The sequence below is a fragment of the Aquila chrysaetos genome, chromosome 24 (assembly GCF_900496995.4).
Source record: "Aquila chrysaetos chrysaetos chromosome 24, bAquChr1.4, whole genome shotgun sequence".
NCBI lineage: Eukaryota > Metazoa > Chordata > Aves > Accipitriformes > Accipitridae > Aquila > Aquila chrysaetos.
In genome coordinates, this window is record NC_044027.1 from 13286176 (window position 1) to 13507032 (window position 220857).

The 220857-nt window shown below is 46.8% G+C and overlaps 3 protein-coding genes and 2 long non-coding RNA genes across 7 annotated transcripts; 3 read left to right on the forward strand and 2 right to left on the reverse strand.

The window, feature by feature from the left end:
* Positions 1-42626: 42626 nt before the first annotated feature.
* Positions 42627-207494, forward strand: COL27A1 (collagen type XXVII alpha 1 chain). Of its 2 annotated transcripts, XM_030000304.2 has the most exons (63): positions 42627-43072; positions 44273-44571; positions 53962-54032; positions 58878-60319; positions 69923-69976; positions 78081-78134; positions 83235-83288; positions 85327-85380; positions 90686-90730; positions 91612-91665; positions 94073-94117; positions 96468-96521; positions 97760-97796; positions 102545-102639; positions 111168-111221; positions 115715-115759; positions 119394-119447; positions 119856-119900; positions 127828-127881; positions 128609-128662; positions 128819-128872; positions 130935-130988; positions 131294-131347; positions 133302-133346; positions 134708-134761; positions 136198-136242; positions 143638-143691; positions 146595-146648; positions 147478-147531; positions 150788-150841; positions 159562-159615; positions 160578-160622; positions 160793-160837; positions 161061-161114; positions 161913-161966; positions 164445-164498; positions 166155-166208; positions 166994-167047; positions 168546-168653; positions 182992-183045; positions 183167-183274; positions 184653-184706; positions 185020-185073; positions 190069-190125; positions 190276-190329; positions 191299-191352; positions 192806-192859; positions 194414-194467; positions 194543-194650; positions 195045-195152; positions 196644-196751; positions 199042-199095; positions 199694-199756; positions 200254-200307; positions 201047-201082; positions 202194-202211; positions 202604-202639; positions 202973-202999; positions 203242-203307; positions 203700-203868; positions 204037-204146; positions 204957-205175; positions 205755-207494. In XM_030000304.2, the coding sequence occupies exons 2-63, from the start codon at positions 44516-44518 to the stop codon at positions 205899-205901; spliced, it is 5331 nt and encodes a 1776-aa protein (XP_029856164.1). In that variant the 5' UTR covers positions 42627-43072; positions 44273-44515; the 3' UTR covers positions 205902-207494. The 2 variants fall into 2 exon arrangements, with proteins under 2 accessions (XP_029856164.1, XP_029856165.1); XM_030000305.2 differs by lacking the exon at positions 102545-102639 and having other exon boundaries at positions 42628-43072; positions 97760-97804.
* On the reverse strand, positions 191347-208941 carry LOC115335087. 2 transcript variants are annotated; one of them, XR_005931349.1, is made up of 5 exons: positions 208227-208941; positions 206282-206416; positions 205309-205369; positions 204949-205108; positions 191347-197272 (listed from the first exon to the last, which is right to left on the reverse strand). It is a non-coding gene; the product is annotated as an uncharacterized LOC115335087 (long non-coding RNA). The 2 variants fall into 2 exon arrangements; XR_003921354.2 differs by lacking the exon at positions 191347-197272 and having other exon boundaries at positions 205093-205183; positions 208227-208908.
* Positions 203001-204662, reverse strand: LOC115335088. The gene is made up of 2 exons (XR_003921355.2): positions 204601-204662; positions 203001-204496 (listed from the first exon to the last, which is right to left on the reverse strand). It is a non-coding gene; the product is annotated as an uncharacterized LOC115335088 (long non-coding RNA).
* A 1326-nt stretch (positions 208942-210267) lies between the features above and the next one.
* On the forward strand, positions 210268-212825 carry LOC115335466 (alpha-1-acid glycoprotein 1-like). Its single transcript, XM_030001191.2, has 6 exons — positions 210268-210435; positions 211109-211251; positions 211477-211547; positions 211888-211989; positions 212246-212346; positions 212567-212825. Exons 1-6 carry the CDS (start codon positions 210325-210327, stop codon positions 212627-212629), a joined length of 591 nt encoding a protein of 196 aa, XP_029857051.1. The 5' UTR covers positions 210268-210324; the 3' UTR covers positions 212630-212825.
* An 840-nt stretch (positions 212826-213665) lies between these two features.
* On the forward strand, positions 213666-219334 carry LOC115335323 (alpha-1-acid glycoprotein-like). The gene is made up of 6 exons (XM_041119929.1): positions 213666-214067; positions 214614-214756; positions 215431-215504; positions 216359-216469; positions 217242-217345; positions 219181-219334. The coding sequence occupies exons 1-6, from the start codon at positions 213666-213668 to the stop codon at positions 219295-219297; spliced, it is 951 nt and encodes a 316-aa protein (XP_040975863.1). The 3' UTR covers positions 219298-219334.
* The last annotated feature ends 1523 nt before the right edge of the window (positions 219335-220857 follow it).

Below are 220857 nucleotides of genomic sequence, written 5' to 3' on the forward strand. Positions count from 1 at the left end.
CAGGGCAAACCAAGTATGTGTGGAGAGTTTATATTTTAACACAGATGAACTATTTTAGCCTTTGGTATTTCTCCAAGCAGATGCCAGCTACTTGGAAACAGAGGAGCTTGCTTACTCCTGTGTTCCTCTCTTGCCCTGTGCCTCAAATTCCAGTGCAATGGTAGCACAGCCAGAAGTGCCCTGGCTGGTTTCTAGCAAAGACAGCAATATATTTTCCTGTCTATGTATTTAACATTACCTGCACATCTTCCCCCAGCTCTTCCACTGCCTGTCCCAAAGTGCACAAACACAGACCCTGTCACCTCTGCAGTCTGGAGCCTTATTTTTCATCATCACATTAACACTGAAGGGAGTGAGTTTGCACCAAAATGCCTGACTTCCTTGTTGCTCCTGGTTTGTAGCCAGAAGACCTCAAAAAGCCATCTCGCTGCATGCCAGGCAGCTGACAGAAAACCTCCTGTCCGCCCATGTGTCTCCACAGGGAGGGTTTATCCAGCAGATTCTATGAAGTTGCCTATAAAAGGCAATTAGATATGGTGCCTGGAGATGTATGGATTTTGAATGTTTTGCACTTTACCATGTACCAGTCGATGCTGGCTGCGCAGCAGACCTTGTTGGTTTTGTCTGAATGCTTCCCACCATCTCCTGTCTCTGCCTTAGCAGATGACCACTCCCTGAGAGCATCCAGCTGCCTGTCTTAGATGGGATCACGGGGGCTCTAGTTTGTTCTAATTCTTTCCCTGCTTGCCAGTTTTTTGACAGAAGTGTTCCAGGCTGGAGTAGGAGGATCTCTGTCTCGGGGAGCTGGCCTTTTCTTATTAAAGCCCAGTTCTTTCATGATGACCTATCACCTTTCTATGGCTGGCTAATGGCAAGCAGAAGTGCTGAATCCATGGCAGAAGAAGGGAATGTGTTTTAAAGTGGCAATTGCTTCAAGTTCCAACCACTCCTTTGCACATGAGCGCTTTACTGGTGGATGTCTTTTCTTGAACCTGTCTTTTTAATTTTTTGTCTCTGGTGGATGGTGTTGGAGCATTCCTTGGCTGTAGCATGTGAATCCCACAAAATCCCTTGATCCCCACTGTCTAGTTTCAGACTTGTTTATGGAACAGAGTCTGTGTAGGTATTAGTGGCTGAATTAGCAATGGAGGAGCAGAAATCTATCACAGTGTCAGACTGGATTTTCAGCAATACTTGGCATAGGTCAAAAAAATCATGTCCTCATGATTGCTCAGATGTTCCAGCCTGGATCGCTCTTGAAGCAGAATGGGGCTGAGCTGGGTAACCTTAAATATGAAAAGTAAAATTTTAGCTATGGTATCTTGGCCAATTATCCATGTTGACTTGGCTGTGGCACCTGACAGCACAGCTGTTCATTCACTAAGTTGGCTTCTGTTGTCCAACAAGACAGTGGTGGAAGTTTCCTCTAGTGTTGCACCCTTTCCCCTCTGTGTATGTGAAGCTAGTGGGGAAATGCAGTGTGAACTGATACATTGATGGTTGAGAACTGTTTTCCTTTTATTTAATCCAGACTTTTCAGCCTCCCCCTGTCTAATGGAACAGCATGTGACATGCATAGCTACTGCCTTGTAAGAGAGATGACGTGCTTGGGAACAAGTGAGTTTCTGCATCATCTGCCATGGGCTGTTGACACAGTATTGCTGATGTATCCAGCTGATGGATCCCATGTTTTTCTACCCAGACTGCGGTACAGCTCCACATTACATTCAGACCTGCCAATAAACGACTGGGAGGCAAGCTAACGCAGGGGGAGGGGAAACCTCTTTGTAATCTGGTGACACCACTTCCAAAAGTTGTGCTGCTGCTTGAGTGTGCCATGAAATGATGGTGGTGTCTGAAATGTCAGAGAGTCTCTGCCCTGCTGCAGGTGTTGTGATGACTTGGGAGAGCTGTTTTGCTGATTTGGCTGAACCCCCTGATGCAGCAGAGAGGTCTGACGTGCTCTCCTGCAAGCTGAGATGCCAAGTCTATTCATTTTCTGATCGGACTTAACTAGAACTCCCGCTGTCGTGGTTCTGCTTTAATTATCCTGAATCTTGATACCATATGTTAATTTCTGAGTTTGCATTGCTCAAGAGAAGAGCCTAGCATTCCCCTATAGGTTCTCACTTCATTAATGTATCATCAGCCTATAACGGAGCGTTCTCTAGTATTAAAGCGGCTCCAAGACCAAGACCGAACTCCTTGTGGATGCCAGCAGGCCTGAGCCAAGAGCCAGAAGAGTCCATAGCCACCTTCCTGTTGAGCAAGTCTCGATCAGAGATGGTCACTTCTCTGCAAACCCTTTTCCCCCTCCTTTTCTTCCCTGTTTAAAAGAATGTTGTGACTAATTTGGACAGGGAAAAGTTCCTGCACACCTCACTTCTCCTGTGTGTGTGTGTGTTGCTTTTACGCAGTTCATTTCAGCTTGGTGTATTTTGCGTTTCTGGGTCAGCAGCAGTAGGGCATCACCACTGAAGGCCCCTATTAGCAAAGGCTTTGTTGGCTATAATAGAAGGATGCTTTAGGTGTCTTCTACCCCTCCCACCCCAACCTTCTGCACAAATCCTCTTTTCTTCCCAAATTGAAAGAGCTGCCTGATGAGTGCTGTGGGGATTACTTGGTTGTGGGCGCATGAGCTCGGCGATATTTTGAGCAGGGGCATGTGAGGGCTGGGTGCGGCGGTGCTGGGGTGCAGGCTGTTTGCCTGGGAGATGTATTGGGCCTGTGTAACTTTGCAAGGACCTTGCCATGTTACACAGCAGCTTTGTGGCTGAGCAAAAATAAATGAGCGGCTTATCCCACTGCCAAGGACCATCAGTGGGAGGTCAGTGTTTGATATTTCCACACCCAAAAGAGCAGCCCCAAGCTAGAATTACAGTACAAAATACCCATTCAGACCTCTCCAGCCTTCTGTTTTCATTGACTTCCATCCCCTGCTTGTACACACAGAGTCTCTTCCTTTCCAAAAGAAAACAGTATTGCTGATAAGGGACACTTATCTCGGCAAGTCATTACAGAACAAGTGAGCTTTTGTGTTTGGATCTGATTCCTGTCACAATGTTAACAAACTCCTAGTATGGAAGCTTTATTTCCACTCTAAAGTTGGCCCTTAGGGTACTAAGTGAGGTGCATTATATGTCTCATAAATACTTCCCACAGATGTTTCTTCCTTCCTTAAAAAAGAAAAAAACCCCACAACTTCTTAAGATTTCAGCCTTTCATTTGTTCTGTAAAGGACTTTTAAACAATGATCCTTGGCTATGCTGCACATGGATATTTACCCTTCCTGTACTCTCTGCTGAGATATTACTGGCCTTTGATCCTTTCAAAGAATTAGCCAGTGCTGGAGTTCTCTCCCATTGCAGTGGGTTCCCATTAAAAACTGAACACTTATCCACAGTTGCAGTAGTTCAAATTTAATGGGTTATTTCCAATTGCAAATGTTGGGGCACAGCACATGCCACAGGTAGGTATTGTGGTACTGTGATACAGGGATTCCTCATGATGGACTCTCTGCCCCAAAAAGGCTTTCTGATTTAAGTGAGGTGCTCAGTACCTCCCAAGGTAGTCCCTAACACAGAGGACTTTATGGAAAAAAGAGGTTTTTCAGGGCAATTTCCAAACTGTCAGCCTTCTGTAATTCTGTGGGCTTTCTATTGAAGAAGGCTGGAGGGCTTTCCGGGTGCCAAGGAAATGGCTTCCTCGCCCACCTGGGGAAGTGCATCATATAAAAGTGTCACTAACAACCACAGTCTCAGGGATGGATGTAGCTTTCTTATGGGCTTCTGGTGAGATGACAGCTGTGCTCAGAGGGTGCAGCATCTGCCCTTGTAGCTTGCAGCACGTGTGTGCCGTAACCTGAGGTAGAGCAGAGCTGTCCTGCAGCTCTCCCCAGTAACTCTTCTGCAGCCGCACAGTACAAAAGCAAAGCGTGTTGAAGCAGAATGGCAAGTTGGTTGAAGTGCTGGAATAAGATGGTGGGAGACAGCTCTCCCAGCATGGTGTTGAGACAGCTACTCTGTATCTCCCTCCTGCAGCTGAAATCTGATGCAATTCTAATTTTGATTATTTACACCAAACGAACTGGAGGGGGCTGTAACTATCCTTGACAAATAAACTAGAAATGAGCTGGTTGGAAAATGGTGTCCTTCCGATAGGAATTTTTTTTTGTATGGAAAACTCAAACCCAGAATATTCCAATTCTTCTGTGTCACTTTGTGTTGTGCTCTTGCTGTTCTTCAACAGACCTCCTTGCTTGCACTGAGTGTTCCCCGATGCACTCCTATCTCAGTTCGTGTGTCATGAGAGCCCCAAGCAGTAGTGTTGTGTGGGATGCTTTGTGCCTGGGAATACTGCCTGTTGAGGAGCAGAGGGATTTTGAATTACTGATTACAACTTCCCATGAGATAGTTCATGTTTTGGGTTTTGTTCAGAAATTTTTGATGTTCCTTTGGAAGGAAAGGTCATACAACTCTTAATCAGAAATCTAATTTTCCACTGAAGAAGTTCAAATGGATTTTCTTTTCTATTTTGTTTTTGTTTGCTTGCCACCTTTTAACTAAAACAGCCCAGTTTAAAACAAACTACTCTTTAAAGAAGTCCTGTTGACATATCCAAAGCACCCCCCATCTTTAATCCTTTTTAAATAAAGATTAAGCCTGTGGCCCTTTCCGGACACCTGCCCAAATACGAGCCTTGCAGTATACTCAAGGGTTCAATCATTTGGACAGTTTTCATCAAAGGAGAATTTCTAAAGCCATCAGTAAAGTGTCCCCGGTCAAAAAAAATGAGAACACTAAGTCATTTAGAGGTGTAGGAGGCTTGGTGCCTACTTAGGGATCTCCTTCTTGAATTGTGCTGGCTCTAGCAATATACAAAATAGGTCTTAAACTGCTGTGTGTCCTAAGAGTGTGCACACCTGGCTTGTTAGCCCTATAGACCACTTTATATTGAGTGTGTATGTAAAGGTCTGAAAGATTTAACTAGCTTCCTCTTGTACCAATCATTTTCCCTGAGATATATTTAAAAGCATGAATAATTTTAAACATTTAGTAGTCTTCAGAGGGATTACTTGCTTGTCATGGCATGTAAGCTGTAGCTTGCAGAGCTCTTCGTGAAGAGTTACGTATCTTTTGGCCTTGCATTGGAAAAGGGAAATTGAAAGCGTAGTAAATGACAGAGCTGGGACTATGTCCCAGATGACTCTTTCATTTGCTGTCTGTCTGTCTCTTACCCAGCCTGGTGCCTGCATGCTACCCTTCTCTGTCTGTAGCTAATTGCTGCTGCTACTCAAACTTTGATAGAGTAGTGAACCTGGAAGAAGCTGACTTCTAAAACTAGAAATATTATGAGATGTTGGATTTCTGTTGTCTTCTGGTAGACTGTTTTACTCCTACCTCTGCGTCCCGGTTGTGTTCAAACCCCTTTCTCAGCAAGGGGAGCTCACCCTCTGACTGCAGTGGGAGCAGGACTTGTTTTGTGGGCATAGTTTCTTGAGGTACTGGTTGGATCTCAATGGATGACTTGTGCTGAAAGCCAGGGGTGCGCATCTGCAGCTTGTAGAATTCAGCAGAATAGTTTTGTTTGGGTTTTTTTTTAAAGAACAGAACAAAACAAAGAAAAACAACACACCAAAAAAAAACCCAACCAACCAAAAAAAACCCAAGGGTCTGTGATACTTTTGAAACAACTCCTTTACTAATTTTGACTATTATGGCAGAAACAGCTTTAACATCCTTGCACACGCTACACTGCGTTAACTGTAATGACTCTTTACTGTTGTATAATTGAATTGCAAAAGTGGACCAAATTCTGCCAACGGCATGAAGCCAGAGCGCAGAACTCCAGAGCCCTAATCTCCTCGGTTATATATCCTCCCCTCTTGCATCTACTTTTTTCATCTCCAATGAATAGAAGGCTTCATCTTTTTAAACTCCAGCAGGACAACACACATGTGGACTGACTCTACCACAAACTCCTCAGTAACACTCTCACTGTTTGGGGGAAGTAAATATGCGAATTTCAAAAGTCTTTCTGTGTGGAGAATCTGTTTGGATTTGCACAGGAAGTGGGGGAGCAGGCATATAGGTAGCAATATTAATGAAGTTTTTTATAAAGACTTCATTCAAGGCTTTCAAAGAAAATATAACTCTTATGGGACCCACAGTTTATCTGCCAAGTCCAAGAATCTGGTTGGAATTTAAAATATATATTTAAAGGTCTCTGAGAAGTAGATTAGAAGACAGAGAAGCCTGGGAAGGGCACATGGGAAATTACTGCTAGAAGAGGAGACTGGTCCTTTGGGGACTGAGCTCTGCAGTAGGGTACATGAGCCATCAGAGAATCAATCCTCCTCTTGGCTGTAGAGTAGTAGGAAGAGGGGGTGACTAGTACAAATCCAATCACCACCTTAAACTGTTGTACCATGTTAAAGTGGTGAAGTACATGCAAAAGTCCTCCTTCAGGTGATGGACGCACATGTTTTTACAAAACCTTGAGTTCAGATCCTTTACTTTCTCCCACGTGGAAGATGGCTGTGTTGGCTCATTTGCTGCCTTAAAAATGCTGTTAAATAGTTTTGGTTCATATCCTTCATTTCTTTGAGTGTCCCAAGGTTGCTTATTGTGTGATTGGGAGAAAAGAGCATGTAACAGTCAGGTAAACTGGTTGAAAAGAGCACACTAAGGGAGGAAGGGATGTCCAGGCAGGAAGCAGCCAGAGGCAGCATCTTGGCATTTGTAAAGGGCCTCTTCCATCCCTGAAGTCCCTGATGTGTCTAAATCCTTAATGTGGGGAGAGGAGAATCAATCTGAGAAGCCTTTTGCTTGTTATTTGGGGAAAATAGGTCCCCTGATAGGAGCACAGAGGTGTCCAGTCATCTTGCCCAGAATGAAGTGGCATGTTTTAATGATCTGGGAGGATCACAGCTTAAGAGGGTTTGTTCCCTCCCAGCCTTGTTTTTTTTCCTGGGGACAGTAGTCTGTTTCCTAATCTGTATTGGACTGTAATCAGAGACTGAGGCTTGCTTGCTCAACCGTTGTGCTCAAACTGGGGCCATGGTTCACTTGGCTCTATTGCCATACAGATTTAATACTTGTGTCTCCTTTGCAGTGTGTACCTGTGGCTTTCTCAGAGTCTCTCTAGAAGTCGTGTTCTGGGGTTTGGGGTTTGTGTGTTTGCATCATATGAAAGGTGATGTATTTGTTCACTATTTTGGGACAGATCTTGTTAGCTTGGACAAGAAGCAAACAAGTGCAGGCCTGTGAAAGATCGCTTTTAAACTTGGCTGTTTACAATAAAAGGAATACACATGTACTATAGCCGGACATCCGGGCAATGCATGTGAGATGTCAGATGTGACTGTGCCAGCAGGATGGTCCCTGCCCAGAAAGCTTTAACAGATGATGTGCAAATGAACTGTTTATGATGATTCTACTCTTACCTGGCAATGATCCCCTCTGTGTATTGCCCCCGTGCTTTGGACTCCTAGTGCAGGCAAAGTAGCGTAGTTTCAAAGTCAAATGGCAAGAGCACAAAGCTGTGCATTGACCTTAATCTTGTTTAGAAAAATCAGCAATGCTAATTTAAGAGTGAAGGCAGTGTCTGTCCCTGGGTCAAAGACCCTGAGAATGTAGGAGGACTAGGAGTGTAGATCTGTCCACCCTCACGCTCCTGTCCCTAGCAATAGCGAAAGCAGCTAGGGAAGAGGGTAATGACCAGTATGTAGTGATAACTTTTCCCCTGTGTATGTTTTTTCCAGTGACTTCAGTCTAGGCGTTTTCTCAGCTGGTGATAGTGCCTTTTGGATTTAACATCCATGGACAGGTTTTTCCAATTGCTTTCCACGATGTCCTGATGTTCTGTACCAATGGGTTTCACAGTTTAAAGTGCTTCATCATGGGGCTGCTTCCTACTCTATCTGACTGCACTTGTTTTGCCAGAGCTATGCCTGATTTGCAGACCTGATTGATGTCATCGAGCTGCTTAGTCTGTATACTGGATGTGAAACTTTAGGTACATCAATAGCAGTTTAATGTGGGGGGAGGGATCCTGTGAATGTTGGCTGCATTGAGCTCAGTGTTTCTTTCACATAGTACTCTATTCTACGTGTTCTGCCATGTTTTCACCTTCTCTGGGTCCTGGCCAGGTGTCACTGTTTAATGCAGTGGCTTTGTTGACATGTTGCTGATAATCCTCTTTTGTTCTACTAACCAGCCTCAAGCCTCACTGTTAGCAGAACAAATCTGTATTTCCACTACAGAGGGATTTGCAGGAAAATTCTGGCTCTGTTTAAGCTGATGACAAAACTCTTGGGGGTTTCAGAGTGACCTCTATGCCATATTTCCACATGATCACAAGACTCTATTTCAGTGGCAGCAGGAATGACCACCTGGAGAAACAGGATCAGACTTACTCAATTTGTCAGGCTTTAAACAGTAACAACAAAATGGTGCTCCTGTTCTTCTGGGTTTGGTGAGGAGGCCTCAAACAGCACAATCTGAAGTATGCCTTCAGTTCCCATCCTTTCCTGACCTTCTTTTCACTGAAGAGTAGATCCTTACACTTTAGGTCAATGCAAGACAAAATATCACTGTTTACAGAACAAAAAACGCAAAGATTTTTGCTTCAGCATCAAATGAACGGAAAGGATTTCCAAAAAACCATAACTTGGAAATAAAATTAGTGATGAGGCTGCTCTAAGGAGCAAGTCTACAGGGAGAAGTCAGGAGGTTTTTGTTTGTTGGTTTTTTTTTGTTGTTTTTTTTTAAGGCTAAAGTAAACTTTGAAAATGCCCACCCTGTTGAAGAAGGGGTTTTTTTGTGACTCTAGTGGCTGAAACACCCAAAAGAGGGTGGGTATTTTGGCATGTGGGACAAACAGAGGCTAACAGGAGCAGCAAACTTGTGACTCCCTCCATGTATAAACTGAAGGTGATTCATCCAGGTTTTTATTTTAATAGCAAGGCCACCAAGCCAGCTAAAATACATCTGAGGTGAATGCCATGGAATAAAAGGATCAGCTCAGGACAGCGGAGCAGTGACCGGATGCCAACGCCCCGTGGTAGGTACCGAGACTAGAGGCTTCTCCTACCAGTGGTCAGGTTGCCAGGCTCAAAGGAAAGAATGGGCAACTTCTGCTGCTTTGGCAGGAGGGAACTAAAACAAGCACTAAACACTCTGGCCCTTTGGACTTTCATCACTTTTGTGTATGTTTTGTTAAGTTTCCATAGGCCTAGAAACTGGAAACAACCTGGGGCCCTTTTCTCCCCCAAACCCCCAAAGCTGACTACTTTTATTATTTGGCTGGAGAGAAAGGAAGCTATTTCAGTAGGAAACAGCTATTTTAAGACAATCTAGAAAAGGCAATGGCTTTTAGCCAAATTAATAATGCAACTAAAATGTTGTTTTTTGTGTAATGCTTCCAGTGCTAACACAATAACAAAGCGCAGTGACTTTACGGAGCTGCTGGTTATTAGTCTGAGTGTAACTGTACTCCCTGCCCAGCTGCTTCACCTCTCTCTTCCTCTCACAGCTGAGGATGTCAGGCTGGAGCAGAGTTATCGTTTCTCCATTGGCTTTAATTCTAGCCAACAGAAAGGCAAGTGGATACATATTTGAAGGGGTAACTTGAGGCTTTGGACCTGCTGAAAAACAGCAGCTTTCCACTGGAAAACTGAACGTAACTGAGACCATCGTGCATAGAAAATAACTTCTGATTTCCTAAAAAGAATATTAAAATATCATATTTACTTCATTGGACACATTTGTGTGTCTAACTGTTGATAAACAATATCCAGGATGTATGGCATAAGGGAGAAGCAGTTGTATCAAGGGCTGTGTGGCTGGCATGCAAATGAGGTCTGACAGCTATGCTAATCAAAGCTTCAACCAATTTTTGAGGGATCTCTTTTTCATACTGTTTTGCAAGACAAAAGCACAGAAGAATTTTGAGGTAAAATTAATATTAACAACTAGAGACTGAACCTGGATCTGCCCAACTGTTCTGCCTGGACACAGTCTGATTTGCATATATCTAAGATTTAAGCTTGAGTTTCCTGGGGGTTTTGTGGGGCTTTTTTTTTCCTTAAATATATATAAATTAAGGTGTTTATTGCTGAAGGAAGTGCAGTGGGAAGAGCACAATTTTTTTTTGGCTTTCTGTCTGGTCTCCACAACAGAGAGAGACTGTGAAAAATACAAACAAATCTTTATTTCTGGACTAATTGCTCAAAGCCAGGAGCTTACAACAAGCTGAGAATAATTTGATGCAAAATACAGTTCTGTCAGCCTGTTTTCACACTCCTCATTGCTCCATACACCTCTGTTCCCTCTTTCCTGTTAGTTCTTCCCGTAGCCCTGTCCAGGCTATTGAAACCTGTAAACTCATCCAAAAACTACTGAAAGACACAAAGCTTTCTTTTGACTTAATGAACTTTAGGTACAGAAGGCCTAAACTAACACAGTCTTGCTCCCAACCCATCTGTGGAAACAAATTCAGACACAAATTCAAATGCTGGTTTGGAAGCACTTTTGACCGTTTATAGAATACTCTGAAATCCTCAGAATATTGTTTTTGTCCTTACTGCTACAGAAAAGTCTTCAGTAATGGAGGAAGACAGTGGTTGATTTGATTTGTTTGGGGAATCTACCCTTTGCCTGGATTTTCACAGGCTGGACTTGCAGATGGTGCAGCCAATGCCCTGTTCCTGCTGCGCGAGAGGCCTTCGTGTTGGATGCCAAGTATCCCACCAGAACCCCTGCTGCTTCATTTAACTAGTTGCACTGGGGGGGGGGGATAAAAAAAAAAAGTGTTTTCCTCCCTGTCAAAACATTGTCTGATGTATTTGGCCTCTATATTCTGTCTTGCTCCAATGTTCCAAGCCAATCCTGCTGTCTCGCACCAAATAAGACAGTCACAAATGCAGACTTTTCCCTTCAGCTGAGGACAGCTTTTACAAATGCTTCCCCAGTCTGACCTCTTCCATAAGAGAGATGGTGAATGCCCCTGCTTAACCTAGTGGGAGGAAGTAGTGTAATTTATAATCAGTGTTCTTTTAAATGCATCTGTTACGAGTCATTTGTGTACATTAAGGGTATCATCATCAGTTCAATAACAGAGGTGGAGACCCGCATGTTATTTCAGATATGGAACAAGGGTGAGGACAGATGGGAATTTTCCAAACAGCCTCTCTAAATCTTCATCTCAGGTCTGTGGCACAGAAGTGACTCTGAAGGAGGGCAGTCTTAATATTGGGTGTTATTATATGACAGACTTAGAATCATTTAGACAATGTAGGAGGTAACAGAAATATCCCCCTGTGATTCTGTTCCCTTGCCTCTTCCTCCAGCCTCCTCCCAACGCATGTACTAAGTCATCTCCAAAAGAGCACTGGAAGCACCAAATGGGACTTTGGGTTTGAAATATAGATTTATTTCCCCCCCCTCCCTTTTCCTAAAGGCTGGTCTGCCACCAAATATTATAGATCTCATTGACTTCAGAGATTCAAGGCTGGGAATAGCTTTATGTTTTAGAATCGTTTTTCTAAATGATGCTTTAAGAGTCTTTTTTTTTTTTTTTTTTTTTTTTTTTTTGCTTCTGCTCTATTAGTTTAATGCATTAATTTGGCACAGAGGAGGTGGAGCCCATAATATCCTGTTCCTGAGGAATGAGTGCTGGGTAACACTGTGAGCCACTGTTCCAAGCATGGGCTTATTTACTTTAATTAGAAAGTGCACTTGTTAAGTCCTCAATTAATTAGGTAGAGCAGCACCTATTGAGAGCAGATGAAAGAGCTACTGTATGAGAGGAAGGAGGGAGGGGGAGATGTGAAGGATGAAGAGAGAAAGATAATATCAGTGCTGGAAAGTAAATGGTGTTAGAGAAGCCAGAAAGAGATCACAGGTACAGCTCTGTTGGACCCTAAATTGTAGTAACTGTTTGTGAATTGCCTTCAGGTATGGTTGCTGGTGCAGATTTTGTGGGATTACTTGGAGTCAATCTGCAGTTTTAAAGCAGATCACTGACTAGGACTTCGAGATGGATTTACTCTAAGGTCCTGCTCTATGCCCTGCACGACTTACCGTGTTCTAGAGGCTGTAGGTCAATCAGGAATATCTTGACTAACCCACAGTCTTTTGTAGGGCAAAAAACACAGCAGAATAAGTGCAGTAGTTTGTTTTAGAGAGGAAAGAGTTCATTCTGGTTTAAAAGACATTTGAATCTTTGCCGTTGTTTCATTTCCATTTCTCTTCTGCTTTTTTCTTTGAATTAATAAATCCAAAATTTCAAAGTAAACAAGTGAAAGTCACAGTTTTGAAAGAAAATTTTAATGTTATGATTCCAGAAACACACTATTAATACCAGATGTTTAAGAAGTCATAAATGTGTTTCCCAAAACTAAGGAGACTTAAATGATACGTCATGTATAGTTCTTCCCTTCTGACTTCTGAAGGTCTGTAGAACTCATGTCTCAGGTTTGTAGAATGCTTACATGGAATAGAGGTTTTGGGGTTTTTAAGCAGAAGTTGTATTTCTTGCACAAGATTCCAAGAGCTGGGGTTTTAAGCAATATGCCAAGCATCATGAGACTTTTGATAAAATCAGGCAGGGTTGCCAATTTTAAATTTAAACCCATCTTCCCATCTAGAGGTTCACTTGAACTTCAGCCCAGAACCAGTGGAAGAACTTTGTGAAGCTGGGCTAAGCCTTGGGACTGACCCTTTGCCTGGCAGCCCGATGTTTGCTATGAAAGTGTGTGGTCATTTTAAAACAACGTGGCTAATCAAAAATCCATTTAGTGGGTGGCTGTAATACTCTCCGAAAAGTTCTATGTTGACAGATCAATACTCTGGTGCTATAGATGGATAACAGGTTTTCTGTGATCCTCTGTGCATATGAGGATTTTTTTAAACTTCTCCTGGAATGTATATGCAGGAATGTTTTAGAGGCTTCTGATGAAATTTTATGCTCTAGCAATGACTACGTAGCAATTTCCAGGGAATTGTAATAACATAATAAGCCAGTCTTTTCAGAGGTTGAAGGAATCTTTCCTCAACATTTCTGAGGTTCGCTGTAATTCCCTGTCTTTTCCATGTAGGAGTGCAAGTGTGGTTGCGCGATGGATAAAGGCAGTGTTCGTGGTGGGCAGCAGGAACACTGTGAGCTGTTGTAAGCCTTTTCCCAAAACCTTGGAATATTCCTAACAAATAAATTTGTGTAATGGTACAGGATTAGGTAATGGCAATCTTTGGAGCCTGACTCTGCTTAATATTCATTTCACTCATATTCCATTCTGCAGTGCCTCTGAAAGCAGAAGCTTGGTGCGAAGCAGAAGCTTTTGGCAACTGAGCCGGTGAAACGATTACTATGAAAATATGATCATTTGAGGGAGAGGAATGGGGTTTGTATGTGTTAAAATACAAGGTTAATAGAAATCTTTGGAGGTGTGCTTTCTGTCCGAGTGTAAGAGAGACTTGCTGCACTATTCCTGCTGCTACTCTTCCATTTCTTTCTTGGCTTTGTGAATGTTAAAACAAAATCTGAACACTTGGATCTGAAGAGTCCCTGCTGTCTCTGTCTGCTTCCATGCTCGCTCCAGCTGCTTTCGCTCTCTTTGCTTTTTATGCCCATGTGCTATTGATGCTTCAGCCCCTAAAATACTGTGCTCCCTTTTACTGACTCTGTTCCATCAGTCTGTCCTGAAGCCTCTTCTTTTTTTTCCCCAATATGCAATTTAACCTTAAATAATAATTGTGACTTTAAATATAATAACTCATGTACAACTTTGTAAATCATCCTGGGAGGTTTTGTATGACAGGGACAACTTCTGAACCACAATGACTGAGGTTTCTGAGGCAGCATAGGCATTCAAATGCAAACCTTTCATTAATTTTAATGAGGACCAGAAATCTGTGTGTACATCTCCAAAATTGCTTCAAAATACTTAACTGTTAATGTGTGAACGATCCTGTCACCCGTTTGATACCACGGTCTCCTGAGCTGATGCTGCTCTTCTGGAGAGTAATAGCAAATGTTAAAACAAGGTTTGCTTCCTTTGCGGAAGAAGGAACCTGTGATGTGGACTTCCAGAGTGGCTTTGATGTCCCCACCAAACAGGAGAGTGATGCAAACAACCATATCTTCTGGGTGCTTCAGCCCAACAGCACTTCTTGGGCTTCAGGCATCAGCTTTGCCTCAGGAATTGACTCCAAGCTGAAGCCAAAGCAACAGGGAAATGATCTTGCTGCTAATGCAGGTCTACAATCTTGTGCATAAGTAGTAAATATCCCCACCACAGATGTTTCTTCCTAGCTGCAGGCCCACCTGCACTGTGAAAAATAACTCTGAAGATGTGTAACTTCAGAACTGGGCAAAGAGTCCTAGATGAATCATTTAAATGCTGAAAGTTGTTCAGTTCAGGTCAACCAAAGGTATTTGTGAATCTTGCCCAATTCTAAGTACTTTTCTGCTGGAGAAGGGAAAGTTGAAGCAAACCCAGGAAGTTTTTTCCAGCATTTGCATACTGAAATGTTACCTTTTTTTCATTTCAGAATTTTTCTGAAACAAACTTTGAAAAGTGATCAGAAAGTTTTGGCTCATCATTAAATACTTAGGGCTTTATGGTACCCAGAGTATTGTCTGTTCTCAGCACCAGTGTTGGCTACGAGAACAGCCTGACTGTGCTACAGACCTGGTGCAAACCACTAGAAATCTTTTCCATTGGCATTTCCATATTTCTGAAGGGATAGCAGTTTTTCAGCTTTGTGTTAATTTGATGAGACTAAGATGGTTTTACTTGAACACATGCTTATGGAAAGCAGACATCCTACAGGATGACAGTGCTGACTGATACAATCTTGAAACTAGTTTCCCAAATATTCTCATTGAACCCTTGGCACTAAAGCAATGAAGCCTGGTGAGGTTCTGCCAAGTCCTATAGCAGCTAAAACCAGGTACACGTGCAATAATTTTGGTGATGAGAGACTGTGAACTAACTGGGTTTTTAACTCAGCATTCAATAGAGCTAATCTTTGTAAGTTGCTCTTAAAGCAACCCTAATTTTTCTAGTAATGACTTAAAGGAAGCCTGTTTGGTTAATGTTAAATGAATTATAAAAGCAATCTAAAATTCCCTGACACTGTTTCTCTGATTTGTCTGTACTGAGGGATTCAAACAGCAGGGGAATAATTTGGGGATTTTAGAGTGGTTTTATATTTTTGATGACATCTTGAAGAGTTGCCTTCATTGAAGTACCAAAGTTAGACCACTTGAGTAATTGGTCACAGCCCAATTCAGCTTGGACTTCAAATCTCAAATGTTGAATTTGCACACTGTGTGAGGTTTTCAGAGACAAAATATCCATTCATATTTTCTAAGATGAAGGAACTGCCATGCCTTCCCAAAATGGTAATAAGCTGATTGAGAGGTTGATTTTACATTGTTTGGGAGCCATTTCCCATTCAGCTTTCCTCAACTCTTGTGTACCAGGCTGGGTTAAGGAGATACTAAAACAAGGTTGTGTAGATTTGGCTATAGATTGTAGGGAGTGAAGTCTCAGTTATCTTGTTCTTTCTGCTTATTTTCAAAGGCCAGCGGCAATATCTGAAGATGTACTGCTCTAAAGACATTTTGATCAAAAGCTAGAAAATTAGACCCATTAAAGTATTGATTTAGGTTCAGTACTAAAGTGACTGTTGTTGGATTTAGAGGCACAGTGTGACTCTGTCCCTTTCTGCTGTGATATTCAAAGCAGAGCAAATTAGGATTGCTAGTACTGGCCCTTCTGCAGCAGAAATATCAGAATACAGACAAATAGCCCCAGGCAACGAGCTGCCAAGTAGTGGAAACAGAAAAAATTCATCTTTAGTTGTGCCAAAATGCCAGAGACCTTGAACGATGCTGCTGTGAGAAAGGCAAGCATTCAGCACAGCCTTTGTGTAGGCCTGTGACAGGCTGAGGGTGGACGTGGCTCATCTTCACCCTGACATGTCGCATCAATCATGTTACAGCTGGATGTTCAACTTTCCCTCTGAAGAGAGAGATAATAGGTGAAAACAAAGTAAACAGATGAGTTTAGGAAGGGAAGTTGAAATTTGGGAAACATACCCACAGAGGGGCATTTGTCAGGCTGTTGTCTCAGTTGGAGAGACGCCTCATGGCGTCAGGTCCCCTCAGCGTTACCTCAGGAGTGGAGGTTTGTGACTAGAAACATGCGGGTTGCTTCTTGGACAAATAATTGTCTGTGGGGTTATGAAGTGAGAGGATCAGCTAACCAGCTGGCAGCCGTGGCCTTGGGCAGAGTGAAGGAAGCGAGCGGGCAGCAGGGAAATGCAGTGGTGTAGCCGTGGTGGGAGCTGAGGTGCTCTGTGGTGGGAGGCTGCCTGCTGGTGCCATTTCCACCATCAGCCCTCCACAGAGCTCATCCCACGAGGCGAGGCCTCGGCCCAACATCTGCTAGCACTGCTTTGAAGAGGACCGATCTTGAGAAAAACCGTGTCCTGTGCTGGCTGTGAATGCCCTCGGGCCTTGCTGGATTCGGGTGGGCATTGAGTTAGACTGGACACATGCGACAAAGCCCCGTTTGAAGACCCGTGCCCGTGCTGCTACTGGGACCAGCCTGGGGCGGCTGCAGGCTCGCCAAGCCCTGTGCCTCGGCACTGCCACTTGTGCTCTGGCTCTCGGGCAGCCTGAGGCGGAATCAACCAAAGGTTGCTTCAATTCCTCTGCCGGAAGCAAAACCAACATTTGAGGATGTTCAAATTCTCATTTCACAGAGACAAGCCAAAGGGGAAGGAAGGTTTTGGTCTGTCTAATAGCAGAGCTCGGCCAAGGTGCTCGGTTGAGGCCTGGTGGAGGATGGTCCCAGGCTGGTGGCCAGGTGAGGCAGATGTCTGCTTTTCCAGGTGGGTTATGTGGCAGCTGAGATGGGCAGCGTTACCCCACGGGGCTGAGGAGCAGGCCGTGGACTGGCCCCCTGCTCCCCTTGCTGCAGTCCCCAGCCCAAGGGCCGGTGGTGTTGAGGAGGGTGTAGAAAGATGGCAAGGACGAGGAGGGCATGTCTGCAGACGGAAAGGTGCAGAGCTGTGTGAATGGGGCAGCACCAGCACCCGGAGTCTGGTGGCTTGTCCCCATCCAGCGGCTGGCGGGTGAGGGCAGCTCGGAGACTTCCCCGAGGCCTTCGGGCCGAGGTCTCTGGACACCCGAATGCGCGGCAAGCTGAGCACAGGAGCGCTTTCCAAAACCTCTTTTGCTTCAGCTTGAGAATGAGAGTGCCATGCTTTGAGGGGGGGAAAAGATTTTTTTAAAAAAATACTTAATGCTGTGGGACAGTGGGATTTGCACTATGCTGCTATCACGTAGCCCAGCAGGGTCCTTTCTGCACGCAGCAGCCTCCTTTGCTCCCTGGCCCCGCCATGTGCCAAGGGATGTCATAGAGCTGTTCCTCTAAATCTGGCAGCAAAGCAATGGGTACTCGGGTTTTATTCGCTGGGAAGCACCAGCGTGTCACCTGGGGGTCTCAAATAGGCCCCCATCTGTTTGTGATGTGCCATGTTAGACTCCATCGGTTGTGCTTAATTACTCACCAAGTCACAAGGGGGCACCCATGGCTAAAGCTTTAATTATCCATTAAGACCTGAGAGCCTTTATGTCCCGGGGGGGTTTCTTCTTGCCCCCCACCCCCCCAAAGCAGGGCCGTGTCTGCCTCATCCAGGGGGGTGGCTGCAGTTGGGAGGAAGGGCTGGGGAATCAGAAATAGGGCCTTGGCAAGGTGAGAAAATTCCCAGTTCCTTTTCTGAGGGAATAGAGGAGGAATCCTAAGATACTTCCCATTGTCTGGAGGCTTAACCAAAGTCTGCTAAAGTCATGAAATAATAAGGTAGGACCATTAAAATAATCCTTTTAGGCATTTTGCTTTATTTTTTTTTCCTCTGGATAACGTTTGAATCCTTTTTAGTTTATAACAAGTTCAGCACCAACTGTTACACTAACAAGAGACAGTCCTTTATAATTAAAGACAGGTTCATATTTTTGCAATTTAAGGATGGAATTAGATTTCTGGGATAAGAGTGAAGCTTTCTAGTGATTTTCTTCTTACTATGTTTATGTAGCAACTTAGAACTTTATAGACTTTTTGAAGTCCTTATACAACTGTAAAATACCCATAAGTAAGCTGGTACTTCCCTGTGGATTGAGTTACTGTGTTAGTTTTGCTGTTTATTTTCAAAATTTCTGATTAACTCTCAAAATTGCCAAGCACCTTTATTCCTGCTGTGTCCTTCAATAAGAAACATGATGTTCGGCATTTCTAAAATGGCTTCTAAAATGGAAATTTGAATGGAGATCCTGGCTGTCTTTCCCCACCTTCTCCCCTTTCTCCTCTCTCGACTGTGCTGCTTCCACACCTGCATTAGCATGTCCTTCCAGTGGTGTTACACACCTCTATATGTCCTTACAACTGCAGCTTTAGAAACTCCATGCACAAAAGATTAATTGTATTGGTGGGCAACGCCAACAGCACTAGTAGTTCTTTCCTCCCCTGCACCAAGAATGGAAAGAGCTTTTCCCACTTTGATCAGGAAAAGCCTGAGCAAACAGATAGGCTCAGCAGCATACCCCAGGGGTCATGGAGCAAGAGGCAGGGACAGGAGTCCTGCAGTGGGGGTTTCTATGCAGGGAGCCTCCCCCCTCCTCTTTCTCCCAGGCACAGGCAGCTAGAAACTGCTGCTCTGGCACTGCTGACGGGTGTCTGCATGACAAGGTAAATGAGCCTGGAGAAAGTATTATGCAGGGAAGAAATCCTGGCACTTGCCAGTGAGAACTTTGCTAGCTGTAGAAGTTGGATGCCTGGAGACTCCTGTAACCCCACAACCCTACCTCTCTACTTTCTCACTATTGTTCTCACCTGGCACGCGAGAAGCCCAGCAAAAGCAGAGGTTCCTAATTGCCCTTTTTTTAAAGCAAACCAGTCTAATTTCTGCTGAGTGAGCAGAAACTCTCATTAATTTGGAACAGGGAGGGAGGAATGTGTAATGGGCAAAGAAGCATGGATGAACTCCACGCTTGTCTCCACAGTAAATGAACCTGCGGTGAAGCCAAAAGCCCCGTCACAAGCTCTGGAGGAAGGTGCAGTTAATATTGTAGCTTTATGGCACGCTTGCTGTCCACAGCACCAGAGCTTCTCCCTCTCGTGTCCAGAGCAGCTTTGATTTTTGTGGTGGTGGAATGAATTCTAGGTTTATACTTTAGTGCCTTTTTTTTGTTAGTGTTCTTTAAATATTCTGGCCACTGTGAATAAGGTTTTCTCTGGGACAGTGGGTCAAAGCTAGAACTATCAGCTTCTATCAGACACTTTCCAAAAATAAATTGGCAAATTCGTGGTAACTCATTATCTTCGGCACATGGCTGATGTGTGTAAAGCCCGCCAGACTTGCATGCATACAGCCTAATGATGTTAAAACAGGGAATAGTCACTGTGATATGATACTTTTGAGCGGCCTGAGAAAGTTATAATGTGTGTTTCTTTCAGCCTAGTGCACTAAAAAGAAAATGTGCTGGGCAGGGCTTGCTCAGCTTGTCCAAGTCTTAGGTTGTTTCTAAGCTTGTTTTGTCTGTAAGTAAGGTAGGATGTGAAATTTGTGATTTATGTGATCTGGGCTTAGTGTCCCCTTGGGGCTTTTTTTCCCCCCTTTTCTTAAAAATTTCAGCTGTGGAGTCTTCAGTGCTGGGAATGTTCTCTTTGTGCTTGTCCAGCTTGAGCACAATGAGGGCCCCAGTTGGGTGCCTGGAGTTTCTATAACATGTTGAGTAGTAGACAGAGGTTGGACATGAGTAGGCTTCTTTTGGTACAATATAGAAGTGATATACTTTGCTGTATGCACACACATGTCTTAAGGAATCTAGTAACTTCTGTCACTTATGGTGTAAGAGGATGTTAAAAATCTATTGCAGTTTAAAGGATGTGGGGAAAAGATGTATATAATAGAAAAAGAGTTAACACAAAGATGCGAAAGTGAGGAAGAAGCATGTGTTTAAGTAACCATAGTTATTGCAAGTCCAGGAAGAAGGTGTAAGTTCTATCTTGAGCCTCCCAAATCCATTGTGAATGTCTCTTGCCATCCGGTATAATCTCTGAACTCCAGTAAATCCTTGTCAGTGCTTGTTCTGGGATGTTCTAACCAGGAAGAAACTTGCAGATCCTGCAACTGTCAAGCCTCAAACTGAGGAAACACCTGGGTTGTGTCAGGCTGAAATGCAGAAAGTGAGACCAGCTGATATTCTGATGTGAAACCCTGGATCTGGTTGGAGCTGATAGCCACTTCAGAGTGTGTTCTGATGTCCCAGGACACTCCCAGAACTGAAGAGTGTGAAATGCTGTTAGTTTTAGCTTCATGCTCTGTTTGGTGAGGGCAAGGATCAGACAGCCTGGGAGGAGCAGTGCATCCAGCATGTGAGGTCCAGTGGTAGCACCACAGGCTGGCAGTCGAAGGCACAGAATGTGGAAAACTGAGCTGGATTTACTGCTTTGTGTGAAAGTCTCTTTTGTTCCAGAGCCTGTGTCTGGTGGCTGAAGGGAGGACAGAAAGCCAGGAGGGAGCAGGGATCTTCCAAACCCAGCCAAGGCATTTATCAGGGCAGTTGTTGTCTTCATGCCACCCCAGTCAAACCGGGGAGAACATCCAGTTGTTTTGGGGGTCATTGGTAAGGAGGGGAGAGAGCAGCACCTTGGCCACAACCTGGGAAATGACAGCCATCTTGGCTTGTGCCTATTGCATGTGGGAGAAAAATGAGGAATCTCAAATCATAAGATTGTTACAATGATGCTTAGTGTTTGTCAATCAATGTTTTACAATGAGGAAAAAAAAACCAAGTGATGAATAGAAAAGATGGGGAAAGTGTTAGGTTATCAATGACTATTTTGGAGTGTAGGAAACCCTTTCCTATGTATAGGAGAATTTCTGAGTGGTTCTGGGTGTTGGATGTGCAGTGCTTTTGGAAAATCAAGCTGTTGAAACAATGGGTTTTGTTCTGGGATCACAAGTAGGGTTACAAAAGTGGAAGCACCTTGAAACAGTCATTTTTACAATCTTCAGTGTTAGTGTGTTAGCCTCCATCTGTGTTTACAAACTGAGATTAAGAGCTTTATTTCTGTTATGTTAATGAAAGTTGGTTTTTAAGAGCCTTACAAATAACAAAGGACCCGAAAGCTCTTTGTCAAATGCAAGTCTTCATCCAACATGACTTTAGAGTGGGCTGTTGCTCTCCTTTACCCTCCTGGCTTTCAGCCCAATGTAAAATGATGGTTTAGTTAGCCAATGCCCTGCACCCAACTTTTCTTTCTTATTTTCCTTGATATTTAAAAGCAAGTTGGGCAGGTCATTAATGTGTTCCACGCCCTTAGTTTATTTAAAGCCCGTCTTGCTCACATTTCAGTCAAGCTTAGCAGGAACTCCCCTTTGGAACAGGATCATGACATACTAACCTCAGGGGTTTCAGCTGAGATTTGCTTTCTTGACTTTTCCCCGGATTTAGTGACCTAGTTCCCCTGTGCTCCCTCCCTGATGTGAGGAGAGTGAAGGACACTCGAAAGAAATCTTTGTAACTTGCTCGATTTTCAAAGTGTCCCTCCCAAACTATTTGCATTGGCTTCTCCTTGTTTCTTACCTCCTCTTGCTCCTTGTGGATCCACTCTGAAAAAGGACTGTGTAAATAGAAAATAATAATATAAATAAAAAAAGAAAGAGTCTTTTTATTATAGTTGAGCTGGAAGGATTAATGGCAAATTCTTGTAGAGTAGTCACTGTAACAGCTATGGTTACTGAGCAACAAGCCCTGAGCTGGTTAGGCACCTTTTTGCTTGTCCTGAACACTGTAAAAGCCTCATCCAAATCCATCCTCCATGTAGTGCCACAAGGCAGCCTATTGTACTCTAGAAACATAAAAGCATTCAGGAACCTAACTTTAAGAATTATTCCCAAACTCCCAAGCTTTGTAAGTTGAAGCATTAAACCATTATTGTAAAAAATCTCATTTGACAAAGCTGTTCAAGCCAGTAGACACAGCAAGGGTTGGGAAAGTGTACTGAAACTCCAACCCAGTCCCTGAATCAAAGGCCAATTTTCAGGGTTGGCTTTATGTCCCAGAACGGGAGCAGGTGGTGTCAGGATACGAGCTACTGACTGAGCAGTGGCTCCGTGAGCTTCTGCCAGCAGCAAGGCATGGGTGAGGTATGGGCAGGACACGCTCCACCAGGCTGTGCTGACTGCTCCGTGCAGATACTAGAGAAGCTTCCCTGAACCTCCCAACTGCTCTTTCTTCTGGGAGTCAGCAAGTTTTGTGCTGGTGTCTAGTGGGGAGATGCTTGGCAATGCCAATTTCCGGATGGCCTAAGGTCATGATCACAATGTCATAATAAAGATAATAGAATAGATTTAGGGCTGCTTTTCTTTGCCTTCTGGCTTGCAACTTTGCTTAGTAGTTGCCTTTTCAAATCTGACTCTTTCATTTTTCCTTCTAGAAATACAAATTACTACCAATACATATTGTTTCTTTTCTTTGAATGAGAAAAGGATACTTGCAGTCCCAGGGCCTTGGGAAACCTCTATTATTGTACACTTTTAAAAGTTAGTAGTGGAACACTTTTGATCCTTAATGCCTGCCCTGCAGCCACTGCTCCCTGGTTGAGAAGAAGCAAGGACTAAACCAAACTGTTGATTCTTTGCATCAACATCACCTGTAGGCTGCCTCCCAGAGCACTGCATGCAGCTGCTCTGCTGGCTTTGGCACTTTAGGACAGGTAACACTGTTAAGGTTCACCTTTCTCTTTTGGGTGGCTGCGTAATTTTGTCCAATCCCCCCTTGTAGCACTGAGACAGACTTGCGGTCTTCTGACAGACGTGGACATAGCCATGCCTGTTTCCCACCAGATTATTTAACATCTGGTAATCTTGTTTTGCTAGAGTCTTGGGGAATTCTGGGTACAGGTGACCTCAGTTCTTTGCACCTTTGGCACATCTGTGTTCAGCTAGGTTTTTTGCTCCTGACTAGAAATCACAGCAGGTTGGATTTGCCCTCCCAGACTCAACTCTTCCTTGCTTTGCTCCTTTGCTTGATGCCTGGAAATCCTGCTGCCTTGCTCAGACTGTGCTGGGAAATCTTAGATGCTGGCTGATGCAGAGAAGGCAACCAAAGCTGGCAAAACCGGTTGGCTGTGGTTTGTGTAGTCCATATTCTGCTGCGTAGCGTGCCATATTATTTAAATTTCTGCTCAGTGTGTTCTTCTCTGGCACAAAGAACAAAAGCATGTTGGTATGGATGGGTGAGAATGTGTAGCTTTGTTATTAAAATCGGGACTTTTCCTGCTTGGACTTTGCATTGGAAATAGCATCCAGTGATTAATCTCCTCCTGGCTTTGTTCTTTTTATGACCAAGGGATTGGCTCTTGGAGGACTTCCTGCTTTTTTGGAGGGGCTTTGCAAGGTTGATTAATCTGTAGTAATAGTGGCTGAAGTCACCAGAGTTTCTATAGTGACCAGATGGAGATAAGAAAGTACATGCTAGTGGTAGTTGCTGAAGATGCTGGATGCCAAAATTGCAAACTGTTTTTAAACAGACCAACCGAGCAAAAGATTTCTGTGGCTCCACAGTCAGCTTGGACCTGAAGGTCGTCTTTGTTTGGCTGAACAAAAACCAGATAAACAAAGCACTGAAGGCAATTAGCTTTGTTTGCTTGCCTTTGTCCCCTCTTCTCCCAAATCATTGTAAAATTAGGAATAATGCCAGTGAATTCTGTAGCTATTCAGTGGACTAAAGCTAGTGCACAGGAGAAGAGAAACAAGTAAGTATAATACTGCTGTTTTCAATAACCAGCCCATTCAGTTTTAGCTTTTATTCCATTTACTTTTTCTGTTCCAGATTTAAGGAGAGTTCTTTGATCACTCTTGTAAATGAAAGTACCAAGCATTGCTGTAACCATATATCTAGGTGTTGGTACCACACTTCTCCTGGGAAGGTCTCTGCTTTGCCCAGCGCTGGCAGTCTCCTTTTTTAGAAGTTTTACTGCAGCTTCTTGGTTGTGTCTGGGTTTGTGGATGTCACCTGTGGCTGAAACAGCATGTCAGCAAAGGGATATGCTGGGCATTGGGCCATGCTGTTAAGTGACAAATTTCCTGGATGTGCATGCCATGAAGTTCACTACAGAAAAGGGTTAATTCTGATCTCCCCCTTCTTACAAAAGCTTTTTGTCTACCGTGTGCATTGGCTGGGGAACGGCTCCTATCAAAGCTTGTCACATGAACACTGCTGCATAAAACAGATATGGTGTGGAAACCCACAGGCTGCTGGGAGGGGACTGGTGCTGAAGCGGTGTAGGTAACATCCATGCTGTACAGTGCACAAGGCAAAGGCAGTGTCCCTTGAAGGGGGAAAAAAAGCAAGTGTGGGGGCTTTCTGGGTGCTGGAAGCATCCAAGCTGACATTAAGCCTGCTGGAACTTGCTTTCCCCGTAGCCATGACCCTCAAGCATTGCACAGCCCAAGCCTGCAGTGGAGTCCATCCAGCCCTTGGTCTTTCTGTACGTGGTGTTTAACCGCCCCGCGGGAGAGGTGCAAGGTGCTGGGTGTGAGTGTGAAATGTGTTCCCGCAGTCAGCTGTTTACTCCTACAGGTCCTAAAAGCTTCGTTGTGGGTTTTTACTTGAATACACTCGCTCGAGTCTAAATGAGGGCTTTGTGGTCCAGCCTGTTATTATTTGTAAAGAGTGCTGGGAACCACTGCACAAACATGGCTACGTGGCTGTAGTGGAAGGTGACAGGCGTGCAGCGCCTTGGGACAAACACAGCCCAGGTTGAGCAGCCTTCCCCATCCCCTCAAAAAACTTCTTGTGATTTGTAGGGACAAAGATGGAGACTTCCCATGCCGATGAAGTCAAAACAAGGCATGTTGGGCTGTGTTATTTCTGATAGCTCTGTGTTTTGTCTCGCCAGCTCCGTATCATTCTTCGCCTGTGACGATGACCAAGTCCTTGCTGCTGTCTCCACCTCATCTCCCTGGTTAATCGGGCTCCTCCCTGCCTTCCCAAGGCTGTCACAAGGTCACGCTCACAGTCTGAGGGGCTCTGCCTGAGCAGTGCAGCAGGACAGGCCGTAAATCACTGATAGCTCTGGCGCTGTTGGGCCCCGTTAGCGTGCTCAGGCAGTGCCACGTGGCAATGCTCTCAGTCTGGGATCCTTCCAGAGGGACTGATGCTCAGTAACCTCCTTGGGAGGCTCCCTGGGAACACCCCAGCCTATGCTTCACCTTTTCTAACCCTTTTAGGATCGCTTTAGACATACGGCCTTTGATGTGACTGCAGCTGTTGGCGGCGTGGAGTCTGCCCAGAGGGCAGCGAGCTGCCCACAAGCACCATTCCTTCAGGATCTGCCAGCACAGCCTGAGAGCAAACAGGGTTGGGCTGGGGCAGACCAGTCCAGACATTTGCTAATTCCCAGGAGTGTTGCACCTCTATCTGCAAAGATTTCCTGCAGTTGAAGGCTGTTTTCCTCCAACACCTCTCCATGCGTACCCGGGAGGATGGAGTGCACGCACACAGTCTGGGAGCAACATGGATGCCCTGTGCATAAGTGGTGCAGAACACAGGTATTGAATCTCGCAGCAGAGACAGGAGCTCTTTCAGGCCTGTTCTGGGAGAAAGACAACTGGAAGGGGGAACTTGTGCAACCCTACTCTATGGGGGATAAAAGCCCCCTAAGCAAACAAGGTCTATACTGCTGATGGCATGACAGCAACAACTGCCCCCACTTTTGTCTTCTCTAGGTTGTGACAGGAGGCGAGCAAGGCATGTCTTCATGCCCTGGTGCATTAATAAGCTGTCCCTAGTTGCGGTTGGTTGATGTCAGTTTGCTACCTTCACTTTGTGTGGTTATTTCTGGCCAAGGGAAGATTAAGCCTTCAGTGGGTGTTTGGTATGTCAATAACTATAATTAAGCTTTTGTGGTTGTCTTGCAAACTCTGGAATCTATAATTTTCAGCATAGTCCCCTCCTAGTATTGCTAGGGGGAGAGGGTGGTCTTTGTTGGACTAAAAAAAAAAAAAAAAAAATTTAAAAATCAAAGCTATAAAATAAAATGCTGATCAGTACCATTTACAAATATTTTATTTCAATGTTATTTCCCCTTTAAAGGAAGAGGAAAATAGAAAGCTTGGCATATCTTGCTGTCTTCCAGCTACTTTGGGGAAAGTTTTACCCAGAAACTAGTTTGTTCCTGTTGTTTAATAATGGCATGTCAGAAAAAAAGAAAAAAAAGAAAAAAAAGCTCAGTTCGAAGGGGTGAAGAGTACAGAGAAATTTTATTCTCTCCACAGTGTCCCTTTGCAGACCATGTACACAGGACAGGCGTGTTTTGCAATAGTTACCAAGTGCAATGGTGTTGAGAGGAGGCTCTGTGGTCTTGTGGCATGGTGGGGACAGATTCCTGGGTTCTCTGTCTTGCTTTGCTACTCACTGTGATCGGGATGGGACAAGTTACTAATGGTCTGATTTTATTGTCTGAAGTTGGGGTGATAAGTACAGCTCCCAGAGATTGCTGGGGAACGTGTGAGTGCTCAGGCATCTCTTTCAGAATTGCACCTTTATATATCTGGGGCTTTTTGTATATCCCGCTGGTGAATTAGGGAAAACTGTGGGTGGGTGATGAATTAGGGATCATGTTAATTGCAAAGTGCTTTTAGGATGCCATGATGAAAGGCACGTTAGGGGCATCAAAGTGTTTTTTGTACTAACGACCTGTTCATCATATGTTTGATGGGGATGGCTGGTTTGGGTGTTTTGTGTGTGTGATTCTGAGGAAGGCAAAGGTGAAAGCCGCATTACCCACATCAGTTAATGACTGAGGCTGTGTTAGCTATTTGACAGTGAGGCTGTCAGGTGCACTACGTCAGTGTTCCAGAGAAAATACTGTACTTGCTCCCTGCCTGGGGCATATCCACTGACAAGAATATTAACAAAGTATTGTTGCTTATTCAAGACTTTGAAGATGTAAAATATTAAATAGTCTCATTTATTCCATCCTGCTGATTAATGCAAGTCTTACAGTGAGTTTTGGTCTGGTTTGTGTGCTAAATGTGGGACTTGACGGGGAAAAAAGCTGCAGTCAGAGCCATTCAGAGAAGAGCATCTCAAGATACAATGAGCAATGGAATGAGATTGAAAGTTGCCCTTTTTAATCTAAACAAGAAATAGTTTAATGTTAGCTCATAATGGAAAAAAAAGCCAGAGAAAACAATATAACAGAAGAAAGGCAGGTGTTCAGGCTGGCTATGAAGTGAGATGACACTGATAAAGCATAAATTTTATTTATGTTTGAAGCAAATGTTGAAGCATGGTGAGTTTGCCAGTGGAAAAGTCTGCTGATGACACACAAATGAGATGTTCCATATGAAGAGGCATTTGACTGTTTTCTGAGAAACTGGACAGTAAACAGTGTTTCTTCCTTGGTTTTTGGAGTGTAGAACTTGACCCTGAACTTTCAATCCCACAGACTTTGAGGGAATAAAAAATGGGAAGCAGGCTTAAAAGTGTCTTCATTTGGTCTGTATAATGGCTCCTCTATAATGATGCCACTGGATGCTGCAAATGAGGACTTACCCCCTTGGCTATATTTCTGAAATGTGTAAGGGCCAAATTCTCTGTGCTCTTCCACAAATATAAATTTCAGCTGAACACATAGAATTTCTCTGCAGTTCTATTGCTGTAACTGTGAGCAGTGGAAATGCAGGATTTTTACTAACTTTACTAGCATTCCTTGCTTTTTTTTTTTTCCCCTGAAAGCATGGAAAAAGTGCTATTAAGTGTTGGCAGTATTTATGTATTTATTTCTGTTTGCAAGTATATACAAATCTGCTCCTCGCTCTCTACATGGTGAATGGGGGATACCCAACTGAAGTCAGTGGTGATCCATCAGTTTATATCAAGAACAAGTCTGGCAGTTTAAAACCTCCTGAACCACGTTAGAAAGGCTGATCTGCTGCCTGCTAGAGAGTAGCTAGTCCAGGAAAGAGTCTTCTGGCAGCTTAGTGAAATGCATCCCAGTGACTCTCTTTTCTGCAAAAAATTTAGGTATCTTGTACAAAAGGATCTGGAATTCTTTTTTTAAAACAATAATAATAGGAATAGTGACTTCATTGTATAGGATTGAACAATGGAAACTTTTGATAGGAAAATTCTAACTAAAATAAAGGTTTTCCTGATTAACGGTGCAGAGATGCCAGTCATGCTGCATACAATACTCTGGTTGGCTGCTGCAGGGAAATTCAAGCATTGCAAAATTGTGTGGGATTCGGTCCAGGTGTGTAGTTCAGGAGGATTTGCCTTTGGCAAAGAGAAACTACCTTCAACAGACATGTTGATGGGATCAGAGTCTCTGATGCTCTGATTATTGCTTTATTAAAGGGAATTATGAATCACACAGAACAGACAAGCCCAAGAGCCTTAATGTGGGTGGAGGGAGAAGACCAGCAAAGCAGTTCGTCACAGAGGCAAAGAGCAAATCTGTTACTGGTAGATCGCTCCTTTTCAAAGGAACTGTGCACCAGACAGGCTGGAGTTAGCTATGAGTCTATACAAGCAAGAAGTCCTGGTGAAACCAGGGTATGTTCTGGAGGCCTGAGAGGTCAATATGAGTCTTTCTGTTGGCCCTGACAGGCTTTGGACAGGATCTCCATGCTGGGAGAGCTAGAACAATGATGATTAAATTGTTTATACTGTATCTAACTTGCTGGAATGTTAACCCCTTCTTGCTTGGCAAGTTTGGCCCCATCAGGGCTGAGCTGAGTGCATCCTGAGAGGTGTTTAGTGGGAATGGAGATGGTCCAGCCCCTGACATACCTGAGCCTTGTGTCCACCAGATCCAGTGATGAGTCTAGCCACATGCAAGGGCTCCTGAGCTTTTGGTCCTTAATGCAAGGTCCCCACTGTGAAGCTGCTTTGATGCACTCTGTACAGTACAAATGCGTTTAGATGACAATAATTTAAAAAAAAATTAAAAAACAACAAACTACCAAGCTCTGAAAACAAATAGGCAAACAAAGTCCCTTTCCATGAAATCCCATTTCAATCACTTCATTTTACTTCCATGTTCTTTGGGGAGGAGGGGATTTATTTCACCAGTGGGTGTATAAATATTGACTTGATTTTTTTTGTGTGTATGTCTCTGTTCCTCCAATTCCACAACCAGGTCTCTTATTAGTTCTTACCCAAACATCGGTAAATACAGTCTTTCTGCAGTGGCTCCAGTTTGGGGAGCTTTACCAAATACTATTGCTATTGAAGTGGAGAGAGAGCAAGTGTGCAGATATGAAGAAGTGTGTTTGCTGGAAGAAAAAAAGCCTATTAGCTTTGAAGCAGATTTGTATACTTTCAGTTAACATACTGAGTATGTCAGAAGAGAACTTCTCTGTGAAAATGGGCTGTGTTTCTGCTTTATGTGTAAACAATTCAAGTGAAGTATGAAGAAATCAAGCATTGTTCTGCTCTGAGTGGCACAGATTGCATTTCAGTCAGTGCAGATAAAGTGCTAGGAATTATCTACTGTACTCCAGAAGATGTATTTGAACTGCATGTTTAATCAGCAGGGGTTTTTTTTACGTGAGACTTTACAGCCAGATAAAACAGAATGATCTCTAATGAACTGTGCATCTGGATGATGGCAGGTTGTCGTGAATATAAAAGCTGGTTGGGAAATAGATTTACACTTTCTCCTGCAGGAGAGGCTGCTGCCAACTGTATAGTAAAGTAGTAACAGTTCACTGGCAGCACTTTATGTCTGAAGGTCTTAAACCTCTTTACACATAAGATGATCTGTATCACAAGCTTCACTCTAGAGACAAGAAAATAATGGCACAAAAGCAGTGGTTTAAGTTGCTTCAGGTCACCCTGCAGGTCACTGGAATAGTGAAAACCAAAACCGAGCTCTGCTGAGATCTAGGTTAGCATGAGATCCTTTGGACACTACTGCCTCCAGGCAGAGAAGAGCTGACTGCTTCAGTCTGAGACATCCAGGACCAAGCAGCTGTTAAGAAATGAGTCAATATCTCTTTTCAATTAATCAGCCACATCACTTTTCATCAGAACTGTGATGAGCAACTGGTTGCAGAAATAGCAGAATAGCTGAAATAGCTGCTAAAAGAAATAGTGTCATAGCAGTATGTTGTAGCTTAGATTAAGTTAAGCAATTCCTTGTTATGGTTGGTTTGTATCTTAAAGTTACTCTCAGATTACAGAAATCAAATTGCAGTTGTTTTGGTGTCAATACCTCAGAACTTAGTGGAGTACAAGCTTTTGCTTAACATACGTGTCTGTACATGCAAGGGGTGTCTCATCCTTGTCACTGCTAAAGAAGGTTTTTTGGTGCCATTAGTGAGCCCAGGGTGGAGCCCAAGAGATGCTCATCTCAACTCTGTCTAGTCTCACCCTTCCTTCATTTTGCCCTGGACTTATCATTTCCACTTCAATTTCTTCGTGACACAAGGCAGGTATGATTTCCCTTTGACCAGTAAACTGCTCCCACAGGCCTGCCCAACACCAGTACAGTGGCTTATCTTTCCTACAGCAGTTGGAACTGACAACTTTCCGAAAGTTGTCAGTTCCAAAACAAAAAATACATCTTGTTTTACCTGTAAAAAAAAGTTTTTGTTTTAAATAGTATTACCTTAAATGTTGGTCATAACAAAAAGTTGTTCTGATGTTTTCTAAGCTCTTCTTCCTTTCCCCTCCCCGTTGAAACTACTCAGAATCTGACTCAGGCTTAGTTTCTGTCTGTCTTGCACAAAATCTTTGTACCGGGCATTTGCATTGTAACATGCTGTCTCTTGAAGGCCAAGATCTTGCACTGATTTCTGTCTCCCTTTTGAACTCAGCCTTGAGGCTTGCTGAGTGTGCAAATGAGCTCCAGCTGCCATAAGCACCATGTTCTCACATTTTGGCATGTGCATCCACAGAGCAAACAGCATGTCTCTTCTGAAAGGACGTAGTGTGACTTAGTAGTTGGCACCTTCCAATGTTTGTCAGCTGCAGCTACCTAGTCCTTGTCCAGTTGTGTTCAGAACAGGTCAGGCTCGCTGCTTCTACCTACATCAATTCTGTGTGGCTTGCGCAGGGACTGGCACAAGCATGGATCCACACCTGCATCAGTGCTACTGGGATATCCAGAAAGCTGACAGACTGCACTAGAGGGGGGCAGTGCTGCCCAAAATTCATAAGCATTGTGCATGTGTGACTTGCAGAATTCAGACTTAAATTTTACACACTGGTTTATGCTTCCTGCCATAGTAACATGCTGTTGTGGTACCAACCACAGTGGCAGTTGTCCTTAATATGCAGGAAATTTAGATCACCCGGCACTTTTACGTACTGGTGTAATGTCCATCTTTGCCATGGGAGAATGTGCTCTCAGGGTGGTTCTGTGTCATGAAGAAAGGATGTGCTGTTTTAGAGAAAGATCACATTACCTGCGCTTACCCAGGACAGCACACGTCCATCTCCACCAACCAAACAGGGTCCTTTGGCAAGCCAGCGGGAAAAGCGCTCGTGCTTGCTGATGCATTACTGCATTTAACTAGGAAATCTCCAGACTGGGAGAATTGCTGCTGCATGTGCAGCAGCCCAGTGGGGATTTTGATGGTGGAATTTGTTTTTTCCCCCCCATGGTAAAAGGGGGAAACAGGCCTTAAGCTTTCTGCTGTGCAGTTCAAAATGTAGCATCGGATCATCGTGCTAGGCCAAAGATGGCAGAACATCCTGGTCTGGTGTTTAGATTGGAGGACACTGCTCAAAGGGGCCCAGTACTGTTGGCTCTTTTGTGTTTTCCAGTAGCACCAGTGACTGAATAGGTCCTAAACCAGGGATAGATTGAAGCCAGCTTAGGAACATGCAACAGGGAAAACAAAGGTATGTTAGCAAAACCGGGCAGCCTTTGCCTGATATCTTAAAGAAGGTCAGGATTTAGGAGCTGTAATATCTCCCTGTCAAATCATGCTGATGCATTGCTCTCTTGTGGCTTACCTGTCACTTCAACACTGCTTGTAACATTGGCTAAACAATTTGCTCTACAGCTATCCTGCAAAACTGTAGTTCTCTAAATATCTAAATAGAAGCATATGACAGAGTTGTGGCAGCATTTTCTTGGGAAGGGTGGGCTTGGACTTGTATCGCTGCATTGTGTTTCCTTTCATTCCAATGAAAAAAGGCTCCATTTAATGATTAACAGCCATTCCTACCTCTCGGCTGGCTGGGCAGCGCGACGTGATATGGTATAGTTGGAAAGCACAAAGATCAGTCTTTGCCACACACGGCATCCCCACAGCACCGGTCAAGAGACAAAAGCCTTTAGTGTTCCCGAAAAGAATTTAAAACATTTTACATCAAACAGCTGCAGAAGTTCAAACATGTCACCGCTAGCCTGTGGCACAGGATGGAATAGGGTTTGTCAGAAAGGCTGCGGAAAGGGGGGGAAATAGCACTGGGCAGTAACTTGGTTACGTACATGATTTTTGAGCTTTCTGTATGTGTCCTGTATAATTAATACTCTCCATAGCACACTAGGAATAAGAAACATAACCCACAGCAGCTTTTGCATCACAAAATCACTGTCCAACAGCAGTTCCTAAAATCAGAAGTGCTGTGTGCGTTCTGCTTCTCAGCTGAAACCTCCTAGTCTTGCAGTGAAGGCTGAAGCCAGAAAGAGAAAACGAATAGGAGCATCAGCTAAGTGGACCCCAGCCAGGCCAGCTTCTGCCTTCATGGAGATCTTGGCTCTGCCATGGGTGGAGACACTTCTCAGCAAGAAAATGAAGTTCATCAGCAGGTTTCTGCTCATGACCAGGTCCCTTACAGGGTAGGGGAGACTTTAGTTCAGGGCTTGAACTAGTGCCAGTCATCTGAATAGAACTCATGAGTGTAAGAAGTGCCAGTACGCTCATGTTAAATACAGGATCTGAACAGAAAAGTCGTGTAGGGATTAGGAAATCCTGGGCAGGGAATTACATACCTGGGAGAGCATTGCAGCACAGTGTGGAGCACATAAGGGCAGAGGGGCCGGGCTGCTCTCAAAGGGAGCAAGAAGGGATAGAAATAGTCGCTTTGGTATAAATGCTTCAGTGCTGCCCCAAGAGCCAGGGATCAGTACCAGACCCCCTGCTTACCGCTCTCCAGGGGCTTCTTGCTGCTAAGGCTGCTGACGTTTGCAGCGTAGGTGCTAGGGCAGCCCTCAACAAGATGTCCCTGGGAGCTGGAGACTGGCATAGCGAGTCCCTCCTATGCCACTGCCTGGATTACTGTGACTGTGTGTGGGTTGAGGGATGAGTCCTGCTTCTGTGGATGGTTAATCTGTTCCTGCTGGGTTTACAGGTGCGGATCCAGTCTTCCCCAGTAGCCCTGTTCCATGTGATACATGTTCCTGGGCTATACCATGTGCCCGCATAGCTGTGCCCTCCTATGATTCCAGGGACCATTACTCCTTCATGGCAGCAGCACTTCCCACAGGGTGGATTCCCTTTCCCTGTGGCTCCAGCAGCTCTTAGCCAAGTACCAAGTTTAGATACTCCTGATCTGGGCTGGGTGCAGCCCAGAGGGGAGTGAAAGGCTCTTTATCCTGTCTCTCCTTCCCATGTTTATTTGATCCCTCCCACAAGTTTTTCCGGTGCCTTGGGTTTCATACTGCTTGTGCCTTCTGCCTGGTCATGCCACGGTTTTAAACCTGAATAGGGTATTTATCTAAATATATCCAAATATATCTCTATAATTCCTTGTGAATTCTGGGGGTAGTGAGTGATTCAGGATACTCTTCTGACTTGTGCAAAGGTAAAAATGATTGAACTGTAATTCAGCTTTGTCCTTCAGGCCAAGCCAAACTGGGAGGGCAAGCCCAGGTTAGTGTCTGGGATTCCTCTGGTCCTTGAAGCTGGGCACTGTGAGTTATGTAGTGCAGCTGTAATGTGTGCTCGCCATGGCTCCTAGATGCCTTCACGCTTGGTTTTCCAAGAGGAGCAAAGAGACAAAATTATATTAATAAGAGCCTTGATGTTTAACCAAGCTACAGATCCTGAGGAGAGGTGGGTACTGATTTTTCTGGAAACTGGCTAAATGTGGATGAGTATTTTAAATGCTGTATTTATTCAGGCAGTAATAACATGCTGCTTTTTTGGAGAGGTGCGTTTTGTCAAAAGCAAGTGTTCTGTTCCCGATGTTGTGTGGTATGTGGTGGCATTTCCTCCTCCCCTGTACTTTTCTTATTTTGGCTAATGTCATGGTTTCAGCCCAGCCGGTAACAAAGGACCACGCAGCCGCTCGCTCACTCCTCCCACCCCCCTCCGGTGGGATAGGGGGGAGAATTGGAGAAAAGAAAAAAAAAAAAACCGGAACCTCGAGGGTTGAGATAAGGGCAGTTTACTGGGACAACACACAAAAAAAGAGAAGTTACAACAACAACAACGGTACTAATCAAAGAATATACAAAAGGAGTGATGCACAGTGCAACTGCTCACCACCCGGAACCCGACGCTCCGCCACTTCCCCCACCGAAAGTCGAGAGAGCTCCCCCCAGCCCACTCCCCATTTATATACTGAGCATGATGTCACATGGTATGGAATAGCTCCTTGGCTAGTTCAGGTCAGCTGCCCTGGCTGTGCCCCCCCACCTCCCAGGTTCCTGTAAAAATTAACTCTATCCCAGCTGAACCCAGGACACTATCCACCCCTTATTCTATACCATCTACATCATGCCCAGATCTTACATTTTCCAATTAACCACTACCACTTTCCTTGTCTTATATCTATATGTATATGGACACCCCCACACACAAATAGTATTCCCTTAGTCAATGGGCTATCCCTCTAATGTGTCTATCAATTTTATTCAGTCCATGACTTTGGGGCTCCATCTGTTGTAACAGTCCTTCAGGACAGGAGAGATGGTGTGAGGTGTTGGGTTGTTGTATGCTGCCTCTGGAACTTGTGGCTGGTATATTTGGTGCAACCCATGCCCTTGGTCTGCAGGTCAAAGATGTTGATCTTGAGGAAATTGCTGGGTGCCAGTTCAAGTTCTATCACTGCTGTATTTGGCTCAGTTTGAAAGTCCATCCTTCAGTCATTTGGGTAATTCTTACAGTAATACCCTTGATATGGCATATAGACACTATAGGTACAATGACATACATTGGCAGGTTATTTAGCAGTTAAATATTATACAGCCTAATTCACTGGCTATTCTCTCCCAAAATCAAATCTCCCTGAGGTACACATCGAACTTCCCCATCCTTCTGCATCACCCACCAGGTGTACCCAGGTCCTTGAGCAAAAACAATCCCTTGGATGGGTTTGTCTCTGCTTGAGGGAGGAGGACTAACCCAGACTGTCTTTCCTAACATACTCCTCATGCGCACTACAGGGACTTTATCTCCTTCTACAGTATGTGGAAGTCTTGGTTGGGCGGGGCCAGCCCAATTGGCAGATCCTCTACTATTAACTAACCAGGTGGCTTTTGTTAAATGTGTATCCCAATGTTTGAAAGTTCCCCCCCATTGCTCTCAATGTAATTTTCAGCAGTCCATTGTATCGTTCGATTTTTCCAGAGGCTGGTGCGTGATAAGGGATGTGATATACCCACTCAATGCCATGCTCTTTGGCCCAGGTGTCTATGAGGTTGTTTCAGAAGTGAGTCCCATTGTCCGACTCGATTCTTTCTGGGGCGCCGTGTCACCATAAAACTTTCTCTTCAAGGCCCAGGATAGTGTTCTGGGCAGTGGCGTGGGACACAGGATATGTTTCCAGCTATCCAGTGGTTGCTTCCACCATTGTAAGCACATGGCACTTGCCTTGGCGGGTTTGTCGGAGTGTGATATAGTCAATCTGCCAGGCCTCCCCCATTTATATTTCAGCCATCGCCCTCCATATGACAGGGGTTTTAGCCACTTGGCTTGCTTAATTGCAGCACGTTTCACATTCATGGATAACCTGTGCGATAGTGTCCATGGTCAAGTCCACCCCTCGATCACGAGCCCATCTCTATGTTGCATCTCTTCCCTGATGGCCTGAGGTATCATGGGCCCAGTGAGCCATAAATAGCTCACCCTTATGTTGCCAGTCCAGGTCCACCTGAGACACTTCAATCTTGGTGGCCTAATCTGCCTGCTGGTTGTTTTGATGTTCTTCAGTGGCCCGACTCTTGGGTACATGAGCATCTACGTGGCGTACTTTTACCACTAGCTTCTCTATCTGAACAGCAATATCTTGCCACAGTGCGGCAGCCCAGATGAGTTTACCTCTGCGCTGCCAGTTGCTGTTCTTCCATTGCTGTAGTCACGCCCATAGGGCATTTGCCACCATCCATGAGTCAGTATAGAGATAGAGCACTGGCCACTTCTCTTTCAGCAGTGTCTAATGCTACCTGGGTGGCTTTCACCTCTGCAGGCTGACTCGATTCACCTTCTCCTTCAACAGTTTCTGCGACTTGTCATGTAGGACTCCATACAGCAGCCTTCCACCTCTGATGTTTTCCCACAATGCGACAGGACCCATCAGTGAACAGGGCATATTGCCTCTCATTTTCTGGCAGTTTATTATACAGCGGGGCTTCTTCAGCCCGTGTCACCTCCTCCTCTGGCGACATTCCAAAATCTTTGCCTTCTGGCCAGTCCATGATCACTTCCACAATTCCTGGGTGACTGGGGTTTCCTATGCGAGCTCGTTGTGTGATCAGTGCGGCCCACTTACTCCACGTGGCATCAGTTGCATGATGTGTAGAGGAGACTTTCCCTTTGAACACCCAGCCCAGCACTGGCAGTCGGGGTGCTAAGAGGAGCTGTGTTTCAGTACCAACCACTTCTGAGGCAGCTCAAACTCCTTTATATGCTGCCAATATCTCTTTTTTCAGTTGGAGTATAGCGGGCCTCGGATCCTCTGTATCCCCGACTCCAAAACCCCAGGGGTGGACCTCGGGTCTCCCTGGGTGCTTTCTGCCAGAGGCTTCAGGTAGGGCCATTCTCCCCAGCTGCAGTGTAGAGCACATTTTTAACATCTTGTCCTGCCCAGACTGGCCCAAGGGCTACTGCATGAACAATCTCCTGCTTAATTTGTTCAAAGGCTTGTTGTTGCTCAGGCCCGCATTTAAAATCATTCTTCTTCTGGGTAACTTGGTAGAGAAGACTTACAATTTGACTGTAATTTGGAATATGCATTCTCCAAAAGCCCACAACACCTAAGAAAGCCTGTGTTTCCTTTTTATTAGTCGGTGGGGACATAGCTGCTATTTTGTTGATCACATCCATAGGGATCTGATGACACCCGTCTTGCCATTTTACTCTTAAGAACTGGATCTCCTGTGCAGGTCCCTTGACCTTACTTTCTTTTATGGCAAAACCAGCCTTCAAGAGGATTTGGATTATTTTCTTCCCTTTCTCAAAAACTTCTTCTGCCATGTTCCCCATATGATGATGTCATCAATGTACTGCAGGTGTTCTGGAGCTTCACCTTTTTCCAGTGGAGCCTGGATCAGTCCATGGCAAATAGTGGAGCTGTGTTTCCACCCCTGGGGCAGTCGATTCCAGGTGTACTGGACACCCCTCCAAGTGAAAGCAAACTGTGGCCTGCACTCCGCTGCCAAAGGAATGGAGAAAAATGCATTAGCAGTGTCAATTGTGGCATACCACTTAGCTGTCTTTGATTCCAGTTCATATTGAAGTTCTAACATATCTGGCACAGCAGCGCTCAGCGGTGGCGTGACTTCATTCAGCCCATGATAATCTACTGTTAGTCTCCATTCCCCATTAGATTTCCGCACAGGCCATATGGGACTATTAAGGGGTGAGTGAGTCTTGCTGATCACTCCTTGACTCTCCAATTGGCAAATCAGCTTATGAATGGGAATCAGGGAGTCTCAGTTGGTGCGATATTGCCACCGGTGCACCGTCGTGGTGGCAATTGGCACCTGTTGTTCTTCAACCTTCAGCAACCCCACAACTGAAGGGTCTTGAGAGAGACCAGGCAGGGTAGACAGCTGTTCAATCTCCTCCGTCTCCAATGCAGCTATACCAAAGGCCCAACGGTACCCTTTTGGGTCCTTGAAATATCCCCTCCTGAGATAATCTATACCGAGGATGCACGGGGCCTCTGGGCCAGTTGCAATGGGGTGTTTATGCCACTCATTCCCCGTTAGACTAATTTCAGCTTCCAATACGGTTAGTTCTTGGGATCCCCCTGTCACACCAGAGATACAGATGGGTTCTGCTCCTTTATAACTTGATGGCATTAGGGTACATTGTGCACCAGTGTCTACTAGAGCCTTATATTCCTGTGGGTCTGATGTGCCAGGCCATCGAATCCACACTGTCCAGTAGACTTGGTTGTCCCTTTCCTCCACCTGGCTGGAGGCAGGGCCCCTCTAATCCTGGTTAGAGTATCCGTTACTCACTTTTCGCACACGTGAATCATAAGTCCCTTCAAGAGGATCAGAAATGAGATCAGCCCTTCTACTGCATCTGGGGGACTGCTCACAGGAAACTGGAGCAGCAGTTTTCCAAGAAGAATCCTCTATTCTGATTGTTTTTTCTCGCAACTCCTGTACCCGTGCATCCAGGACTGAGGTAGGTTCTCCATCCCACTTCCTCATGTCCTCTCCATGGTCATGCAGGTAAAACCACAGGTTAGCCCGTCGTGTGTACTTCCTCTCTCCTCTCTCTTGGGCAGAGGAATGCTTACTCCCAATAGCTGCGATGCGGGCCTGTACAGGCGGGGAGGAGGACATATCCACTTTGAATTGCTGGAACTCTTGGGACAATTCCTCTACAGCCGAGACACAGGCCCGTAGGGAGGAAGAGAGACTTCCTTCATATTGCCGGAGTTGGACAGCCAATTCGTCCACCGTTTGTCCATAGCCTTCTTTCCAGGACATTACTGCCAATAAGTTGGCATAGGTTGGTGGTGCGCTTCGTAGAAACTTCTGCCACATCGGTTGTGTGCATTGGACTTCATCTGGATCTGTGGGTGACTGTGCATTTTCTGGATCATTATAAATCACCTCCAGCATGGCTAATTCCCTCAGGTACTGGATACCTCTCTCCATGGTGGTCCACTTGCCTTGGTGACATGTAACTTCATCCTTGAAGGGGTATCTTTCCTTTACACCTAACAGAAGTCGCGTCCAGAGGCTGAGGACTTGTGTTTTTCTCCCAATCGCCTTGTCGATGCCCCCTTCCCTAGACAGAGATCCCAACTGCTTGGCTTCCTTACCCTCTAATTCCAAACTACTGGCCCCATTATCCCAGCATCGGAGCAGCCAGGTAACAATGTGCTCACCTGGGTGGCGGCTAAAATCTTTTCGCATGTCACGCAACTCACTCAGGGATAGAGATCGGGTGATTATTTCAGGTTCTGCCTCTTCCTCCTGAGGGTGCTGCCTAATATCAAGCAGTGTTTGGTAGATACTGGCTAGGGCCCAGCACAGTGCAGTGAGTTGTGTGTCTCTGGAATAGCCACAGCATTTTCCTTTCAAATATTCTACCACTTCACGAGGGTTCTGTAGTTGTTCGGGAGTGAACTTCCAAGCTACTGGAGGTGAGAAGTTCTCTAGATACCTGCCCATATCCTCCCACATGCCGTGCCACCCATGAATATCCAGCTTTGGGGCAGATCTCTGGGTGGTACTCTTAAAGAGCCTTTTTGTAGCCCTACACAAGACCTGAAACATATTCAGGAGGCATAGCACTAACAGCACACTGGCTTGAGCATCCCGAGGATATTCAAAATTCTCAAAAGCTGTTGTAATTAGTCGGAAGGAGAGAAGGGAGGTGAATGGATGGGGGGAAGTATCCCCCCCTGACTTCCCCATGGATTGGGTGTAATTACCAATAAAATCCGATAGAAGGTGCCCGAAGTATGGAAATGATATCGCTGCCTCATACAGATACCAGCTTAACCTCATGACCAGTGATGTAATCATTTCACAAGTCGACATTGCCCAGTACAGCAAAATAATAATCCCAATCACTCTTCCAGAGGTGATAAACGTAACTACAGGCAATACATAGAGCATATAAGAACTTACACGACGCCACCATGTAAACAAATGAACCAACATTGTGACTAACATATATTTATCTACTATAAGAAATGCGTATGACAAATTTGTTTCAACACGCTCTAGCCAGATCTGTCGTTATCTCAACCCCTCCTGCCCCACGTTGGGCGCCAAAAAGGACTGTCGTGGTTTCAGCCCAGCCGGTAACAAAGGACCACGCAGCCGCTCGCTCACTCCTCCCACCCCCCTCCGGTGGGATAGGGGGGAGAATTGGAGAAAAGAAAAAAAAAAAAACCGGAACCTCGAGGGTTGAGATAAGGGCAGTTTACTGGGACAACACACAAAAAAAGAGAAGTTACAACAACAACAACGGTACTAATCAAAGAATATACAAAAGGAGTGATGCACAGTGCAACTGCTCACCACCCGGAACCCGACGCTCCGCCACTTCCCCCACCGAAAGTCGAGAGAGCTCCCCCCAGCCCACTCCCCATTTATATACTGAGCATGATGTCACATGGTATGGAATAGCTCCTTGGCTAGTTCAGGTCAGCTGCCCTGGCTGTGCCCCCCCACCTCCCAGGTTCCTGTAAAAATTAACTCTATCCCAGCTGAACCCAGGACAGCTAATTAAACTAGAACAGCCAATTCCTTTTTTTTTTTTTCCTTTTTTTCATTTTACTGCTGTGCTGATTTACTTCAATTTATTTAGTGTTTTAAAATGGCTTCTATTTAAATTTGGAAGGGAAGAAAAATAAATCTGCTAAATATATTTCTATTCAGATCATATGTTGTGGCTTTTCTCTTTTTGAAGAATGAGGTCTAATTTTTGAACCTGAATTCACTTGGCACTAGTCTTGGCTTCAGCAACATTGGGTTTCCTTTTGTTTTAAACTAATTCCCTTTTTCCTACTGCTGGGCTACATTTATGTCTCTATGCTAGCAAAGCTTTTATGCATGTGTTTGAAAGTGTTCATCTGAGCAAAGTTAAGTAAGCGTATTTGAGGATGGGGCTCTAAGTGTGTTTTATGGTGGTCCTTGGTGCCATGGTGTGGACCTGAAGCATTGCCAGTCCAGCTACCCATACACGTGCCATTTGCATACGTGTTTGCAAAAAGATGCAGCCTATCTTTTTGCTTTCTTCTCTGTCCCTCACTCTGGGAAGCCAGGGCCTTGTTCTTTTTTGGGTAGAGCATGGTTTTTTGAGGGGAAGGAAGGTTACTAGATACTTGCTGCTTTTAGAAGAGAGACAAGGTAGAAAAGAGCAGGAGGATATAAGGTGTACTCAACAGCACAGGAATTTCCACACGCTTCTTTGCAAAGTATTTTTATAATAGATTAAAGCTTTATCTTAAATGCTTAGGCTTGGCTAGAATATGTTTCTCAGTGAGGAATGCGTGACTGAGAAACACGGAAAAAAACAGCGGGGGGAAAAAAAGCTAAGAAAAATAGAAATTTTATGTGATTTCTGATGAGTTATGTGACTGCCTTTTGTCCCTTAAGTTCCAATCCTCAAAGCTAGTCTGGATGGGTTGTCTGAGCTCCTGGGCCTTCAGAGGGTTTTTGAGACAGGTTTCTCTCTGCATAGGAGTTTCTTACTAGTAGCTGGATGTGTAACTTAGCTGCACTCTTCTGAAAAGGTTTTTTTGAGGACAGTGGACAGTGAGGCTGTTAGTTATCTGCCCTAGTCATAACACTACTTGCTTCAATTTTTTGTTATTGTTACTTAAAGCTTCATCTGTTACAGCAAGCAAGCAAGGAAGCAAAATGTAGATACTTCAGAGCTAAAGGTATGAATAAAATCTTATGCATATAGAAATTGGTAGATGCAAAACCACAGTCCCAGCAAGCAACCACGACTAAGTCAAATATACATATTAAAGGAGAGAAGTCCTTAGCATGCATGGTAACAGAAGATGTCATGTCTGCGGGAGATCTGATTTATGGTGGAAACCGTAATTTTTGGCCACATTCTGAGGTCGGTTTTTTGAGTAAAACCTGCATTGCCAAGTCAGGCTAGTGGGTCCTTGAATTTTCTGCTCTGTGTGTAACATCATTCCCCTCTAGGTTCAGGTGCTTGGCGGGTCGGTGTTGATCCTGCTTGTGGCTGTATTTTCACGGGGAGCGTGTAAGTTTAGTGCCCATATCCAGGTTTGAGGTGCTTTAGTTCTGAGACCCTGGGGTGGCTCCGCTTTGATGCGCAGACCCACGCCGGTACCTCAGACCTGTGCTGGATGCTCAGCACCTCGCAGGACCTGTCCTTTGCCTTGTAGACCTTTCAGCCCAAGGAGCTGCAGCCTGCCCTCCACCCTGGAGCAGCAGGGACCACGTAGCTCTTCACCCACAGCCCTTCCCTCCCTCCTCCAGCTTCAGCCCTGCTCCGTGCCTTGCTGGTGGGATGCCCGGGGTGCCCCCCTGCCTCCCCATGCCTGCAGAGCAGCCCTGAACCTGCCCCTCGGAGGCTGGATCTGTGCTCATTAGCTGATGTTTGCTGAAACCGGATACCTGGGGCACCCCAGCCAGCGAGCGGAGTCCCCTGGCTGCAGCTATTTAAAAGGACAAGGGCAGCCTTCTAATTCCCACCTCTTTCCCATCCATGTCCCTCCCAGCGCCCGGTCCTAACCTCTCTTCTCTCCTGGATCCCTGCAGCATCCATGACCCACGAGTGGAGCGACGGCCCGAGGGGGACCTGCCCGCACCAGTCCTGGGGAAGGATTATCTGTTGAACTTGGGGGAACCTCAGCCTTGCCAGAAAGCCTTGGCTCGCTCACGGCCCGTGAGCCTGGCAGGCACTCGCTGGCTTCCAGTACAGGAGACACCTTGAGACTGAAGGGGAAGGAGGGAGGAAAGGGTTTGGTGTTTTAGGGTTTTTTTTTTTTCTCCTTTTGCTTTTTTTTTTAATTATTATTTTATAAGAAGTAGAAATTGCTGTAAGCTGCTGGGACAAATGAATGCCAATGAACACAGGGCTGCGAGGAGACGGTGCACAGCCTCTTGCCTCGCTGCAAAGTAAGTGCCCAAGGCAGAGATGCTGTACAAGGGGGAAGGGAGCAGGGCCGAGGGGGCACCCAGGGGTGCAGGGAGGAGGTGGGAGGGCACCACCGGTGCGGTGGGCTGTCCTCACCTGCGTGAGGGAATCCTATGGAGCTGAGGGGCTTGCTGTGTCCTGGTGTGGACAAGAGGGATCTGCCTGTCACCCTGGGGCGTGCACGGTGGCTGGGTCCTAGCTCAGCGGGACTTTGCAAGAGCTGGACGAGGAGGGGGCATAGGGATGCAGGTTTTATCCACACACAAAAGTCCCCTCTCCTGGCAGAGCTGGCTAAGTGGACTTGGGATCTGATTTACTTTGATGGACCTTGCATAAGAAAACTCATTCCCCTCTCCCTGTCCTCCCGGCTGCAGCTTCCACCACTTGGTGCTGGAAGGAGAGGGGGCTCTGGAGATGCCCCATATGCAGTCCCCTGTCCCCCCCCTCCCTGTAGAGCCAGGGCAAGGAGGCAAGCAGGGGCAGGGGGAGGCTTTTCTCCTGCAAGCCTGAGACCCTTCCACAGGCTCCTAACTGCCTCCGCCAAGCGCTGAGCCCAAGGGAAAAGCTGTGTCAGGTACCTTATAACAGGGGACCTTTGCTAGCCCGTGGCGAGGTGGCCTGTGGCCAGCTTGGGCAGAGGGCTCATGGCCCCCGGCAGGTGAGCGCAGCGGAGCAGCGATCTGCATTAGCAGCCTCCCCCAGACCAGCGGCCTGTGCGTTTCCTCCACGGAGCCTGGAAGGGGTCTTCGATCGCTTCTCTGCAGCTCTTGTGGCCAAAAGAGTTTCTTTTTTTAATTATTTATTTACTTTGTATTATTTTTTGTAAGTGCTTCAGTGTTACAGAGGAGGGCAGCAGAGAGAGGCAGCAGGGACATCCTTAAATAATTTTCATTTCTCAAAATCTGCCTTTTCCTCTTCTCTCTAAGTCCAGAGGAGAGATCCTTGGGGGGGTGGGAGGCACATCTGCACTGCAAATAAAAATAATAATTACAACCACCAACCAAACAACAAAAAAAAGTAACAGCTAAGAAAAAACACTTTAAATCAAGGACTTTGGAAATCAGAGATCACAGAAATTGTACTATTAAGGGGGAAAAAAAAAAAGAGGCAAGAAATCCAGCGACCATGGGCCAGCCTGGCTTCCTAGCGTGTACTTTCTGTTCTCTCTCCTTTTTCCCAAGGTAATTGCAGTCTGCCGAGAGGGAGTTAAATGGGATTAAAAGATCTGTGTAAGCAAAAGGACCCAGAAGAGAAGGAGGAAGGAGTGAGCCGTCCGGGCCAGGGGGTGTCTTTGACACAGCTGAGCCCCTTAGAGAGGCAGAGAGCTGAGCTCCTGGGAAGGATGTACCCACAAACCGGCCTGTCCCCCTTTTTCTGATGGATTGCCGCAAAAATTGCCCGAAAGAGACAATGCACTAAACGTGATGGAGCCGGAATCAGAGCCGGTCTCCAGACTCAGAGCTACAGCAGCAGGCAGGGGGTGAGTACAAAGTCCGACTTCTCCTGGCGCTGGGGAAGGGCATCCCGGGCGGGGATGGGGGTGCCCGGGGAGCCGGGGGATCCCGGGAGGGCTGCGGGAGGGGAGAGCCGGCCCGAGAGGGGAGCTCCGCTCCCGGGTGGCTGGGGATGGGGTGGGGGAAGACATTCCTTCTGCCAGGGGATGATGTGAAAACTCCTGGGCTGGAGAAGAGAATGGGCTGGGAGAGAAGGGAGGCCACGCTGGAGCAGGAGGGTGGGAATGGGCTTGGGGTGTGCGGAAAGGGGTGAGAGCGGGGGGCTCGGGGCCGGGAAGGGCAGGAGGAGCCCCCCCCCCCCCGACTCCGTTCCCACGTACCGTGGAAAGGAGCTCCCAGCCCGGGAACCGGTCCGGGGGGTGGGCGCCGATGTTGCACCCACGCGAGATGCAGGAACGGGCAATTCCACCTCCCCGCTCCCCCTCGCACACCTACACCCTTGCCGGGCAGGGGCAGGGGGGCAGGTTCCCCAGCCCCTCCTGGGAGCGGGGCGGGGGGGGGGGGGGAATGCTGCTCCCTGGCCCTGTCCCGCGGGGACGTGGGGGCACGAGTACCTGGAGATCGGCGCCGCGGTCCTCCGGGAAGTGGGAGAGCCATGGGAAGGGCTGAGGCACGGTCAGAGAGGCAGGCGGGTGCCTGGTGGCATGCTCTTCATGTGTTCAATATACACACGCGCGCACAAATACCTCTTTCTGTCTATATATGTGTATATATCAAAAATTACAGCACACCCCTTGCCCGTCCTCTTCCTCGCACAGCTGGGACCAGCTTTTACTATTTTCATTGTTAAATTTGTTGTTGTTGTTATTTTCCTGGGGACTAGCAAAGGGTTAATCCCTCTGGTTGCGTTGTCGGATGTAATGATGATTTACCGACACTCCCTTGGAAAGACTGGGATTCTTCTGCCTGGCAGTTTGAAAAAGTTGTGTACAGGATCCCTCTGCTTCTGCCAGGCTCGGCTGGGCTGCGAGATGGGATGAAAGGGTGGAAACGGGACAAGGAGATTTGGGGGTACCCCCCTCCCTTCCACCCCGAGGGTCACCCCGCTCCTGGCAGCCGCCCCTTTAGCGCAGCGCCGGGGTTTGGACGTGGATGAATGTGCAGTTTCCTTTGTAGGCTGAGCGCACGCTCTCCCTGCCTGCATGTGTCTGTGTGTAAAGTTCTGTGGAGAGATCACAACTGCTCCCAGGGGCTGCAAGCAGCTCTCCTTGAGAAGTTTTGTGTGTGTTTATATACTCCTAAGGACTGATTTTCAGTGCTTTGGGGGGTGGTGGTGGCGGGGGGGGGGGGGTTGCACGGATGTAGCTGTGGCATGTCTGGAGATGCTGGTAACTGCAGCGTCTCCCAGTTGCACCGTCTTAATGTTGGGCATGGTCTGGAGTGAACTGCCTGCCTGGGACCGTGCGAGGGTGGCTGTCAAAAATAGAGAAGTTGAAAGGGGAACAAACAGATAAAGATTCCTTTGAAAGACGGAGAGGAGCGCGGCACCGCAGCGAGGGAAAGGGAAGGGCCCTGATGCTGGGGAGATACTTGGCACGAGGCACAGCCGCCGCACAGAGAACCAGCTTGTGAGCGTGATGGAGAAGTTGACCGCAATCATATTACGGATGAGGACAGGGAGATCCTGCTCGAGTGCCAGGGCAAATCAGACCCTGCTGAGGACAGGGTTAGGAAACAGGGACCCAGGAGAAGGCAGCGTGGCTGCCTGCTCTCCGGAGGTCTGTATCTGGTTTTGCATCTCAGTGTCCCAGGCTAGCACTGTGCATGGCTGCACGAGGTTGAGTGTTGCAGTGCCATGGGAAATCTGCGCTTTGATCTTTTCTGGGGACTCTGAATATGCGTGCCTTTTGTTCCCAGGATCTCCTCTGGCTAAAATACCTCACCAGCGTGCTGCTGATCCGTTCCCTCCTCAGCAGAGGTCGCTTGCTACCCTTTGCATTATCTCCCGATGGGCTTTTTGGTGCTGGGTTTTGATTTGCTTGGCAGGGTTGAGTGCTGTGCATCCTACCATCCCCACAGCTGGATGTTCCTGTTGAGGCCGTTAGTCTTGGAGAGGGTTCTCTGAGCCCAGAGCTGGCTTGCGCCTGGGCTCTCCAGGCCACCCTTGTGCCACCGACACTTCCTCAGGGTGGGTGAGGGTTGTGCTGCCTGAAGGCAGCTTGTAATGGGAACTTTCTGATGCATTCTCACGTGGCACTGGGGATCCCGCGTGTCCCAGTGCTCCTGCAGCATCCTCCGGAGCGGGGCTGGTGGCTGAGGAGCTGCCAGACATGCAGGAGACCCCTGGATGGGAGTGGGAGGGCTGGCTCACCAGGGAAGGAGAAGCAGTTGCAGAGTGTGCTGAAGCCTTGTCCTGGCTTGAGCAGGCAAAGCTTGTAAAACCAGAAGAACAGAAAGTTTTACAGGCTTTGAGAGCTTAAAATGCTTCTCTTGATCATTTCCGTTGATGCATTTTTAGTGAGCACAGGCTCACTAAACCACAGAAGAAGGTTTTGCATTCAGCTATGCATTAAAGATGTGTCCAGACTGTAGTAGCACTTGTGCTGTTCAGCTGCGGTTGTGCCACCTTGGCTCCTTCCAGCCCCAGTGCCACATGCTGGCCATGGAGGAAGCTTGCTTCATGTTCCTGAGGCCTCCAATGGATGTCTGCTTGCTGTCACAGCCCTGGGATGTTGGTGTAATGCTGCTCTGGGGCTGCCTGGCCCATGTGCTGGATGAGAAAGCCACAGGTGCGGTGGTACAGCACCCGTCTGGCACCACCAACGTGGGTCAGCCACTGGGAAGGCCTGAAAGGGCTGCAGGAAGGCACAAGCTCCTGTTTTAAGAGGAAAAGACCATTGCATGCAAGCCGGGCAGGTGATCTGGGGACAAATTATGGCACTGCTGGACAAATTCAGCAATAGGAGCAATAGTCAGGCAAATGCTGTGTGTGTGCTGAGTGCCTTGGGGTAGAGAGGAGGCAGTTACACAGCCTCCTGGAGCTGTGTCCCAGGAGGGAAGGGCAGTGTCACAGCCAGGGGTTACAAACTGAGGTCCGGTGTCCAGGTCTCCCCTCTCCTGCTGCCTCGATGTACGTCTCTGAGCAGGTCCTTTTAATAAATCTCCAGCTTCATCCCCTTTCTGCAATGGGTTGAGGGGATAAAATCTGCCCTGCTTGAAAACAGTGTTTATAAAGGTTACATTATTGGCCGAGGGTTGCTCAGGTCTTGTGGTGAGGAGGTTGTAGGAAATCTCTGACCAGAGACAGACACAGAGCATGTAGGTTTTTTTCCCCTCTCTCTTTCTTTGCTAATTTGTTGGGGGCATAAGTAGAAATGATGGACGCTTACTGAAGTGCAAATGGAAACAATGGGGAATTCTATACGGCTCTGCCAAACCCCATTCACAAAATGAAGGAATGCAAAGGCGTTTGTTGGAAGGACAAAAAAGGAGTTAGATGACAGATCACGCTTAGCACTTCTGTTTGTCGAGGGCTCCAGTTGCTAACTGAGAACACAAAGGCAAGGGCCAGTAGTGAGTGTTGTCACTTCACACAGCAGCAAAGTCAATAACCCAGACAGACAGGGGTGGTGAGCAAAGAGGAAACCAAGTAATGGGTTGTCAGGAAAGATCCCCCATTGTAGAAAGTTGCTGGGAGGTATCTGGGAGGGTATTTGAGTTATCACAGCCCTGTCAGTCAGTCTTGCATCTAGCAGGTGAGGAAGCAGGTTGTCACCGGCAGGAGCTCAGAGGAGCTGGTTAGCTCTGGGCCAGCTTTGTGCCATGAATACACAAGCTCCGGTTCCTAATTAGGAGGACAAGAACCAGTGGTTTGAGACCCATTGGCCCTCGGTCTGCAGATATCAGCATAACCCCTTGGAAGAACAAGGCGTGAGGTGTCTGCAGGAGGGAGAGTTGGCCACACTGACGCTTCATCTGCATGCTCTGCGTACTGCAGGTCTGCCTTTCCCTCCCGGAGGAATCCTAAGAGGAGCTATAAGTGCTGGGGGAGCAAATACCAGGCCCTTATGCATCCAGACCCTCCTTGTTCCTGGCTGATGTGTGGGCTTTTAGGAGAGCAAAGCTTCGTTACAGTACTTGAGACCTACTGCTGTACCATTGCCAGGAGCTGAGGTCCCTCCCCTTTGCGAATACGATTCCTCCCTTTCCTCGGGCCCCAGTGGGTCGCTCTTTCGCTACCAGGGGCCTCCTCCGAAGGAAGCAGCAGCTTTTTCTGGGCTACAGTTGCCAAAGCCCTGAGACAGACCTCTACAGGCACAGCACTAAGGGCATTTTCATCCTGAATTAAGATTAGATTTGGCAGAAATGGTGTCAGAGAAACCGTGGGAATTTCTGGGTTTGCACACCCGCTCCAAACTCTGGGGCAGGGTGGAGGAATTCAGATGTTCCTGTTCAGGATCAGCCCAAGGATGGGTCGGTGGAGTCTGGCCTAGAGAGTTTCCTATCCTAGGGAGTTTCCCTGTTTGGGCTACTGGGGTGTCCAGTAATAATGGTGGGACAATCTTTGAAACTCTCTGCTTTGCACTCTGCTCAGAGTGCTGTTAAAGCTCAGGCAGCCACACTGATGTCCCACTTTATCTTCTCCCCTTATGGCTGCATGTGCAATGAATTTCTAGTTGTCATCTGAAAATCTGTTTTGATAAACCCGTGCCTAGGAGCAGTGGACTCTGGATGTGTTGCGTACTTGATGCTGGATGATATTTTGGGGGAGTTTTTTGAACATTAAAATCTTATAGAGGGGTACTGATTTTCATTCTTCCCTACTTAATATTGACAGTTTCTAGATCACTCTTAGATTTCTCAGGATTTTTAAATGACCATGGAAATGTATCTATCTGGGCCATATCTGCTTGTCTTAAAAATGTAGATGGTGAACGGGGGTTAAAAATGAATACCGTTTCAGACATCTCGGAAACTCTCCCCTTAGCATGCTGGGTTTTGCAACAGTGTCTGTGTACACCAGACAAAATCTTTGACTGGAAGTGTAAATCAATAGCTGGTCTATACTGCAGAAAAGGTCCAGCAAAGGACTATGCAGGGTCAATACAGGGACATCTACATAACTATAGGTTCCCATTGCTCTCTTCAGAAACTGAGGGTGAGAGGAGAAATAACATATTTTCCAGAAGCCCAGAAAAGAGAGTAGAAGTCTGCTCTGCAAAGGATGGTACTAGTACAAAATAAGATTTCTACCCCGAAAAGCTGGGAGTGGAATCAATGCCATCGTGCAATTTAAAGCCTCGGTATGTAGGTTGTGATTTTTGTTTCCTGTTGACTATCAAAACTGCTGGGTGTCTTATGAAATATCATCTCCAGTCATGTGCAGAGGATCTTAAGCAGCATAGACATTTTCTCCTTTTAAGATACACTGTCTGATCTACAGTTAGAAATGTAGCTTTGCCTTTCTTGAAAAGCAATTTTCAGCATCCAGCTGGCTTTCTGGTCTTTTGGACAGAAAAAAATGCACCTGAATGGAGGAGAGTGGGGGGGAATAATTTTTCCACCCTGCAAGAATGTTTGCAATTTCAAAGACATTTCCCCACTGTAAATGAGGGAGAAAACAAAAAAAAAATTAAATGCTGCTTTGGGCCCCTCTAACATTTTTTTCAGCTTCAACCCATCATTTAAGCAAACAAGATGTCAAAATCATTTGGACTTCTTTTTTTAAGGCAGAGGCAAATCTTTTAATTTAAAAAAGCTGAAATTGTTCCAACCAATTCCAGAAATTGTGAAGCTGAGAATTAGCTGATCACAACTATTTTACAGATTGCTTCAGCTTTGTCAGACTTGCACATTTTTGAGGATAATTCCTGACCAAGTCTTCCTTAGAGGCTATTGGCTTACTATTGTCCTTAGTTCAGTGTAGTGCTTTATTCCAGTGGTTGTCAGGTAAGAACCGGTATGTTCAACAGGATTTTTCCTTTACTTTTGCTCTTGAGGTTGCCACCCTGAACGTGACTCTGCTGGGGCTGTAGCAGCAAGACACGCTGTGCACAAGACACCTGGAGAGGTGATAACTCTTCTTTAGCCTCCAAGTCACAACTTGCTGCTCTCAGAAGTCTGATCTTTCAATGATCAGTAAGAAGATGGCGAGTGAGTCTGGAAGCTGAAAATGCAGGGCACAGTTTTGCAATTGTATGCTGATTAGCAGTCGTGATTTCATCAGGTCTCTGGATTGGTGCATACCAGCATGTGCAGGGACCTCCTGCCTGTCCTGAAGCCCCAGCAGAAGTGGTGCCTAGACCTTCTGGTTGCTTTTTGTAGGAATTCCTCAGGATGTTTATTCTTGGCTGCTACCTGCATGCACGTGGTCCTCACTGGGAAGATGCTAAAATCACCATTAAGGCTGAGAAGTGTTATCACCAGTTTTCACGCTTCTCTGTCCTTCTCCGTTGTCTTTTGCCTTGCACTTTTGGCACTGGTTGGTTCCCATGGGCTGAGCACAGGAGCTCGCAAAAAGTAGCATACCAAAATTAAGCTGTAGTCAGTAGCTTCAGTTTGCTATAAAGGGAGTTTGTCTGCACTGGAAAACTTTTAGGGTTCACATGAGCTTATATCATACGTATTTAGGGGTGCTTCTTCACCTAGTGACTATATCAGTGGGATCCTCATTCTGGTCTTCATAGGCCCTATGCAATAAAAGAAATAAATGCTTTTAGTGGGTACCTCTTGATAGAGTCTCTGTGGAAATCACTGGTTGTGGGAAGAAGCCGAGATGAAGGCAAGGTGGGTTTGATAGCTCTATATAAGGAGAAAAATCTTCTTTTACTATTGCTGCTCAAGCTGCTTATGCAATCCTGTCACTGCAGAATTGTAACGGAAAAAGAGCCTGCATTATAAAATCCTGCAATAATTAACAGCCCCATCAGTCACAGGTCTGCCATTTGGAAGCTGCTTTTGCTTTTTCCATTAAGTTGGTAAATTTTGCCAAAGTGTTTTTCTTCAGTGTTTTGGCACTCGGCCCCACTCTCAACTCTTACGGTATTGGCTGTGCAAGGGGTCCAGGAGCAAGACTGAGGCCAGCTGGATCCCATGCTGCGCATTCGTCTCCTTTATAGCCCAGTCAGTGTCACTGGAATGAAATTACGTGCTGGATTTTCCCCTAAGACTTGTTCCCCTCACTGTGTTGGTCAATAGGGACTTTGGAAGCAAATTTGGGTTGTGAAGGTACCCCTCCAAAAAAAGATCTGGACTTCAGTGAGGTGTGGTGTGTGCACCAGTGTTTGTACATAGCTGTGTACAAATCTGATCCTCACCAGAGAAAAGGTGTTCTTAATGCTTGGGACTCCTGCTGTCCTTGGTGTTTGCGTCATGTTGGTCACCCCTTTCCCCTTGTCTTCCTTTGCTCTCATCAGGCGGTCAAACGCAGTTGATACCCAGCAAGGTCTGTGCTCCATGCACACATGGAATTGCGTCCGCACCTTAAAACTCCATTGTTCCTTTGGAGGTGAGCACAGAAAGGCAGGTTTTCCTTTGAAGTGGATTTTAGCCTCTTAAGTCCTAAAAAGACTTCTGCTAGAGGTGGCTATGGAGAATCATACTATTGTCCTTCCTTTCCTACATTCCCTGAATGAACTGGGACACCGGCTCTCCTTGGACTCAGCAGTGTCTTCAGCCCAACAGCCGTGTCCCATGGGATGAAGTGGGCAGAAAACAACCAAGTCTCCCCAGCTGGAGAACATAGTGATAGTGAGGGTTTCCTGGTGAGTGTATGGCTGGCTATAGAACATGGTGGAAGAATACTGTGATTTAGCTCTTCCAAGCTATTGTTCCTTCATGCATAAACTAAAGCAGCCCCAGAGCTCCTGAAATGAGCAGCGCAGTGTCAGGGTAATGGAAACAGCAAATAATGATGTGGTTCATCTCATTTGTTTCCCAGCCGATGTGGGGCCGCTCCGGTATTTTGTCCCTTCAAGCCTTAAAATATTAGTTAGTGGCTGGATTCCTGCATGGATTTTTACATTCAAGGCCAGGTTTCCCCGCTGATGTGTAAATCACTGTGGGTTCATTTTAGCTGTGGGAAAGGGTCTCCTTCACTGGTGAGGGTCTGGCCCAGAGTAATACACTGTCTCAGAGGATGCTTTCTTGTGCTAAAGCTGAGGCTTGACGGCAGGAGAAGAGTGGTCTCTAATCCCATTTGATAAATGATTTGTCTTTGCCAGATCTGAAGAGAGGAGCAGGCAGCACTTTGGCATTGCTTTGCATATCCCAGTGTTCACACTGGTTTGGCTGAAATGAAGAAAAACCTGTGGATGTCCCACACTGCTTTCTTCTGGCTGAGAACTTCTGTAGTTTACATTTTTGTCTCTGTTCCTCCAGCAGCCCTTGCTGATCAAGCTGTTAAATATCATCTCTAAAAGATGAGGGAATTCAATCTTCAAACTTTCCACTGACAGTTTTAAGTGAGCTTAACCAAGGAGTTTCCTATGTTCGTTATTTGGCTACAAATCAAGGAGGTTGGTGGGGGAAGGGGGAGTTTCAGCTACCTTTCTGGGCAAAGTTTTCCTCTCTGCTCCTGTTTTCAATGGCAGTTGAAGGCTTAAAGTTGAGCTAACAGAAAGGTTTGTCCAATTCCATCTCAGGCGTGAAAGGGTCTGTGAGAGTACTTTGCTTGGGATTCTGCAGCGCTCTCACTTTCTAAAATTTCCTTCCATACCCAGCTAATGAGAAAGTCATTAGTGGCAACAGCATAGGGTGCTGAGTGGTTATGAGCTGCCCCCATCTTTGCATCTGGGTGTAAAAAGAGGAATAGATCCATGTAGGATTTTGTATGTTTAGAATATTTTTAAGCATGTAGTAAAGCATTAGGACTCAGAAATTTTTTGCTGAGATGCAGGTGACATGTCACTGCATGTCAGCCCATTTTCTACCCGTGTCCTCATAGATGCACATGCGTTCCTGGCATGTCTTTTGACCTTCCAATTTTGAATTATTTCTCCATCTTCTTGCATTTCTGATGTTCTGTCCAAGATGGGGCGAGTGCCAAGGAGTAGCAGTAGTGAAGGGACTGCTGATCTGACACTGATGACCCTGCATCTCAAAACACTGGTCTGGTCCTTGTTCAAGGCTTGATCCTTGATCAACAGTTCCTCTAAACACCAGCGGGAAAACCTTCCACTGAATTCAGTGGGCTTTAGATGACTTAAAAGTAGCAAAATGAGATCTCAGTCAGAAGCAAGTGCTGTTCTGCTGAGCACTCATTCTCTACTTCCCAGAGACATGGGGACACTGCCACTGACTTTGCTAAACTTGTGATCAAGGAAAAGACCCTTAACAGGGGTGGGGGGGAGGAGGGGACTAGTTTTTGTTACTAATGTTGTAGAAACTCATTATTTTTTCTTCTTTTCCAATTTTAGGGGATTCTGCTTTCTCTGGACTATATTATGTTTTACCTGGTTCCTGGGACTCACACAGGGAAATTCTGAAGGTAAACTGCACTTTTTTTTCGCTCCTCTTTCAACCAAAGTAAAAGCCAAGTGCTTTGGTATCAGTTTGGGACCATCATTTAATAATGTCTGAGCCTAGTGCACAGAAATGAATGCATTTATTGCTGATCATTGCAGTACTGATGATACAGATGACGCAGTTAACAGCTGGCAAAAGAACCAATTTTTTACAGGTGATTACGTGCCCCACAGGATTTTCAGAAGTGCCTGTCTGTCTGGTGGAACTGGTGGGAATGAAGCACTTTGGTGTGTCTAAAATGTCACTGGCATCTACCTGCACTTGCTAGTACTTAACTGCTTTTAGAAAGTGCCCCCTGAGGCTGGGGCATTAAGGAATTAAGTGTCTCTGGCAGACAGGTTTTTCCTTGACTTGAATGCAACCCGATCATGCCTGTGCAGTCACATAGGATGTTGTGCATAAAGAAATGATGTAAGTTCTAAAAGTAAAAGCAAATTTAAGGGAGAAAAATTCCACAGGGGTGGTTGATAGTAGAATGACTGTCTGGCTCAGTCCCTGTGCAGTAGGGGAAGTATTCTATAGGGGAGTGATCATACAACTTCACCCTGTCTTTATACCTCTTCTCCAGGTGTCCCCTCCCAGTGCTGCTGGGGACAGGACAAAAGTTTGGGGTACAGTAATCAATGATCCCATAAGAGGAGATAGAATGCTTCAGAGTCAACAAAAATAAAAATAAATTCATCTCTCACAGTTGGTAGTGGGAACTGAGCATCTCTGCAACATCTGTTTTTAAAGGAGCCATCTCCTCTTAAAATAGTAACACCTCTTCCACATGGATGTTTTACACGGGTATATACTGGAACTGAAGAGCTTCCTCTGCAATCAGTAGACAATAAGTGGACTAGCAGGCTCCAGGGCTCTCCTCTTAGTCTCCAAAACATGAAGGAAAAATAGAAAGTTGGTCAATGCTCAGCTGTAAGCCAGCCCGTGGAGCACTTTTTATGGGGGGGGAAGAAAATACATCCCTGCCATCAGCAATTTTGAAAAATGTAATATTTTCCAAATTCTGCTTCAATGTGAAAGAGGTGAACATCTGGCTGAATTACTTAGTCAAGCAGTTTTCAGAGCAAGTTTTATGTCAGCTCATAAAGAGGCAGAACAAATACTGTGTCTTGGCATCTCTTTTTTTCAAGTAGATTTTAATGTGCTGTTTAGATTCATCTCTATCCATCATTTTACTCCCATGATAATTATGGGACCGTGCTATGTCTTTTGATTTGTTACCATCAATCTAAAGGAAACTCTTTCACTTTGCTGTTATTGCATTACCTTAGTGTGGCAGATAACTCCCTTCTGAGATACTTCCTCTGTGATAAAAGAATTTTAAAAGTCTTGCTTGGTTGCCCCACAATCAGAGGCAGGCTCCTCTTCTGGGTGCCAGAAAGTAAAAACTTCTAAGGATGCAAAGGCTGTAAGGAAACATTGGTGACTTGAGACTGTATTATCACTCAGGATTTTCAAACATGAGATTTACAAAAGCAGTAAGAGTTTGTTCATAGATCTGTGTGAGGATGAAATTAAGTCAATGCCGTGGGCTTTTGAAAACACTGTAGTTATTACTATAAGGCTTAGGGGTCTTCCTGCACACTGGAAAATCAGGGAACGCAGAGGATGATTTTTCCATAAGTGTTACAAATCCAAAAGATCATGAGGTTAGTGAGTTCATCTGATGTGCACTGACTAAGGGTCTGGGCAGTAACTTTTGGAAATGTAGCGTTTATTCAACCCAATTTTAGCTGTGGGCATCACATCTCAGCTGCTGGAATCTAGGAAGCTGCAAGTTATTTCTCTCCTGCCTTTTGGCTTCTTTTTCTTATAAAGCTTTTTGTGTGGGGGAAGGGGAAGGGAAAGAAAGGGATGGGAAGGAGAACAATAAAACATTTTATCCTCTTTTTCAGAGATGATCATGTGGTTGTTCAAGAATCTCTGTGCATCTTACTTCATGCATAGAGTCTGCTAGAAAAGTTTTTCCCAGTTGCTCATCTGTTGCTACAGAAATGTTGCAACTGTCTTCAAGGCACCTGGGACCAGGCAGCTCTAAGTGAATGGTTTTTTAAATAATGTGTTTTGATGGAAAAATCCACAGAGGAAAAAATTTGAAGGGGAAAAAATGCTTTGCTAAACTTGGAGCTACTTAAGGAAGCCAAAATTACCTTGCATTTTATGTTAGTTGATGACATCCTGTCATCCCGGGGGACGTGCCCCACCAGACCAGGGCCGTCAGCATGGGATGGAGAGGCAGACGGGCTGGGTGCACAGGAGTCCTGAGCTGTGTACCTGGATCCGGTGCTGGAAAATCCACATACGTGTCCTGCATGAGGTCTCTTTTAATCAGGTTTTGCGTAGGCATCTAGAATTTGGCTCTACCTTAGTGAGTTCTGAGGGAAAGGAGTGGTTGGGTTGTGCTTTTTTTTCCTTTTTCTTAAGCACTGTTGGATGCAGTTGCTAACGAGGCAGCTGGATTGGTATTGCAAACAGCAGCGGCATCCTCTGAGCGGGGAAACATCCTTATGCCTTTGCAGAGCAGCTACCAAATGAATAGTTCCTGGAGTGTAAAGCATCTCTGCCTAGTAGAGACACACCACTGTCTGTCTCTGGGAGAGAACCTAAAAATACATGTAGGAATTGGAAGCTGGAGTCTAGCTCCTAGTTTAAGTGGTAAACTTATTTCCTTAGGGCTAAATCCTGATGCCTTTGAAGTCTGTGGCAAGGGTCCCACTTGACTTTGCTAAAGCCAGGCTTTTGCCTTTACTATTTCATGGGCTCTGGAGATTATCCAGTATGAAGATACTGCTGTGATTCCTTCATTCAGTGCAGAGAGGGGAAGGCTGTACCTTTGCTATGCTGAGGGACCGCCCCGTTAGGCAATATGGCAGAAAAACAGTGGGGGACCAAGGATTTCATAGTATGGGAGAAGTACCATTATTAACACTTGCACATGCTGTGCAGTAAATTATCCCCTCTGCCTAGAGTGGGAAAATTTCCATCCCCTTTCGCATCTGATGCATGTTTTCCAGGGTAGGCTCTGCTAGAAAATGAGTCAAGTTGCATTAAAAGAGGGAGGTGGGAATAAAGCTGAGCTCAGGCAAAGTAAATATTGATTGACTTGTTCTTACATACAAAAATGGCCAAGGTTTTTGCCAAAATCAAGGAACAGAGGTTTTCTCATTATTCTCCTCCCTTCCTGGCCAGCAACACTACAGGCCTCAGACTGGCTTGAGTCTACAACCCTTCTGGCCAACATTGAGGATCTCTTCTAAGTGCCAGTTCCCCAAACATTGGGTATTGTGCTGAATATTTAGTAGTTAAGGGTGAAAGAGGCCAAATTCCAAGGCCCCTTTAGAGAAGGAGCTCATTTTTTCTTTGGACAACCTTTGATTTACTTTTCCTTTTAATCTAGGAAAGCTGCAATCCCATGGTGTTAGCTGATGTGCAGCCATGATTGGTACTGCCGCATTTCTGATTGTTAAATTTTTACCTTGCGAGATCAGCATTTGGATTATATAGCCCAGGCTAGCTTCCCCAAAGAGCACTTAAATACAAGAGTTAGCTGGTGATCGAGTAATGGGGATTGCATTTGGGCAGGGAAGAGGGAAGGAAATAGTTATCCTAGCTCGTTTTCAGCAGTGGTACTGTCATCGTAATCATTATAGCCTTATCTTTATCTGTCTATACCATGTAGGTAACATCTTTTATTAGGCCAAATGTTCAAGCTGGAGTAAGAGAACAAGCTTTTGGGCACATGAGCACCTTTTTCAGGTCTGGGAACATTTACCTTTGCAGCTTTTCTCATGTAGACCTCGGCATCTTCCCCAGTTAAGTAGTTCAACTGAGACTGCCGCCAGCTGGCTCCAGTTTGTGTGGCTCTTGCCTGCTAATCTGTCTTGGACTCCAAGCTGTGTGTGACTCCTGTTAGACCTTCAGGCCAGAAACCAGAGGATTCTGCTTGCCTGTCCATTGCAGACTTCTCCTGGAGTTGGTGGAGAAAGATAGGTACCTCTGGACATCAATCCCTCTCATCTTGTCTTGAACAAGGCACGTAGCTCCTAGGTGATAAATGCTGAAGGGGAGTCCTACCTTTACTGCTCAGTGGCAGCCATAACTAATTTCTCAGCTCTTCGCAAACCAAGTCTGGTTCCTCCAACCTATTAAAATAATTTAAGGCTGTAAGATGATCCTCTGGGAAAGAAGTACTGCTGTGGAGAACCTTAAGCGGTTCAGTGAAATCTAGGTGCAATTTTTTCATGCTGGGAGGCACCTTCGCTTCCCTAAACTCTCCAGAGTCTCAAAGATCAAAAGCTGCTTCTTGCTAATTTGGAGAGAGACAGATACAAGACTTTTGCTCCCTTTGAAAGTTCTGTTACTTGCCTTCTGGGGATATAAAATTTTGCAATCCCAGCTCAGTCTGTTGTTCAAATTCCTTTCCAGCTGTGTGGTCAGTACTAAGAATTAAATCCCAGAGAAGTGGACTACTGGTGCTCAGTGGGAAATTTCCTTGTAGCAAGGTCAGCTCCCTCCAGAACATCTGGAGCTGGTCCCTGGTGGGACAGGATAGCCAGCCAGATGCACCACGGAGCTGATGCATTTTGGCAATTGTTGGTGACCAAGTTGAGCATGCACTTGCTCCTCACGTGACGTGCAGAAGATGTGTTCTCCATTCTGATTATTTGAATGTATATATGTGAGAGAATGGTTGGGGTTTCCCGCATCCTGTTGCCTTTTTGCATGGACTGGTTTGCCCCCCCCCATACCCATCCAGCCCTTGGGTTGCCCGACACCTCACATTTTCTTTGTGCTTCCCTTTCAGATGTGGATGTTCTTCAAAGACTGGGCCTGTCAGGGAAAAGGCCATCGAGCGGATGGTCCTCATCACGTACAGTTCCTCAAGGAGTCATTCCTTTCAAATCAGGGGTCATCTTCACTCAGCGAGCACGTGTCGAAGCACCAGTCAGCACCATCCTCCCCGCAGGCTCCAGCACTGACCTGCTCCTAGTGCTGAGCCTCTGCTCCCACCGCATCAACAATGCTTTTCTCTTTGCCGTCAAGAGCAAAAAGAAAAAACTGCAGCTGGGAGTCCAGTTTGTGCCTGGGAAGATCATAGTATATGTGGGCCACAAGCGCTCTGTATATTTTGATTACAATGTCCATGATGGCCAGTGGCACAATATGGCCATCAATATCCGTGGCCAGACAGTCACTTTATTTACTTCTTGTGGGAAGCGCAGAGTACATGCGGATTTGCATCTTAAAAAGGACGAGGCATTGGATCCACATGGATCTTTCCTCTTTGGGAAGATAAACCAGCACTCCGTGCAGTTTGAAGGAGCCATCTGCCAGTTCGATATTTATCCTTCTGCCAAGGCAGCTCATCATTACTGTAAATACCTGAAAAAACAGTGCAGGCAAGCAGATACCTACCGGCCGAACCTGCCCCCCCTCATCCCCCTCCTGCCCAGGGATCCCAGTGCCTCCCCGAGTACCCCACAGCAGATGGAGCCCTCGCTGCAGGGTCTGAAAAACCTGACCACTGCTGCCCCATCCTTGGAATTTGGCAGGGTCACTGCACCCCTCAAGACTCGGAGTTCAGGTGCAACAACCATCACATTGGTATCATCCCCACCATCACTGCCAAGACTGACAACCAAAGCCACAAAAGTCACAGTGGCCCCATCTCCTGTTCCATCGAGTACTGGAACACAGCCACCCGCCCGTTCGCTCCCTTGGGGGACAGTGACGACCCTCAGGGTCTCTCGGCCCACTCCCAGCATGCACATGGAGAAAAATCCCTTTCCCACGGCCAAAAAGGCCCTACCAACAAGCCAGAGCCCTGCTGTGGCCAGCAGGAAGGAGTCCAAGCAAGAGACCAAAAAGAAGACCAACCAAAAACCCACCATTGAGCCCTCTGAAGCACTCAGTACTGTAAAGCCAATGAGGAGGATGACTGATAACACAACCAGCAATGTCCACTTTGTCACCCTAAAGCAAACCCTGCAGAACCCAAGCAATGGGCCCGTTCCAAAGAAGCACGTGCCGTCCCCCACCAGGAAAGTGGATCCTAGTAACGTCCCTCTGGTGTACCCCAAACCTCCCCTGGGGTCTGCCCGTCCTGTCTCCAGAGCCAGGGTACAGGCCTTCAACCTCACCACCCCAGCTGTGACTGACGGCTATCAAATCTTTGACCCCCTTGGACCCACTCCGTTTCCATTTTTACTGGGATATCCAGGAGTGAAAGGAGAGAGAGGACCTCAGGTAAGTTCAAGCTCTTAATGTTGAGTATTCCCAGTCATAGCTCAGCTAAATGGTTGGCAGACCATGACCTACAATGGGTTTCTATAATGTTTAGTGGAGTGTGACAACTCAAAATAGCAGCCAAGCACTATCGCACTTCTGATGGTCACAATTTTAGCATGTATCTCAGTGTAAACTGGAGTGCTCTGTGATGGTGGGTGCCCCTTAAAAGTCTGTGATTAAAGTTGCTGCTTAATGTTAGATTTAAGAAAAGAAAAAAAAAAAAACAAAAAAACACCCACCTTCCTTCCTACAAGTTGCTGGTTAAAATTTTGATGGCCAGGTCGGAGCTTTGTTCCACACCCCTGGTTTTTCTCAGGGCCAAGAGAGCAGAACTGCTGGTCACCTTCCAAAGAAAACCCAGGTGCCTCAAAAACATGCCACAAACTAACTATTTCTTAACACTGGTTATTAATCTGTTTTGTGCCTGAAATTCACATTTCCAGAGAAGTGCCTTGTTTCAGCAAATGCAAGTACAGAGATTGCTTCAGGATTTATTTTTTTAAACAAACTCCCCTCTATTTTTATGGTATAAGTTAATTTTATGTTATTTTTTTTTTATTTCTCATAGCCCACACTTAAAACGTGCAAAGAGTTTCCTTTATAAACTTAACTACTCTATTCCACACACAATAATCACTCTCAGGGTGTATATCTTGGCCATCATAAAAGTATACACACATTTTGTAATGCTAAAAGCAGTCAGGCCACGCTAATTATCTGCTAGCTTTTTTTTTTTTTCAAATGCAAGAATGCAAACAGGATCTTTAAACTGGCCAACTTTTAGGAGGATTTGGTGTTCCTACCCAAGCCTTTTGCTATATTGTGTATACGAGAGAGGGGTTGCACATGTAAAATAAGTTTCTCCCAGACGGAGTCTTCCGTTGCCAAGTTCCAGCCTAGAGCAAATTTTTACAGCTGACTTCTTAAAATAGTGAAAGAAGGGTTTACAATGGAAATATTGAGACTGGCTTAAGGAACACAATCAACAGCACTTGTCTGCAGATGTGCTGCTCATTGTTACAAGTAAAAGCTAAAGTGAAATGGTTGTGTTTCCGAAGCCCTCAATGGGTGCTTACCTTCAAGGTTTGCATTTCCTGCGTGTCCCATTTCAAAGCAGTGTGGTGATTTCTCTCCTTGTAATTTGGGTGGGGAGTCACTGATGGGGGTGTTTCGTTCGAAGGTTCCCATCCCTGGGGGAGGTGAAGATGCTCCCCTGGGCGGGGGATGCAGCGCAGGCAGCCTTGCTCTCCTGCCTGACTTTACAGGCACGCATCCCTGATGTAGTCTTTGTACTTGGAGAAGTTTTGCTAAATCCCCGAGTAGACAGAATGAGCTTCAGTGATTTTATCTTTGGGCAGTCTTCTGTGTTTCGTGGAGAGTTGTTTCAGGCATATTTCCAAGAGGAGAAATTCAGCAATTGTGAACTTCTCTTAAAACACTATTTACCTGTAAGGTGTAAATCTGGGTGGCCTGCTCTGAGCCCAGTGAAATTCTGACCTTTTCCAACTTCTTGCCCTGCAAGTATCATGAGGGTGACCAAGCTCCAAGCCCCCACTTCCCCCTGCAATGTAAAGAGCTTGTTATTGAACTGGAGTGGAAAATCCTTCTCAGCTTGTGAATGAATCATAGCAAAGAAACTGATTCAGGCTGTGGAGGGCTGAGGGAAGAGATGGCAGGATTTTTCCATCCCATCTGAGAACAACTGGAGTCCTGAACTGAGGGAAAGGAGAACATTTTGAGGCTCTGTCTGGCCTTATCCTCTTTGACTGCTGGAAACAAAGTCGGCACTTTGGGAGGGAAAGGTTATGGCTTGGCTGGAGCTGGCTGCCGTGCGGTGCTTGATAGCTCCTGTGACTCACTCGGAGATCTCTGTACCATACTTTGTTGGATGTCTCTGACGTGGGAAGAGAAAGAGGAGAAAAGACCGGAATGGGGATGACATGTTGAGAAATTAATGTAGCGCTTCTATAGCCAGACGAGCATGTTTCAGAACAAGTGCTGATAAATGCTCTGTGCTTGAGTAATTACCTGGCGCCGTCCTCATGTTGTTGGGCAGACGTTTCTGATGAGGTCAGTACAGCCCTTCCTGCTCTGCTGCATGATATCGCAGCCCGGCGCTTTCTCTGGACGGGGCAGGTTATGGGCTGGGAACGTCATTCACAGAGTCTAGCACATGGGTGGAAGGATACGAGATTAATTATTTTTCCCAGTTGTGTTGCCTGATACAAGGTCTTTTCAAGAGACAAGGCTGTCACTCTGGGCAGAGAAGTGTGTATGGGAAACTGCCTTCTACCTTTTCAGCAAGGATTGGGGCCACCTTGGCAATGATTTCTGGGCAGAGGCAGGCTGGCAGCCAGCAGCCCCCAGCCTGTCCTGCTGCCACTTAGAAAGAAAGGACTGTCCTTAATCCTGATCATCCCAAAATCAGGATGTGAATGACAGCCGCGGTGCAAGGCAGTGATGACTCAGGCTCTGTGGTCTCTGTGCAATTCTGGCTTTGTGAATGCTACCAAAATAACTGTGGCATAATCTTAGCTGTGCAGAAGGGCCCCATCCCCACAACTGAGGGAGGTGTACGCATGGTTAGAGGAGCGCAAGCAAGGAGCTAAAAGGATTTGTTCACCTAGCAATAAAAGGCAACATCCTCTGTGGATTAATCTGTCCCGGAAAGACCACCACTGTGCTGCGCAACAGGAAATAGAGACGCTGCGTCCCACATGCAACTAATGGCAGAGCATTAATTCTTCAGGAATGTTGGGTTTGCTGGGCGGCTAGAGGAGGAAGGATAATATGTTCTTAAAAAAGAATAATTTCTTGGGAACCATTAATAACCACAAGCATTTGGGATCTCGGCTCTACATTTCTTTTGGAGGGGGGAAATAGCAAAAAGAACACCCAAACATCATGCTAAGTCAGTAATGCAGCACTGACTCAGCAGATGGCAAACGTCCCTCTGAGTCATCCACGGCTGCCCGCAGCACCTCTGCTGAGCTTTGCTCAAGATCTCCCGTCCCTGTGCGGCGCCAAGTGGGCCTTTGCTCAGCTTGCAGAGCTGATCCCAGCACACGGCTGCAAGTAGCTTGGATACCCACAAAAGAAAAATATATATTGAAAAATAGTATTTTGTTGCCAGCGTGTCAAGCCCTCGAACTGTTGTAAGGCTGTGAGGTGATAGGTGTTTGAATCTTTTGGTAGATGGGGTATCATCTGCTTGTCTATACCAGCAGCAGGGTTGACGGGGAGATTTAGGGGGCTGTAGCCCTCTCCCCTGCTCATCAGCACTGCCTGCTGGGATGTGCATGCTCTGTGTAATGTGGCAAAGCTGCAGCAAACCCCTTCTTGCCCTGGCGTAGCTGGGGTCTAGCTGGCTTGTCCACGCTGTACCCCAAGTTGGCCCTTCCTCCTCCTGTATAAGAAAGCTGTAATTCCATAGCTTATTGGCCCTTACAAACAAAAAAATACCCAAATTGACTCTTTCGACAAGTGTCTGAGGGTTATTTTTAGAGCAAGAAAACCACACCTGATGCTGAACGTGCAGAGGAGCGGACCGAGTTCACTAGGAGGCTGTGCAAGCACTGAGTAACGCAAGAGGAGCGGGGAGGGAGCGTGTTTCAAACGACTCCCCGAGTATCCGAGTCGGAAGAGTCCCCAGGCGGGAACGCCAGCAGCCTCCGGTTCCCATCTGCACGGCACGGTGCGCAGCCAGGAGCCCCAGGTTCGAACCCTGGTGGCAGCAGCCCAGCCAGAGGTGTGGCGTTACTCTGGCAGGCAGCCTTCTTTCAAAGGCAGATGTGTTTCGGAGCGCGTCCCCAGTCTAGACTGCTCTTGCTGCCATCTTCCGCACGAGCAGTTTGTCTTGGAGCCCAGCTCCTTTCATAAAGAAGCAATCCTTGCCAATTCAATCAGTGGGTAGGGGAGAGAGAGGTGATTGGGAACGCTGATAAAATATGAAGTGCCTATTTCCATTCTTCCTTGTACCAGAAAAGGCTACTCAAGCTGACAGTCTATGATAAATTAAGGAACACACAATGTGTTTGAATGTCTCTTAATGAATGAGTCATATTAATGAAAAAAAAAGATCGCACGCTTTGTATAATACATGGGAAAAGTTTTAGCCTCAGTCACAAAGCTGGATCATAATTTTTTTTGCTAATTTAACCAGAACTATCCCCAAAGGGAAGTCTTCTTGCAGGCAAATGACTAAGCATCAGAGAGCTCTATCCGTGTAAAACAAAATTCATTTTGAAGAGCGGTAGTTGAAAGTGTGATTGAGATAAATGTGCTGCAAAGGATGTAGGGTTGTATTGTATAAATATATACAGGTATTTTTATAAATCTTTAAAAACAGAAAGTGAGTGATAGAGTATGGGATCCCTCTATTTCTTCACACCCCTTCAGACTCCCTTCCAAGGTCTGAGATTGCTCAAGAGTCTGAAGCGCCTCATGGAGAGACTGTTCCTGAAATGTCTCTATAGAAAAGCTGCTCTTATCAAGCTGGAATACTAATATTTTGTTATGTATTGTGCTGTCACTCTATTAGTAATCCAGTTGTGGACAAGGACTTTTCTGTGATAGGTGTTGCACAGACCCAGAATAAACATCTGTGTCTATTGCAGAAATCATATTACAAGACTGGCTTTCCACCAACATCTCAGTTCCTGCCAGAATTATGAAGGCTTTTTCATTTTAGACTGGTTGAGACCCAGATGTGTCCAAATTTAATATGATAAGCCTGCCTTGGAGAAGAAAGTAACCGAAGTGCTAGATTCCCCCCCTTCCCCCCGCCCCCCCCCCCCAAAAAAAAAAGAATTCCAGGTTTGTTTTAGGCAGTACTTCAATCCGGGTTTTAGTTTAGGTCCTATCTCCCTCTCTGCGCAGTGCCTGGCAAGGACAGTGAAGTGTGGTTGGTGTGTCTTTTGAAGATGAAATCTTCTCCTTCCTTTCTCTTCTCCTGAGCTAGGGGATTTTTAATTCTAGTGCTGCCCATTTAGCTGCTCAGTCTCTCTGTGCTGATGCTTTCCAGATGTACAAGGCTAAACGGTGGATTTGTGGCAGTGGCCTTGCATATGAAATATGCCTCATCCTCCTCCAGGAAGAAAACAAGACAGGTTCTCTGTCTGCAGGGGTAACATCACTGCTCAGAACTTGATGCCAAAGTGAGGAGAAGCTTTTCATGCATTTTTCTGAACTCCCTTTTAAGTTGGGTTTTACCACATGCATTAGCATCTGAGAAAGAAGAATGTTGTCTCTTCTCTCTTCAATCCTTGCAGTGTTTTGCACAGTGCAGGATGCCCACCTCTGAAATACAACCCTTTCTGGGATAAAGAACTGTGCCACTAATGCCCTGCAGGGGTACAGAACAGGGGAGGCAGAAGTACATTGGGGATACCCTATAGATGTGTCAGTCTATCAGTGTGTGCTGGAATAGGAGCTGAATTGTGTCCTGGGTAATTGTCAGCTATTTGCTACTAGGCTGAGTACTTGCCCCTGGGGAAACCATTACAGGAATACTTTGCTATCTAAGCAAGTTGATTTAGTAGTCATTCGAAAGGAAGCGAGTCATTTCCCAAATCAACAGCACCAATTCCTGTACCGATTATGCTTTTCTTCAAGCCCTCTCCCAACAGGTTCAGCCTTGCTCAGGTTTTGAGATCTGAAGGCACCTAGCTCCCAGCGGCGTTGCTGCAGGCAGAGGAAGCAGTGTGAGGAGGGTCATGATGTGGGAGAGGCAGAGGTATAAACTGGCTGATCTCGGCAGCAAGAGGAAATGTTGAGATTTCTCTTGTCCTCAGGGTCCGATGTATTTTGCTTTCAGACAACTTAATTTTCCATTTGCAATTTGAAGCTCGAAAAGCTAAGACAAAAAAGTCTCTTTTGCGCCAGAAAGTTTCCCAGCAGCAGCTTAGAATAAATCCTATAATCATTTGGTGGGATCAGTCATCATTGCTAATGCTACCGTGGGAAACTGAGAAGGGTTAAACTTTTATGTGGCTGCCATTAGCTACTTCACAGAACTGTTCAGGCTGGTTAACGATTCAGCTGTTTGGCTTGAGAAGAGAGAATATCTGCTTCTGCCACGTTTCTTCTTGATCTCGGATTTTGCTTTGTGTGATAACAGGGTGTGTGTTCTCTGCCATCGGTTTGCAGAAAGGAGTAGGCAAGAAGCCAGAGAGACAAGAACCAAAGTGCTAGGAACGGCAGCTCGCTGCAGGAGGCTGTCAGCTTTGCCGATCTCATGGGGCATCCGTGCAATGGGAGGGCAGGAGCAGAGGAGTGGTATCTTCTTCCAGCTGCCAGGAAAAGGAAACCTTCCTGCCTCTCAGAGCACTTCCCGCTGCTCCCTATGGAATTCCCCAGGGATGCTCTAAAGGATACAATGGAAAGGTCCACACAGGCTCTGTGTGAACAATTTAACTCTTCCCTGCACCCCTGCATTAGGGGTGAGGGTGGAGATGTCTCTGGCGAGCGTGGGGACTGCATGGGCATTACCTCCAGGCGGACTCTTAGCAGCTTGCTGTGTGGTGGCTCGTTGATAGATGTTTCTTGCTCTCCATGTCTTGGAGCCTTACGTTTTAAGTGGGACTGCATCCATCATCTGTAAGTAGCTGGGCCCTGATCCAGTCTTATTCTTCTCTGGCTGCCTCTTCGGATGTGCGTTTTTCTTGTGTGTTTCAGTATTGCTCTCCCCAGGCAAAGCCAGTTGTCTGACGTGGGCCTCTTGTTTGAGAACTTGAGCTGGATGATATAGAGGCATATGTATAGGGCAGAGGAGAACTGAGTCACTAGGAAGGCACAGTATGTGTCTCATTCAATCCAACTGCCAAGGAACTGGGTGAGAAGCTAGAAGGTGGTCTTGCAGCACATCATGTCTCACAACTACCCGTGTTCATCCAGCTACCCCAGTCCTCTTCCACCTTGGCTTGCTTCTAAGTTTTATGTGGTCACGCTCTTGCCTTATGCAGTTACCGTAGTGGTTGGCACCTTTTAGCCATTCATCCTATAGTCACCTTATTTCTCTTCCTCTTCAGGAGAGGAAAAAAAAAAAAGACTGAAGGAAAGGCAAATTAAATCAAAGCAAAGCAATAAGACTCCTGAATTATGTGCTGCTCTTTCTGTGCTGTTCCAGCTAGATGCCTTTCCCTTAACTCCATATTCCCACTCCAGTGCAGGTATTAACTCTCTCCTTATTTTTATGTTAGCTTCAGTTTATTCTGAACAGCCCACATTTTTGGAGAAGCTTTTTACTCAAGTGGCCAAGTACAATTGCAGCTGCTGTTAGCAGGAAGGTGGAAAAGGTCACCTCAATTCTGGTGCGCAGGGAACGCAGTTCTCAGTTGCATCTTCTCTCTTACTTCACCTTGTAGGGGTAAATGGGGATGTGTTTTGATGGAGAAGAGGTTAAGCAGCTGAATTAATCTTTGGTAAATTCTATTAACTGTTGCTGCATCAGTTGCATTGGATTCATGTTTTGGTAGTTATCTTCCCAAATAAAAGGGCAAGGAGATTTTTTTAATAAAAGCTTGGATTCTGGAGCACAATTATACACGAGGCTTAAAAAACCCTACAATCATGTGTCTATTTGCACAGCTGTATAATTGCATTATGCATGGGGCCCTGAGCTGGCACAATGGCAGGTTAAAATGCTGCGTATATTGGTAAAATGAGGGTCAGCTGTATCAATGAGAGTTGTTAATACAAGGACCAGTAATACTGTGTTAACCAGCAATAAGCAACTTGCAAAGGGGTCAGGTGAAGTGTCCCAGGCTACAGAGACTGGAAATCCTCAGGACAGGCAGCTGTCTTGGGTAGTAGTAGTGAGTGATATGGTGGTAGAAGTCTATCCCTGTGTGTCTTTGTGGGGCATTAGCTATTCTATGCTGCGCAGGCTCTTACACTTTTAAAACAATCCTTTTCTTGTCATCTTTACTACAGATAGAAGTAACTGCAGAAAAAAATATATGTTATGATTCATTTGATGCAAATTAGTAGCACAGAGAAACCTACCCTGGGCTTTGCTTACTCCTCCCCTGTTTTTTTTCTACTGTACCAAATGTGGATGGATGTCTTTTTTAAAAATCACTTTTATACAAATTAATTTGCTGCTTATTGTAGGAGGGTTGGTAATATTAGGGGAGTGTTTATTCATCAGTTACCTATATGGTTCGGGCAGTTTTCTGTGTTCAAAATCTTATCCTGGACATGAGATTTAGGGTAGGGATCTCCAGGGTTTATTTTTGTTACTGAATCATGCACTTGATGACTCCTGAAAACTGCATTAGATATCGTGAACTTTTCATTCTTCCTCAGGGCCAGTAATATGCTGCAGAGCCTGAGCAGTTCTGCCTGGCAATCCTTCAGCAGCAACAGGGTCAGCCTTGCAGCAGGCTCCACTCAGGGTTGATTGTGCATGTGAGGTCCTACAGAGATGACCCAGTGGGAAGGGAGTGAGTCCGTGCTGAGGCCAGAGTGTGTCAGTGGGGCTTGTGCTGCACCTGCTCCATGTGATGCACCTATCTTCCCTGCGGAGCGTTGCTCCTGGGACCTGCTCTCCTGCCTGCCACGCAGTTGGAGAGCTCAGGCTGCCTTCCAAACATCCTTCAGTCTGCTGCTCTGGATCTCTCTCTCCCCTGGATGCAATGAAAACTTGTCTTTTGTAACAAGCTACTAGAATATAAATCCTCTGGGAGACACTTTAATTAACAGTTATTCTTGTTAGACATATTTGGCTTGGAGGAAAAGAAGTTTTGAGGAGTTATTAGGAGTTGCAAATGGCTCTCCAGAAATCTGAATTCTCCAGTCCATTGAAAAAATGAATAAATAAACGAATAAATTCAAAGGAGTTCAAACCTCACTGGTTAAGTATTTTTTCCTAACCTGTTTCAGATCAGTGCACAGCTGGGCGCCTGATATCTCCACTTTGTTCTCACCCTCTTCCAAGAACTCCCACTACTCTGACATGTATGAGTTGACCTCTCCTATATTACAGAGCTGCATTTAAGAATTTCCAACATTGACACCAATTTTATTACATTTTATAACATGCCGCTTTAAAATATGAAGTGCTGGGATGCGATTGTGTTGCAACTCATATAGGAACCTACAATACCAAGAACTATATATCTTCAGCTGATATATATTACAACACACAATGTTCTTCCCTCGCCAAGGTGCTAACACGTTACTTCTGTTGTGCGCTAGCACGTAGCAGGAAAACTCCGAAGCTGAGAGACAGTTGTGTTACCCCTGTGTTACAGCATGGGTCCGGGAAAGTGGAAGCGTGAAACACAGCTGTGATCACGGGGATGCGGTCTGCAGCAGAAAGATGTGAACGCTCTGTCTCATCACTGTGGAAAGATATGCTTCTGCAGATGTTATTGTGCATGGCTTTTCATCCCTTTATAGGAGTAGCATAAGTTGAAGGGAAATTCTGGCCGTGGTGTTATAACTGGCCCTTCTCCCCAGGTCTTTTCCAAATGGTTGTATTGTGGGTCTCTCTGAAACACTGTTAGGAGCACCATCCTGTTATAGAACCATCATTAATACCTGTTTTTATTTTTCTAGGGTCCACCAGGTCTGCCAGGCTTACCAGGACCACCTGGCAAGAGAGGTTCCCGAGTAAGTGGTTTAAAAATTTCTATCCATTTGTACTTGTATCTGCCTGTTCTACTGTTCTAAGGGCTGTTGTATGTTCCTGTGGCTGAATAATGAGTGCTTTAAGCCCTGCTGTTGAGGTCTAGCCTTCCTTCTTTCTCTCATTCCCTGTTAAAGGTTTTCAGGAGGCCATGCTGGTGATTTGCAGCCTCCATGAGCTAAGGTTTGGCATCAGCAAAGACTGGGGATGAATGCTTCCAAATGGCTGTCAGAAGAATGAGTTCTGTCTGTCTCATTTTGTTTCTGGTATTCGTCCCTTTTTGCAAACCCAGTGCTGAATATTAGCTTTGGCTGCATTTTGTTCTGTCCTTCACTGTCCCCAGCTTCCCAAACTGCTTCTTTTGAGGTCCTTCACTGTCACTGTGCCTTCACTTAGTGGGACCATGGTCTAGGACAAAGGACTCGACACACAAGGATGAGCTTTTGTGTTGCCCAGACGGAGACCTGGTGTCTGACTCCTTTTCAAGATCTACAGCAAAATATCTTAGCTGTTCTACAAGATCCATTGCAAATTCCTGAATTTCTTCTTCCCCACATTAAATTCTGATGCAGATCTTTGAACATTGAGTGTTAAGCTGAGGAAACATCTGGTGCTGAGTGCTGCAGCTAGCTGTGAGAAAAGCTTTCTGCATTGGCCTAGCTGCAGAAGTAGTCTCCCAAAGCTGGGCAACATGCCTGACCTGGATACAGTTAACTGTTGGCACCATTTTCGTGGTAGCACGGTGCTGTCCCACAAGGTACGGTCATGCAGCCCATTTCCTGAGCACTGAACTGATGTGGGTTGGGAATCAAAAGATGCAAGTGTCTGAGGCTGGAAGAGGGGAATATTTGGATCCGTGATCCAGGCAGCATCCTGGCCTGGCAGCAGAGGGAGATTTCCTCACACATACTTGGCTAAAACTCAACCCCATGTAATGTCTTTAAAGAACAACCAAGAGGCTAAGAGCTAGAAGGTTGTGCATTCCCTGAGGACACTTGTTACAGTACTGTGAGATCTTGCAGTAACCAGTAAAGATCAACACACCTCCTTTCTACAACAATAAAAGCCAAAAGGTCTGCAGGACCCCCAGCAGCCTGGGCATGGATTTCAACAGACCTAAACACTGATTTGGGCTGTAAGTGTAAGGCATTAGATAGCACCAGGCTCACGTGTTTTATAGACAGGACAATCTGTTCCACATTAGATATGTTCTTTAGTGAAACATCAGCACGACTGGTTGTACAGCCCTGATGTCTTCTGTTTACAAATGCCTGAGCAGCAACCACATCAGCAAATTGCCCAGAGTTTGCAGTTCTTGGCAAGTCCCCATTAAGGCTGAAAGTTTGTTCTTACTGCAGCTCATTACTCACAAGAGGTATTTGGTGTTACTTCTTGCAACCCTGTGGCGTGCAAACTAGGCTCCATGTCTGGAGACCCCAGCTGCATACCCTGCCTGCTGTGTGAATGACCAAATTTCAGCTGTACGTCAAAATTCCACTACCTACCAAAGCTTGAGTTTTTCTGAAGAAAAAAGCATTGTGGAAGCTGTGTCATAACTTTGTGTTATTCCCCAGCTGTTGCATGCTCCATCCTGTATTTAAGATGATCCTCTGAAAGACAATAAGCAACAGAGGATTTCTGAGTTCAGTCCCTACTAGAGGTGCTGAGAATCAGCCCAGGAAAGAGTTCCCAGTTAGGAAGTGCTCAGCACAGCTGAGCCTAGCTTGGCTCAGACCTCTGCAAAGAGGCTGTGCTAATTTTGGGAGGGGGCAAAAGGGTCACTCTGTAAATGTCTGGCCTGGAGCACTGGAGACAGAGCTGCTCTGTGCATAAGTTGTTTTGACTTTGCAACATGTTTCTTCTAGTATTTTTTTCTTGTGGCTCTTTGGGGTTTAAGGATTTCATTGCAAAGAAGAGGAGCTGCCAGAAACGAAGACGGGCTTAGGGGAATTCTCGTGTCTTTTGCTTTTGTTGTGCATGAGCCACTTAAAAATAAATGTGCAACACTGTAGGGGTTATGTTCTACGCCTGCCTAACCCAATCCTCAAAGCAGCTGCAGAGTTCTTGCACCAGCCCAGCCCATGGGTAACCCATGGGGTGTCCCATGAGGCTCCAGCCAAAGATTGGAGCTCCTGAGGGGAGGTGAATATTGCATGCAACTTTGCAGTGCTGGATGCCAGGAGAAAGAAAGGCTTTTTTTCTTGTCACCAATGCAGTTTATGGCCAAAAGTACGAGACGTAATTGACCTTGTTGTAGCTTGCATAATTTCTACATTATTAATGCTTATACAATTATTTGGCTCATTTGAAAATCTAGTAGCAACATTTGACTCATGACCTTCTGTAGCTGTGAAGTCCATAAAGTTGCTCTTTCGCTGATGTAGCGCAGTATTTCCACTCCTTTGAATTCTGTATTGTCTCTGTTGTATTTCCCTTTCTCCCCCCATATTGGCCAGGGTAAAATGAAAGCTCTGATTAGCTTTTGCTTTGAGGGTGAGATTGTGGTCAGTGACTGTAAGAAAAGCTGGCTGATCCCACACTTCACTCTCCTTATTTCCAGCAGCGAAGTACCGCTAGACGTGCCTGTGCAGTCTGAATGTTGCTCTTCCGTGTAAGCAATGCCACCTGGTTTGCAACAACAAATGCCAATCTTTGTAAAAGCATGAAAGAGGTTTTGTTCAGGACACATGTCAGCATTCAAGTGCAACCCAAGGTAGGGTAGCTAAGCGAATAGTGGCAGTCCTCTTGAAAATGGGAATTTCTTGATTTTTGGGGTTTTGTTTTTAAAGCCAATCCCCATTTTAGGAGCATGGAATTAATTTTACACCCTATCACTCAGTATCAGGGACCCATTGAGACAGATTCAGGCTATATCTGCAACTCTGAAGGCAGAGATATATGACAAATGAAAGCTGGGTATTTCTTCTTCTCACTATTGCCTAAGGAACTCCAAGGGAACAGAGTAAAAATGTTGCAATTCTGATGACTGGAAATGATGGCTAATAACACTTTCTCAGGAGCTTTGCAAGCCTGTATAGATATTGCTGTATTGGTCATGTTCTCTTTACAGGAAGGTTTTCTCTATGTCTGTATCTAGCTAGGATTGTTTTCAGCTTTTATGTCTGCATTAAAGAATCCAAGGCATAAGCAAGAGATCTGTCCACACCACATCTCCTCAAATAAATGTGTCGTTTGCCTTGGCAAGTGTCTGTGTAAGATCTGAGGTGCCTCTTGAAGGGAATGGCAGTTTTAGCAATGAAGGGTTTCCCCAGCTTTATGGGATGTGAAAGCACTTTGCCAGGCATGTAGTGGGACAGCTTTTCCATGGTTGTGTGTGTGAGTGGTGGCACTTGGGTACATGCACAGCAACCTGAGCAGAGCAGTTCTGTGCAAGCGATGTGTGTTGGACTTCATTTCTGCAGATGACCTTTACGTTTCTTCAAACATCAAGATTTAGTGGGGAGGCAGTGACTGAGGCTGGGTTTTGCTCGCGGAGCTGTGCTAACAAGCTCTACAAGTAACTGTCAACAAAGGGCTCCCGGTGGAGCGGTAACTTCTGCACCATTGTAGTTTATTCCTGCCTCACCCAGGACTTGATTAGCTTCAGTCCCATGCTGTCTGCATGAGGGGCTATTGCCAGCACATCTATGTTGATCACAAATTGTGACTCATCCCAATCCTCACTGGTATAGTTAGACCAGCAAACTACCCCCGATTTGATTGGGTCTGCAGAAAAGTAGTGAACCATTGTACTTGGTCTTAAGTGCTGCCTTCCAGACGAGTGCTATGTAAATCCTAGTTATCTGTTCTCCTACGTGAAGCGGACAGCAAGCTGACATGTGACAGACAGGAGTCCGGTTGTCAGCTTTGCTCCCAGGACAGCAAGAAAAGAGCTATGGTCAAACTTTCCAAAACACTTAAATAATTTAGGAAGCCAGGTCCCCCTGGCAGTCAATTTCCCCCTCTAACAGGTGAGCAAACTCAGGTACAAGGGGAGTGTTTTACCCATGTCCATGCAACAGGTCAGAGGCAGAATTGGGAATAAAAGGCCTGGCATGCTGTAATTGCTCTTGTTTTATTTAACCTCTCTGATACAGTACAGGACAATATATATGCGCTCCCTGATGCTTTGGGATGCTCTTGCCATCCTCCTGTGAACCTTAGCAGCTTGAAAAATTGCAAGGTCCCAGTGCAACGGGTCCTTGTTACATTTGGTGTGTGGTTGCAAAAAATCTCCCTTCCCTTCAAAATGCAGGGCTTCCCTCCTAAAACAATCAAGAACTTAGCTGTAGAGGTTCCCCGATATCCTCATTCCATTAGGAAGGTTTTCCAATTTCTGCAAATAAGTGTTTAAAGAAACAGTTTGTTTGGCTTCACTTCAAATATTTAGCTCATTTTTTCAGCAAGCCAGAGGTCAGAGTGAGATCTGTAGGTCAGGAGCAGAAAAAGTTGCTTTACACAGTGAAACCCCAAGACATAATGAGTTTTGAATGAGTGGTCATTCCTCTGACTGAAGCTTTCTAGCATTTAGCAGGAGTTTGGAGGATTTTTTCCCCCTCCTCCTGAATGCTGGAGGGATGGGGAGAGCTGTGCACAGTTACACTTTTGTTAATTTTTGCGGGCCGTGAACCATTACATATAAAAGCGCTTCTGTGAGCAGGGTCCCATCTCCAGGCACGTCACCGAGATGAACTGGATGGCACAGTGTAGTTCTCAAGCAGCATCATTCACGTAAAAGACATTCCAGGGAGATTACAAACCCCGCCACCTTTGGGAAACCCCCCCTTACTTGGAGAACACATTCAGGGTTTGTTCTGGTCTCCATGCCACTGAGCCTTGGGCTACCGCTGCCCCATGATAAAATTGTCCATGGAATTTCTGGTGCAAGGCTTGGAAGATTTCAGATGCAGGCTTGCTTGCTGCTAGATTGGATTTTTTCAGCAGTTATAAGGGAGCCAAAGCAGGTGGGTAAACAGGCACGTGTGCAAATAGTAATATGTGCTGTGGGATTTTTTTATTCAGTGGTCTCAGCATTGTCCCATCCTGTGTGTAGAAAAGAGGAGCAACACTAATGTATTGATAATAAATATATTTGGGAGAATCCCAATTTCTAAATATAAGTGGGAAATTGAATAAAATCCAGGATAGCATGAGTAAAATATAGCAATTAACTGTAGAACTAAGCTCTTGAATTGCTTCTCCATAAAGAAAGGGCTATTTCTAGGAGCACTAGTTGGAGATGGGCAATTCTGCTGGGCACAGTAAGAGAATAGGAATGAACATTGGACTGGGTTTAATAAAACAAGGGCGGGTAGCTTGGGGGCATGATGACTGTTATCGGGGCTTGCAGATTGGTACGTGGATTAATTTGTAAGGCCTGCCTGTTCAGATTTTGTATTGCTAACAGCTCCTGGGGCGGATGCTGTCCTGTACCTTTTGTTACTCAGCCCATCTAACTGTACCACACTGCGTCTTCCTCCTCTGCCAAGAATGTGGGTGTAATCACAGATTCAGGACGAACCATGTTGGAACACATCAAGATCAGTTATTTTTTACCATTTTTAGGACTACTGCCAGACTACGCCCTTTTCTCTCCACAGTTACAAGAACAGTTTAAAAAGTCTAGCACAAGCCCCAGACTTGGTTACGGCAGTTTCTTGTGTGCCAGACTGGACTCCCCACTGTTGCTTCATCAGCAGGATGTGGCCACTTCTCACTAGGATAAGACCACATTGGTCTTCAGGAACAGGATGGGTCTCTGACCTTTCTTTGCCTGGATTACACACTATGAGTGTCACTGAATTCAGTGGTAAAGGCTCCATCTTATGTCAAGAGCCTGTGTTTTTCATAATCACGTGTTTTGTCACTGGATACTGGGTCTAGATACTTTCTCCCTTCTTCCTTCCTTTTGGTTAAGGCCTTTTATGATTTTGTTGCTGTGCTTTGGTTTAGCTCTGGAAGAGCCTGCACCAGATTTTGCTGGAGGTGTGATTAGTGTCTTATCCAGGAGCTCTTGATCAGCAGCTGAGCTTTCTATGTTCCAGGTTTCTTCCTGGAAACTACCGTTTTCAGCTAGGAGTCACACCAAACCATGCTGTTTCCTCTAGTCTGACACTGTTTTAAGCCTGCCCCAGGCTATGGTGGAGCACAGATTTCAACTAACTGCAGTGAAATGGGCTTTGAGCCAAGCTGCCTCACTCCAAAGTTTAGTAACAGCAGAATTTCCCCCTCAAATCTAGCAGCAGTCTGGATTTATGAACCCTGTTCAGAGCTACCTAGATTATTGCTTACGTGTGAGAGCTTTTTACGAATTCATCTTTTATAGAGACTTTACTGTTCTGATTTCTGTCACTTAATTTTCATACATATTTGAGAATTGGACGACTTGGGTTGAAGTGCTTTTGCTACCTCAGGCTTGTTGAATTACCTTAAGCAGCACATTAAGTCTCAGTTTCAGTGTCCCACCCAATGAGGTGAACAGATGATGCCATTAGCTTGCTGGGGAGATGAATTTATTTAAGACTATTCAATGCTCATTCTGGTTACAGCAGCTATATGGGTTTTCAAATGACAAGTTGATACTCAAACACCTTAATTTTAATTAAAGTTGTTTCAGTTTCATTGTAAATTCACAGCCATGCTAAACTATCGGAGAATTTCAGGCTGAAAATTTGGAAGGAAATTAAGAATGGGACAATAAATGTATTTGGTTTCGGGCTGAAAAGTTGGAAGGAATTTAAGAATGGGACATTAAATTTACTTGGGTAAAAAATGGCATTTGAAAAGTTCAGCCTCGGCCTTTTAATTGAATAGCCTCTTACAGCAGAGCAGCATGTGTTGTGAAACAGCACTGAGCACTCAAAAACTGTCTATACCACAAGATACAATAGCTAAATAAAAAAAGCCATTATTTTCTATTACAGTGCAGTAAAAATAAAACTGAATAGACATCATCGCACTGATGTTGTCTCAAAAGAGAGCAAGGGCACTGAACTTGGATGGCAGTCGCATGTTTAACTGCAATGATTTTCCTTGGAAATAGACCCTGAAGATTTTGGCCCTACATAGGCTGAAATGCTCGTCGGAAATACTACAGCTTACTGAGAAAGCGTCTGAGTGGCTTTTTATCCCCCAGCCTGTACTCATAACTAGAGGGTACATTAAAGTGCTCCTCGCGGTGGTGTAAAGCTCGCACACGGTCTTGGCAGAACAGGAGCCCTTGGAATTGAATCTTCAGGTTGTTTCATCTCCCAGGAACGTGTTCAAGAGGACTTAGAATTGTTTTTACTTCTGCCTGGAAGGTTAACAGATCTTCTGTGCTGTATACAATCCTGGAATAAACTATTCTTAGCTGCTTATTCCAGATAACTCCTTAAATAGTCTTCGGAAAATATGCAGGGTGCTTTTAAAATATTTTGTAAAAGGAGATACTGCTGTATGTGATCTGAGGTAGGTGCTCTGACAGTGTCATTGGCTTGTGAGACCTATGCAAAAATATACATTTAAATGGTTTAAACAGGGACTCACTTATGCTCCCCCTGTTTTACTGTCTGGCTATCCATTCTCTTTTTAACCTCTAAAGGCAAATATCTGGTTGCCTTGTAGGGGAAATGAGTTCATCCCAAATAGCTAAACAATTTCCCTTCAGTAATTACCTCTGTTCTCTTCCATTTTGGCCAAAAAAATTGCTAACACCCCTGCACACTTCCGCTCCCCTCTGCCTACCTCCATCTCTTTCTGCTGGGGCTCCCTGCAGCACTTTGACTCCCCTGACCCCAAGGTAGTTTCTGTTCGTGGTTGTGGAATATTTGGTATACGCAAATTATCTCATTGTCACAACACATCTTGTGGTGACAGACGCACGTCCCCTTCCATAAAGGTAGGTGGGAACCGGCAGCCACATTTCGCCACTCCGAAGGCACTAACGAGGGTCCCGTCAAAGCTCTCTCCCAGCCAGGGCACAGGCTGCTGCTCCTGTGCCGTTAGCTCTGGCCGCAGCACAGCCCGAGACCTTCTGCAGCTCCCAAGGCTAACGCAGGTGCCTACCGACTCCTTTTGATTCTGTTTTGTGTTTGTTGTGTTTTTTAGGGTCCCCCAGGTCCCCACGGAAACCCTGGCTCACCTGGCCCCCCAGGCCTGAAAGTAAGTATTAATTGGCGTGAGGAGCTTTTGCCTTCCTGTTTCAGAGGACGTCCCAGTGGGGGAAGTACAGCTTTTTTTTATCCTGCTCCTCACAAAATGACGAGTAGCTGAAGCCATTTCTCCCCTCCCCTCTGCTCGCACACAGGCCCTCCAGCAGCACAGCCAAAGCCTTTTCCTGTGCTTGTGAGAGACCCTGCTGTGTGCCTCGGTTCTTGGTTCTCCCTAATTTCAAAGACTGCCTAATTAGGATCCTGCTTAAGCTATGCCTGTGCCAGGGAGCAAAGTGCTATGTTGAGATGAGGGCAGTGGAATCCTCCCACTCCAGAGCCTCACCAGGTCCAGATTTATTTGCTTTCTCATTTCTCTTCTCTGGTTTTTGCAGCCTCCTACTCCACCTTTGGGTCTGGACAGCAGCGAGGGGGACTGGCAGCACCCGGCTTCTTCCTCTGCCTTCCTCCTCCTGAAACTCCCTCATCTCTCCTTTCCTCTCCAGAGTTTCTGGGAACCCTGACCTCCATCAGTCTTCCCAAACTGATCCCATTGCTTCCTTCTAGATGTCCTCATCTCTTCCATGAGGTCTCACAGACCTTCTCCAGCAGTGTCAGGAGCCCTGTGTTTTTGCCCTTTTCTCCTGTATACACGCTCCCTCCGGGGTGCTGCAGGCGGGTGGGAGCTGGAGCGCTGCAAAGTGGGAGTCACCCCCTGCAGCCAAACCTCCTGCCTTTGCATGGAACTTGAGCACAGATGTGGCTCCAGAGGGGGGTTAGTCCAGTGTGCTGCAAAACGCTTCAGAAAGACGTTTTAATTCCCAGCTTGTTCCTGTGTATAAGGCTTTGTGTTACCAAAAGATTGCGAAGTTCCTGGGAAATTGGTTTGGATTGTTTTGGTGTCATTGCTCACACAGAAATAGATTTATATTTTATAACACCTATCTGGGTCTAAAGAATAATTGAGTTTTGAAAGGCAATGCTTAATAGAGGTTTCTACTACTGAGAAAGCTGTAGGATATCTCAGCCAAACATAGAGAAAGGTACAAGCAAGAGTCCTTTCTTTTCATGATCTCATCAGTAGGCAGAGATGTTATGAACAGTATTGATGCTCTGGGAAAAAGGTTCTGGAAACTTGGCATGTTGCCTCTACGTGATTAAAAATTAGGCACTGGAGACATGCTGGTGAACAGCAGCTGTTTCAAATTCTAAAGTGTAGTTATATGGCCTGAAAAGTGAGGCTGTAAAAGTTCTACATCTTAGTGTTCTGCATTTATTCTCCATCAATGACTTCCAGATCACACTTGTTGAGTTTTATAAGTCAAATCAAAGTTCTTTTATCTAACTTCCAGTCCTGCAAATTCAGCCTGGTCCAATCTATAGAGTCAAACTATGTTTCTATGCTATAGGGTTTTTTTTAAAACACTTTTAGCCTAATGCCTTGTCAGAAATCATAATTTGGCTGTAAAGCTGTATTCAGTTGGCCTCTTATTAGAAATAAAAACTTCCTGTAAGCATTTTTCTTCCATCTTGATGCACGATCTGGCAGCAGGAAGCCCTCAGCGGACAGATAGCTGTAACAGCCTGCAGTAGAGATCTGGTGTCATTGGTCTGTGCAATACATTTTAATTTTGTCCAGCCACCATTTGCAGGATTAGGCTGTTCTGCATGATGCTTTGTCAAAAGAAGTATTAAGTTTGCAGTGGGATGTGAGAGCTGTAGCTCAGCCCAGGCCTGGGCACCACCTCTAGTAGGGAGAGCCTGGTAAGCCGTGATTGCAAGATCATTGCATGAGAAGCACTTTTTTGAAGGTGTGCATCAGATCCCAGAGTTTTGACTTCCCTCCTTCCCTTCATTTTCTTGGTGTTACACTAGTCCCAGAAGATGGACTTTGCACAAAAAAAGCGATATTTTACTCCCTTACATTTTAAATGCCTCTACCCTTCACCAGGCTTGACAAGCCTGCACCTGGGACCTGATATCTTCTTAGTAGACCCAGCCCATGGCTGAAATTATAGACTTGCGAAAACTCAGCCTGGGTGACAAGGCAGAGCAGCCCCGATGAGAAATTCTCTTGCTGAGAGCCTTCAAGTGGCTGCTGGACTAGGTCTTCCCTAGATAGCAGTTAATACCACGGAAAAAACAAGCAACTCAAGAAAGGAAACTGAAGTTTCCCAGATAGATACAGCTGGAAACAATGACTAACACCAAGTCATTGTCACTTAGGAAGTAACCCAGGAGCATAATTTTTATCAGCTGAATTAACAGAGCACTCATAAGGTCAGTCAATCAGCTGCATACAAGGGATGTGATGTGGCATTGCAGCTGGCAGAGATGTGTGTATTTGTGCATGTCTCTTGTCCAGTTGTATTGCATTGATGAGCACCAGCGTTGTGTTGTTGGACTGCTGCATTTCTGAATCTATCCTGCGCAGAGTCCACCTTATTCTCATCACTGGAGCTGAGCACTTGTAATTCCTTGTACTTAGGAAGCTGATCTTTTGCACAGAGCTGTATGTAGCTGTTGAGCCAAATTCCTGCTGATCTGCTCGGGCATGGTTCCACTAACTTCAGTGGCATTACACCCGCTCGTGCCACCTAAGAATTTAGCCCATGGTGCTTTTCTCAGCAATTTATAATGTGTAATTTCTTAAAGGCGGCTTCTTGCCACTTTTTGCATTCTGTTTGTTGTCCTTGGCAGTTGCAAAATTGCTATTGCATCTAGTTAGTAAAGACTGGTTATAGTAGATAACCTCCTAAATGGCTGTAGACATATGTTGGGCTAGGGTTGTGGCTGGCTGTGTGACCTGTAAGCTGCTGGTGGGGGCAGGAGGGGCACTTTTGCTAAGGACTAGAAGTAGCTCCAAGGATGCCCTAATAGAGTTTGGGATGGGGAGGAGGGTTAGCTGTCAGACAGGGTGTGTTTTCGAAAGCCATTACAAGAGTTGGGTTTGCATCTCTCATCTGGAGGCTTTTGGCATCAGGCATTAGTATGGTTTGCTTAGTTAGCTGCTCTGGATAAATCTCTCTTGTTATAGCGTTAGGAAAAAGTGAATTTTCCTTTCAGTGATTGGTTTGGCTCCAACATAGCTCATCAGTTTGGCTCACTGATGTTTAAAATACTATTAGTGGGATTGCAAAGCTGAGGTGTTTAAGTTGCAAAGCTCTAGACTTCTCCCAGGTAGGGAAAATACAGAAGAAAACAATTTTTTCCTTTACAAGAGGAAGTAGTGTGCTCAGTCAGTTGGGATGAGAAAGAGAAGCTTGTGAGCAAGGTGCCATGGCTTAGTGATGGACAAGGCTTAGGCTAATTCCCATGTTGTGGTTGCTGTGTGAGAAGAGTTGGGTAATTAATCCACAGTTTCAGCCCTTGCACGCAGGCATCCATTCTCTCTGGCCCTGATGCCATCTTGCTGGTTAATCTTAGGGATACGTGATAACATTTGTGGCTGAGTTCTCCACCTGTATGATGGTCTCAACAGTGTTGAACACAGAACCATGATGCATGCAAAGCACAGCCTTTGCTAATGTGATCTGGAGCTTCCCAGGGAAAAATGTAAGAGGCCTGTATTCCTTTACGTGGCTCAAAGTCATTGCATTGAGCATATGGCAAGATTTAGGGAGAGTGGTGGGTGTCTACCTGCTGCAGCAAATTAATTTTGCAGAGTAGAAATTAATACCCTGCAATCCTGAGGACTGCTCTAATCTGTTCCGAGCAGTTGTAGCACCCACTGACTGCTCTGAAGCTCAAAGAGTGGGAGAATTGCCCTGATAACAGCTGCATGCAAAGCAAGATTATCTGCATGACTTCATATACTGTTTGGAAACCAGGCAGCCTTCATTCAGAATTTGTGCAGATGCATCTGCCTTGAATCAGCAGTGCTCCCTACAGTCCGTAGCCAAGTAGTCTCACTCCCTGAACCTTGCAGCTTGTGGTGGATGGTGGAGGAGGAGAAGGGGAGATTTACACTCTGTGCAAGGTGGGAAGTATGTGTCAAACGTAGTCACGGTGAGTCTGCATGGAAAAGCTGCTCAGCTAGCTATAACTAGACCTTTGTGCTGCTAATGAGAAACGCCAGTTAATAAATACTATTAGTCCTCTGTAGGGTCTCACCTTCCCTCCAAGCACTTCACCTGACAGCCATTAATTAATGCTTACAACTGTCCTGTGCTTGGCGGTTGGTTTTACATCCCGTGCTGCTGATGTGGCACACAGAGGTTGTGACTTGTTTATGATCTGGGGGGTGTTAAATAGCCAGTGACTGATACTGGGATACCTGTGTCCTAGCTGTCCCAGAAGAGATGTCATACAGACCTAAGCTTCTTTGTGTTCTAAGCTTTACCTCTCCCCTGCCAAGAGAATCTGCCCACTTCGAATCTCTTCTAGTTTTTCCTACTTCTATCTCTTACCCTGTTAGGTGCACACATTACCTTTCCACCTTTTAAGAATTTGAACTGGGATTTTCAAAGGAATCTACTGGAATTAGATGTTCAAATGCTGCTGAAATTCCAGCCTGTGTTTGTCAGAAGATCACAGTCTTAAATTGTAATTTCTCTCGTCACGGTTGTTAAAAAGGGAAAAAAAGAATACTGCCACTTAAGATAAAGTGTGCCTTTTTCCTCTGCCAGTCTGAAAGCCTCACAATTGCTCTGGCTGTTGGTAGTGTCTAATTAGTGTAACTTTCTCTGCAGTTTCATCTGTTCCCCACAGTTAAAAAAGCAACAGCATCTAGCAAGTTGTTAAGAAGGATGGTTTAGCCACAGTAATAGGCTTGGTAATTATTTTTGTGACGGTAGTTGTAGACAAGGAAGAAATCACAGCTGTCTAGTCTAATAAGTATCAAAAGTCCCGACGTTGCCTTCTTCCAGTTATCCTTTCTTTAGTCAATTTAATACTGTCAAATACTATTTAAAACTCAACGCTTTAGTAGCAGCAATCACTCACCAAAACCACCCCCAGCAAAACAGCTATACACAGGGACTTTAATACATTTGGGATGTTGGGGCACGTCAGAGATAAAATGTTTTTCTAATTTGGAGGCTTGGTGGAAGCAGAACCACATCTATGGGCTGGGTCCTTGGATTATGTCATTAATTTAAGTTTTTCATTTCAGGGTCAGAAAGGTGATCCTGGGTTCTCACCTGGAAAAGCTCGCAATGGACAGAAGGTAAGATGTTGCCCAGACTGCACAGGCATCAAGACCATGGTGCGCTTTAAGCCCTGTGCATACACATGGAGGGAGTCCATACTACAGCCACAAGCATCACAGCTACTCAAGTAGACTTAGGACTGAAAATTAAGAATTAGACCCCGGATTCAGGACTAAAGAGTTAGCTAAGGTATTGACCACAGTGCACTGAAGTGCCTGCTGCCACAGCTTTTTGTTGTCCAAGTGGTTATCCATTTTACGCACAATCTGCAACCCAAACTTAAGTCCCTGCTGCTGCAGGCACATGGCTACTTAAGCTAAATATTTAAACCAGCGCATATGAGATACAGCCACACCTTGCCAGCTCTGGCCATGCAGCTGTAGAAAGAGACAATCCCAGTGTAAGGAATAAAAAAAAACTTGAAGGCAAAGGAAAGGATGTTCTTGCCGAGGAGCTGAGAAACAGTGGTTTGCCTCACGTCACATACGCAGCCCACGGCAGATCACTACTGCGAGAGCAGCCTTGCTATCCCACTGGTGGAGAAAGGGAGGCTTCTCAGACCATTGCACTGCCAACACATGGACCCTGCTGTGTGATAACCAGAGGCCTTTCCACCAAGGTCTACTCAACTCGACACAAAGCACACAACTGGGAAGTGTAGCTGGTTTCTGGATTTAGCAATTGTTAAGGATCAGAGTTCTGCTAATTCTTTTCAATGAGTTACAACTCCCATTTTTGCTGTTTCACAGCTGAGTGATTTTTACTGAGGCAACAAGGCCTCACAGAAGCCTAGAAATTAATAGTAGAGCAATCAGGGCTCCACATCATCTACCTCAATTAGTTCTTTCAGTGATGCCTGCACAATACTTCATAGCTCATGTCCAGGCAAGAAGCCTGGTTCTCTTCCTTTCATCACAAGCCTTGCTATAAATGGGCAGCTAATAGAAAGCATCAGCCATGAAGAACTTAGGCCCTTCATTTGAAACCAGATGCCTCCATGAAGCACAGCAAGCCACACAAATGCAAGGTGGAGGGTGACACTAGAAAACCTTGAGAAGGCTAAGTCTGAAACGATGCTTTTAACTTAACAGCATGAGATGCCTTTTGAAATTTCTTGTATACTACATTGGAGTGGCATCACATGGAAATCATTCAGCTGCAGAGTCTGGAACTGTTTTCTTGCAAGCATGCTCAGTGTAAGAAAGGGAGAGATCCAGATAACTTTTAGCTCATGTTAACAAGGCTTTATTTCTGGTAGCAGTAATAGAAACAAGGAGTTTCCAGCAGGAGTTTGGAGTGATGCCTAATTTTCAAGCTAGGTACTCCGAATGCATTTTCAGTAAGCAGGCACAGCACGGTGTTAGATACTCTAAAGGGTTTTTTGATCCTAATCAGAGGAGGCCAAAATGGGCTCGTACAAATGGCTTGGATGTTAGATAAGTCTCACAGCACCACGCTTCTCCGTTCCTATGATGATCTGGGCATGCCAGCTGGGATGTGATGCAATCCCTTTTTGAAAGTACAGGCCACTGAAAAAACCCTCCCACCAGCAGCCTGCAAAGGTTCAATCCATGTCATATAGGCAGGTTAAATAATTATACCATCAGCGCCATCTGAACTGGAGCTGTGGGCTGAGCCAGTGCAGTAGCAGAGTGTGAGCACAATCACAGGACTTGGCAGGAGGTACCTGTTGTTCTTATTGCATTTAAAAGCTAAAATTTTCTTGCATTGCTGATTTAAATGCCTATCAAAAGGCAAATGAAGCATGTGACTGAATGAGATCATTGAAAAAAAAAAGCATTCATTCTGCTGGCAAAAAGCTGGACTCTAGCAGCAGCTGCCATTAATTAACTGGGTTTATTATTTATATGAGCTAGTTAATAGAGAAGTTGTTTAAATCTACGCTTCTTATCCAGCCAGTTTTTGAAGAGTTGTGATTTGAATCAGAAGTATCAATAGTTGGGTGCTACTGTCGGCAAAGTAATTTCAGTAACAGTACGCTAGGCATAGGGAAAACGTTGCTGAAAACTAATTCAACTTGCTTGCTTCCTACAGGGAGACATGGGCTTACCTGGTTTGACTGGGTTCCCTGGACCACCTGGTAGAAAGGTAAGAGTATTCTTTTCTAGTGAATTAGATCAGTATTTTTATTTTTAGATTTTCTCCTCTAACTCTGCCTAAAAGATTTAATGAAGTCCTAGTACCCAGCAAAAAAGTCTTATGCCTGTTTCGCAGGTGTATAAACTGGGATATAGGCTGAAGCAACTGCCTAAAGGTTGTACCAGCAAGACTATGTAAGACTATGAAATGAAATTCTGGATCCAGATTTCTGTTCCTTCTTTGTATTCCATGTCCCACTGCACTGCATCATCCCCATCATTCCTCTGCACCCTGACACTGGGTCTTCATGAGCAAGCTGAATTTAGATCTGGTTCAGCCAATGTGTTAACTAAATGGATCTACAACCGGCATCGATACCCAAAGGTTGGATTCAGCAGGTTTAGACATTACAAGGAAACCTTGACTGTCTCACCTGGTAAAGCACATTTCAAACAAAATATCTGTATGCCTTCCCTCTACTTTTCCTGGAGATTGAGAGCACTAGTCAGGTTTTGCTTTATTTGCTTCCATATTGATGTTTCAACAACATTAACATCACCGACAACAAACCTATGCCTAGAAAAGGTTACATAACGATAGAGCACAAGATCCGTCCCTACTTTCATGTTGCAGCGGTGTATGTGCTTGTGTTCACGTGTGCAAGTCTGCATCACAGTACCTTAGCGATCTGTACTTTTTATACATCAAGGACATTTCAGTTGACCTTCCAGTTCCAGGCTGTGTTGGTAGGTTGGTTTGGTTTTTTGGAAGCTGGGCCTGTTGCAGGGAGCTGCTTGACAGTTGTGCTCCGCGGACATGACTCCCCTTCCCAGCAAGCCAATATTGACATAGCTAAGCTGAACAGTTAAAACGAGCATCTTGTTTCAATCACTTCATCAGTCAACTGGGCCGTTGAAGATACACTGTTCCTCAGGCCAATTAGCTGCACACAAACACCTACTCAGGTATGCTTTAAGACTCTGGGGAGATAAAGAAGCTGTGGAGGAGACTGAAAGAAACCGTCCCTCTCCATGATTGTTTGTTGTATACTTTATATTGAAATCAAATTGCCAAGAGTAGGGGCTGGGTTCATTTTTCTACTCCCAAGGCTGGTCATGCTTGGGGTGCTGTGTGGAGCTAGGAGCAATAGAGTGATTAATTACCAATCTTTTGCTGTCACAAACAAGTTCTAGCAAAGAGGGTGCAAAGAATACTACTTTCCTGGTATAACAGCTCATAAAACAAAACCTTGTGGTTATGATCAGCAAAATGCAATGTCAGGAGCACAAGGACTCATAGTGGAAAAAGTGGAGAAGGAATAGGAGATTGAACAAACATTCCTGAGTCCAGCACATGGCCTTCACATCTGATCTCGGCTCCCTCAGGACAGGGCGAAGGCAGGGGTATGCTTCTGTTTCTTCAAGTAATGAGCAAGTTGGATGCTGAAATTTTTCCTTTGGTGCGGCTTAAAAAAACCACCTCCCAGTAGCACTAGTCTGGCAGTGTTTTTGGTGTAACCTGGCTTTTATTAGCATCCTGCATTAAGAAAAAATTTACAGCTGTTGGAGAGATGTTTGGAAAAAAAATCTTTTTTTATCTGGATTCCCTGCTGGCATTTTCCCAGTGAAAATATGCTGGTGTTTGGCTGAAGGTGGGCAACACATCTTGGCTACCAGAAAACAAGAACGCCTTGGAAATGGACATCCCTCCTGCTCACTCCATGGAGGGACTGTGAAAAGAACTCTAAGGCCTTTGATCTGAAAACACCATGTAGAAACTTTCAAATAGGCAAAATATTTCACCAGGGGAAACAAAATACTTTTCCCACTAAATGAAACAACTGGCTCAGCAGCATGAGCTGGAGCCACAACCAGCAGCATATGGTTTTGGATAGTGCGGCTCATACCACAGTGCCTGCCTTGTGAATGCAGACCTTTGCTCTTTGTAGGGTTGGAGAGTCTGATCTCAGAGCACCCCCAAAGTCATTTTTCCTGCACGCATCTGCGAGTATATGAAACTGCCTTTCAAGAAGCAGATGTAATTCTCATCCTCTCCACACAGAGCAAACGTTGCTTTTGCTGACCAGTAGTTCTCAGCAACAGTGGCAGGACTCGGCTGTCCCCTCTGCCCTTCCCTCGGGTGCCTACGAGGTGTCTGTGGACTTTGGCTTTCAGCTGGGGGCTGCAGACCACAGCTGCCTTGCAGATATATCTCAGCAGAGTGCTGCATCATTGCTCCCAGCCTCAAATGCTGTGGAGAAGAAAATGGTTGTAGCAAAATACAAGATTGTAGGAGATGGCAGCAGTGAGAGAGAAAAAGATTAATTAAAGTCCCTCAGAGAGTAAAGACAGAGCTGGAAATTGGTCAGTGCTTCAAAACACACCCTGTCATGCAGATCTCATTTGCTGGCTTCTTTACTCTTTGCATTTCCTATCAAAGTGCAGGATGATCCTTTTTAGCTAGGAGAGAGCGGATTATAAATATCATCACAGATGAGCAAATCCTTCACTGGAGTGCAGTTTCCTTTCTAAATCACAGCCCTTTGTGTTGAGCACCCTGTAATCATCAGGAAGTGTTTGGATAAAAGAGCAAATGCAGTTGTTTTCATACCCTCTGCCTTGTCATTTTAGCACTATTTGAAGGGGATTTTAGCAGGTAAATACTTTCATATTGCAGCCAACTTTAACATACACAAGCTTTTTTGTTTTCTCCTCACTATAATTAACCTGAGACAGAAATAACTGCAGCATACTATGAAGAAACACACATATGAAGCTTCCTAGAGCTCATTATGTATGTAGTGAGGAGGATATTGAATAGGATGCAACAGTAGCAGAGCGTCTACATATTTAACTTAAGTGCCATTCACTTACCATTATAGAGATAGCAATGCAATATTTGGTGCAGACTTTCGCTCAGGACGTGCTTTGAGCATCTCAAGGGGCTATTATCTAACCACCTGCTCTGGGTGGACATTGCAGGCTTGAAAAGCCTGTCCTGCAGGAACCCAATCAGAGCAGAAGGATTCAGAGCAGCCAAGCTAGGCACCTCTTTCTTATCAGTGGAGGGAGCAAAACATCTCTAAGTGTTTGTATGCATGGAATTAGGTGCTCCAGCTGTCTGGAGACAAAGGTAGTTCCTGCTCCAGGCCGTAGCTGGAAGAGGTGGGCTGAGGCCCCAGGAGGAAACCCCATGAGCTCCATGCTAAATCCCAGGGCAGGTCTGGAGGTGCTGAACCTAGGGCTGTTTCTGTTGGCAGCTCTCTCTGGAAGTGTGGGGGGGGCAGAATAGGTGCTCTCTGTCTGTACAACAACCTGCTGGTCCGTGCTCAAGGGATGCGTGATACCAGCGCTGGGCCTCCCACACCCAGGTGGGTCTGGACCTTCACAATGTGCCTTCACCTTCAGGCCAGATGCCCAACCGGGGTGGAGCTTCCTTCATCCTTTCTGCTGATGCTGAGCATCTCTCGAGGAGCTGAGGAGAGGATAAGCAGGAGAGGGTTTCATGGGGCAGATTCCTGGAGAGGTGCAGGGAGTCCCATCTGCTGGTCCTGCTCCAAGAGCTGCTGAGGCACTTCCAATTAGGAGCCACTGGCTGAAATGCATTAGCAGCATTCAGAGAAAGGACCTTCGAGGGGGTTCAAATAAGGGCCAGCCGGTAGCCAAATGGACTTTCAAGTCAGCCACCACCTTCTCGGGAGGTGCAGCTCAGTCAGAAGAGCGGGCCATGATACATCAGCAAGGTCAAGCAGGAGAGAATTGGTGAAAAGGGAATCAACATTTTTCCAGGCCAAAATGTCTGAAATAATGAGCAAGGAGGAATGCAAAGGGGAGTGGGTAGTAGCCAGGATGGCTGAGAGCATTGCATACCTCCGCCAGCGAAGGCTTAGGCTGCAGGTCTAGAATAGCCCATGGGAAGAATAAAAAAGCTGTTAAGCAGAGGTGTGGACCTGGGAGCAGAAACAGGCCTGGGTTCATCGGGTGAGTAAAGCAAAAGGCCAAGTCCTCGGCCAAACCAGGGTTTGGTTACGGCTTCAGAGCAGGGGGATGCTCCCCTGTGGGTTTCGCAGACAGGCAATGTGTGCCGGGAGCCCTGGCTGGGAACAGGGTGAGTAGCAGAGACTGAGTTACAATTAGCAGTTGTAACCCACCCTGAAAGCATTTTGTTATTTCTGTAGTATTTGTGCAAGGATTGTTTCTTGTTTATTTTCTCTCTCCATTTGTTTCAAGTTACATTTTCTGCCTTTTTTTTTTAGTCTTGCTAGTAGCCCAGCTAAACAGTCGTCTCTGTAACTGAATTTAATCTCCTAATCTGCTCTGACTCCACTTGATGGAAATTAGTTCATTTTAAATAGCTGAAGCAAGATAATAAAAGAGAGGGGAAAAAAAAATCTGAAGTGTCTATCGCTTGCAGAATTTACTCAGTGTTTGAAGAGAGCTCCAGGTAAATCCTGGAGAAAGCAAACTCTCTTAAAATACACACTGAGCAGTGTGCAGTTGAACAAGCTACCTTTGTCCCGCTCCAGTGTCTGCAACTCAAAAAAAAACAAAAAAAAACCCTGAAGAACTGAAGCAGGTTTATGAAAGACCTGCGAGAATGATTTGAAGGCTGTAACACTTGCCAGCTAGCAAGCTGGATTAAGAAACTCATTCTAATTAATTGAGCAGGTTAAGAGACAGCTTGCTCACCACTTTAGGTAGCTTCATAATGAAGGACTCTGAATCTTGTCATACCTTCTAATAATTAGATTAGAAAAACTGGAAGCTAGACAAATTCAATCTAGAAGCAAAACTGAAGTTTTCCGTGACAGCAAATGGTTATTTTGGTGTTTCCTATGGCATTTCAAGTCCTAAAGTGAAAGTGAGCGCTCTGAAATGCGAGTTGTGTTGCCTAGTCCCCCAACTTGCCCAAAGCAAACTTTTCACCCTACAAGCCTGTGGTTTCCTAAGGATTAAGGATAGCCTTTGCTAAAAGTGTAGATTACAAATAGACAGATCTGAGTGTAGATACAACTCTAAGTCTGTACATGGAGCAAGTCCTTCTTGAGTAACCACGAGGCCAGACCCCAGCAGGTGCAGGCTGCTGCTGCCACACCGCGTTGTAGCAGAGCCTGGGGACATCGGCAGGATTTGGGTGATGCCAGTGCAAACAGCAAGTTTGCATGATTGTGTAGTGCTATCCCATATCTAAAAACCTGCTTCTCCTCAGAACTTTACTCCCACCTGCAAGGAGAAATTCAAACCCAAACCACATTATTATTCTTTTTTTTTTAATTTTTTTCTTCTTATTCATCTCTTCCATCCTGTTTCAACAGGGATATAAAGGCTACCCTGGACCACCAGGTCACCCTGGAGACCAGGTGAGTCTTCCCAGTTTCCAACACTGAACTTTAAAGAGGGATGGAATTGCTGACTCTGATGCTAGTTTGGATCCCGCACAGCCTGCTCAGTGTGGACAGCCAGCTCCTTCCAGGGGCAGCTTGGTACACACAGGGGATGCGCAGTGAACTCTCGTACTGCTGGCAGCTGTGCCCATACACTGACTGAGAACCAGCAGGTTGGTGGGAAGAGACTGCCTTGGAGTTTCTAAATTTTTATTGCTCAACCATGTTAAGTTTATGTGGGGGAAGAAATACCAGTTTACCCTACTCCCCCTTTATTTTTCCTTTTATATTAATTTCACCTGGAGTTTACCAACCACATCATATTAAGTACTAACACGTAATTCCCCTCCCAAAGCCCATTCCCCCTCTCCCCTTTTCTCCCCCCTCTTTATTTGGTTAAGTCTGATGTTTGCAGTTCAGAAAAAAAAGGTAATGAATAGCAGGCCCTGTTAGCAATGATGTTAAAGGATATTATACATGAATCCATTTAGTTTTGAAGAATTTTGGCAGTGCTTCCCCACCAGTAAAACGGTTCCATATGCCAGATATAGATGCAGCCTTACACCTTCTCTTAGCCTCCTTGTTTCAAACTATCTGCTGTTTTCACTGCAGATGGAGGGAGAAGGAGAAGTAGCAACACTTGCTTGGATCCTATTGACTTGGCTTCTTTGCGTTTTCCCCCCTCATTAATGTATTCCACTGTCTACCCTTAATATTTTCTTCCTTTCTATAAATTTGCATCAGGTTAACCCATTCCACCCTCCTTTCCCCCAGCTCAAAGAATGAAGCAGCTAAAAAGGCTTCCTAAGTGTGACATTCACCTTACCTTCTGTGCCTTTTCTTTTCTCTTTCCAAAGGGCGAACGAGGACCAGACGGAAGCCCAGGTGCCAAAGGTTATCCTGGCAGGCAGGTGCAGTAAATCTCATCGTGCTGTGCACAGACTAGGGATTTGGGTGTGCAGGTAGCTAAATATATGCCCTGCTAAATACATGCCCTACTAAAGACAGTGCAGACCTCTAGAATATGTCTGAATATTTTCCTTCTTCCATCCCCAAGATGCTGTATCAATGACATGGTCTTTCAACCCTGGGGGACACTAAGGTTGTTAGAAAGTATTTTATGCCTATGATAGATAAAACCTGAATTTCTATAGCAAAATCTGACACGTTTTTGCTTCAGTATAACAACAGGTTAAAAAACCCAAAACAGCAGAACAGAGAAACATACCTGTAAGCTGCTAACCCTTCACTTTTAGGCACATTTTACATCTAATGTTGAACAGGTTAGAAACCTGGGACAGAAAAAGGTGTGTTACTGAAAGAAAAGATGAGATGAACTCTCACTAGTAAAATTTACTACCATAATCATATATATACACCTATATATAAAATTATCCATGGACCACAAATATATGTAAAAATCATTTGCTGCTGAAAAAAAGATGATGAAAGAAAACCAAGTCTTTGTTTTCATCCTGAAAAAAATGCACAAAGGCAACTTTAGGAAAGGAGGAGTGTGCAAAGGAAAATGGGTCAAGATTGGACACTTTATTGTCTTACTGATGTAAGATGCTGAGTAGTAGGAAGAAAAATAAGAGGAATAATTTGTAAGACCCTAAATGGAATCTGTTGGAGGGCAGAAGACATGGCCCTGTAACATTTTACAGTGAAACGAGCTTGTCATGGTTTTCTAAAGTGGACACATTAATGTCGGATTCCACCACATTTATCTTTAAGTACATAGCGAAGAGGCTAGACGGATGTCAAAGACCCCAAGCAGTCTGTCATGAGTCTTTCAGACTTGTCCTGAGTTCATATGTGAGTTTTTACCCAGATGCGCAGGTTATTGGACTAAATATGAACTAGATGTGCAGAACAAGTCTGCATCCCTCTGCCCTCAGATAATAATCAGTATCAATAAATGTATGATATTGATAAATATTAATAATGTAGGATCCATTTTAAATTGAAAATTAAATTGATACCTTGCTTAACATGCTGGAGAGTGCAGACGGTAGAACTGGATGAGAGCTTTACGCACCTGACTAAATACTCCGTTTATACTCTGAAAGGCTTTTAGACATTTGGATGCCAAAGAATCTCCTAGGTGTGAATGTGTGTTAGATGACTAATAGAAGAGGTCCGAGCTATTTTGGACATACAAGGTTAATGAATGCTGTTTAGCAATTCACAGCAGTGTTCTGCCCATCAGATAAGCAGGGTGAAATCTTTGTGTTTGACATACCAAGAACAAAAGTGCTTTCTTAAAATGTGGTTTGGGTCAGGAAAGTGACTTTTTTTTTTAAGGCAGCTTTTTTCAGCATATCTGAATGCTGTGTGTATCCACTATCAGGGCTGTTTACTTTACTGAGATTTTACTACTTGTTACTCCTGTCAGTTGTGCTGGCTCTGCAGCGCTATGGGAGAGAGAGCTTGGCTCTGTTTTGATTTGCGCATCATAGGCAGAATTGTTAACTTCACCCCCTATGGCTGAAATCTTAGGCAACGATGCACAAGCCAGGAAGGAGCACAACCTGACTTTCAGATCCCAGGCTGAGTGTGCAGTGCTACCAGCTAAAGAAAATATGGATTTGGCCTTCCCCCCCCTCCTCTTCCAAAAAAGCCCAACAACATTTGGAACTAGAAAAAATTGACCTGGAAACTTGCTAGAAGACAATAAACATGAAAATTCATTACGCATTTTTACAGGGCTCTTTTTCACAGTACTTTGTGAGCAGCAATAGGCATGGAAGTAGCATGGGGAATATATTTTCAGTTCCTTCCATAGCTGTTAATGCTGCAAAGGGTTAGAGATATTGCAGTACCTGCACTGCTAAGCGACTTTCTAGGCTGTAGAAATTAGAGAGGCTTTCTCACTGCATCAGGGCCCGCCTGTGTTCCCTAAACAGGTATTGAAATACATTTGTCATTTGCTATGCATGTGTTCAGTTAGGCAGGAAAATGACTTGAGAGCTCTTGGGTACAGAGCATCACTGTACATTGCATCTGAATTGTAACACAACCTCTGTGCACCCTGCTGCATTAGCCTTTTTGGTCTTTATGATCAGAAATCTCTACTTCAGCCCCGGGCAAGGCTCACGATGTGCAGCAGTCTCAGGTTCTGCAGAGTCCCAGCTCTCCAACAATGGGACATTTGTTATTTGTATCATTTTGTCCTTTGTTCTCCTTTGTTGATATGCCTTGGACTCAGCACTGAAAGCAGAACCACGCAGGGACAGTGCTGGGGATTTGGCACTGCTCGTTAGGTTAAGTTAAAGCCTGTCCACATTTGTCTTTGTTTTTTCCCTTCTGTTCTAGGGTTTACCTGGCCCCATAGGGGAAACTGGTCCAAAAGGCAGTCGGGTAAGCAGCCTTTCATTTTTCTTTTCTCTACTTGTTTTTACCAAAGGCTTCACAGGAAACTTTATGCTTAATTTTGCAATCCTGAGACTAGTTGCTTTAATTTGTTGGATTCAGGGGATTTGAACTGCGCACTGCTTGTTTGCTGAAGCACTGCTAAATTTTTTAAATTAAACGTGGAATGTACCAAGATCAAAGTTCACCAATAGTGCTGATGATACAGTCAACCCCTTCAGAGCTCACGTTGCAGGAGAGCAAAGAATGGCATACAAATTCCTACCAAAGACCAAAGTCTGAACTTTCTGCAAGCCCCATCTCCCAAAGGCCTCTTTAGTTTCAATAAGTGTGGTTCAGCGGTCTTTGACCATGTTCAATATGGGCTCTTTTGGGTATAGTCCTGGGTTTGGGAGTGATTTATATCATTATGCAGAATAGCAAGCCAGCATCTTGAAGCCATGTGCAAATACAAACATTAATATTTCTGTTCTGCCTGGTTTTGCTCACCAAATTGAATTGCTGGGGGTTCATTCTCACTGCAAAGGCTCTCCTTAATCACATTTTGTTCTTTTCCTGCAATTATAAATTCACAATGAGTTTCAGAGCCAATAAAATCCCCCATTTCTCTAACATGCGATACTTTCTCTGTATGCAGTAAATTAAACCAGCTGGCTTTCATCACTAGGAAAACTGCAAGGAATAAAGAAATGCTGACCCTGTAGCTAGCTGTATTCCTGAGCTGGGAAGGGAGATGGCATGTTCAGTGTCCTGCAGAAGAGAGTAAGATCTGAGATAGCACAGCTTGCTCACCTCACTTCTGCAAGTGATGAAGTTTTCCCTGGTGCATCTGTTTCACTGGCCTAACCAGGACCTCCTGTAATTATCACATGGTAGATGTGCAGAATGTAAGACCTGAAAATTATTTTCCACTTGGCACCCCTGAGTGCAGAGGACTGAAATATTTATAGCTACCCAAGAAAGCCATTTCTCAGTTCAACTGCAGTCAATCAGAATTGGGTACTAAGGTGAGATATTGTGGATTGAGGGAGCTAACTGTTGGACTCTTCTCCATCCCCCACCTCTATTTTTTTCTTCTGCAGGAAGTAGGTCAGGAGTAACATGGTTTGTCTTGAGATTCAGGAGGCAGACAGCATCGTTTTAATGTAGCTGTATTTCCCAGCTAGGTATTGTCCTTAAAGGAGAAGCAATGGACGGGCGAAAAAGTTTGGTGGGGTTGACAGTAAGAGATTTAGTGATGATGGAGAAAGAAAGATGAGAGAAAATCAGTGTTAACACTTGGCTCTTGTAACAGTGAGGTGCCACTGAGGGGGCTCCCCGCTGAAATTCACTTCCTCTTGATTCTGCGTGTTTGGCACAAATTAGTCCTTTGCAAAGGACCAGCACACAAGGTAACTTTGTACTAACTGCTGAGCGGAGAGGATTAAACACAAGGCTTCAATTGTTGCAAGGGAAGGGAAATGTAGCATTTTATGCAGCGTGTCTTGTCTGAGCGGGATCACAAGGCGGTAGAGAAACGCCGCATACTTGCAAACGCGACGCCTGCCGATCGGTGTGAAAGGAGCGGATTTTATGTGAAACACATTGGTGCAAAGGAGGCTTCTTTACAGTTGGGTGTCAGAGGATCTGTATGTATGTACAAGTTGAGCCTCGTACACCGATCCAAAGAGTGTGAACTGGCACGCTCAGCCTCTCCCTGCCTAGGCAGGGCCCTTGGTGATTGGGTTGACAAAGCGTTTGCAAAAGATCTTGGTGGTGCAACAGAGTTTGCAGGGAAAGGCTTTAGGCACAATCATTACCGATTTGGTCCTCTCTCAGCAGCGGGGCAGTCGGCAGCCTTGCATGCCAGGAAAAGGTGTTGTTCGAGTGAGAAAGGGCTGCGGTGTGCGACCACCATGGGACATAAGCAGAAAGGGCTTGGTACCACAGGGCGTTTTCACAACACAGTTGGGAATGAGTGCCAAAGGCAGGGAAAGAGCCCTTGGAGAGATGAAAGGAGGTGTAGGCATGCAGATTACTTTTGCTATCGCTCTTGCTAACCTTGAACCAAGCTCCGTTTCCCTCAGGTACACTTAGAGCCAGCCCAGGTAAGGTTTCTTTTTGCTGGCCTCTTCCTGCCTGGAGTCCTCATGATCCCTGGTGTGAGGGTATGTGCCCTTGGACTACATCGTGGAAGCCAGCACCATGCAGTCCATGGGCATATACACTTGCCTCAAGGTTTATTTCATCACGGCTGCCATTGACCAACGCTGGAGGATGTTCTGCTGTTCAGGAAAGACAGACTGACCGGTTGCTAATGGAGAAATGTATCTGACTACTTGTTTTCTCTTTTCTTTAGGGATATATTGGTCTCCCAGGATTGTTTGGGCTACCAGGGGCTGATGGAGAGCGAGTGAGTATTTTGTGAAGAAAACGTTGGTGTTTTGCTTGAATACAGTTCATCAGAGCCTGTTGTAACCTCCTCTATCCCTTGTTCCTGAGGAAAGAGGCGAGCATGCCTAACGTTTAACCATGCCTTCTTTAGCCTGCTTCTACCTTTGCGTGAAGACTTGTGTCCCTGTATGGTGCTGACATTCAGCTCAGGAGAACCTAGGCTTCAGACAGGGTCCTCAGACCTCACTGTTGAGTAGAGAGTTTTTGTATCTTGTCCTTCACTTAAAAACCTGCCTTCCTCCTCCCCCTTACTAGTTCATCTTAGTGGGATGAGGCGGGGGGTCGAATGTACGTGGAAATTCCCTGCTCCCACAGGATTGACATCCTAGCCACAGTGTCCCAGCATTTTGAGTGTCCAACTGGAGGTGTCTGGAAAGAGCCTGGCTCTTGGAAGGGACAGTGCCTTGGGCTTTCTGACAGTGGCTTTGGTTCCAATTGCCTCGAGTTGGGCAGTCAAGACTGGGGCCTGTGAACGGGCAGCTGTGGCTGCTGTTGCCATGTGTCCTCCCTTCCCCCCATCCTTTTCATCATGCCTTCTCCAAACCCACGTGTTCAGAGCTTTGCAGGACATCCCTTGCTTTTTTGCTCTTCTCCCCATGTCTCCCCACCTGCCTGATCTCTACCCATCCAAGGACCCCCTCTTCCCACTGCAAGAGCGCCTAAGGAAGGTTGCTGTAAGATGAAGACGGTTTTATTCCAGCTTTTTCTCCCTCAAATGCAAGCTCCAGAAACAAGAGAGGCCCCAGGAGCATGTGGGAGTGAGTGTGTGTGTGTGCGTGCCTGCCTGGAAGGGGACTACCCTGCACTCTAGAGTCGCTGATTTAATGCTTGTATAACTAAATAAGAAACATAAACAGAAGTTCTCCAGCGAGTGCCTTGGCGGTGGCCTTCATTCGGTTCCAGACCAGTAGCTTAATGACTGCTCCTGCTAAGCACAGCTTCAGCCTGTTGCCCTGGGTGTGGATGCTGCCTGCATGTGTCCTCGGGGAAGGCTGTAGTTAGTGGGTGAAGGTTAATTGTCTTCTGCTCTCGCAGCTGACTGCAAGTAGCTGACATTTTGATTCCTGAACAATGCCGCAGTCATTAGCCTGTTTTGCATTCCCCTTTCTCTTCTAGTTTTGTTTTCTATTGTTGGTTGGCTGTTTGCTTTCTCAACCAGACCTATTATTTTTTTTTCTCTGTGTGTTTTCCTTGCAGGGGATCCCTGGAGTTCCTGGGAAGAGGGGCAAGATGGGTAGGCCGGTAAAGTTTTTCCTCGTCTATTATGCAGACCTTGTTGAATGAAACTGGAAACAAAACATCTGACTTTTGGCTGGGTCCCTTCCTATCTTCTGATGGGAACTAAACGGGGAGATGAAACAAACCTTTCCATGTCTCTTTTCTCAAGCAGGAAGAAAACTGAAGATACAAATACTGTTCTCTTCCTTTTTTCCATGCTCTGCCCACTTCACAGGCATTTTTGTTCTTTTTCACACTGTCTCCATGCTCCCTTAGATCTTACACTTGTCAGATTCTCTTCTGCAACATCTTCCCCTCTGGCCAGCCTCTTCCCTGAATGTACTTTTTAATTCCCCATCATGATTGCAGCATCCCAGGTGTCTGTGCTCGCTCTGTTACATCTACTGCTCTGTGCTCCCACCAGTCTCATCACGTTTGCCTCTTTCCACTGTGATTCTCTCCAACCCTTGTACCATCCTGGTTTGTATAATGCAAGTGCACTTTTGTATGGAAACCTTTTTGTCCTTGGTGGTGGTACAAAGTTAAAGCAGTAACAGATCAGATGAAGACATGTTTGAGGAGCGAGGAGACCATGTGGATTTGAGAGCTTGGCCAGGAGGAAGAGGTGTTTGCAGATAGGGCTGAATACAAGGTGGAAACTGAGAGAGCTGCATAGAAGAAGGGGGTCTGTGCTGATTTAAGCAAAAAGCAAAATAAAAGCAGGTGGGAGAAGTACTGAAATGAGTAGAGGAAACAGAGAACAGACAGAAAGGAAAGCCTTTCCCTCATCAGCCTTCTTCCAAGCAACTCTGCATGCTTCCTTTAGCAAAATGTATAAAATTTTGCTCCAAGAGTCTGCAGGGAGATCAGGCACGTTCATGCTCTGGTGTGTCTCATTGCCTTTGCACCTTGTCCTTCATGTGAGCCTGAGTTTCTCTCGATCTCCTGACATCATTGTACTCACAGGCTCCTTGTAAAATGTCCACTCACCCACACACGGAAAAATCCACTGCTTTCCCCTTGTCACCCTTGCATGCGAATGCATGCTTTTCAGGAGTCCCACGCCTACCGCTTGCTGGTGTTCTCACAGTAAAAGCCGTGCAAACATCCTGACAGGGCCACATTCATCTCAGCTGGCTGTTCGTCTCTCCCTGTGATGGGGGGAGGTCGAGCAGACTTTTTTTGGGGGGGGTGGGTAGTGGAAATCTGTACCAGCTTTTAACAGTTTTGTAAGCGCTGGTCTCTGTGATGAATAATTGCAGAGAGCCAGTCGATGTAATGATGACTCATTGACCAGATTAAAACAAACAAAGCAACTGTCGTTAGGTACAGGGTTTCTGCTCTCTGCCTTGTTTCTGCACAGAGCACGCTGGAGGCTCGAAGTGTTCCAGCTGTTGTTTGGCTAGCGTTTGTAATCTTCCAGGCAAGAGGTTTTTGTCTGGTGGTCACTGTTACAAACAAGGGGCTCCCCTGAGATCAGCAGGGAATCTCTCAACCATGGAGGCATTTAGGCTGGGATCTAGAGAAGGGATTAAACGGCTGCGCATGAGCACCTTTGTTCCACTCGGCTCTTTCAGAGAGTTTTGGCTTCATCCCCGTTTCATGATATCAGGTTTAATAAGAAATCTTGAATGGACCGATGCTGATGATTTGTACTTCCGAGCGTGAACAAAAAGATCAAGTGACATCCAGAGTTATTCAGGAAGTCACTTGGAGAATGGAAAGCAAGAGCCAGCTGACCTGGTTCCCTTCCCAATACTTATCTCCTGGCCTGTGCTGTCTCCCAGCTGGCTTCCATTGTTAGTGAGCCTGCTGTGATTGTTCTGGTCTCTCGCATCCCCGCGCTGCTAGACTTGCTGGTGTGGCTACTGTTCCTGTTCTATTTCAGTGTTGTCATTGCAATGGAGAGCTCCTGGAAGCCCTTATTAGCTGCCATCCAAAGCTGGTAAATGCTCTGGAGAGGAGGGAAGGAGTTGGTATCAAATACATTTTTCTACCTAGTTTTGTTTGGGATGAGAGATGGCAACAGATGAAGTGCTCGGCAGAGGAGGAGCGGGGGGCTGGGGGAGTTTGCATGTGACACCGTGGGCCTCCGAGAATGATGTAAGAGGGAATGATTAAAATAGAAGAACTGGACATGAGTCAGATCTTGAAACCCTTCCAGGGAAGTTAAGTTTTGCAGAGCTGTGAGGGACATGGTGAATCTGTCGTGGAAACAGCTGACTCCACCTCCTGCTCTGCTCTCCCTGCAGTGCATCAGCAATGTAGGAAGCAAGTGCATTTCTGCATTTCTAACATATGGGCCCTGGCGCACTCCTGAGCAAGGAGATGGTTGGACGTGGGCTAGGGGGAGAATTGTGATTAAAGTACAATGCACTAGGGAGACTGAAATAACATGAGTCTGTACATCTCTGGATCTGCTGCCTGTTTTAGAGGTAGGCTGGAGACCTGGAGCTGAAGCAGCCAGTTGCTTAAACCTTCAGTCTTGCCAATGCAGTGGCTAAAAAGAATAGGTTTTTATGGTGGTTGTGTGGATTTTTGTGGTGTTCAGTTGAACAGCTGGAAAAAAAAAAAAAAAAAAAAAAAAAAAAAGGATAAAAAAAGGCCCCGTTGCTGTGAGGGCAGCAGGGCTGTGGTCCACACTGTGCTGGGGGGAAGGAATGAGAGAAGCTGTTGGTACCCTCTATCTTGGCATGCATAGGCAATGCATCAGTCCTAGTTCATCTTTAGAAAGGCTATGTACTGTCACTGAAGGAGGTAACCCCCAAGAAGAGGAGATATAGCTAGTCATTATTCAAGAAGTGCAAAGCTGAAAGTGATATGACTTTCTTATGCTGTGGGAGATGGGTAGCTACAATCAGGAATGTCTGCACTGCAGATTATATTAAACTTCAAATAGAATGTAATATTTTCAGAAGTTCTCAAGCCCTGTTAGAGAAAGAGACTTAAAGGTGAACTTCCAGGAAATATATCCAAAGAGCTTTGAGCTCTTTTTTTGTTCATTTTCATTATTGATGTGTGCTTGTACCTCTTTTTTGATGTAGAATATCAATAGTGTACCAGCTGCTCTATCTTACACCTGATTTTTGCTTAAAATGTGTTTTTTTAGTAGTATTATTTTAAAAGAGATAGAAAGGAAGGAGCAAAGCTTAGTTCCAAGACACACTTAGTAATTCTTGGGTTTGTCTGAGGTCTGTTCACAATTTAGCCAAACACAGCAGAGATTTCCTTATATTTTTCTAAGAACCTGTTGGTGCTGCCAGTCCCGTGCCTGGAGCTCAGTTGAACACTCAGAGCCTCACCGTGTCGGGTACTGTGCAAACACCTCGTGAAAGAAAAGCCCTGGCCCAAAGGGTCCATCAGTTTGGATTACAAAACAGCACAGGATCAGACCAACCCCAGGGCTGGAAGGTTTAGGTAACAGTAGCATGAGCAAGTCATTAATACCACAAGCAACCACTCTGACTTCCCTGCCTGTCTAGCTGTGCTCATCGTTACCGTTCTTTCTTTTGTCTTTCTGCAGCTCATGTTTGTGAGTGATACGCAGCTGTGTCCCGCCAGCTGTCAGGTGCTGTGATGGGGGTTCCTGCCTGCCTGCTAACCTCAGGCAAGGGAGGGAAACATCTCCTGACAGCACAGGCTCTGCCATCGGGCTCTGCACAGCCTTTGGCAAGTGCCAACCGGCTGCTGAAGTGCTGCTCTGAGGAGGTAGCTTGACAGGTGGAGTAGACTGTGTAAGTAGCAGGCACAGAGGGAGGGTTTGCACTTGGGATGCGTGGCCAGGAAGGCTGACGCCTCTGCCTGTGAGAATGGCCGGAGTCTGCCAAGGCAAGGTGGGGAGATGGTGCCTTGCTTGGTGACTGCACAGGAGGAGGAAGAGGATACGGGACCTGGTTTCTCCCCACAGCATGCAACTTCAGACAAGCTGTTTGGCTGTTCTTGGCTGTGTGCAAAACAGGGATAACACACTCGGCTCTCCTTTGAGCTCAGTAGCTGAAACTTAGCATGTAAATGCCAAGGATTACTGCTCAGATGTCATGGAAGAGGTGTTATGAAGCAGCATGTGGATTTTAAGTATTAGGGATCGGTGCATAGGTGAGTCCAGAAGTCTCCCTTCCCTCTGCCTGTCAGCCACAGCGTGGAGGTTGTGAGAGCCAGCAGTGATCTGGCAGCCACTCTAACGTAGTCTCAGTATTTGTTGCGAGCATCAACGTGGTGGCAAGCTGCCGAATCTGGCATCCGTTTTCCATGAGCTGACCACAGTCGGGGTCCCCCTTGCCAGCTCTCAGCTTGTAATGCGGTGGCGCCTTCTTGCCAGGCTATTTTTCATGTCTGCTGCCTTCTTCCATGTTGACTTACAAAGTTAATGTCTTAACTCCTGCCTCCAGTGAACACCAAGTCTCAATATATTCTTTTTTTCTTCATCTGATGAGTTGTTAGAAGTGCATGTGATACCCCTGCACTCCCCACCAATATGGGTACGCTGTCGCATCGTATGAAAAGGCATTGCCTTGTGGGACACACTAGATAGCAAAAAGCAGGGCTGCATTTGGGTTAGGAAGGTTTTGTTTTACAGCTTCCCCTAACCTTTTGATATATGGCTAAGATAACTTAGTGGGGAACGTAAGTGCATGGGGCTTTGCCAAGTTACACAGTCTCAGCTGTTGTCCGTGCAAACAATGGGGGGACATGTTTTGCCATGTGTCTGGAAAGGCTGGCATAACCGCAAATTACTGAGAAAATAAATTTTGCTCCTCTCTGTAGGGACTAAGACGATAAACAACTCCTCTCTTCTTGCTCCAGTATTTTCTCTGCTTTGGATGCAGCTGAGGTCCTTCCTTGCATTTGGAGTGAACCAAGTGAGAGTCTCCTGCACCACACAAGTTGAGATTTGGGAAACTGGTAACAGCATTTTGAAGTACCTCTTCTTTAACGAATAAATGCCAAACTCCAGTTGACTTGAGTGGGCTCCCTGGGGGTGCAAAGAGGCAACCCATATGGCTTTTCTTTTAAGAAACATGACATAGGCATACACCCTAAGGGCTCTCACCTACGGCACTGAGTATCATGGCTCACATGGGCTGCTAAGGGTCCAGCCATGTCTCTTTTATTACTGAGACCTTGTTACCTACCAAAAAAAGGAGGAAGAATAGAGCTGTACTTCTCTTTAAACACTGAGAAATGTTGTAAAGAAACATTGTAATTAAAATTGAAAAACTTCTAAAGAAGTGGGGGTAAACTGTGGCTTCCCACTTAGCTAGGTGGTAGTTCAGTGTGTTGGTCCACAAGCCATTTCCTAAGATTTGAAAGAAATGGGAATGATTTTTTAACTGATCCTAAATGATGTTATCTGTGTATATCCTCAGAAAATAAATATTTACTCTTCCACATAGCTTCACTGCTCGGGCCTGACTCATCTGAGCACTTGAACTTATCCTCCAATCCATAAAGCGTTCCTTCCCAGCTGGTGTCCCAGTTCAGGTTCAGCTGTAGGCGCTGTGCATATAGAGATGTACTTTCAGATGTGGCCAGCTAAAGTTAGTGGAGAAATGCGTGGGCTGAGGACCTATTTGTACAGGTAAATCCACAAGATGAGCTGCAGGAAGAAGCACAAATGGCCTCTAGGAACTGATGGACAGGACTTGGGGAGCTCACTCTGTCTTGTGCCAATACCCCAGCATAGCACCAAAAAGTTTAGTGCCTTCTTCAGGAACTGATTGATGAAAAAAAAAAAAAGCTTTTAATCATTGTTTGCATGAAAAGTCAAGTGGAGGTCCTGAAAATTAGTAATCAACAAAACTCCTCTGTTACTGAGAGAGTTTTAGCCCATGAATTGGGTTTTTCCTGTTAGCCATCTAAGTCAATTCTTTGCTATAGTTTTTCTTTATTAACCTAAATTTTTAAAATAGATTTGGTTTGAGCAATCAGTGACTTTTTTAATGCTTAAGTTGGACACTGAAACTGGGCAGCTGGTCTCTCCTTCCCTCTGGCCCTGGTTCACCACTCTGAAATGCAGGTGCGAGCCCAGAGCAAATGTCACCGTCTCTTTTTGGCCCGAGATGTATTCCACACGTCTGGAGTTTCCCAAATCTCTGTGGTGAGGTGCTTGCATTGTTACTTATCACTCTGGTATCAGCACGTGTTCCTATGTTCATGATTACATCATCCAAATAACCTGGCAAGGTGGACAATATTAGCATGTATTTCATTTTTTAAAGAATAGGCAAAACAAAGTACTGAAAACACAGGGAAAAGGGTTTGAAATGAAAGGTGCCAAGGCCCATAACTTCTACTGAAAGAAAAGAAAAAAAACACAGATGATTTGTTTCCAAGAATGTCACTAAGTGACTTGTCCGTCGTCATTCAAAAAGCATGTGAAGAATTGAACCAAGGTCTCCTAAGCACAAGAGCATCTTCCTTCCTTCAGGGAAATGTTCATTCATAAATCAGATCAAAGCCCAAAAATGATTTTCATTAGAAATTATAAGGAAAAAATAATGCAACTATCACTTTTGAGTCTGAAAACATTTCGACCAAAGCTGCTTGACTTTCTTAAATAGAAGGCTGCTTGATGTGGAAATCTTGGCCATAAATAATTAGGAGCGGTGGCAGATTCAGTGCTCCTCAGCATTAGGTAATTGGGTTTGTGTAATCTGCACTCTGTTGGAGCCCCACAGACGGGGGAAGAGATCATATACAAGCGTAAAAGGAACAAAGCAAATGGGCAAGAGGGTGGAGGGGCTGTCAGTTAACTTCACTGATGTTTGGCTGAAGGGGCTTCAGGAGAATTTTGCTTGTGTTTGGGTGGAACGGGCTGCCCTGGAGGGCTGTGCTCCCACAGCTGGAGGGATAGTTATGTTTAAAAATGCCATTAAATCTTTATCCAAAGAGGATGTGACGTGGAGCTGTGAAGTCTCCCAGGGAGAGAAAGCAAACCTCCCTTTCGGGTGACCAAGGAGCAGAACTGCAGCAGGCCATCCACCGCGTACCCAGCTGAGCGTGGCATCTCCCTTTGCAGGGATGTAAGCTGTCACAGTCCCAGGTCTAGACTGAGCAGAAGGCAAAGGCTCCTGCGTAGCTGCGTGAATTAAAGCTAGTGAGGAGGCACGCCGGGAGCACAGGGTTTGCCAGGCTCCCTTTAGGGTGACTCTCGCCGCTCTAGGAACCAGCGCTGGGTCTGAGCCAGCCGGCTTGCCTTTGCGCCCACCTGTGGAGGGGCTCATGTCTGCTCTCTCCACCAAGAATGCTCTCAGAGGCGTAAGCTGCCAATATAAGCTACACTTGTTTATTTTATTCTCCTTCTTTTTTTCCAGTGAATGCCTTCTCTCACCCTCAGCCCTGCTTCCCCACCACCACCTTTTTCTTTTTTTTTTTGGTTTAAATTGTTTGACTTGCAAACTCCATCCCTGGGGAGACTCCTGGGCAGTGATTCACCTGGCTGGAGCCAACTGGCAAATAGAGTCTTTCGCAGACAAGACAGGAGGGCTGGTTGGTTTGAGCAGCTTCACCTTCAGCCAACAGGAAAATAAAATCCTATTTTTGGAGAAGGATTCTGTTGGCGTGAAGACCTGCCAGGATTCCTCAGAGCAGCAGCTGCCAGACTGCCTCCCTTACTCCATCAGGGAAAGTGTTTTAAACTGAATCAGATGTTGTATACATACAACACACCCACCCACATGCGCACACCTGAAAAGGCCTTGGGGAACCAAAGGACATGGTGCATCTCACTGGTCTCTGCTTCCCTGAGGACAGCTGCTTCCAGGGACAAGAGGCAAGAAGTGGTGATGTCTGCTCAGACCAGGAGCAGTCCTTTGGCTGAGAACAGCAAGAAAGGGCAGGCTGCTCTGTTTGTTTTAAGCAGAGGAAGAAAGGAAGGGGAGGTGGAGGGGGATGTAATCCCCTGATGCAGGAGGAGCTGGTTCCAGCGTCTGTCTAGGTCTGGTTGTTCTCAGCAGGAGTCTCCTGGCGTATGAAAGGATGCCCTTTGCAGGGAGTGTGGATGAAAAGGAATTAAGGCGCTCTTGTAGAATCTCAAGGATAGAGATTTAGTTACTAGCTCAGCTTTGGACTTCTCAGTGCTACCTGGGATAAATCAGTTTGCGTCTCTCTCTGTCTCAATTTCCTCTCTAATAGCGGTTCCTCAGCTCCACGGAGTGCAGTGCAGGCAAACTGTGCAACCACTGTAAAGCTTTGCTTGGGGTGGGGACAGGAGAGCACAGAAGCACCTGGATCTTGCTTAGTACAAAGCATCTGCTTGTATGCTTTTTCTCCAACTTCTCTTCGAGCTTCATCTTGCTTCTTTCATTGAAATTCTCCTTCAGACAATGTGAAATCCATTCAGCTGGACTTTTTTTCCCCACCTCCTCTCTGTATTTCCCAGCTGTGAGGTAGAGCCAAAAGTTTTGTCATGCCTGACTTCAGCCACTGCGGAGGAGCACCCCGCTGGCTCTCGGCCAACAGAACTTGTTAGTCGAGCATTTTTCTCCTAGCTCTGCTGCCATTTGCCATCCCTTCCTGGTCCTGGCCCTTCCCTGCATGTCCCTCCCCTCCCTTCCACAGAGCGGGCAGGATGCACGGCTCGGTATTTTTCACTAGGGTGTTTTTCTTTGCCGTCCCAATTCTTGACCATAATTTCCAGGGCCCAGTCTTCCTGGAAAAACAGCTGTACCCTGAAAAATGGTGGATTTTCTGTACCAAAAAAACCTCTGCACTCACTTTGGGAAGGTCAGGAGACTCTGAATGCACTGGGCTCTTTAATCTCTTTCACAAGTCTCCTGTAATGGGCTGCCAGTTGCGACCTGCCTGTCCGCCAGCACCATAAAATGAGCTTCCTGCCCCATGTGTTCTTCCTCAGTTTGGGCTCCTCAGACTGCCGGAGTAATGCACGGGAGAGAAGAGGTAGTGCTGCTTACAAGAATGAAACAAATGGGATAACAAAGTCTGCTTGTAATTCCTAGGCTGCTTGTTTCAGTTGAATAGTGCTAGTTTTGTTCCTGGGGAACATCTCTGTCCTTTAGGCTCACGCAGAAGGGGAGAGGCACTGAAAAAATAGCTTTTACAGACATGTGAGATCCAATAAATTAGGACACTGTGGTCACTGGAACTGTTATTGTGGTTTAAACTGCTACTGCTTACCCCATGGAAAGAAAGTGCTTTCTTTTTCATTAGGGGCTTATAAGATTGATTGTTTCCTGCTGTGCACAGGACTGCATTGGGATAGCTTTCACAACCTGGTTTGGGTCTTTGGAGACTGTGTGGATGCTGAAATATCCTCCTTCATGCCACAGCCACCAGCCTTGGTCTCATTTAATGTGCAAAACACTGTTAATACTTGTGTTGTCAAGCTCAAATATTGGGGTAGGATGCCTGGGGTTAGTTGAATTGAAGCCGCTCTTTCCATCTGTCTCCTCCACTGGGTTTGTTTTACAGCTCGGGCCAAAAAGTACCAGGGGACCACCCACCACCCCAGAGATCTGCGAGCTGAGGCTGGGAGGGGTGCTCAGGCCAGCAGAGCAGATGGAGTGTTAAGGATGATCAGGTGTTGGCAAGGACAGGGCTTCGCTGCCGAGTGTTGTCTTGGACCTGGCTGTTGTAGCAATGATGCCAGCCCACACTTTTCTGGGTTTTCTCTCTGTTTCCTCCCACTATGATCTTTTTCCATCCCATCTTGAGAATGGGCAGAAACCCTAGCTCAGTGGAGAGAATCACAGCGTGCTGTGAAGGGGTTTTACTGTCGAATCTCTTGCTTACTGCATAGCATTGGCCAAGTGACCTCAGGTGCTCAGCTCTTTGCCTTCAAAACACAGAAATAATCTGCTTTTTTAAATACTTGGAGATCTACTGTTGGAAAGCCTATGTAAAAGCTAGATTTTTATTAACTCTATTACCGAGTGCCTCAAATCTCCTATGTCTTTATCTTTAAGCAGCAAGGTTAGTTCTAGAAACTGAGGCATAAAAAGAGATTAGTGGGAAACATGAAATTAAATAGTTCTTTATCTGGCTACTTTTATTCTGGCAGAAGAGTGCATTGTTTATATCATGTTGGAAGAGATTTAAACCAAATTTAGAAAATGCTTTTAGTCTGGAGCAAGCATTCCTCTAGATGATATTATGCTGCTGTAGCAATATTGATTTAATTGTACTATTCAAAGTAGTAAAACCTTCCCACATTGGCAAGACCTTAGCTTCACAGAAGACACCTCAGCAGCCCCAGGGCCAGGCTGCTGAGTGGCATCCATGGGTCACTGTGCCCAGCTCTGCCCTCTTGAGAAAGGAAGGATGCAGTTGGGGGACTACTGAAGGCTGTGACTGAAATCTGTGGCAGCGTAAGTACAGTATCAGTCTGTGCAGACTCATATTTTCCTTGGCAAGTTGTATGACTGTAAACAGCAAAATATTCCAAGGCAGTCTTTTTCTTTTTTTTTTTTTGCCTAAGCAATGAGTTTTCCCTACACATCTCCGTTCTGATCTTATTGATTCAGCATGTGGCAGAGCTATTTTTCCCCTTTTTTTCATTAAGAAAATTGTAGCCCCCCCGCCTTCTCGTTATATTTGACGTCTTTGTCTCTAGATGGCAGAAGGCTGTTTCCAGTGGTTGCTTACCACAGCTTCTTGGCATGTGCACAGGCTTGAGGGATGTAGTGCCCAGCTGGAAAAAGGCAGACAACTTTCCTATTCGCAGTGATGCCCATAAAATAGAAGTATTGAATCTAAGCGAGGAAGTGATAATCTTGTGTCCGTTCAGGAGCGCATACTGAATGCTGTAGGGAATTGGTACAGAAGAGGTGAAATGCTGGCTCTGAAGTCAGTGGCAAAATTTTGGTCGTCTTAAACAGGTCTCCCATGTCTCACCTTAGATTTGACTAAGAAACTTTTTACCTAGTTGTGTTGACCAGCAGTTGTAAACCCTCAAAGGTGAAGGGAGGTCTTGGATGACATCTTTGACTGCAGAGCTTCCCGGTATAGTTCTCCTGTTCTGTCCACTGTGATCATTTCAATTTTCAGTGTTGCTGTTGGGTTTCCAGGTAGCAAATGCTGTTGGCTGTCGCATTTTGCCTCCCTCAGGTTTGCTTTTTCAAGGTAACCAGTGTTTGTAGTATACAGGGGAGCAGGGAGGAAGAGAGAGCATCTTTCTGGCTCAGCAAGAACCATCCTCTCCCTGTCTGCTCCATCCCCATCTCTTAAGCTCTTAGCTAGCCCAGAACATGGTTGTGTTGTCCTTTGTATCTCACGGTCTGGTGGAGCCAGAGAAGGGTGTAAGGCAGTTTTACTGTGACTCCTAGTTTGAGTTAGAAATAACACACCCACTAGCAGTTGCAGCTTGTTGGTGTGTCTCTGGAGTACGTCTTCTGGTGTAGCCTCCTCTAAGCAATGCTAGTTACTCTCTAAGACTGCTCCACCATAAACAGGAGAGGGAGCAGGGGTGATTGGAGCTTTGTTTCACAAGTTCCCACTCTGAACTGAAGCACAAAGGTAGATGCTGTGGCTAGGAAGCTATTTATATGCAAATATATTCCATAGTTTTCCATCCTGATGCCCATAGTCAGAGTATTGTGGAGATTAAAGCAGGATTTTAGCCCTGGCTGAATTAATCAAGTCTAGGAGCCAGAGCCTAGGGTTAGGCTCTGCATATGCTCTGTCCATGGGGAGCTCCTTTAGCAGAAAACGATTTTCCTTTTGGCTCAGAGTCAAAGGAGGTGGATGCTGTGTCATATTTTATCTCACTCCATCTTAAGGGGCATGCAAGAAAAAGAAGTGGAGAGTCACAGCACTCTCTTACCTCAGTGTCACAGCCTTCCCAAAGCACCTTCCACTGCAGCTGAAGTTCAGAGTAACACTGAAACTGCTGATGTTTGAGCTGGTCCCTGATAGCTCTTGGCAGCCTGCTCCCTGCCAGTCCTTTGCTGAATGAAGTTCAATCCCAGGGGACAATTGAGTCCAATCCATCTTAAACTCAATTGCTTTCTCCTTGAAAATGTCGATCTAGTGACTAAGAGGGTTTACTAACCACAGAGGTTGTGTACCCCTCTGCTGAGCTCTTTCTGAAGGAGGCAGAGCATGACAGGACAGGGAAGAGCAAGCTGCTGTACGAGTTGTTTGTATCAGGGAACTGGGGGGGCTTAGGGGAGCACGGGGTCTGTCTAAGAGTGCAAGAGAGAACGTGTCACACCACCATGTTCTGGCTCTGGCTCAGTACCTCCACTCCTTTTTCTATAATTGTTTGAAGTCTTCCAAATTTGTATCAGATATAATGAGATGATGAAGAAGTCTTTTGTGGTGACTTTTTCATGTAGTAAACATGGTCTTTCACAGCTCTGGGGTGTGGACCGTAATGAGCTTGGAACCGTTTGTTCCCCTGGCAAGCTGAAAGGTCGTGAATGCATTAGAGTGAATTCACTAGGCATCTTTGATCAGCTCCATTAAGCATCTGCATGGGCTCCAACAGGCATTACGCTATTCAGCTACCCTATGAGAAGGGGGTACTGTTAAAATAATTGTGTTAGTAGGCAGGATGAAATAATTCAGATTGACAATCCATTTTTGAAAATAGTCATTGCAGTGAGGTTTATAAATTCTTCCAGAACATAAGGGATTTGGGATTGACTTTTAAAGAAGTATTGACTTTTAAGGAAGTATCCTATCAGTAGGATATTTCTTCCTGAAAGAGGGTAGAAAGCACTGTATCTTTAAATACAGAGTTTGATCTTCCAAATGTGGGATTATCATTTCACGTGTAAACTGTACAACATAATCTTCAAGGCTGTATATTCCTTGTTGGACATACTGGAGTACTTGGGTGAACCAAAAGGAGGACAGAAGCACTGATTTCTACCCCTTCTGTCTGCTATGCACACTCACGTTGTCTTCCTACATGGCGTTGCAAAAGCCTTGCCCGCCTCATGAAGCGTGCCCAGGGCTGACAACTGGTGCTAAGAAAAGGCACGGCTGATTGTGGGCTGGACGTAGCCTGCAAGACAAGGTGTGAACAAGTCGTGTCCGGCAGCCTCAGCATTGGGTGCTTTTCACAGCATGGCCAAGGAAAAAGCCTTCCTGTCTGCTCACTGATTCTTCCTCTCAAGGCTCCCATTAGTTCATGTGCAGCTCATGGCTGAGCCTTGTAAACGGTACTTCTGGTTACCCTTCATTGGCCCCAGGAGAGAGCAGTGAATCAGAGCTTTTGGCCTTGTAGAGCTTCTCGCTGAGCGGATGTGCTGGTGGAGCAAGAATGGTTTGGATGAAGACAGGCAGGCTGGCTGGCCCACGCTTCCTTGTGACCCGCTGTCTACCAAAGTGCTGCACTGATTGCGGGGGGAGCAGTTTTTAGGCTGACTGTCTTTACACCATGGTATGTCAGTAACTAACACTCATGTTTGCCTCCTCTCCTCAGGGTTTTCCTGGTGATTTTGGGGAACGAGGACCTCCAGGCATCGATGGGAACCCAGTAAGTTGATAGCTTTTTCCCTTCTTTGTTGCAGTAGACAGCACGCTGTACTGTGTCATGCTAGTTAGAGCTGAAAGAAGCTTTTAAGTTTGGTGGTAGCTGCTAGCATTTTGATTTTGTCCCTCCTGAAAAATGAATGTACATCCCTGCCCTGCCCCAGCATGCTGCAAATTCCCATGTTCGACTCAAAATCCTGTAACTGCCAGGTCATCATGCTGCTATTTGCTTTCTGTTTCTACCTATTGCCTTTCTCGCACCTTGGTCTTGATAGATGCTTTCTGATCCTGAGGGTATGACTAAAAGAAAAATCAAGAGTGGAAAGGTAGGGATGTTGCTCCTGATGAGCAGGCAGTAGCTGGAGCGTGTTGTCCATACCACAGGGCCTGATGCAAAACCTGTGACAGTCACAGCAATCACCTTGTTGACTAGTGTGCTCTGGATGAAGCTTCGTATGAACATAGCAGGGAGACATGGGCTCAGAGACAGAGGGACGTAGCGTCATAAGGCACCACAGGCGGCTGCTCGAGTGCATGCGAACCCTCAGAGTAGCAGGCCATTGTACTCAATTGTGTAGAGGTCTGAGGTACATAGAGAAACAGGCTTGTTCGTCTCCTTTTCACCACATTTCATTTTGTGATGCAGGTTAGCAAGCTGGTACCACTTGGTTTGCATTTCACTAGCCTGTAGAAGTAAGCTTCTAAAGTACTCCAAGCTCAGTACCTTTCCTCAGCTGAAGTGAATGTTAATACTGGTGCAAGACGCACCAGATTCCCCGCTCTGGTGTCTGGGAGCACTGAGAGGCAGACACCATAGCCCAGGCTTGTGCTGCCCTGCCTCATGCCTCCGCCGGCCCAGGGACTGCCGTGGGAGAAGTCTCCAGGCTCCTGAGTTCTTGGCCTTTCTCTGGTCTCCATCTGACCCCTGCTGGCTTTCTAAGAATGGGATGTGTCTCCTGGGAATTGGGTCGGGATGGTCAGAGACCATGAAGCAGCTGGATGCTGATAAGGTTTATTTTGCTCTGCTCTTGTAGCACTTAATACTAAACAGTTGGGTATGTGCTGTGTTTTCCACTACTCACAAAACATGCCCTTCTGGATTGCAAAAGTTCTCAGATGTATTAATTATTCTAAATTATTTTCTGAATTACTTTGTTGGTTCTCCCTCAGTTAGCATGTGAGCAGTACTGATTCATCTTTGAAATTCCTGCTGTCTTGGTTATTCACACATAATCACAGTGCTGCTCTTGGTGTTTGATGGAATGATTTGTGTAAAGTAACCCGCTCCGCACGTGTCTTCGAGTTCGCGTTCGTCATATATGCAGCACAAAAGTTATTTTCACAAGCGACTCTAATCACCAAGCCAAGCTCAGCTACACTCCAGCCTTTGTGGGAATTCAGCACAAGAGTCACAAATGCAGTGAACTGAAAGAATTAGATTCCCAAGGAAGACTTCTGCAGGACTTTTCTCATCCTTCAGTCGACTTAAACCATGGGTCAGAATGGAATCAGTAGTCCCAAAGTAGAAGACTTTCTAGATTGTATTGCTATTTCCAGCCAGCCCACCAGGAAGAGCAGGAATCCTGGAGGTCAGAAAGACTTTTTTTTTTTTTCCAAATAACTTGTTTTGTTTTCTTTTGAATTCGCAAGTTGTCTAAGCCCCATTCAGAAGATGTGCTCAATGTTAGCTGAATGCCAGTTCCCAGAGCATTGGAGAGAAGCAAATGTCCCTTCCGTTAATTCATCCAGAAGGATTGCTCTTCTTTCATCTTATCAACGGCTTTTAAATATTAATGTGCCTTGGAGATTGTAGAATGAAAACAGACTGTTTCGGCTGACTTAAAGGGAGGTTCACAGGGTCACAAGTGGAGTCACAGACGCAGAAAAATGCCAGAAAGTCTGTTTGTGGAACACACAAATATGCCGAGTTTGCTAGGTGGAGTATGCAGCTAAATTGTAGGCAGGCGGGCAGGCTGCCACGGGTCCTGAACTGCCCCATCCTCTGTTTGATCCACTGAGCGCTTACGCTGCTGCTGCCTCTGCTGTCACATGGGGATGGCTGAAGCCGACAGTCTCTGATCTTCTTTCCGTCCCCTCCAGACAGAGCAAAGACTCTTCCAACCGCAGGGGCGTTTTTCCCTCCTACCAACTTGCTGAGAACTGTCGAGCCATCACATTCCAGATCCCCGTTCCCGGAGCGCTTTAGCCACTCCAATTAGTCTCTTAATCACAGGAATTAGACATGGGAAAGGACTGTTGATTCATGTCCTTGTCTCTTGTCCCAGTGCCTGGTTCATGCACTGAAAAAAGGAGGAAAGAGCCCGATTTCCCTCAAAGGTCAGGGACCAGCCTGTCATTACTGATAGCCAGGAAAGAGCACCTGTAAATCCTCCATTTCCCAGGCCAGGGAATGGCTCAAATTAACAACTAGTCCTGTTCACATCTCCCAGGGGAGTCCACCCCCTCCTCTTCCAAGAGGAAATCATCTTGCGTTAAACGTGAGGCCGTGCGTTTCCGCATTTACCCTTTCTCTTGAGGAATACCCGCATGACATAACGCAGAAATCTAGGCAGTCCCTCCTGCAACTGGTAGGACCAAGAGCCAACCATCCACCCAGCCTGCATCCCAGCCACCCTCGGAGCCTGCAGAGCTTACTGGGAAATCCAGGCTACCGTGCAGCTCCTGTGCTCAGCATTCCTGGGGATATTCCCTCTTCTTGCTGAGCCTAGTAATGCCAGGCCTCGACTAAAAGCTTGAAGCCGACCTTATTACAGTAGCTCTGAGGATGCAGAAATCCCACCCATGAGGAACAATTGCTCCGCAGATGTCCCAAGTATGCAGGAAAGGAACCGGCCATAAAAAAGCAATTTTAGGCTGGTTGAGATTATGAAATGCTTTTTGTGTGTGCTTGCCCAATAGTCCTTTACTCCACTTCCCATAAAATAAACACACGTAACCCTTTATCCAAGGAGGCTGAGCACGTTTAGTCACGTTGCGTCCCCTTCTCTTTCATTCTTTCACTAGGCAAATCTTTCCATAAAAGGGGAGCTTTATTGCACTGAAGGGGACTCCACCAGATGTGCACCATAAACTAAGCTGGTCTGTCAAAGAAAATAGCCAGCATGATCCAGAGCAGGGGTAGGGTTGTCTGAGCCAATGGGGAGTTTAGTATTTCCAATGCACTTGTTTTGAGAGGCCCTGCCGAGACGGAGGTGTGTAAGAGCAGGTCCTTGCCCTGACAAGCAACCCACTGTCAGTGCGGCAAGGGAGCGGGTGATCCACCAAGGGAGACACGAGGACAGGCTGAGGATCGCATGATTGCTAAAGTACTTAGGGACCTGGATAGGTGATTTTTGTTGGTCTGACACAGCTTCTCTGCTGCACTTCGCCTGGAAATGCCATCGAGCACCTGCTGGCACTCCTGGTACCTGCATGTCTTTGGAAAGCTGGCATGGAGGGACTTTGTGGTGAAGCTGGGAATTCAAACCAGCCCCACAAACCCAGACAGCAGTCTGTCCCTCGAAATGGTGAGCTCTGAGGTGCTCTTGAAAAGCCTCTAAGAGGAGCTGGTGCTTTCCAAAATGCGCTGCTTGGGAGCAGTCTGTAAGAGGTGGCAAATGGGCACAGGGCCCAAGAGGAAATCTCTGCAGTCCGTCTCCTGCTCTCTGCAGTGTGATTAAAAGCAACTCGTCCTCTAAGCAAGTGCTGTGTTCCCTGCAGAGACCTTCCTGCTCCAGGGACAGAGGTGCTGAGCCACCTCCCTGCAGGCAAGCTGCAGCCCAAAGGCTAGGGGCTTTTTCTGAAAATTAAAGAAATGGCTAGTTGATGGTCTGGGCGGGAGCCCAGATGGATGAGGCAGAGTGCAAAGGATGCTGCTGGTTCCCCACCTTAAACCAGCTCTTAGGTACAGGAGGAGCAGCCTCGGAGCACCCCATGTGCCAAACACACTCCCAGGGCCCATCAGCCAGCACCAGAAGGTGGCATACCCTCTCCCCAAATTATCCAGTTTAATTTTCATCCAAGCCCTCCTTTTCTTAAGAGTTTTATTGTTCCTTAACCACTCCCAAAACACTCACCTTTCCCAATGCTAAGCAGCAGCTTTCCCTTCCCTTCCCACCTTAGCTTTGCTGTCCCCTCCGTACCCTGGTCCCTCTCCATGCCCATGTCTTCATCTCACCTGGGGCAGGCTCCCACCCGCTCCCCTGCCTGCACAGTGAAATGCTTCTTTTATCCAGCCTGCTCCTGGGAGGGGAAGTCAGTCCTGCAAATAACTGCCGAACAACAAGCAGCCCTGTGTCTGGAGAGGCTGTGCTCGCAAGCGCGCTCGCTAAGATGGAAGCTCTCGATCACTTTGGCTGGGGAAGGGGCTGTGGGGGGGACGGAAGGGGGAGGGACGGTCTTTTCCCTCCCGTCAAGCTCTTGAAACACTGAGCTGCCTTTCAGCCTCTGTTTGTCTACAAAGTGGCCGTAACCATGTCGGTTTGTCTTTCCTTTTAGGGAGAATTGGGAGCCCCAGGTCCTCCTGGAGTCCTTGGACTCATTGTAAGTACAAAAACAAATGGAGATCTGGCTTCTCGGGGCTTTAACCCTTTCAGCCTGCATAACTACGCACAGATTTTCTTCTTCCTGTGGCAGGGCAGTGAACAGAAGGACTGTTTGTATGGGGGAGGCATGACGGCGGGGAGAGAGGAGGTTGCCTGGTAGACTGGGAGGTGGAGGAGGGCAAACCCTTCCTAAGCAAAAGGGAACAGATTAAAGGTTTGCTGTTAGTGCCCTTGTTCCTAGATAACTCTCCCTTTTGATAACATTTACTAGGGTATTTCTTCAAAGATGCAATATTCATTCCACACCAGGATCTGTCGCCTTTTAAAAAGCAAGCCCCTGTAAGCAGTAATCTAAGGACGCACAGTTCTTGCTCACTGGAGAGACCGTGGGCAGGAACTGTCTGTCCTCTGGGTATACAGGAATTTTACGTGCACTCTCACCATCCCATCACTAATCCAGGTAATTATGTACACAGCCAAATTCCATGCTTCATTACGCTCTTCCCCAGCAGGAGATAAATGGCTGTAAGGATGGGTGGCAACTCATCCTCTGGCAGCTGCACTTGGGGGTTAGTGAATGCCCAGCTGAACATATTATAGTTTATTTTTAGGTCTCAGTACTTGTTTCAAGTTATTTCCTTCCATGCACAAAAAGCGGTAGGTTCTGTTAGTACTGCAGCATTCTTTCAAAATGATTCCTCCTCGGCTATGATAATCCATAAAAACTTGACTTGCAATGAATGGTTAAAAACCGTCCCCTTTTGCCTTTCCATAGCTTAAATTAGAGGAGTGTGCATGTCAGCTGAGATTAAGGCCTCGATTGGCCTAGACACTGCACAAACATAGAGCACCAAACCCAGAAATCTTAGACTCCTTTGGGGAAAAGCAGGGAATATGGTGGAACCAAGTGTACCCGTCTTGCAGATGGGGAATTGGGGCATAGGTGGATTAAGGCTTCAGAATTTTTTTCGTGGAGCCAGGAATTAGGTCTGTGTTTCCCCTTGTTAGTGGAGACGAAAGTAGCTACCTTAGCCATAGCAGCAGAAAGGATGTGCTCCTGAGAAAGAGCTGTAAGAGGAAGATTGCTATTTAAAAAGAATACGATTGAAGGTATTGTCCAAATTGGATCATATTTCTCCTAGCTTTTGGAAAGATTTCTCTTGACCTGGTTGCTGTTATCTCACAGATATTTGTTTGTTAGAAAGTGAAACGTCAGACGCATTAATGTGATTAAGATCCTTCCAGAGATGATGGAGTCAGGAGGCCGCCTGTCCTCTCCTCCTAGCTGGCCCAGCCAGTGCCGTGCTGTTATGTGCTTGGGATAGATCGCAGGGGCCAGGAAGGGACAGGTTTTGCCTGGAGCTGATCTGAAATGACCACAGGCAGAGTGAGGTTTTCTAACCTGCCTTTGTGATTGAGATGTTTTTGTCCCACATTGGCTGCAGCTACCCAAATGGCATCAAATTCTATGGGAGGTACAACTAAACTGTTTTTTTTTTTTTCCCCTGGTTGGCCCCAAGATCTAGCATTGCATGTCCTAGATCAGGATTCAGCTCCACCACCAGGTGATCTGGAGTCTGTTACCTTGGCTGTCTTGATCCATTATGTCATTCTCTACTGACACCACAACCTCTAATGTTTTTGCTGGACAAGGTCAAAAGCAGCAGTTCTCCTTTTGCTGCTAAACCCAGTCTGTCTTAAACTTTAAATATTTCTTCTCCCTTCCCATCCAGATGAAGAAATTATCATTCCTGTGGTGAGCGTCTTCCTAGCTTTACTTTTAAGGCAGAAATTCAGTCCTTTGCAATGCTGTTTTTTCAAGAATCACTTGCTGCAGCAGTAGCAATCGACTGCTGCCTTTCCCAGTTAGTCTGTTGGTACCGCTCTGAGATAAAAATTTCAAACTGAGATTCAGGTCAAACTGAGTCAGATCTTGTGTCCCAGGGTAACATGCAACTCCTGAATTCGGGATGCTGAAGCATCTCTAGTGGGATTGATCTAAGAGTGACTTCCTCCATGCTCCTGGGGAGAAGGGGGCACATCCATCCTGCCTTCTCCTTTCTGTGGGACAGCACCAGTCTCCTTCCCTGGGGTCTGCAGCACGGGGCTCACGCTGCAGGGCAAGAAGGCAGTGGGGTGTTTGCTCCGGGCTGGCCCCCGTTCAGTCGCTTCCTTCCTTCCCAGCTACAGCCACCCCCGGGGGACTGGCCAGGTTCCCGGCTGCCTCCATGCACCCTGCAGGTGTTTGGGTTCGCTGTTTAAGAGAGGCTGAAGAGCAGAATTAGATGTAACTAAAGCCTCTTGCTCTCCTAATTAACTGTGTGGGCAAAGCTTTAAGTAAACACGTTTCTACAAGAAGCCTTTATGCTGGGAGGTATGAAAAAGGCATCTGTTCAGGCGGCTGCAGCCCAGCGCTCCCAGCATGGCTGCGGGCCCGAGACTGCCGGCCAGAGAAGCGCTCCTTCAGCAGAGCCTTCCCTGTTTATTTACACATTGCAGGCGAGGCTGGTGCACTGTATCACTGACTCTCTTCATGGGCAGAAAGCAGTCAAAGCCTGTTTAAATGCCGGCCACTGAAGGCTTTCTTTTGTACATGCACACTCAGGTACACGTAGCAACGGTGAGCTCCAGTATCCTCCTGTGCTGCAGTTTCTCGTACAAGTCCCAATACACGATGCCATGCTGACTTCTCGCTGCAGCAGAATGGCCATGCTGATGAGACACCTCTGTCCTTACCTCCCATTTCCCCTCGCTCCTCCCCATATCACTTTTAGATATCAGAGCTCAGTAGTGAGCCAAATTTCTTGACTATTACCCTTTTTGCTGTTTGGCTCTGTCCTTTTTAACATACCCTCAGACTCCCTCTGGAGAACTCAGGAATAGTGCGGTAGATTCTTTTTGAGAGCAGGAGTAACTTCACCAGGAATAAATACACTCCAGGATTGTCTTAAACCAGCTCAATATTTTAATTTTTCAAATAGTGGAAGATGGAAATTATTCCATTCAAAAGGTAGGAAGAACACAGAAAAAAAATGTCTCAGATCCTACCACAGTTGCAGACTTCAAGGTGGTTTCTTAATTAACTTTCCATTATTTTGCCATTAATTTACTAGCCTGAATTCCTTATCTATTTTTTAAGTGGATCCAGGACCCCAGGCTCCTGGGTTTGGAGTCTGACCACACTCCCTGACACCCATATCGCCTGTGGCACAGGAGCGGGATGCTCACACGTTCTCCAGGCATCCAGCACGCTCTACCCAATTGCCGTGGCCATGCACAGGAGCAGCAGCACGGTGGGTCCGGGTGAGCTGATCATGGGGGACAGCTCACTTCTCCGGTGGTTAGTGTCAAGGCGCTTTGGGGGCTCTTTGTGGCGAGAGCAGGATGCAAATAGGAGCTGCTCTTCTTCCCTCACACGCCTGTGAGGCAAACACCCTGTGCTTCTTTTACTTAGAGGCTGTCTACACATTAAAAGTCTCTTGACTGGTGCCAGGATGCTGCTTCTGCTGAAGTCAGTGGTGCAATTCTTCAGGGATACTGAGAGACCAGATAGGAGAGGAATTTCACACTACATACAGCTATCTGTTGGGTTTTGCACCTAATGACTTTGGTAATTTTCTTCCTCTTACTAGGGTGACATGGGCTCTGTTGGACCGATAGGCTATCCAGGACCAAAAGGCTTAAAGGTGAGAGAATAACTGAGATGTGTGAGCTCTTGTCCCTCCATGGCAGGGCTGAATATCCTCTCTTGGGTAACGGTGACTATCCTGAAAGAAAGGATGGGCAGCAGTAATGCTTGTCCATTGACCCAGGCAGAGGACTGTTGAACACAACATCCTACTGGTGGTCTGCAGCAGGTCTAAGTCAATGGAGAAACCCAGGGGCATTTTCCCTGCGTGCCTCCAGCCCATGACGGGTGTTTAAAGGATGTGTGATGGAGCACGCCTTGGGAGCAGCCTGACATTTGGCCTTGGGGCTGTGCCAGGCCAATGCTGTCGGTCTGAGCCACCAGCCCCATCAGGGACATCAATGTCATAGACCTGAGCAAGTCTTCGCAGTGGCTCAGTCGCACTCTGAACTTTCTTTTGTTTCAGGGGCTGATGGGAAATCCTGGAGAACATGGACTGAAAGGTGATAAGGTGATCTGAATACTCCCTTATTGCACTGTGTTTTAATTTTGCATGTGAAATCCCCTTTCTAGCTTCTCTTTCTTATTCAGCACCATGGTACTGGTTCCAGTCTGGCTGTCTCTTTGCTCCCATCCTCCCACCCTCCCTCCTTTCTTGACACTTCAGTTTTGATTTTTCTTTCTTTTATATCTGCCCCATCTCCTTTTCCATGGAGTTCTAGTATAGATCAGTTATGCTCAGATCCTCTTTGGAGCTTCTGTCTCCTACTGATGATGGCAGTAACTGTAAGATGATCTGGTGTTTCACTTGGCTTTTATGTTTTTATATTGGTTACATGATGGGATGGGGAGGAGGATGAAGAGCTAACAACACTGACAGTGGGTTTGCACGAATGCATTTGGGGGAAACACATGATGTGACAAAGCAGCACAGCTCACTGGATCGACCAAACCAGCTGGATCCCCAGGAAAAACTGTTCTGTGTTAGGTACTTCTGCTCCTGTTCGCAGAGGCTCACCTTGGTTCAGCTTCCTGCCGAGAGGAAATTGCCTTATGCCAAACTGGTATAAATCACTTTTAAAAAAGTAAAAAAGGAGAGGGGCATTGATTGCAATGATTTAGTGCTGCTGGCACAAAAACACGCAGCTTGAGCTAAATCAGCATGAAGCTGTGTGTGTAAATGTCTCACTGTCATGAGAACCATCCTCCCACAGATATTTGACTGTAAGATTTATTTAGTTTGAAAGAGTGGGAGGTGCAATCATTTATTGTTGGCTCCTATTGCTCAGGAGGGCAATGGAAAATGACCATTAAGTGTATTCTCCTCCTCCTGTCAACTATCCTCCTGTTAATGTTTTATTCTCTTGTTAGATGTTTGCTTTTAGAGACTGATTTAGCAGCGCAAAACTGCACATGGGGGAAGTAGTGTCAAGCCAGTTGATTCCACTCTCCTTATATTATAGCAGCTCTTTGCCAGGGCTCCTGTGTCTGCCGTTTCCGTTTCTCCCTGCACCACCTTTTCACTTTTGTAGAGGGGAAGGACGGGACGAGAGAAGAACTTTTTCTTTAGGACAAGTTTAAGACATTGTAGCTGGTTTCTTGACTCACCACTAATTCCTAGAGCCCACAGACTCTTCTGTCTGCTCCTTGGAATAAATGGTTGAATATCTTAAGAATTGCCAATGTTTAAATCATTGTTTAGCAAAATTAACCTTCCTGGACATTATAGTCTCCATCACTTTACACAGATTGCTCTGTTTATCCCCAGTATTCTCCAGCCGCTGCTATCACAGTAACCAAATGGTTTGTAGCTCTCCCTGGAGTTATCCTTACAATACTCCCAAGTGCGGAATTATCCATCCTCCCTCAATAATCCCATGCTCAGTCTCGTAGCCTCTCTCCTGAGGTGCAGGAAACCTTTTCTTTCCCTCCCTAGCTACCTCTCCCACTCATTTTCCTTGGACAGGAGAGACTTCCTTCCTGGTTTTCATTACAGCCCTTTCCTAATCGAAGACTGGCAAACCATCCCTCCTACTCAAGCCTCCTCTGTCCCTAAGGAGTTGCTTTACTTCGAATATCCTGGGTGCTACCAAACACTCAGATCAGACCAACAATGATTTCAGAGTCAGAGAGAGCTTCCAAAAAAGCTTGTGCGTATCCTTTCCAGCAGTGTAACAGCCAAAGGGCTGGGAAATAAAAGGTAAAGGAAAATCAGACCTACTTAAACATTGATGGCCCCAAGTCTTATCTGCTCAGGTGAAGGCATGCAGCTCTGGCATTGCAGTTTTTAGCCAAAGCATCAAAGTTTGCTGCACTTGTTTGCATGAGTATAGACAAAGTTCGCCAGCTCTCCTTATATTTGGGGGAGGATTTGGCCTGAAATAGCTTTGTGTTTTTTTCAGTTATTTGGTTTTCTGATTTGTTGGTCTTGCTGTTCAGCTAGTTGGCCCAGTTTATAATACATCCCTTCTCCAACTGACCAAAAGGCTGCTGCATTCATTTAGTCACTCCCACATTTCTTTAGTGAATGGCACCTTTAAGCCTTTTTATTTTCTCTCACTCCAATTTGGGCATCATGAGCAAAAACACTCATCCCTTCTTACAGCTTGTTTACATTTGTGTTTTAATTGTTTATGTTCTGGTACCACTAAGAAATTTAAATGCTATCTGGTCTTGCTGCTTTTGCTCAGTTTGTAGCAAGGGAAAAACTCTGCCTGCAAAGAGCTTGTGGTCTAAATGTATATGTGGTAGAAGGAAGGGACATTTATGCCCCTCATGTTATGTGAGGGCTTCTGAGTTGCACAGGTGACTGAGGAGGAGGTTGCTAGAGGCGGGAAGTACACCCTGCCCTCTTGGACCCTCTCCTTGCTGGGATCATCTTTTGCCTTGCCACTTGCCTTGTTTCAATGAAAATGTTTTCTGTCTCAGCCTTTATTAAGAAGCTGCAGCATAAATCTTTCTTTGCCCCCCTTGTTTTTGCCACATGCTTTTTAATTGAAGCTGGTCTTAGAAAATCTGACTTAAGGAAATCCCACATATAGGAAAGTAGAGGCAGGATCTCTGTGTTCACTTAGTGCCCAGTTGGGCTTGGGTCACAGGAAGGACCCTGCCTGGAGCAGAGGGATTGACTTGTGTTGGAGGCTCCCTTCTGTAATCCCTCAGCAGTCATGTCACTGTTAGTTTCTCCTGCTATTGCTATTTTTACACCGTAACATCTTATTTAAAGGCTTTCTTTGGTTGCCTGCTATACTTTTTCTGTCCATTAGATTTTGACTTCATTATAACCCTCCATCGTCATCTTCAGACAAAACTGTCTTACTGCTATGACCAGAAACATAAGTATCCTCCCTGAATCTTGTATTTATTCTCTATGTCTGTCAGTCTGAAAGTTTGCCTCTTGCCATTCTTGAAACATTTCCAGACCGCGGTTGTATGCAGTCTGCCTGTGCAGAGATCCTTATTCATAGCTTGGTCATCTCCCAAGTAACAGAGTTCCCCTCTCTGCTGGATATTGAAGATGCAATTACAAGGGTGAACTTAGCTAACTAGTTGGGGCTGACAGTCCAGCCACCGTGCAGCAACTTTTTCTCTGCACACTGGTGTGGCTCAAGCACACCCACCCCACTGTACCGCTCTGTGAGCATATGAGGTCCCTGAGTCCCCTTTGAAGAGCAAATTCTTTCCGACTTCCAAGCGAGTGCTGCTTTCTTGCAGTGCGTTCACCAGGAATGCTACAGGAGAAGGAAGGGCTGGCACCATACCATGCAGAGCCGATGCACAGCCCATACAGCAGAAAGCTGTGTTAAGAGTCCGGGAGTCCTCTTTACACCCCAGCTTAAGACACGTAATTTTCCATAGGGGTTGAGCTGCCATCTGCCAACTGTCCAGGCATCTTTCTTGAGACTGTAAGTAGGCACCTCAAATGGCTAGTCCATCTCTGAAAGACCTGAGCCATATGCTAAGTGTGTTGAATGTGCAAGATGAATGAATCCAGGTACTAGCAAGAACAGACAATGCCCAGGTTCAGCCAACAGTAGCTGTCAGCCTTACTAAACGTGCCAATTCCAGCAGCAAATCAACACCTTACACCAGAAGGTCCCAGCCTACCGAAGGCTGAATCTGGTATGAAGATGTCAGGTGGATTCTCTAGAAAGCAGTTTCTAATAAACCCATTTAGATACAGAGGGATTTTGGGCTTTTCCCAAAGGGATGTGAGGCATTATTGCAGAAGTGCAGTAGTCTCCCATTACATGGCCAGAGGGGAGGGGGATAAAGAAGAGGAGGGCTCTCCCCTCTTCTCCTCCACCATAGTTTTCAATAAGCTGGTAAACATAGAGTTAAACTTCTTATTGAAAAAAAAAAAAAAAAGAAAGAAAGAAAGAAAAGAAAAAAGAAAAGCCCTAGACATTTGACAGCATCTGAAATGCTGGGTCAGCAGGGGTGGAGAGTGGCAAACCTCACTGCTCCATGCTGACAGTAATCAGTAGCCTTTCATAATTAGTGATTCACAGCAGATGAGAGCAGCCTTGGGAGCCTTGCACCTTGCATCTGCTGCCACTCATGGACTAGCCCAGGTTTGAGGAGCAATAGGGATTTTGAGACTGGCCCAAGTCCTCACTGGCAAGGGACAGTCTTTTTTCTCCTGTCGTAGTTCTACAGAACTTGGCCTCTTCTGCACATCCACGTGGAGCTGCCTGTGCTGTGCCCTGCGTTACCCCCCCGGGACCCCGCAGGGCTGCAGGAGCAGCCAGAGGTGCTGGTGTCAAAGGGTGCCTGGAGCACAACCCATACCGCTCACGCCTGGCTTGCCCCGTCAGCTCCAGGCTGCAGTCCATAGTGCCTTTCTGAGGATGCGTTGATGAAGATTTAATTAGATGTCTGCCATCTCCTGTTAAACCCATCTGTCTGGGTCACATCCAAGTACGGGGCCTTGTACAGGTTTGTCTTTTTGTAGCTGAGGAATACTCCCTTCACTCAACAGCAGTCAGATCAGATGCCGGTAAAACCTAGGCATGATGACAGGGTGGCTGGATGGTGTGTGTGGGCAGCAGGCATGTAACTGAGGCTGCCACCTCGATCCACCTGGGAGAAGGTCCTCGGTGTAATGCTGCATCTTTCAGAAACACTGCTACCATTCCCCTTTGCCATGACATGAGGAGGAACCTGCCTCAACACTAAAAGGGCTTTCTCCTTCCATGAGGGGAACATTTTTCACTGTTTTTTTGGACTTTGTTTCCTATGTTGCCTTGTTCAATATTCTACAAGGTGCAGCTTATTAATCCCAAATGTGTGTATCACATGGCGGAGGCCAGGCATGAACTTGAACAAGGGTAACATCCCACTCCTCCTGCAGAAATCATGTCTTTGTATCTAGCAGCTAGACAGGCAAGTACAGAGCACATCAATGCTAGCCAGCCCCTTCTGCATCCCCCGTAAAAGCTGGGTACCATGGAATTTAATTATGTTTTTTACAGCTTCAGTTGACCCCCAAAATGGGTCATCTTTCTGCTTCCATTTATATGTTTTCATGGAGGCAAGGAGAGAGGACAAAGAGGGTTGCATCTGCTCTTACAGGGAGAAGTGGAATTACTGTATAACCCTGAAATAGAGAGTGGTCTTGAGAAGACCACGTGATGTGATGAGTGCAGAGGAAAGGTGGAGGAAGTGGAGGAAATCCTAGCTACTTGTTCACATAAAGGAGTTTTATGAATCAGGACATCTGTAACTTGTGAAGGACACAGCTCAGTAAAATACCTCTAGTAGTTTTGCAGTGTTAGCTCCACTTGTATTTCTAAGCAGAAATTCTTGGGAAAAAGAGATGTCCAATCGACAGCAAAATGAGTTTTTTGCGCGGCAATCTCCTCTGTGTCCTACAGACAGCAAACACGCCTCGCACTTGCAAATCTGTCGCTTCCCTCGTAGCCCCCTTTCTGTGTGGTGTGGTGCTAAGGAGGATCTTAGGGTCTCTGAAGCTGCATTTCTTTTTATGGGTGAAACATGAAACATAGGCAATATCCCATGGACAGAGCCTGTTTGTAATTTCAGATTGTACATTCCTCCTCCTCCCTATGAGCAAAGTACTTGCAGCCCCTTTTTGTCAGCTCGGCATAGCTTTTTTTAATAATAAACATGCCTGACCTCTTTCTTCCTTATTGTTTCCCTCACGTTAAGGACACTCACCCTCAGTCACAATTTCAGATTTACTGTGCTCAAGGCAGGTGAAGGAGGATGCCCTAGTCATCAGTTTTGGTTTAAGATATTAACGGCCACTGCAGATGGATCATTCATGCCATGATATTTTGCTGTACTATTGCAATAGCATGTGAATATCTTGTGTGGAGGCCAGCTAAAGATAAAAGATGTGTTTTGTCTTTCCTGCTTCCTTCTTACCCTCTCTGATGCCCATTTCTCAAGAGTTGTTTGAAAACTGTTTTCTCTGTCATGCAGTCGCTATCCCACTTTGCTTAAAGGTCAGTGATAAAGGTTTGTTCCTGCCTTTTGCTATGCTCAGGAAACTCTTTTCTTATATTAGTCATTTCTTAATGTCCAAGCATTTGTTCCAAAACAATATTTCCATAGCCACTTATACTGTCTGGGTAGAAAACTGCTTAATAAAAAAAAAAAAATCTTTTTTTTTTTGACCCTCAGCATAGGTGATAAAGACAAGGAGTTTTCAGAGCAAACCTCTCACTTTCAACAAAAACTATTGTCCTGCTGTCTTCTAGCAGGAGCCAGAATTAGAGCAGATTTCAGTGGTTTAAGCCTTGGACTAGATAAAATAAGTAGAAAATTCAGAGAAGATGAGAGAAATCTGGCAATGGCTGGAAAAGAGCTGGGTCATACAGTATTTTTTTTGCCATCTCTATTGTATCTAATACTTGGGGTTCATCCGAACTGAAGCTGTGTAAATAGCTGATTGTTTTCATTTGCTTGCATTGCCAAAAAAAAAAAGGGATAGATGGAAAATAGTTTAGATGAAGCAAAATGTTGGTTATTTGACTCAAATTAAAATATTTTAGGTTAAAAACCAAATGAGGAAAATTAATTTAACCTTTTTTAAGAGCAACATTTCAATTTTGCTATATAAAAGATTTGTTTTGAAGATGGTTCAGTGAAATGTTCTGGGAACATTTACCAAAACATTTAAGCAAATTTAGCATGAATCCATGAAATGTTTCCATCATTGAATCTGCATAGTTCTTAATTATTTTTCTTCTGAAAAAGCTGTCTCCAAAAAGTCTTCCCCTACTCAGGCCTTAACGGTCCACAATTTCATTATCCCCTGCATGTTACTGAAGTAATTAGAATTATTTCAACTCTCTGATAACAAGTGGGTGGTTTGTGCTTGAGTAGAAGTAGGCTTCTTCTGTCATCTCTTTGTAGACTTTGGCTCTGTTGCAGGAGTCCATATGTCTTCCATGTGGACTATGTTTAAACATATAGCTCTCTGCTCTTGTATGGCTTGTTCCCTTACCAGGAAGCCAAGTTTAGAGGCATGTGCTGTGCATGGGACAGAGTTCCTCTAACAGTTATTTCTGTTGGGTCTTGTCATTGTACCAAGTTTTTATAGTCATTCCTCCTTTGACTTCCCAAGTAGAATTTTCCTTTCTCTGCCCCATCATTGACTCATTCTTTGTTTAAGTAAATCACTAAATAAATGAGGTTGGAAGGGACATCAGGAGGTCATCTGGTCCAACAGCCTGCTCACAGCAGGGCTAAGAGGCAACGCAAGATAGCCCACCGCCCCCAAGAAAACCTTCAGGGATACTTATTTTCTACCCAGGGAGTCAGAATCTGTTACGATGGTCCAAAGAGGGGAAAGAAAGATAGCTTGGTTAGGAAATACTGTCAGTGATGGGGGGCTCAAAGATGGGATCCCCATCCCAAGGAATACCAGCCTACCCCTCCCAGGGAATCTCAGCCTAGATATCGGCAGTGCGATGGTACCGTTACTAGAAGTTACTTGTGTTTTCTTACGGAAGAGGAGTAATCTTTGATACCAGCACTAGGAAATGCTCACAGAAACCCTGAGTATTGGGGATTTTTCTATAGACCCTTATGAGAGAAAAGGTCAATTCATTGAAAACTAAACTAGTTCTTCTGTTCAGCTGAATTTTAACACTTCACCACCTTCATGGTTGCTGCTAGCCGGAGGAACGCAGTCTCTTTTCTTGCAGCTTCTATAGAAACACAATGCTTGGGAATTCATGTTTTCCCCTCTCCTGCAGTTTCATTTCTCACTTTAGAATCAATGTTGGGAAATACATACTTCATTCAGGATTGTTGTTGCAGTTAATATGATCTACAGTTTGCCAGCAGTTCAGTTTTGAATAGAGCTAGTGATGAGACTTTTGCTGTACAATGCACCATCTAGCATCTACCTGGGTGTTTTGGCCATTGCTGTTGCCTATTTTAACTCTCTGGTGATGTGTATCCAGGGTGATCAGGGAGGAGCAGGTGTTCCAGGAGATATCGGCTTCCAAGGAGACAAGGTAATTGTTTTTCTTTTCTCCATCATTTTTTTCGCTTACATAGTAGTATGTGTGGCCACCAGCTTTCTCCACTCATCTTAAGCCACGAGGAGCTGGAACTAACTGCATCCTGCTGTCAGGTTCCCCTGCTTGGATAGTTCTCATTTGGGGTACGCTGCGCCTTTCTAAAATTCATGTCAATGCATGGATTTTGTTGTTACTCATAATAAAAGCAGTTCTACTGGGGGCTTTCTATAAAAGGGGCCATATCTTCATGCAGAAATTGGAAGCGATGGGATGGGATTGATGGGGATGGGTGTGAATGTGTGTGGTCCAGCGGCTGCAGACTTGGAGGTTTTGTCTGCTCAGTGCAGCAACTTAAACCCTGACCCAGTGAAGCACTTAACGCCGTGCATAACTTCTAAGCAAGTGACTTTTCCCCTGTGAGTACAACACGATACTGACTTCAGCTGACTAATGCTGTACTTAGCACTGCACTGGGGCCTACATGGCTCTGAGCCACAACTAGCTGCAACAGTTCATGTGTTCTTTGGGGCTAAATTCAGCCCTGGCTTTAGCAGAAACATCTCACTGACATTAGTGCAACTGTGCCAGCTCCTTGCAGGGCTGAGTTCAGCCCTTAGAAAGTGCTCCTCTCTCTGCTGCAGAGGAGCTGGAGCCTGGGGAGTTGGTATTTTTTTGATGCTTCATTGTGTTTTCTGAAAAAATATGTGTGTCTCTCTCTCAGGGCAGCCAGGGTTTGCCTGGGGTCCCTGGGGCACGAGGGAAAGCGGGCCCCCTGGTAAGTAACCAAGCATCCTCTGATTCCTAATCTCCCTTTCTCTAAAGGTTCAGTGCCTAGCTGGAAAGACAGCTTGGCAGGGGTGTGCTACTCTAAAGAGGAAAGCCAATAGCCAGGAGCCAGCTCATTTTGTCCATGTTTTTCTGATTTCTGCAGGGAAAAGTCGGTGACAAAGGTCCAGTCGGGTTTCCAGGACCACCTGGCCCTGAGGTACGTCCCACCACCTCCTTCTCATGTCTGTCTTTTCTTTGGTAACTTCTGCAGCATCCTTTCTTCAGGAAACCCACTCGGTAACACCTCTCTCCCATCTTGTTTTGCCTCTGCAGCAGTAGTTATTCCATGTCTGCAGCTTGCCGCCCCATTGAGAATCAACTCTCTGATAAACACCCATGTGGCATTTGAGAGACTGTTAGAGATGCCTATCTCCTTTCCCCACTGGAGGTTTTTAGCTCTCGAACTGTGTAGAGACAGGCCCACATAGGGTTTTGATTAGGAGGCATATGCATATAGCTGTTGCTAGTTCATACGGAAAGCAAGAGCCAAACGCTGCCTCCCATGTGGCCATCCAGCCCGACGGAGGGAGGGGACAGCTGCCACTGCTACCGCTCACCATGACACCTGAGCTCTGATACATTTACCAACCCAAAACTGGTGTGTTCTGGGGTCAGAGCCTTTGCTAACAACAGGCAGATGGGTTGCTTTAGGACAATGGCACACCAGGGCTCCAGAAATGCCAAGGCAGAAAGAGCTTTGCTGTGCTGTAGGATTTACTGTTATTTACTGAATTGAGGTCCACTTTTGTTCAAACTGGGAAATGGGGCAGACTGTCCGTCTTGTACCCTCTGACCACCCTACACTCAGATTTCCTGATCTCCAGCTACCAGTCCAAGCCTTTTTCTTCCCAATATTCCTGTGCAAGTCCTATATGTATCAGCTTGCTCCGCTCTTGTTCAGAAAGGTTAGTCCCCAAAGGTTGTCTCTAACCTGGCAAACAGCATGTCACAATCTCTCATCTCTCCCTATCCTTCCTTTTTTTTTTAAACACCTTGGCAGACACTCACTGCAAACCAGAACATCCTATCATTTTGCAGAGGGAAGATCTTAAGCCTAGAAAGGTAAAGGGAGCTTCCAAAAGATGTGAGAAAAGCCAGTGATGCACTGGAATAGAGCCCCAGACTGTCTCCCAGCCACTGGCCAGTCTCTGTGGACACTGGTCTTTCTATTGACCATGTTGTTCTCTGGCCCTTCTTGTTCTTCAACTGCTTTTCAGGGCAGAACACTCATTTCTTGAATCTTGCATCTCACTTGCCACCTAACCTCCTCTTTTCAGCCTAGGGCTTCGCTTCTCTGCCGGGGTATGATGGTACAGGAGTGGTGATGAGATAGGGAGGATCAAGATGCGTTCGTGACCCATTTTGCATCTCATGGTTTCCTGGGTTTTCCTTCCACTTTTTGTCATAGATATTGTGGAGGGTTTTTTCATTTTTTCCCCACAAAATACCATTTCAAGTGGAAAAAGACTCTTGCTGCCCTTACCAAAAATATTGTCACAGTGATACCTTAAATGCAGGATCAGCTTCCCCCAGCACGTTGTCATTTTTCTCCTTCATAAGCAACCAGACAACATCTGTAAGATGCTAGAGAGCCACTTCCAGCACAACTGATGATCTGTTTTCCCTTCATCAGTGTTATGGTATTCTGCTGGGTCTGGAAGGGCTCTCAGTTGAGTGCTGCCACTTAGCAATCGTTCCTCGTTGTTGCTATTGGAAATAACCACAGATTCCTTTGTTTCCTCAGCAAAGGGCTAGTGGGTGGAAAGGAGTCGCTGCCTGGCTGAAGGCGGCAGCTAATGAGCATGTCAGCACCTTTCCTAATTCTTCGCCTGCTTCCCTTTGTCGCTGAGGCGTGTAGTTCGTTTCTCAGAGCCGTGAGATTATGCGCTGACTCATAAAGATTAATTAAAACCCAAATTGCCGTTTTTAGCTGTGTGATGACAGGGACGCCCTCACAGCAATAAATCTTCTAAGAAGATGGACCTAAAGGGAACTGCTGGGAAAGGCTGCTCTTGAATCAAACCGATAGGGCTGCTCCCATTATCTTGGTTCATTCCCTCCAGAAGCCGCGCAGTGGCCCACACACGGACACTGCCAGCACATAACAAATGTCTCAGCCCTTAGCGTTTAATTAAAACTCTCACAGAGGCTGTCCTCTGAAGCTGGCTGTAAAAGTCCATCTCCACCTATGCACCCTGACTATTTCTCATTTTCTTCAGGGCTTTCCAGGTGACATTGGCCCACCCGGAGAAAATGGTCCTGAAGGCCTGAAGGTGAGTGGAGCAGAAATGGAATCTCTGTGTGGGGTGGGAAGCAGCCAGGGAAAACAAAGTAGTGGGAAGGGGGGAGAGAGAAAGCCCTGGAGATTCCTGAAGATTGTCCTGGCCAGCGTTTCAGCTTGGTCTGTTTGGCTTGAGGTTCCTCCAAGTGCAGGGTTTTCTTTTTTCAATTTTTTTTCTGTAACAAAATTGACATTGGATGATGTCCCATGGCTGTGAAAGAGACTTTCTCATTTTAATTGCCCTTCTGAGCTTATGTTTCTATTTTCTGAGTATCTTTTCCTTTGGCTCTTTCTCAGGGAAAGCCAGGAGCACGAGGTTTACCTGGGCCGAGAGGGCTGCCTGGACAAGAGGTGAGTGTCCTCAGACCAAAAGCAGATTGGATTTAAAGAATAATGTTGAATTTTGAAAATTAATGCATGCTGAAATGGTGCCTGTGACTTGAAATCCTCCGGTTCCTCTGAATCTGGAAGCAGATGCTTATATTCAGTGATCAGAGACGCGCAAAAGAGGAGCTTCCCCGAAGCTGCAGTCCTGTGATCTTTGCTTGCAGTCACTGCTGGCATCCGCTGACCCCAAACTCTACATTGGCTTTTCTTTTAAAGTCTGTTCCCCCACACCCACACACACCCAGAACGGGTGTTAATGCCCTTTTCCCTGCACATCCCATTGCACAGGCATGCCCTGACCTGGCTTTTGCTTTCTGCTCCTTTTAAGTGTGTTTTCTTTCAACTGTGAGACCTGCAGACTTCACGCTCTCACACAGAGCAATATCCTTTTGTACAAAGAGTACCTAAATTGAAATTGCTGTTCTGCAAAGATTCATTTGCCCCAGCATCTCATAGCTTGCAGCTTTCACTTATTGCTTCATGAGAATACTTGAAGCTTCATTCCACTCACAGTCACTAAGAAGGGACAATTGTCATTGATTTAATTGTCCTGGAGCTGCAAATACTTTATAGCAGCAGCAGAGAAGGCCTGAGTGCCCTCTGTTTATCCTGTTGTAACTCCAGTTACTTCAGTGTAGTTTCTTCTCGTTTAGGCCAGTGTGAGCTGTTTGTCCGGAGTCATGAGACGTTGTGCAAATAATACTTAGTGCACGCATGGGCAGGAGCTCGTTCTAATAGCACTAATAATTCTCAACTTTTTCTGGGAACTCTTCTGCTTGCTCTCTCAATGGGATTAATGCAAATTAGCTCATTTATTTGCACTGAAATAGGGAAAAAAAATATTCTAGGCAATTTACAAAGGGAATCGAAGCCCTGCATTCCAGGTTCAGGCAGGCATGACCAAGCTGCCTTCAATTTACTCTAGTTAGTGAGTGTGAAAGTAAGACTGAAGACATGGACATGGAGTTTGACATAAGCTGTGCTAAAGGACTTTGAACGTGCACCAGACCACACCGCTGTGCCTTTACCGCTGCTGTTACCCAATGCAGTAGGTCAAGGCTGTGGATTACATCTTGTTTAGAAATGTGGCATATTGTGGGTGGTTCATCTGAGCCCACTGAGCGGGGTTCCCGACTTCCAGTCCCCCATCTTCAGCCCGCCAGCTCGTGCCACTTCATTACCACGGCTGACCACCTAAATGAGAACAGCCAGAACTGTGGCTGCCAAGGGCACTTTTAATTTCTCTCTTGGCAGTTGGTTTTAGACACTTGAGATAATTTTTGTGGAGCTTAATTGAAGGTCTCTTAGAAACTGTAGATCTGATCCTATCACATTAGAAATTGGTGTAGAGCCAAGGGAGAGGACCGAGTCCAATTGCTGTGTGAGATTTTGAGATAGCTCCATCCTGCAGCATGTGTAGTCCCATCTGAAAGCAAAAGGGAAACCTTCATACGTTGCCAAATGGTTCTGTGGGAAATTTTGCAACACCCTTTTTGTGGGGCAAAAAAAAAAGCAGGAAAGAAAGAAAAAGAGTAGAGAGCTCTACAGCATTCGTATCCCTGCCAAATCAAATGAAGCAGAGTCATGTGAGCATGTCCAGGGTATCCTATGGGCTAAATCCAGCCCATGATAGGCCCAATCAACTGGTGTTGACTTTGGTCAAATTTTGGATGGCCTTTGCTGTCAGGACTTGACTTTAGATTTTTTTTTCCTGAGATGGGGAAGGGAGATGAGAAACCTCAAAGATGCTGAGCTGCCTGCTCTAGGATTCAGAAGGACTTGGTTGTTAAAATGTGACAGCTGAGCACACAGCCTGTGTTTAACTGCTGCTCATACTGCAGGCCTTTCATTCTTGCTGCATGGTGAGTCCAGATTTTGTCACTACTTTGCCTTTTATTTTCATTTCTTTTCACCTCAGGGAGATGAAGGACCCTTAGGACCACCAGGAGTCCCTGGTCCAGAGGTAGGTTTCAGTAGTTTACTCAGTACCAGCTCTGTTGACCTTGCAATGGGATTATAGTTAACATAAGGCTTCAAAACTCCTGGTTTGGGGAGTGATCTGCTCTCTTCTAAGAAATATTGTCTTGTCCAGGGCTTGGACGAACTGCTTGATCCAGGATGGCTGAAAGTCAAGGAAGTGTCTTGTACAGGGTGTTGAGTGGGACTCTAATTTTATAACTTGCTTAAAGTCTCAGACCTTGAAAAACCCTCTAATGTTTGAATAGTTCATCCTCAAGATAAGGCATGTTGACTGGAAACCATCTCTGTAACCAGTCCTGATGTTCCTTCCTTGATTTATAGTATTTTTCAATGAGTAGAGTGAAAAGCAAGAAAAAAGACCGGACAGTGAGAGAGAGTCCTTTTTGACCTCTACACTGCTCTGAACACAGTGATGTATCACAGAAACATAGTTAGAAGAAACAAAAAGAATATTATCATATCTGTGAGCTTGCCAGCTCAGGATTTTGTAATGGTTATGCACATAATTGTCATCACAGGATAGTAAAATATCCTGAAAATCGGTAACTGTGCTGGAGCTTCGAGGTGGATCAGAAAATAGATGTTTTATTTTGCATTTCCTCCACTGTTCTGGCAGACACTTTTAGTCCTTTCTGGAGCAACGTAATAAATCCACTTTCTCCAGTGCCTGGGACAGCACCATAAGTGTTCTTCTAGCCAAAGGGAAGGCTCAACATGAACCTTTTGCTCTGCAGGTTTATTTCTGCTTTTCTGAGCTGTAGCTGTGAATGTCAGCCTGGCTTCCCCCACTGTAGGGACAGTCCTACTCCCAAATCCTCTCTGGATGCCAGGGATGGAGCCCATAAGATGCTTACATGGCCAAGTCCCTGCCAACACTAGGAAAGTACCATCTTGTAAAGTACCACCTTTGAATGCTCAGATTGCTGGTGTCCTTGCTGGCATTACTACAAGAAAACTGCTGGAAGTAGAATAAATCCAGCTGAATGTGGCACATAATAAACTAAAGGGCAGCAACAAAGCCATTGGCTTGGTTCATTATAGTCCATGCATTATGTTTCTGATGTGATGTTTAAGTAACGGAATCGAGCTGGAGAGTCAGAAATTGGCTGAACCCTGGAGTAGGTGTCTAGGCGTGTTCCCCATGGATCAAACCTGGTGTCACTCAAGACACAGTGCTTTCCTCTTGTGTTGCCTTGGCCTCAGTAAGGGCTGCTACATCTCTAGCACCCTGAATTCACAGGGAGCATTGCTTGTAAGCTGCACCATATAGGTTCATAGATACACTGCTGTGACCAAGGGCAGCTGCAAGCTTTTTATCTTTATTGTTTTTTCCATCTATTTCAGGGTCGATCTGGTCGGAAGGGTTTTCCAGGAAGACCTGGTCCTGATGGTCTAAAGGTGAGGAAAGAATTTGTTCATGATCAGGAAAGCAGTGGATGGAAGGGAGGAAAGGAAGAGGGAGATATCTTTTCTCAACTTTACCATGCTCCAAACCTAGGGTATTCATTCCAGAGAGAACAAGGGGAGCTGAGGATTTCTCTTTTTCTCTGAATTTTGGGGTGTCTACTTCTGCTTGGTTTCTTCAGCAAAAAGAAAGACGGTGCATTTTTTAAGCCATGTGCTTTATTATAAACAAGTGTGTGCCTACTTTGATATAAACCAACTCCCCCCTCCATCATCTCATCTTATTTTCCATTGCTTCTCCATGTTTTTGTTCTAAAACAATGCACATCATTCCTATCTTTGCTGCCTAATTGGCAGCAGGAGCCATCCCAGGGCAGTCCGCTCCACAAACCCACACTCAAAAGGAAAGAGAAAACCCAACAAAAACAACCTCTTCAAACAGTAAATAGCAAAAATGTGGTCTGGCAGCACGTCTGGAGTATCTGCCTACTGAGAAAATACAGCTGCCATCACCCGGAGACAATACTGGTTAGCGGTGAGTCTGGCCTCTGGATGGCCTGTCCAGGGGCACTCCACCGGCCTTCGAGTTCTGCCACAGCTGCCCTTATCCCTGGTGGATTTGAAATTCTCCTCCTCCTGCTTTTCTTTTCACCCCTCATTTTTCTCATTCTCTGAATTTGTCTCATCCTGCACTGTGATTTATCTCACGTAGGTTCTTTCTGTGGTATTCGTGTGGATGCTTCATGTGACAGCTTCATGTGACAGTAATGTGCCTATGCCTGGGAATATTTGGGTTGTCTTTTATTCTTGTGACACTTCCACTAGCAGGTGAATTTTCTTGGATCCCTTCTCCTTTGTCATTCAGGAACCACACCTCCCCATGGTGTCTGCACTCTTGCTTTTCCTAGATGCTCCTCAAATCCTTTGGTTAATCAGGGTCCTTTCCTACTCTCTTCCTGCTGATGACGTGTTTCTGCCTTCATCTGTCTGTTTTACTTAGTCTTTCAGATTGAAATGTTATGGGTCAGAAACACCCCCACTTCAAGAACATCCCTGATGAGAACTCATGCCTTATTAAACATGGGGATAAAGCAACCAGGACTAGGCTATGCCACAGGAAAGTAGACAGCTTATGTTTCAATGCCTGAGTTTGGTTTTGTGAAGGTTATTTTATGACAACAGGACCAGCTGCTTTGGGGACATTTCACTCCAGAACAGCAAGTGTTTGCTCCATGTTTGCGTCAGCTGTGTTTCTTGCATTGGATTACCTCTCAAGTCATAGTTGTTTTTGCGAGACGTTGTTTCTTGCAGATTTTCCACGATTCACACACAGCAGCCCAAATCATGGGTGTACAAAGAACCATGTTGTACTGAGGTTCTGAGTGGGAACACCAAGTAACCTGTGTGCCTTGTCTGTCCTTGTCCTGCAGGGTGAGCCAGGAAACCGTGGCCGACCAGGGAAAGTTGGTGAGCAGGTAAGCTCTTTATTTTCCTTGTCTGTTTGACGATCTCCTATGTACAATGTCTCCTAGATGACCAGAGCGCAGGCAGAGGACAGTGGCCAGAGGCTTCTGGCCACCTCAAACCTGTCGCTAGTCCTGGTGCTCCAGCTGGGGTGCTCTTAGTCTGACTGAAGCTCTTGGTGAACAGCACTGACAGTGACCATGGTGTCTATTTTAAACTGGAGGTTCTTCTACAGGCAGAGTGCTCTGATAAAGTCACAGTTCAGGTGGCTGTGCTGTCAGTACTGGCAGCAGTACAGCACATACGGCCAACTGTGCTTCTCAAGGAGGCAAAGCCACGGTCAGGAAAAAGATTGTGTATTCCTCTTATCCCTAAAGGGGCAATTTCCAGGCTTTGCCTATGTAGGTTTTAAGGGTAGGATCCTTGGCTTTGGGTGCTGTGCTGCTTTGACTCCCACTGGATTTTGGGGGGGGGAGCAGAGGAGATAGCAGCTGAAGAAACCAGACCCTGGGGAAGAGAGGCACTGAGCTGCATTTCATTGTACCACAAGAGAGAACATTCTGCTGGGGTAGCAGGGGATATGCATCATCCCTGTAGGCTTCAGGGGAACCACAGGCATCAAGGAAAAAGAAACAATTACTCCCATGTCTGTGATTGAAACCAACCAACTTGTCCACCACCAACCCTGAAATTGCAGCCACGGAGCCTCCAACATGTTCTGCGCCTTCCTACATGACCACACCAAGCTGGCTGCAGCAGCTGGCCCTGGAAAAGAGGGTGTTGCTTCTCAGTACAGTTGTCCTTCACAGCACTTTCCCTGCCGGATGGTCAACAAGTTTGGTTCGGTTTCGCTTGTCAGCCTCTCTGGCTCTTTGTTCCCCTGTATGCAACAGCTGGGGGTCACTTCTTCCATGGGATTCTAACCAAGCAAGTCCAAAAACCAAGACAGTCCAAAAACCAAGACGGATCCTCTTCGGTACCAGGAATCTGATGAGTCTCAGTATCTATCAAGGATAGTTATTTCTATGTGGAAATTAGAGCTGTTTCTATATTATGGTTAATAATTTATTCCATGAAGAGCAACAACTGAAGCAGCAAAGTTGTTCCACACATCTGAGTTCTAGTTGCAGCTTTATCAGATTCTGCGTGATCTCAGGCAACACCTTCCAGTGCCCTGTACCTCAGTTTTCCCTTCTGTGGAAGGTGTGAGACAGCTCTGAACAGTGCTTAGCACAATGCTTCCTGTTCTTAGGTGGCACCTGTGGATGCTGTTGTATTACAGTTAAAAATGAATATTTAGAATTGCTTTGAGATCCTTAACAAGATGTTGTCCTTGAAGGACAAAGCATCATTAGGATTATTATTCTTTAACGTCCCTCAGGACTGACCTTGGATGAAAACTGTAGGCACTGTTCACCAAAAAGAAAACACAGCTGGCCTCCGCTGACACTGAAACCAGCACAGTGGTATGAAAGCTGCCTGTATTATTCTTAGTCAATTAGTCTTTGTCTAGAAATATCACCCAGAAAGAATTTCTATTTCCACACCAGTCAAGTCATTAGAACAAAAATGTCGCACCAGATTAGCGAGAATAACCTCCTTTCCCATCACACCTTTGCTGAACGATGCTGGAGTGTTGGGTTTTCATTCCTCCCTCCACCTAAGCTTCAGCATTTGGTGTTGGGGCTAGGTTGGTTTTTTGCAGAGCTCTGAGAGACTGGGCTACGCAGGTCACTTGGCACTGAGATACCTTCACCTCACGCCTGTTATCTCTGGTGGAGGTCTTGATGTTTTCTATTCCATGGGCACAATAGGAGTGGTCAAACTTTTCAAACTTGCTGCTCTGCCCTCCATATGGGTTTCCTCTGAGTGGAAACCCTCAGCATAACAGCATGAGAAAAGATCAGCCATCCATCTCATTGGAGCTCTCTTGCCTTTCCTAGGGACATCTGTTTAGACAAACATGGGAGTTTCTGTAAGGTTTCCAGTGACACTTGAGCTCTCATTGGAAACATGAGGTTTTAAGCCACAGGGCAGTCCCTGATGCGTTGTTTTTCCATTGCAAGGACACTGACTTGGGAAGTTCATTCATAAGATGCTTGTTGTCTTCATGTGCCGGAAGGACTCCAGCTGCTGGTCTCCCCTGTACCCTGGAAATGTGTGATTTAACCCTTCCTTGCCAGTAGATGGAGGCAGAAGAATATAAAGAATACAGGGCCTCTGGCCCAGGCCACCAACTTTCCTGTTCCAGAGCTGGGAATACAGGGCAGGAAGATGTCACCAAAATGACTATGTTGAAGGTCAGAAGTGGGAGAAGCAACACCCTGTAGCAGACAGGATAGCAAACTGGGGAAGGGTGCCGCAAGCCCATGGACCTCCCCCTGCTCTGCAGTAGAGACTGAAAATATCAATGAAGAGGTGTGCCAGCTGAAAGAGGCTACGGTTGACCTACGTCTTTAATGGGAACGAGGAGGTCCTGTCATAGTAGGAGCAGCTTTTTGAATCCCTCCTCCTGGACAAGAAGTGACAGCCCCGCTCACTCGCATGGCAATGTTAGGGTCAGCCATGTACCCATTGCACCATGCTGGGAAGGGCAGTCACTCCACTGCCCCTTGGGGGTATCTCTTCCTTCAAGGGAGAATCATGTTGTCCTAATATCAGATGATATTCTAAAATAATTTGTCAAAGGAAACCAATGCCATCGGTTATCTCCTTAATGTATTTTCCTTGCCGTGCTCTTACAAAGGAGGGATGTGCTGTAATGTCAGTTTTGCAGGTGGGGTCTGACAAGCAGAGATATGGATTGACTTGACCAAGGTCAAATGGGTCGCCGAGAACCGATGAGGGAATTGGACCAGCGTTTCCCACGTCTTAGAGCAGCACCTTTCCCAATGCATTTACCTTCCCTTCCAGAGCGCCTTTCTGAGCTGCAGACCTCTCATTCGGGGATTTACAGGCACTGTAGTGTATGCAGCCTCTTTGATCTCACAAGGTGTTTTGTCAGCATGCCTCCACCTTTCCTTCCCTCGCTCCCCAGAGGGCAGTTGGAACCCAATGTGGCCCCAGGGTACAGCTGAGCCCGGTGCACAGGGGGTTAAACCGCATGGCTTTTCTTTGCGGGTCAGAGCGTCCTCCCTTAAACTGTGATATTTACTGTTTTACTTTCCCTTTCTTTCATCTGAATGGGAGGATTGTACATTTACTCCCTCCCGTCCTTTGTCCCTGGTTTGTTTTGTTTTGAGTTCTAGCGAACCAGTAAAACAGAAAGGCCATGATCGGTTCCTGCTGGGAGCGACTGGCGGTCCCGTCCCTGGGAGACCCTGCTCACGCTGGGCTCGCCTTTCGGTTGTTTCTCTCAAATGGGCTATGATTTATGCAAGGCTTCATTGCTGACTTGCTCTCTGTTGATGCAGCCAAGAGGGGGGGCTTAATTATGACAGGGCTGGACAATAAATGGGGAAAGCCAGACAGGAGTTAGGAATTACAACCCGCCAGTCCTCCCCCTTTCCTTCCCCCCCAAGCCCCCAGCAACTTTTTAACAATCTCCATCCCTTTTCCGCCATGCCCTTGGCTGGGGAATACAGCAGACTGAATCATGAGCGACATGCTGAACTCCCTGTCTAATATAAATGTTTTACATTCTTTCCTGTATACTGTGGGCCTTTATCCGGGCAGCCACCGCTGCTGGGACTTCACGTGCATCATTACACACACTGCCTGGAGTCGTGTTTGATGCAGGGCTTCTTTTCAACCCTGGGAACCTGGGAAAAATATGTTATGCTGCAGCCATTTTAGTGTAATGGCCACAATTCATGTCTGCTTTGATTTAATATTTGCCACCGGTGGCTTTTCTGGTTCTTAAAACCTAAATCTTATGCTGCTTGTGTTCCCTTTAGTGTCTATTCCATTTTGGCCAGTGAAGAATATCATTACCTAATCTCCCCCAGTTATTTCATATACTCTTAATAATTTACCAAGATTTATTTTGCCTAGACATATCTACCTCAGTTTGTGTCTGCTTGCAGACGCAGCAATGTTAGCTAATTTAGCCCAGAGCAGACGGTGTTGGCTGCAAACACTACAGAGCTACTGTGCTGGAAGCCTGGCCACGTCACAGGGTCCCTGCTCTGCCATCTCACTTCGGTCCCTACTCTATCACGATCATGCCGTGGGATGCTCCTCTTGCTGGGTACACAGGGAGCAGTGACATCTTCCCTTGAGCAGAAACACCATGTACCAGCGCAGACAGAATTTTCCCCAGTTTTGGAGTGAAAACCAGGCCAGAAATTTTGGCTGTGCTCCCTTTCCATCGTGACGTTTACTCGCGCAGCAGGTACGGCGTTTGCCTCTACCCCGCTTGCGTTGGCAGCGCCGGCAGGTTTCTATACAAGCTGCAATAACAAGTGGCACGTCTTTGACAGCAAGTGGGGTCTCAGGGGGGTGTTGGGTTTGTGGGCTGCTTGGCATGCTGCAATCGGTGCTCTGCAAACCATCTGTAGAGCACCACCAGGTTGGCTGGGAAGCACAACCAGTATATCTCACTTCATGACCCAGATTCCTTAGAGACTTTTTAGGGTGGGAGCTGATGCTGCTTGGACAGCGTATCAGAAAATTAGCCTTCAAGCCTGAGTTTGAATATGCAATGCCCCTCAGAAGTGTTTTTGAAACAGTCTTGTTCTGAATGGTAACACTATTTGCTGCAAGAGCAGGGATCTCTCTTCTTCTGCAGGGACTGACCTAAGTAACCCAGAAATATCTTAAAGAGAGCATCTTCCCAGGGAAAGAGTTTGTTCTGCAGTTTTTCTGATAAATTGGAAATTAAGGAACAGATTTATTTTTTCTTGCTTTATTATTGTATTTTTGCCTAGCAATGCATTTCCTTGTTTCATCTTATTGTTTTGCCATTCTCCTCTGCCTTAACATTTGCCGCCTTCGTGGCCTTGGGCTACTGGAAAACTTCAGTAACTGGATATAGTTATCAGCTGTGTATCTGCACTTGTGTCTAATTGAAAGGATAGTTGATTAGCAGCCTTCAGCAATGCCACCCAGTGGCAACCTTGCATATGCAGATATTGCGAATTTGCCTGCTCTCCCTTTTGTTCCTGCGTTGGGCAATCTGCTGCTGAGTCCAGCACTGCTTTGCTCCCACGTGTGTCTTGTCCGTGCAGCCTGGCCGCAATGGCACGCTTGTGCACAGGGCCTGCTTCAGGCACAGCAAAGACCATTTCAGTGCTGATGTCAGAAGGGTTGGTGACATCAAGCCCCTGATGGGATAGTAGAGCTTTCCTGGTAGTAGCTGTCTTCCCGTGGTTAATTGCTATTTCCATCACAGCACAGTGGCATGCCAGTTTCCTGGGACGTGATCTCTGGATGAATTTCTAACACAAGTGTCTAACTCTAGGCTCCGACATACCTGCTGAACTCTTTGCTTTCTCTCATGAGTTTTTTCCAAACATTTTTCACCTGGATGTTGCTCCCATGCCAGAGTATGACAGGGGCTGCTTGGAGCAGAGAGTGTGTGGCTGCTCCCTGCAAGAGGCGAAGCCAGCTGAGCATCCGAGTGAGAGATGCTTTTGTTGACCCCATCAGCATGCCTCATTGAGGAGCTCCTGTCTCCAGTGATGTTCAAAGGATGGCATTTAATTGCACCATGCGAGGAATGTTAATGCATGAAGTCTCTCGGTGTTTGGAGTCATGGTCAGAAGCTGTTCCCTCTAAAAGTCATTGGAGAGTGACCCGCATTGTGTTTTCTGCCTCTGAATGGGTCTGCTCAGCCTCACACATATGGGAATAGCAATGAGGCTGGTTATTTTGTGCTACAGCTTTGTTGTGAGCGTAACTTCATGGAGAGAGAGAGGGAGGGGTTTGGTGGCAGGAGGACTTGCACAACCTGTGAGTAGGCTGCTCTGTCAGCGCTGGATGCTCCTCTGTAGCTGAGTGGTATCACTGTACACTGTCAGCGCACAGATGTAAACAGAACCACAGCGATGCGCAGACTGCAGAGAGCTCCTCTACGAACTGCACACGTCAGGCGAGCTGGGAACGGAAAAAGCAATGAAGCAGGAGTACAGAGAGGAAACTTTTGCTGCTTTTCTTGCTCTTCCCCCAGAAAGGAGATAGCAGGGTGAAAAGCTCTTCCTTTTCTGAGACCACACTCCAGAAGTTGCCTTGCTAGTGTAGCTTTTTTCCCCATTGTGTTTGTTCATGCTGAATGTTTTCTTGAGTGTGTCATTTGAAAACCTCCTTGACGTTGAAGTGAAAAGGTGAGATTCATTTGCATAGAGGAACTTTACAATTTATTCTGAAGATTCCAAATTATTCTAAAAAAGAGGAAGAGTAGGGTGATACCACTGGAGAGTCCATCTCCTGTCTCTGACTTGCTCAGCAGCCACCTCCCAGTACCAATCAGACTGTTGCTTAAAATCAAACAAGCTGAGGCATGGCTTCCTTTGACACCACCCATGCCAACTGTGGGCAGATTATGAAGTGTTTCAACAGGAGATAAATCTCTTTAGTTACAGAGTCATCGGAGGAACTAAATATAGATATCTCCCAATGACCCTTGCTGGGACTAGGGATGAGGCCATGAGAATCATGCAGTGAGAGAGAGAGTGCCTACCGTGGCAGAGAGGACGGTCCTTTGCATCGCTAGAGGCAGAAACCCGCTGAAGTTGGTAGGGAGGCTGCTGTATTTTAATCCTCAGGAATCTTAGCTTGAGATTGCATCTGTTTCCATCTTTCTAATTAGAAGCAGTTCTGTTTGTTTCTTTTTTATCCCAAATGTTGTCAAATCCTGAGCTTAGACTGTTGGGGTTTTTTTTCCCCAAGATAGTTTCTGAGTAGCGTGATAGATCTCCTGCCTTGCTGGCCCCTCTGGCTGTGTCCTCAGACCTTTATTTCCTACTGACATCCCAACAGCATGACACTCTCCAGGGCAAAATTAATTTGCACAAGGGTTTGAGGCAGCTCAGATCAACCCAGAGGAAGTCTACCCGGTACAGCAGTTAAAATGATGGCAACTCTCAGACTCTGTGCAACCCAGGAGCTCCCGCTATCGATGCTCTTGGGGAAGCTGCGCTGACGTTTTGGGAAATGGTTGCAAAACAAAGCCACGCTATGGACTCAGCCTTTCTACGAAACGTGCTTAACTCATCCCCTATACTGTGTGTTGTGGCTCTTGCAGATCCTAGTGCTGCCGTTCCAGCTGGCGCCTAAAGCAGAACCAGCTGTGGAGTTAGACATTCCCATGGCCGGGAGCAACTCTGTCCGCTCTGGTAGCCAGTAGGAATTACTGAGCAGTATACAAGGGATGCTGTGCTATTTCAACCAGCAAGGTGGACCAAAGAAACCGTTTATTTTCTCAGCAAATAAAAGTGAAAATTAATTGTGCTTTTCTCTTTCCTCAGGGTCTAATGGGTTTCATTGGTCCCGTAGGGGAGCCTGGAATAGTGGGAGAAAAGGTAAGATTGCTTGCAACGAATTGGTTGTTAGAACTTTTGCAGGATGAGGAAGAGTGGGGCGGGAGGAATATTGTGGAGATTTAAGTTGTCATGTCAGTGCAACACCCAGCTGGGAATGTAGCACATCTAGGGTGTCTGAGCTAGTCTTGGGCCAGGCAAAAAATCATCCACTTCACATTTAGGAATTAACATGCGCTTGCCCTCCCAGGAGATGCTGTCAAATATTCTCTGAAAATTTAAGCTTTATTCATTCATAATCTGCTGGAAAGCTTGTATTTGACAGACAGTTCTATTTCTTTCTGGGAATGAGGGGCCCATCAGCCCTGTGTTCCCGGTCAAGGGAGGAGTCCAAGGAGTTTAGGTTACAGATTTGTGCGGAGATGTGCTCACAAGCCCATGCTGAGTTCCCAGTGGGGTCGCACAGGACCAGGGCTGAGCCTGCATTGAACAGGAGGTCTCAGCAATTTCTCAGGTGCAGAGAAGGTACAAGAGTGCAGCCACCTATCTAAGCAAAGTCTGGTCCAAATATTTCCTGTTTTATTTGATGAGGACCATCCAGTCTGGCTGCCCCTGTGGCTGCATTGGGCACGCTACTAAGGGCTGGTGCCCTCTTGTGTACAGTACAGATACATGCTTCCTTCAGGAAGAAAACTGGCTTTATTTTCCATAAAAAATGTAAATGGACATTAATTTGTTTTCTATTAGAGTGTAAAATTTTATTCGGGGGTAGCTTCCAAAGACAAATCATCTGTGTCATTCATTGTATCTCAGTTGCAGACTGCTGGTTTTCGTTGGTGGTTTAATTATTCACAGTCCAGCCATAAAGATAGTAAAGAGCATAAAATGATGCATTCCACACATCAGTTCTCTCTCTTACTTTTATTACTTCAAGCCCTGTCCTCTGGGTAATGATGTCAAGACTCTGTGACAGTTATACTGTGTTCGTTGCAAATGCATTTTATTGCCTGTCTGCAGCAGCCTTTGGAAAGCCCGTTACACTAGATGGTCTCTGGTAGGGCAGTAGCAGAAGCAGGCTCAGTCCAAACTGTCAAGGCACACAAGAACTAAAAGGTATGACATGATGTGGGCTGCATTTTACAGAAGGAAGACAGAGGAATGAAGAGTCTGTGACGTGTCCAACGTGGTTACACAGAAAATTGGTGCCTGAGTGAGCTATCTCAACGGCAGCTGCAGCCCTGAATTGAATGAGGAATAAAGGGTTTGCCATGCAGGAGACATGGGAAGATCTTTTTCCCCACTCCAGTAAATTCACATCTGGCCCTCTGACTTCCATGCCAGTGCCTTGACCACATGAGCTATCCTCATCTTGCAGATTGACTCCATAACATGATGATGTTACGTTGGTGTCAAGGCAAACCCGGGCTGTTCTTTGAAAATCTGCCCTAAGAGATCCTCAGCACAGCTGTGATTTCCATCAGACTTCTTCTCCACCAGGACAAACTTACGGGTGACAGAAATAACTATAATCTAATCAAAACCTCAATCAGGCCTCCAGTTGGCATAGCATCCTACAGCTTACTATGCTGTTGTGAGCTAAATGAAGTGGGAAATACGCTTTCATTAGACACAGCTGAGTCAGCAATCTCCATCCTGAGAGCTGCAAAACTTAAGACTGAAGCCAGTGGAATCCAAAGATTATCAAAGAGAACAATACAGTTAATACATACTTAATAAAATCCATGCATTCAGAGGGAAAAATATCCTTACATTAGTTTACAAGGGCCAACTGGTGACAACACAAACTCTGGGGTTTGTTTTTAATAAGCTGCTTAGAGCCTAGAAAATATTTCCCCTTACATTTTAGCTGTTGGAAGGTAGGTCAGATTTTGGGCGTAAACTACTTGGCAGCATTTGCTAACTCCTCCTTCCTCATCCCCCCAAGCACACAAACATAACACACCTAATTCCCGGTGCTTTACCAGGGCTGCGAGGGCAAGTACAGGCAGTCATGGTGGGAATTGCCACCGTCTCCAAAAAGGAGCAGTTGACATCCCGTCAGTAGAGCCATGCCTTCAACTTGCCCTTGCGTCAGCTCACGGAGGCTTACACCTTGTCTCCTGTTCTTGGCTGAGCTGTAGGGCCAGGTACGTACTCAGGGGAAGTGAGATGTTCTGTATGTGGGGATAAGTAAGACTTTTGGAATTAATAAGTGCGGTTTTTGGTACGTTAAGTTTTTAATGCCAAACAGTGGCTTGTTTTAGAAGGGATAATATCTTTAGGGAGAGCCATGGAGGCATCCGGCTCCGAACCCCTCATAAATGCAGGCCTCCAGATTATTGTTGTTTACACTGTGGTCTCAGTATGAGCCACAGGATAGGGATTCCCCCAAAATGCCTTCGGTCTCCTTCTGAAAGCACCAGCCCTCTATTCTAGGCAGCATCTCTGTTTTTCTTCCAACTTGATTCCCTGCTCTCAGCAGGGCCTCAAGACCACAGCTTTCAAATCCGTGCCTCTAAAAACACCAGAACGTGTAGGGATTATGATACTGCAGAACAGAGAGGGATGTCGTGCCTTGGGTGGGAGGGGCTGGAGATCTCCTGGGATCCAGTCCTAGCACTGTCCAGAGTTGAAGGTGGTCCTGAGTGCAATGCTTGTTTCTTGTTCCTTGGTGGTTTGATGGCAATAGTAAAGTCCCCTCTCTTGGGATACGGAGGATTAGCCAATTCTTGCTGTAATCCTTTAACTACTCTGATGAGATGGATACTTGAAAGAGGGTGATGATTATTCTGTACTGGAAGCCTTTCGGGTAGAAATCTGGTGGCATAGACTGCAATTTGTGGATGTCTTAGTTGTTTCATTGCTTTAGATCCCCGTTGCTGCCAGCGCAGAGTGCTTGTTAGCAAAAGTCCTCACTCTTCCCCATGCACCTGTGTCTCTCCTAGGGCGACCGCGGCTCAGTGGGACCCCCAGGCCCTCCAGGAGTCAAGGGGTCGATGGTAAGGAGTAAGTCTGCATTCTCTCGATCTTGCTGCTGCCTCTCTCTCTGTCCTAGTGAAGGGTGCAGCTTCTCATGGTCTTTTAGTTACATGCCAACAGCTGCAAATTCTTCCTGTCTCTGCGGGGATGGGAATCGCCATTTGACTGACTGGATATTGAGGTATAACCTCTCCCCAGCAGTCGTGTTCAGCAGTCTCCCCCTCAGAGAAACATTGGGTTTCGTCACGTGTTCTGCAGCTCCATCAGCTGAGGACCTGTTGTGTCAAGTAGAGGTAACTAGGAACTGCAAGCTACAGCACCTGAAGGATTGCCGGTTTCCAAGCATCCCGGCTACTGAACAGTCGGGGCCCGGGAACAGTGATCTGTTGTTCACATCCCACCAAGCTGCCGATGCAGCTGGACGTGCAGGGCTGCTTGGGCAGCACGCTCATGGTGTTTTGCTGTGCTATGTGCACTGCCATTTGGGGATCCTTGTTTAGGAGTTTAACAGAGGGGACATCAGCAAGATCCTGTCTTGCTCTGACACTTACGTCCTGTCTATCATAGTGCAAGACCCAAAGACAGATTTTCATATTAATTCAGCCCATTCTCTCCTGGGCTGTTCAGGAAATCCAGCTGCTTATATTGCCAGCAAGGTTGGAGCTGAGCTTTTGACAGTCTGGCCTTCCACATCTGCCCCTGAGCAATTTTACCCTGACAAATAACAGACCTGCCTGACCCTGCAAGCAACCAGCAATGCCTTTTTTCCTGTCTTCCTACTTGGTGGAAGAAGGGCTGAGCAGATCCTGGGAATTCACACCAGGGGTATTCTTCTTCCTTCCCTTTTAGGGGCACCCTGGGACACCAGGAGGAGTGGGTTTTCCTGGGATTCCTGGACCAACAGTAAGTAAAGGCTATCATCACCTTGTAACACCACACAGCAAAAATCAGCATCCCGTATCCTGGGCATTCATGGGCTGAGTCAAGCAACTGTGTCCCAGTTGATTTGAGTGTGATATGAACAAGAGATATGGGGAAAGGGATGGGGCATGGGAGGGAGCAACTTGGAAAGAGATGCTAAAAAACCAGCGGTGCTTAATTCAAACTTTTGTAGCTCATTTACCTAATGGGGGATCCAAAACTCACAATCCAGCCTCAATCTTTTAGCAGGACACAAGCTCACTAGCTCAAGATGTTATTGCAAGGCCCTCTATTTCTGCTGGGAATTGTTGGCAGTATGGCGATCACATCACGCGATAAAGCAACTGTATCATGCGGTGACTACATCATGCAGTGACTGCACCATGCATTTTCAGAGACCCTTGCTGGAGTGAGAGGAGCAGCAGAACAGCTGCCCCCAGATGTACCCTCCGTCTGGATGGGCTCATCTGGTACATGTGCAGCTGTGGCTGGAGCGTGCAATTGGTGTGGAGGTACATTTTAATGTGGCTCCAGTTTCCCACAGCCATTGTTTAGACAGAGCTCCGGCTCTCCCAGTAGCACAAATGCCGTTCCATGTTGTTTGCTGGAACCAAAAGAAAGGCAGCTCTGGGCAAGTACAGGGAATGGATTTTGCTCAGTGTGTGAATTCCCACAGTGGTGTTAATTGGGAGGAAGATCGCAGTAGTGAAATGCCCGCGCAGTGCCAAAGGTTTGGCCTCCAGATCAGCGGCAGCTCTGCCCACTGCGGGGAGCTCGGGGATGCTGTGGGCCCACTGGCTGCAGCCAGCTGCTGCCTGGAGAGAGATTTCACGGTTGCAAGTCAATGGAGGTGAGGGAAAGAAAAGGTCTGAGGTCAAGCAGCACCTTGGGGCGACCCGTCCCTAGCTGAAGAGCAGCAACATGGCACTGGCCAGGCCCTTACAATAAAAGGACCATAATTCTGCCTGTAGCCCCCAGCAGCGAGTTGCTCTGTGGCCCCTCATGGCAGCACTTGCTGTTGCCAGAAGTCTAGGAGGCAGCTGGATATCTCTAGATGTCCCTTTTTCAGCAACTTTCCCAGCACATTAGCTGCTGCATGACTTGCGAGCACAGGAGAGGACAGGAGGGCGTCCTTGGCAGAGGTAGGTTCTGCACCGGCCCTGTGGTAAAGAGCTCCCAGTCCTGAAGCACTATCTAGTGCACCACTAACTAGTACCTTAATTGAGGCTGAGTTTTGTCTTACTTCACTGGGGCATGACGACAACAGTATGATTTGAAGCATCGGGTCTGACTGGAGATGCCGAAACCTCTCTGCGGAGCTCTGGGAGCTGAGACCGTCCCCAGGTCCTTCCGCTTCCTTTAGTTCCCTGTTCTCCTGCAGGCAAATATAAGTTCATCCAAGCAAAACTTTTCCTCCAAGACTGCATTTTAAAAAGTCATAATTCAATAAGTCAAACTTCCCACAAAGCCAGTAAATCAAATAATCCCCTAATATCAAATCCCTGCTCATTAACTCCAGCTGTTTCTGCCTGTTTCTCCACCAAATATTCATTATTTGCTTTTTAAGCCAGACCTGAGGCATGCTGTTGTTGTTTGTCCTAAACCGTTAAAATCTTTGAGATTAAGCTATCCAGTGAGCCTTATCCAGCTATCCAGTGAGCCTTAGCAGCTCTGATGGCTGATTAATTCAATAGAGGGTGACTGGGGATGGGAAGCAAAGGTATAGTCAATGGTAGGAAACTCTGCCCTTAATTTCCGCTCACTGAATCTTGTGAACTCCTTTTCCCTCTTCTTGCTCAGCCTCATCGTACATCTTTTGTGTCAATACACAGTTTTGAAAATAATGTGTACATATAGGTATATTAAAGGTCACTCATCTTCTCCTAAGCAGTTCCTTGAAATTCGCAGCATGGTATCTAGTTGTTCCCTCAACATTTTACCATCACAACGAATGTTTCTCTGCTTGTATTTTCATAAGCTATTTGGGGTAGACTGAGACTTCCAGGAGGATATTCCAAATACCAACAAAGAATTTCATTTCAGTATGTGTTTATCATAAAAATCTCTATAAAACAGGCATCTGACACATCTACTACTTGTCTGTGCCAGTCGCTACTGACCTCACTAGCAAAACTGAGATTTACTGTGATTACAAATATAGTTACAGTCCACTGATTTTTCCATCTTGAGTGAGAACAGCTAAGCACTTGTATTCACTTGTATTCTGAACTTACATGCCATGCAGAAAGATACCTCCATTCCAAAAGTAAAATCTTTATTAGTGGCAGTGGTACAAGCAGTAGGAAGATCACAGTCCAATTTTGTTCTGATCCTTGGTGGAGTTTGGAGGGTTGACAGTTGGTAAAAGCTATTAATATATAAATAGCAAAACTTGATGTGGAATGTTTGAGAGAGTAAGAATGGAATGTGTCATTCTGAGGTTTTCTCTTCTGACAGCAGAAGGCACTAACTTTACATATGGGTTTTTAAAGTTATGATACAGAAGTAAGTCCTGTTAATTGAATATATCCTTTAATTTTTGAAACTGATAAATATTCTAACAGAAAAAAAAGCTGTTTATTTTTCTTCTGCATTTTCTGTATGCACATTAATGAATCAAGTGCATACAAATACAAGTTAAAAGAAAACCTGAAACCTTTCTGTAAGTGTAAGAAGAACAGGATCATCTGCAACACCAACAGTCCAAATGAAATTAGCATCTATCTGCCAGTATGAATATTTATGCAGCACTAACAGGGCAACAGTTACTTGAAGATAAAATTAGTATTTGGCTGAAAAGGTCAAACTTGGATACCTAAGATGAGGTGTCTGATTTTGTATTTGGACAACTGAAAAACAGATCCTGGTTATTATTATCTTTATACAGATACTGAGCAACAGCTGCTTTTAATAGCTTCGGAGGGAATTCTGGATGTTCGACTTCTCTTCAAATTGCACCACTTAGACAACAGCCTGCAGATACTTAAGCATACAAACCTCAGCCAGGGTCCTTGGCCTAAATGTTCATAATCCAAAGGCAATCAGTGAGTTAAAAAAAAAGACCATTTATAGACAAGTAAAAATGGTAATGTCTTTGGCAAGAGTTTAATGAACCAACCTACTAGTCAACGGTCTGTGTCTGAGACCCCTGCAGATCACGTAGGGATGTGGGGTCTTACCAACAGCTGCTGCCTTCCTCCTCCTCCATCTTTATTTTGTTTCCCTTTTCCCCTTCCAGGGTCCAGCAGGAGTCCGTGGTGCACCAGGGATAAGAGGGATGAAAGGCCTCAGGGTAAGCAATTTCCATGAGCTTTTATCCCGCTTGTCTTTCAGCCGTAGGAATAGTAATCCAGTGGATTAGCCTGGGGGTGTGAAGATGAGCAGCAGTTGGGGCAGCACCTCCACAGCCATGCGTCTGCTGTGTATAAAGACTGCGGTCGTTGAAGCAAGTCTCACCAGGGCTGCGAATGCAATTGACACTTATGGGTAGAGGGGTGTCCCAGTGTAGAGTTTATCGTGGAAGTAGTCCAGCTTGTCTTTTCCAACTACCTGCAGTGTCAAAACGGGGTTTACGGACAGTTCTGATGAGGATGGTGAAGATTTAGTCATCTGAGGATGTATCTGAGCTGGGGAAAAGGGTGGAGGTGGAAGGCCAGAAAAGGTGCCTTTGCTGCCAAGGGACAGAGAACCGCTGAGATGTGAAGCATTGTGATTTAACCAGAGATAAAGCAGGAAATATTATGCCATGAAATAGAATTAAGAGACAAGGCAGGCAGAAAGAGAGCTGACAAGGAGCCGAAAAGCCTACTCCTCCTGTGTCTTCCCTTTCAGTCTCGCAGGATTAATATCTTCTGGCAGCATTCTGCAGGGTTGTGAGAAAGGTGTGTTTTGCACTGTCAGTAGATCAAATTATAAGCATGTCCTGTGTCTTTCTATGGGTTTTTCCAGCCCACAATGCAAGGCCTTGATTTTATCTATACATATCTAAACAATACCACATTGTAAAGCATATGTGATCCTCACTCTGCCTGGAAAGAGCAGACCCCCAGCCTAGGGCTGTGTAAAGGTACTAACTAGCATCACTGACAGTGCTACAAGTACACGTTACACTGGATAAATATTTCACAAGCACTCTGTGTCAGATCAGGTATGGTTCTTCCTGCTCTGTTTGGGTGACAGCCAACAGCAGAATGATCTCTAGACCTGCCAAAGCTGCTTGTTTTCCTGCCTGTGACATCCAACCCATGTCCCACTGAGCTCTTCAATCTTTCTTCTTCAACGGGACATTTATTGCAGGAGCATCCCTGCTTTGGGTTGTTTTTCTTTGTCCGGCTGCTTTACAAAGTATTAATAGTGAGTGCACATGGGTTCTGCTGAAGTCCCCAACAACAACATATTTTGCATTTCTCTCTCCAAGGATCTTATGATGTCTGTTTCCATGTTTCATTTTCAAAGACGTAGGCTGGAGTAAACTATACGTTTTACCCACCCCCAGTCTCTGCTTCTACCGCAACTCATGCTTGGGGAATTCGGGACAGCCAAGGATTGCACATGTTTCTCTATACCAGGGCTAATACTCTCTTCAAATAGCTGAGACCAGCAAAGGGAAGTGGAATAACCAACTAGACAGCTTTATAACCACAGAGTTCTGTACCCTGGAACTGCTTAAACTTTAAAACACAGCTAGAAGGACACCAGTATCATCCAAGACCAGCAGATGCAGATCAGGGTTCAGCTTTTAACTTGTGGCTGGGAAAAACAGCTTCCTTGCCTCTGTTCTCCTTGGTGGGAAGGCCCATGGATCTCATTCTCCAGCTTCACTCTTGGAGGGTCCCCTGGGGAGCGAGGTTTCTCTGTGCTACATAGCAGCAATTAACTGAGCTGTCTGGGACATCCATGATCATGACAGATGAGAAACTGGAGGCATTCTTTCATGGGAGGCTTTGAATGGACAGCAGAAAACATCTCAAATTAAAACTACAGCGCAGAGCTGAATGGGAAACACCTTCTGAATGAATCCAGGCTGCCGACTGTGTGGGCTCTTGGAGAGGTGGGTCTTCCAAGGGGACCAGACATTTCTGCCAGTGCCTTTAACGTGTGCAGTGACAGAGAAGGAGTCCCAGCGCTGCCTCCTCCCAGCCGCCAGCCGGGAATGCCAGCCGCATCCCCTGGCACTGAGCCTCTCCTTACGGCAGGCAGCCGCGTGCAACTGCAGTGTTTGGCTCTTGGGTTGTGCAAGATTCACGCGCATAAATCTTCTTCAGCTTCTTACATCTGCATTGGCCTGAAGTCCTCAGCCCACAAGGAAAGTACAGCTGACCAGGCCGTTTTCAGCTCCGCTCATACTGTCAGGAATGACAAAGGGGATTTTTATTATCACAGGAGGTAAAACCAAGAACAAAGTTAGATTCAGCTGCTAAGAAAGGAGGTTGGCTGGCACAGCAGGGACCTACCTTTGGGTGTAGCTAGATCCAGACAGAGGGTGCCAAACCCTCAGGAGAAATCCTGCAGGACACCAACTGCTGCCAGCACTGTCCATCCTCAAAATGACATACCACATGGTAGAGACGTTCAGCTTTATGGCCTTCCGTTGCATTTCCTCTCCAGATGTTGAGTCCGGCAGATCCTGTGCCAGTCCCTCCCCCTGGACATTCTTCCACTGAGGAAGCCCAGACTTCAAAGTGCACCCAAACCCTGAAAACCAGAAATGCAGCAGTGGCTCTATCCCAGCTGGCCGCAGAGCCCTGCAAAGAGTCACCTCGGGAAGTGCAGAATGTGGAGGTAGAACAGGAGGCAGTGCCTGGGGAAGAGGGTGCATTAAGGTCTTGATCTTGCCCTAAGGACACCGGTATCAGAGAGGGGTAAGCCTCTGCCAGCGGGCGCTGAGCGTCTGGATCTGCTGCTGGTGCCCTGCACCGATCCTGCCCTCAACACCCGCTGCCGGACCGTGGCATGATGGAGGTTTGGTGCGTTTGAGCACCACAGTGATATAATCCATACAGAATTTGCGAGACAGACATTCTTTCAAAGATCCCCAACAGAGAGGAGGAACTCAGGGTTTTCTCTGAAATCCTACAGATTTCAGTGAATATGATGTGGGAAAGTCGGTAATGTAAGGACCAGCAGATCTCCTGCCTGGAGGATTTCTGGTTTGTATATCTCTCTCTCACGTTTTCCTTCTCTTCATACTCTCAGAAGATATTCCAGGCACACAGTATTCTTTGTTTGCTTAGTGTGTCCTGCTATGCCGGCTCTTGGTTTTCTCAGGATGGGGAAGTGATCCCCCAACTGTAATTTCAGACATTACCCTCTGTCTATCCTAGTTTACAAAAGGGACGTAATTCAATTCAGAGTGGAAACATGAATATAGCCTCCTCCAGATGTTTGTGGATTCCATGAGCCCTGTTTGTGGATACTTCATTAAAGTAATTTTGCTTTTGAAGGAAACGTAAATAGCAAATATGGTTTCGATTGTAAAAAACAATGGAGACTCTTTGGGGTCTGTATTTATGTTGTGATAGCTTTTGTATTGTCAAGATATAAGTACAAATTTTAAAAAGAAAATTTTTTAAAAATTGTAACCTTCTTTTTAGTCATGACAGGGCTATTGTTCCTTCCCAAGTCTTTGTTTAGCCCATCAGACTGATACTGAACAATCTTCCACAAATGTGGTTTCCCCTCTCCTCTTCCCTAAGGACAAGAAACTTGGACATGTGAGCCCAGGCTTTTTTCCCTTCATCTGTACTCAGTGTAGCACTTAGACATGTGCTTAACAGTCAGCTAGTGACAGCTATGCACATGTTTAAACCTAATTATTTAACCAAATCAAGGCTTAAATTTGGAGGCGGCTGATTCAGCAAGTCCCTCACCCTATCTCACTTAAATTCAAAAGCACATTTCTGTTAATCAGCTCCTCACAGCAGGAAAACGTGCGGTCTCCAGCATCCTTTACTGAGGATAGTGATATTAAAAAGCCCAGGTATTGACTGAGAATCTCTGCAAAAGGTTAAATATCAACTGGAGCCATGACTTTGCAACTCAGATCATAAAGCTGCACCTGAAATCCTGCTGTAAAGTGACTTCCCTTGCCCTGTTCTTCTGGCCAAGGTGTCTGTCGATATTTCTGGCATTTTATCCTCTCACCAGAGGGGATGCTGGGTACTGGCTCAGGCGATTCAGAGGAGCTTTTCAAATCCCAAAGCATATTTATCTTTTCCACTGTGCCACTCATTCATCAGGCTCCTGCATTAACTATTGCCCAGGTGAAGCCTGCAAAGACAAGTTAAGATGTGCACACCTGCACTCCCAGCACTCTGCCGCTCTGTGCGGGTGGGGACCGTTCGCTCTCTGCCACACGGACCCGATGCTTCGCAGCATCACTGACTGCAGGGATTTGTAAAGTGGTGGTATCGAAGCAAACCTGAAAATAGTTACTTTGTCCTGGCCCAGCTGAGTAGTTGTTCATGGAAGAAAAGCAGAGGTATATTGTTTTGCTCACAGGGATCTTTCTAGTTGGCTGAAAAAGCATTAGAACTGTTTGAGGAAAAGTTAGCTACAGATCTACGGCCAGCAATGTCTCCCTTCAGCTTCAGTCAAGGCATCTGCTTGCTTTTCATTTGGCCAGACTGTGATAGTGAAATATCAATATTTGGATAAAGGGGTAAGGAAGAAGCTTTGGATTTCTGGAAAAGAGCTACTGACTGCTTGTTCGTGCTTCTGCTATTCAGAGGCCGGTTACTGTCTCTCTTTGAGCTCAGAGTATCTGTTTAAACAGAGGGAAATGCAGCGCTGCTTTGTGGAAACACCTTGTTGAGCATTGAGCTTTGTTCTGCAGGAATGTTGTCTGCTCTAGCAGCAGGGTATATCTCTATTGCCTCACATGGACTAGCAATAGGCCTGAATTGCAAAGCCTGGAGCCGAATCGCCCTGCATTTGTGAGCTAAAGCTGTTCTTATCTAGCCAACATCGTAACACTTTGTTTAGTCTGGGATTGCTGATAGTGCTGCTCAGTATTGCACATCTCTAAGGGAAATACTGTCTTGGCCTGGGTACCCATGGATCGTGTGGCACTGTGACCTGCTTTGCTACTTTTGCTGGAGCCTACATTAAAAGCAACTCACGGTTAGAGGGGGCACAATGTGACTGCAGGTGAGACTTGCAAGGACTTAATGCTAGCTTTCTACTACATAGCTCCGTGGGGACCTACGCAGGGATTACAGTGAAAAATGTGCCCACATAAGACGTTGAAACTAGAATTTAAGAAGTGCTGGGCTCTGCCCAGCCCTGAGTGTCTTGCTGCCTGCTGAGATCCAGGACCTCAGCGCAAGTGTGACTTACTGCAGCTGGAAGATCAGCATTCAGACGCAGGGTTGCAGAGCTGCGATTTCCTGCGCAATACCAGTTTGGCTCCTCTTTCCTGACAACACAAACAAAAGGGGAAACTCATCTGTTTAGGTAGCAATGAGTGATGACACTTGGTCTTGTGGTTCATGGGCTGCAGTGGGACTGCCCAGGCACGTCCCTGACTCCCTGCGTGACCTTGAGTGAGCTGCTTTGAGATGGACATGGCAATGCCTTTGAGCCACATATTCGTGTCCAACTGGCTTTGGTGATAGAGTTGAGCAGCTTCTCAAATGCTCCATCAGCCGTGAACCTGTATCTGTCTGTGCCGTGGCTGCCCATGTGCAAAGGAGCAGACAGATCTCGATTTAACCTTCCTTTTTTTCCTGTTTACATTGTAAAGCTACTTGAAGCTTGCACTGTTTGTACAGCCCTGGCCCAGTGGGACCTTTCCTGGGCTGTGTACTGCCATATAAATAGTAACACAGACTAAAGAAAAGCTTTCTTCTCTGTTTCATAGGCTCCTAGAGATGCTGACACCAGTGATAAAGCCATGCCTTTCACTGCACCCTTCTTACCCCATTCTGAGGACAGGTCCATGCTGTACACACCCTTAGGATGACGTTCCCCAAGACTCCTCTCTACACACTTGCCCTGGTCTGTCTGCCCTGCCATGCTCAGGGTAGGCATGCCTGGCTGTGCAGTTAGTTTTGAAGCAGTGGGGGACCAAGGGGAGCCCAGGGAGCTGCGCTCAGCCTTGCCTGCAAGGCCAAGCCGCCAGGTCTGCAGGGGGAAGGCACCGTGCTGTGCCTTGCGGCGTTTGGCATGGGATGCTCCCTGGAGAGCTGCCAGGACCTCACTCGCTCATCTCTAACCGGCGTTGTCAGTAAAAGAGAGTTTTAAAGATTTAACTAATTGACTAAATGTAGCCTTTCCTGTCAGGGCAAATTAGGGGAAGCCTTTATCCTGGGTTTCAGCCCAGGAGGCTGGAGAAGATGAAGCTTGCCACATGCATTTGCAAATACAGGGTCACTTTCTCCTTCTTTAGGTCAGATGCCGATGAGATGTGTTGTGATGAGATTAGGCAGGTGACTGCTGTGAAGTGAGATTGCCCTGGCAGATCCTGCAATGCTGGTGACAGGGCTCTGCTGGAAGAAACAAGGATACCGTAAACACTTCCCCAGCCAGCCAGCCAGCCCTGCCGGGTTGGACTGCTGAGACTCACAGCATCACTGCCCTTGCTGCAGTGCTGAGTGAGGGCTGAGGGCACCCAACAGCCTCCACCCAGCCTAGAGCAGCCCAGCACTGGCAAATGGGCAGGACAGGGCAGGACAGGCTACAGAAGATGGGTCTGGAGGGGCCAGACGCATCCCACTTTCCTTCCCTGGCAGCATCTGTCCTGGAATGGAAACCTCTAACCTGGGTCATCGCTGTCATTTCCATGTCCCACTCGTCTCTGATCCCTGCTCCCTCCTTCTGTAATACGAGGACTGAGCTATTGAATCCTTCCCGTCTGCACACCCTTCCCGTTCTTCACAAGCAGGTCACCCCATCATCTCATATAATAAAGATGTAATTGCACAAAATATCTGAATGGCTGCTCAAAGAGGAGGGGAACACTTTGTTTTCCAGGGAGGATGAGAATTTGGGTGGCAGGGTGCTTTCCTAGGGTGCGAGTGCCATACACGTGCTAATGCCTCCCTTCTCTTTGGGCAGCCCAGCACCCAGCCCAGGGCAGGTCTGTGTATTTTGCTGGGTTGCTGGGTGTCCTGGTCACCCAGGCAGCTCCCCAGATGCCTCCAAGCTCTGGTCTCCCACTACTCCAACTTAATGCTGCCTGACTTGAGCTGTCAGTAGCCCTGCTTTTAAATGACCTTCTGTTTTATGTCATTGTGCTTTGAGGTTTATAGGGATGTGGATTTGGTCTTTACTGCTTTCTGATCCAGTGGCCAGCATGGGCTGGGGCACTTGGGTTCTAGGGCTGGTGAGAGCTGCCATTACATCAGCAAAGCACCAACCTGTGAAACACCCCATGTGGTTGTGGTGTTCCCATCTGGTGCACAGTCCTTCTCTGTCCATCTGTCCTGGAGACCAGGCTGAGCATTCTTTAGAGCTGTGTCTTACTGGCACGCAATGCAGGCTTTTGGTTATTTAATCTCTGGTACACTCAGCGGCACGGGGTTTTGCCAAGCGCAGTAGAAGTTTTTGCATTATTTTATATTGACAATGTTTGTCTGCTGTAATAACTTGGCTAAGTTTCCTATGCATCTTCTGCTGTTACACTGCCTTTCTTTGTGAGTCTCTCTCTCTTGCCTGTCATATTGGAGTTGCTTTTCTAACGCATTGGCTCCCTAGCTCTGTTATTACTTTTGGCACTCAGTTTGCATCCCGATTAAGCACATTGGCTCCTGTTTTCTCTATTTCCGCGTTGGCCTGCTCTCAGGATTCCGCTTACCACTACATTCTAGCACCGCTCTGTGTTTTTATTTATTATTTATACTGCAGTAGCGCCTAAGAGTCCTAACTGAGCTCATGGCCTGATTATGAACATGACGTGTGTTAATAGAGTCTCTCGATATGCCCTTTTTTTACTGTTCCCCGACTGTGGCTCTGTTTATTCTCTGTCAGTGTGACACACTGGTTTCTGGGGTTCGAATGGTGCAGAGGGCTGTGCGTTCAGCTCTTCTGAAATTAGCTTGAAAGCTAGATCACAGCTATCCCTTCTTCCCAGGGCTCTCCTCACTTAGAACCCTCTGGAAGAACAAGGACACCCCTTCCTCAAGGATGCCCGAGCTGTACCACGAATTGTTCAATTTTAGCTAATCACGTCCAGGATCGCTCACTGTCTGGACTCTTGTACGTGCCGTGAGCATTTGCAGCAGTGTGCGTGTCCCGTACACCTCCCGAGGTCCTCATGCCTGCTGCATGCGTGCACACACCCAGGAGCAGATGCCGGGCGTAGGACCAGACATGCCAAAGCGGGCACGGCAGGCTGTGCTCCTCCCAGCATGCATATGCATGAGCACCTGTCTGATCCTTAACGGCAGCCAGTTCTTTAAATAGCAGGTAACTGAAGCTGAAGGCTTGGAGTTCAGCTGCCAGCAAATACACCCTGCTCTTTAGGAGCAGTTTGGAGCACAGGACAATTGCGAAGGTACTGTATGGTGGGGGCTTGTGTGCCTCAGTGTATTTTGTAGCTTTATTGCCCTGATTGTGACCATGAGACAGGGTGGTATGCCAAGAGTTAAGGGCAGGGGCAGTTCGCAAAACGGGGTTTCTAGGAAGGAAGAGGTTTGCTATCTATAAAGCTAGAACTGCAAGTCTGTGCACTGCAGAACTGTTGTCACGTAACCATTGTCTGAAATAGGGCTGTTCCTGGTCTGCTCTTCTCCTCGGGCTTTGGTCTGCGGTTGGTAGTTGGTTTAACAGCAATAAAAAGTATTTTGGTGCTGTGTGCTGGTAATGGTGAGAAATGAAGCAACAAAACACAGAAAGGATCTTCTGAGTCCTCGGCTGTGAGCTGCTGTGCTCAACCCAACCAGGTACAGGTTGGCTTAGCCAGGTCTGATCTCGTGGACTTTCCTGGGGGCCAAAGTTAGGATGACTGCTGTATTTTCCAGTGAGATATATACTCTTTGTTCTTATTTTTGCCTCTCTTTTGCCTTTTTCCAGGGTGCCAGAGGGCCTGATGGACCAGTAGGCGAGCTGGGGTCACGAGGTGTCAAGGTGAGTGCCAGTGGGTGGCCAGGTTGGCCAAGGCTGCTCTTAGCTGTGTTGTGAAATGCTCTGGGCAGGATCAAGGTCATGTACTCCTCCAGGAACAGGGGATGTTCAATCGATCCATGAGGATCAACAAGCAGGATGAATCTTTCATGCAACCAGAGTAAAATCTGTCCAACATGGGCATCAAGGCCCTTGCTGCTTGGGTCTGAGACCCTGAATATAGAGACAGTCCACAAACATAAAAGGGCCTCTGTCAAAAAATAGAGTCCCTCACAGGAATGGGAGTAGCTTTAACCGGCAGTGAGTGCATTTGACTGCTACATGTGAACGTAGCACTAAAATCAGAGCAATTTAACAAGGCTGGTAAAATATGACCTAAGGGAATACGCATCTGTTCTGATGTAATTCATGTTAATTAGATTAGGACAGGAAAAAACACAGGGCAAGAGATGCCTGGTGCAAAGAGAGCCTGGCAGATACCCTGCCCAAGCAGACCCTCATCCAGGGTGAGCCTGGTCCACGATAGCCTCTGAGATGGGTGCATGAGAGAGTTTCTTCCTTTGGCAGCAGCCTGATGTAAGAGCTGGACCCTTGTCCTACCATTGAATGTCATGGACTCCATCCCCTGCACGGCACACGTGGCCCTGTGAATGCAATTTGGATGAGGAATGTCCCTTATTTCATGCACTGCCAAGCAGGGCTGTGCTGAGTCTCCTGAGAATCCCAGCTTCCTCCAAAGCAGTGTTTGCTCAAAAAACCTTAGATCATGCAGCACATTGCCCACAGTCCCTGCTGGTTGGGGTGTTCCTCAGGACAGGATGCTGGGCATTTGACCTCTCAAAAGCTGCAGGAAACTGGAGGGGATATTTGATGCACAAAAATGCAAGAGTAGATGGGCTGGGGCAGAAGAGCATCACCAATAGTTCATGCTCCTGCCAATGTGTCTTTGTCTTTTTGCTTTGCAGGGCCGACCAGGGGAGCCAGGCAAGCTAGGGCCAGATGGGCTGCAGGTATGTCCTCTGTGAGAGCCAGTGCCTGCCAAACCTGGCATGGTATCAGTCCCCCATGGGGGTACCCACATGTACACGGTGCCCAGGGAACTGCAGCTTCTTCTGGCCAAAGCACCGCAGGCGTCTCAGAACGTTCCCAGCTGCTAATTGCTGTAACTGTGTGTTCACAGGGGAAGATGGGTGAGACTGGGGAGACAGGAGCACGTGGCTTCCCAGTAAGTGTCCATCCCTTGTGCTTCCTTTCATAACCTCGGTTTTGCTCAAGTCCCTAAGTTTTGAGCCCTGGTCCAGGAGGAAGAATTTGGACAGTGTCTCACACTTATGGGGCCATCTCTCCACTCCTTTTACTGTAGCATTTCTGCGATGCATGTTACTGCTGAGAGGCATGAAGGATTGCTATGGGGTTGGAGCTGACCTTGGTGGTGTTAATTTTTCTAGGGTATTCAAGGACCTTCTGGACCTCCAGGAGCAAAAGGGGCTCCAGGCGACCCGGCAAGTGTCTTATCACTCTCTCTTCATCTGTCCTTCCTTGCACACACAGATGCTTCATTTCTTTCTCTGTCTCTTCCCCACCACTTATTCCCTTTCCCAGCTTCTCTCTCCTTGCCAGCTCTAGCGTGGTCAGAGATGTGAAAGACTTGGCTAGAGTCCTAAGAGGCATGAGGAAAGACAAGGTCAGAACTCTGGAAAGCAAAAGAGGGCTGTGGATCAACCAGGGAGAGTGTAGATACAGCCTGGGCTGGATTTCCAAAGGGAAGGGAGAAAAGAAGGGCAAGGTTGGATCTGGGACAGGGTCAGATGTAACAGGAGGAGTTGGCCTGGATTGGTAGGTAGAGCTGAAGGGGGACCACAGCGGAGGCTGATGGTGTCAGAACTGAGCCCACAGCTTTGGGGAAGGCACTGGGAGGTGACAGGTGAAGACACAGACCTCGAGGAGGGCAAAGACGACCACCGAAGCAGGAAGAGGGGTCATCTCCTCTTCTCTGTGTCTATGGGGACTGACCTGGACTGTGAAGGGAGAGGATAGACGAAGCATTTTCAGGTTGCCAAATGCAGTTGTTTTAGGTGGGAGCCAGAAAGATGAAGGGCCTTCTGCGCTGTTGTTTGCCTGTTAAGGTGCCTCAGCACACCCATCGCTGGCCTCTTCATCTCACTGGCAATCTCTTGCATGCTGCGTAACTCCACTGTGATGTGGGAGGGAACTGGTGTTTTATGTTACAGGCCATGGAAGCGATGGCCCTTTAGAAATGAAAACAGTTGTATGAGAAGAGCCTTGTGTCTCTATTTCAGGGTCCACAAGGACCACAGGGGCCACCTGGGCCTTTGGGAGAAATCGGGCATAAGGTAGGTCTAATCTTTGCTCCTAATTGTTTTCCTCTTGCATCGAGAGTAGCAGGACTGAGGGAGGAGTATATGTGCAGAGGTCCATCCTTCCACACCTGGGGACACAAGCGGGAGGATTTCCCTCAAGTCTGAAAGTCAACTTCCAAAGTAAACAGTGAAAATCAGAAATTTGAGCATCATTTTTATCACAGCCCGTAGACACTGAGTTGGTAGATGTGCAGACCCATCTTCATAACAAGAGAAACATTTAAAAGCTGACCACGCTGACAAGCATGTCACAGGCATGACTCTACGACTACACCGGGGACCACCTTTCTGCACCAAATACAGTAACAATTCAAACTGAAAACCGGTCTTTTCTTTCCCCCTCACTGGAGCTGTTGCTGACAAGACACAATTTTGTCAGCCCCCCTGGATTGCTGCGGCAGTCCCATCGCAAGCCGCTGCAGCCAGTGGAAGAAGCTCAGAGAAATGCCTTTGCTGCTGACTGTGCTTTTGGGTTGCCGTTGCCATGAAGCAGTGGCACAAACACACCGTAACCAAAGCAGCAACAGCTGCCAAACAGCGCCCCGATGGAGTGCAGGAGATGCCTCCATGGTTTTCCCCTAACTTGTCTGCAGTCTTGGCTTGATTTCACTCCTCTTGAAGTATTATAGTCTTGGCCGCTTATACCAGATGTGCCAGTTCCCCTTGGGTAGCTCCTTTCCGTAGGTCCCGAGCTGTAACATAGACATGATGTTTCACTCAGTTGTGAAAACAGCAGTGAAGGTGGCTTTTAATGCAGTCTACTGCAAAGTGTATGAGTCATGAAAGTTTCCATTCTCATGGCTGCTAGACTGGATGGAGAGAGCTCTCAGCGTGGTAAACCACACTGGGGAGCTGGAAAGCTGCTACCGAGCCACTCTGGATGTTGCCAACCAAGAAAGTACAGAGCTTTATTCAAATCTGTGACTCTTCCAGGAGCCTTTCTCTGCACTGGCACCTCTGGAGAAACCAAAGCAGGATTTTTGCTTTCATTGGAGCTTGATTTTTCTCATTGCGTGACTTGACCATTTGTTCGTAAACCCAACACACACCCTGCTCCCTCCGCTGCTTGAATCCATTTCAGCAAGCCAGGAACTGGCTTTATTCCCTGGGCAGCAGAGTGCTCCCTTGACTATGTGCTCTTTTTTCTTCTATTCCCAACTGTAAAGAGAAGGGAGATTGTTGTCCGGAAAGCAAATACCATAAGTAAATAAACCACTCAAATCCTTTAAAGACAAGCTTTGCTGTCCCATCTTTGGGCTTGTTTTACAGATTCTCATTCCCCATGCTTCCCAGAGGTAGTAAAAAATGTACAAAGATTAAAGCTCCCCGTTGATCTTGGTACTGAAGACAGCTAATGAACATGACCCCTCTATCGCAAGGCTGCGCATGGCAGCTGGACACTAAGAACAGTTTGCAAGGTCATTCTCTCATCTTCTGTCTTTCCATCTCACTTCCCATAGTTTTACAGGTCAGGCACTCATTTTTGGCACTCTGAGGGATGCCAAGCCCCTCTACCAGGGTCTATGCTGAGATAGATAGGGCCATGTTATCTCATCTGCCAACTGCTTTCTTTCACTTAATACAGCCTGGCAACAGCCTCGGGCCATGGATTTCTGGTCTGAGCCCAGTCATTGACATTAGGATGTTTGCTGGCCCATTACAGACAGAGAAAGTGGGTGATGGATGTCAAAGCTAATCTGGCCAAAATTTGTGCTGGAGGGTTTGGTGTAACCTTGCTGTTCTTGGCTCCCTTAGCCGTCCCAGAGCTGGCCACACCATTGTGCGCCTACCTCTCCGGGACCATAGGGCTGATGGCTCCGCTCGAAGCTGTGTCATCTGGGGCAGCTGCTCCCGCAAAGGCAGGGCAATTCAATGTGCCTGCAAACCCTGAGGCTGTGTTGATGCTTAACCCTAACCGAAACGAGACTGGTGGTGCGGAGAACGTGCTCACATCAGAGCTAACGGAGAAGTGGGGCTGCAGGAAGCGGTGAGGAGGGAGCAAGAGCACAGCTGAGCATTTTTGTTATCCACTGTATCAGCCAACCTGCTGGACCCTTGTGAAGGGTTTTCAAGTTTAATTCTGGACCTTTTCCCTTCTTTCCCAGCTAGCCCCAGTGCTGCTCCCCAGCATGGTTACTAGCCTCAGAAAGCAGAGGGGCTGGAAGGAGTTAGAGAGAGGTGCTTGGCAGAGGAGGCTGGCGAGCTACCACAGGGCTGGGGAGAGAAGAGGAGTGAGAGACAAGCAGAGCCCTCCCAGTAACCAGGCATGACGGGGTACTGGGCCCCTTTGATGCTGCATACCCTGAGCCAACTCCGGGGAAGTAATTGCATTGCAACCAGGGCTCTGCTGTCCCAGGAGGGCTCTGCTAAAGGAATTATGTCTTTGATCTTGCTTTCTACTTTGTTACAATGGGTTTTTTCTTTTTTTTTTTTTTTTTTCTTTTTTTCCAGGGACCGCCTGGCTCAATGGGACAACCTGGCCTCGCAGGTGAACCTGGCATGAAGGTAAGAAAAACTCTTAGTGCAATTTCTCTGTCAGACCGAAGAGATAATAGTAACTTCTATTCCTGCAGAACTGGGTAACATTGCAGGTTCACCCTCCAGCAGCCAAAGCAGACAGCGTATTCAACAAAAGATAAAAGTTTAAAAAATAAAATCAGGTTAACTTTAAGCCCTTGCTTACAAATTCTGAGCACCATCCTGAGGGGGAGGCTGTCAGTGCTGGGGAGAAGCACCATCCCAGGGATCTTGTGCCTCAAGAGCTGTGAAGGGCCTTGGAAATGAAGCTCGCCTCTTTTGCAGATCCAAAATCTGAGTGGAGAGGAGAGTCCCCAAGACCCAGAGATCCAGACAGCTTCTAATTTGAAACAAGAAGAGTCTTAGGAAGGTCCCAAGCTTAAAAATACCCTCATACGAGGTCCTGCCACAGTTTGCAAGCCTCAGCTCTGTGGGGACTGAACTCCCCTAATGGTTATGGGGGAAGGGTGCCCTGCTCCAGAGCCATGAATGCACCTTCTTGTCCACGTGGAAAGGCCTATAAAAACCATCTCTTTGTTTGAATAAGATCCCTGTGCTGAGCAGCTCAGAAGGGTTTTTATTTTATCCTGACCCCCTTTCCGCTTGGTTTGAAGGTTCGCTCCTGTGTGCAGAACTTTGAACAGACTCTATGCGGGGATTAAATGCAATTTCCTCCTTGCTGTTCTTCACTCCCTACCCCCAGCCCCATCCTTTGCCGTGTTTTCCTTGGCAAATCTTCTGACACTTCACTGGAGCTACCGTGTCTTTGGCATCCTGATACTGCACGAGTGTTTCAGCTCCCGTGCTCCTGGCTCTCTTCCTCAGGAACAGGACACGATGATTTGCACAAACACCCCTTTACCCGCCGTCAGTGCAGCACGTCCTTGCTGGGGAGTCAGGGAGCAAGAGTCCCATGCCGCTCCTTCTCCTAAGCTGGGAGGTTCTGGGACAGGCTGGGCTTGCTCGGGGCAGTTATCGCTTGCAGACCAGCTTGCTGCGGGACAAGATGTATGGATAGGTGAAACCTTTTCCCCTTATGCTTCTGCATTTCCTGAGCTCTCTCCCTTGCAAAGTGGTTAGTTTGGATGGGCACACGTGCGAGGTAGCTGCCCTATGGCCGTTGTACCCCCACTGTTAAATTGCAACCTCACAGCCTGTTGCCAAGATCCATTTGTTTGCCAGCTCCAACACCTTCAGTTCACTCATTTTGGTGCCATCAAAGATTGAGGTTCTTCTCCACCCTCCTCAGTCATGCTGGGGCTCAAAGAGCTGCCGGCTTTCTTCTCCCTCACTCTGGTTGTGCCTGCTGCAATGCTGCATTGCACCCAGCATTGCTGCTTTTCTGCCAAAGGGCCATGCTGAGGGAATATTTTCTGGCTCTGCAGCTGTAGGCAACACGAACTACTCCTCGACCCCTGTCCTGTCGAGCATCATTGCAACAGAGCCTGTGAGGTGTGTGCTGGCCCTACATGAGCAGAGGCGCCGGTGATGCCAACCTGTCCTTTGGACCCCCTTGCAAAGTGAAGGTGTTTGTGTAGGAGAAGGAAAGAAAAAGTCAAAATGAGGGGTGCAATGGGAAGTACGTCATGCTCACTCGCCACCAGTAAACAGCTTCTCTCCATGTCTGTGGTTCCTTCTTTTTAGGGTGATCCTGGCCAGTTGGGAGTCCCTGGAGAGCAAGGCCTTGTTGGCCAAAGAGTGAGTACGGTCAACTTCTGGTAGGGCTTCTGTGCCTTATCAGTTCCTCAGAGGCTCTGTTCCCTGTTCACCCACAGCCTGGGCAAAGAGACCCTGCTCTGGGCATCCCGTAATCCTTATGGCCCTTGTTTCTTCTGCGGGTGGTGGAAACACCTTCCTTGCAGAGCCTGTCAGCTTGAGCTCACCAGCCTACATGAGCCTCTCCAAATGCTACAGTGCCGCTTTGCAAAGTGCTGTGACAACCTCGCGTATGAAAGGGGCAGTGTGGGAACAGACGCGTCCTGTTCACTGGGAGGGTGCAGTCTGCACTGGGCAGGGAAATGCTGGAGCAGAAGGCGGGCATTAAGCAGGGAAACACTGGCTACACTATGCACACGTGGGAGAGCGCCAGGGATGGGATGAATGCATGGATTGAAGCTGGTAGTGGTTCTTGTCCCTTCTCAGGACTAAGGTCAGTTGTTGGAGCAGGATGGGGAAGCCCCGGGTTAAATGAATACAGACTGAGCCCACTTTTCAACACAGGGAAAGGAGGTCTTCCCGCAGGCCAGCAGCGGGGCCTGTGGAGGAGAAACTATGGCTCAGAATAAAGCAAGAGGCTGAATTCATGCTTTTTCTTCAGGAAAAGCTTGTTCAGCATTCGGGTATGAGATAGGACACATGTCAAAGTTGAGGGCTGGGCTCCTGTCGCTGCAGCCCGGCTCACTGCCACGAGTCAGCTGCAGAAAGCATGGGAAAAAAGCATGTTTAGGCACAGCTTTTATGGTGCTTGCTTTTGTGTGTTGCAGGGAGAATCAGGGCTGGAAGGAGACAGTGGGCCACCCGGGCCGGATGGTGTCAAGGTAAACCTCACTCTCATGGCACATTTTGGCTCTCACACACATCGCCGTGCACTCAGGCTCCCGTAACTCCCAGGGCCAGGTTGAAGCGAAGGGGGTTATTGGGTCCTCTGTGCAATAAGCCTCTGCCCTACTCCCTCGAAGGATTTTTTTTCTGCAAGCACACATAACGGACTCCTCCTGTTTCACTCCTCTGCCCACATTTTTGGCATCTGATCAGACCTCCAAAAAGGTCAAGTTCTTCAAAATCTAGTTTCCAACAATTTGTCTTTTTATTTGAGTCTTTACAGATTAAATTTCCAACTAATCAGGAATTCCTGGGCCTGGCAGGGGAAATCAAGAATTGTCCATCATTCTCGCCTGCACCACTGACCAGAACATTGTTTGCAAGTAAAGAAACCAGATCCCATTCCTCTTGGCAGAGCCCCAGGTGCTCGCTCAGGGCTTGCACTGCACTCTGTATCTAGCTGCTGTGAGTTTGCTACCTTGCCTTTGGAACAGGACTGATTTCTGTCCCTGCACAGCTAGCCCTTCCAAACAGGCCAACAGTTTTGTTCCATGGAAAGAAAAAACAGCTGGTCCCACAACAATGCAGTTTATTGCTTCGTTCTAGTTAAACTATTTGCCATGTGTCTCTACTTCTGCTTATCTCTGAATGTTGTACCAAAAGACTCTTCCTTAAAGACAGTCAAGACTTCTGTATTCTCTTGCCACCGCTAACTGTCCCCAAGAGCTCTTGAACCACAGATCTTTCCAACCTGAATGTGTCTCTGGACAGTAGAAGAGCCGCTGCTCACTGCAGGAGCATTTGTTTAACCAGAAGAGAGGTTGCTGTGCTCTTGCTAACGCAGGTGCATGTGGAAAACGACTCTGTCAAGGCTGGTTGGTTGCACAAGTGTGGGTGCTGCTGTCAGTACAGAATTAACCTTTTTGATTGTCTCCATAAAATTTTGTGCTATCAAGTATAAGAACAGTGATTTGACATGATACCTACTGCTCGGACCACAAATCCTTCACAGGGCAAGATGACACTGTTTTGCAGAGTGTTTATTTGAGCCCTGGGCTGATTCCCGTTTGGCAGCAAGAGCCAAGTGGCTGCTCCAGACAAACCTGTCCCATGAAAAATCTTTCAGCATCCTGAGCTCAGGGCTTCTGGGTGAGGCAAGTGAGGCTTTCAGATCTTGTCTGCCTGTCTCATTGACGTGGGAGGTTCAGGCTTTATTGCAGGAGAAGCAAAGAGGTTCAGATTACCCTGTGTAATGGGGGAGTTCCTTCTCCTCTAGCCAAGAGACTTTAAAAAAAAGAAACCTGGTTTTGCTCATTTTGTTAAATGTCAAGTGTATTATGACTCATGCTCATTCATCCTTTTGCTTGCAGGCTCTCTTCCTCTCAGACTCCTGAAATATTAATTACGTGTTGGGTTTTTTCCTTGCAAGAGCCATGTACAGTGACCCATGTGTTGTGCGGGTATAAAAAGCTCCCACCCTCCTCTCTTCCACAGGGAGACAAAGGAGAGCAAGGCCTGGAAGGAGAGAAAGGAGAAAAAGGCAACGAAGGACTGAAGGGAAAAGAAGGGCCTCCTGGCTATCCCGGCATCACAGGTGTCCGAGTGAGTCTGCGAAACCAGCCCGCTCGCCCCCGTAGCCGGTCCGTGGGTTGCCTGTAGCAATTAGCTCTCTCCTCCCCGAGCTGTATGGGCAGCCCTGTGTGTATCTCAGATCTCCAGGGTACGGGTATCGGCCCAACACAACTCCTGCATTCTCCATAGGGCCACCTGCACTCTTGTTTCCAAATTAGCAGTTGCACCTTGCCTAAAAAGCATCAGCAGAGTGCTGCGTGCTCTTGTCTAAATCCTTGCGTGCAAGACGACTTTAACCTTCCTGATAGCTGCAGCGTGAGCGCAGAGGTGCAGCGCGTGCTGCCCAGCTCAGGCATCGGCGCACAGCTGGCACGCACTGAGCTCTGGGCTGCAGAAGGCAAACCAGCTCGTCTGAAGAGACGAGATCCTTTTGCAGTACGAGGATGAAAGAAAGTTTGCAGTCTTGTGTCTGGGAGGCTGGTTTGCATTTAAACCCTAGTAAGAAATAAACAGGCTTTTTCCTTTTTTCCTTTTTTCTTTTTTTTCCTTTTTTCTTTTTTTCCTTTTTTCTTTTTTCCTTTTTTCTTTTTTTCCTTTTTTCTTTTTTCCTTTTTTCTTTTTTCCTTTTTTCTTTTTTCCTTTTTTTCTTTTTTTTTCCTTTTTTTCTTTTTTTCTTTTTTCTTTGTTTTGACAAGGGCAATAATTACTGCAGACATTAATACTACTGTAACAGGGCATGCCATGTTGCAGCAAAACACCTGGGGGCAGATTGAGAGGGGGATGCAGGCAGTGAACCAGGACACTGCTTAGGGCAGGAGGTCATCTGAGATGTGACTTGTTGCACATGTTGTTGTAAAGTATGTTATTTTTTCAAAAACCTACATCCAAGAGATGGTTTCATCTTTCAATCAGGATACACACTTGAGATGTGGATCACTTCTCTGGTCTGCCATAGGCTTTGGGACACTGTGCCTCTCTACTGCATCTGTAAAATGGACCACCTTGCAGGGCATTAGAGAGGGATGTACAGTGGACTGCGAGGAGCTGAGTTTCCCCTGGCTGCCACAGCTGGCCTTGGCCTGGAGTTTGGCAATGGCCACCTTTTGCCTCCTCCTACTTCTGCTCGATAATTACTTGCTTACTTCTGTTTTTCCTTTCAAAGGTTTCCCCCTTAAATATAGAAAACAAATAGAAGAAATTAGCAGGAAATTATTCCTGAATCCTCAATGAATATCCTAGGCATGTCTGGTTTGCTTGGAGGTCTGATCTTAGTGCCATATAAAGAAAAAATGTGATTCTGGCTCCGAGATGAGAGCTGCAGGGCCAGAGGAGTCAGGCAGAGTCTGGCCTGGGGCTTGTTCGGTGGTGCCAGATGAAGGATGGCTCCGCCCAGCGCCCCAGTGGGCTGCTCTGCAGGCCAAGTCAGGCCCTTCTGCTTGAAATAGGGAGTTTATCAGCTTGATGACATGATTTATTTATTGTAATTATTGTTGCGGATCAAAGTTGTCAGAAGTGTGGATTCGCAAGGCTCTTTCTGCAAAGCAATAGCCCAGTGGAGTGAGATGCAGCCAGCCTGAGTGGAGCGGCCATGCTCGCCTGTAGCACAAGTCTTATTCCTCGTACAGCCAGAGAACACGCCAGCTCCCACGCCACATGTCTCCAGGAGGCATACAGGTAGCCACGGCATGTCAGAAGGAATGAGTAGCCCATGTTTGACCAAATTTGATGGCAGCTCTGAAATCCCTGCCCAGGATGGGTGGGAGGCAGCAGGGCAGGCAGGTACCTCTGAGCACTAGGTGGATGCTCAATGTTGAAGCATGTTATTTTTCCCTTTGGTGACGTTGTGGCTGGCTAAAAGGAGGGCAGGGAGAAGGGTGTGAGGGGATGGAAGCAGCAAAGGGGCTGGATTTATGTTATTTTTGGGCTGAGATTGGGATTTGAGCACTGACTCGACTAGAAAGTGGAAACATTGGCTTAATACTGCAGTGCAGCACCATAAATGTGCAGAATAAGGCTGTAGTCCTGCCCCAAATAAGGCCACCCTTGGCCACAGCCCCCTGTACCCCCAGGGAGCTCTTTGCAGGATTGGGACCGTACCACAAGTGAAGGGTGGTCCCCAGTATCCCAGCTCCCTCCCAGCTGCAGGCTGGCACAGCTGGACAGCCACCCTCAGCGCCCAGCCCTCCATGTGCTATACTTCTGGCTGGTTCACATGTTTATATTGTGCATGTTTTAAGAACCAATAAAAATACTAAAATCATGCAAAAGCCATATTAAGTTATAGAGTATAACTCTATATTCTCTCAGACTCCATCCCTGCTGTTTGCCAGCATGTCCCTGGGAACATGATGCCGTTTTCTGTTTTATTATTAAAAAAAAAGAGTCAATAGAGCCAAGATTCCTGCTCATAATCACTCCCTTTTGTTTTTTTTACTGCAGAGTGCTATATTTCCATCTACTATTTTAATATGCTTCTTTGTATATCCTTACGTCTAAAGTCAAGCAGACTTTCAGAGACCCGCGTAGGCTCCAGATAGCACTGCCTCCCCTGCCAAATGCCTGGCCATTACCTAATATATAGGCTGGTGTTCCTGTACTCGCTGAGGTAATTTAAATATGGAAGTCCTCTGACAGAAGTACGAATAATTTTTTTTTTTCCCATTTTTTCTTTGAGACTTTTATCCTATCTTCCATGGAGAAAAGGTACCAACATTAGTGGGAACTTCCTTAGATTTCTGCCAAGATAAAGTTTACAGCTCAGAGATGCAAAGCACTAGACATAACTGCAACCCCCTCCTTTTCAACTGAGGATTGCAAGCTGGAATATCAAGTCAACCCATTCTCTGCAAGACATGCCTCAAAAGCCCCCACAGGCACAGCCCAGCAAAACCGTGTACAACGGACAAAGTTTTTTAAGGCTGCTGGGCAAAGAGAACAAAAAAATCTTAGGGAAAAATCCTGCAAGTATTCACCCAAGGGCAAGTACCAAGGTTGAACGGTGACAAACTCCTGTCCAGGATTTGTAAGGTGGCATGGAAATAATGGCCTGGGGAAGGTGTGGAGGCATTTGCGTTGCAGGGAGGAGGCATGTTGGGTTTGGGTGTGCTGCAGATACTGTGTGTTTACACATTACGCATGTTGCATATGGTTTTAATACATCTGATGTGATAGTGTTACGCTGTCCAATACTCAGTTTAGATGGTTTTAAAGAGAACTTCATCTTTAGCTATTGCATCTTCATTTGGTCTCTCCTGGCGTGACACGCAGGGGTCCTTACATCCGTGCTTCACTGCATTGCTGCCTGGATCCACCGACTATTTCCTGGGCTAGAGATGTTTGCTTCTGCTCCAATATTGTTGGGATATCGTGCTCAGCTACAAAGGGGACAGGGGAGATGTTGATGCTTGTATGCCATTAGTGGGAGAGACACACACACAAGGACCTCTGTAGTTACCTTTGCCAACAAACTCACCTCCATCTGGGAGTGTGTAGCTCCTCTTCTGCTTCTGGAAGAGATTCACATTATCCCGAGGAAGCTGATGCCCATCTGCAGTTGTGGACATAGAGACAAGCTTCTCCTACACTTTGACTTGGCCCTGTGTTGCCTTCTGCCTCAGCACTAAAGGGGACCCACACAGACATGGCCTCCACGAACAGCGACAGCCTCTGGAAAAACCCTTTTCATCACAAATCCCTGCAGCTACACCACTTCTTGAAGATTTTTCCTTAACACCAAGGACATGTTTAGTCTTAATCTTTATTTTGCTTATGTCTAAAGGAACATGATGCTTCAATATCAAGTGTCCTTTTGACAGATGTAGGAAATGAGGCACCTGATTGCTCTGAAATGATCTGCCTTTATTGCTGGTACATTTTAAGCCCATTTTGCACATACTGGCCTGGGGCAAAGGCCTGGTGCTGGCAGCACCCTGTGTAGCCACAGAGCAGGTAGAAGCTGGGGAACTTGGCAGGGCACGTACAAGCTTGCACACCACGTGGCGACGGGCCAGCGCAAAGGATGGAAAGAGGTTAGCAGTTCTTCGGCCTGCACAGTCGTAGAGCTCCCTGGGAAATGGCAGATGAAGAGATGTGCTGGAGCACCTTCATAGGTCCTAAAGCTGGAGGAAGCATAAACTGTCTGGGCTCCCCTTCTGGGTCATGCAGAAGAGAGACATTCACCCAGCGATCAACTCCTACAGCAGGGACACGTCTGGCTTTACTGAGCAAGGTTTCGTTTTCCAGAAAGCCATTCCGATGCTGATAAAACATTACCGACTGAGCACAACCAAATTTCCCTCAGTGCTCAAGAAACATTTTTCAAAGATCGTTAGCTTTTACTTGGCTCAGCCATTTCCAGTATTAACATATCTGAAAACTGGTTTCCACTGTGGTTTTAAATCTCAAACAAAAGAAGCAGGGAGGCCCCAGCCGAGTCTCCAGGGGTAATTTGTACACGTTTCGAAGCCAGTGGATTTCAGCAAACAAACCTGGCAACTGAGATGGTCCATGAGTCTCACAGCTGTGGCTGGCAGGACTCGAGGCAGCTGGAGCTGAGATACGCGAGTATCCTCTATCATTTGGTCACTTTGTCCAAGTTCACACTGCTCCTTTCAATTCCAGTTCCTGCTCAGCAGAGGGATGGGCCAGTTGTCCCTCTGGTCATAAGAGAGAAATCAGAGCACCTGAAACACTAACACACAGCTGAGTGCAAGATCCACTTCAGATTTCAAAAATCACATCAGAGACGTGCACCTTTCCCAAGCACCTTTCCCGATGATATGTCTCGTATATCATCTCCTCCCAGTGGTTTCCATCTTCTTCTAATACAAACTTGTTGCCTTCACTTGATCTTGACTCTCCTCTGGACTTGGCCATTTGACCTCTGGTTGGCTCATTTGAGCAGCAGAGAGCTGAAAATCTCTTCCCTTGCAGAGCACCAGGGACTGTTTGGGCATCTCCATTCAGAGAAACTGGCTGGAGGTGCAGATCCTGGGGTCAACAGTGTGGGGAGCAGGAGCAGGAGTTGCCCGCCAGAGATCTAGACTTTCTCTACGGGCAAGGCAGGACAAGGACATATCTCCACAGTTTGTGGGGAGACTGGAAGATACAATGGCTGGTTGAACCCTGGCAAGGCATCCATCAGCAGTGCAGATATCACGGTGCAGTTTGGCAAAATAAAAAGATAATTTATCTGCCAACCTATAAGCGTATGAGGGGATAGGGCCACAGAGCCTGAAATACCTGAAGAACGTTGTTAGAAAGTAATGTGCATTTACAAAGGATCTGGCTGCCAGTCAATCCTGCTCTTCGCAACAGAGGATGGTAAGAGCCAAAGGCTGAAGTCACTGGTATGCAACCAGCAACCTGGACACAGGCAAGTGGTCCCTGAGAGCAGCCCCCCCAAAAGTGCTCCCGTCCGCTGCTTCTCCTCTCCACCTACAGAAAATACGGCATTTCAGCCCTTCCCTTGGAGGACAACTGATCCACCGGTGGCTGTGCAAAAGGCCCAAGCCAGTTGGCAGGAGGGAGGTAGTGGGTTTCCAGCTGCACTCCGTAGCTGTGCACTGTGGTTTTCGTAATGTGCTGGTTGTCATACAAGGCAGACATCTGATAGCAAGGTTTTTACAGTTCCAGGAAAGCAATTGGAGAGCCTATAGGTAATGAAATACAACATGCTCTGAAACAAGAAAATCCCTCGTTGTTCAGCAAACCTGGGAGCCGAGTTCTTTTCTTTTTCCACTTCCTTTTTAACCTGAAATCCTATCTGCAGTGTCATTCAAGCCACGTCAGGACTCGGAAAGCTTTGAGCCAGATGCTCCAATGGTATAAATCGCCATAAAAATTACATCAGAGAAGATCTGGCTGCATGTGCCAGCCCTGCTGCATGGTGCAGACGTGCACCAGCAGACCAAAAGAGCTCTAAGGGCTGGTAAATCCTTTTGCTCTGACGTGACAAGGTCCAAAGTCCTTTCGTTTGCTCTCCAAGAGGGTAGAGTGACAGAGCTGGGCTGGAGTGGAGATCTGAGAAGGTTCTTTGGGGGAACTCACAGTGCTTTGAAAAGGATAAAGCCACTATCCAACCCAGTCCAGAGCGCTGGGCGAACCCATGGCTCTTGGCTCCAGCGCTATGGTCTTAGCCACATCGTTCCCCAGAGCGACAGCAACACGCAGCATTGTGTCCTCGGGACACCATCCTTCCCATTGTGTTCTTGTTTGTCCATCATCTACAGGCTACAATCCCGAACTGGAAGGAGGACTTGCTGGCCAGGATGGGTCTTCTGCTCTGAGCTAGCAGAGTCGCTCCAGAAACGGCATGCTGTGGTCACAGCTGAGCTGGGGCTGGTTTCTGGGCTCTGTAATGCCAGGGTAGAGCAGGAGCTCATTCTCATCCGACACACTGCCCTATTACAAAGTTGTCCAAACATCACTTACAGCAGAATTTGTCCCACAGTGGTTTTTTGCTCTTTGTTCTTTTCTGTTTCCTGCCACTGAAAACATGATTCAAAGATTTTCTGCAACAAAGCGCCTTGCTCTGCTGTCGCTGAATCCAGCCATTCACTCCGAACACATGAGCTCAGCGACAGCTGGCAACGCCACATCAGTTACATGGCATTCGGCTCCCTGAAAACACTGAGCCTGCCGAAGGACAATCTTGGAGTCACTTCTGGTTTTAATCTCTGCTCTCCATAGAGGAATCTATGCTTTTTTTGATAATGTGCTGAGCTGTTGTTTTCTGGAAAAGCTGTTTTTCGTGCCCTGGTCTACGGGCTGTCTGTGGAGCTCTTACTTGAAAGAAGTTTGTTAAACTCCCTCAACTGGAAGGTGTGGGGTTACCCTCTGACTTAGCAGTGGAAGGAATGGAGAATACTGGTCTCAGTGTGCAGGGGAGGGCTGTGACAGCCCCAGCAGTGTGTCAGTGGTAACAGAGAGCTCCTCACACCCTTAATCTTGGAAATGAGTGTTGTTACTCCTAATCTTGCCCTTGAATAACATGTTAGCAGTAGATGCACAAAGTAGTGAAGTGGCTCGCCCGGGGTTATGCAGGAGGTCGATTGCTGGCAGAGGCAGAGGGGGTCTGGGAGCTCCCCAGCCCCACTCCTGTGCCCTGTGCCGTGGCTCGCTACAGGCTGCATTGGCCCACGGGCCAGACACATCTCAGTAGATGTCTCCTGAGACAGCTGTGCTTGTCAAAGGGCAGGGACCCTTTGCTGCAGAGCTGAATGTCTCCTGGGCTTGTGCACGATCCATGTCCCAAGCTACAGCTACCCGTTCCGCACGGGAGGAGGGGACACAACAGAACATACTTTTCCTGCCCTACAGCCTGTCCTTTCCAGTAGCTGCTACATCAGCAGGGCCAGTTGCTATACTGGAGTCCAGTTTCTATAGCTGAAGGTGCTTGCACTTGGCCATGGCATGTCATTGTGTAACAGCCTTGGAGTATTATTATTCGTATGGACCAATATCCAGCAAAGCCATAAGCAGGTATTTGCCTTGCATCAAAAATCAAAGGCAAATAAAGTTGCTCAGGAATGTAGTCAAACGTGCTTAAACTCTTTGCTTTGAATAGGGCGAGAGCAAGGGTCAGGGCAAGTGCCTCTCCGCATAGCTGCAGTCCACAAGTCTCTCTCCTTCCCCTTCTAGAAGCAATGTTGTTATTCCTGGCCAACTCTGCCCTTAGCTGCAATCAGCTTCTCCTTCTTTTCCTTTAATAATCAGTGCATTGCTGATAGCCCTAGGTTCAGCCTCTTCTGTGGAAGTCTAAACATCCCATTTTATGAAGAGGTACATGCTGGGTTTTGTTGTTTGGGAGATTTTACTGTGGGGGGTTTTTTCCCCTTGTCTGCTATTCTGGTATCTGTGACTCAGCCCACCAAATCCATTGAAACCTTTGGAGTGGACCAGGGTTGCCTGTGAGCCCTGCGAATCCTGCAGGGAAATACAGAGCTCTCCCAATTCCAGGGGAACAGCTGCTTGCAGCAACCGAGGTTGCTCTCCTGCAGCTGAGGGGCCGTTCACCCTTGCAGTGAGTCAGCCAGCTCTGCCTGGTCTCTCTGCTGCTTGGGAAGGCAGGCTGATCCCAGCTGGTCTTTGTTTAGAGTTAATAGGAGTCGAAATGAGCCAGAATTTGAAATAAATCCCATTGACTTGGCACGGTTTCTTTCCTGACTCAGACGAAGGAGACGCACAATTTGGGCAGTTACTCCAAGATTCCCCTCCTTATTGCAAGAGAGGATTTCATTCCCCTCCTCTTCCACAACCTCAGGGCATCTGTGTCCTTCAAAAGGAAGATATTAACCCTTGGTATTTGGGGGAGGAAAAAAAGAGCACAAGTAGTGCTCATTAGTGTAAATCGGATTTATACTGCCCAAATGCTCTGTCTACTCCTTTCTTCCCAGTTGTCAGCTTCCAACACGGGGTAATTCTTTGGACCATTTTGGTGTCATCGCGTATGAAAACTTCACAGCTCAGTGGGGATGAGGGCTTGCGCTTTTCCTGCACTTCCCACGCACTCATCAAGCCTTTTGGTGGCACTTTTGTCTCCTGCGCTTCCTTAGAGATGAGAAAATAGAAGCAAAGAGGGGAAAAAAGGGGATTTTCTCAGAAACAAAAAATTAATGGCAGTTCAGGGCTATCAGACCAAACCACACCACACCACGCCGGCTCAGAGTACACAGCACTGCTCTGTACATGATTCTCTTTGCTGCCTTACGCTGTGACTGCTTAGAAAAACCAAGTTAAATAGACCTCCTCATCCACAAAGCCAGAAGCAGCTTATTTCAGAACAACATCTGCATGCAGATAAAAATTTGCACTAAAGCAGAGAGTTTGGGATACAAGATTTTGGTTTGGATTCCACATTTTAAGCTGAGGAACTCAGTTGAAAGGGAAGTCATAGCAATGCTAGCTGTAGTCTTTCCACCTGAGATCTTTTTATAGGATTTCCCCATCTCGCTTTTTCTTTTAACTCAGCCAGCCAGCTCTACCTGCACTCACCACTCAGGTTTCCACAAGAAGGCCAAGAGCCCATTACTTCCCAGTGATCCCAGTGAAGCCCTCTGAACCTCACAGTACAATCAGGTCTTTCTTCTCAAGAACAGTTGAGTCTTTCTTCTTTCCCCATACTCATTCAGGAGCTGCTGCCCTGTCTCCTCCCCTTCCAAACTACTGCTAGGCAGAGTGATTATGAAATGTGTTTCTTATAAATCCGAAACATTTATGTCTTCAAATGCCCGACCCCAATAATCCCACTAATTTCCTGAGTGCTTGTGAACTGTCTTCCATGGGGGAGGCTTCTCTCGATCAAAGTTTATTAAGTAGACGTTCTCATATGGAGACGTTGCTGAGCGGTAGGAAATGATATGGGGCTTTTTCATTTCCCTTTAAATGAGCTCGCTGGCTGGGCCCTGAACAATATGGGCATGGTCATCCTATGTTTCATGCTTCCTACCTCTATTGCTGCTTTAGCTTTTCTGCCCTTTCTACGTCCAGTGCCTCAAACTATCACCATTTTTTTTTTCCTGCCACCATTGTCGCTTTCTTTTCTTTAATTAGTCACTGCATTCTGGTTCTTCTGGTTCTTCTATTTCTTCCTGCTTCATTTTTGGTAGGGAGGAGTAACCTCTGACCTTCACTTAATGACACCCAAAATAATTTCTAAATACGCTCCTGCTCCGCAACAGTCCTAAGTAATCCTGAACCTGCCTGAGACAGGCTTTGGGAAGCGATCTCATCAGTACTGTGCCCTCGTAGAGCGTCCCTCCTATGCCATGCTGTAAGTCTGCAAGCAAAGCAGAAACATATCTATCCTCTGAAGTGCCAAGAGCTACAGTTCCCCTTGAGTCAAACCAGGACCGTGCATCACGTCTTGGTAACCATTTCCCCGGATCTAGTGCATGTAGCAGAGCATCACTGAATGTGGGGGAAGTTTGGGTCTGGATTTCAACACTGTTTGTTGTTTGGCTCCATTGGGGGAATCTGTTTCCACAGTTCATTTGACTTCCTTTTTTTTTTCTGGATGTTGTTGTCGTAACATAGATTTCAACTGTTGATGTCTTAAGAATTTAAAGCTGGGCTGTTCATCTATTTGCTCCTAATAAACATTACTGCTGTGCCATGCAAGAGACCTGACTTTGCTGCCAAGGCCATCAGCAGCTGAAAGCCTCTTTTTTCCTTAAAAATTAATCAATTTGCATTAGAAAATAAACTATCCAGCCATACTAAAAAAAAACTTATATAATCGGGTCCTTACTGCAGCTGGCAATGACATTTTAAATATGCTAGGCCTAAGATGATATTTTTTTTCCTTTCCTTGGACATTTTGGCATACCTGAAGGCATGTGACTTTGTAAAACCACTGCTTTACACTATGCCTGGTCACAAATACCATCATCTTCTGGAGGTACTGATATGCTTCTGTAGTGCAGAGTGCAGTATATAAAGAGAAATCACCATTTAAAAATAATCCCACTCACGGAAGAAGCTTGGAAAGAAGATTTGTTTTCTCAGCAAGCCCGTAACCCAAAGCATACAACAAAATGTGGACAAACCCCGAGAATAAAAGCATCAAGTGTTTAGTGCCTTGGCACATTAACCCAACTGATTTGAATCCAGCAAAAAAACCTTGAAATTCATTATTCTTATGTATAGGCTTTTGTACATTTTCTGCATCTCAAGGTTGTCTCTGGTAAAGAGAGTGGGAACCCTAGGAACTTCACATTGCAGTGAAAGAGGTACCGAAAGATGCTAGATTCCTGACGTACTTTGGAGACCCTGGATGAAGTTACAATGTCACTGAGTTTTATTTTTATCATTCCCCACCACGCACCCTATGTTGCGGCCCTGATTTTTCCATCCCTGGACAGATGAGTCAGAAGAATGGAGGAAAAAAGGATCCGACCTTTTTTGAAGGCTACCTAAGTTGTTGCTGGGCTTGTTATTGCCTGCGTAACGTGTGGCATGTAAGAGTCCGGTGATTTCTGGGAACCGTGCAAACCACTGCATATGTGCCCTGTGAACGTCTGGGATTGCAACAAACAGCAACCACATCTGGAACACCACAAGTAGAGATATCACATATCTGGGAACCCCAGACAAGTGTTGAACTGCCTCTAAATTCATCTGGGCAAAATTCCTGCGCAGTTGGAGAAAGCACATCCAGGAAAATCGGACATATGGTAGGCTTCCCGCTCACCAGCAGAGCTCTGCTGGCCAAAGTCCTAGAAAGCATGCTGGTAGAGCACAGAAATATCCTTTGCTGATAGAGCTTACGCCATTCAAGGAGGTGATTCAGGCTGCAACATCCAAGCCATGTTTCTGCTGATGGTGTCACCAGCATGGTTTGACCCATTTATTTATACCAGCAAAGCTTTTAATCGCCGGATGAGAGCTAACAACAGTGAGGGAGGCTCAAAGGAAGATCTCCATGGTTTACTGCGAGTGACAGCTGGTCTCACTATCACTGACAAGAGTTGGAGATGCTGCCAATTTTTATTTCTCCGGCAATGAAGAAGGAGCCACACCCCAGCTGGAGGACCCAGGAGAGCCTTCTGGAGTAGATGAACATCCCTGCTCAATGAGGCCAATGCATCATAAGGGGAAAAGCCGGTACAGGGAGTTTATTGGAGCCCGTATCTCTGTTCGGACTCCACCAACAGGGAAAGACAAGCCGAAGGAACCCAGAGAAAGCTGAGACTCTGTTTGAACATGGCACAGTCTTCTGTAGCTCAAGTTCATTTTTGTGAGCAGGGCTTGGACTGTCAAGGTTGTGTTTATGTTTTGGTTTTTTCCCCTCTCCCAGATGACTCTAACCCTATATCTGTACTTCACAATTGCAGGTGCAAGCAGGAACTTGAATGCTGGCAGATTTTAGGAGCAGTGTGGAAATTTTGTTTCTCAGATGGGAAGATTTAAGGCCTGAACCTGTCTTCTCAAAAAGCAAAGACATTTCCCAGTGCAGGGGAGAAGCAAGTTTCAGTCCTTGCTTCCATGGGAGATATATCCAGGTGGGGGGAACCAGGCTGTACTTCAAACTCTCCTGAAGTAGCTGTGAGATCCTCGTGACCTCCCCTGTGATCGGGGCCCATCTGCCCTGCACAATGATAAAAGGGTACATCTCATCAATGCACTGGTGTCTGCATTTTTTACAGACAGTGTAATGCATCCTCATCCTCATCCTGGGGATGGAACCGTAACATGGAAGTATTTGTTTCAAGAGCTGTAACAGCACAGTAATTCAGGAGCACATCTGAGTGTGCAAGATGACTCCGCTGGAGAAGATCAAGGGCTTGGCCGTCACTGGGGCCAGGAACAGATTTAACTTAAAAGGAACTTTCTCCCACTTGCAGGAAACATCTATTGCCCGCACTTCCAAAACATCTTAGTGCACAGTCCAGGGAGACTGACAGAAAAACACTATGTAACTAATTAGAAATCCTAGTTGTGTCTTTATTCGTTCACATCTTATTTTGACAGTAAACTTTTGTGAGTGATTCCACTGTTTATTCTCCAAATTTTCAAGCCACTGAGCATCATGGTATTGCTGCAGAAGAGGATCTGAGAGCGTTATTGCTGCTTCGCTATGCACATCACAACCGATACGTGGGGAAGTTGAGGGACCTGGTACTAGGTCTAGTGGCGAGCTAGCTGCAGAGCTGGGTGGGGATGGCCGTTTCCCAGGCTGATGCTTTCATTGGTGAGAATTTCTCTGTGCTCCTGTCAAAAGCGTAAATCACATGGGTGACGCTGGAGGCTTGGCACCCGCAATTCATCATGTATTGCGGCTGCTCAGCGTCTGTGGGAAAATAATTCCAAAAGAGATCTCTTGGAAAGTGGCAGCAAAAAATAGCAAACAAAAACCCCGAGAAGTACGGAAGAGACAACAGAACAGGACTCGGGTACTCCTCGACAAGGACCTGTCCTTTGTGAAGCTCTCAGGTTGGCAAGGTGGGCTCTTGAAATGTTTGACTTAGGTAAAATGGAGCTATTCCCTTTGGGGAAGTGAAGAACTGGCACAATTCTTTAGGGCTGTAATAAGTCTGAATCGCTCCTTTGTGTTAAGACCAGGCACTTATGAGGCCCATGTTTCAGATCAGAGTGAAAACACCGATAAGGCTAGCTTTATAAATTGCTTTTGTTCAGCTGAGACTGCAACATCAACGGTGGTGAAAATTATACCTTCTTAACTGGGAGGTGGGAGAGCAGAGGGAGACATGCTGTGCTGGTGTGTAGCTGCTGTTGAAAAGTTTGTCGCAATTGCCAAAAACCATGAGTTATTTTCTTCAGCGATCCTTCTGCTTCTTTCTGTCAAATCCAAAATATGTTGTCTGCCTTGCAGCCAACGGGGTCAAACACTGAAAAAATGAACTCCTTGGGCTCCCTAAGGAGACTGTGCTATACTTAGTTGCTCATTACAGCTAATTTCTGCTGTGTGTGTGCAAGGAGGGGCAGCAGGTTCTTCTGCCTGTGAGGCACCCACGCTAGGTGCACAAAGTAGGCGAACGTTTCTGTCTCTCATTGCCGTGGCTCCCACCTGAAGTTTTGCATCCCGCTCCATTTCTAGATGCCTGATCAGTATATTGCGATTTCTATGTGCTGTGTGTTGCAGTAATAATAATACAAATAGAGGAAAGGTTTTTGCACCGTAAGCAGAAAGCTGTGCATGGCAGATAGAAAATGAAACCACTGCCTGTTTTTACAAGGTAAAAATAAGAATTGCTGTGGAGGCAATGGTTCCACTGCCCGTATCCTAAAACCATATAAAAAGTATTGATATCAATTCAGTGCCATAGCTGATGGTGAAAGATACAGCTCTGTTTGTAAAGCAGTGGTGCGCAAATGGCAGCTCTGCCTGCAGAGCAGAGGAAGCATTTGGGGGGTGCAGGGTAAATGTATTTTCCACATTTCAGCCCCTTCTGTAGCAGTGGCTGGGTAGATACTATTTTACAGTTCAGTGGGTGCTATCTTTAAGGAGCACTTCTGAGATGCCTCTTTTGCATCCTTGAGGACAGATAGACACATCAGTAATTTTCCATCACCCACCTGTCTTTGACATGTGATCTGAAGATGAAAAATACCACCTTTCAGCCATGTTGCCCTATAGTCACCTGGGCAAAGAGATCTTTTCACCCTTAAGCAATGAGGTTTCCTTCTCCTCCATGTGTTGGAGCAGCTCAAGAACAAACTCAGCCATACTCCGGCTGTAGTACCTGTGAATTGTGACTTTACTTGCATGACTTTCTAGCCTCTTTGTTGGCTCCCATGGGTGAGGATGCTGTCCGGGTTGAGTGTACCAGGGAAGTGGCCTGGGACTGGCTGGTTGGGATGGGACTTCTTTGCTTTCCCATTCCAACAGCTTTTTTTGCTCTCCTAGGGACCAGAAGGGAAACCAGGAAAACAGGGGGAAAAGGGCAAGCCTGGCCAGAAGGTAGGAACATCACCTGTTGATAACATCTCCTCCTCTGGATCTCCCTTTCTTTGCTCTTCTCTGATATTTATCTGTAGAAGCAGTTTTGTCCTACACTAATGTCAGTGCTTTTGTTCTGTAGGGCAGCAAGGGCTACCAGGGGCAGCTCGGCGAGACAGGATCTCCAGGGAAGGAGGGGCCGAAGGGGAACCAAGGCCCTAAAGGATCCCGAGGTACCCTGGGACCTATGGTGAGAAGAGCTCTGCAAATGGTTGAACACAACACGCAGAAACGTGACTAGCAGTGGTGGGCACAGGCCTGAATGAAGCAGAGAGCCCAACAGAGGCTTCAGGGCACAGAAAGTGAAATGATGTTAATGGGTTTAATTGACCCAAACAGCTTAACACTTGCTCTGAGCAGCACAGGAGAGACTCCATAGTGGTGATTGTGCTGGTGGCCCGTGAACCAAGCTCACATTGCATCGTGGTGGTTCTTCACAACTCCCCAGATGGGCTGAAATATTGGGAATTTTTCTTGAGAGTGAGCTGATAAGCTATTTTTTGCTAAGATCTTTCCCTTTGAGACTGCACACTCATGGCAAGAGCTGCTTCCAAGTCAAACTGTGTTGCTATAAGGAACTCTGCCTTGGACTTCTGCCCTGTTTCTACACCCACTCTTGATCTACTTATCTAAAACACTTGTAGCAAGAAGAAATATAGTATGGGAAAGGGTTTGAGTTGGGGACTGAAGGTGAGGCTTTCAGAGAGAACAACAATAGTATGGCAGGGAGGGAAGAAAGTTAATTTGCTTTACACACGAGGCAAATGTATTGGGACAGCAGCAGTAAGTAATAAGTACCTCCTCATGCATGGCAGGCTGGTAAGGAAACTTCTTGCACTATATTTGGTAGAACTTAGTGAAAATCGGGAGTTATTTATGAACTGGGAATCACGGTGGTGTTTCAGAACAGTAGCCAATGAGTGATGGAGTAACGGTTCCACTGATAGTGTTTTCCTGCACTAAAAATTATGGCCTCCCCATATATCCTCCCTTCATATTCCTTGGCAAAGCCTCCATGGACTATTTCACAAAGAAGCAAAGCAATATCTGAGCAGCAGTCTACTCGACTGAACACATCTCTGTTTTGTGGAAAGGGCTTTCTTCCACGCTAAATAGGATTATATGGAAAGTTTGCAATTCACTTTAATCTAGTGATCTGATTTAAACCCTTTTGTTTAGTCTGCTAAAGATGCAATAAACAGCTCTTGCCGTGCCCCCATCACAACCCAGAAAACTCCTTTCTTGGCCTCAGAACCCACACCGTAAGGTTTCCTCCCAACAGTTTAGGATTAGATCATGGATGAGAACGGTCTCGCTGGTGGATTTCCTAGCACAAAGCTAATTTGGATATAAAGACATCCAGAAGCATCACTCCCCATGTGTAAGAGGTTAAAGCCAAGCAAGAGCACTTCAGATGGCTGCAGCAAAGCTCACCGGTGGCCAGGAGAATGGGTGGCTGCACTCCCATGTGGTGCTGAGCTTTGCTTTGCATAGCCCAGTGCATCCTCTTCTTGTGGGGTAATAGCCATGGGCTACTCTCACGGTGCTGTCTGTGCTTGCCTCTCCAGGGTGCTCCAGGAAGAATGGGTGCTCAAGGGGAACCTGGCTTAAAGGGTTACCAGGTAAGAATTTTATTTTCATCCTCCAGGTTCTATCTGTTCTCAAATGCAAAAAAACCTGCCATTCCAGTATGCAAAATCATTCTTAAACTATGATTTATTTCTGATCTTGAGTTCGGTTTAGTTCTTTCTCTAGTCTCCATTAGCACCATCATCACTTCTCCAGACGCATTTGGTTCATCTCTGCCATGATCCATGTGTCCCTCCGAAGCTGGGATGCACAACACAGGGCCTGCGAGATCTGGCAGGAAACCAGAGAGGACCTTCAGTCAAACAGCTCTTTCTTGTCTCCTCACATGCTGTCTGCTCTCTGCAGGGACATGCAGGACCACCAGGGCCAATCGGACCACCAGGGCCAAAGGGGGAAAAGGTAAGTTTGCAGAGTTTAACCATCTTGTCTTCCTTTGGCATGGAAGCTGAGCTGAGGTAGAGATGATTGCCCCGCCGCCATAACATCTGTGCATCTGCACTCTCCTCCTCTACCTGCAGCAGAGGCAGAGATGCCTCCTCTACAGCATGGCTACCTATGTAACTCCTGCTGCAGCTTTACTTCTGTAAATCAGCACTGAGACACCCGTGCCACTAGCACGTGCTTTCCAGACACCACATGCCTTTGTGCCAGTGGCTGAGCCAGCCGGCATGCGTCCTGGGGACATGTTTTTCCTGTATCTGCAGAAATTCTGCTCAATCCCCAAGCCGAAAGAAATCAGACAAGTAGCTTTCTGTGACCGAGTCAGAATAACACCCTGTACAAACTAGCTGATCTTCAGCAACCTGCTCATCTGTGCTTAAATCAGCCGACTGCGTGTTGTAAGCGAGGTAGAACTGGTCTGCTCTCCATTGCCCTTGCTCCATTTTCCTCGTCACCTGCCACCCCCTTACTTCGCTCATCCCCCCACCCCTCCATGAGCCCCCTTGTCACAGCTGGCCTGAGTCAGAGCCCTCTTTCCACAGCGGCTTTCCCCTTGTGTTTTTCCCCTTTTGCTGAGTCAGCATGGCCGTAACCAGTTCAGGCTGGAGAAGTGACTCACGCTTTAATGGTTTCCTGTCGGCAGAGCTGGCTGCTCCACGCTCCGAGGACGGCCCAGCTGGCGTTGGCTGTACTCGCAGTGCCGCTGGAGCCCCTCACGTGCCTTCAGTAGCGGCAGCGATGCTCCCTCCCTCGGTGTGGGAAGAAAAGTGATGGTAATTGGGACTGGTCAGTCGTGGGGTCCCCATGAAGAGGAAAGATGAGTGAACTCTTTTCGCTCATTTTCCACTTCCCATTGCCTAGAGAGCTTTCGGCTTTCCTTCTGCACACGGGTGTGATTGCAGCTGTACGTGTCCAAGCAGGAGCTTCATTGCTTGTAAACGGAGTTTGTGGGACAGTGATCCCAAGAGCTTGTCTTTGCTGGGGCTTTGAATGTGTCCTTTCAGCTCAGGTTGCTGGGTGTCAGGACACCCTGTTCACGCTGCTCTCTGTGCTCTGCCTGGAGACTCCTTGTGCAGCACTGAATCTCCGTGCTGGTGGCCACGAGTCAGTGGGGTAGGGTGAACTGTTGTGCTCCACTAAGATATTCACATGCCTCAGAAATTTTGCTTGGGGGATGAACAATGGTCATGCTGCCTTTTCTCTCATTTCCTGCTGCTGAAACACATCCGTGGAGGAACAGCTGGTGATGTTCCTGCTGCTCCACATCTCCATCACTGCCTCGCTGAGCTTCCTCTCCACCCCCAGCCTTTCTAACGCTGCCCCGTCCGCTCCCTGAGCTGCACCTCTTGCTCTTCCGGACTTCAGCAGCATTCCTCCTCAGGTGTATTATGCTGAGTGGCCGTGCGGGAAGTGGCAAGTATTAACCAAGCACAACCAGCCCAGGATAATAATGCAACAGCTCGTGACCATGCGCGTTGTCAGTTGAGAGCCTGGCCAGAGGTTTCTCACAGTCCAACTGTTGAAACTTGAGCATCCTGGTAAAAAGTTGTGAGTCGTGACTGCCAGAAGCTAGATCAGCCACTGGCCTTACAGCAGAAGGAGTAAGAGATGTACAGATATGTATCTCTGTTGTTTAAATTGCGGCTGTTGTTTTATTTTAAAATATTGAAAGTTGCCATCTTCTTGAAAGCTCCCATCGTTTCAGTAGTAAATGGCCCTCAAATTATTTATATGAAGCACTCAGTGTAGCACTCTCCTTTTCACCAACAAAATATTCTTCTGCAAATGGACACTAGAAGAGCATTCCCTCAGACATAACATGGATCTTGTGTCATCAGAGCACAGCAACACTGATGATAAAATGGATTCTACATGCAAGTACCTAAGCTGAAGCCTGACAAAGACACCAAAGCATCTAACGCGTCCTGCTGAGAACAGTCAGATCTGTTAATGAGCACTGACAGCCAGATCTCACTCACGTCTTCCTGGAAGGTCAGCGGGTCTGCTGTCACCTTGTGGAGGAGCAGCTCCAGTGAACGAGGAGAGCACAGCATCGCACGCTGAGCCTCCAGCACCATTTCTTGCAGCATCCAGGTGCTCCGCAAAAGTCTTGCATCTAAGTTTTCTTATCCATCATTCCTTCTTATCTCCGAAGAGTTGCCTGAATCCCAGCCTAAGGATAGACAGATTCCTTCCCTCTGGAGATCTGTAACCTCATGCACGCGTGCAAACATGAAAATGGAAGCCTGAATCTGAGAAAAGAAGAGGAAACAAAAATGGGACCGTGACTGCTCTGTGAGCTTTAAACAATGTGGTAAACTTAACTGTGCTGAAGAAGGAGGATATATAACGATGGGGAAGTTCTTTCCTTTTCCAGAGAAGAAAGCAGCTTGGTGAGAGGCATTACTGTGGAATAGAGCTCCCTTGTGCCATACCAGCCAGCTACTCCGCCGCATTTAATACGTTTACAGCTCCTCAAAGAGGCCTTGCTCAGAGCAGACGCCTGCATTTGGCAGCTGCTTAAAGCAGTCCAGATGGGATCCTTTTAAAAATTACAAACTGGTGTATCTCACTTTGGGACAGGAGCCAACAACAACAAGCCTTCCCTTCTTCTCCATGCATTTTCCATTTGTATCCCAACATGTTTACTTTGCTGCCCTTTACTCTAACTTTTTTTCACTGCAACTTTCCAAAGAATTAGCACAGACCTTTCATGTCCCTCTTGAGCAGCTGAGGCATCAGGAAGTCCTGGAGGAGCTCAGTCTCGCAGTCCTAGAGCTGACCAGGCTGCAGGATTTTCTCAGAAGACAAAGGACAAGGTGAGAATTAGACTTAAGGGGACACAAAGCCACAACTCGGCTTTGGGGAGAAATTCCGTGAGTCTTGATGCTCTTCAAGGGCCCCAAGAATTATGAAATTTCTTTGAGTTTATCACGCTCGTTTCAGCTCCCAAATGGCAAGGTGTTCACATCCTGTTTGGGAAGAAGCAGTCAGTGCCAAGACTTCTGCATAGTAACACATATACTGGGATTTTTTTTTTTTCCTGAGACTTGCGAAATGGTGGCTTTGTTTCTCTTCTAGCCTACATTCCTTTGATAGTGGCTAGAAAGCAAACCAGTTGCCAGGTATTCTGCTGCTGACTTCAACCAGCCAGTTCAGTAGCGCAGGAAACTGTTGGCAGAGCCTGTTAGGCGTTACTTTCCTTTCTCTCTACTCTGCCACCCAAATTTCTCTATCCGTATTGCTCAGTACTATATTCTCAAGCCATCCTGGCACAGTTTCTCCCTATGTATTCCTTCTACCGTGATATCTCCCCAAAGCCCCAGACAAGTATGCTGGAGTTCCCCACCCAGCACACGATTTCTTAAGGACAGTATAACCATAACCTGTGAGCATATTTGAAACCCTGGCAACATTCATCCAACACCTGTCACAGCACCAGAGAAAGAAAATGCCACTGTCATCAAGCATGTACTGGAGAGAGATGCACTGAGCTCTTTGCTACCTGTTGAGGTTACCTGCAAGAGATTTTGCCAAATCTTGAGCCTCATTCTACCAAATTGTAAATGTCAATACTGGTGCTCAGCCCATGAGAAGTCAGTGTGGGTCAGCGTGTCTCTCTCAGCAGTGGCACAGCCCTGATTCCAAGCCATGACCCAGTTCCTACAGAAAAGAAGCTATTGGTTCCACTATCTGAGTTTTTTTCACTGAAGGTTATTTACTGCTCCAGGTGTGTCATTACCAAACATCACATACAAGGAAAGCACCCCAAATGTCTTCTCCCAGGGACAGGATCACTGAGAAAATGCCCAAGCACCCTTACTATCAGCAGCTGCAACTCAAACAGAAGACGATAGTAACCCAGAGAGAAAGTCAAAGACAGTCGTAAATACACCAGAAAGGGCTGATGCAACCACTGAGAATTACAGAAGTCTGTGGAAAACTTGGCTCTGCATAGCTATGGAGATTTGGATGTTCAAGGCTCTAGGAGCACCCCAAGCACTCTAAACACAGCAGCTCCACTGTGCCAGAACCCCCCAGACCTCCTCTCTCCAGTAGCTGCAACATCAAAGGAGCTCTGAGGCATGTTCATCCTAAGGAGCCAGAGTGCCAGAGACTCAGTGATATGAAGTAGCCAAAAACTGGAGGAGCTGGAATGAATCTTCTATGGGGAACAAAGAAACAGCCGTCTCTGAGTTAGACTCCAGACAAAATAGGACACCATGACCCTGAGCGACTTAGACAACAGAATTAAAAAGATAGTGTCTGTGTTAAGTCTTGAGGGATCTCTCTGTGGATGTTTTAGAGAGGCCTCAGTTATAAACAATCTGGGTGATGTTATCTGCCAGCCAAACGATGAGCTCTGAGCTCTTGCTGTGGAGCATCCCATCAACAAGTGGAGCTGCTCATGCAGCAAGTATGTAAGGGGCCGGCCCTCTCACCTGATCAATTGTAAGAAAGAGAAGCCCACAATGGTGGCACACAACCAGGGAGCCCATCCAGACCACCCTTGTTCCCATGACAGCCCAGGCAGCACTCAATGAGGGTGGGGAAATGCTTGATTAAAGAGTTTGGTCTGACTGTCAGCAATAAAATTCAGAGGCAGAGAACTATTTCCCATATTGTCGTAATTACATGCTTCTTGCCTAGCTTTAGGAATTGTTGAAAATAACCCTTTGCACCTGGTTCCTTAGGGAAGATTGTTAGACCAGGCAGAAACAACCACCAGAGAACCAGCAAAGCAATGCGAAGAGTCAGTGTAATCCAGGTTGTGAAGGAAAAAAAAAAAAAAAAAAAAAAAAATGTTTAGACTTTCTTTGGATGAAAAGTTAGTAAATTCAACAGAGGTTTTGACTTAGGAGACCATGATATGGGAGGACTGGAGTGGGTCTGTACCAAAGCATCTGCCATATAATTTTCTGTCTATATTAATACTAGTATTTTTATTCACAGGGAGAACAAGGTGATGATGGGAAGGTAGAAGGCCCACAGGGACCACCTGGAGACAGAGTAAGATGTTAAATCTCTTCTCTAATCAATCCTGGCCTGATTTTTGCAGGTGGATTAGTTGGGTTGCTTCCTTACTTGTAGAACACGCACAAGCCATTGAGATATTGCGGATGACAGATTGACCTTAAGTCTTTGGGTTTTTTGTTGTAGGGCCCCGTTGGTGACAGAGGTGATCGAGGGGAGCCTGGAGACCCTGGTTATCCTGTGAGTCTTATTGCAAATACATGATTCAGAAACGTTTGTCTTGGGGAAGTGCTTCCAATCTGCACCAGCCCACAGAAGGTCTACCCTTTGCCCAGTAGACATTAATAACCCACTGCGGTCCCTTGTCAACCGCTGCATGTGGCTGTGTTTCAGACAAGGAGTAATTCAGGTATCTTTACCTAAAGTGGTAAAAATTTTGCTGAAGGCAGATGTAGGTCCTGCAGGTCAGCATCTCATAATGCCGTGCACCTGCCTGAGCACACTAGACTGAAAGAATGAGCAGGACCGTCTCATCAGAGGTATTTATGATTATCAAGGAAATACTCTGGGAAAGATGTGTACAAGAGAGGTCACGTCAATGCTGGACAAAATTTGAGAATGATGTGCCCATGGCTGATCTTTCATGGGAAGATCTCTGTTAACTTGAAGGTTAGGAAGCTTCCAAAAGCTTATCGGAATTTCTCTCAAAAGCATGACCAGGGTTATGAATTATTCCCCTGTGTTCCTGATGCCCTTTTCGTGGGACATCTCCAGCTGATTGGTGTTGATCTGCAAAGGCTCTATGGACTAAGTCTTACCTCCATCCAAAAGGAGCTGCTCAGAGTGACCCATTACAGTAACGTACAGAAGAGTTCAAATTCACCAGGGTAGCAGTGCTGCTGCCTTATTTTGTAGCACAGCAGCCTCCAACTGTTCACTTACATTAGCGCTGTGTGTATTTAGGGATGCATTAGAAAGCCTTCTTTACTGCTTAGATGGTGATTAGCAGTTCCTCTTAGCTATTTCTTCCCAATGCATATCCATGGGAGCATGTACACTACCCGCAAGCTTCAACATTTCTATATTAGCAGAATGCAGATATGTACATCTTCTCCTGCCCCATGCAGAATGTTACATCTGGTTTCGTTTCCCATTGCCACAAAAGTACCCAGGAACAAACACATGTTCCCCCTCTGTTTTTTATTTAAGGGTCAAGAAGGGCTCGATGGAGAAAGAGGAAAACCTGGACAGCAAGGCTTACCTGTAAGAGATGCCGCTTTATTGTAAGCTACCCAATGTCACATGCATGTGAAAAACAGATGCAAAAAGGAAGGAAGGTAGGAAGGGCTGCAGTGAGGAATGTGTGGTGAGCTGTGAAATGCAATGTGTGCATTTCCATAAGCCAGGCAGGCCTATAGAATGGGCATTTTGAGTCACACATTGAGACTAATGAATGGGTGACAGAAGAGGGGGCACTCCCAGAAGCCTGTCTCCAGAATTGCCTTTTCTGAACAATCCAAGAGGGACTAGAAATCTTAGGAGATGGGCAGTGGGAGATGATAATGACAGTGGAAGGGTCCGCTTGGAAATGATACATTTGGTATGCTGCTGGTGAGAGCTGGTGCGTAGTGAGGTAAGACCATGTTATTCTGCCTGCATGGTGTTTCCTCTCAAACCACCGCATTTATGAAAAACTAAATTATATCCAAATTTAAGGGAAGGACTTTTTATTCCCTTGCTATATACGGCAGCATCTAATTTGTATATGTGACCATTGCAACTGTGAGTGCAGCAGCACGTTAAATGTAGTTCATATCGGGAAATAAGGTTGAATCAACTCCCATTCTTTGTAGGGCTCCTGGGAAGAACAACGGATTCTATTTTGGGGTAAAATCTTACTGCTCTGTTATATGGCCTAGAAATGGGTAGAGCTGCTGCATTCCCCAGTGGATGTAGTTTATTCTGAGGGGTGGTAGCCCCTCAGATGTCAGCATTTCAGGTGGAAGCAGGAGCTTAGGATTGTCTTTAATAAAGAGCCATTAGAACCACGTGGCTCAGAAACGAGCAGAAGAAGGAGAGCTCCGCAGATGTGTCTTTACTTACCATTTCTTTGATATTAGACCAGAAATTGCCCCTGACACAAATACCCACAAAAAAATACTGGATGGCCAGAAGAAAAGATGGAGACGTGTGTGATGGGGAAGACACCAGTAAGAGAGTAGTGAAATACCCTCTCTGCTTTACTCCTCCATAGGTAGCTCTCTAATATCTGACATCCAGGCGAAACCAAGGAAAGGGCTGCAGCATGCAAAAGGGAGGTAGTACCAACACTAAAGATGTAGTCACTGTATAAACTACTCGTTCTGCACGTAGCTTCTGCAGTACCTTTCTCAAAACAGGCTCCTTCCTGCCCACTTCCCAGCACTGTTTTCCAGGCGCCATCTGGAATTTAGTGAATGATTTCCGTGAATGCAAACACCACCCAAGTGAGGGGGTAGCATTGCTTCTTCTCCAATTGACACCCTGTTAAATGCTCTCTGGAGACAGTTCCTTGCTCCTTTTTTCCCAGGAGGCCTGTCTGAGCACAGGCTGTTCCCCTGAATTGTTTCCATACGGTCAGCGTTGTTAGGGCACAAAAAATGCTGTTCTTTGTACTTCATGCAGGATACTGCCAGAAGAGAATTTCAAGCAGATTTTTCTTGCTTATGTTTTGTAGGGGGATCCTGGACCACCAGGCCAGCCAGGAGCAAAGGGATCCAAAGGTGATGTGGTAGGTTTCAGCAGGGTAGATTTATAGTGTCCCAAGTTTAAAGAAAATGCCTAATTAAGGGGACTCATGTTTTTTCCCCAGCATGTATGATTTGGCCTATGGTCTACGCCTTGAAAGGCTGTGGAGAACCTGGTGGGAGGGCTGTAAACATGCATTTGAGTGTCCAAGCCCAATAGTTTGTTGGCTTTGTGAAGCCGGAGATCAAGACAATTACAGCTCCAGCATGATGGGTGAATCTTGGGCAGGTCTTTAGTCATTGCCATGGGTTGTGTCTCTTTCCCATACCCCTGTTTGTGGTGCTTCCAGCCACAGCTGGCTCCTCTGTCCCTAAGGAGGTCTGAGCCAGGCAAGTGTCTCTCTCTTTCACTTGAACCGTAAACTTTTCTAGCTTGAAACCTTCCAGATTTGGAGTCCAATTATCCATGCAGTTACATTTCTTGGAAGAGTCCCTCTAACTTCTTGCCCTTATTGAGCAAGAAAACACAGCACACATGGGTCCTTCAACGTTCTTTGGGGTACCTCATACCTACTCCTACCTCCACATCTGGCTGTAAGGACAGCTTGCTAATTATTCTCACAGATCAGGGACTTTACTTGCTAAAACATAAGAATGTGACCTCAATACTCAGCAAATTCCTGCTCCATTTTGGCAGATGTCAGGATTTTTAATCTGACCCTGCTGGGGTAATGCCAGAAGATAGTTTAACCTACAGTAGGTGTTCTTGGCAAAAAGCATACCAGGCGATAAGATAAATAAACTCTACCCATCGATGGACAATCTGGAACTGCCTTTGGGTCTAATGAATAGCGGAGAAAGCACCCCCAGGAGTATTTCTTTCATGTAGCTTGCCTGCCTGGTCCCTGCAGATGGAGAAACAATGCACAGAAAATGCAATGCTTCGATTTAAAAGCACATTAGTACATGACCTCACTAAGAGAGCCCTAGTGAAGGTGATGAGGCTGAGTTTTCCATTCATTCTGCAGAAATTAATCCTTTTTACAGCTAATAAACCTCAGGAGTATTTCTTTTACATCTTTATTCACAAAGCAGCATTGCAAATTTTAGACACAAGATACCCTTTTCATTTCCATTAACTTTCCAAAATAGTAGGAGCTACCTCACAGAGAAAAGCTCTTGCTGAATGCCCTGCAGAAGACTTGCTGGGTCCTTGGTTTGGCACTGCGCTGTCAGTGAATTGACAGAGGACGCAGGTTTTAAGCATCTTGTTCTAATGTTTGCCAGTGCACTGAGTCCTCCCTTGAGTTCATCCTGCTTTATTTGTCCTCATCTGCTCTGTATTAGGAAAAATGTAGGTCCTTGCCTTCTAGCTATTCATTCCTGCCCCAGAACTCTCAAGACATACGAAGAATCACTTGTAATAAAACCAAATAGCAGTTCATTCCCCAGTGTTGGAGCAACTGACTTTATAAATCTCCTTTTTATAAAACTCTTTCCAACTATTATCCAAAAGCACACCCTGAAGTCAGGCTCCCAAGTGGAGTTGTGCTAGAACTGCTGCAATTTTACATGTCTGTCTTTTTTTTTACTTGCAGGGTCAAAAAGGAAAGCAAGGAACACGGGGCAACGCAGGGAGCAGAGGCTCACCGGTAGGTAAAAATTCAATTTTCTGCCCCAGCAAATGCTGCCCGGGAGCTCCATCGCTAACACCTTTGTGATTTTAGGGCATCCTTGGGCTACCAGGTCCTCGAGGAGTGGTGGGAAGGCAGGGTCAAGAGGGTGCCCCTGGAGTGGATGGAGTGCCTGGGAAGGATGGCGTGCCTGGGATGCTGGTGAGTTTGCAACTGTAACCTTAGAGCATCAATAGCAAATGCAGCTTAGGACCTGGAAAACTAAAACGTAGCACAGGAGAAATGGATGTAGTCCAGCTATAGATATTCCAGTTTACATGTACCCAGAGTGGATCATATGCTCCTTTTCATATCTCACATGCACATAGAGGCAGCAGCTGCCTTTACATGGCCAAGTCTGCAAATAAACCGGTGTTTCTAGCCTGACTGATACTTGCATGCACAAACTTCTATATACATCTCTGCAAATCCATCCACGCCCAGATGCATGATGCTTGCTGAGGGCAGAATCACACCTCTCCCCGGTCCCCCCAGAAGCTGTGCAAATGTAGAAAGAGCATCTTGTTTCATAACCTCTTCTGGGTTTCTTTTCTAGGGAGAGCAGGGTGATGATGGGGAAGAAGGTGTGACAGGGATGTCAGGCAAAAGAGGGAACCCTGGCATACCGGGACTCCCCGGGGCACAGGGACCACCAGGATTCAAGGTGAGTTTCTGACTCCCTGAGATACTGCTACAAGCAGTCCAGTCTGTGAGCTTCTTGTCTCTAGAGCTTGGATTCTCCAAGGTCTAATAAAGTCTTGACTCATGCTGCCATCTTTCACTTAGCTAGAGACTCTATAGATCTTTCTCCCCATCCGTCCATCATCCATCCATTTTCATGACGTTCACAGCAGTTGAATGTCCCAGAGACCCCTCCTCCTTTGTCAAAGTTCACGGAGCTCAGGAGCCTACAGATACACATACCCACACTATGAACACTTTAGCCTTCTTTCATTAGAATCCTGGGTAAAAAACATGGCCTTGGAGAAGTTGCAAAGGAACTGCTACAGCCTGCCTGTAGGATGTCCAGGATGGATGACTCCATGGGAAATTTGGGTGTCCTCTAGCTGCTGCCCTGCGACACTTGAACTGCTGAAGGGAAATTTGTGCTGCTTGGTTTTCAGCATATATTTACTGGATTGGAACGGCTGGAACCGGTATGGGCTTGGACATCGCTCTGGGTGGAAGCAGGGACAAGCTGCTTTAGTGACCTTGGGGTTTTTTCCTGGTCCTTGCCCTGGTCCAGGCTGGCCACAGGATGTAAACTGGACCAATAGCAGTTCAGCTGTTTGTAGAAACTCTGTAAATAGGAAGACTCCAGCTGGGTTTGGAGAGGCTATCAGGTCTGATTTAAATTATGCCTCCCATAACACATCACTCTTGAACTGTCACTTGCTGCCCTCCAGCTGCCTTGGGTAGAATAACAGGCTGTTACCAGAAATGACTGAAAGACCCTTGTGTCATTATGACAGATTCATACCCTGGCTCCAGGGAAATTCGTTGCCCCTTTTCCAGCTGCTCAACCATCCTAGGCTCTTGCCACCTTTGCTCCTCTCTCCCAGTCTGCCCCAGATCGAGTAGCCAGGGCTTGTACTGCTCCTGGGGCTTGGCAAGGGGAAGAGGTGGGGAGCAAAGTGTGGTGCTGGGTCTCAGAAGCCCCTCTCTTGTCCTTAAGTTGCAGAGTTGGTGCTGGGGAAAATATTGGCTTTGCAGCCTCTGGATTGAAGCCCTCCAGCTAAAGTCTTGGCATGTCTTCAACATTTTAGATGGATTAATCATCAATTGCTAGCCTGCTGGGGGGAAGAGATTATGAGAAACGACAGGGCAGGACAGACAACATATGGAAGAGCAAACAGAAGACATTTCACCCCCCTCGGACCTCGCTGTCCTTAGCCCTGGCGCAGGCAGTACAGCTCTGCTGAAGCTCCTGCTCTGCATGAAGCTCAGGAGGGGACACAGCCATGCCCATCGCTGGTCTCACCCTGTGCATCCTGCAACAATCCGCCTTAGCAGACCTGAGGCATCTCCTGATGAAACCACATTCCTTATCCCGATGAGCCACTCTTTTCCAGCTTTCCATCTATGGCTATTTTGGCTGAGTGTTGTTATATTTAGCTCCTGTCCTTTGGAATTACTTGCATTCTGTTATTTTTAGGGTGAAAGAGGATTGCCTGGACAGACTGGCCAAACAGGGAAGCGAGGATCATCAGGAGGAACCGGCCTTCCAGGGAGCCCTGGCGATCCGGGACCCAAAGGACAGCCGGTTAGTGATGAATGGAGCTGATCAGACCTGACTCCAAGCTGTATCCTGCAGGAGAGGGTGTAGATCCACAGGCTGGGATAGCAGGGAGAACCCTGGGAGGGTGTTTTACAGAAGACCCATAACCAGCTTGTGCGTGAGTGGAGGAGTGTCGGCACAGCTCTCTTCAGCGTGCGCACTTCCCCGCTCTTCACTGCTCCCTTGTGCACAGAGATATCTAATCCAAGGCAGCGTGACTGTTCACGTCATCCTCGTGCCTGTGGTTACAAGGCCGTGGTGTGTGCTGGCAGCCAGGCTGCAGAGCCAGCTCAAACACCCCTCAGCAGTGTCTTCGATGAGAGCTGTTATGAGAGCGGTGCATGGAGCCTGTGGGAGGTGTTGAGTGTAGGAGGTGAACTATGCACTCCAAGCCATCCAAAAGGTGCAGAGGAGGGTCTGTAGCTCTGCTGGGTCATGCAGGAGGTGCAGGAGCGGGCGTCATCGGTGTAGTTTTGAGGGCGGTGGAGCTGTGAGTTCAGAGCGCACTGTGGGAGAAACACCAAGAGCCCTCGGTCAAAGCAGAAGTTAAATACCCACACCTGTCTCCAAGGCAGGCTCCTAATTCTTACTGCTTTTATTTATTGTGCTGGTGGGATTGCCCAGTTTAGCACTGATGTGTCACACTTTATCAGCTTGAGGCTATATTGAGAATACTTAAGCTATTTAGATTGGGACCACCATCAGAGGGTCTAGTTAGGCCACAGATGTAAAACTAACATGAGGAAAAGAGAGATTAGGACTAATACAAAACAAGGGACAAGATAAACCCCAACTACCTCAATTAAAATACACTTGTTTGTGTATTTTATATAAAACGCTGTGATGGCAGTATTCAAGCTGAAAGACAGTAGCCAACAACAAACTAACTATCATTTTGCCTCTTGTGTCGACAGGTGGCAGGTTCACTTGCCCAGTATTGCCATTGCCTACTTTGCTGCATAACTAGTGATCGGGTCCCCTTAGCTGAAATGACTCCATGGCATTTAAACCCTTCTGACTTCCCATTTACTTTTGCCCGAAATTCCTCTAGAAAGAGGGCTTGGTTGGTTCTCCTAACGCGGGAAAGACCTTAGTCCTCCGTTAGTAGCAGTTTTCCTTTCCAGGATCCATAAATGGGCAGTTAAATCAATTTGTATCCTTGGAAAGTTTCTTACGCTCCACTGAGTCCAACCGAGCCCTTTCTTGCCAAGCAATTTCTCACTGTCGTGGCAGGAAAAAATTCCTAACGGTGAGGTCTCTAGACTGACTCTGGAATAGCCTTGTAATAGAGGTGGTGGAAACCCCATCGCTTGAGTCATTTACAACGGGGCTGAACAAGACATTGTAAAACATCCTGTAAATTACAATCCAACATGGGTCACATAGTCCTGCCGAGAGTCCAAATAAGCCTTTTCCATCTCTGATGTTCCTAACTCTGTAGATGAATCATCTGGTGTATGTTTCTGCCCTTTTTTTTTAACGTTGAATCATTTCGCATTTTGACATCTGAGAAGCCCAGAAATATCAAAGGACATACATCTCAAAGGTGGTGAAATGAGGGTGTTTATATAAGGACATGCTACCCAGTGGTTTTTTTTATTCTCAGAGTGTGTGCTATGTGCTAATCCAAGCTTGATGGCCTTCCAAATATTTTATTATTATTTTTCTTACGAAATTGAGCAAAAATCCCTGCAGCGTTGAATAGGAAAAGAATTAGAGGATATGCATGGTTTTCCTGGGTTTGAGTGGGAGGTTATGTTGTAGGAACATGCACTTTTTTGACAGCTTGAATGAGCATAGTTTGAACTTATCCTTTAGTAAATCAGTGCAGTTGGTATTAGAAATAAAAGAAGAGCTTGTTTTTAAAGGGCTTTGAGGCCGTTTTTTTGCAGCGTGAACTTCCAAGATCAATCTCAGTGTAGATGCTCTCCATCCTGCTTCTGCTGACTGTGGTCCAAGCTAGACAAGCATCTGCTAGAAATAATGTAGGTAGGCCTCCCATTTGGGGGGCAAAAAGTCTTGGTCTATGACACCCAAGTAATCTACGAATCTATGAGATCTTCTGGAGTTGCTTTTAGCCTGATGTTTGTGTAATTCCTCCGTCAGATTTCTTTCATACTTCTTTCTCATCAGTCCTGCTTAGACTGAAGAATACTAATGGATTTTTCTTTCTCTGAAGCTGCTGAACTCTTGGCGCATCTTCGAGTGACCAGCCATTCAATGTGAACTTACTGTTGTTCTTTGTTCTTGTATTTGACTTGGCTGTTATTTGCAGGGAGACTTTGGCGAGGCAGGATTTCCAGGGATTGCGGGCATGTTTGGGCCAAAGGTAAGAGGCTGTCTTGTGACCAGTTGGCTTTCTAGTCTCTGTTTACTGGGGACAGACAATGCAATAATTGTTGCAAAGACTTTATTAGCAGCTCTGCAGAAACTATTGAAATTGAATCGTGATTCCAACTTTCTTTAGTTTATGCATCTTCATTTGTTAAATGAGTGTGCATTTACATATGCTTTGTTGGAGCTTATTCCTGTTCAAATGGGTAGACAGTAGAGGGAAAAGGGCTGTCCTGTAGACCTCAGAGCTGTTTTCCCAACCTGAACGTTTTTCAGGCACTTGTATTTCCAGCATCAGTCATCAGTCTGTACCTAAGATACCGATATGCATTCCTAAAGTTGAGAGCCTTGATTTGAAATTTAGACTCATTTTATCAGCATATAATTTTCCTGATGAAGAAGGACCAGTGTGTTTTCTGTAGAAAATAAAGGGCTTGCAAAACAGGAGTGGGAAAAGAATTTTTTAAAACTTGGACCTTCCCATTCCCACATACAAGAGGCAGCACCTCTCTCCTTGCAGCAGAGCTGTAAGCAAGGGCATAAACATGGGCTATGTTTATTAAGGGGACCTGGCATCTTATTTTTGCTTGCAGGGCCCCCCAGGAGACCTTGGTTTCAAAGGCATTCAGGGACCACGTGGGCCGCCTGGTCTCATGGTGAGTGGTTTTTCAGTTTGTTTGGTTTGGAAGGATTTTCTTCCTTCCTTCATCCTCTATTTCTGTGAGGCTACAGGGTGCTATAAGGAGCACAGTGCACTGTTCACCGCCTGCCCGGCAGACAAGCCACAGCCGTGGCACCACCTCTGAGCCACCAGAACACATCTGAACACATCTGTAGGTGACCACGTATGCAACGGTCTCTTCTGCCTTGGAGACAGTCATGCTGCTATGACCACAGCACAGACCACCCCAGCCTCACTGAGGTCTTTCTATTTCTGGAATTTCTGAGGTTTTACACGGGTCGTGACAACCGTACTGTGAGGGCTTGTGTCTTTGGACCTATGTTTTGAAACAGTTTGATTTCAGCTACAGCGAATACCACTATCATGTTGCTCAAAAGCAGCAAAGAGATTCAGTGTCTTTACTGAGTCTGCTGTGGTAAAAGCGACCGTCGGTTCCCGTGTGATGGTTCACACCTATCTTTTCTTTTCTAGGGAAAAGAAGGAATTATTGGTCCACTTGGCATTCAGGGTCCCACGGGAAGCCCAGTAAGTATCTGCACTTTTTTCTGCCTGTATTTCTGAGAAGAGCATAGTGTTTGAGATCCAAGATGCTTGAGGCCAGCATAATTAAATCCCAAGTTCTGCTGTAACGAGGGAAACAAAATGGTCTTTAAGATAAGCAGCTTGAGAGAAGTGCAGGTTTAGTCTCTGGCTGCATATACAGTTGCAGGGAGATTATTAGCTTAAAAGTGACGAGCAACTCTACCTAAGTGCAAGTTTTTCGATAGATTGGCTCAGACTAGAAGACAAGAATGTTATTGCAGTTTTTCAAAAGCAAGCTGCCAGGTTTTCCAAAGAACTTGGCCTGAGGGGTGCAAAAAAACACAGGAAAAAAAACCCAAAAAACTGATAAATGTATTAAACTGGGAACAGCTTGATTCTGGGAAGTGTTGGAAAATCCCTGCCTGCCCCAAAATGCCAAAGGCGCTGAGCACAAACTAAAGTTCAGGTCAGTGCTTCATAAAAACACGATCATAAAGCTATTCAGAGTTCAGTACAGAGGCTGCTACTGGCAGAGATGAAAACCAGTAAGATGAACTCGGCATTGCCAAAACATCCAGTAACGGCTGTTTTTTTGCCTCGGGATGGGTGGGCCAATATGGCAACCTGAGCTGATTTGTTTAGTGATGCACTTGGGTCCTTCCAAGGAGCTTCTGTGTGGCAACACATGCCGGCAGTGCAGCTTGCTGACTGTCACTGACAGCTGCTTCGTGTGCTTTAACAGGGGCCCAAGGGAGACAAAGGCAGCCGCGGAGAAACGGTAAGTGCTGGTCCGCACCCCTGGGAGCGTCCTGCTCTTAAGAGGGTCCCTCTCCTTGAGCAACCGAGAGTCACGCCGGGCTCCGCTGCACCCGCTTGGGCTCTGGCTCAGTGTGGTGGCATCAGGCTCCCGCAAGGGCAAGACGTACACATCTATACATGTGCGCACGCGTATGTGCGTGCACATCCACGCGTGCGCATATACACCCACTCTGCTGTTAAAATTTCCATTTACTTAACCCAATTACGCAGCAAAAGCTAACACGTTACCGTGTTAGCTATGACCGTGGCGTCTCCAGGAACAAACCGCAGTGAATGGCAGCTCAAAAAGCCACAGGCTGCCCAGGCCAGGGGCACAGGACCCGTCTAAGTAGCAGCGTTGCCTGGGTGCAGCCCCCACAGCTGGTGCAGCAGTGCCAGGGCATCTTCTCGCCTCCTGCTCTTCCTCTGGTCCCCTTCTTGCAGGGGCTCTGATGGACTTTTACGCCTTCTCGTAGCTCCTTGGCGTTCTTATCATAGAGGGGATGTGTGGGGTATACTGGATACGTGTTGTTCATCCTCCTTGTTTCCCATAACACGGGTCCCCCTGCTCTCCAGGTTACTTCCTTTGGCAACCAGTGGTTGTTCCTGCACGCGGGGGCTTGGGCCAGGCATCGGAGCCCAGCAAACACAGCTGTGTGGCTAATGCAGAAGGCTGTTTCATGCCTTCTTCAAACGAGACCTCTCATAAGCAAATGCCCCACAGATACCAAAAATCCCAGTGCACATTTCTAACAAGCCAGGGTGCTGCCTCTGTTTCTTCTTGCTCACCATTTTCTACCTCCATGGGCACAGCAGAGGACAGCGTGCTGGCGGGGACCTGAGCCCCAGAGCAAGAATTTGCTGGTGTCAGAGCCATCAGCATCCTTTGCTGCAATAACCTCTCTGCTGTTGGCAGACACTGTTGGGTCCCGGTTTCAACTGTCCTTCCAGTGCAGCACCTAGCCCTTGTGCAGGCACCTCGGGAGCAGCACGTGGCTGTACAGGGAGATGTTGGTTTATTAATGAGCATCTTCTGATGGCTTCTGCCTTGTTTCTTTTTTTTTCTTTGTTTTTTTCTTTTTTTTCTGCAGGGTCTGCAAGGTCCAAGGGTGAGTATTCAAAATCACTTTTTCTGACTAATATCTTTTATTTAAATAAAACAGTTGCTTTTAGCAAATGTAAAGCTGCAGGGTGGGCAATTGTGCATACAGGGAATGTGATGAGTACCTGGTGGTAGGGCATTAATGATAGCTAAGGAGCTAAGGGCTGGGAACAAGGGATACAGTAGGAATGGACCAGGTGCAGACAGATGCACCCGGAGTTGGGAGATGGAGGAAATGGGTCCACATCCTGTCTCCTGAAGGGTTTAAGGGAGAAGATGCTGTAAAATGTCAAAAATCTGGAGGATTTCAGCAGGAAACAGACTCATGCTAGTGACAACCATGAGAAATGGAAACAAAAACTGAAGACATTTCACTAACTGATGCCACTCTGTCTTTAGGGTCCTCCAGGCCCACGAGGACACCCTGGCCCTCCGGTACGTATACGTGGAAAGAGTTCAAAGACATTATTGAAACAAGCTAAAATTATTGCTGTGATATTCTCCAGGGGGACTGTTCACTCACTGGAAATTACAGCTTAGCCCCATTCCTCATATGCAAAAATGTGCGTGTGAATGGACCAGTGTTTCTCGCGCTTTAGTCCAAACCATCTCCAAATATTTTATAGAGACAGCATTGTTGCCTCTCTCACTCGTCTGCATTGAGGGACTCCACGGGAAAGAGGATTTCAAAAGGACATGACTGAATATCTTTGCAATAGTGACTGCCCATCTTTCTGGCTGATGCCCCTTTTTTGCTTTGATTTGTAGGGACCGCCAGGAATTCCAGCCTCATTTGTAAGTTGCCATTTTCTGTACGTTTATTAATGATGATAATAAGTCACGCAGAGCCAAGGTGCTGATGGGACATCCAGAAAGAGCTGCTGGGACCCTGAAGACACACACTCAGGTCCAGCAAGAAATGCTATGTTAGCAGAGCAATGCTTGAATCGCAGCCCTAGACCGAGAAGCATTTGCTTGCATCAGGGCATGTTCAGCTTCTAACAGTCTCAGTTACCATCTTTTTCACCCCACACTAGCAACAAGACAGCTTTGGGGCAGCCTTCCAGACGCTAATCGACTCGAACACCGCGCTCAAGACAGAGGTACGAGGGTACTTTTGAACTCACTGGTCTTTGCTGGAGCTGGAGGCCGGGAACGGTCACAGTGTTGCTTGTTCTTTCTGTGTGCTTAAAGTTTATATACACAAAGCTCTGGTTTGTCGCTGTTCTCATGGAATAACTGGGGTTTATGCATGCAGACATCCAGCTAAAGGCTGTCGTTCTGTTGTGTTACTCTTTTGTGAAGATTCAGACTCTGCCAGCGCTTCAGAGATGTCCCGTTCAGGATGGTGCAAGGGCTGTAGCTCGCTGGATCCCAGCCAGCATGGCCTGTCTTTGGCCCACTGAGTTTTCCCACAGAAAAACCTGAAACCTTTGTGGTTACAGCACCTGGTGCCCCCCAAGGCACAGCTCACTTTGCCTCCTTTCCTCTCCAGGGTTACCAACATCCAGACCTTCTCACGCTGGACCACGGAGGGGAGATCTTTAAGACTCTACACTACCTCAGCAACCTCATTCAGAGCATCAAAAGACCCCTGGGAACTAAGGAAAACCCTGCACGCATCTGTCGAGACCTCATGAACTGTGAACAGAAGATGAATGATGGTAGGAAGCCCTGAGTGTGCAAAGGCTGCATCCTCCATAGGGCCATTTCACATGGCCCAAACAGGTCTCCTTCCCTGGGACCAATAATGCAGAAATCAAAACTTTCCTTTTCTCATTCACAAAAAGGTTAAGTGTCCTTGTTAATCCCTGAATACTCTGTTTCTTCAGGTACCTACTGGATTGACCCAAATCTTGGCTGTTCCTCGGACACCATACAGGTCATCTGTAACTTCACCAATGGTGGGCAGACGTGTCTCAGCCCCATCACCGTCTCCAAGGTACACACAGCTCGATCCCAGCACAGCATTTCCCATACTACTATTATGAAATATTTACCCAGGGGTGTGTTGTCCCGGGACACCAGACGGTGACCGCTATGACACAGCACACTGGTTTCTCCTCGAGGCAAAGGTAGTGTAGCTGTAACATTCAGAACGGCTCTCATGCAGTTAAAAAATATACCTAAGACTGTTATTGACTCTTGTCAAGACAGAGCAGTACGTTTCCAGCAATGTTTAGTTAACCCATAACCCTAATAGAAGCCAGTAATTTTGCAAACACGCTGCTCCCAAACGCTTTGTTGAATTAATTTATGTTCAGGTCACCCTTGCATTTTGTTTTCTGCCACCTGAAAAAGTGAGATCAGCTTTAAATATATAGGTTTCCAGTGAAGTTAATGCTACAGGATTTTTCTTGAGGAAGCACCTGTACCAAAAATACCAATAACAATACCTGGGTTCATCTGCAGATGAACTAGAACCTGCTGCTTTGCTGCTTTTCTTCTTTGCAGAAGCGTGTATTGAATTCAAAGTTTACATTATTTTCCTCCTACTTAAGAACCTGCCAGTTTGTTCTGAAAAATAAAGGACCTGCTGTGCCCCCATGAAAACTTTCCAGATTGACTTGGCATCTGGCCCTTATGCCCATACTCACGCCAGATGCGGTTCTGGACATCCATGCATGGTCAACTCCAGACTGAAGCCCAGTACAGGGACCACCTTTGCTGTCACATCTTGCACTAACCCTGCCGCTAGCTCCCTCCAACCCCACTGCAGGGGTACACCCTAACATCTCTGTCACCTTCACAGCTGGATTTTGACATCGGTAGAGTCCAGATGAATTTTCTCCGCCTCCTGAGCTCAGAGGTGGTGCAGCACATCACCATCCACTGCCTGAACACCTCCGTCTGGCGGGAAGGCTCATCCGAGAAACCTTCAGAAAAAGCCGTGCGCTTCAGGGCCTGGAACGGACAGATGTTTGAGGCAGATGGGCAGCTCAGGCCAGAAGTGGCAGCCGATGATTGCAAGGTACGTTGCTGCGAAAGAGGGGAGAGGTGGAGAGAAATGCCGGGCTGAACCCGCTCAGGACACATGGCAAGGCTTGAGTTATACCTGTACTCCTTATTCTTCCCCAAAAAAGGGGAAGAAGGGTCTAGTTTACCTGTTCACCACTTTAATTTTCCAGTCCAGGGTGCTATAGCGACTCCTGTTACATAGCTTGCCTTCAAACAGAAAGCAAAAAATTAAGTTCCAAAGTTACACGTCAGGTGTAGCAGCAGTTAAACGGCAGAAGAGGGAGTTGCCACCCAAAGGCGGTAGTCTTGGCTCTTGCCTGATGCCACGCTGAGTCGGTAGCCGTGTGTCTGCATTTTGGGTTCATTGCATTAGGAGTTTGTGTTTGGTGAAGCTCAGTTGCCATCAACTTGACCAGGATAAAGGGTTCCCCAAAATGCTTTCTAAACCTCACCCCACACCCGCTCAGCCCAAAGGGCAGTCCTTTGTCTCATGCAGGGCTTTTCAAGCTTATACCTCGTGAAACGCATTCCTTTCCAGCAGGATTCATCCCCCAATTAAACAGCTTTTTCTCTGTCCCTCCTGCCTGGATAGATCAAGGATGGACGCTGGCATCGGACTCTCTTTTCATTTCGGACACAGGACCCTCAGCAGTTGCCAATTGTCAACATCTACAACCTTCCCCCATCCGAGCCAGGAAAACAATATCACCTCGAGGTCGGCCCCGTGTGCTTCCTTTGAACAAAGCCATCGAAACCGGGCTCCAAGGCTTTGACCCCGTGTTTGGCCTATGTCTTTACAGAGGCTCTCCCACCTCTCTGCAGCAAGGACAGCTGGGCTGTATCTTTGGGTCAACTCTTGCTCTAGCCTTTGGCTCAAGGTCTCAAAGAACCCGTTATCTACTGAACTCAGCAGATTGTTGAAAGGAGGAATAACAAGGACGTAGGAGAAGCGGGTATCAGTCGGGACGTGAACAGTGAAAAGGGATCAGGGGACTAGATGTTGCAAGCGGTTCCACACACAAAGCTTTTTCCATGACCAAAGAAAATATTGAGAGAAACCTCAAGCAACTTGCAGCGTGTGGTTTGTTTTTCCCCCCCCCCCCCCCCATTTTCTCTTACCTGGAGTTACCAAATGTTCTTTCCATTGAAAAGTAATTAAAAGATAGAGCTTCCCTCTCAGAGCTCGTTGCCTTCTGGATGGCCATGTGCTGCATCAGGTCTCCCAGGCGGAGCTGCAAGTTGAATCTGGCTGCTCTGTGTACCGGAAGCATTTTGATGTGCAATATTAGAAGAAACAAAATATATATATTATATTATTTAAAGCAAAAAGAAAAAGGAAAAAAAAAAAAAAACAAAAAAAAAAAAGAAAAAAAACTAAGTTCCTCCTTCCATGGGTGAGTTTAATCAACACCCCTTCTCATGCGTGGTGTTGGGGTAGGGGAGAGTCCTGAAGCCAAGACAGGGGAATGGAAGGAGGAGAGGGGAAGAGATTGGTGCTAAAATAGAGAGAGAGGATGGGCTCGTCTGATTTGTTTCTACCTCTCACTGTGAAATCTCTGGTGCTCTTAAAAAAGTGTGTTATTTTATATATATGACTTTAAACTATTTAAGGTTGTGAAGGTGCTACAGTGTCTTGCCACAGACCCAAAAAAAAGCCCATAGGACCATCTCTCTAGGAAGAGAGGAGGTTATGATCTACAGCTAAATCAGAGAAACAGTCACCTTTAAAGGGATCCTTTAACTGCCGTGGATGTCAATTGTGCGCAACAACTCAAACCATGTCCAAAATAACTTACAGGATATTTTAAAAGCAAATTTGTTTGGGTGGTTTTTTTGTTAATCAGCACTTCACTGCTTTGGGAGGGGAGTGAGGGATACAGCTCATCTGGAAGCATTGAGCCTCAGAGAGAGCTATTTTTGAGTCGGTTGTCACTAGTTTTGCTGTAGTCATGTTGGCCACACGTCCGTGCTGGCTTGCGTGTGCAGTGATTCCCTGGTCTAAGCTCGTATTTAAACCCAGCTCTGCAACCCTTCTGTCTGGCCCCTCTGTCAAGACTGACATGATGGTACCTTGTTTCAGAACCCAGCCAGGCTTGGAGGGGTTTTGTTTTGTTAAGTTTTGTAGAAATTTAGTCTCTATATGTAAATTTGGAGGATTTTTTTTTTTTTAAAGAGGATAATTATGGTAATCTTTAATTCTATATAAGGAATAATATTGATGTAATCAGAGCTGTACTGTATCGGAAATGCTTCAGTGCCTGTTTGGAGTTTTCATGTCTCATATGGACTATGGATTTTATTTTTTTGAGGAAAAAAAAAAAATTATATGTGAGTCTCTCTTTGTGTATTCTTTTTTTTTTTTTTAACTACTGCCTGCTGGTTGGTTTCCAACAACCATCGGAAAAGGTTAACAAGGATCTATCCCAAATACCTCACCCTCCACGCAGCCCTGCCTCTGCTCAGAAATACCTCACCCCTGCGCGGGGCCGGCTTGCCCCGGCACCCCCAGGCCAAAATCACCATCACTCATTGCCTGCTTGCTGCCTTCCCCTGCACACACACTCCCAGGTTGCTCCCTCTCTTGTCCTCTCGCCATCGGTTTTGTGTGTTTTCTTGAGGCTGAAGTTACCATTTGTTCTCAATAAAGCTTTTTTTCCTTTTCTTCCTTTTTTTTTTTTTTTTTTTTTTGACGTTAAATAAATATTTAAAACTGAGGCAATGAAATGGGACTGGTATGGTTTTTTTGCTTCTTCATGGGAAGCTAAGTGGGCAAGAGGTACAGAAATACCCTGTTGCTCAGGGTTGATGATGTTGGTGTGACATCCCAGAGACCCCCCCAGGTGACCCAGGGAGCCCAACCCACACCCCAAAACCCTTCCTCTGGTGCTGGTCACAGCATAACCTGCCCAACCCTCAGCATGATGCTAAATGCACAACAAGGCTGGGGTCCCAATGGCTCCCTGCTGCTATGCATCACCCCATGCCTCTTCCATGTCCCCATCCTGACAGTGCTGAGGAGCAAGAAGGAAAAAAATAAATTTAAAAAAAAAAGAGCCGAGCTCACCTTTTTCATTGCTGAAGCCCAAATCGCATTTCAGTTGCTCCAAGCCGACTTTGAAACCCAACTTCTCCTTCCTTAGAGGTCTCCTGGCCCCAGCCCAGCCTCAGACTAAAACCTCACGGCTCTCTCGGCTGCCACAGGCAGCGCGCACGTTGGAGGCAGCAGCGAAGCCCCTGTGGGCCCGACCCAGGGGAGGGGGACATGGGGTGACCCCCCCCACACCCCCCCGTCACACCATGCCCCAGGAGCTCTCTTGGCTGCTCCCGGGTTGCGTCAGGGGCAGCGGGAAGGGGCCGGGCTGTGTTTGCTCACGCCGTGCCGTGCCCCTTCCCGGCAGCGATCCTGCGGCTGGAGGGGCCGAGGGAGCCCCCCAGCACGGTGGGTGCTGGGAGACGGTGCCAGGTCAGCGTTGGCAGCACATTAAAAGTTGGCACGGTTGGGGCTGAGCGGCTCTCACGTGAGCCAGCTGTTCCTGAAACACGTTGCTTGTGGTCAGTGAAAAAGCAAACACATTTACTAAATAAATCAATGCACTTACTTAATTATGAGGCCAAAGTTGGAGGAGCTACAAGACACTGTTAAATAGAGAGATCTGCATTTAAAGAAGTTGTAATTAATTTATTTTTGTTAAAAGTCTGAGCCTACTGCACCAGTTGTTCCCTTGCCACATACCACCCCCCCTCCAACCAGAATTTATTAAAGTCCCTGTCTCTACCAGTTACTTTAGATTACTTAAAATTATCAGTTATGTTATCAGCATCCACAGCCCAAAGGCCACTTCATCACTGCAAGGCTGGGCTGAGACAAGCCCCAAGCAGCAAGCACCGCAAGGCCACGGGCATGCAAGAGGGAGCTGGAAAGGGGGGGGAAAACACCAAACCCAAATTTCGTGGCTTAAGGGATCTCACTGCAGCTGCTGGGATAGGGTCAGCTCAGGAAAGTGGCACCACTGGGGAGGAGAAGATGTTGTTGGGGGTGGGTTTTTTTTATTTGTTTTTTTTTTTTTTTTTAAATGGTGCAGCTTATCATAGAATCATAGAATGATTTGGGTTGGAAGGGACCTTTAAAGGTCACTTAGTGCAACAGCCCCCCCCTCCCCAATGAGCAGGGACATCTTCAACTAGATCAGACAGCTCAGAGCCCCGTCCAGCCTGACCTGGAATGTTCCCAGGGATGGAGCATCTACCACCTCTCCAGGCAACCTGTGCCGGTGTTTCACCACCCTCACTGTAAAAAATTTCTTCCTTATATCATCTGAATCTACCCTCCTTTAGTTTAAAACCATTACCCCTTGTCCTATCACAACAGGCCCTTCTAAAAAGTCTGTCCCCATCTTTCTTATAAGTCCCCTTTAAGCTTGGAAAGGCTGCTATAAGGTCTCCCCAGAGCCTTCTCTTCTCCAGGCTGAACAACCCCAACTCTCTCAGCCTGTCCTCATAGCAGAGGTGTTCCATCCCTCGGATCATTTTTGTGGCCCTCCTCTGGACCCGCTCCAACAGGTCCATGTCTTTCCTTTGCCGAGGACTCCCAGGGCCTAATCCTGCTGCGCACACCGAACCGCAGAGCCAGGTCGCGGCCCCATCCCCGTCGTGGTCCCCCCCGCCAAGAGCACACGTGAACCCCAGCGCCAGCCCCGTGCCCCGGCGAGGAGCGAGACCGGTGCAGACCCAAAGCCCTTACAGCCCCGCAGGTGAACGACTACCACCCAACCACCATGGGGATTTATTTGCCCTGTGGAGGAAAGCCACGTCCAGGTGCCATTCAGTGCCCCCGAGGCTTCCAAACACACCTGGAGCCAGCCGAGCGCTTTGCCAGGCACTGCAAAATTAATTGCAGTTTCCGAGAACAAAAGCCCGTATTGGTGAAACATAGGGGTTGGGGTTTTGTTTAGTTTTTTTCATCTTTTTTGTGCTGGAGAAATCCAAGCTTTTGCAAGTTTAATTTCCTCCGTCTGCTATTGCTTCATGCCTGAGCAAACAGCCCAACGGCTGAACAAGCACATCGGGGCTGGGGACATCCAGCTCTGCAGGCGGCCGTATATAAGGGACGGAGCCGAGCCACGTCCCGTCAGAGCAGGAGCCTCCTCTCGGCCGGCCAGGCGATGCTGGCCTCCCTCGCCCTCCTCGTGGGGCTGCCGCTCGCCCTCGCCGCTGAGCACCCCAGCTGCGCCCCGCTCGTCCCGGTCACCTTCGACAATACCACCATCCCTGGGGTAAGCCCTGCCCTCGGCCTGTCCTCGCCTTTCCTATCAGCATCGCTAGCCGTTACGGGTGCAGGAAGAGGTTATGAACCCAGTCAGCAGCTCAGTGCTTATCTCACTGCCTGTCCATGCTTATTTTCCTAAAAAAAAAAAAATCAAGACTGCTGCACAGGAGCGTGGGGAAGGGGTGAAGCCTTGCAGCTCTGTACCCATAATCTCGTGAACAGGCGCTTTCAGGGGGCTCCTGCTTCCACATCTCTGTGCAAACCAGGCTGGGCAGCACCGTCCCAAGTGTTTCACCACTATTTTAAAGTCCTTCAAGTGCCAGGTACTTGGGTCACGAGTCTCCATCTGCAAAACCCTTCACTGCATAAACAGCATTTAGTCCCTTGGGGATGTTTAATGGGAGGAAAGCGATGAGAGCCAGGCACAGAGCAGGAGGGGCACCACCGCAGAAACAAGCTGGCCGTCCCGGGAGCTGGAGCATTGCCTTAGCGGGGAGGGGACAAAAAAAAACCAAGAGCCCCTCACCCAGCCCAGACCCTGCCCAGGGCACTCACCTACCAAGGGTGCTCGTGGCTGTGGGATGGCAGGGCACAGCGTCTGGTTTTACTCATGTGGTGCCCACGGGTGAAGCCGGCATGGCCCCCCCCTCAACCCTTCCCCGCTCCCCTCTTCTCTGCAGCTCCTGGGAAAATGGGTCTACATCACCGGCGCCTCCAAGTACCCGCCTCACCTGGCAGAGCTGAAGGTGGTGAAATACGCGGTTTTTTCCTTCTTTCCTGGCAGCCACGAGGACGAGCTCAATGTCACCGAAACCATGAGAGTGTAAGCATGGGGATTCGCCCCCTCATCTGGTTCCCCCGTCCCTAGGGGCATTTCCACCCACTGGTGCCATCCTCTGGCCTGAGACACCCCCATAAATTTGGGGCTGGAGAGCAGCTATGCCAAATTTATTTAAGCTCTGCAGCCCGACTTGAGTTCTGAATCCCTCGGGTTTGGTTGGGGTGGTTTGGGGGGGTATTTGCCCCATCTGACCTCTCTGTCCCACAGGAACGAGACATGCGTGGTGAGGAACACCAGCAAGATCCAGGTCTTCTGGCACAACTCCACCCTGGTGCACGGTAAAGCCCCAGCCGCGGCGCAGGGCTGGGATGGGGGGGTGGGCACCAGATGCACCTTGCACCCTCCCGCTTCTGCCCGCTGGTATTTGGCACCCTGAGCCTCCAGCACTAAGCCCTTTTACATCTAAAAACTTGTCTGGAGATGGGGGAAAAAATTTCTTCCACCCCGTGCAACGGGTACGGCAGTGCTGTGGGACCGGACTGGTCCCCACTGGGATGAGTCTCCCAGGGTAAAGGGGATGAGCTGCCCCCGCCATGCTACCAGCTCTGCCCCGGCCGAGCCCCGGCACAGGGCGACGCTTACCAACGGGGAACCCCGCTCTTTCCCTGTGCCTTCCAGTCGATGACCAGGTGGTTTCCAGGGCTGAACTGATCCAAAGCGACAAGGACCTGCTGATCCTGAAGCACTTCAACGCCAACTTCCCGGGTCTGAGCCTCTCGGGTGAGTGGATGCAGCCCCAGATCCGTGGGGCACATCCCTGCCCGGAGACACATCGATGGGCATGGGCATCCCAAGTTCTTGCAGGCAGGGCAAAAAGCCCCTTTTCCCCTGATACGGAGAGGGGAAAGATGGGGCCAGGCAGGCAGCGAGCTCCCTGTCTGCACTATGGGGACCACCAAGGAGCAAAGCACCCCCTAAAACTCTCTTTTTTTTTTTTTCCCCCCTTTCTCCTTTTACTATCCCATCTCTCTGACAGCACGGACGCCCAATGTGAGCAAGGAGCACTTAGAGGAGTTCAATGCCCACCTGCGCTGCCAGGGCTTCACCGAGGAGGAGGTGTTCTTCACTTCCGAAAAGGTACGAACCCGTCCCCAGGGTGGGCGAGCCCCAACCCGGGCCAGCTCCTGCCACCGGCCGGGATGGGGGTCCGGGTGGGTGTTGTAAGATGGGTTCCCTACCACGGCTGCCCCTCTGTGCGTCCCTTCTCCTCCCCAAGCATCCACCCTGGCCGTTCCTGGCTCTTCGGGTGGTTTTGGGGTGAGGGGGCACAGACGGCCGCTCTCCCCATCTCCCGCAGGACGCCTGTCCCCTGCCTTGGGAGAAGACAGGCGAAGGCGATGAGGAACCGCAGGTGGGGTAACCCCCGTGGGCTGGGTTGGCCACTCCATCCTCATCCTCCTCCAGCCCCTCCACAGGGGCACGCCTGTCTGCCGGCGCCGGCCAGGCTCAGCTCAGCCTCAGGACTTTCTATCAATGTTTCGTTTTTTCCTCCTGGATGAAACACCCAATTTTCCTGTTCTCATCCGGACCCGAAATAAACCTCTGTGTTACAACCACCTGCCGCTCCTGCTGCATCCTCGTCGGGAATGAGGGCAGGACCCCCTCCTGCCTGCCCTGCCCAGAATGCCGCATCTCCAAACCCACTGAGAGGTGTGAAAAGCCCTGGAAAAACCCCGCCGGGGCCAAGCGTGGCAGCAGGAATGGCCACCCCAGCCGGCAGGTCCCCTCCAGCCACGGGGCATCAGGACACGAGCACCCACCCATCAGCCCCGACCCCACAGGGAGACGCACAAACCTGCCGACCCCCTCGGGTCTCCTCCACCGTGATTCAAACCAGCCAAAGTGCTTTTAGCACCTGAACATCCCACCCTGAATTTTCAAGCCAAATCCCACGAGGCTCCACCTGCATCACCCACCCTTGTGCAAGGGTCGTAGCGGGTGGGGTGACACGGGGTGACATCGCGCCTTCCCCGGCTGTCTCTGAGCAGGGGAAGGGGGAGAAGATGGGAAAAACCGTCACCCAGGGTCAGACCGAGGGACTCGGGGAGGCTCCACTACCACAGAGGAAAAGGCAAACAGAAATAAAGCCAGAAAAGCAGGTCCTGCTCTGCGTGGTGGCACGGGGATGGCAGCGGGACGGGGGGGTCAGGGGAGCTGCCGCAGGGGACACATCCAGCAGGACGGGGGCAACCTCCTGGGGCCCCTCCAGCCCCATTTTTATGGCCTGTTTCGGACAAGGACAGCAAAAACACCTTCCCTTCTCTTTGAAGCCCTCCTGGGCTCCACTCAAGGCAGGGGGGGCTGCACGGTGCCTCATTAGTGAAGCAAGAGGCAGCTACGGCGGGTGCTCGCAGGGAAAAAAAAATGGGCAAATTTAGGGCAGATTTAAGTTTTAAATGCGGCAAGTGCATTGCCCCCATCACCTCCGGCCACGCCAGCAGCCCACAGCTATCGGTGCTGGCCACCGGTGGCCGCAGCCGAGGCCAGGGCAAGTGCCGAGCTCAGCGCTGGGCACACGGCTCTTCTCTGGGCAATGTCCCCAAAAGGTGCTGGTTGCGTCACCGGTGCGGAGCTGGCAACCCCCGGCACGTCCCGTCCCCCCCTCGCAGGGCTGCAAAAGCAAACGGCCGAGCAAGCGTGTCCGTCTGTCCGGGGCTCCAGTTGCTCCTCGCTTTCGGGCAGCCGTGGCCATGGCCGGGATCGCCGTCGTGCTCAGCCTCACGTCGCTGCTGCCCACGGCCGCCTTCCCCTGCGGAGCCCCACGCCTGCAGCACCCGGGCAATGCCACGGCATCGCAGGTAGGAGAGACCCAAGCTGCCGGGGGGCTGCCCCACTCCTGCAACGAGTTTGTGGGTGCTCTGATAAGCCTCACTGTCCCCTGGGAAAGAGGGAAACCCTCCCTTTCCCCCTGGCACGTCTGCCAAGGCACCATTCGCAACAAACGGGAAACGCTTGCTTTCCAAAACACCTCAGATTACCCAGTTTTCTTGTGGTCTTCCAGCAAGTTCCAAAGGTCACCTTAAAACAAGGGGGGCTGGCTGGGTATTTTTTGGTGCAAATTCCCTGGGGAAGCACGGGGCTGTCCTGGCCCTGCTGCACTGCGCAGGAGCACGGGAGCCAACACTGGCACCGTTTCCCAATCCCCACATTCAGCTATTTTTTTTTCCCCCCATACATTTGCACAGGTTTCATTTTCCTGCTGCCAGTGCGGTGCGAGAGGGAGAACTAGCAGAGGCCTGAGGTCAAAAATAACAATTTTGCCACGGGGAGGCTAGAAATCTCTCCCCCAAACCTCCCCCTGCAAACCCAAAAGCTCTCACCGCCCTGCCCCTCTCTCCCCACAGCTGCTGGGGATGTGGCTGTACGTGGCCGGGGCTGCCCAGTTCCCCCAGCACCTCCTGGAGATGCTGCTCATCGACCACGGCCACCTCCACGTGGAGCCTCACGCCAGTGAGCAGGAGCTGCTCATCACCCAGCGCGTGGCCGTGTAAGATGCAGCCCTCGGGTCTCTCTGCCCCAACCCGCCTCCTCCCACCTGCTGCAGCCCCCAAAGCCGTTTCAACACAAGATATGAGCATGATTTCACACTGGTTTTCCCAAGGAGAGAGCCTTTCCCAGCTGCTCCGTGCATGCTCTCCCATCCCCTCTCTTCCTCAGCCCTTCTTTTATTTATTTCAACAGCCCCCAGGTTTAGGCAAATCTTGCAAGGCGCAGAGCTCTTGCGGGCAGCAAGCCCTGCAGGTGTGGGTGCTGCAGGACGCAGGCAAGGAGAAGACCTCTCCAGAGGAGAAGACCTCTCCAGAGGTCCATGCACCACGGCTGCTAACTCTGCTGGGCACCAAAAGCTGTTTTCCCCCCACCAGGGTCAGACTTTAAGGAGATGGATTTTTCTGTGCCAACGCAGGCAGCTCTTTGCAGTTTGGGTTATTTTGGGGTGGAAAACATCTCGCTACCAAGGAGCCAGGGCAAAGGCAAGGCTGAGACCACAAGCTGCAGGTGGAGGTCAGACAAATGCACAGGAGAAACGGCTTAGTTTTAACAGTGAGAGCAATTAACCCTGTGGAGGAGCAGGCAGGTGCCCTGTGCCAGGGCCAGGGCTTTGCTGGTCCTTTCCAGCCCGCGGCAGGGGTCTCCGCTCCCCGTTCCTCTCTCTTTCTCCAGGGGGGACCAATGTCTCACCAACAACTCCACCTACTTCGAAATCACCGCCGGTAACACCACACTGGTGAAGCACGGTAAGCAGCACCGGCGGGTGCAGCCATCGAGGTTATCACCCAGTCCTTTTTTTGGACAGGCTGAGACGTGGAAATGGCCCATGTCCATGCTTTACATCATCTAATGCATTTTATTCCCAGGTTGCTTTGTCTGTTTGAAGCCTGAGGGGACTCCCCAGGGCCAGGGGCACCTTGGGCCAGCCCCGCTCCTGGGGCACCCCGGGGATTGTGGCCCCACTAAACCCTACAAAGCAACGCCGTGCCGGGAGCAAGGAGCAAACCTGCTCCCATCCCCGTAGGAGAAGACCACTTCTTTTGTAAAGTTATTTCACAATCCCTCAGGGAAAGGAGGGGAAAATTTATGGCAGGTTTCAGCAAATTAATGAAGCCTTGCATTCTGAATTGTTTCCTCCTCACTGAGGAAACAGGGTGAGCCACTTGGGGTGGGAATTGCAAACCCCTGAGATACAGTTTGCACTGACCCAGCCACGACAGCATTACTGCAAGCAAGGAACAGTTTCTCTCCATTTTTGCAGCCCCCCAAGCTGCGAGGTCAAGCACTCAGGGCTGGGCAGACCCGCTCATACCCCAAGCACCAGTGAGCCAGACCATCCAGCACATTGCAACAGCAGGACAGGAGCTGGGTGACTTCGGCTCCTTCACACCTCAGGCCCACATTTAAGAAATACAATTCAAATAAACCAAGAGCCAAACAACTCACCTCACGTCAGGACATTTGTCCTCGCTTGCTACTAAGGGCTGGATCCCAGGTGCTACTGGCATTGCCCGCACCTGGGCTGCTGTTTATCCCTGCTGCAGCACTGAAAAATCTGAATATTGTGGCTCTTCCCAACCCTGATTCTGTTCTCTCAAAGCCAAGACCCAGCAAACTGTGGGGATGCTGGTGAACCTCAGCTCTGAAGACGTTTTACTCATCCAGTACCAACTGCAGATGGAAAGAACATATTTGGGACTGTATCTCTACGGTATGCAAACTCCATCCTAAAGGAACTTCAAGCTAGCATGGGACACCAAAACACACACATATAATTATCAGCTAAAACCGTGCAGCAACTTGGTTTCGCCAACAGTCAGTGATTTTCCTGAGACTGCTGCTCCAGTGGTCACAGGAGTATTTACAACCCCCATTTAAACCTAAATCTCTTGGCAGAGCAGAATGAGCAAGTTAAAGACAAAACCCACTTACGCCATAAATATTCAAAGAACAGGAAGCAAATACAATTCAGCATCGATATCATTCTAAAATCTCCATATTTTCAAGCAACCATGAGTTTTCGGTACTTGCCTCCCAGGGCAGAGCACGTGGCTTTACAGTACCAGCACAGGCAAAGCCGATCAGATCTTACCTACAACCCCATAAAGCAGCATTTTAGACCTTGATGAGGCTTCCTGTTGCCCTTCCAAGCTGCAAAGCAGTTGCTTAAGAGAGGTCAAAGACACATATAGAAAACCGCCTCCGTAATTAACCTCGGTCCCTCCCGATGCCCCAGGAGTATCAGACTATCCTGCAACCCCTTAGAGCAGTACAGGACCAGAGCTGGTTGAGGAGAGGGTTAAAAAAGGCGATGCCTGAGGTTGGTTTTGTTCAGGTATATTCACCATGGGGGTGAGAGACCCCGGCAGAGACCACGTCCACAGCAAGCCTTGGTGGGAGCACGGGGAAGGGAGGCAGCAAGGGCAGGACACGAAGGCCACCGGTCCATATTTAACACCTGGCAAATGCTTCTCCTTTTCCAGCCCGAAACCTGAGCGCAAGCGCAGCCCACCGGGAAGAGTTCGAGCGTCACGCCAAGTGCCTGGGGCTGAGCAAAGAGGAGATCGTGTACGCGCCGTGGAAAACGGTACGTGGCTGCTCGCGGGTGGGCGAGGGTCAGCAGAGCCGCTGCAGCCCCCGCCCCCGGCAGGGGTATCAAGACCCTGGGCTGTTGCTCCAGCCGCCAAACAGGGGTCTTGAAGAGACATTTTCAAGTTGGTGGAAATGATTTACGGGACTAAGTAAAGGCAGGATTGCTTCGACAGCGACGGTGGTTTAAAATAACACACCCCCCCAGATACACGACTCCCCAAAGCAAATATCTGCACCCGAGTATCTCCAGTGAGAAACCTGGTAACTGCCTGCCTCCCCCTGCCAGGAGGGGGATAGCTAAAGCATGGGATTTTTGCCCTGAAATTCCTCATTTTGCCCCCCCCCCCAGCAGAGGCCAGCTGCCTCCAGGAGCTGCAGCAAGGGGCAGGAGGGGCTGATGCCCCTGGGGCATGGCACGGCACAGCCCTGCTTCATCCAAAGCTGCAACCATTTAAATCCCTAAAAACCTTGGGTTGTTCTCAGGTTGGGATTTGCTTTTCTGGCACTTGGAGGTGCTGTGTGATGAGTGGTTTTCCAGCCCAGCTGTCTGTAAGTGGGGTTCAGGAAGATTGCACAAGCCAGTCGTCCTCCCGCCCCAGCACCGGGGTGTCCAGCACAGCGGCTCTTTTTGGGCTGGGAGCTGGCCCTGATTTCCCAGCCCCACGGAACATCAGGAAAGAGGCAACACCATCCACTCCCACAAAATCAGACTTTTTCCTTTAGTTTTTCCATCGAAAAATTAACCAGACCCAGCCCTAGCCCTAACCTCTGCCACCTGATCTAGGACACTTTATCCTGCAAATAACCCCAGTCCCCAAGCCAGCTTGAGGGGCTCCCTTTTGCAAACTGGGGGGTGAAAAAATATCTTACCTTTTCCTGTCCCGTTCTGTCTATCTATTCCTGTCCTCACCATTTGCTCGTCCACGGCAGGAGATTCTCAGCTTCCAGCAGTGCCCAAAATCCCACTCTGAGCTGCCAGACTGGACCCAACGCAACCCCTGACACCCCCCAGCCTCAAGATACTACTTTTAGAGCTGTCCCCCACAGGTTCAGGGGAACTGGGGACAGGAACACAGGCACAGGTTGAAACCCTGTGGAGGGGCAGGGGCAGGTCTCCTCTCCCCATTAGGCAACAGGCAGCACCTGGGAGGCAGGGCCCAGCCCCCCCACATTAACAGCTGGATCACATTTAAATTTGGGCAAGACAAATTACATTTAGAGAAAAACCAAGAGTGGAATCAGCCAGAACCGTTTGTCCTTACAAGCCTTGGTGTGATCACTGTTAGCAGACCAGGGTTTTGTGCCCAGCTGAGAGGCAGGACACTGCATCTGAGGAGTAAAATGAAACCAGTTAAACAAATGCAGAAAAGATTTTAGGGACCTTTGTCATCTGGCTGACAGAGATGGATGTGAAGAGAGCACCAGAGCAGAGACTCACGTACCCCTGTGTCAGCCTGAGGCATTAGCAGGACTCAAACCACGCTAATTCTGAGTGCCTGGCTAGCACAGGCCTTTTACTTATTTCTCAAAGTTTGAATCCCCCTTTCCTTCAGAGCACACTTACTGACCCTCCCAGCATAGCACAGCTTTGCCCCAGAAACCTGGTTTCCTCTTTATAGCACAGGTGTGGAAAATGGCACCAGCAGCAGCTCAGCACCCAGGCAAGCAGTGTCTGTGATTGGGGCAGCATGGGGAAGCCTGTAGCTTCTCTAGGGCCTCTTAGACTTATAATCAGATAAAAAGGAAAAGAAAAATACTTCTTTCTTCAGTAAATTCTCTCCTGCTGGTACACCGGCTATTTCACTTATGCCCTTGTTGTTGTTTTGGAAGGAGCTGTGTCAAACGAAAGAAATCAAAAAAGGAAACAGCCCATGCACGGAGCCCACGGCTGCGGCCACAGCATCACCTCCTCCGGGTACCCGCCAGCCTGGGAGCACGGGTAACTGATGCCACATTAGGCAATAAATGTTTTCTTCAAATTTGATGCATTTTGTTGCTGAGATGTTGGAGAGCAGGGGTTCTGAAGCGATCAGAAGTGGGGCTTGCAAAAAGAAATTGAACATCCAAGTCAGCTTGTGTGTCATTCAACTAGGAGTTGGGAAAAGTCAACCTTAAGCAATTGGGGATGCAAGACAAGGTGACACATGGAAGTTTTTTCAACGCTGCCTCTGTCCACTCAGCGTCACACCAAGCTTGCAAGAGAGCTCTACTAAAAAAGCAGTACTTAAATGAAGCAGTAATAGAGGCTAACCAGAAGAGGGCAATCATTAACTATTTTAAACGAGTATGTGAAGCATTTGATGAGTAACTGGAATATCTAGAAGGCTAGAAACTTAACTTTAAGTGTACAGTCTGAGAGGAAGAGGGTGCTTAGCTAGAAGCAACCACCCAATTCTCTTGATAGCAACTTGACTAGCAGAAGTAGCCCAGCTGGGGCCAACGTTCCTGCCTAAACCCTTTGGACAGGGCAAGAGCTCCCCCAATAACGTTCATGCACAGCAAGGTTTGCAACATAGGGTGATGACACTGACAAATTATCCTCCTGCCAGAGAGGGAGGGGGTGCTAACCCAACCCAGGCTGGATTTTTACTTCTCCAGAGAAAAAGGTCATGTTTCCTCATTTCCCAATAAGCTAGGCACCCTGGAGGCGAGAAGGTTCAAGTGCCAGGATTCACATTGCTTTCCATGCCTCTGGTACACCCCTGCACTCGTCAGGCACCTCACGCATCCCTTATCACACCCCCAGCCCCAAAGGGAGGAAAGCACTGTCACTTTGCATTTGTGAAAGCAGGGGGAGTTTAAAAAGAGGCTGCTTTTGTTGCGTGTCTGGAGAGTAAGTCAGTCTCAGCTCTAACCTAGTAATTAAGCACTGAAAATATCTCTCTTCCTTAAAAAGGAAGGAGAAGAGCTGGAGGGAACACAGCAAAGAGGAGAGCCCTGCTCCTCCCTCTGCAGCACCAGGGTGCCCTGTCCCTGTACAGCAGCATTTACTGGGCAGTATTTCAGTGTCGAGCCTTTGGCCCGATTTCTGTAGCAAAAATTAATTTTGCAAGGTCAAGTACAGCCAATTCCCTCCTGGTCTCAGGGCACAGGTAGCTGGCCAGCCCTTGCTTCAGACACATCTTTATCAGCTTGTGACACAAAACATAACCCCCCACCTCGAGGAGCGAGACCGTTACAGGGTAGGAGAGGGCAGCGGTGCGAGAGGGGATGCTGCCAGCAGCCTTGAGCGCTGCAGTCCAAGAGTGCGTCGATAAGCGTCTCAGCTGACCGAAGTTGACACCGCTGGAAAGCACTGGCTCAGATTACAAGGACCCAGACTTCATGAGTAGATTTACAGCTGAATAAAAGCCTTGAATTAGTCAGAGGCATAAGGAACCAACAAACCCAGTCTGGCCCCCACGGCAAGTTTTGTTAACCGAATCAGAGGCCACCTGCACTACCAGCTATGGTTCCTGAATGACCTTCAAGGATAGCTCCTGGTTGGGTTTTTATTTGTTTAAGAAA

Coding starts and splice junctions, on each gene's coding strand:
- COL27A1 (XM_030000304.2), top strand. CDS start 44,516: ATGGAGCCGGAATCAGAGCCGGTCTCCAGACTCAGAGCTACAGCAGCA. Junction 127,882..128,608: donor TCGGCTTCCAAGGAGACAAG/GTAATTGTTTTT, acceptor TCTCTCTCTCAG/GGCAGCCAGGGTTTGCCTGG. Junction 128,663..128,818: donor GAGGGAAAGCGGGCCCCCTG/GTAAGTAACCAA, acceptor TGATTTCTGCAG/GGAAAAGTCGGTGACAAAGG.
- LOC115335466 (XM_030001191.2), top strand. CDS start 210,325: ATGCTGGCCTCCCTCGCCCTCCTCGTGGGGCTGCCGCTCGCCCTCGCC. Junction 211,548..211,887: donor CAACTCCACCCTGGTGCACG/GTAAAGCCCCAG, acceptor TGTGCCTTCCAG/TCGATGACCAGGTGGTTTCC. Junction 212,347..212,566: donor TGTTCTTCACTTCCGAAAAG/GTACGAACCCGT, acceptor CATCTCCCGCAG/GACGCCTGTCCCCTGCCTTG.
- LOC115335323 (XM_041119929.1), top strand. CDS start 213,666: ATGCGGCAAGTGCATTGCCCCCATCACCTCCGGCCACGCCAGCAGCCC. Junction 216,470..217,241: donor TTTGGGACTGTATCTCTACG/GTATGCAAACTC, acceptor CTCCTTTTCCAG/CCCGAAACCTGAGCGCAAGC. Junction 217,346..219,180: donor TGTACGCGCCGTGGAAAACG/GTACGTGGCTGC, acceptor TTGTTTTGGAAG/GAGCTGTGTCAAACGAAAGA.